General features: G+C 37.3%; 1 protein-coding gene across 1 annotated transcript; it reads right to left on the bottom strand.

Annotated features, from left to right (window-relative positions):
• Positions 1-9,984: 9,984 nt before the first annotated feature.
• LOC150084288 (uncharacterized) lies at positions 9,985-163,632 on the bottom strand. Its single transcript, XM_090376173.1, has 12 exons — positions 163,506-163,632; positions 146,490-146,639; positions 133,140-133,427; positions 130,252-130,575; positions 110,597-110,696; positions 90,037-90,200; positions 69,915-70,018; positions 42,222-42,315; positions 32,952-33,077; positions 18,394-18,545; positions 14,806-14,911; positions 9,985-10,010 (listed from the first exon to the last, which is right to left on the bottom strand). The coding sequence occupies exons 1-12, from the start codon at positions 163,630-163,632 to the stop codon at positions 9,985-9,987; spliced, it is 1,761 nt and encodes a 586-aa protein (XP_090232299.1).
• Between the last annotated feature and the right edge of the window lie 80,161 nt (positions 163,633-243,793).

Here is a 243,793-nt window from a genome sequence, read left to right as displayed (position 1 = left end):
GTCCACAAAGAGCAGTGTCCATTGATAATCACTCTGTCTTCTTCCACTTAATCATCCATTTATCCATAGCAGTAACTTGCCCTTAATGCCATAGTGCTCCAATTTGTACAGTAGTCTTCCATGTGCAACAGTATCAAAAGCCTTCCTGAAATCCAAGATGTGATGTCAGAATTATTTTTTTTTGCACCATCCAATTCTTTGATCACTGCATCATAGTAACCTATCACATTGGTTAGACAAGACTGCTCCTTAACAAATTCATGCTGTGTTTTCAGTATAACTGAATGCCTGTCCAGCTGGTCCTGCATTACTTCTTTAACCAGTGATTCCCTTATTTTCCCCGGAACAGCCGTTAAGTTAACAAGTCTGTAATTACTCATGTCACCCTTCGATTCCCTCCCTCCCCTTTGTGAATTAGGGATACATTTACACATTTCTAGTCCACAGGGACCTCCCCTGAATCTAAAGATGCTCTCAATTATGGTCAAGAGTTAGCTTACTTCATTTTTTGCCTCCCTTCATAAAACTGGATAGATCCTATCCGCCCCAGGTACCTTTTTTATGTTTAATTCAACAATTTTTTTTCTACTTTCCTCTCAGTTATAACAAAATCATTCAGTTTCCTCTGAGAATTTGATAAACTTCTGGCATTCCCTTTCCTAAAGAATTCTTCATGTGTTATTGTAGATACAAAATACCTATTCAGCCTGTCAGAAACCTGTGAGGATCATCAACAAGTTAAACCATGAACATCAAGTGGACCAATGTGTTTCAACTCCTTCTTTCTTCTGTTAATATAGAAGACTTTGCTGCTTTTCTTGACATTCTTTGCCAGAGACTTCTCGTAATCTGCCTTTTCTTTCTTAACTACTTTGTGATTTGATTGCAGACTAGTTATGTCTACCATAGGCTTCTGTATCACATGATAATTTATATGCATCCCAAACATTTTTCTTCTCTATCACATGTATCAGTAGTTCTTTTAACATCCATTTAGGTCTAAGCCTTGAACAGTATTTCTTAGTTGGTATGAAAAGCCTAGTAGCTTCTATGATTATTTCCCTGAATGCATCCCATTTAAAATTTCTTGTTGTTAATATCATTAATTGGTCCCATTGTATAGAATTTAAAAACTGTCTGTGACCACTGTAGTCTTTTTTGCAAAAGTAAAAACCTCTTCCCTTTACTGTTGATGTTAGTTACACCTTTAAGTAAATCCCAAATCAATACACTTTGATTACTGCCACTTAGATTATTTTATTTGCAGACTCTTAATGCAGGAATAATCACTGCTGATAATCAGATGAAGAGTATTACTCCCTCTTGTTGCCTCTCTAACAGGCTGCTATAGAAAAGAGTCTGTGAGTGAACAATTCCCAAGTTCCAGTCAATATCTGAAAAGTTAAAATAGCCCATTATAAGATTTACTGGCTCTCTCTCTACAGTATTCATTGTTCAGAGTCATTACGCCTATAACACACTCCTACTCTCATTCTTGCTTTCCTAGTGCTTATGTCACACCAAACTGATTCAACGTTGCACTGGCTACTCATGTCAACTGAATGCATTGCCTTAGATTTTATGTGCTTCTTAACTAAGAGCACAACCCCCTTCTGTATACATTGTACTTCCCATATTCAAATTTTGCATCCCTTATATCTGAATGACTCAACGTCTCTGAAATTTCAATAATGTCTGCATTTGATATCTTGACCAGCACTTCAAATTTATTTACTATACAACTAGCATTGGTGTACATTCAATATACATGCACCTGGTCTTACTCTTAGTTATCCTAACATAGCCCATGTATTCACTTGTTTCACAATGACTTCCAGCAGTCCTTGAAATTCCCAGCACCTTTCTTTCAAGGATGCTGCTCGTTTCAGGAGAAACAGTGCAAGAATCACTTTCACCCTCCCCGAAGGTAGGAGTTTTGCCTCGATGGCATCAGCAAATATTCTTGCACTCTTTCTATTTAAGTGTCTCTATCCCTATAGAAGCAGTCTCTCCTGTTAAAAAGCACAGACCATGCTAAGAAAATTTCTACCCCACAAGCATTACACAACCTCTCTAGGGCCAAATTGATTGACAAGGTTCTCATTGTATATTCCCCTCCTATTGTGTCTGGGAAGAATTGCAGACACTTTCAAATTTAACCCAAATTTGTGAGTTTTTGTCAACATTTCCCTGTACTTGTTAAGTAAAAGTCTGCGGATCTACTTCTAATGTCATTAGTGCCATGTACAGCAATATCACCTTTCGGGCCCTTAAAAGATGATATTTGCTCTGTCTTCAACTTTTGCCCCTGGTAGATATACCGTAGTCTTATTCCACCTATCGTTTTTGCATAATATATTTCTTGTTTTAGAGAATTTGCTTTAGAACAGTATTAGCATTGGCAATTGTTTTCCTGACAATAGAGTCACTGACAACAACTAGCTCCTGTGGGAGCAGCAAATTCTACCTTGGGGGTTGCTGTTGTGTTGCCTGATGATCAAGTGCAAGCTCTGGCATTGATTTGGGCAGCCGAGAGCTTGGTGGGCTCTCCCAATTTAATTTCTTTGAGGGTATCCATCCTGTTTTTCAAGCTCTCTCTCTTAAAGGCCCAAAACAATGCTGAGTTGGTCCCTAATATCCTTACACATTACATTGAGCACACACAAAGACATCCCCCTTGGCAATATCATGTCCCATTCCTGATAGATCTGCACACATCAAATAAGGCGTACATTTCACAAGGCCATGATTCTGAGGACAACTGCCACTCCTCAGTTCTCCCCATAGCCACAGCACTCCCACTAGCTTGAGCCCATTGCTTTTCTGCTCTGGTCTGAGGCATGAATTTCGTCCAAATTCAGTATAATTAAAAAATACTACACTAAACAAATACATCTAATGCAGTAATAATGCTATGCACCAGTTATACTGTGAAGTTTACATTATTAATTATATATAATTAAAATTCGAATGTTCTTATTGATACACCAGTTATGCAGAATAATACTGCCATACTACCAAGTTTGCATATATATTAGGCTATACTGTTACAAATTGAAAGTTAAGTTAATTATAATATATAACAAAATTATCCAACTAACATCAACCTAAGTGATTTGAACTTTAGCACTAACACAATTAAAAAATTTGAATTCTTCTACCACTCACTTTATAACTATAACAATGGCAGCAAGGTTTGAATGATACAAAGGTTCTATATATATTGAGTAGTAACCTAAAAAATTTCTAGCTAAATTAGAAAATAAAATAATGAGCATGACTAAGGCTATAACGCTACTTATAGAGTATGATTTAGCATGGCAATTAGGTAAATAAAATGACAAAATTCTTCAAAAACTTTATCAGTTTCTTGGAGCTGAAAATTCTTTGACTGGTGCGTAGATACTCTTGTCCCTGAGTCCAAGCACACTTATTGAACTATTGAGTTATACAAACCAGAGTGACTTCCAGTTCAAGTTTAAAGGCATTCTGCATGACCATTACATTTGTCTGTATAGATGATCATTATATGGTGTCTATTATAGTTTTTAATTATTAGTGCACCACTATTCTTATTTGTGCTTTCTCAATGCTTGAGTGATATCAGATCAACCCAATATCGTGTTTACAGTTCTCAGAGACTGAAATACACAGAAGCACATAGATTGTGTCCAAGAAGCATAATCTCTGTGCTTTTTGAATAAGTAATCCCCCCACCCCTACCAATGTCTGTCGTTTCACAAATTCTGTATCCCTTATATCGAAATAATTAGTTTCTGATATTCCTATTATGTCAACATTTTTTAATATTTTAAACACTTCAAAGTTCATCAGATTTATTAACTACGCTCCTACCATTCATTTATATATGCGAGTAAAATTCTGCCTCTAATACCTGTTTTGATCTGATTTACAGAAATGCTTAGAAGGTTACCACTTGGGAAAGGAAGAGAAGTAGGAAGAATTCCTTGCTCCATCTTGTTTCCCCAAAACAGATACAGCAAGGAATTGACCGATCTGTGTTAACCCAAAACTGCAAGAAGATGAATGGTTGGATTGATATATTTCAAGTGCAGAAGCAAGCAAGAACTGATAGATCAGGGAAAACTCCCTTGATAAACTGCTTTTATTATTCTCAGCTAGAGAATCACTAATCACATCAGTATTACAATTAAATATGTAATTATTATTAATTAATTAATTAATAATTAAATCAAATAGGCATATTTTATGCTTTCACATTTATACAATATTATCTTTCATTGTTCTGATCAGGTAGTTGTGTTTTTCTCACTGGATGAGAATTTCAAAAGATTAGTTATACACATATTTCTGAAGTGGTAATTTTGGTGGGATCAACACTCCTTTTTCAAATTTTGCACTTATAAATAAGGCACAACATTATAAATAATGTTTTAGTTTATTATTGTACTTTTATTTTTTAAAATGCTTTATGCTGCTCGTTTGTTCTTAATTTAAACAGTTATGAAGTTATATCTTTTTTTCTAAGTTTTTCCTTTAACAAACATTATTACAAAGGTGAGATAAATGAAAAAAAATTTTGACTAGAACTTTCTTGAATTTTCTTGGATTAAAAATTTTAAAAATTACATTTCAACCTCAGTATAACACAGGTGTTATACTGAGGTTGAAATGTAATAGCTGAAAATAAAATTTTACCAGTTTTTCCCAATTTTTTAACACGAATACACAATAACCAGAAGACACTCTATTGATGAAGTTTTTTTATGAGCAAATTTCATTTCACCAGTGCTTTTTTCCCTTTTAATTTTACTGTTTTGCTGTTAATGGACAAAACAGATTAAATGTTTTAAATGATAAATGTACTAATATACGAATAAGTACATTACTATCATTTAAAAAAAATTAATAGTAATGTACTTAATGTTTCATATACTTAAGAAATAAAATTTAAAAACTGTCGATTTTTTATACTGACTCACACCTCAAAATTAGACATATTTAGAGGGAATGCAATTTACAGTAGTATATACTGTAAATTAGATGTATGTCGTAGATGTATGCAGTATGTCAAGATTGCACTGTAAATAGTACTTAGAAATAATTTTGAGATAATTTTTGAATAGTTATTATAATTTCAAACAGTTTTGTTATTATTATTATTATTACATTTTATTTTATTTTTCAATTAATATATTAAATTTATCTTTATATTTTGTTATTATTGCTATTATTATTTTTTTATTTTATTTTATTTTTTGATTTAATCCTGGATTGTTCTGATCAGGTAAGTGTGTTTATTTTTCTCACTGGATGAACACTTTGAAAGATATTCATACAAGTTAGTGCAACTGCATCATTTCTGTACGTAGCCAACTACTTAAGTAGTTATGAATTGGCATCATTAAGTATATCTCATATTGTGAATACCTTCACAACAAGTTACCATGATATTGCACTACCTTGAATAAGTAATGCTTCATCATAGTAGAAGACTATTGTTACTTATTCTCAGTGGATACTATCACCCATATGGCACTATTTTGGAGCTTATTGGCCTCCCCCATTAGTAGGTGGGCAGTTATCCTGGTGTTGCAATGATGACCACCCAGTTGCAAAGTATAACTCTACAATATGAGAGGTGCCCTATACTTCGCAACTGGGTTGTCATCATTGCAACACCAGGGTACCTGCCCACCCACTGATGAGGGAGGCCAGTAAGCTCCGAAATAGTGCCGTATGGGTGATGGTATCCACTGAGAATAAGTAACAATAGTCTTCTCCAATGGTGAAGTTACTTATTCGAGGTAGTGTAATATCGTGGTAACTTTTTTTTTTTTTTTTTCTGTTTATACTCCGGCACGACAACCAAGTCAGTAGAGTTTACAATAAATCGTCAATACAAATATTTATCGTATTTAGTAGTCACGGGCTGGAACCCCGGTCCACTCAAGGAACGCGTGCTATGCACTCTCGCTCCTGACCACTGGGCTACGTCATGTTGTGAAGGTATTCACAATATGAGATATACTTAATGATGCCAATTCATAACTACTTAAGTAGTTGGTCACCTACAGAAATGATGCAATTGCACTAACTTGTACGCTAGTTAACTCCCTACGTAACCTGAGGCTTTACCCTAAACTATTCAGTAATTTGAAAGATATGTTAAGTTATACATAGTTCTGTTGGAAGTGGTAATTCTTGGTGGGATTTTCCTGGCACTGCTGGCAGGTATTTCTTTTTCAAATTTTGCAATTATAAAATGCATGTATTTCTTGTGGCATGTGATCTGGACTACAGCTAATAGTGTTCAAGGGATCAAGGACAATTGCAATAAATGCAAGGAAAACGAAAAGTCAAAATTCAAATGTAAGAAATTTGGGATTGCAGTACAGTAGGGCCCCCGCTTTTTGGCATACCGCTAATACAGTGGGTTTAAATTATGTCCATGTTCATTATGTTTGATGCTTGTTCTGCTTTTTTGGCATGATGTGCTCGGCAGCCGAGTCCGAGAAGGGCATCCGGCACCATTTTATTGTAGGTGATTCAGTCTGTTTACAGCGTAAGATAGTGTAAACATGTTATTAGGCTTTTATATGCATTCGCAATTGAAAAAAAAAAAAGGAAAACGGCCATGTTCCACTTTTCGGCTGGGGTCTGGAACCTAACTTGCCATATGAGTGGGCCCTACTGTATATGAAAAATTTAATTTCTAGGAAAGAGTGGTAGAGCTTTTAGATCGCAGGATACTGATTTACAGACCAGTTTTACAGACCAATTGAAATAATGATGCAGGAGGAGACTATAATACTCAGTGACTCTCACTCTTGTTAGACAGGTAAGGACAGATGAAAGAAGGCCACAGCAGGTTTGCATGGAACAAAAATGCAAGATGTTACAGACCAGTTAGAAACACTGAAGGATGAAAAGACTGCTGTTATAATTCATGCTGTAACTATGATATTAGAGAGAGAGAGAGAGAGAGAGAGAGAGAGAGAGAGAGAGAGAGAGAGAGAGAGAGAGAGAGAGATGGATCTAACTGGAAGTTATGATGTGATGCTAAGAAAGTACCATGAGCTGGGACTAACAGTAAAGGAACCGGGTATTCTGCTCAGGCACAAGAGAAGTAAGTCCTTCATGATAGTATAGTGGGCTTGCCACTTATCACCTGTGAACTGGCACACTGTGATAAAATTAATCAAAGTGCCAAAAATAAGCAAGAAATAATATAACACACAGATTTTAATATCTGATAAGAGCTTTTGTCTAATCTTACCTGTCACCTTTAGACAGGTAAGATTAGTCAAGCATTATCATGAAAAATTTTTCTTTGCATGACCTATATCTTCCTGAGATAGAAAAAAAAATAATAATAAATAAATAAATCTTTTTTTTTAAATTCAATTTCTCAGTTTTCTAAAGTGCCCATAGAAACTGCTTTTACAGGATGCTGGGAAGAAATTTAGCCACAAAAAATAAAAATAATTTTTATCATTTTTCAAAGTTGTAAACTGATTTTAGTAGAAAAATTTATAAAAACAGAGGATTAAGGATGTGGTCAATTAGGTGGTTAAAGATTCATATGTATATACATTTAGTGAGTTTTATGAAGAGCACTACCAATAGCAAATAAAATATTAATTATCTAACTAGGAAGTAAAGAGAAACAACAACTGATGCTATCAACCATTGTTCCCTGCTTGAGGTTTGGCTGTATTCCTATTGTAATATATATGAACAGACATGGACATTGCACAATAGAGTCCTTATGCTGCTACAAAAAATGTGTGGCCCATTTTTAGCTGTTGCATTTGCATATTGGCAGCAGTAAAACTGTTACGATAAAGTTGTTAGCTCCTCTGGCATGTCTCATAGAAAACATAAATGGAAATTTATTTATTTATTTATTATTATCATCATTTTACCTAATGATCATTTCCAACAATTTCCAGTAAATTAAATATAATATGAAACTTTTAATCTTAGAAATTTAAAAATCTTAAATCATGACTAGTCTGTTACAAAGTAATTTGTTGAAACATAAACGAGTACTAGATATTCAAGTAAGAACTAGTATAATTATAATAACTTTATTCTAGTAAGGACTAGTACACAATTATAGTAAGGATTAGAATTAAATTTGTGTATACTAGTTCAAGCAAGACCTAGTACACTCAAATTTAATGCTTAAGCTTTTTAATTCAAAGAAATAATACATTCATAAATTTAAAAAAAAAAAGAAAAAAATAGATGTTTAATGATTGAAAAAGCTACAGATTTCATAAATATTAATAAATATTTATGGTATCCTGTATAATTTATGTATATTAATAAATATGGGTAGCAGAGTAACATACCAACTGAGTAGCACTACACTTAGGTTAGTGGAGAATGAAAAAGACCTGAGGATAATTATGCAGTCAGATACAAAGTTTTCTGAGCAGTGCAAACAGGCTGCAAGAGTAGCCTGTCATGGGGTCTTGTCAATGATATACAGGAATTTTGCTAGCAGGGACAAGGAACTGGTTATCCCATTTTACAAGGCAATGGTCAGGCCACATCTTTAGTACTGCATACAGGTCTGGAGTCCTCATTTTAGGAAAGATGTCGAGCTGCTGGAACAAGTACAGAGAAGCACATTGAGATTAGTGAGTGGAACAAAGGATTGCTGTTACCAGGAAAGGCTTAAGTTCTGAAAATTGCAGAGTCTGCAGACTAGGCACCTGTGAGGTGATCTAATTGAGGTGTATAAGGCCTTGAATGGTTTGAGCAAGCTCAATGATGATGGATTCTTCCTCTTGCCCAGATTAATAGCCTGAGGGGACAAATTCAAATTGAGGAAAGACAGTTGTAGAATAGATGTGTGGGAATTTGCCTTTAGCCAGTGGGTGGTTTATTGCTGGAACAAACTTCCATCTGTTGTCATGGAAATTGACAGATTAAATAAATTCAAGGTTGAACTAGACAAACTTTTGGAGTGAATGGATGAGTGAAACGGGAAGGGTTTTTTTTTTTTTTTTTTTTGGCTATATAAGCTTACTTTATTGCATCATATGCCTCTACTAATGCTAATATACAATAAAGAATTATGCCTTGTTGAGAATATAATTTTGTATTACTACTTACCTCTACATCCACTCACAGAAATACGAATATCATGCTCTAAAATAAAACAAGTAATTATTTTAGTATAATCTATGTATTGCTGAATGTAACAATATATATATTTAATTTTAATTTCAATATATTTTTATAATTGCAATACATTTTAAATTGCAATATGCATACTCCATATTGCATTTTCAATGTTATTAATTTTTAAATAATATTGTTTCAATAAATGCATCTCATTACTAATAGAGGATGGTTCAAAAATTACATACAAGTATCAATTTGTTTATACTTGTGTAAACAAGTTAAATAGCTGTAAATCCTAGATGCCATAATTCACCCTTTGGGTTGGGTGGAGAACTATTCTGTAGCTTTCCATGTTCCACATCCATTATGTGTTTAAATAATTCCTTTGGTTTTGAAGAAAAGAATGCAGAGCAGAGCACTTTTGATATACTTGAAATATATAGACTTCTAAATAGGTGACAAAATGATGATGTAAGGTTAGTAGTGCAATTGTGGAATTCTTTCCCCAATCAAGCTCCTAAATTTTACCACATAAAGTAAGAGGATGTATACTGTTCTGATGAACCATATCACCTAACAATCTGGACAAAGGAGAACATTTTTCTTGCAATGCAATAGTTAAAAATTGAAGTTACACATAGCAACCTCCCCATATGAAGACCAACTCTTAGTTGTAATGTAATAGATATAGATTATCCAGCACTAATTCATTGTCATGCTATGATATTCTTTTATTCATCCTCAATAAAGTCAATTTAAAAACTTATTCACAATATTACATTAATACACCAACTGTTGAGTTAAAATAATTTAATACTGTATATATACAAACAATACAGAGGATACTATAACATAATCTATTTACAATAACTGATAGTGAATAAAGCCTAAAAACAAAATAAAATACTAAATTTTTAAAATACAATAAAATATATAAAATTAAAAGCGTTAAAACTATTAAAACTATACAATTGTAGCTTTCGGGGGTGTCCGCCTCCTTTCTCAACAATAAATAATACTTGCGCAGCACATACTTAAGTATCAGCTTCACGGCACACGTGGGTGATCAGGTGCATGAACAAACCATGCGCCTGATCAGACTGCAGAGTTTGATAAGTTCGCTGTTGCTGAACATTTCTGGGAAAGACAGCACCAGGTCTCCCCAGAAAATGCTGTCATCCTTGATCGGGCGCATAGGTTCTGGGACTGCAAGTGACTCGAGAGCTTGTAGATTTGCTCATCTGATAATAATACTATGAATAGGGATAGGGGTGCTATCCCTATCCCTATTGAGGCTATAGTCCTCTCAAAAGATGAGCGTTTCTGTTTACCACGTTCCCGAGCTGTTTCCGGTTCTGGGACACGTGTAGAAGCTTTTGTTCATGTGCCTGTTCAACCACGTGTGCCGTGAACCTGATACTTAAGGATGTGCTGTGCAAGTATTATTTCTTGTTGAGAAAGGAGGCGGACGCCCTCGAAAGCTACAATTGTATAGTTTTAACGCTTTTAATTTTATATATTTTATTGTATTTTAAAAATTTAGTATTTTATTTTGTTTTTAGGCTTTATTCACTATCAGTTATTGTAAATAGATTATGTTACAGTATCCTCTGTATTGTTTGTATATATACAGTATTAAATTATTTTAACTCAACGGTTCGTGTATTAATGTAATATTGTGAATATGAACTTTCCCAACCTCAGAGGCCTTTTTGAAGATAATTTAAAAACTTTGCACTCAACTGACTGGCAGTCTTCTGTTTGTTTGTTGATGTGATTTCACCTGCAAGTATTTATAAAAATTTGAAATCCTCTGCTTTCATGTTCTCAAGGAGAGCAAGATGACTTGAAATAAACAACTTGTAGTCAGTGATCAACTGTTAAAGAAATTGGGAATATATTCTGTAATCAAGATAGATGGAACAGAAGCAGGATAGGAGAGAGTATATGATGAGAGCTTTGTCGATCAATACGGCCCTGGACAGATTTTGCAAGGCTCAAGGGGTAGAATTTTTCTCAGTCTGGTCTGTGCTTGTTAACAGGAGAGACTGCTTCTACAGGGACGGGATACACTTGAATAGAAAGGGTGCAAGAATATTTGCTGATGCTATCGAGGCAGTGTTAGGTGGGTCGGAAAACTACTAAATTGGATCTAGCAGTTTTCCTACCCACCTAACACTGCCTTGATAGCATCAGCAAATATTCTTGCACGTGGACTAATAGATTAACATTAGAAGCTGGAAGAGGTGAAAGTGATTCTTGCATTGCTTCTATTGGAATGAGCAGCAGCCTGGAAAATAAGATGCAGGGGATTTCAGAGACTGCTGGGAGTCACTGCGGTACAAGTAAACACATGGGTTGTGCATGCTTACTTACATGTACATTTAAGGTGCATGTATACTTGCGTGTACATTGCGTGTACACCAATACTATGAGTTTGGTAAATAAATTTGATGGATTTGAGATGTTGGTCAAACCATCAAAGGCAGATATTGTTGGGATATATTAGAGATGTGGTGTCACACAGATATAAGGAATGCAGGACTGGGGAGTACAATGTGTACAGAAAGGATAGACAGGGTAGGAAGGGAGAAGGGGTTATGCTGTTAGTTAAGAAACACATAAAATCCAAGGAGGTACAGCCAGTCGACATTGCTGGACAGTGCAGTGTCGAGTCAGTTTGGTGTGACATAAGCACTGGGAAAGCAAAATTGAGAGTAAGAGTGTATTATAGGCCTAATGACTCTGTAATATAATAAAAAACTGTACAGGGAAATAGAGTGGGCCAGTAAATCACAGAGTCTTATAATAGGAGATTTTAATTTCCCAGATATTGACTGGAACTTGTGGATTGGTCACTCACACACTAGCAAGGCTTTTGTGGATTTATTGGATGATTGTTTCTACAACAGCATGTTTGGATGGCAACTCGAGGGAGTAATACTCTTGATCTGATTATCAGTAGTGATTCTTCATGCATTAAGAATCTGCACATAAAGGAACCACTAGGTGGCAGTGATCACAGTGTGCTGAAGTGGGATTTACTCAAAGAGGAAACTACCATCAAGGGTAAAGGGAAGGGTTTTTGCTTTCATAAAGGCGATTACGGAGGTCTGAGACAGTATTTAAATTCTACAGGTTGGGACCAACTGATGATGTTACCAACAGCAAATTGAAATTGGGAAGCATTCAATGAATTAATCTTGGAAACTACTAGGCTTTACATACCAACTAAGAAATATTGTTCAAGGTTTCGGCCTAAATGGATGTTAAATGAACTAATGAGACGTGGCAGAAATTCACACATGCATGGGATACATATAAATTAATGGGTAACATGGAAGCCTACGATAGATATAAGCTGTGTAACCAAGTTACAAAGGAGGTTAGGCAGGCAAAGGCAGATTATGAAAAATTTTTTGAAAAGGATGCAAAGAAAAACAGCAAAGAGTTTTTTACTTATGTAAACTCTAGAAGGAAGGGGATGAATCAGGTTGGTCGACTGGATATCAATGGTTCAACTGTTGATGATCCTGCTCAGGTGGCTAACAAACTAAATGAGTATTTTGCATCTACATTCACACATGAGGAGTTATTCAGGGAGGGGAATGCCAGAGGTGAACTAAACTCTGGCAGTGAGCTAGATGATTTAGTAATAACTAAGAGGAAAGTGAAGGAGAAATTGTTGAAGATAAACATAACAAAGGCACCTGGGATGGATGGGATCTATCCAGTTATATTAAAGGAGGCAGAAAAGGAAGTAAGCAAACCCTTAGCCATAATTATGAGAGCGTCCTTGGACTCAGGGGAGGTACCCATGGACTGGAGATGTGCAAATGTGACCCCAATTCACAAAGGAGGACAAAGGGTGACACAAGTAATTATAGACCTGTTAGTTTAACTTCTGTTCCAGGGAAATTAATGGAGACACTTGTTAAAGAAGCACTGCAGGATCATCTAGACAAGACTTCAGTTATAGGTCAGACACAGCATGGTTTTGTTAAGGGGAAGTCTTGTCTGACTAATTTGACTGGATACTATGATGTGGTCACAAAGGAACTGGATGCAGGGAATAACTTTGATTCATATATTTGGATCTTAGAAAGGCTTTTGATACTGTTGCACATGGAAGACTATTGCACAAACTGGAGCAGTGCGGCATTAGAGGCAAATTGCTGCTAAGGATAAAGGGATGGTTGAGTGGGAGAAGACAGAGAGCGGTAATCAATGGACACTGCTCTTCGTGGACTAATGTTATTAGTGGAGTCCTTCAGCATTCAGTTTTGGGTCCATTGTTGTTTTGAATATTTATCAATGATATTGACGAAGGTATGTCAGACTTAATGTCCAAGTTTGCAGATGATACAAATGTTGGCAGGGTTGTTAATGACAGTACACTGCTGCAACAGGATCTAGAAGAGTTGGGCAGATGGGCTGAGAGATGGCAACTGAAGTTTAACATTAACAAATGCAAAGTACTGCATATGAGTAGCAGTAACCCCAGAGTAACATACCAACTATGTGGTGCTAAACTCAGGGTAGCGGAGAAGGAAAAAGACCTGGGGGTAATTGTGCAGTGAGTTACAGATATGAAGTTTTCTGAGCAGTGTAGACAGACTGCCAGAGAAGCTCATGGTGTCTTGTCAATGATATGCTGGAATTTTGCCAGCAGGGATAAGAAGGTGATTATTCCTTTGTATAAGGCAATGGTCATGCCATACCTTGAGTACTGCATACAGGTCTGGAGGCCTCATTTTAGGAAGGATATAGAGCTCCTGGAACAAGTACAGAGAAGGGCAGTGACGAGGAAAACAAAGGGTTGTTCTTACCAAGAAAGGCTTAAGTTCTGCAAATCGCAGCATCTGGAGACTAGACACCTCTGAGGTTGGTTGGTTGATTATTAGGATTTTTATGGCGCGTCTTCGTCTAAAGCTATAGTGCGCTAAACAGCTCTGAGGTGATCTGACTGAGATGTATAAGGTCTTGAATGGTTTGAGCAAGCTCAATGCTGATGAGTTTCTTCCTCTTGCCCAGGTTAATCGTCTGAGGGGACATAAATTCAAATTGACGAAAGGCAGTTGCAGAATAGATGTGCAAAAATTTGCATTTAGCCAGTGGGTGGTTGATTCTGGAACAAACTTCCATCTGTCATTGTGGAAGTTGATAGCTTAAATAAATTCAAGGAATAACTGGACAAATGTTTGGAGTGAATGGATAGGTGAAATGGGAAGGGATTTTTTTTTTTTGCTGATGCTCTATAAGCTTGCTTTTTTTTGCATCATATGCCACCACTAATGCTAATGCTAATAAGTTCTGGGCTGTTTAATTGTAATACATGTAATTAAGTCCTGAACTTGCATACCAATAATAACATTTTAAAAATATAAAGTTGCTGTCAAATCCGTTATAACACAAATCCTAATATATCACAGTCTGATGTAATGGACTCCAACCACTGTGTTTTATTGGAGTTTGCCTGTATTATCAAAAGGAAAATCCATCTTGCAATACAACTTTGTCAATTAAATTAAACATAACTGTAAAATTGGTGGTGCAAAATAATGACTTCAGTTTCCACACTTAAAAACTTAAAATTTCAGATATAAGAGGAAAAAAATATAAGAAAAGGAATTTAATTATCAGCTAGTAATTATTTTTTTAAAATAATAATAATATACATACTGTTATTAGCAAAATCTGTCTTTTTACAGTTCGCATCTTGTAATTCGGGTTTCCTATTTTCACCCTTTGAATGACAAACTGTGATATCACCACTGTCTGCAAAAAACTGTTAAAATAATAAAAAAAGGTACCAGTTACTTTATGATTACAATTTTAAAACTGTCTACTCTTAAAAAATTTCTAAAGCTGATTCATAAACAAACATATCACAAAAATATCCAAACTTACATATTATCTTGGCTATAATTTCAAAATTTTCATTTCTGAACATTTTTAACAATTGACTACACTCTGCCTATCATTAAAGCCAGATTTACTGATGTGTAGTGGCATAGTTACTGTATGAAATAGTTTTTTAGCTTTTAATTGTATTTGTAATTGTTGTTTTCTACTGTAATTGTTGATTTTTTTAAATTTATTAATTTAAATGTATTTCTATCTCCCATTTTTTCATATCTAAATTCATATTAAAATATTTTGGGTGCCAGTGCACATGACAAAAATTAGAAAAGGGCCTCTAAAAATAGGTGCCCCAGGCAAAAATTTGCATTAATGGTTATAGTGATTATATAAAATAGGTATTAATCATTGAACTTTGAAGTGCATAATCACCAGCAAATTATGTTCTGTAAATGTTAAAAAATATACGATTCACTAGTTTGTTATTTGGTTTTCAGGAGCATTAGCAACTAAGGCCATATTACTCCGGGATATGCGGTGTTCAGGTGGTCATTCCTTGACCTTTCTGCATCCTCTGTATTTGATGGTGACGGGCTCGAACCCCGGTCTAATCAAGAAGCGTGTGCTACACACTGCTGCTCCTTCCCACCTGGCTACGGAGGCGCCTTCACTAGTTGTAAATGGATACCCAACTGACTGAGTACAGTCTCTAAGCAGCTGCAGTAGTACAAACATTGTAATGTTTATGCCTTGCATATAATGTTATAATATTAATTACCATATGTAGGTTATACAGGGAGGTTTTTGGGGATTGTATTTGGATACAATGATCCAAGGTGTGTCATTTGCTGAAATTTTTCATTTTCACATTTCATTTTCAATTTCACAATTATCGAAAATTTCAATTTCAATTTCGAAATTATTCAATTTCACATTTCATTTTCATCATATAAAAATTTCATTAACTTATTCCCATTTTCTTAAATTAACTAGATGTAACATTAAGAAAAGTTAGGTTAGGAAAAGTAAGAAATGAGGGAACACAGGCAACCCATTGGCAACATCAGTAGTGGCATATGTAGAATGTCAGGAACTAGCTGAAGGAACTAACTGGCAACTGAAGTTTAACATCGACAAATGTAAAGTACTACATATGGGAAGCAGTAACCCCAGAGTAACGTATCAACTCTGTGGTACTACACTGACAGTGGTAGAGAATGAAAAGGACCTGGGGGTCCTTTTCATCCTGGGAGTAATTGTGCAGGCAGATATGAAGTTTTCTGAGCAGTGCAGATGGTCTGCAAGGGTAGCCCATAATGTCTTGTAAAGTACTGCATATGCCACTAGATCGCACTGTGTGTCACTTTGGCATTACCGATAATGCGACAGAGGCAAACGGAAATAGTGTCATAGCAGTTTTTGAGGTGTGTCACTTTTCTTGCAGGGGTGCAACATTACTCTGCAGTTACAAAGTGACACACAGTGCGATCTAGTGGATTATTTTATTATTAGTATTGTGATATTTTTTCTGTTACACGTCCAACACAATCTTCAGATTTACAAGAAAATCCGAAAATTGAAAATTTTTGAGTTGTGTCACTTTTCTTGGGGGGGGGGTGATGTATAAACTGTGTGATACTACACTCAGGGTGGTAGAGAATGAAAAGAACCTGGGGATAATTTTCTGAGCAGTGCAGACAGTCTGCAAGTGTAGCTCATGGGGTCTTGTCAGTGATATACAGGAATTTTGCTAGCAGGAATAAGGAGGTGAGCTATGCTGCCACCGAGCAGTTTGTGTGTGAAGTTAGTAATATTTAAATGGTGCGAATGCTCCTCTAAGAAGTCACCCAGCAGTGGAGGACAAATCATTTATACATATATATATATATATATTGTTTTTTTACTCAGAACTGTAAATACTATTGTAAATTAATTGTCTGAATTGTAAATATTCCCCTCTGTAGGGCGATTGTAACTTGCAATCAACTGAATAAATAAATAAAATCAATATGTAATGTAATCTTGACACAGATTATATATTGATAAACATATAGTAGTTTTACTGGTTACTTATTATCTATACACTGATAGTGCTTACTACTGCGTACAGACAGTAATTAATTTTTAATTAGTTTTATAGTGAAACTGGACCTTGAGTGATTGGAAGAAGGTTGTCTGGTCCGACAAATCACGTTTCCTGTTGCACCATGTGAATGGCCGGGTATGTGTGTGTCATTTACTTGGGGAAGTGATGGCGCCTGAATGCACTGTGTGACGAAAACAAGCTGGTGGCGGTGGTGTCATGCTTTGGGTGATGTTCTACTGGGATACCCTGGGTCCAGTCATCCATGCGCCGGGCACTCTGACATCTACCACCTACCTAAACATCATTGCTGACCAGGTATACCCTTTCATGGCAATGGTCTTCCACTGTGGTGGTGCCGTCTTTCAGCAGGATAATGCGCCATGCCATACTGCCTGGATTGTTCGAGACTGGCTCACGGAACATGAGGCAGACTTCCAGATATTGCCTTGGCCTCTAAATTCCCCAGACATCAATCCCATCGAGCATCTGTGGTTTGTGTTGGAACAGCAACTCCGATCTGTGGCATCTCAGCCATGGGTGATTGGAAGAAGGTTGTCTGGTAACACGTAACTAGTAGATCCTTTAAAGCCTTATAGGATTTAAAGGATCTACTGGTTACGTGTTGGTACCAGATACCACAAGACACATTTAGAAATCTTGTAGCGTTCATGCCTCGCCGAGTACGAACTGTTTTGGCTGCACGTGCAGGACCAACATTATATTGGGTAGGTGGTCATAATGTTTTGGCTCATTGGTGTATATCTCACATCTACCTTTGGCATAAATATCTATTCTTTACATTGCATAACTGAGGTAACTAGTGGAAGTAATATGGGAACATAAACAAAGAATGGTATTTTTATTAAAGCATGCCTTTTGATGAGAAAATATAACAGATGATTTCTTACTGGTTAATTCATAATGGAATGTAATTTTAGCACATTTGTAAATTCCAGAGGATTGACTGCATTTATCTTGCTGGATTTAAATGCAGTTATAATTTTGGCAAATCAACAATTTTTTTCAGTTGAAGCTTAATAGCTGGAAAAACTGTTGGTTATATTTGAATAAACTGTTTCCAGATAAGTGAATTAGCTTTGTTGATGGATTTTTTTAAATTAAAATGCATTAAAAGGTTCCCAATAGTATGTTTACAAGGCAGTAAATAAATGCAACTTTATAAAATGGAAATTATCAATAACTTACACTAATAACTAAACTCTGTGAACAAATTTTATTATTTATTTCAAATTAAGATATCTTCACAATATAATTTTATATTAAAAGAGATTTTTAAAGAATTTTGACATAAATACTCTTACAATAAATTTAGCATCCTTAGAAGACCAGAAGTATTCAGGATACATTGCCCATCGCTGCAAACTGTTCGGAGCTATACGTCCTGTATATGATTGAGCTTTTTCAATGTTAGGCCTTGAATTCAAGCATTTGTAATAACGCATTATGGCAAACCCTAAAAATTCCAATAAAAATATATTACAAAATGCTAATTTAAGTTAAAGCAGGTGGTATTTCACAATATTAGCATAAACATTCTATATTGCAATGATATTGATATATTTATTATATCTATAGCATTTCATTATTAAATCATCTAAAGGTATAGCAAGAGTTCCAAAATAACCTTTTTTAATTTAAGTACTACTATTGCAAAAAAAAAAAAAAATTCCATGAATTATCAAAGTTTTTTTTTTTTTTTGTTGTTGTAATAGAATACATACTATATTATGACAATGTACCACTTCACAATGCAAGTTGGGAATCATCAATCTACATCACGAAATAATTTTTAAAATATTATTTTCAAAACTAATACAAAATGAATATTACTGTTATTACTGTTATTTTTTTAAAATTCCAAATACATTTACTCTATTTTTTTTGGAGCACTATGCTCTGAACTAGTGGCTTTAAATCAGTATGCCTGCACTTGGGTGTGCTTCAAGATTATATTCTACAGCAGCATATTATGCAACAAGGGAGAGCAATACTCTTGTTCTAATTAGAAGCAGCGATTCTTCATACATTAAGAATCTGTAGGTAAGAGAACCACTAGGTGGCAATGATCGCAACGATCACAGTGTATTGACTTGGGATTTATTTAAAGATGTAACTACCATCAACGGTAAACAAAGGGGATTTTTGCTTTTGTTAAAAAAGACTATAGTGGTTTCAGACAGTTTTTAAATTCTATAGAGTGGGACCAATTAATGATAATACCAACAAGAAATTCTAAGTGAGAAGCATTCAGCGAAATAATCATAGAAGCTACTAGGCTTGTCATACCAACTAAGAAATACTGTTCAAGGCTTAGACCTAAATGAATGTCAGATGAACTACTGAGACATGACAGAGAAAAAAAATGCATGGGATGCATATAAATTATCAGATGATATAGAAGCCTATGGCAGATATAAACTAGTCTGCAATCAAATTACACAGGAGGTTAGGCATGCCAAGGAAGATTATGAGAAGTCTCTGGAAAAGAATGCTAAGAAAACCAGCAAAGACTTTACTTAAATTAAGAGAAGAAGAAAGGGGTTGAATCACATTGGTCCACTTGATGTTCATCGTTTAACTATTGATAATCCTGCTCAGGTTACTGACAGGCTGAATAGGTATTTTGCATCTACATTAACACATAGGGAATTCTTTAGGAAAGGAGATGCCAAAATTTTATCAAATTCTCAGAGGGAGCTGAATGATCTATATATTTAATATGGAATATATAGATTTGAAGATGTTTCTTCCTAGATGTGCAGAAAGTTGCTAAAATTTAAAAAATTCATAATAGTTTTATTTTACTTAACGGGCCAGTTTTGTACTACAAACAAGAATAGTTCAACATTCAGGAGGATCAAAGGCTGACACAAGTAATTATAGACCTGTGAGCTTAACTTCTGTTCCAGGAAAATTAATGGAGGCACTGGTTAAAGAAGCACTGCAGGATCATTTAGACAAGACTTCAGTTATAGCTCAGACACAGCATGGTTTTGTTAAGGGGAAGTCTTGCCTGACCAACTTGATTGGATACTATGATGCAGTCACAAAAGAACTGGATGCAGGGAATAACTTTGATATTATATACTTGGATCTTAGAAAGGCTTTTGATACTGTTGCACATGGAAGACTGCTACACAAATTGGAGCAGTGTGACATTGGAGGCAAATTGCTGATATGGATAAAGGGGTGGTTGAGGGGGAGAAGACAGAGAGTGGTAATCAACGGACACTGCTCATCGTGGACTGATGTTATTAGTGGAGTCCCTCAGGGCTCAGTGTTGGGTCCATTATTGTTTTCTGTATTTATAAATGATATTGATGATGGTATATCGGGCTTAATGTCCAAGTTTGCAGACGATACAAAGGTTGGCAGGGTTGTCAAGGACACTACTGACACTATGCTGCTGCAACAGGATCTGGAAAGGTTGAGGAGATGGGCTGAGAGGTGGCAAATGAAGTTTAACATTGACAAATGTAAAGTACTACACATGGGAAACAGCAACCCCAGAGCAACGTATCAACTCTGTGGTACTACACTGACAGTGGTAGAGAATGAAAGGGACTTGGGGGTGGTTGTGCAGGCAGATATGAAGTTCTCTGAGCAGTGCAGACGGGCTGCAAGAGTAGCTCATGGAGTATTGTCAATGATATACAGGAATTTTTCCAGCAGGGATAAGGAGGTGATTATTCCATTGTATAAGGCAATGGTCAGGCCACACCTAGAGTACTGTATACAGGTCTGGAGGCCTCATTTCAAGAAGGACGAAGAGCTGCTGGAACGAGTACAGAGAAGGGCAACAAGATTAGTGAATGGAACAAAGGGGTGCTCTTACGAAGAAAGGCTTAAGTTTTGCAAATTACAGTGTCTGGAGACTAGGCACCAGCGAGGTGATCTGATAGAGGTGTATAAAGCCTTGAATGGTTTAAGCATGCTCAATGCTGATGGGACTCTTCCTCTAGCTCAGAAAAATCACCTGAGAGGGCATAAATTCAAATTGAGGAAAGACAGATGTAGGATAGACGTGCGGAAATTTGCCTTTAGCCAGCGGGTGGTTGGTTGGTGGAACAGACTTCCATCCCTTGTGGTGGAGGTTGATAGCCTAAATAAGTTTAAGGCTCAGCTGGACAGGTATTTTGAAAGAACAGAGGGGTGAAGTGGAAGTGGGTTTTTTTTTTTTTTTTTTTTTGGCTGATGCTGCATAAGCTTGCTTTCTTGCATCAAATGCCTCTACTAATGCTAATGCTAATTCAATTCATAGATGGAGCCACAGGAAGATGTGGCTCCACTTAACTGTTAAATAAACAGTTGTCTAAGGTGATAAGGCATTTTTTTCTGATTAACAATTTGCACTTTTAACTATTTAGCTGATTAATAATTTGCACATTTGCATAATCACGTCCTTTGTTCCAAAAAAATAATAATAGGACAGCTAGAGAAAAACTGCTACCAATTGCAAAATTTTCGCAATGGGTATTGCGTACAATAAACCTAACTGATCTGGTCTCAAATTGAAGATATTTCTTCCTAGGCGTGCAGAAACATGGGAAAATATAAACATTCCGAATAATTTTATTTTACAGAACGGGCCAATTTTCTCTAATAGTGCTGCCCAGCTGTTTTTTACAGAAATAATAAATGAGAAAGGATTCAACACGTACTGGCTTGCCTACCCACGATCAAACATGGACTACATTTCTGTAGACAACTAGAGAAAAACTCTGCTACCAATTATAAAATTTTTGCAATGGGTAATGATAGTTTTCTTATAACTGAGAGGAAAGTAGAAGAGAAAAAGTTGAAGTAAAACATAAAAAAAGATATCTGTGGTGGATAGGATCTATCCAATTATATTAAGGGAAGTAGCAAATTAGGTAAGAAAACCATTAGCCATAATTATGAGCATATACAGGGGGAGGTCCCTGTAGACTGGAAATATGCAAATGTACCCCCACTTCACAAAGGGGGGAATAAAAGGGTGACATGAGTAATTACAGACCTGTTAGTTTAACTTCTGTTCCAGGGAAATTAATGGAGTTGCTAGTTAAAGATGTAATGCAGGACAATCTAGACAGGAGGGCAGTTATACTTCAGTCACAGCATGGAATTGTTAAGGGAGATTTCTTGTGTGACTAATTTGATTGGATACTATGATGCAGTAACAAGGAATTGATACAAGAAATAATTTTGACATCCTTGGATTTCAGAAGGCTTTTGATACTGTTGCATGTAAAAGACTGCTGTACAAACTGGAACAATGTGGCATTAAGGGCAAGTAACTGCTGTGGATAAAGGTATGATTAAGTGGAAGAAGACAGAGAGTGGTTATAAATGGACACTGCTCTTCCTGGACTAATGAATTAGTGGAGTCCTACAGGGTTCAGTATTGGGCCCATTCTTTTCTGTATTTATTAATGATATTGATTAGGGTACATCAGGCTTATTGTCTAAGTTTGTAGATGATATAAAGGTTGGCAGGATAGTTAATGACAGTAACGAAGGGATGCTGCTGCAACCTTTCGTTAAGAAGGGTTGCAGAAGAAATTAGGCATGTGGGCTGAGAAATGGCAATTGAAATTTAACATTGAAAAATGCAAGATACTGCATAGCAGTAATCCCAGAGTAATGTATTAACTGTGTGGTACTACACTTGGGTAGTGGAAAATGAAAAGGACCTGGGGATAATTGTGCAGTCTGATATGACTGCACAATTCCGATATGACTGATAAGTGTTTGTTATTTGATTTTTAGGAGCATTACCAACTAAGGCCATATTGCTCCAGGTATATGCGGTGGTCATTCCCTGACTTTTCCACATCCTCCGCATTTGGTGGGCACGGGCTCGAACCCGTGCCCACCAAATTCAAATCTAATTCAAGAACTGTGCTACGAACTGCTGCTCCTGCCCACCTGGCTATGGAAGCTGTTGTTGTTGTTATTTGGTTTTTAGGAGCATTAGCAACTAAGGCCATATTGCTCCGGGGATATGCGGTGGTCATTCCGTGACCTTTCCGCATCCTCCATATTTGGTGGTCACGCGCTATGGAGGCGCCACTGATAAGTGTAGTGACATTCTCTGAGTACTGCAGAGAGAAAGTGTAGTGACAGGCTGTGAAGACAGCTCATGGGATTGTGTCAATGATATACAGGAATTTTGCTAGAAGGGATAAGGAGGTGATTATCCCATTGTATAAAGAAATGGTCAGGCCACACCTTGAATACTTGAATATCAGGCCACATACAGATCTGGAGGTCTCATTTTAGGAAGGATGTAGAGCTGCTGGAATGGGTACTGAGAAGTTCAATGAGATTAGTGAGTTGCAGTGCCATGCAAAGGTACTTGGGGTCCCGGATGCAAAAGGGGATCTCATTTATTTATGTTGTGACTGATGGCTCCCTTGATTGGGTGACAAGATCGGGGGCCGTGTGCAGCACATCCAATGCACCTCCGATTTGCATGGCCGTAGTGAGAGGAACAAACAGGGTGCTCTTACCAAGGAGGGCTTCAGTTCTGAAAATTGCAGAATCTGGAGACTTGACACCTGTGAGATGATCTGATTGAGGTGTTTACGGCCTTGAATGGATTGAGCATTCTTCCTTTTTCTCAGACTATGCACATGAGAGGACATAAATTCAAATTGAGAAAGGATGGTTGCAAAATAGATGTGTGAAATTTTGCCTTCAAAGTGGACAGTTTGAATGAATTCAAGTTAGAACTTGATACAACTAACTAGATACAACTAACTTGAATTCAAGTTAGATAAACTATTGGAGGGAATGGATATGTGAACTGGGATTTTTTTTTTCTGCTGATGCTATATAAGCTTGCTTTCTTGCATCATTTGCCACTACTAACACTATAGAAGAAACTCCATTAAGTTCAATGGCAATCACTCTACATGTGCTGTGAATATATGATAACTCCAAACTTAACTCAAGTGACAAAAGGCCATAATTCTGAAAAGTAAAATTGTAAAAAAAAAAAAAAAGAAACAATTTCAAGTGCAAATGTATTACATGCACAAGTTTTCTGGTCGTACACTATTAAGATTTGCATATTTTTATTGCTGTATTTTCTCACAAAAATGCTATAACAAATCACTGAAAATACTAAAAATACACAATTTTTCCTCACAATAATGCTGCCTCCTGCCCATAATTCTTGTAGTGACAAGTCACACAAAATCTTTATCAAGCTCACCAATGATGTAGTAAAAATTTTAAATTAATGATATTGGTACAGGAAAATTAGAGCACTTTCCACTACCATCATGGCCAATGTGTGCATTTTGAACTTGAATGGTGATGCTAACTGCCGAAAGTGAAAGCATAATACTCCCAAAGGGAACGTAGAGCAATAACCTTACTTTTTCACCACAAATATGATACTTTTAATGCACAGTATAACAGCTAGCTACAATTTCAAACAAATTGACAATTTCAAATTGTTAATTTTCATGAAAGTTTAGAACTTTGGTTGTAGCATATGTGGGTAAGCAAATTATCATTTGAATTTGTATGCTAACACAAAAAATGCAAAAACAGTGATTGTGTCCTTAAGTATGAAAAGAAAATTACTTGTTATTAATTATACACAGAAGTGTTTTTTTTGTGATTACTTTAAAATCAGTGTTATAGGCATTCCCTTATATTATTTAAAATCAAAGTGAAGGGATGATAGGCAAAAAAAAAATAAATAAAAGTCTACTTCTATTTTTTTTATCTTGAATTCTCTGCTTAATCATATATTCACTATAAAAGGTGGCTCTCTTTTTTCATAGTCATCTTTTGCATCCCACATAATGGTGTATTTCAGTAAAACCTGGATTAAAAATCATTGTCTACTTTTTTATTCAGTTATTTTTGCTTTATCATTTAAAAATTTATATTGTGACATTTTATTATACTGAAAAGCAAAGTGTAAAGAAAGTGGTAGGTGTATACAGTACTCCTTTACAATAACAGTGATGATGTTACATCACTGTTATTGATGTTATGTGCGTGTGCATGAGAAGCTTTAATTATGTAACCAAGCCATTCCTTGTTGCTTTTTTACTTGTACTGCAAATCTACAGTAGAATGTTTCAATACGGAACCACTTTTGTTTTAAGAAATCAGTAATCTCAAAAGTTTATTTTTTGAGAACTCAAAAACTGATGAATTCTGTGAACTGTTTTCATCTGGTGAAGATGAATAAATTCTTGGGCTTTAAAAGTAAATACTGTAATGTATATTTAGGTAAAAAAATAAGCATATAGTAAATTGTAAATATATTGGTATTATTTCATATCTTTCTGATCCAAAGCATGTACCTTTAATTCAAGTTTAAATTTTATGCCCAGGGTATGTCAATCTTAAAATTTCAGATGATTTTTATTGCTTCAAAGGTTGACCTGTACGGCAGAATATATGGTATGTTCCTTGTTAGTTCATTGTTTCACACTTATCAGGACAGGTAGGCCATTATTAAGTTTTAGAAATGAGGTTATGAAGAACTACAAATTTCTAATTGTTCTTGGCATAAGCATTCATCACCAATATTGGCAACAAAAACTAGGTTTTTTTTTTTCTCAAGTTCCTAGACTATCTAAAGGAGGCAGTCAAGTTAATTAATGATCCTTCTCTTACAAAATCTCTCTGCTTTCTATCATACAAACATTCAGTGTCTGCTGTTTGCCTTTTCTGTAGATATTTCTACAGACAGAATTACAAAGACACTATTTTTTCTGAAATGGCATATCTGTAATTCTAACTGTAATTATCCCAGCTACTTCTGTTGTTTGGAACAACTTATCCCTTTGCATGTATTTCCTGAAAATTACAATCTATAGAAATTTGAGTTAAATGTCAACAGAGACCATCTACCTTCTCAGCCTTCAATCCATTGCAGGTACTATGAACCAATAAAGAATTCTGTAGTTCTAATAATCCATAAAAAAGCTAATTATCTATAAGTAATGGAAGCATATCTAGTCTTGGAAGCAAATGATGTTAACAAACATTTATTTATGAGGGATGGGGAGGCCTTTTGCCCAACCCTGAATTTTAGAGATTATTTTTTTTATATTACTTCATACAAATTACTATGTTCCTCATACTACAATGTTGAATGAACAGACACTGACTTTTCTAACATTAGCCCCCCTCTCATTCTAAAAAAAAAAAAAAAAACTTACACTGTAAATTTGTGTTTCACTTCTACCCTCTTTCCACAAAAATTCTGGATGGATCCTTATTTGTGACTGTGTCAAAAGCCATAAAATGACATCATATTACCAAACAATTTATTTTAAAAGAGAAAAAAGCATTCAGTTGTAAAATCAGATAGAATTAGTATTGGAAAAATAATGTAAGAAGGCAAGCAAGTGTAGTATAAACCAAAATAAAACTAAATAAATAATTATAATTTAATTTAAATAAAAAATAAAGTAACCAATGTTGCCTTCTCTCCTTTCATTTACCTATTTCTTTCAAGTATTTATCCAATCCTCCTTAAATTTTTTCTAGTAGTCAAGCACTCTTTGACAAAAGGAAAATTTTTGGACATCTAGTTTATATCCATCCCCCCTCCTCTACATTTAAAGTTATGCTCTTTTGTGTATATAACATGAATAAGCATGAAAATTCCTTCAGCATTTAGCTTACTCAAGCCTTTCAGGGTATTAGACACCTTGATCAGGTCACCTGCAGATATTCTGTTTCCAAATTACAAAATTATAAGTTAGAAAACTGAGTCTCTTCCAAACTTAACAAGTACAGGTCAATGTTGAAAAAAGTCGTGAGCTAGGGTTGAATTTGAAAGTATCTGCAATTCTACCCAGACACGATAGGAGGGAGTATATGATGAGAGCCTTGTCAATCATTTCAGCCCCGGAGAGATTGTGCAAGGCTCATGGGGTAGAATTTTTTTCAGCGTGATCTGTACTTGATAACAGGAGAGACTCTTCTACAGGGATGGGATACACTAAAATAGAAAGGGTGCAAGAATATTTGCTGATTCTATTGAGACAATGTTAGTCGGAAAACTGCTAGCTTGGGGGAATTTACAGACTAAAAGATTAACGGTAGCTGCAGGCAGAAGTGAAAGTGATTCTTGTACTGCTTCTATTTTAATGAGCAGCAGCCTAGAGAGCAAGTTGCTGGGGATTTCAAGAGCTGCTGGGAATCATTGTGGAACAAGTAAATACATGGGCTGTGTTAGGTTAACTAAGAGTAAGAACAAAGAGTAAGAAAAAGTGCATGTATTCTTGCATGTACACTAATGCTAGAAGTATAGTAAATAAAATTGATGAATTTGAAGTGCTGATCAAGATATCATCAACAATATCTAAATGTCAGATATTGTTGGGATATCAGAGACATGGTGTCACCCAGATATAAGCAGTGCAGAATTGGAATTTGGAGATTACAATATGTACAGAAAGGATAGAAAGCATAGGAAGGGAGGAGGGATTATGCTGTTAGTTAAGAAACATAAAATCTAACAAAGTGCATCCAGCTGACACGGGCAGACAGTGCAATGTTGAGTCAGTTTGGTGTGCATAAACACTGGGAAAGAGAAAATGAGAGTAGGAGTGTGTTATAATGAACAAGTGTGCAGAGAAATAGAGTGGGCCTGTAAATCAGAACATCTTGTAATGAGGGATTAACTTTCTGGATATTGACTGGAACTTGTGGATTGGTCACTCGCATGCTAGCAAGACTTTTGTGGATTTATTGGAGGATTGTTTTCTACAGCAACATGTTCGAGGGGCAACCAGAGGGGATAATACTCTTGATCTGATTATCAGCAGTCATGATGCATGCATTAGGAATTTGCAGATAAAGAAACCACTAGGTGACAGTAATCACGGTCTAATGATGTGGGATTTACTTAAAGATGTAACTACCATCAAGATTAAAGGGAAGGATTTTTGTTTTCATAAAGGTGACTACAGTGGTCTCAGGCAGTTTTTGAATTCTATACAGTATTGCTGATGATATTAAAAACAATGAATTCTAAATGGGACCCTTCACGGAATTAATCTTGGAAGCTACCAGGCTTTTCATGCCAACTAAGAAATACTGTTCAAGATTTAGGCCTAAATGGATGTCAGATGAACTAATGAGGCTAGGGCAGAGAAGAAAAATGCAAGAGAAGTATATAAATTAGCAGGTGACATAGGAGTCTATGGCAGATATAAGCTAGTCTGTAATCAAGTCACAAAGGAGGTCAAGCAAGCAAAGGTTGATTATGAGAAATCCTTGGCAAAGGATGGAAAGAAAAACAACAAAGACTTCTTTACTTATGTAAACTCTAGAAGGAAGAGGATGAATCAGGTTGGTCCACTTGATATTGGCAGTTCGACTGTTGATGATCCTGCTCAGATAGCTGACCAACTGAATGAGCATTTTGCATCTATATTCACACATGAGGAATTCTGTAAGGAAGGGGAGGACAGAAGTTTACTAACCTCTAACAGGAAGCTAAATGATTTTGTAATAAAGAGCAAAGTGGAGAAGAAATTGTTGAAGTTAAACATAAAAAAGGCATGTGGGGCAGAATGGAATCTATCCAGTTATACTGAAGGAAGCAGCGAGGGAAGTAAGCAAACCCTTAGCCACAATTATGAAAGCATCCTTAGGTTCATGGGAGGTCCCCATAGACTGGAAATGTGCAAATGTATCCCCAATTCACAAAGGGGATTCAAAGGATGATGCAAATAATTATAGACCTGTTAATTTAACTTCTGTTCCAGGGAAAATAATGGAGTCACTGGTTAAAGAAGTGATGCAGGATCACCTAGACAAGACTGTAGTAATAGTTCAGACACAGCATGGGTTTGTTAAGGGGAAGTCTTGTCTGACCAATCTGATTGGATACTACGATGTGGTCACAAAGGAACCGGATGCAAAAAATAATTCTGATATATACTTGGATTTCAGGAAAGCTTTTGATGCTGTTGCACATGGAAGACTGCTGTACAAATTGGAGCGGTATGGCACTAAGGGCAAGTTGCTGCAATGGATAAAGGATGGTTGAGTGGGAGACGACAGAGAGTGGTAATAAATGGACACTGCTCTACGTAGACTAATGTTATTAGTGGAGTCTCTCAGGGTTTGGTGCTGGGCCCATTGTTGTTTTGTGTATTTATTAATGATATCTATGAAGGTATATCAGGCTTAATGTCCACGTTTGCAGATGATACAAAGGTTGGCAGGGTTGTTAATGATAGTAAAGACAGTATGCTACTGCAACAGGATCTAGAAAGGTTAGGTAGATGAGCTGAGAAGTGGCAACTGAAGTTTAACATTGAGAAATGCATAGTACTGCATATGGGTAGTGGTAATTCAAGAGAAAATATCAACTGTGTGGTACCACACTCAGGGAGGTGGAGAATGAAAAAGACCTGGGGGTAATTGTGCAGTCAGATATGAACTTCTCTGAGCAGTGCAGATGGGCTGCCAGAGCAGGTCATGGAGTTTTGTCAATGATATATAGGAATTTTGCTAGCAGAGACAAGGAGGTGATTATCCCTTTGTAGAAGGCAATGGTCAGGCCACACCTTGAGTACTGCATACAGATCTGGAGACCTCATTTTAGGAAGGATGTAGAGTTGCTAGAAGAAGTACAGAGAAGGGCAACAAGATTAGTGAGAGCAACAAAGGGGTTCTCTTACCAGGAGAGGTTTAAATTTTGTCAATTGCAGTATCTGGAGACTAGGTACCTGTGAGGTGATCTGATTGAAGTGTACAAGGCCTTGAATGGTTTGAGAAGGCTCAATGCTAATGGGATACTTCGACTTGTGGAGTTTAAGAACCTGAGGGGGGCATAGATTCAAACTGAGGAAAGACAGTTGTAGAATAGATGTGCAGAAGTTTGCCTTTAGCCAGCGGGTAGTTGATTGCTGGAACAGACTTCCATCTGGTGTTGTGTAAGTTGATAGTTTAAATAAATTTAAGGCTTAACTAGACAAACATTTGGAGTGACAGAATGGGTGAAATGGGAAGGGTTTTTTTTAGCTGATGCTCTATAAGCTTGCTTTCTTGCATCATATGCCTCAGCTAATCATCATCATTATTAGCCATATGGTGCAAGGAAGCCTGAGGCTTTTGCTGCACCAAGCAAAAAAAAAAAAAAAACTTCTGAGTTACTCTGAAAGAGAGAGAGAGAAGGAAATCACCAAGAAAGAAGAATGATGATATCCAGCTGAGGACCCTGGATGTGCCAAGCCCATACTCACCAGATGTGAGCCCCTGGGGCTAATGCTAATGTTAATAACTCTTTGTGCCATTAACCAATATCTCCAGCCTTCTCTCTACACTTTCCAGCAGGTCTACATCTTTTCTAAAATGGGCATCCAAGCCTTTATGCAATGTTCAAGATGTGGCCTAACCATTCCTTTATATAATGGAATAAGCACCACTTTATTTGTCTGGAATAGTCCCTATATACTATTGATAAAATCCTATGTGTTGTCATAGCAGCCTGTTTACACTCCTCAGAAAACTTCATATTAGATAGTATAGTTACTTCCAAGACTGTTTCATTATCTACAATCTTGAGTTTGGTAGTACTCAAGTGGTACATCACTCTAGCATTACTGCTACCCAGATGCAAGACCTTAGATCTAGGTAGCAGATCGAATGGATCAGTGAAATGGGAAGTTTTTTTTTTTTTTTTGGCTGATGCTATATAAGCTTGCTTTCTTGCATCATATGTCTTTACTAATGCTAATGCTTGCATTTTATTGTATATACCTTTGCCATTTCTTAGGCAATCCAAATAATTTATCAAGTCTTGTTGAAGTAGTATACCTTGATTACTGTCATTAATTACAATGCCCACCTTTGTATCACCAGCAAACCTAGACATTAAACTTAAAATATCTACATCAATATCATTAATGAAATCAGAGACAGTAAGGGGCTAAGAACCAAAACCTGTGGAACCCTACTCATAACATTAGTCTATGAAGGGCAGTAGCTATTTATAACTACTTTTTGTCTCCTACCACTTATCCATCCCTTTATCCATTTAGTAATCCTTTAATGCCACACTGCTTCCATTTATACAATAACTGATATGAAACTATATAAAAAGCTTTACTGAAATCTAAACAAATGATGTCAATGTTATTCCTTCTATCCAATTCTTTACTGACAATTTCATAGTAGTTAATTCAATTAGTCAGACCTTAACAAAGGTTACACTGTCAATCAGACTAATTTCAGCTGGGCAGCAGTAGTGGAGGGGTATTACATTCCAAGGCATCTTCTAATGTAGTCAATGATAATCTTTTAATGTAGTTTTATAGAACTATGATCTCAGCATTCTAGCTGCAATGCAGACAACTTCAATTGTTAAATAGTCCTGTTAATCACTGGAGAAGGCACACAGTCACACCAAAATGTATGATTTTCCTTTAATGGTAACATTTAGTTAAATTTTCCAAAATAAATTAGTTCAGCTAATGGCTTGGGATTGGTAAAAAGTACACTTCATCAGGACACTTATCAGGTGAAACAGAAAATGGCCCATTTTGTAAAGACCAAACAACCTCAAGCATTTAAGAGTATATCGGGCAACTTGCATGTTTAGATCAGCAAAAAGGCAACCATACAAGGAAAGATTCTGATTATGAAGGCTACAGAGCTTGGAAACCAGGCACCTCAGAGGTGACCTGACTGAAGTTTATAAGGTTCTGAGAGGGGTTAGTAAAATGAACGAAGGTGGAATTTTTGCTGTTATAAAGAATTCCAGAACTACGAGCCCATAAATTCAAATTACAGGGCAAGAGGTTTAGATTAGATTGTAGGAAGTTTTCTTTTAGCCAGTGAGTCATTGATTGCTGGAACAAGTTGCCTTTGAAGGTAGTTGAAGCTGACTGAATAAATTCAAAGGTCAACTGGATAGTTTCCTGTGTGAGGAGGGAAGCATATAATTTGTATTTTCTTAAATACTTTTTATTTATCTGTTTATTTTTTGGCCAGTACAGCAAAAGCCTGTGGCTTCCTTGAATTATATGACAAATACCATTACTATGTCATATGCCATTTCATTCATAATAGATGTTGCGTTCTCCAAACTTTTATAAAATCAAACTTTTTCACAACTTCCAGTTTAAGAAATCCTCTCCTAAATAATGACTAGCATAATTTGCTAGTCATGGAAAGATTATATGCTACCAAAAATGAAGTACTTATAAAACAACACTGCTTACATAAAATTGGCGTCAGCATTTCCACTTTCATTGAAAAACTTGAATATCTTTTGTTGTATTCTTGGCACTTTATGTTTCCAACATGAAAATATAAAAGACTATGGTAGTAAAAAGGTAAAGTGCAGCCATTATCAACCCACTACAGGATGGAAGCCTCCTCAACAAAATGCTGAGGGAAATGGACCATAATCTGCCACGATGGTCCAGTGCGGGTTGTAAGATCGACCATATTCAGCAGTCAGGGGCTTGAACCCCGGTCTACTCAAAGAGCGTGTGCTACTGCACTCCCGCTCCTGACACTCGACTATGGAGGCCTTCCTTAAATATTTAAAATTAATGCTTCTTTCTTTCTTTTATCTCCTAGTATTTTTGCTTGAATGTGATTTATACAATGTAATAATAACTGTAATTGCATCATAAACTCATAACAGCAGTATATATTCTAAACACATGACACAAGTGACTGAAATTCATAAAAAAAAATAAGCTTTAAAGCCATAAAGAGAAGAATTTTTGTAAATTTCATGTATTTCATAAAAATACATATGGTAAATAAAAAAAAAACTGGTAGGTATCTCACTATTTAGTAAGCTTTATAAAATATTTAATTACAGAAAGATAAAAAAAAAAGCATACTTAAAAAGTAATTATCTTACCATCAGATAGTTTTGTGTCAAGAACACTGGCTATATCAGAGGCACTTTGATCAACTATGACATCATCAATATTCCTTACATAACTGCTTAATTTTTCACCTGTACCAACTGCATATATAGCAACATCTGTAACATGGATCAATCAGTACAGTTAATAATAGACATTAAATGGAGATTTAGAAGTTTGCATTAAATGAATTTTTAGCTTATTGATAATACTTTCAAGGCACATGAGTAAAACTGGAATATATGATATCATAACTTGTCTCTTGCAACTTCATTTCTATCATGTATATACTGGACAAAGTGGCTTTCACTGTTATTCCTACCATTCATATTCATAATGTCATATCGAAGTTTAACAAGAAATCTGTTCACAAATAAATATAAATAATCAATATATATAGCATGCATTTGAAACTTACAAATAAATGCTTTAACAGATTAACACTTTTTTTTAAATTTCTAAATGTGGGGATATTGATTGATGCTGGAACTGATACATAGCTAGTCATTGCAAAATGAGAATTAGCCCCATTGGTAAGGAGAATCAGTGTGATTTCTCCTTGTTGACTGCATAGCAAATTTTGAACAACAGCCCAAAAAAGAAAACCCATGTACTTGTATAGAAAAAATTAATTAAAAAAAAAAATTAAAGCCTTTAATTTTAGTATTAAATTCTGAGCATCCCTACATACCACTGATCAAAATTGGATAACATAGCAAGTTAATCATATCACCCACTAGTGAGCACAGTTGACTCTCAAATACAAAACACATCACCCAATGAATCACATCACTCACTAGTGAGCATGGTTGACTTTCAAACACAAAACAGTTTTGGCGAGAATTAAAGCTCAGAAACTTTGTGAAAATTTTTAATAATAAAACCCTGCATCCTGCTGTTTCAGAGATTATTTTCTATTTGTCAGTATGCAAGTAGGCACCCCCCAAGTGCAATAGCTTACAATGCAGCTGACTTTATTCAGTGATAGGAGAGATCCCAAAAGTTAAAATTATATGCATTTTTAGAAATAAAGCTTCAAGCTATGGAATTAAATGTGCCATCACCCAGATGGCATATTTAAATGGGGTGACTATCTGCCCAATGATGAAGAGACAATAATCTCCAAAATGGTGCCATCTGGATGGTAGCATAGAAGAAAAGTTGAAGCCTTACATTAGGTATTTGCTTGTGCCATTGGTAAAAATTTGAGTGTGTGTGGGTGTGTGGTGTGCCTTTTGACTTCAAGGCATTCGACTCCATACAGCATTAAGGCAATTTTTCGGGCACTGGAAAGACAAGGCATAGATACCTCCTATATTATGATTTTGAAGAAAATATATGAGAATGCTACCTCCTTTATTAGACTAGACAATGACAGTAGTAAATTTAAAATCAAGAAAGGAGTTCGACAAGGAGACAATATTTCCGAAGCTGTTTACTGCTGCCCTTGAGGAAGCTTTCAGAAGGTTAGACTGGTCGCAAAAAGGAGTCAATGTGAATGGAGAGTACCTAAACCATTTACAATTTGTAGATGACAGTGTGGTCATAAGCCACAATCCCAAAGAATTAGAGGAAAATCTTAATCAGTTATGCAGAGTTAGTAAGGATTTTGGACTAAAGATGAATATGGCTAAAACAAAAGTAATGATGAACGAGTATGCCATAGAAAGGGATATAATGATTGAAGGAGAAGTAATTGAAAAGGTGGAGTCATATACTTATCTGGGACAATTAAAAACAAGCTTATGTCGTTACAGCGATCAATGTTATTGGCTTTGTTACATGCTCCCAAGACTGTGCCAACAGCAGCGTTGCAGGTGATTGCGGGATCTATTCCTGTGGACTTATACATAATGTATTGGGGAATGCTCTATGCGATGAAAAAGGGAATTCCAACTGAATATTCAGGCATTTCCATTGACCTTAAAAATAGTATTAAAGAAGAAAAACATAGAACTTGGAATTCTTTAGTGGAAATATGGAGAAATCGGTGGAGCTCTTCTGAGGTTGGAGAGGTAACGGGAAAGATAAGTCCATTAGTAGACTTTGCAATGTCAAAAACAGTGTCGTCATGGTTTCATCCTTCGATGTTTACCAATTATATATCGACAGGACATGGGTCCTTTCGAGAAAACTACATTCTAGAGGACTGGAGCCTGACCCGTGGTGCTCCTGCGGCGAAGCGGAGTCTTGGTCACATGTACTGTTTCTTTGCCCTTTCTACGGATCTGAGCGAAATCGACTTTTTGATGAACTTTCTAATATTACTGAGGATAATGTGCAGATTCTTCTGAACGATGCATCCAGTTTTCAGTCCTTGCAGAGGTTTGCAGCTGCTGTATTTGCCAGAAGGACGATCTTGAGAAATTTATCAGAAGTGGAATTGGCAGCATATATGAATAATGCATAAATGCATCTGGATTAGGAGCTTCAGATCAGGAAGCTATACATCTGATCTGTGGTTCCTCAACATGTACCACTATGGTGGTTTTTTTTTTTTTTTTTTTTCCTCCTTGGCTCTTGGGTTTGGGCGGCCTAAGACCAGGAAAGCTGACACCCAGGAGTTTTGCACTCCCTCTCTTGGGTGCGGGTTTGTGCTTAGTCACTACAGCTTATATTAGGCAAAGCAGGTCTGGCTCCACGTGCCGAGGACGGGCATCAGTTAGCAGCTGTAGATGTCAGCTGCTTCCTGATGGCAAAGTGACCTGACATAAACAACACACTACACACATAAACATTTCTATAATACATTTTAATCTTTTCTATACAAAATTTCAATTATTATTTTTTGACTTTTTGTTTAAAATTAGTAACCATCTCAAAATTTTTCTTGTTTTGGATTTTCAATTTCTTAGCTAAATATCAGGCCCATTTTACAGTGTTTCTGTTACTTGAATGATTTAGGTGGAGAAGGGCATATGCCTGGGAACCACCCTGACACAGTACACACACACACACACACACACACACACACACACACACACACACACACACACACACACACACACACACACACACACACACACACACACACACACTTATCTGGGACAAGTCATCAGCTGTAATAATGATAAATGGCTGGAAGTCAAGAGAGAATAAATTTTGGATGGATAGCATTCAGGAAATATAGCCACATACTGAAGAGAAATATCCCAATTTGTCTGAAACGTAAAATAATGAACCAATGTATACTCCCCACCATGACTTATGGAAGTGAAACTTGGGCCCTCACCAAAAGAATGGAAGAGAAGTTGAGAACTACACAGTGAAGAATGGAACGAATTATATTGGGAATCAGACTGTTGGATAAGAAGAGAAACACATGGATTAGGCAGCAAACTCAAGTAAAGGACATTCTTATCAAAACTGAAGAACTAAAATGGTCTGGGGCAGGACACAGCTCGAAGATATGACAGATGGAATTGAATAATAGAATGGTACCCAAGAGGAGCTAGATGAAAACCTGGAAGACAACGACGGAGATGGACAGATGAAATTCATGAGTTTGTGGGTAGTAAATGGATGGCCATTGCACAAAACAGAAGGAACTGGAAAGTTGCTGGAGAAGCCTTCATCCTGCAGTGGATTGAAAATGGCTGATGATGATGATGTGGTGTGCCACCCGTGTGAGAATATCCTTCCTGTGCATTATTGCAGAGAAGGGATATTCCCTTATTCTCTAAACCATGCATAAAAATTTCATTCTTATGTGCAGGGATAGCAGAGAAACAAAATTTTTTGAAGCATGTTACAGTATTACATACTTCTGGCAAGTATTCTCAACTGCTAAAACTTTTAGGCTGTTTTGAGTCCTCCGTGCAATTCTTCTTTAGACCAATGGTGTGGAGGGGACAGGCTAAATGATCCTTGAGCAGTACTCTAATGTAAAACACAGAACAATTTCTATTGCTCAGTATTACACATAGTGTACTAATCAGAGATTGCCAGTCTCCATTGGAAAATAAAGAGTCCTGCAGATGACTCAAAACATAAAAGTAAAAGTTTTAATAGCTGAGAATAATAAACAAAGGTTCACATACCTTGCAAGTATATGAACAGGATCAATAGTTATAAATAAACTAAAAATTTATTTAATGTTAATTAAATGTCTCCTGCAATTTTTCAGAAAATTTCTGTCTATAGAATCAATCATTTAACTTCCAGAATGTTTAAAGAAAAAATTAAGTATCATCATACAGGTTGGACAAAACAACACTTATTAAGTATTTGTAATTCTTTCTTGTATTGTACATTTTTAGGGCCAAATGATCTAGTTAGTAACATAACTAATGGGTCAGTTGAAATTGGAGATCTGGGAATTTAATTTCCAGGAAATTCTTTTAAAATATTTTCTTGAAAGAATTCTTTCTGTAGAATTTTTGTTCACTTCAAATCTAGCTGGTTTCTGGCCATGGCTGTAGAGGTCTATCCAGGATTGCCAAGGTTTTCTCCTCACAAACAGAAAGGCTAACAGCAGCACAAATATATTTCTCAGTCAGTCAGACATATTTGCAGGAGGAATTCTTCAAGAAAACTCAGTTCCAATCACTGTTGGAAGACTTCAAAGATGTCACTAAATCAACTGCTGGAAAGAAGCAGCTTATATTATGAATTTGTAATGTTTTTCATTATAAAAAATTTTAAATAATTTCTGACACTTTTATTTTCATCTTTTATTCTTGTTGTACAAAGGGTGTTTCATAACACGTGAGTTATACATTCAGGACCTGAAAATAATGAATAAAGTTTATTATAAACATATGCCTAAAATCACTTTGCTTCCAAGTTACAGTCATTTTTGTGTTTTAGAACTACTTATCCAGTAAAAAAATATCTGGGTAGGCAAACTGCATTACAATAGCACAGGTACGGGTAGGTTGGTATAAGAGTTGATTATTATTCTGGTGTGCATTGTCTGAATTTATTTTGAAGTGGTATTTTACTGTTCATAATCATAACTTCATACTGATTAAATCAATTCATAACTTCTTATTGTAAAATCAATTCTATGTGCAATGAGATAAAAAAAGAAATTGTTGTGCTATTAAGTAATAGTGTTTGTGGTGAGAATGGAGGCTTATTCAAATGAAGAAATGATTTGAATGACATGCATCTCATGTATGGACTTGCTAAGCATTATATGGCCATAGCAAGATGTCTCTGTATGTGGAAAAGTTTTTTAAATTATTATGTACCAAATATAAAGGTCATACAGAGAACAGATAAGCATCTGGGGGATACAGGATCATTTAACAAGTGTTTCAGATGGTGGTATATCAGTCGGCACCAGAAATATTAGGTTTGGAGGAGCAGGTCCTAAATTGTATGGAGAAAAATCCTGGTGATGACAACCAAAGGAGAGCAAGCAGCAGCAGCAGAGGGCACTGGATACAACTTGAGTGCCAGTAATGAAGAAAGCAGTTAGTTTCATTTTCACAAGTGTCACTCTCTGCTAATTCTTAGCAATGCAAGTCTTAAGAATATATTCTTCTTTTCATAAACCAGAAATTATGCCATGCTAAAAAAAGGGTGGTGAGTTTAAAAGAGAACAAATGCATATGCTTCAAGGATGTTATTTAAAAAAAAAAATTAAATGTATATTTTCAGTATAAAGAAATGATTTTTCACAGTTGTATTTATATAATAGATTAAAAATATAGGGTGGCACCAAAAAAGTGAATTTCTTGCCAATAGAAGATTTTAAAAAGAGGGCAATGCATTCCCTAGTGTAATTGTAATCACATGTCCATTTTGGAGTTAGCATAATGCTAACTGAACATCAATTAAAATCTCAGTAGAGGTTTGCTATATTACAGAAACTTAAACTACTGCTGTCATGCTTAGTTGGAGAGCCAAAATCCATGGAAACTGTTTTTCCATTCATTGTTTATTACTGAGTAGCCTTCAAAAGGGATTTTTGATAGAGATTGACAGATGAAACTTCTAAATATGAAATGGGGCATGCTATGAAAACTCTTAAAAATAACTTCTGCATTTATGAACATGGTATTTAATTTTGTAAATGCCTATAGTAGTGTTCACGAAGTTAAGAAAAAAAATAATGAAAATATTCATAAGGAACTGCATTACAGGTTTTACAACAGTTTAAGTTTTTTATTAACAAAATAACTGGTGCAATTATGAACATGATATGTCATTTTTCTTGATTTTTCATATTTCTAGTTCATAATATCATGATGTAAAAAATCAGACACCCTAAAATTGGATGGGGTTTGAAGAAAATTTTTTTAAAAATAAAACTGCACTCAATGTGCATGCTGACCAATAAGTACAATATATTGCTGCATCCACCAAGTGTGTCTTTTCTATACAGTGCATAATTTTTTATTTTGGGCATATGTCATTGTTGGAGATAGGTTTCTTGGAGACATAAACAGATTATTGTATAGGCAGTCAGAAGTATTGGATATCATAATTGTTTTGGAATTTTCATGCAGTTCCACTGAGAGGTTTCATTCATCATTTTGATTTTCTTGAAATTTAGAATTGTCTCTAAAGAGGTGTGCTCTTATGTTTATCTAACTTTGATCTGTTTTTTTGTAAAGATGGGTTTTCTGACATCCATTTCTTTATTTGGAGATATTTCCGTGATTGAATCTTCTGTTGTTATTCATTTCCCTGTGTTTACTTCTTTAGTAATATTCATTTCCATAAACTGATTCTTTTTAGTTTATGGAAATGGTCTTGTAGGACTGATTCTTTGTTAGTATTGTGACTGTGTATTCAGCTTGGCCTTGTTGTGATAAAGTAGGGATTTGGCTCGCAGTGAGAAAAACTTATCTGGTGGAATTGAAAGTTCAGTTTGTGTCTCTACAGAAACATAGCTTTTGGCTGCTTGTGCATAGGCCATTTTTTTATAGGTAGTGGTGGTACCATCCATTTTGCTTCTTGGATTTTTGAATTTTTTTTTTTATTATTTTTGAATTTACTTTTTCTTGCTTCCATCTATTATACTGTTTAGAGTAGACTGGATGGGTTTTTTTTTTGCAATTTGGACAGAAAAGAAAACTACATTACAATGTTGTCTATACAGTCATTGTTTCTGATCATTGTCATCACATTCCATGCATGCAGAGGAACATTTAAAACATCAGAGTGAGTTTAGTACTTACAGGTGTACTTAGTAGTAGGTGTCCTGTCTTCACTGTCAAACAGTTTTTTATCTGTAAAATAGTTTAATTTCATGTAATGCTAATTCTTTTAGTGTTTGTTACTCCTTGTGTTTTTCTTCCTCTGGAACATTCCAGAAATCCCATTCAGAGATCAAGTAATGAGTGCAATGTGTGATCAGGTATAATTTCAATTGAAATTTCCGTTAAAAGCAGTAGTTGCCTTTGACAGTTTCTCTGGTTGTGTTGAGTTTCTTGTCCCAAATATGTCTCCTGATTGGATTCATGCTGCCTTTGAGGATCCAATGAGTCCTTTTATGAGTTTTATGGATGATCCAAAACCATGGTTTTTAAGATGTGATGTTGTATCTGCTTTCTCTTGTTTAGATGAGGCCATATAAAGATTGCCCAGCAGACAGTTAGCTAGAACCTTTTCTGCAGGTCCAGCAGTAGTGCCATTGCTAGTCATCACAGCTCATTTTTCCTAGGGTGTGGCATTCTCCTCCAGGTTTCCAGTCCCTCTTTTGGGCCTGGAAATCTGGGAAAGAATCTAGAAGAAGCAAGAGCAGTGCCAAATTTCAATGAAAAGGTAGTTTCTCTTTTGTTAGAGTTGCTATAACTGATGTGCAGGTTGACTTTAGAAGCACTTAACAAAACACCACCTAGAAATTTGCAAAACATTTTGGCACTCAAGGCTGATGATTTTATGAAAAATTTATAAAACTTTGGAGTAACTTCTAGATGATTTTTAATTATTACTGTATAATTACTGGGAGTTTTATTGTATAATGCTACTGGTCTGCAAAGTGGTGCTACCATATTTTCCTGGACAGCTATTTTGGTGAGCTCCCTTTTTAGGGAAGTGTTCTTAATTGTAGCAGTAACACAAGTTATAGTGGCAGCTTCAAAACATGATAGTTCAATGCTACCGAAAGGATTTGGCTTTTCAGCAGCAATGAATTTTCACTTCTCATCACCTTTCATTTCTTTCTATTCTATAAAAAAGAAATGCCTTATCACAGAAGTCAGGTCTAACAACAGATACCATGTGAAATGAACACTCACACACTACATGATTTTATATTAAGAGTACTTCAAATACTTTAATACATACTTTTAATAACTTAAAGGCTATATTTCAAGACAATAACATGTTTTGACATCAGGATTCGTGACTATGGAATGCATATAATTGTTAGAGATCAGTTATTGCTAAGCTAGACTAGATCCAATCTGGCTAAGTCAATAGCTGATCTCCACAATGATAAGTATTCTATATTCATGAGGCCAGATGGTAAGACTTAGTATCCTCTTGAAATTTAGCCTTTAAGTTATTACGAGTATGTATCAAGGTGTTTTGAATATTTTTTTTAATATACTGTAAAATCATTTGGTATGAGTGTTCATTTAATTATTAATTTTTAAACCAGTAGTCTTTTTACCAAAACAATTATTTCTTCACTATCTTGCTTCCAATGCTCAGTGATACGAAGTGAGCAAAATCAAAGATATAACCAAAGCTTATAGGGAAAATCAACACAGGGGTGAGCATGTCATGTTCTCTATACAAATGTGGAACTGTAAAGGATTTTTTATGGCTGTACTTCTCCAAAAATAATTAATAATTTAGATAAAGTGAACAGCATATTTGAGGAATGCTAAAATTCACACTGATGTAATTCTAACATATTTTAATCTTTAAATTTTCTGTTTTTGGTGTAAAAACTGCACAATGCATGCATACAAGAGGTGAAATTTGACTTATAGAGTTTTATACATGGTTGGGTGGTTGTAGAGTTTTAGCCACATTAGGTACTTAGGCCATACTGCATTGTTCATATGTAGAAGTTTAGCATTATAAGTTTTTAAAAATGGGGCTGTATGAGAAGACATCATGTGACCACTTGCACCAGAGAATGTACAATGTGCTTGAACTATTTTAAGAATTACTAATAACCAACTCAGTTTACCTCATTGTTATGTGTTAAATTGTGTTGGTTATTACGTAATGTTGTTAATACAAAAAATTAAAAGGAATATAATTTAATTGAATAATTAAATATTATAAATTGAATAATTAATAAGAATTTAATAATCCTGTTTTTACATTTTATAACCAGTTAATCACTTTACCTTGGTTTTTATTTTGTAAATCCTTAATGGCATTCTCAAGTTCAACATCCTTCTGTGCAGTGGATGTCTGATCATAATTAAAGAATACAATAGCCTGAAAAAAAAAAAATATATATATATATCCAGCTTGTATTATGCATAAATGACTAAAATGCAATAATTTCATAAATAGTCAAATAGTGTATTCACAAATAAATGAAATTTTAATATTATTAAAAATATTTTGATATACAATCATAATCTTTAAAAGAAATTCTTTGAATAATTTTCAGTTTGATCAATTCCATTATATTAAATGAGGGCAGTCACAGTCCAGCGTGATCTGATAAAAGAACAATCAGACAATTAATTTTGTTTAACACTCCTGAATTAGATAATAAATGACCACTTTCTAAAATCAGAATAATAATGTACACTTAATAAGGATTTCTTCTATTATATTAAATATTTAAAATAACATCAACATCAAGAAATATTGTTCAAGGTTTAGGCCTAAATGGTTGTCAAATGAACTAATGAGACTCGTAACAGAGAAGAAAAATGCATGGGATGCATATAAATTATCAGGCGACATAGAAGCCTATGGCAGATATAAGTTAATCTGTAATCAGGTCACAAAGGAGGTTCGGCAGGCGAAGGCAGATTACGAGAAATCCTTGGCAAAAGATGCTAAGAAAAACAGCAAGGATTTCTTTACTTATATAAACTCTAAAAGGAAGGGGATGAATCTGATCGGTCCACTTGACATCGATGGTTCGACTGTTGATGATCCTGCTCAGATAGTAAACAAACTGAATGAGTATTTTGCATCTACATTCACACATGAGGAGTTATTAAGGTTTGAAAATGGCAGAAGGTTATCAAATTGTAGCAAGATACTTAATGATTTCGTAATAACCGAGAGCAAAGTGGAAGAGAAATTGTTGAAGTTAAACGTAAGAAAAGCACCTGGGGTGGATGGGATCTATCCAGTTATATTAAAGGAGACGGCAAAGCAACTAAGCAAACCCTTAGCCATAATTATGAGAGCATCCTTGGACCCAGGGGAGGTTCCCACGGACTGGAGATGTGCAAATGTATCCCCAATTCACAAAGGGGGATCGAAGGGTGACACGAATAATTACAGACCAGTTAGTTTAACTTCTGTTCCGGGTAAAATAATGGAGTCGCTGGTTAAGGATGCATTGCAGGATCATCTAGACAAGACTGCAGCAATAATTCAGACACAGCATGGGTTTGTTAAGGGAAAGTCTTGTCTGACAAATTTGATAGGATATTATGATGTGGTTACAAAGGAACTGGATGCGAAAAATAATTTTGATATCATATATTTGGATTTCAGGAAAGCTTTTGACACTGTTGCGCATGGAAGACTATTGTACAAATTGGAGCAGAATGGTATTAAGGGTAAGGTGCTACAATGGATAAAAGGATGGTTAAGTGGGAGAAGACAGAGGGTGGTAATCAATGGGTGCTGCTCTTCTTGGACTAATGTTATTAGTGGAGTCCCAGAGGGTTCCGTGTTAGGTCCACTGTTGTTTTGTATATTTATCAATGATATTGATGAAGGTATATCAGGCTTAATGTCGAAGTTTGCAGATGATACAAAGGTTGGCAGGGTTGTTAATGACAAATGGCAGTGTGCTACTGCAACAGGATCTAGATAATTTGGGCAGATGGGCTAAGAAGTGGCAACTGAAGTTTAACCTTGACAAATGCAAAGTCTACATATGGGTAGAAGTAACCCCAGAGAAACGTACCAACTGTGTGGTACTACACTTAAGGTGGTAGACAATGAAAAAGACCTGGGAGTAATTGTGCAGGCAGATATGAAGTTTTCTGAGCAATGCAGATAGGCTGCCAGGGCAGGTCATGGGGTTTTGTCAATGATATATAGGAATTTTGCTAGCAGGGAAAAGGAGGTGATTATCCCTCTGTATAAGGCAATGGTCAGGCCACGCCTTGAGTACTGCGTACAGGTCTGGAGGCCTCATTTTAGGAAGGATGTAGATGTACTTGAGCATGTACAGAGAAGGGCAACAAGATTGGTGGGGGGAATGAAGGGATCCTCTTACCAAGAGAGGCTTAAGTTCTGCAAATTGCAGTGGCTGGAGACTAGGCACCTGCGGGTGATCTGATTGAGGTATATAAGGCCTTGAATGGGTTGAGCACACTGAATTCTGATGGGATCCTTCCACTTGTTCAGATTACGAATCTAAGGGGGCATAAATTCAAATTAAGAAAAGACAGATGTAGAATAGATGTGCGGAAATTTTCCTTTAGCCAGCGGGTGGTTAATTGCTAGAACAAACTTCCATCTGTCGTTGTGGAAGTTGATAGGTTGAATAAATTTAAGGAGGAACTGGACAGGCATTTGGAGGGAATGGTGTGATTTTTTTTTTTTTTTTGGCTGATGCTGCATAAGCTCATACATTTGCTTTCTTGCATCACATGCCACTTCTACTACTACTACTACTAACTCCCAATTTTACTGATTACAGATTAATTGACATCCCTGTATGAAGAAATTGTCAAATAAGGAAAACAACCTTGTCCATATATTCCATGAGGTAATGTCTGACCAGGTAGAGGGTGTTGAGTATCATTATAAGTGAAAGCAGGGAATTCAAGCTCCAAAAAATAAAGTTTTTTGAAAACTTTTGCCATTTTAATTACTTAATTGTCATATTATATCCTACTTTATAAGTAACTTTATAGTCCTAGTTACATTCGTTATTTTTATTTTTAATTTAGATAGAGATTTTGTAAGTCAAAAGTATTAAAGTGGGGGATTCAACAGTTTTATGTATATTAAGTAGGTACCTTAATATACATAAAACCACTCTTATAATACAGAGTGAGTGGTAGGGAATTCAAATTTTTTAATTGTGGTAAATAGGTAGCTCTAACGTAAAGCTAGATAGCATAATATGTATCACTGTTTGTAGGAATCTATTAGTGTAGTATTTTTAATTAATTAATTAAATTGATTAATATTATTAATTTTCATTGTTAATCAATAATATTAAATTGGATGTCATGCCCCAGACTAGAGCATCAAAGCAATGGGCACAAAGTAGCAGGAGTGCTGTGGCTCAAGGGAGAAACGAGGGAGGCGATTCTCCAATGTATCACAGCCTAAAAAAATGTGCAACTTGTGAAATGGTTGTGGGCTTTCTGGAACAGGACATGATCTAGCAAAGGAGACTGTCTTTGTGTTTGTTTTGTTTGTTATTTGGTTTTTAAGAGCATTAGCAACTAAGGCCATATTGCTCCGGGATATGCGGTGGTCATTCCCTGACCTTTCCGCATCCTCCGTATTTGGTGGTGACGGGCTCGAACCCCGGTCTAATCAAGAAGTGTGTGCTACGCACTGCTGCTCCTTCCCACCTGGCTATGGACGCACCCTCTGTCTTTGTGTGTGTGTGTGCTAGGTGCAGAGAGTGTCAAGAAATTAAGTGCCAACTCAGCATTCTAATGGATGCCTATGAGAATTTGAAGAGTCTGATAGATACCTTCAAAGGTATTAAAGTGGGGGCCCATCAAGTTCTCCACTTCCCAACTCAATGCCACAGCTCACTCTTGTGCATCAGGCAACACAGCGGCAATCTCCAAGCCAAAATGCGCTTGTCCCACAGAAGCTAGTTATTGACGGTGACTCCATTGTCAGGGAGACAGGTAATATATGTTGTAAAAAGGATAGGTGGAATAGGACCAGGGTATGTCTGCCAGGGGCAAAAGTTGATGATGTTGTACAGCAGATATCATCTTTTAAGGGCTAAAAGGGTGATATTGTTGTACATATTGGCACGACATTAAGTGTAGGAGATTTGCAGATTAACTTAACAAGTACAGGTTAATGTTGAAAAAAAGTTGTAAGTTAAGGTTCAATTTGAAAGTATCTGCAATTCTGCCCAGACGCAATAGGAGGGAGTACATGATGAGATGCTTGTCAATCAATTTGGCCTGGAGAGATTGTGCAAGGCCCATGGGGTGGAATTTTTCTCAGCGTAGTCTGTGCTTGTTAACAGGAGAGACTACTTCTACAGGGATAGGATACACTTAAATAGAAGGGGTGCAAGAATGTTGGCTGATGCTATTAAGGCAGTGTTAAGTGGGCTGGAAAACTGTTAGCTTGGGGGATTCACAGACTAAAAGATTAACAGCAGCTTCAAGCAGAGGTGAAAGCGGTTCTTGCACTGCTTCCATTGGAATGAGCAGCAGCCTGGAAAGCTGGGTGCTGGGGATTTCAGGGAATGGTGAGAGCCATCATGGAACAAATAATGCATTGGCTGTGTTATCGTAACTAAGAGTAAGAACAGGTGCATGTATATTTGCATGTGCACCAATGCTAGGAGTATAGTAAATAAATATGATGAATTTGAAGTGCTGGTCAAGACATCAAAGGCGGATATTTTTTTTTTTTTTTTTTTTTGATTTGGTAGTTGTTGGCGCATCGGCTTCTGTGGCCATATTGCACCTCCCAAGGTTTTTGCAGTACTTTGATCCAAGCCCGAGGCGGGAATCGAACCCGCGACCTTTGGGTTGCCGGGCAGGTACTTTACGCACTCGGCTAGCCCGGTCGGCAGGCGGATATTGTTGGGATATCAGAGACGTGGTGTCACACAGATATAAGCAGTGCAGAATTGAAATTTGGGAAGTACAATGTGTACAGAAAGAATGGGAAGGGAGGAGGGGTTATGCTGTTAGTTAAGAAACACAAAATCTAAGGAAGTGCATCCAGTTGACATAGATGAACATTGCAATGTTGTGTGAGTTTGGCGTGACATAAGCACTGGGAAAGCAAAAATGAGGGTAGCAGTGTGTGTTATAAGTCAATTAACTTTAATGAGGCCGACCGGGCTAGCCGGGTGGGTAAAGTGCCTGCCTGGCAACCCAAAGGTTGTGGGTTTGAATCCCGCCTCGGGCTTGGATATCACGATGGTGCTGCACTATCCATTTAGATCTCACAGCCACAATACACAAAGGAAGCAGGGAAAAACTACAGAAAGGTCTATCCTACAGAAAGGATAGACAGGATAGGAAGGGAGGAGGGGTCATGCTATTAGTTAAAAAACACATAAAATCCAAGGAAGTGAAGCCAGTGGACATTGCTGGACAGTGCAGTGTCGAGTCAGTTTGGTGTGACATAAGCATTGGGAGATCAAAATTGAGAGTAGGAGTGTGCTATAGGCCTAATGACTCTGATGAGTATAATAAGAAACTGTTCGGAGAAATAGAGTGGGCCAGTAAATCAGAGAGTCTTATAATGGGGGATTTTAATTTCCCAGATATTGACTGGAATTTGGGGGCTGGTCACTCACACAGTAGCAAGGCTTTGGTGGATTTATTGGATGATTGTTTTCTACATCAGCATGTTCGGGAGGCAACTAGAGGGAGTAATACTCTTGATTTGATTATCAGTAGTGATTCTTCATGCATTAAGAATCTGCAGATAAATGAACCACTTGGTGGCAGTGATCACAGTGTGCTGAAGTGGGAGTTACTCAAAGAGGTAACTACCATTAGGGGTAAAGGGAAGGGGTATTGCTTTCGTAAAGGCGACTACAATGGACTGAGACAGTATTTAAATTCTATACAGTGGGATCAACTGATGATATTGCCAACAGCAAATTCAAAATGGGAAGCATTCAAAGAACTTATCGTGGAAGCTACTAGGCTTTACATACCAACTAAGAAATATTGTTCAAGGTTTAGGCCTAAATGGTTGTCAGATGAACTAATGAGGCATATGGCAGAGAAGAAAAATGCATGGGATACATACAAATTAACACGTGACACGGACTCCTATGATAGATACAAGTTGATCTGTAACCAAGTTACAAAGGAGGTTAGGCAGGCGAAGGCAGATTACGAGAGATCCTTGGCAAGGGATGCGAAGAAAAACAGCAAAGAGTTCTTTACTTATGTAAACTCTAGAAGGAAGGGGATGAATCAAGATTGGTCCACTTGAGATCGATGGGTCAACTGTTGATGACCCTGCTCGGGTAGCTAACAAACTAAATGAATATTTTGCATCGACATTCACACATGAGGAGTTATTCAGCGAGGGGAATGCCAGAGGTGTATTCAACTCTAGCAGTAAGCTAGAGAATCTTGTATTAACTGAGAGCAAAGTGGAGGAGAAATTGTTGAAGATAAACACAAGAAAGGCACCTGGGGTGGATGGGATCTATCCAGTTATATTAAAGGAGGCAGCAAAGGAGGTAAGCAAACCCTTAGCCATAATTATGAGAGCTTCCTTGGACTCAGGGGAGGTACCCATTGACTGGAGATGTGCAAATGTGACCCCAATTCACAAAGGGGGATCAAAGGCTGACACAAGTAATTATAGACCTGTGAGTTTAACTTCTGTTCCCGGAAAATTAATGGAGGCACTGGTGAAAGAAGCACTGCAGGATCATCTAGACAAGACTTCAGTTATAGCTAGGACACAGCATGGTTTTGTTAAGGGGAAGTCTTGCCTGACCAATTTGATTGGATACTATGATGCAGTCACAAAAGAACTGGATGCAGGGAATAACTTTGATATTATATACTTGGATCTTAGAAAGGCTTTTGATACTGTTGCACATGGAAGACTGCTGCACAAATTGGAGCAGTGTGGCATTGGAGGCAAGTTGCTGCTATGGATAAAGGGGTGGTTGAGGGGGAGAAGACAGAGAGTGGTAATCAATGGACACTGCTCATCGTGGACTAATGTTATTAGTGGAGTCCCTCAGGGTTCAGTATTGGGGCCTTTATTGTTTTCTGTATTTATAAATGATATTGATGATGGTATATCAGGCTTAATGTCCAAGTTTGCAGACGATACGAAGGTTGGCAGGGTTGTCAAGGACACTACTGACACTATGCTGCTGCAACAGGATTTGGAAAGGTTGAGCAGATGGGCTTCGAGGTGGCAAATGAAGTTTAACATTGACAAATGTAAAGTACTACATATGGGAAACAGCAACCCCAGAGCAACGTATCAACTCTGTGGTACTACAACTGACAGTGGTAGAGAATGAAAGGGACCTGGGGGTGGTGGTGCAGGCAGATATGAAGTTCTCTGAGCAGTGCAGACGAGCTGCAAGAGTAGCTCATGGTGTATTGTCAATGATATATAGGAATTTTTCTAGCAGGGATAAGGAGGTGATTATTCCCTTGTATAAGGCAATGGTCAGGCCACACCTAGAGTACTGTATACAGGCCTGGAGGCCTCATTTCAGGAAGGATGTAGAGCTGCTGGAACGAGTACAGAGAAGGGCAACTAGATTGGTGAATGGGACAAAGGGGTTCTCTTACGAAGAAAGGCTTAAGTTTTGCAAATTACAGTGTCTGGAAACTAGGCACCAGCGAGGTGATCTGATAGAGGTGTATAAAGCCTTGAACGGTTTGAGCATGCTCAATGCTGATGGGATTCTTCCTCTAGCTCAGAAAAATCACCTGAGAGGGCATAAATTCAAATTGAGGAAAGACAGATGTAGGATAGATGTGCGGAAATTTGCCTTTAGCCAGCGGGTGGTTGGTGGGTGGAACAGACTTCCATCCCTTGTCGTGGAAGTTGATAGCCTAAATAAGTTTAAGGCTCAGCTGGACAGGTATTTCGAACGAACAGAGGGGTGAAGTGGAAGTGGTTATTTTGATTTATTTATGTTACTTTTTTTTTTTTTTTTTTTTTTTTTTTTTGGCTGATGCTGCATAAGCTTGCTTTCTTGCATCAAATGCCTCTACTAATGCTAATGCTAAAACTGATTCCTTCGTATATTGCTCACATCAGATGATAAAAAAAAAAAACTTTAATAAGTACAATGAACAATTGTACAGAGAAACAGAGTGCAACAGTAAATCAGAATATCTTGTAATGGGGGATTTTAAACTTCCCAGATATTGACTGGAACTCGTGGGTTGGTCACTCATACACTAGCAAGACTTTTGTGGATTTATTGGACGATTGTTTTCTACAGCAGCATGTTAGAGAGGCAACAAGAGGGAATAACACTCTTGATCTGATTATCAGCAGTGATTATTCATGCAGTAAGAATTTACAGATAAAGGAACCACAGGTTGGCAGTGATCCCAGTGTAATGATGCGGGATTTACTTAAAGATGTAACTACCATCAGGGGTAAAGGGAAGGGTTTTTGCTTTCATAACGGTGACTACAGTGGTCCCAGTGATTTTTTAAATTCTATACAGTGGGACCAACTGATGATGTTACCAACAAGTTCTAAATGGAAAGCATTCAAGGAATCTTGGAAGCTGCTAGGCTTTCCATATCAATTAAAAAATACCGTTCAGGGTTTAGGCCTAAATGGATGTTAGATGAACTAATCAGACTCGTGGGAGAGAATAAAAATGCATGGGATGCATATAAAGTATCACACAACTCAGAAGCCTATGGGAGATATAAACTAGTTTGTAATCAAGTTACAAAGGAGGTTAGGCAAGTGAAGGCAGATTATGAGAAATCTCTGGCAAAGGATGTTAAGATAAACAGCAAGGACTTCTTTACTTATATAAACTCTATTATAACTTTACTTATATATTACTTATATAAAAGGAGGGGGATGAATCAGACATGTCCACTTGATATCAATGATTCAACTATTGATGATCCTATTCAGATAGCTGACAAACTGAATGAGTATTTTGCATCTACATTCACACATGAGGAATTCTGTAGGGAGGTGGAGGACAGAAGCTTATTAAACTCTAACAGGAATATTAACGATTTTGTAATAACTGAGAGCAAAGTGGAGGAGAAATTGTTTAAGTTAAACATAAGAAAGGCATCTGTGCTGAATGAGATCGATCGACTTATATTAAAGGGAACGGCAAAGGAAGAAAGAAAACAGTTAGCCATAATTACAAGGGCATCTTTGGACTCAGGGGAAGTTCCCATGGACTAGAGATGTACAAATGTATCCTCAATTCACAAAGGGGGATCAAAGAGTGACACAAGTAATTACAAACCTGTTAGTTTAATTTCTGTTCCGGGAAAATAATGGAGTCACTGGTTAAAGAAAAAAAAAAAAAAAAGAAAGAAATCCTGTTTATACTCCGGCACGACAACCAAGAAAGTAGAGTTTACAATAAATCGTCAATACAAATATAGTGTATTTATTGTATTTAGTAGTCACAGGCTTGAACCCCGGTCCACTCAAGAAACGTGCTAAGCACTCTCACTCCTAACCACTCAGCTACGTCAGGCCTAAGAAGCATTGCAGGATCATCTAGACAAGACAGCAGTAATAATTCAGACACAGCATGGGGTTGGTTAAGGGAAAGTTTTGTCTGGCAAACTTGAAGGGATATTATGATGAAGTTACAAAGGAACTGGATGCAAAAAATAATTTTGAAATTATATACTTGGATTTGAGGAAAGCATTGACACTGTTGCTCATGGAAGGCTACTGTACAAATTGGAGCAGTATGGAATTAAGAGCAAGTTGCTACAATGGATAAAAGGGTCGTTGAGTGGGGGAAGATAGAGAGTGGTAATGAATGAATGCTGCTCTTCGTTGAATTTTGTTATTAGTGGAGTCCTCCAGGGTTCGGTGTTGGGCCCACTGTTGTTTTGTATATTTATCAATGATATTGATGAAGGTATATCAGGCTTAATATCCCAGTTTGCAGATGATACTAAAGTTGGCAGGGTTGTTAATGGCAGTGTGCTACTGCAACAGGATCTAGAAAATTTGGGAAGATGGGCTGAGAAGTGGCAACTGAAGTTTAACATTATCAAATGCAAAGTACTGCATATGGGTAGCAGTAACCCCAGAGAAACATACCAACTGTGTGATACTACACTTAGGGTGGTAGAAAATGAAAAAGATCTGTGAGTAATTATGCAGTCAGATATGAAGTTTTCTGAGCAGTGCAGGCAGGATGCCAGAGCAAGTCGTGGGGTGTTGTCAATGATGCAGGAATTTTACTAGTAGGGAAAAGGAGGTAATTATTTCTTTGTATAAGGCAATGGTCTGGCCACATCTTGAGTACTGCATACAGATCTGGAGGCCACTTTTTAGGAAGGATGTAAAGTTGCTTGAGCAAGTATAGAGAAGGGCTACAAGATTGGGGAGGGAAACATAGAGGTCTTCTTACCAAGAAAGGCTTAAGTTCTGAAAATTGCAGCTTCTGCAGACTGTGCTTGTGCAGAAGCTGTATAAGGCCTTGAATGGGTTGAGCAGGCTCAATTCTGATGGGATTCTTCCTCATGCTCAGATTACAAACCTGAGGGGGCATAGATTCAAATTGAGGAAAGACAGTTGTAGAATAGATGTGCTGAAATTTGCCTTTAGCCAGTGGGTAGTTGATTGCTGACTCCTATTTGTTGTTTTAAAAGCTGACAGCTTAAACAAATTTAAGGAGGAACTGGACAAACATTTAGAGGGAATGGATGTGTGAAATGTTTTTTTTTTTTTTTCTTTTTTATGGCTGATGCTACATAAGCTTCCTCTCTTGAATCACCTGCCTCTACTACTACATCAAATATTTCAACAGACAAGGTGAATGATACATTTTGTGTACGATTTAAGTTTTTTGAAATAAAAATGTTGAAAATTGTGTACTTTGTAATGACAATCTTTATTTTAACATTACAGTAGGTAGAAATAGCATATATTTTTAAAATGTAAATATATCTTTCCAAGGCAGAATGCACTGGTCCCAAAGGAACTAGTAGTTGTTGGTGACTCTATTGTCAGGGAAACGGGGAACATGCTTTGTAAAAAGGATAGGTGGAACAGGACCAGGGTATGTCTGCCAGGGCAAAGGTTGATGACGTTGTAGAGCAGATATCATCTTTTAAGGGCACAAAAGGTGATATAGTTGTACGCATTGGCACTAATGATATCAAGAGTAGGAGACCGGCAGAATTGCTTAACAAGTACAGGTCACTGTTGAAAAAAAGCCGTGAAATAGGGTTGAATTTGAAAGTGTCTGCAATTCTGCCCAGACTTGTGATATCAAGTCTAATGATATCAAGAGTAGGAGACCGGCAGAATTGCTTAACAAGTACAGGTCACTGTTGAAAAAAAAGCCGTGAAATAGGGTTGAATTTGAAAGTGTCTGCAATTCTGCCCAGACACAATAGGAGGGAGTATATGAAGAGAGCCTTGACGATCAATTCGGCCCTGGAAAGATTGTGCAAGGCTCAAGGGGTAGAATTTTTTTCAGCCTGGACTGTACTTGTTAACAGGAGAGATTGCTTCTACAGGGATGGGATACACTTAAATAGAAAGGGTGCAAGAATATTTGCTAATGCTATCGAGGCAGTGTTAGGTGGGTCGGAAAACTGCTAGCTTGGGGGGAGACAAAGATGAATAGATTAACAGTAGCCACTGGCAGAGGTGAAAGAGATTCTTGCACTGCTTCTATTGGAATGAGCAGAAGCCTGAAAAACAAGATGCAGGATATTTCAGAGACTGCTGGGAGTCATTGGGGTACAAGTAAACACATGGGTTGTGTTAGGGTAGCTAAGAATAGAAATAGGTGCATGTGTAGTTGCGTGTACACCAATGCCAGGAGTTTAGTAAATAAATTTGATGAATTTGAGGTATTGCTCAAAACATCAAAGGGAGATATTGTTGGGATATCAGAGACGTGGTGTCTCACAGATATAAGGAATGCAGAACTGGAATTTGGGGAGTACAACGTCTACAGAAAGGATAGACTGGATAGGAAGGAAGGAGGGGTTATGTTATTAGTTAAGAAATACATAAAATCCAAGGAAGTGAAGCCAGTGGACATCACTGGACAGTGCAGTGTCGAGTCAGTTTGGTGTGACATACGCATTGGGAGATCAAAATTGAGAGTGGGAGTGTGCTATAGGCCTAATGACTCTGATGAGTATAATAAGAAACTGTACAGGGAAATAGAGTGGGCCAGTAAATCAGAGAGTCTTATAATGGGAGATTTTAATTTCCCAGATATTGACTGGAATTTGGGGGCTGGTCACTAGCAAGGCTTTTGTGGATTTATTGGATGATTGTTTTCTACATCAGCATGTTCGGGAGGCAACTAGAGGGAGGAATACTCTTGATTTGATTATCAGCAGTGATTCTTCATGCATTAAGAATCTGCTGATAAATGAACCACTAGGTGGCAGTGATCACAGTGTGCTGAAGTGGGATTTACTCAAAGAGGTAACTACCATTAGGGGTAAAGGGAAGGGTTATTGCTTTCGTAAAGGCGACTACGATGGACTGAGACAGTATTTAAATTCTATACAGTGGGACCAACTGATGATGTTACCAACAGCAAATGCAAAATGGGAAGCATTCAAAGAACTTATCTTGGAAGCTACTAGGCTTTAAATACCAACTAAGAAATATTGTTCAAGGTTTAGGCCTAAATGGATGTCAGATGAACTAATGAGTATATGGCATGAACATATGGCAGAGAAGAAACATGCACGGGATACATACAAATTAACACATGACACAGAAGCCTATGATAGATACAAGTTGATCTGTAACCAAGTTACCAAGGAGGTTAGGCAGGTGAAGGCAGTTTACGAGAAATCTTTGGCAAGGGATGCAAAGAAAAACAGCAAAGAGTTCTTTACTTATGTAAACTCTAGAAGGAAGGGGATGAATCAGATTGGTCCACTTGATATCGATGGGTCAACTGTTGATGATCCTGCTCAGGTAGCTAACAAACTAAATGAATATTTTGCATCGACATTCACACATGAGGAGTTATTTAGTGAGGGGAAAGACAGCGGTGTATTCAACTCTAGCAGTAAGCTAGAGAATCTTGTAATAACTGAGAGTAAAGTGGAGGAGAAATTGTTGAAGACAAACACAAGAAAGGCACCCGGGGTGGATGGGATCTATCCAGTTATATTAAAGGAGGCAGCAGTTATTGTTATTGTTATTTGGTTTTTAGGAGCATTAGCAACTAAGGCCATATTGCTCCAGGAATATGCGGTGGTCATTCCCTTGACCTTTCCGCATCCTCCGTATTTGGTGGTGACGGGCTCGAACCCCGGTCTAATCAAGAAGCGTGTGCTACGCACTGCTGCTCCTTCCCACCTGGCTACGGAGGCACTGGAGGCAGCAGAGGAAGTAAGCAAACCCTTAGCCATAATTATGAGAGCTTCCTTGGACTCAGGGGAGGTACCCATGGACTGGAGATGTGCAAATGTGACCCCAATTCACAAAGGAGGACAAAGGGTGACACAAGTAATTATAGACCTGTTAGTTTATCTTCTGTTCCAGGGAAATTAATGGAGACACTTGTTAAAGACGCACTGCAGGATCATCTAGAGAAGACTTCAGTTATAGCTCGGACACAGCATGGTTTTGTTAAGGGGCAGTCTTGCCTGACCAATTTGATTGGATACTATGATGCAGTCACAAAGGAACTGGATGCAGGGAATAACTTTGATATTATATACTTGGATCTTAGAAAGGCTTTTGATATTGTTGCACATGGAAGACTGCTGTACAAATTGGAGCAGTGTGGCATTGGAGGCAAATTTCTGTTGTGGATAAAGGGGTGGCTGAGGGGGAGAAGACAGAGAGTGGTAATCAATGGACACTGCTCATCGTGGACTAATGTTATTAGTGGAGTCCCTCAGGGCTCAGTGTTGAGTCCATTATTGTTTTCTGTATTTATAAATGATATTGATGATGGTATATCAAGCTTAATGTCGAAGTTTGCAGACGATACAAAGGTTGGCAGGGTTGTCAAGGACACTACTGACACTATGCTGCTGCAACAGGATCTGGAAAGGTTGAGGAGATGGGCTGAGAGGTGGCAAATGAAGTTTAACATTGACAAATGTAAAGTACTACACATGGGAAACAGCAAACCCAGAGCAACGTATCAACTCTGTGGTACTACACTGACAGTGGTAGAGAATGAAAGGGACTTGGGGGTGGTTGTGTAGGCAGATATGAAGTTCTCTGAGCAGTGCAGACGGGCTGCAAGAGTAGCTCATGGAGTATTGTCAATGATATACAGGAATTTTTCCAGCAGGGATTAGGAGGTGATTATTCCCTTGTATAACGCAATGGTCAGGCCACACCTAGAGTACTGTATACAGGTCTGGAGGCCTCATTTCAAGAAGGATGTAGAGCTGCTGGAACGAGTACAGAGAAGGGCAACAAGATTAGTGAATGGAACAAAGGGGTGCTCTTATGAAGAAAGGCTTAAGTTTTGCCAATTACAGTGTCTGGAGACTAGGCACCAGCGAGGTGATCTGATAAAGGTGTATAAAGCCTTGAATGGTTTGAGCATGCTCAATGCTGATGGGATTCTTCCTCTAGCTCAGAATAATCACCTGAGAGGGCATAAATTCAAATTGAGGAAAGACAGATGTAGGATAGACGTGCGGAAATTTGTCTTTAGCCAGCGGGTGGTTGGTTGGTGGAACAGACTTCCATCCCTTGTAGTGGAGATTGATAGCCTAAATAAGTTTAAGGCTCAGCTGGACAGGTATTTTGAACGAACAGAGGGGTGAAGTGGAAGTGGTTTTTTTTTTTTTTTTTTTTTTTGGCTGATGCTGCATAAGCTTGCTTTCTTGCATCAAATGCCTCTACTAATGCTAATGCTAAATGAATGTTTTAAAAAAAAAGTCTTTGATGCCCTAATATCTTGTGAGCAAAATTCCTACTCATAATTGACTACTTTAATTATTTTGTATTGAATACATCCTTCTTAATTCTCATAAGAAAGGTGTTTAAAAATAGATACTATTAATTACCTTTAATTATTTTTAATGATAAAAAGGGTCTCTTCAATGTTTGTAGGGCTGGTACTAGCATTTGTGCCACCTGAGGCGAAACCTTGTAATGGTGCCTAATTCATATTGTGTCTTAACATGCATATATATGGCGTAGTGCATCTAGCAGTCTTATTTTAGGCGGCACCTCTCACAAGTGTCTCACTTATGCACCCCTAGTACTGGCCCTGAATGTTTCAGTGAGAGACTTCCAAAGTCCAAGGGTGAACCATGACCCCAAAAATGGATGATTAGTCATTGGTTAATTATGTGAAAGGATTGATGAAATCAATGGTATGATGGACTAGGCTATTGCATAACAAGCTTTAGTAATTACAAAAGATATGTCATGTTTGTTGTTTGTTATTTGGTTTTTAGGAGCATTAGCAACTAAGGCCATATTGCTCCGGGGATATGCGGTGGTCATTCCCTGACCTTTCTGCATCTGTATTTGGTGGTCACGGGGTTGAACCCCGGTCTAATCAAGAAGCGTGTGCTATGCACTGCTGCTCCTGACCATCTGGCTATGGAGGCGCCGAGATATGTAATGGAAATTAATAAAAATTTATGCAGTAATGTTAAGAGTATTGTCAGTAAAATAGAATTTAAACTATTGTCTGCAGATACTGATATATCAAGTGACTAAAAAAAATTCCATGGATTTTTAAGATAAAATTTAAAAAAATGAACAAAAACACTATATACCCTGTGATCATTTGGCCAAAAGGAGTAACTCATAACGGACAATAGCAACTGTTGTTGTTATTTGGTTTTTAGGAGCATTAGCAACTAAGGCCATATTGCTCCGGGGATATGTGGTGGTCATTACCTGACCTTTCCGCATCCTCCATATTTGGTGGCTCACGGGCTCAAACCCCAGTCTAATCAAGAAGAAGTGTGTGCTACGCACTGCTGCTCCTGCCCACCTGGCTACGGAGGCACCGATAGCAACTGTACTCCACCAAATATACGGAAAAATCATCTGATTGTGAAGTGGGGACTTCAATACGTGTGGTACAGGTTCACAAGATATTAACAAATTATGTATTCATTTAGTGTTGCTGACATAAGCCAATTTTTGTGGCACATCAACAACTGGTCTGAAAATGGCTCATTATTATGACACACAAGCAGCAACAAGCAAACAGACAGAACTCTGGAGTTTGCTTTGGCTGTAAATTTATGTGGAACTCATTTGCTCAGCTTCATATACCTTTCCCCATCAATGCAACCTCTCTCTCTCTCTCTCGGGAATATATTTTTTTTTTGGCTGGTGCAGCATAAACCTCTGGCTTCCTTGCACCATACTAATTTAAAAAAAAAAATACAAACAAATGGTTTCATCATTCACATTGAATCTTTCTACAAGCACTTAGCATGTCTGGCTTGAATTCAACTTGATGGCAATCTACAGCTCATTTTATTCAATGGCAGTTGGCCATCTCTTGTGGGATACATCAATGAGTGAAAATCACCTGATAAATTTTTTGATCATTTTGAATTATGTGTTCACTCACATTATCTTCCCTGAATGCAATACAGTCTGTCCTCGTATAGCACGATAGTTGCGTTCCTAGAAATTCTCGTGCAATGCAAAATCGTGCAATATAAACAACAGGCCCTATGGGGAAAGTAGGGTTAGGTGCCGACCACCCAAGATTGAACACACATTTGGAACCAAAACATTACCAAACACAATAAATAATCGGGTAATTTTAATCGTTATAAAATACTTACGTATTTTATAACGATTAAAATACGTAATAAAAATGATATTATATCATAATAAAGTATTTTTAGTATTTTTTAATACTAAAAAAGTATTTTTACGAATAAAATACGTATTTTATTCGTAAAAAAATTATTATATTAAATAAAATAGTCGTAATAAAATACTTACGTATTTTATAATACGTAAGTATAAATTATAATACGTAAGTCGTAATAAAATATTGCTAATGCTTTTCCTCTATCGTAAGCAAACTTGTTTTTTGTTTGATTTTCTATCCAAAGAGATGACAGCCGTTCCATCTTTTCCAATTCTTTGTGTCTTAATCTAATGGATTTTAATTACACTTTGAGTTGTTCATGCTATAAAAATTATTTTCTCTGCATTCTTTGTAATTCTCGGCGTTGCCTCATTTAGGTCTGTAGCACGTGCAATATCACATGGTCGTTCATTTCGCTCAAAGCGTTTCACAATTTCATATTTTTTCTCTATCGACAGAAGCGGACTGGCCATAAGCCTTACGGGGGAAACCACGGTGGGCCGGAGGCCGGTGTGATTTTGGCCATAAACTGTGGTATGAGGCCACTATAAATTTTCCCGGTTAAGAATTTTTGACCCAGTCCGCCTGTTTATCGATATTGCTTCTTTTTCTCTCTGAATCTGCAGTGTCTTCGCCAGGACGCTTCCTTTTCACACCTTTTAAGTATTTTACTCATTTTTAGGGAATAAAGCACAATTACAAAACGAGGAGGCACGCTTGATACACATAAACAAAGCTGCGCGCGTGTAGCAACTGAATAAACAACACCGTAAAGCCCGAGATACACTATTAATTAACACCTCGCATTTTACTAAAGCACATTTTTGGAGGTTACTACCATAAAACAATAAAAACAATTTCCAGTTGCGTTTCTGCTAGTGGAACTTGTTATAAACTGGTAGTAAACTCGATCTAATTGCATTTGCGATTATACCGACAGCTGGAATTGTGTTGGTTTTTACGTTATTATGGTGAAATGTGTTTCCCCTTCACTGATATAAAACACATAAATACATTTTCAGACTCTTCTTCATTGCTATCGTGTTGCGTTCAGTTGGGGTGATTCCGCGTTCGACTGCCATTTCTTGTAAACACAAAGGCGAATCGTGTATAAGCGAATTCGGTTTGTGTTATATAAGATAACGTTCCCCTATTTATAAATCGTGTATGATCGAATTCGTATAATGCAAACACGTGTTATACGAGGACCGACTGTACAAGGTATACATGGCATTCAAGGATGATACAGTGAGTGAATGCCATGCATGCCCTGGAGAGATTGTGCAAGGTTCATAGGGTAGAATTTTTTCCAGCATCATCTGTGCCTGCTTCTATAGGGATGGGATACAATTAAATAGAAAGGGTGCAAGAATATTTGCTGATACTATCAAGGCAGTGCTAGGTGGGTCAGAAAACTGCTAGTTTGGGGGATTCACAGACTAAAAAATTAACAGTAACTGCAGGCAGAGCCAAAAGTTATTCTTGCACTGCCTCTGCTGTAATGAGCAACAGCCTAGAGAGCAAGTTGCTGGGGATTTCAAGAGCTGCTGGGCATCATCATGGAACAAGTAAATACATGGGCTGTGTTAGGGTAACTAAGAGTAAGAACAGGTGAATGTATAATTGCATGTACACCAATGCTCAAAGTATAGTAAATAAATTTGATGAATTTGAAGTGCTGGTCAAGACAGAAAGGCAGATATTATTGGAAAATCGGAGACATGGTGTCACACAGATATAAGCAATGCAAAATTGGAATTTGGGGAGTACAAGGTGTACAGAAAGGACAAACAGGGTAGGAAGGGAGGAGGGGTTATGCTGTTAGTTTAGTTATACATGAAATCTAAGGAAGTGCATCCAGTTGACATGGGTGGACAGTTCAATGTTGAGTCAGTTTGGTGTGACATAAGCACTGGGAAAAGGAAAATGAGAGTAGGAGTGTGTTATAGGCCTAATGACTCTGATGAGTACAATGAACAATTGTGCAGAGAAATGAGAGTGGGCCAGTAAATCAGAATATCTTGTAATGGGGGATTTTAACTTTCCAGATATTGACTGGAACTTGTGGGTTGGTCACTTCCACACTAGCAAGCCTTTTGTGGATTTATTGGAGGATTGTCTACAGCAACATGTTCGAGGGGCAACCAGAGGGAATAATACTCTTGACCTGATTATCAGCAGTGATGATTCATGCATTAGGCATTTGCAGATAAAGGACCACTAGGTGATAGTGATCACTGTCCACTGATGTGGGATTTACTTAAAGATCTAACTACCATCAAGGGTAACGGGAAGGGTTTTTCCTTTCGTAAAGGTGATTACAGTGGTCCCAGAGATTTTTTAAAATCTACACAGTGGGACCAACTGATGATGTTACCAACAAGTTCTAAATGGGAAGCATTCGAGGAATTAATCTTGGAAGCTACTAGGTGTTTCATACCAATTAAAAAATACTGTTCGGGGTTTAGGCATAAAGTCTAAATGGATGTTAAACGAACTAATTAGACTCGTGGGAGAGAAGAAAAATGCATGGAATACATATAAATTATCACACAAATCAGAAGCCTGTGGTAGACTAGTCTGTAATCAAGTCACAAAGGAGGATAGGCAAGCAAAGGCAGATTATGAGAAATCTGTGACAAAGGATGTTAAAAAAAAAAAACAACAAGGACCTCTTTACCATTATAAACTCTAAAAGGAAGGGGATGAATCAGATAGGTCCACTTGATATTGATGGTTCAACTGCTGATGATCCTGCTCAGATAGCTGACAAACTGAATGAGTATTTTGTGAGTATCTACATTCACACATGAGTAATTCTGTAAGGAAGGAGATGACAGAAGTGCTGACCGGGCTAGCCAGGTGGGTAAAGTGCCTGCCTGGCAACCCAAAGGTCGCGGGTTCGATTCCTGCCTCGGGCTTGGATCAAAGTACTGCAGAAACCTTGGGAGGTGCATTATGGCCACAGAAGCCTATGCGCCAACAACTACAAAAAAAAAAAAAAAATGACAGAAGTTTACTGAACTCTAACAGAGCTAAATGATTTTGTAATAACGGAGAGCAAAGTGGAGGAGAAATTGTTGAAGTTAAACATAAAAAAGGCACCTGGGGCACATGGAATTTATCCAGTTATATTGAAGGAGGCAGTGGGGGAAGTTAGCAAACCTTTAACCATATTATGACAGCATAATTAGATTCATGGGAGTTCCCCATGAACTGGAGATGTGCAAATGTATTCCCAATTCACAAAGGGGGTTCAAAGGGTTACACAAATAATTTTATAACTGTTAGTTTAACTTCTGTTCTGAGGAAAATAATGGAGTCACTGGTTAAAGAAGTGATGCAAGATCACCTAGAGAAGACTGCAGTAATAGTTCAAACATAGCATGGGTTTGTTAAGGGGAAGTCTTGTCTGACCAATTTTTTAGCATTAGTAAAGGCATATGATGCAAGAAAGCAAGCTTATACAGCATCAGACAAAAAAAAAAACACCCTTCTTATTTCACCCATCCACTCGCCCCAAATGTTTGACTAGTTCTGCCTTGAATCTATTTAAGCTATCAACTTCTACAACAACAGATGTAGAAGTTGATAGGTTAAATAGATTCAAGCAATCAACTACATGCTGGCTAAAGACAAACTTCCGCACATTTATCCTACAACTGTCTTTCCTGAATTTGAATTTATGCCGTCTCAAGCGATTATTCTGAGCAATAGGAAGAATCCCATCAAAACTGAGCACGCTCCAACCATTCAAGGCCTTATACATCATAATTAGATCACCTTGCAGGTGCCTAGTCTCCAGACACTGTAATTTGCAAAACTTAAGCCTTTCTTCGTAAGAGGAGCCCTGTGTTCCATTCAGTAATCTTGTTACCCTTCTCTGTCCTTGTTCCAGCAGCTGTATATCCTTCTTAAAATGAGGCCTCTAGACCTGTATACAGTACTCAAGGTATGGCCTGACCATTGCTTTATATAAGGGGATAATCATCTCCTTATCCCTGCAAAAAAAATTGCTGTATATCATAAAATTGCTGAGCAGTGTAGACTGTCTGCACTGCTCAGAAAACTTCATATCTGACTGCACAATTACCCCCAGGTCTTTTTTGTTCTCTACCACCATCAGTGTAGTACCACACACTTGATACGTTACTCTGGGGTTACTGCTTCCCATATGCAGTAATGTTAATCTTCAGTTGCCACCTCTCGGCCCATCTGCTCTATGTTTCTAGATCCTGTTGCAGCAGTGTACTGTGATTAGTGTCATTAACGACCCTGCCAACCTCCGTATTGTCTGCAAACTTGGACATTATTTGATTGGATACTATGATGTGGTCACAAAGGAACTGGATGCAAAAAATAATTTTGATATATACTTCGATTTCAGGAAAGCTTTTGATACTGTTGCACATGGAAAACTGCTTTTCAAAGTGGAGTGGTATGACATTAAGGGCAAGTTGCTGCAATGGATAAATGGATGGTTGTGTGAGATGGCAGAGAGTGGTAATAAATGGACACTGCTCTACATGGACTAATGTTATTAGTGGAGTTCCCCCAAGGGTTCAGTGCTGGGGAGAATCCACCCATTGTTGTTTTGTGTATTTATCAATGATATCGATGAAGGTATATCAGGCTTAATGTCCAAATTTGCTGATGATACAAAGGTCAGCAGGGTTGTTAATTACAGTAAAGACAGTATGCTACTCCAATAGGATCTAGAAAAGTTAGGTAGATGGGCTGAGAAGTGGCAACTGAAGTTTAACATTGACAAATGCAAAGCACTACATATGGGTAGCAGTAACGCAAGAGGAACATACCAACTGTGTGGTACTACACTTAGGGAGGTGGAGAATGAAAAATACCTGGGAGTAATTGTGCAGTCAGATATGAAGTTCTCTGAACAGTGCAGAAGGGTTGCCAGAGCAGGTCATGGAGTTTTGGTGTATAAGACCTTGAATGGTTTGAGCAGGTTTAATGCTGATGGGATACTTCCACTTGCTCAAATTAAGAACCTGAGGAGGCATACATTCAAAATGAGGAAAGACAGTTGTAGAATAGATGTGTGGAAGTTTGGCTTTAACCAGTGGGTAGTTAATTGCTGGAACATACTTCCATCTGTTGTTGTGGAAGTTGATAGCTTAAATAAATTTAAGGCTGAACTAGACAAACGTTGGAGTGACTGGATCGATGAAATGGGAAGGTTTATTTTTATTTTTTGGCTGATGCTGTATAAGCTTGCTTTCTTGCATCATATGCCACAACTAATGCTGGTCGACTGGCTAGCCGGGTGAGTAAAGTGCCTGCCTGGCAACCCAAAGGTCGCGGGTTCGAATCCCGCCTCGGGCTTAGATCAAAGTACTGCAAAAACCTTGGGAGGTGCATTATGGCCACAGAAGCCGATGTGCCAACAACTACCAAAAAATAAAAATAAAATAAATAAAAATAAACAACTAATGCTAATATCTTGTAGGCTGCTTGTGCAGGGCTTGTGCCCAGTTTATACTCATAAAATAAACATTCTCAAATAATCATGGACAGGTAACTTGAGCTGTGGGATAAATTATTTGAATCACCTTGATAACATATTTGTATCAACATCAGGGAGAGTACAAGGGATACAAATACAGTACACTTAATCTGGTAATCACCAGTAATCTGGATGTTCACATCTGGTGCGTATGGGCTTGGCACACCCAAGGTATCCAGCTCAGGATGATATCCTGAGCTGGATATCATCATTCTTCTCTTTCTTGGTGATTCCCTTCTACTTCTGACTCTCTCTCTCTCTCTCTCTCTCTCTCTCTCCCAAGGTAATTCAGAAATTTTTTTTGGCTGGTGCAGCATAAGCCTTAGGCTTCCTTGCACCATAGTGCTGCTAATAATAATAATAATAATATTGCAAATATTACAGCATTTGGCCTCATTAGTCAGCCATGAAAAATAACATTTTGGTAGTCAAAGATAAGAGAAAGAATTTTAATTTCAAAAAAGGGGGTTTCTGTGGACTACGGAGCTTCTGGGATTTTTTCCTATTGGAATGAAATATATAAAATGGAGAATAAAGCTGAATTATAGGGAGCTTTCATCATTTATTTTATTTAGGAAGTACTGCATAAAGGGGATGCCAGTATGGATGAAAACAAATTTAGTACGCTTGTTAGAACACGGCAGCATAGAACAGCTACAGAGCAATGGGAGACACGAATCCATGCATACTCATAAATAAGTTCACATCTGACAAAGAAGCAGTTAAACAAATCCTTCCATATTTTGTTTTTCAAATTCACTATGGCAGAAAAGGCACTTCCATCATCATCACTAACTTACTACAGGCCACTTTTATTGCTACCAAATCTATGCACAAGCAGACCTTTACAACTCATCACTCTCTCTCTCTCTCTCTCTCTCTCTCTCTCTGAGTAGTATGTCATCTCTGGAGACATTCTCGCTTTTATCTTCCATTCACTTTACAAGAGAACTCTGATTCTTTCTAATGTGTCTTCTATCTTGTCTAGATCAGTTTCCATGGGTTTACTCCAGTGTGGAATCCTGTCTGCCACTCTATTCTCATCCTCCTCTCCTGCAAATGAACAATTCTCTTATTGCTTATGCTAATGGGTTAAAAATTTAGTCCATGTCTCAATCTGCTGAGGAAGTCCTTGAAATCATCATAATCAATCATAACCACTAAACTAGTCAATTTGATCTTTCTACCAACTCTTTCAAATCAGCCTATATGTTTATAACAAAAGAAACCACCCAGTGCATTTTGTTCCACCCTCATCACTGGGCAGATGATTAAAGTAAACTCAGTTACTTTTATAAACTCAAAAGTAACTGTTCAATAAGTGTAGAATTTGACTGAAAACTTCTGTTTAAAACTCATTTTTAATAGTTTTAACCTTGAATGCCAAGATTCAAATTGTTAAAATCATCTGGCTATTAAAACAGAATCTAGTTCATATCATTGACAAGCATTTAATTATGAAATATATCAATACACATATCTTACCAATAATGTTGCATAGCTTGAAAATTTGGGTTGCAGTAGTATCTACTAATCTCAAAATTTTTCAATCCACAAATATCATATGGTGAAGGCCAGGATTCCCATTTCCATATCTTAAACAACCATGTATACAAGCCTTAGCTGTACTTCACTTGACATGCTACTATAGCTAAACTTTTCAAAGCCATTTCTAAACTATATTCAGCTCCTGCCCCTGCTCCCTCTACATGGAATAAAGTTGCCAAGCATGTTCCCCAAAGGAATACCAAAAATAAGTCACCAGTGGTACCCATTTGCAACAGAATGGCTGCACTTGACAGCTTTTTTTTTTTTTTTCTGTGCCTACAATTAACATTATTAAGTTTTTTGAAAACTGCTGCCATTTTATTTACTTAATTGTCATATTATATTGTACTTTATAAGTAGCTTTATAGTCCTAGTTACACTCATTATTTTTGTTTTAGATCATGACCTTGAGTTATTATTTTGTGATACCTGCTACTTAATCTTGTGTATTAAACAATTAACTCTAAGTCAGTGATGATTATGTCATATTCTATGTTATATGTGAAAGTGTATTGAATTTTTAAATTAATTAATGTATATTTACTCACTCAAGGCTACGTGCAATCATTTTAATTTACTGCATTATTCAATTAAAAATAAATAGTCACTATAACTGTGTAGCTCATACTAGCTTATTTGGCTTGTATGCCATACAGAGCAGTTATTGCATTCATTTATGCATACGTAATGTTCTGTATGACATTTTGATAACTGAAGTAACCAATAAGGGTTGTTTATTTATTTTATTTTAACTGTAATTGGAGCAGCTATTTTGTTTGTTACTTTTCACAATTTTACCAAAATGCACTTTGCACTTTCTAGGCACCAACTGACTCAATGTCACTAATGAAGTGCGCCAATGGATAATTAGAATCTACAATGGCTTCTACATATAATTTTTGTCAAAATTATGTTTCAATTAACCTTCAAAAAAATTGCACAAACTTTTTTGGTCACCTAATAATAGTGAGATTTGGTGTCACCCTGATACAGAGGATGGCAATTTATTTTTAAATGTTAATGTATTTAGGAAGGATAGGTAAGAATACAGAGGTAATAAATAACTAGTTATGTTTCTAATAAAAAGCAACCTGAATGCTGTATCACCTGATTTGGAACAATCTCAGAAGATTGTTGTTGTTGTTGTTGTTTTGGTTTTTAGGAGCATTAGCAACTAAGGCCATATTGCTAATCTCAGAAGAGCACTGAGTCTGTGTAATGTGAGATGGTCAGTAGCAAATAAAAGTGAGAACATGGATGTGCTACAAACCACATGACGGCAATAAGCATGATAAGTCTCAATATGAAACTTTAATGGGCAAGTAAGGTCTGAATGCCTCGATATGGGGAATTTCAACTTGTTGATAGGAAATCTTGGACTGGTTATGCAATCTGTGGGATAAATGATTTAAATCAGGGGGGGGGGAACTCCAGCCCGCGAGTCAACTCTGAATTAATGGAATTTCTGATGTAAATTTAGAAAATACTCTGCACATCGGTACAACAAATATTGATCCAGATATTGATTCACTGGAAAATAAACAGTAACAAATCTCTCATTAAATATTATAAAAATAAAATATTGCAATTTTAGTTACTGGAATTGTATTTGTATTTCATTTTTCTTATTAATAAAATTAATTACATGTAGGTGTATATATAAATATTACAATAAATAACATTAAATTGTTTATGACAATTTTTTTCATTATACACCATTTTAATAATCCTAAAAATCATGGAAAGCTAAAAAAACAATTTGGCCTGCCATTTATAAAACTTGTCCACTCCTGATTTAAATCGTGATGATTTAAATCAGGAGTGGACAAGTTTTATAAATGTTATTTTTATAACCGTTATTTTTATCAACATGTCAAAGAGACTACAAGGGATGCAAATACCCTTGGTCTAGTAACCACCACTGATCTGGGTGATATCACAAATATGATAGCACTGAAACGTAGCCCAGTTAGCCCAGTGGTCAGGAGCAGGAGTGCATAGCACACATTCCTTGAGTGGACCGGGGTTCAAGCCCGTGACTACTAAATACGATAAATATTTGTATTGACGATTTATTGTAAACTCTACTGACTTGGTTGTCATGCCGGAGTATAAACAGAAAATTATTTTATTTATTAGTAGAGAGAGACCATACTGTCCTAAAGTAGATGATAAAAAGATGAAAAATTAGATTTTGATAAGGTAAGGGGGGTTGCTGTGGACTAAGGAGCTTCATGAACTTTGTCTACTGGGATGAAGTATACAAGATCGAAATTACAGTTGAATTATGAGGGCTTTCAGTCTATTTAGGAAATACTGCACAAAGGGGATGCCAAGAGGATGAAAATGAATTTAGTATGCTTGGAAGAACAGAAGAAAGCAACATGGAATGGCAACAGAAGACAAATTCAAATTATACACTGATTTTTTAAGAGACCACAGACAGTGTTAGGTAGGCAAAACCTGAGTATGAAAAATCACTAGCCAATGAGTCAAGAATGGGGACAAAGTTTTATCACATAGATATATTAAGAAGAAAAGAGTAAATCAAATAAGAACTTTGCACAATAGAAATGGTACAATCGCAAATAATCCAGTCAGTGTGACTGACAAGATGAACAGATGCTTTGGATCAATCGTCATAGTAATAAGTGCCGTTTTGGTTGGGGGATATTGTGCTAGTAAACCTGAGCACAGTACAATAAGTGATACTATTATTACAAAAGAGCTTAATGGAAAAACTAACTGAACTTGAAAGTGAGTAATTCTCCCTGTACAAATGGTATTTATCTGATCACATTTAAGAATATCCCCAGGGGCTCACATCTGGTGAGTATGGGCTTGAAGGGTCCTGAGCTGGATATCATCATTCTTCCCTTTCTTGGTGATTCCTTTCTACTTCTCTCTCTGTCTCTCAGGGTAATAGGGAATTTTTTTTTTTTTGGCCAGTGCAGCATAAGCCTCAGGCTTCCTTGCACCATATGGCTAATAATAATAATAATAATAGTAATAATAATAATAAGAAGAAAGCTGACATCAAACCAATAAAATGCAAAATTTTATGTTTGAGAAGTAACAGCACCCAAGAATATCTTTTATATTGGGGGAGGGGGAGTTAGAGCTAAAGGATGTACTGTAAATAAAAAGAAAGACTTGAATTTTGACACTGGAGAGTGGGGTAGATGAGAACTGAAGGGTGTAAATACAGAGAAAGATTTGGGTGTTATGATACAATCAGACATGGCATCAGCATTGGGTACAAGCAAGTGGCTGTAAAGGTACAAAGTGTCTTATTAATGATTTACCATACCTTTATTACTAATAAGAAAGAGGTTATAATTTGGTTATACATGTCAATATTGAGACTATATTTGGAATACTGTGTTCAGGTCTGGAGGCCATATCTAAAAGAAAGACACTGAAGTTTTTGAAAGTGCCCAAAAAATGGGTCACTTATTTAGTGAGAACTGAAAATGTCCATATGGTGCAAGGTTATGAAGATGTAGCAAAATTTTCTATATAGTGATGTAGAGCTTGTGGTGAAATTGTCATTAAAATGGTATTTGCTGTATCATTTTTTTTTTCTTGTTTTTTAAGATCTAACATAAAACTAGAGGGCATGTACTTACACTAAGGAAAGAGAGTTTATAGACTAGATATAAGAAAATTCTCTTTTAGGCAGGGGATTATCAATTTTTGGGATAATTACTGCCTAACCTTGTAGAACTATAGAGAGGTCATGTAAATTTAAGGAAAGGTTGGACAGATACCTGGAAATGGAGTCAGATGACTTTTTTTTTGTTTGTTTTTTTAAGACAAACAAAAAAAATTTTCCTTTCTTAACACTAATATGCTTAAATACAGCAGTTGTCATTATATGGTTCGAGGTAAATTTGCAACTTTTCTTTATCATACTTGTTTATTACTAGTCTCAGAGTCATATTTAGTCTCAAGTAGGATTTACTACTCACTTAAGGGCTGATGTTATCTCCAGAAGGTGGAGTTGGGCTGCTTATGAATATAGACCAAGCAAGTAATTTACTATACCACAGCAATTCTCTCTCAATCTTTCTTCCATATGCACAAACAAAAAAAAAAACAGGTGAGCTTTACCTTCCCTGGGGCTCCAAGTTGTGGTAATTCTTCTTTCTTAACTGACATCAAAGTCTGATTAATAAGTCTAACAACATCTGCCTCAGAAGCTTCTTGACCTTTGGCTATAAGAAAGCAAAACAAACTGTTTAATCACATAGATATAAGGAAACATTAAATCATTTAAAACATTATTCAGAGTTTTATTACAAAACTCAATAATTTTTTTTAAATGAATAATTAATAATGTAACAGGATTTTGCTGTATCATATCATTTTTTTTAGTTTGTAGGTACCATAAATGTATTTTCCTATTTACAGTCATACTGAATTTGGCATTTTATAAGAGAAGTGAATTTATAATTTATAGTAAATTTAAATTATGCAAATTTAATGTTATTAAGAGACACTGGAGAATAATTTTGAAACCAGCAAGTTCTGTACAAAATTAAATTAATAATAACACATTTTATGATCTAGCATTAATTTTCCTTTGATATGTGTGATAGTACTATAAAGTCATACATTGCTTCATAGTTTCTTGTCATTACATTATAAATTTTTAATTGTTTGCTAAAAAAAATTATAAGAAGTAAAAAAACAAGTGAATAATAAATATCATATATTAGAGGAAATTAATATGTATGAAAGTTAAGTTGGTATCAAACTGTTATTACTATAATACTGGGAGAAATCATGAAAAAAAAAAAAAAAAAAAAAAGTTGAAGTACCAAAGAACAAAAATTAAAGTCAAACATTCTATCCATATAATTTCATAAGCTTACAATAGTTTTGGGGTCAAGTAATTATGTGTCCTTTAGTAATTCAATTAAGCTGAGTTCAAAATGGCACATATTTTTCTTCAAAGGTGGAAGATAGATAGAAAGAATGAGAATATCCTATAAGATATGATGAATTAAATCAAATTATAGGTGAATTGGTAAACCAATTAAAGGGGAGGGGAACTGCAAAGAAAATGTAATTAGTTAAATACACTTATATGCAAAATTTAAGGACCAGTCAGGTTTTCACCTGTAGCTTCTCACAGGAGTGGCCTGTATATGAGAAAAGCATACCAAAGGAACCTTGTGAGGTACATGATGAAGGAAACAACACCGACACAACAATGGAAACAAAATGGTACAGAGGGACTTTATTCAAAAATGGCAACATAGCACTGGCTGCCATAATACAGTTGCATCACTGCCAAAGATGGAACAAAGGGAAGAGGCGGTCCTCAGTAGGAGATATGGCCACCAGTAATGTCGATGCAGGCTTTGCACCGCCTGTCCATATTTAGAAAAATGTTGTTGATAAGTTCTTGCGGCAACATCGTCCATTCCTCTGTCAGCGCCATCTTCAGCTTGTTGTTGTTGTTGTTATTTGGTTTTTAGGAGCAATAGCAACTAAGGCCATATTGCTCCGGGGATATGCGGTGGTCATTCCCTGACCTTTCTGCATCCTCCATATTTGGTGCTCATGGGCTCGAACCCCAGTCTAATCAAGAAGTGTGTGCTACGCACTGCTGAAGAGGCACCACCCGGCTATGGAGGTGCCTCTTCAGCTGGTGAACATTTTCTGGTAGGTGTGGATATGCCACTAGGCATCCCCCCAGAGCATCCCATATGTGTTCAATGGGATTTAGATTGGCAGAACGGGCAGGCCAATCCATATGAACAATGTCCTCACTTTCCAAAAACATATCAACAGCTGCAGTGCAAGGGGTGTGGTGTTATCATCTATAAACACAAACTGGGGCCAATGGCACCTCAGAACAGACGCACAGGGGGAAGGGCGCCTCTGTAGCCAGGTGGGCAGGAGCAGCAGTGCGTAGTACACGCTTCTTGATTAGACTGGGGTTTGAGCCTGCGACTACCAAATACAGAGGATGCGGAAAGGTCAGGGAATGACCACTGCATATCCCCGGAGCAACATGGCCTTAGTTGCTAATGCTCCTAAAAACCAAACAACAAACATGGGGAAGGATTACCACAGTACAGTAGTGTGCATGGGTTACAGTACCACTTTCCAGTATTTGGAGTTGTGTATGTCCATCTAAAATAATGCCTCCCCAAACGAAAACACCTCGACTGCCATATCCATCCCTTTCAGTGATGTCTGCATGGTGATACTGTGTGCCATCCTCTCACCAGATTAGTTGATGTCCAGAATCGCTGCTGAGACTGAATCTACTCTCACCAGTAAAGAGTACCTTAAGTAAAGATTTTGTGGTTGTAACCTTTATAAATAGTTTTGGTCATTAAATTTTGCACTCCAGTATATGTAAAGGAATAGCAAATTTGTATTATGTATCAATACAGGCACTCCCCAATTTATGTAAAGGTTGTGTTCTACGGAACTCCACATAAGTCGAGTTTTATATAAGTTTAAATTTCCCTAAATGCTTATGCAGAACTTGCAAGTATGCTTGCTGAATTTGATGGAAGCAAAAAAGAAATGTTTGACAAACATGTAAATAGAAATATTTATTCAATTTTTTTTTATCTCATGCATAAGAAAAATTACAAAAGTGTGCAATTACAAAAATTTGAAAATTGTAAAATTACAAAAAAAAGGGAGGGGACAGGCATAACGTCAGCAAGTTTTACCTTTCAAGCACTGTTGCCAGAATCAATGTCTCCAGCTGATAAGTACGCTGCTGCAGAGGTTGAGGGCTGTGGAAATTTAGAAGTTTCACAGAAGAAACATCACAAAAGAAGAAACATCACAAAATTTCTCTGCTGCTGCAGAATCGGCACTGACGACTTCACTGCATACTTTAACACTGTGGAAACTAACATGATGCTTGAATATTAAACCAGCAGTTGCTTGCCATGAACTTGACTTGGGGTTCGCCGTACTTATCCTTAATATCTTCATAAATACTCCTTGCTTTTGCTTGTAATATGTTATTTGGTTTTTTTTTTTAGGAGCATTAGCAACTAAGGCCATATTGCTCCGGGATATGCAGTGGTCATTCCCTGACCTTTCCGCATCCTCCATATTTGGTGGTGACGGGCTTGAACCCCGGTCTAATCAAGAAGCGTGTGCTATACACTGCTGCTCCTTCCCACCTGGCTACGGAGGCGCCACTTTTGCTTGAATAGTCGTTACACTCAGGGGCACTTTCTTCTGAATCTGATTTTCCATCTATTATTAATAGCTTTTCCATCTTCGATATAGCACCTGAACAGTGTTTTGTGATCACTGTTGATCTTAAATGCCTTAATCCTTTAACATGTTCTTTTATATGCGCACTGTGCTTTGAAATAGTATTTATTGTTGAAGCAGCAAGATCTAATTCCTGTGCAATAGATGACAAACTTTGTCCTGATTCTTACTTCTTAATCATTTTCAACTTCATTTCTAAATCAATTTTGTTTTGTTTTGTTTCCTACCAATGCCACTACTTGCACTTTCCATTGGTCATGTTTCCTTCATCAATGTAATAAGTAAATAGGAATGAAGAAAATATTCTGAAAATTTATTTATGTTTCTTATATAATTGAAGATTTCAGTGAAGAAGAACACATTTTACCATATAACATAAAAACCCACACAATTCCAGTTATCAGGATTATCGCAAATGCAATAAGATCGAGTTTACTACCCATTTATAATTAGATTCACTAACAGAAAAGCCCAATAAACCAAAAAGTGCAAATTGTTTTTATTGTTTTATGGTCGTGACTTCCAGAAATGTTCTTTAGAGAAATATCAACAAAGCCATTCAAAATTGATTCTTATAACGCAACTACATAAATGAGAGCTTACATATGCTCAATTTTTCCTACGTTCTATTAATATTTTGGAAATAAAGAAGGAGTTACCGTTTATTAAGTCCATAGGATTTCTTCTTTACAAAATCTCTTTATACGAATAAATTACGAAATGATACATAAAACAAAATTTCGTAATTAAAATAATTTAAAACTCATAATTTTTTTTAATAAGCCTGATATACCTTCATCAATACCATTGATAACCTCACTATTGACACACGGACAGTCCAACACCCCAGGATCAACAGCGGTGAACCCCACCTGACCCCAAAAATATTAAACCCACCATGCAACCTCTAGTGAAGGAAGACATTTTGTCATAAACGCGAAATTGGAATACAAATAAAATACTATTAAAATAAGATGAAAGTATGATAAAACCATGTAATTAAAAATTCCTCACTGGAATACGAATAAAATACTATTAAAATGTGATAAAACAAAGAACTTTATGGATTCCTCCCTTATGCGGACTAAAACTTTTCGACTATTGTCATGTTCACAGGGTGGAATGAAACTAACGAGACAGGTGTAAGTTGGGAATCTTATAAATAGGAGGTTAGTCTTTGGTATGCATGCGTTCAAAAGTGCACGAATCAGATATGAGAAATGGATGACGAACGTTAATAGAGTTTCTTTATATTTTCATTTCTAAAGTCTCGGCAATCAATAACTTAGTATAATTATGTTGAATACTTAAAATTTTGGCTTCATTAAACAGGAATGTGTGGTTTTCATTTATCGCAAGGAATGCTAGTTCTGATGCGTTTGCATGTGAGGCATGAACTGACTGATGTTTCATGTTGCCTAACCCTTGAGTTTAAAATACATCTGGTAGATCCAATGTAAGACGAATCACAATCCTTACAAGAAATGTGGTAGATGAGGTCGTGTTTGTCCAGAAGTAGATAATACTGTGTGATTTTTGAGTGTAGCACATAATTTACAGACTGGTTTTGCAACTATTTGCATTTCTGTGACTCTAAAGAGGTTGATAATTTGTCTATACCAGTGTTCAACATATGACATTGTAATAAAATATTTTTTACTAATCCTGTCATTATGTTTGTTATTGATTATTTTGTCTTCCGCTTCTAATTTAATGCTATTGATAGAGGTAATTGGATATCCTCTATTTAGGAATCTATTCATCAGTTCTTCTATTTCTATCTGTAAGGCACGTTGTGTGGAAGAATATTTGAATGCATTTAAGAACTGGTTTAGCATGATTGACCTTTTATATGAGTATGGATGATAGCTACTATAGTGTAAGAACATCCCCGTATTTGTGGGCTTACGATAAATACTGAAATTAATATTTTCGCCCTCCCTCTTAAGTGTAAAGTTTAGAAAATTTGTGGACTTTGTTTCTTCTTGTTCTATCTCCGGAGTAAATTTTAACCTAATGTGCATATTATTAAAAGTTTGAAAAACTTCATTTGTAGTGTCATTATCCGTTATAATGAGGATGTCGTCGAGGTTTCTTCCATAAAATGTGATTTTTGGTAAAAACTGTGTTAAATGTATATTTTCCAATCTATCTAAATACAACTCCGATATTAGGCTGCTCATAGGCAAACCAAATATCTGTCTATAAATCTTACTTTCAAATAAAACATAATTAGTCTCAGTCAGTAACTTAATTAGCTCAAATATCTTTTTTTTGGGCAACTTTGCACTGTTAATACTAATAGTGTTATTATTTAATAAATCCCAAATTACATCCAGCGCATATATTACATTAACATTAGTGTATAATGAAACTATGTCAAGGGAAAATAATTTAACTCCTCCCCCAATTTTACAGCCTTTTAAATTTGTATATAAGGTATCATAATTCTTTATACTATATTTTAATACCTGCCGAAAAGGTTTTATAATCCAATATAAATGTGTTGCCAAGGTGGAAAAAGCAGAATTTTTGTATTCTTCTTCTTTAATGCTGCCAAATGGCGTTTGCGACTTCGTTTTGATATTGTTCTCTGTCTAGCGCTGCGTGTAGAATTTGTGCTGTTGTCATGTGAAGCCAGGTGTTGATGTTATCTAGCCATGTCATTTTCGGTTTGCCTGGGCGTTTCTTGCCTTCGATCTTTCCCTCCAGGATGAGTGGTAGTAGGTGATATTTTTGTTGGTTCCTAGCAATGTGACCTAGGTATTTGCATTTCCTGCTGATGATGGTTTTGAGCAGGTCCCGTTCCGTGTGCATGTCCTGCAGGACCTGTACATTGGTTATCTTGGCTGTCCACGGGATTTTCAGCATTCTTCGGTAGAGCCACATTTCGAAGGCCTGGAGCTTTTTTGTAGTGGCTGATGTTGTATTACAAATCTTTTGTATTACATTGAAGTTTTGTATTACAAATCTTTAAAAAATATTACGAATCTTTCTTCATATAAATTAACTGAGCACCAAGTTGCGCTGTTGGAAAAAGGTTTAAATTATAATCTACCCGCCCATGCATTCTACCAAAGAAACAGTTAGTAGTAGACCTTGAATTTAGTCTTAGAGACATCCCCCAAAAAGATGTTTTAATCCAACAGGTCAATCAGATCAAAAACAATCCTAGAAAGTGAGGTGTACCGAGAATAAATAGAAATGAAGTTATTGCTTTACGGGAATTAAGGAAAATTAAGGATATTGTAATTCACAAAGTTGATAAGGGGGATACTGTAGTCATTTTAAAAGTGGATTATAATAAATAATTACAGGTAATCATATCAGATAGTTCCACATACCAAGAGGTAGACTCTTCCATGTTTGATAATAAGGTTAATCAATACAACAAATTACTTACCTCATATCGTAAAAAGGATTACATTTCAATGGCACTATTAAAGCAAATAAAAGCCAAAACAAATAATGTACCTATTGTCTTTGGACAAGCAAAACTATACAAACCCAGACACCCTATTTGGCCTATAGTATTATACAAAAATTCTACTTTTTCCGCCTTGGCAACACATTTATATTGGATTATAAAACCTTTTCGGCAGGTATTAAAATATAGTATAAAGAATTATGATACCTTATATACAAATTTAAAAGGCTGTAAATTTTGGAGGAGGAGTTAAATTATTTTCCCTTGACGTAGTTTCATTATAAACTAATGTTAATGTAATATATGTGCTGGATGTAATTTGGGATTTATTAAATAATAACACTATTAGTATTAACAGTACAAAGTTTCCCAAAAAAGAGATATTTCAGCTAATTAAGTTACTGGCTGAGACTAATTATATTTTATTTGAAAGTAAGATTTATAGACAGATTTTCGGTTTGCCTATGGGTTTAAACTTGAGCGGCCTAATATTGGAGTTGTATTTAGATAGATTGGAAAATATACATTTAATACAGTTTTTACCAAAAATCACATTTTATGTAAGATACCTCAACATAAAACGTGACCACACAACGTGTGGTCAAGTTTTATGTGTGTTGAGGTCACAATGTGTCCTCAACCACACAACGTGCCCTAGAGACAGAAATAGAAACGATGAATAGGTTCCTAAACAGAGGATATCCGATTACCTCTATCAATAGCATTAAATTAGAAGCGGAAGACAAAATAATCAATAACAAACATAATGACAGGGTTAGTAAAAAATATTTTATTACAATGCCGTATGTTGAACACTGGTATAGACAAATTATCAACCTCTTTAGAGGAACAGAAATGCAAATAGTAGCAAAACCAGTCCGTAAATTATATGCTACACTCAAAAATCACACGGTATTATCTACTTCTGGACAAACACATGATCTCATCTACCACATTTCTTGTAAGGATTGTGATTCGCCTTACATTGGATCTACCAGGTGTATTTTAAACTCAAGGGTTAGGCAAGATGAAGCATCAGTTCGTGCATCACGTGCGAACACATCGGAACTAGCATTCCATGCGATAAATGAAAACCACACATTCCTGTTTAATGAAGCCAAAATTTTAAGTATCCAACATAATTATACTAAGTTATTGATTGCCAAGACTTTAGAAATGAAAATATAAAGAAACTCTATTAACGTTCGTCATCCATTTCTCATATCTGATTCATGGACTTTTGAACACATGCGTACCAAAGACTAATCTCCTATTTATAAGATTCCCAACTTACACATGTCTCGTTGGTTTCATTCCACCCTGTGAACATGACAATAGTCGAAAAGTTTTAGTTCACTTAAGGAAGGAATCCATAAAGTTCTTTGTTTTATCACATTTTAATAGTATTTTATTCGTATTCCAGTGAGGAATTTTTAATTTCATGGTTTTATCATACTTTTATCTTATTTTAATAGTATTTTATTTGTATTCCAATTTCGCGTTTATGACAAAATGTCTTCCTTCACTAGAATGTTTAATATTTTTGGGGTCGGGTGAGGTTCACTGCTGTTGATCCTGGGGTGTTGGACTGTCCGTGTGTCAATAGTGAGGAATACATTATGAGTTTTAAATTATTTTAATTATGTAATTTTGTTTTAAGTATCATTTTGTAATTTTATTTGTATAAAGAGATTTGGGAAAGAAGAAATCCTACGGACTGAATAAAAGGTAACTCCTTGTTTATTTCTAAAATTATAACGAAACATATAATAACGATGAAAGGGTAGTGCTCCATTAGAAAAATGACCTTTTAGAGAGATAAATAGCTTAGTTATATAGTGAAAATTTCAACTTCCAAGGTCTTGGAACGAATTACCAAAAAAACAATATGTTATTGGGTTCATGTTGCAAAGTTTTTACAATATCTGCATTTATTCCTACAGGATGCAAAATACGTTTCCACAATTTTTTTAAATTTACACCGGCCGGAAAAAATTTACATAAAGTCGAATTTACAGAAGTCGAGTATTACGTAAGTCGGGGAGTGCCTGTATATATATTTAGCTTGAATCAGATTTTAAATTTTGTAACCCCCCTCCCCCCCGTTTTTAGACTATTTAACTACATTATTCTACCTTGTATCTGATGTTTAGTATTCCTTTACATATTTAACTAATTACATCTGCTTTGCAGTTTTCTCCCTTTTAATTAGTTTACCAATTCAGTCTACACCTCTATCTATCTGCTTTTCAACAGTTTTACTACTTCTACCACATGTATACATACTTTTGTATCCTTTGCTGCTGCTTTTTGCACTTAGGTACCATTGTACCTAAGCATGCAAAGCAGTGATATTACTTTTATCGCTCAATTAACTTTTCGCCTCATATTTATCATTTTATCCATACTTTACACACACACACACACACATATATATATTAACCCCGGGGGCTCACATCTGGTAAGTATGGGCTTGGCACACACAGGATCTTGAGCTGGATATTATCATTCTTCTCTTTCTTGGTGATCCTCTTCTACTTTTGACACTCTCTCTCTCTCTCTCTCTCTCTCTGGGTAACTCAGGAATTTTTTTTTTTTACCTGGTGCAGCATAAGCCTCAGGCTTCCTTGCACCATATGGCTATTAATAATAATAATATATATGAAAGAACAGCTTGAAAGACATCATTCTCTGTACAGTTTAGTTTATGCGGAATCTTCCAAGTTGAACCATGTTTCCTTCAGTGTTCGTAAATTTGTAATACAGCAAAACAAGAGGCTGCATAAATAACCCCGACAAGTTTTGTTACATTTGTGGTAGCTTTGTTGTAAAAAAAAAAAGTGAAAGAAAAACATTACATGATTTGTTATATTGAATGTCATATTGTAAAATATTTCAGAAAAGGCATATTGTGTATACAACAAAATGAAATTTGGTGACCAAGAAGAACCATGCACCACACAACATTCATCACACTTCTGTTGAACAACTGAAGAAACAAAGTAAAGGTAAAAATGTCTTTGCCTTTTGCTATTCCCATAATCTCAGCTCAGAAGCAACAAAGATGACTTTATTCGTTTAAAGTGCAAGGCTTTCAATACTTCTTTACCCGACACTCTCATTACACTAAAAATAAAATAGTCATTTTTTATCCAATATACCAAGTACTATAACACTCACCATGCATAGACCTAATCTATTTATACCTTCTTTATCCAACACTCTCAATACAATTTTATCATCAGATTATGAATGTAATGTATATAGCAATAGTAACTCTTCCCATAAAAATTTTGCTAATTTTTCTGGGAATAGTTACTAAGACAGTTAAAACATTATAAAATAAACTTCATGTACTGCAGGGCACTATGAATATACACAAAGTATTATGAATTTGATATAATGGTCAGTGCAATAGCATCATTGTTATACATAAGTGAATGACCAAAAGATGAAAATAACAGTTTTTATCGTATCCCATATTGTTGTTGTTATTTGTTGTTATTTGGTTTTTAGGAGCATTAGCAACTAAGGCCATATTGCTCCGGTGCGGTGGTCATTCCCTGACCTTTCCGCATGCTCCGTATTTGGTGGTGACAGGCTCGAACCCCGGTCTAATCAAGAAGCGTGTGCTACGCACTGCTGCTCCTTCCCACCTGGCTACGGAGGCGCATCCCATATTGTGAATAACTTCACAATGAGTTAACTGATATTGCACTACCTCGAATAAGCAATGCTTCCCCAGTGGAGAAGACTATTGTTAATCATTCTCAGTGGATACCACCACCCAGACAGCTGTTTCAAGGCTGTTTGGTCTCTCATCAGTGGGTGGGTGTTGCAATAAGTGACAACCCTGGTGTTTCAATAAGTGACAACTCAGTTATGAAGTATAACTTCATAACTTCAGAGATGTGAAGTATTTGGAAGGACTATGGCTTCAACCTATGAGGGATTCACTTGACATAATGGTTAGTGCAATAGCATCAATGTTATACGTAAGTAAATCACCAACATTGTCATTTTCACCTTTTGGTGATTCACTTACATATAACAATGATGTTATTGCACTAATGTTCGAGAGTAGCCTGTGTGGACGTGCATTTTTGCCGCTCCTGGAACAGAGAAGTTTTTTCTGATTTATTTTCTGTTTTATTAGCTTAAATTGGCATATTAACTTATTTTCTAGAGTAGCTTTATATTCCTATTTACGATACTTAGATTAAAGTAACTTAGATAAAGATTTTGTAGGTATTACTTAGTATCGGAAAGGGTATCAAATCCACGTGTTTACCGTTCGTAAATAGCCGCCATTGTTACGCGATATATAATATCTCGAAATAGATAGCATAAGCTTAATATAGTATAGTATAATACATAATATTGTCAATTAATCAGATAATTAATCTTGTTGAACTTCATTGTCAATTAAATTGTACCTTTAACTATACATATAACGACTTGAGTTACGTAACATAAATAATTAGTAAAAAATAAATAATTAATACTTAACTTGATACGGAAGTTATATAGAGGGATTTCGTAGATAACACTCGATTCTGAAACATAAATATAGCTTTATAACTGTGTTGTGATAAAAGATTAGGGTTTTAATTTTGTACTGAAATTGAAATTTTATTGAAATTAAATCGAAATCATGACTCTGACCAGAGCAGCAAAGCAAAAGGCTCAAGCTAATGGGAGTGCTGTGGCTCATGGGAGAACTGAGGGGGGCAGTTGCCCTCGGAATCACAGCCTATTAAAATGCACTACTTGCTTGATGTTTGTGGATCAGTCAGGTACGGGACATGACACTGCCATGGGGGATATCTTTGTGTGTGTGTGTGTGTGTGTGTGTGTGTGTGTGTGTGTGTGTGTGTGTGTGCGCGTGCGTGTGCGATGCAAGGAGTGTAAGGAAATCAGGCGACAACTCAGCATTGTTATGGGCCTATATGAGAGCTTGAAGGACAGGGTGGATGCCCTCGAAGGATTAAAAGTGAGGAGCCCATCAAGCTCTCAGCTGCCCACACCAATGCCAGAGCTTGCACTTGGTCATCACGCAACACAGCGGCAGCCCCCAAGGCAGAATGCGCTGGTCCCAAAGGAACTAGTAGTTGTTGGTGACTCTATTGTCAGGGAAACGGGAAACTTGCTTTGTAAAGAGGACAGGTGGAACAGGACCAGGGTATGTCTGCCAGGGCCAAAGGTTGATGACGTTGTAGAGCGGATATCATCTTTTAAGGGCACAAAAGGTGATATAGTTGTACACGTTGGCACTAATGATATTAAGAGCAGGAGAACGGCAGAATTACTTAACAAGTACAGGTCACTGTTGAAAAAAGCCGTGAATTAGGGTTGAATTTGAAAGTGTCTGCAATTCTGCCCAGACTTGTGATATCAAGTCTAATGATATCAAGAGTAGGAGACCGGCAGAATTGCTTAACAAGTACAGGTCACTGTTGAAAAAAAAGCCGTGAAATAGGGTTGAATTTGAAAGTGTCTGCAATTCTGCCCAGACACAACAGGAGGGAGTATATGATGAGAGCCCTGTTGATCAATTCAGCCCTGGAAAGATTGTGCAAGGCTCAAGGGGTAGAATTTTTTTCAGCCTGGTCTGTACTTGTTAACAGGAGAGACTGTTTCTACAGGGATGGGATACACTTAAATAGAAAGGGTGCAAGAATGTTTGCTGATGCTATCGAGGCAGTGTTAGGTGGGTCGGAAAACTGCTAGATTGGGGGGGATAAAAGGACTAATAGATTAACAGTAGCCACTGGCAGAGGTGAAAGTGATTCTTGCACTGCTTCTACTGGAATAAGCCGCAGCCTGGAAAATAAGATGCAGGATATTTCAGAGACTGCTGGGAATCATTGGGGTACATGGTGCATGTACCCCAAAAGAACAGGTGCATGTGTACTTGCGTGTACACCAATGCTAGGAGTTTAGTAAATAAATTTGATGAATTTGAGGTATTGCTCAAAACATCAAAGACAGATATTGTGGGGATTTCAGAGACGTGGTGTCACACAGATATAAGGAATGCAGAACTGGAATTTGGGGAGTACAATGTCTACAGAAAGGATAGACAGGATAGGAAGAGAGGAGGGGTTATGCTATTAGTTAAGAAATACATAAAATCCAAGGAAGTGCAGCCAGTCGACATTGCTGGACAGTGCAGTGTCGAGTCAGTTTGGTGTGACATAAGCATTGGGAGATCAAAATTGAGAGTGGGAGTGTGCTATAGGCCTAATGACACTGATGAGTATAATAAGAAACTGTACGGGGAAATAGAGTGGGCCAGTAAATCAGAGAGTCTTATAATGGGGGATTTTAATGTCCAAGATATTGACTGGAATTTGTGGGTAGGTCACTCACACAACTGTGTTCGGGAGGCAACTAGAGGGAGTAATACTCTTGATTTCATTATTAGTAGTGATTCTTCATGCATTAAGAATCTGCAGGTAAATGAACCACTAGGTGGCAGTGATCACAGTGTGCTGAAGTGGGATTTACTCAAAGAGGTAACTACTATTAGGGGTAAAGGGAAGGGTTATTGCTTTCGTAAAGGCGACTATGATGGACTGAGACAGTATTTAAATTCTATACAGTGGGACCAACTGATGATGTTACCAACAGCAAATGCAAAATGGGAAGCATTCAAAGAACTTATCTTGGAAGCTACTAGGCTTTACATACCAACTAAGAAATATTGTTGAAGGTTTAGTCCTAAGTGGATGTCAGATGAACTAATGAGACATATGGCAGAGAAGAAAAATGCATGGGATACATACAAATTAACACGTGACACAGACGCCTGTGATAGATACAAGTTGATCTGTAACCAAGTTACAAAGGAGGTTAGGCAGGCGAAGGCAGATTACGAGAAATCTTTGGCAATGGATGCAAAGAAAAACATCAAAGAGTTCTTTACTTATGTAAACTCTAGAAGGAAGGGGATGAATCAGATTGTTCCACTTGATATTGATGGGTCAACTGTTGGTGATCCTGCTCAGGTAGCTAATGAACTGAATGAATATTTTGCATCGACATTCACACATGAGGAGTTATTCAAGGAGGGGAATGCCAGAGGTGTATTCAACTCTGGCAGTAAGCTAGAGAATCTTGTAATAACTGAGAGTAAAGTGGAGGAGAAATTGTTGAAGATAAATACAAGAAAGGCACCTGGGGCGGATGGGATCTATCCAGTTATATTAAAGGAGGCAGCAAAGGAAGTAAGCAAACCCTTAGCCATAATTATGAGAGCTTCCTTGGACTCAGGGGAGGTACCCATAGACTGGAGATGTTCAAATGTGACCCCAATTCACAAAGTTGGATCAAATTTAATTTAATTTAATTAGATTATAATTTAATTATTTTTATAAAAACAAAGGTGCATTTCTGATATTTGGCCATGAGTGTCACAATTCCTAGTTGTGATTCTAGTAAAATTACTTAGGCGGTGCACACTCTGTGAATAGTATTATTAGTAGTGGGAAATGAATAAATGCAAGAAAGCAAGCTTATAATCATTAGTCAAAAAAAAAACCTCTTTCCATTTCACCTATCCATCCCACAACATCTGACGGAAGTTTGTTTTAGTGCATTTCAGCTTTTCTTGAGGACTGAATGCATTTTGCTTTGAATTTTGAAAAATTTCAAGGTTTCTTTTTCAAATTTTAAAATTTTACTGTAAAAAAACTTCTTCATTTTAAGAAATATGCATTAAGTCCTCAAGAAAAGCTGAAATGCACTGAAGTTGTTAGCCAACTATATTTCACTTGCCCACGAACCTTACTTTTATATAGAACATCTAATATGAGAGCATATGGCATTATGAAAACATCTTTGGATTCTGGGAAGGCCTCTGTGGACTGGAGATGTGGAAACGTATCCCCATTTCACAAAGGGGAATCAAAGGATGACATGAATTATTAGTGGCATTGGAGGCAAATTGCTGCTATGGATAAAGGGGTGGTTGAGGGGGAGAAGACAGAGAGTGGTAATCAATGGACACTGCTCATCCTGGACTAATGTTATTAGTGGAGTCCCTCAGGGTTAAGTGTTGGGTCCATTATTGTTTTCTGTATTTATAAATGATATTGATGATGGTATATCAAGCTGAATGTCTAAGTCTGCAGACGATACAAAGGTTGGCAGGGTTGTTAAGGGCACTACTGATGCTATGCTGATGCAACAGGATCTGGAAAGGTTGAGCAGATGGGCTGAGAGGTGGCAAATGAAATTTAACATTGACAAATGTAAAGTACTACATATGGGAAACAGCAACGTATCAACTCTGTGGTACTACACTGACAGTGGTAGAGAATGAAAAGGACCTGGGGGTAATTGTGCAGGCAGAAATGAAGTTCTCTGAGCAGTGCAGACGGGCTGCAAGAGTAGCTCATGGTGTCTTGTCAATGATATACAGGAATTTTTCTAGCAGGGATAAGGAGGTGATTATTCCCTTATATAAGGCAATGTTCAGGCCACACCTTGAGTACTGTATACAGATCTGGAGGCCTCATTTCAAGAAGGATGTAGAGCTGCTGGAACGAGTACAGAGAAAGGCAACGAGATTAGTGAATGGAACAAAGGGGTGCTCTTATGAAGAAAGGCTTAAGTTTTGCAAATTACAGTGTCTGGAGACTAGGCACCGGTGAGGTGATCTGATAGGGGTGTATAAAGCCTTGAATGGTTTGAGCATGCTCAATGCAGATGGGATTTTTCCTCTTGCTCAGAATAATCACCTGAGAAGGCATAAATTCAAATTGAGGAAAGACAGATGTAGGATGGATGTGCGGAAATTTGCCTTTAGCCAGCAGGTAGTTGGTTGGTGGAACAGACTTCCATCCCTTGTTGTGGAAGTTGATAGCTCAAATAAATTTAAGGCTCAGCTGGACAGGTATTTCGAACAAACGGAGGGGTGAAATGGAAGTGTTTTTTTTTTTTTTTTGGCCGATGCTGAATAAGCTTGCTTTCTTACATCATATGCCTCTACTAATGCTAATGCTAAGTGTAACTGAATTGTAGACCATGAAGTACTCTGAGGAGAACAAATAGGCCCTTAGTGCAGCTCATGGGATTCTGTCAATGATATACAGGAATTTTGTCACCAGGAACAAAGATATTAATTTTCTTGCTGTACCTTGTACAGCAAGAAAATTAATATCTTCAAGATCTCCGTGCAAATTCCAATAGATTCATATCCTCCCTAAAACGAGGCTTCAAGATCTCCGTGCAATACTGAAGGCTGCACCTTGAGTATTGCATGGAGATCTTGAAGCCTCGTTTTAGGGAGGATATGAATCTATTGGAATTTGTAGAGAAGAGCAACAAGATTAGTCAAAGATACAAAAGGGTACTTGTACCGTGAAAGGCTTCAGTTCTGCAAATTGCAGCACTTGGAGACTAAGCACTTGCAAGAAAGCCTAATTGAAGTGTTCAAGGGTTAAAATAGATTCAGTAAACTAAATGTGGATTTGCATCTCCTCTTTCCTTGTACAACATACATGAAGGAACATAAACTTAAATTAAAAAAGGATGGATGTAGGATAGAAGGGGGAAAATTTGCTTTCAGCCAGAGTGAGTGACTGATTGTTGGAACATATAGGGTGATTCATAATTATAATTGAACATTTTCAAAAATTTTTACTCATTAACTAGTTTATATATGAACATTTAGTATGCTCCAATTTGTAGAGTTACCCTTCCATTTCTCAATTTTCTTCCAGATCTTGGCACTTGAAATTTATACATATTTACACCACCAGGGGGCATCCCAGCATTCATCATTTTGATACAACAGGAGAAAGCATTTTATGTGTTGGAATTTGCTAAACTTGGTTCTGCAACTGCAGTGCAAAGATCATTCCATGTACGATACAACAAACCCCCACTAGGTCGTAAGAACATTTACTGCTGGTACAAACAGATGGTACAGAAAAGCTGCATCTGTAAAGGACAGAGCACAGGGTGGCTACATGTGTCTGAGGAAGCTGTGAATCACATGTGTCACCATTCAGCAAATTCCTAGGAAGTTGACAAGGAGGGCTAGCCGTGAGCTAGGCATCCCCCAGCCCATGATCCGGCACATTCTCCATAAGAGGCTGAAGATGAAACTTTACTGCTTGCACTTGCTGTAGGCCCTGAGAGGGGCAGATAACGATACAACTTCTGCTGCAGTTTTCAGAGACAAATGGAAGATGATGACTTACCAGGTGGCCTCATGTTCAGTGATGAGGCTACATTTCATTTAAGGGGAAAAGTGAATCACCATAATATCCACACATGGGGCACTGAAAACCAATATGTTGCAATTAAACATGTAAGGGATTTGCCAATGTCTTTTAATATCACACACATAGATCTTTGGTCCATTATTTTTTGTGGGGAATACAGTTACACGGATCAGGTATCTGGACATGCTGATGGAGTGGCTTTTCCAAAAGCTACAGGAAGTCTCTGACAATTTCATTTTCCAGCAGGATTGGGCTCCCACCTCACTTCGTGTGCTGTCTGGAGGTTCCTTAATGAACATCTTCCACAGTGCTGGATTGGGCATTCTGTTCAAAACGTTGATCTGCCTTTGGAATAGTGGCAACCCAGATCCCCAGATATCACACCATGTGACTTCTTATGGGAATGCATCAAGAACCTTGTGTTTGTACCACTTCTTCCTCGTAGCCTTAAGGAAATGAAGGAACACATCATGGCTGCCATTTCAGCCACTGACAAGTGATGTGCTACAAAAGGTCTTGGATGAATTAGACTACAGGATTGATGTGTGCTGTGTGACAAAAGGGGTACATATTTGAGCATTTGTAAGATTATAGAAATAACTTTCCTTTACAAATTGGGTTTGACTATATGTTCATATATAACCTAGTTAATGAGTAATAAATTTTTGAAAGTAATCTTTTTTGGCTGATGCCAGCACCAGTTTGCTTTTTGCATCATTTTCCACCATTAATACTAATACTACTGAGCAAATAACATCTCTTGAAACCTTATCATAGTACATTTTAACTTTTATTCCTCTGATAGAATCTGTGCACTTTGTAGATTTATGGAATTTTTGTTTGTTCTCAAAGCTTTCAAATTTAAATTTAAACTCTTTATCTATTATTTATGTATTTTGAAATCTGGGAAAGATCCCTCGTTTCCATTGTTTCTTATTATTTTTATTACAAATATGTATGCTGCTTTTGTGTTTTAAAAGTCTAGATTGTAAGGAAGTATGGCAGCATTTTCAGTATAAGTACAGGCTAGACAACATTTGTAATTTGTTTATTTTCAATGGAATGTATTTCACAGTTTTTTACTATTTTGTCAAGTGCAGAAAGCAACTTTGAAACCTGTTATTTAAAAGAAACAGTTTACAAATTTGCTTCAGTTAAGCATGCAATTAATGTACTCATTATTACAAACATGAAATTTCAATTAAAATACATTGTTTCTGATGAATTTATCCTTGTTTACTTGCTACAGTTATGATCTTGTTATATACCATATTTCCCCATGTATAAGACGCACCTTTTTTCGAAAATTTGGGGTCTAAAAACTGGGTGCGTCTTATACAGTGGTTGTAGATTTTTTTTGCTTGCATTTCCCACTTTTTCGTGGTTCTTGTCTTTGCACTCATTGTTTCGCACTTGTTACCAGTATATTAGGTTACGTTTTGCCACGTTCTGCCCAGAAATGGCTCAGAAAAGATTTTCGTACAGTGCTGAATTCAATTCAAGTTAAAAGTGATCCAGTTTGCAAAAGTGAATGGAAATTGTGCTGCTGATCGTAGGTTTGGTCCACCTCCAACCGAGAAAACAATCCGAGACTGGCTACGGGAAGAAGAAACCCTACTGAAAACGCCATGGCAAAAGAAGGCCATGAGAGGCAAGTCAGCAAAATGGCCTGATTTAGAGAGGGAATTGAAGATATGGATTGAAGAGCAAAGGGCAATTGGAATTCCTGTGTCCACAAAGATGGTTCAGCATGAGGCAAGAAGAATTGTTGATGAAAAAGAAGTTACTGATTTCAAAGGAGGACACAATTGGTCCTTCAGGTTCATGAAATGGAATGGACTAAGGATGCGTACACGCACCAGACTTGCCCAAAAGATGCCTGAAAGCTATGAGCAGAAGGTCTTTGAATTTCATTGTTTTGTCATTCAATGTCGGAAGACACATCAGTTTGAGTTGGGACAGATTGCAAATATGGATTTCTTAGATCTTAGATTTGCTAAGATCTAAGAAATGGGGCCTAAATGACAGCTCACATATACTGAATGTTCACTGAATTATGATCACCACTATAAAAAACTGAATGCAACCCATTCACCACGTGAGGTACAAGAGTGCGCAGTTAGTTGACCTATGTAGCATAGATAAGGTGTCAGTGGTTCAGTAGGTAGTAAAATTTTGAGCATGATGGGTAAAAGGAAGGATTTATTGGACTTTGATAAAGGACAGATTGTGGGTGCTCAACGAGCTGGTGCCTCGATTTCCAAAACGGCTGAACTGGTGGGGTGTTTGAGAGCTGCCATAGTTAAAGTGTACCAGGACAGGTGTCAAAATTGTATGGCAAAACTGCAAGGTTCAGAGAGAGGTTGATGTTACAGGTGAGTGATGGGTCCGACAACTCGTACAGGTGAACAGGCATAGCACTGTTGAAGAGTTGGCTACCCAATACAACATGGGCCAACCAAGAACAATATCTGGTATGACTATGCATTGCACGCTCACACATATGGGCTATACCAGCAGACAACCTCTATGGCATCCTCTCCTAACCAAGGTTCATTGGCATAAAAGACTCGCCTGGTGCAAAGAGCATGCAAGTTGGACATTAAAGGATTGGAAGAAGGTGTGCTGGTCAAATGAGTCACATTATTTACTCCACACTGTGCATGGTCGTGTAAAGATTTGGCATCAACAACATGAGGCTCTTGATCCATCGTGCATGGTATCAAAAGTGCAGGCCAGTGGAGGCAGTTGTAAGGTGTGGGGCATGTTTCACTGGCAGGAACTTGGACCCCTGGTACATGTGGAACAACGTATCACTGGTCTCCGCTATCCTCAACTGCTTGTTGACTGTGCATACCCTGCTAATTTACACTTTTTCCCGAATGGTGATGGTGTCTGCCAAGATGACAATGCACCGAGCCATCGGGCACTTGTGCAAGAATGGCTTCAGGAACACAGTTCTGACTTTGAGCATATTGATTGGCCTCTGAACCCCCTTCCCCCCAATATCAATCCCATATAGCACTTGTGGGACACTATGGAAAGGCACAGCAGGTGTCTGGATACACCAATCACCTCTATACCTGTATTGCTGACTGCATTACACACAGCTTGGTTGGCCCTATCTCCCGAATGCTTCCAACATCTTGTTGAATCAATGCCACGTTGGATAGCTGCCGTACTGAGGGCAAAAGGAGGATCTATGAAGTATTAGGTAGGTGGTCATAATTCAGTGATCACTCAGTGTATATTATAACATAGATATTATTAAACATCTTTGATTCTTTTGTGATTTCAACGATCTACTTACCTATTTTATAAGTAGCAGCCTTGCAAGCTAAACAAGAAACATTAGCAGTCATGTAAGCCAGAGCTTCAAGTTCATTTTGATTATTTTCATCATTATCATTCTTAAAAGTATCATAATAAACAGTTAGAGTACCACCTCCGAGCTTGATTCTGTTAGCTAGATGTCTAGATAATTATTTAAAAAACTCAATTAGTACTAATAACATTTATTAATGCGAAACTTCAATATTAAACAATATTATTGTAATATATTCCATTTAAATTATTCAACGGATTCATTCTTAAATTTAATAAAAACAAAAAATTAGCACTACGACTAATAATAACTACAAAACAATTTATAAAATTCATTTGCTTATGTTTTTATAAACAATCTAAAAATAGCCATTTTTTGGCCTTTGTTGAGAGTGTTGAGGATGAGAAATTCTCGAGTCAAATTATTTAGCATCTCATAATAAAAAGAATATATTTGATTTCATTTTTATAGACTTTCTCATATGGCTTTGAAATTGTTTATCCAGTTTTATTTCTATGCTTTTCAAGTGCCTGTCTGTCCATGATAATACCTTCATATTTCAGCCCTATCTCTGAGCCATTGCATTAGCACACTGTGATTTGCCATTCTTATAAACCAGGCTGAAATTTCATCGATTTGATTCTCATTGGCAAGGGAGTAGGTAGGGTCGCGTTAACACTACGACCAAACCGGCACGGTCGGGGCCTCACCCGAAGAGAGGCATCATTTTCAGTGTAAATATTTTCTAAAGTAGTGATAAAAATTTCTAATAATAATAATAAACCAAGAAAGTGTGTAATATAAAAGCAAACTTAACTTGTTAAGTTTTAAATTTTATTCTTATACCTTTTTATTGTACAATAAATAAGTTAAAAATTTTTCTATTAAAATTGTTTTCATTATTTTATTTTTGAAATCAAAACACAAAACATTTTTGACCTCTTATTTTACATTTTTATCAAGGAATTATTATGCACGATATAAATATAAAAACATGTGCAGTATTTGTATTTATATGTATGTGGAATATACAGGGTGTTTCAAAAGTGATGGTCAATAATTTAAAGGTGAACTGTACAGACTACAATATGCAAAAAAAGCCTAGTAAACAAAGGTACTTAAGTGAATTGTTTTCAAGATATTGCACATTTCTAATTGGGATCCACCACTGACAAGGTGAACTGTACAGAGTTGGGATCCACCACTGACTTGTTTGTTTAGGTTAGGTTATGCTCATTCTCTCCCTTTCCCCTCTCTCAATGCTCTGAGATGTACCAGGCATACTAGTACCTGTCAAAGGATAGTCATCATGGAAAGTGGTTACAGCAACGAAGAGTATGCGGACATGCACTTCATGTATGGTAAAGCCAATGGCAGTGCACTTGAGGCTGCACGTTTGTACCAAGAAGCATTTCTCTGCTGAAGGCAGCCCAACAGGCACACATTCATCAGGGTACATCAATGCCTTAGAGAACATGGGCACTTCGCACATGGAGTATGAGCAGATAGGCCCAGAAGCACAACACCTGATGTTGAGGAAAGGGTGTTAGATAGAATAGAACAAAATCCAGGAATTTCAACAAGCAGGGTTGCTCTGCAAGAGTGTGTACTGAGCCATAGCAGTGTGTGGTTTACACCGCCAATTAACGTATCCCTACCATATCCAGTGTGTATGAGGTCTCAGCAATAAAGACTACCCTCCCAGAGTGAACTTCTGCCAATGTATGCAACAACAGTGTGTCCTGAACCCCCAATTTTTAAACAACATTTTGTTCACCGGCAAAGCTGGGTTTACTCGGGATGGTATTTTTAATTTTCATAACTGTCACATTTGGTCCAACGAAAATCCTAATGCAATTCACGAGTTACAACATCGGCAATGTGTCTTGTTGAATGTCTGGGCAGGAGACTGTCTAATTGGACCACACTTTCTGCCAAACAGGCTAACAGGAGAGCTGTACCTTCAGTTCCTGCAGAATGTTCTTCCAGACCCCCTTGATGATGATGTTCCACTTCAGCAATGCCAGAACATGTGGTTTACGCATGATGGTGCACCAGCACATTTTGCTCGAGTTATGACTCGGTATCTAACTAGAAGGTATGGTCAACGGTAGATAGGTAGAGGTGGGCCTGTAATGTGGCCTCCCAGATCACCAGACTTAAATCCTATGGATTTTTGTATCTGGGGTCATGTAAAAAGCTTGGTGTACATTTCTGACATTAACACAGTTGAGGAATTGCAGTGTCAGGTTGAAGGAGCCTTTCAGCAAATCAGAAATAACCCAGGAATGCCTGAGAGAATTCACAACTCAATGCAGAAAGGACTACAAAGCTGCATATGGATGCAAGGACAGCAATTCGAACACCTTTTGTAACATTCTGTAACATGTAACATTTGTAAAATCCTGTGGTGTTGAAACCAAAAATTGAAAATGTATTATCTTATGTTTAATAATACCACCCTTAGCAAAGGATTCACAGTTTTTTGCTAAACTAGTGATCCCATAGTCAGTGGTGGATCTTAACAGAAAATGTGCATTATCTCAAAAAAGGGTCATTTGCGGCCCAATGTTCACTGGGACTTTTTTGCTTAGCTAAAATAAATCTAACAAATATTTTTATTATAACAGAATTCAATTTACTAACAACAATAGTACCAGTATTTATCAGTAGGTATGTTATTCATCACTTCCTTCTGAATTCTCTGAGCCATCGATATCTGCATCTGAATCAACATCAGAGTCTACTTCACATTCAGGGTCAGATTCTTCTGAGCCGTCGTTATCTTCATTATCCAAAAATATATCATCTTCTGAGCCATCGAGAGCATTGGTGATGCAACATTTTTTAAATGAGTGCTTGACTATTCTTTCTGGGATCAGCTTCCAAGCTGTTGATACCCATTCTGCCAATTTTGATGCCAGCGCTTTCATAATTTTTCTGGAAGTTATCAGTGGAAGGTTGTCAGTCAACAGCCAGAATTCATATTCCTTTCCCAAGTAATCCTTAAATGGTTTGTTGACTGAAACGTCGAGTAGCTGCAGTTGGCTAGTCATGCCACCAGGAATCACAACCAAGTCACCACGTTTTTTCACGATTTTATTTTTGACCCATTTGGACAAATGTGTACGAAATGCATAAAGTACTAGGTGGGTTACGAAGACTTCCAGGACGTCTATTACACACAACATTTAGCCAATCTTCCATAAGCTCTGCCGACATCCATCCATTTTTTTTGTGCATGCACAATAACATCTTTGGGGGAAATTTCATTCTTCGATATGGTTTTTTGATTTAAAATTAAATACGGTGGCAACTTTCGACCATCAGCAGTGATGCATAGCATCACAGTGATACGCTGCTTTTCGTAGCCTGTGCTTATAATCTTGCTTTCTTTAGCACCTTTAGCATTGATGGTGCAATTTTGAAGCATATCAAAGAAGACCGGGGTTTCATCAGCATTTCCAATTTGACTAAACTCATAGTTTCTTTTTTTCTTTAATTTCATCATCTGTCACTGAAAGTTAATCAGCTTCTGTTGAAAGTCTGCAGGAATTTTTTGACAAATAGATGTTCGGCACCTTAAAGATAATCCACTACGATGCATGAGTCTGTCGCACCAGTTGTGACTGCCTTTAAAAATTATTTTCTCTATTCTGAGGGACTTGGCAATTTCACTGGCTTTCAATTGCATGGCTTGTTGAGTGATGGGTAATCCTTTTGCATGTGTCTTCATTACAAAACATATCACAGCTTCACTGACTTGTGGAAACCTTCCTTTCTTAGGCCCTGTAAAGCACTTGGTTGTTGCTTTGCACGAAAATATGGAATTGTGATCATTTCTCCAACAACGAACATTTACTTCACTAATGTCAAAATGTCAACCCGCAGCTCTATTTCCATGTTCTTTTGCATACACAATAACTTTTTGTTTCAATGCAGTTTCGTAGTGCAATCTTTTTGACATTTTAATGTGCATAAGGGATCAAAATTAACGAAATACAGTAACTCGAAGATACAAACAAAACTTCCTAGTTTTCATTGAGTGAGCTCCACTATAATGAAATAACGGTGGCTTCACATTTCGAAATTATGTGAAATCACCCATGCCACATTATTCCCTTGGAGAATGCGATAACGGTAAAATTTGGAGACAGGGTTTTCACGTAAAAACAAAACGTGTGGTGCTGTGCAAAGCGCGGGAAAATTAAAATAAAACTGCAATTGTAAGAAGCCATCGATTCTAAGATGCACCCTATTTTTAGAGATGTTTATAGGGGAAAAAAGTGGATCTTAGAATCGAAGAAATATGGTATATATATATATATATATATATATATATATAGTAGAGTGTCGATAATCCAAATTAACTGGGACTGGGGGATAGTTCGGACTTCCGATTTGTTTGGATTTTCGAACTTATCAAAAATACTGTTCTGGAGACTAAAATAAAAAGGTCATTAAGTTTAGAAATAAAAAACACTAAGTGTACTTATGTATTTTTATTCATAGGTAACAAAATAGATGGAACTTTCAGCCACAATAACACATACACCGATGAGCCAAAACATTATGACCACCTACCTAATATGATGTTGGTCCTCCATGTGCAGCTCGTACCCGGAGAGGCATGATGCTACAAGATTTCTAAATGTGTCTTGTGGTATCTGGTACCAATATGTAATCAGCAGATCCTTTAACTCCGGTAAAGTCCATGGTTGAGATGCCGCAGATCAGAGTTGCTGTTCCAACACAAACGACAGATGCTCAATGGGATTGATGTTTGGGGAATTTGGAAGCCAGGACAATACCTGGAAGTGGGCCTCATGTTCCACGAACCAGTCTCAAACAATCCGGGTGGTGTGGCATGGCACATTATCCTGCTGAAAGATGGCACCACTAGAGGAGGAGATTGTTGCCATGAAAGGGTGTACCTGGTCAGCAATGATGTTTAGGTAAGGAAACATGATTCATTGGAACAGATGACCTTCTTTCAATCACTCAAGGTCCAGTTTCAATGCTCGCATGCCTATTGTAGGCGCTGTCACTACACAGCCCTATTTTCAGCAGGATTCGATTACAGTACTGTGTGTTGTGGCACCAGCATTCCAATTACTGGCGAGTTGTGCTACAGTCGCCCTTCTGTTGCCATGTACCATCCAGGAGAGCCTTCGCTCACCTCAAGCATTAATGAGCCATAGTCGTACAACATCTCGCTATCGGTTCATGGGTTCCCCCTCCTCAGACCACTTTTTGGTAGGTACTAACTATGGCTGACTGTGAGCACCCCACCAGCCATGCTGTTTCAGATATGCTCTGACCCAGCCATCTGGCCATTACAATTTGGCCTTTTCAAACTCGCTTAAGTTCACTACCTTTCCCATCTGAAGAACAAGAGTAACACTGATTAATGGAGCTCAGTATCAGGTGTTTTTTATACTGTGTCCCGACCCGAGCATGCACCGTAGTTCAGCTGCAGTTGCTTCAATTTGCATAATGACCCGCTGGTCATAATGTTTTGGCTCATCGGTGTATGTACAAAGTATAAGCCATAACGAAAATAATTACGTATTTTTTGCTGCACTATTCTTGAACTTCACTTCTTTATTGCCAGATCTCTCACTCTTTTCAGCAAGAGTAGTTGAATTGGACAGCATTGTTGATCATTTATCGATTCATCACGTTTGTTTTTTGATTTTAACTTATCATTTAATTTTTTCATTGGTAAAGTAATAAACATGTAAATTGATGCTTTATATCTTCATTTTTATTGCCTGTGGATATTATTTGTCCAATTTTCGCTTCTTAGCAGTGTCATTTAATAGAATCGAAATTCAATTCGTAAATGTGACCACAATAGCCAGTGCTTACTATAATTATTTTTGAACCAGTAGGAAAAAAATAATAATAATGCCGGCTCATTTGGATTTTTGATGCTCAACTATATATATATATATATGTTTGTAGTAGAGAAAGGCAACACGGTAATGTTACGGTACTCGTAATTATGGAGAAGAAAGGGCTCACGGAACAGAAATCATCATTATGGTGAACAAAGAAGGGAGCTAAGATAAAAAGAAGTAATAAGAATTACTTAATGCTGTTCGTCCTGTGACCTCAGTGCCTTCATCTGAGGCCAGCTGCTGAAATCAAAGGAGGAAACGGCAATAAGTAGGTACAGCCTCTGTTTCTGACATGAAATATACGCAGCACGGGGTACACGAGAAAAGTAGGTAAAGTAAGTTGCGTTAAAATTAAAATTTAAATCATAAGGCATGCGTATATCACGGGTCAGCCATGAAATATACACACGCCTTATGATTTAAATTTTAATTTTAACCCAACTTACTTTACCTACTTTTCTCATGTACCATGTGCTGCGTATATTTCATGTCAGAAACAGAGGCTGTACCTACTTATTGCCGTTTCCTCCTTTGATTTCAGCAGCTGGCCTCAGATGAAGGCACTGAGGTCACAAGGCGAACAGCATTAAGTAATTCTTATTACTTCTTTTTATCTTAGCTCTCTTCTTTGTTCACCACGATGACGATTTCTGTTCCACTAGCCCTTTATTCTCCATAATTACGAGTACTGTAATGTTAGCGCATTGCCTTTTTCTACTACAAACTTATGTAGCCATTATGGTCGTTGGGTACTTTCTAGACATAGCAGTGTCCCAGGTCCATAAACCATTATTAATAATATTTTAAACTGTTGCTTTCTTATATAAAAAAAAAAAAAAAAAAATATATATATATATATATATATATGAAATATGAGATATAATAATGGGTTAAAAGTGGAGTAGTAGCAGAAATATATAAATAAATAAGATATGACAAATGCACCTGAGCGTGCAAAGCAGCAGCAAAGGATGCAAAAGTTTATACAGGTGTGGTTTAATAAGTAAGTCAGTTGAGTGTGTAGACTATATATATATATATATATATATATACCGGGTGATTATAAAATAAGTTTCCCTATTCAGGAGACCCTAGCATCAAAATGATTAGAGATAGCACTTTGAAAATTAGTGGGTACGTCATTTAGGGTATGGGGAAGTGATCTGTAGCAAAGAAAAAAAATTAGTTCAAATTTCCGCCACCAGGGAAGAAATTGGCACTGTAAACATGAGATGGAATACTTAACTTAGCATTAGATTTTAATATCAGAACTTAGAAATCTACAGATATTGATCTATGTGCTTTCCTTCACTTGAGATGGCATTCTGAAAATGGAAGGCTGCATGTGACAAAGTTTCGCATAGCATCTCATTGCAGATGTTGGCTGTTGTTGTTGTTTTTTGGAGCATTAGCAACTAAGGCCATATTGCTCCGGGAATATGCAGTGGTCATTCCTTGACCTTTCCGCATCCTCCGTATTTGGTGGTGACGGGCTCGAACCCCGGTCTAATCAAGAAGCGTGTGCTACGCACTGCTGCTCCTTCCCACCTGGCTGTGGAGGCGCCACAGCAGATGTTGGCTACATGCTGTTTAATGCTTGCCTTCAAATCACAAGCATCTGTATGCAACCATGGTAAACTCTGTCTTTCAGGTATCCCCATAGACAGAAATCACAGAGATTGAGATCTACTGATCGAGCTGGCCAGAACTGTGGAAAGTCTTTAGAAATGATACAATCATTCCCAAATGTTGAATGGAGCAATTCCTTCATTTTTCGACCAAAATGGGTAGGGGCATCACCTTGCATGAATACTATGGTCTCCAAGCATTGCCTTTCTTGCAGAGCAGGAATAATGTGATCTCTTAGAAGAGCACAGTACTATGCACTAGTTACCGTACACCTTAAGGGGTCATGAGGTGTAGACTCTTCAAATAAAAATGGTCCGATTATAAACTCTGCTGTGAATTTACACCATAATGTAATGTATGGACTTTGTAGTGGTCTTTCATGCACAGCAGATGGACAAGAAGTTCCCCATATTTTGGCAGTTTTGTGCATTTACAGCCCCATGAAGAGTGAAATGTGCCTCATCAGACCACAAGATCATTGAAGCCCATGTATCGTCAAGTTCCATATGATCCAGAAATTGTAGAGCAAAGTCTATTCATTGTTGCTGATCACAAGACTTCAGTTCTTGCATTACGTGAATGCTTATTGGAACCAGCGTAAAATTATTCAAGACACTTTACGTACAGTAGACCAAGGAAGGTTCAAGTCTCTTGACACACCTCTGGCACTACTGACTGGTAGTGTTTCGCATTCTGACCATTGCAACTGCCACTTCATCCACTACCTCTGTTCCGATACGTGGTCATCCCCTGCCTGGAATTACAACTAACTCCCCAGTCGCTTCAAATTTCTTTATTAGTTTTCGAAGCCCAACTGACAATGTCAAAGGTCCTTTATGCAAACCTTTAAGTTTCTAATATTCACGTAGCGCTGCATTAGCATTACTATTATTCTGATAGAACAGTTTTACTAAAACGGCACGTTCCTTTTTTGTAAAAGCCATAATGGTTATTGATCGTGGCATTGGCCTTTCTGCTTTTATCTAACAGGATGTCATTTGCATAAGCAGCGTGTCTTGAAGAAAAAGACAACTTTTACATATGTGCTGTGCCGTTTCCCTGGTGGCAGAAATTTGAACTAATTTTTTTCTTTTTACATCTTGCTTCTCCCATACCCTAAATGATATACCCACCGATTTTCACAGTGCTAACTCTAACAGTTTTGACACTAGGATCTGCTGAATAGGGAAACTTATTTTATAACCACCAGGTATATATATATATATATATATATATACAGGGTGTCCAGGCTAGAGGTATCCAAAAATACACACATATATCTCAGCATCTATAAGTTGTATTAAAATATTTTTTTTGATATTATACAGAGTAACTCACCAAGTTTTTATGAAGGTTAGTAAAGTTCAATCTGGGCACCTTTTGTAGCTCAATAGATGTCAAAACGATACTCAAGCTCTTGTCAAGTATTTTGTCCAGCATCTGAGGTATTATTATAGCAGCTGCTTCAATGATACACTGTTTCATGACTCCACTGGACTTCTTTGCATGGGGCTTTATTAAAGAATGTGTGTACCAAAGAAAAGTTCAGGATTTGGACGATTTGAAAAGTATTGTTGAAGCAGTTGCTCTAATAATGCCTCAGATGCTGGAAAACACTTGACAAGAGCTCGAGTATCGCTTTGACATCTGTCGAGCTACAAAAGGTGCCCACATTGAACTTTACTAACCTTCATAAAAACTTGGTGAGTTACTCTGTATAATAACAAAAAAATTATTTTAATACACCATATAGATGCTGAGATATATGTGTGTATTTTTGGATACCTCTAGCCGGACACCCTGTATATACACTGATAAAAATAATAAGATATAATCACATTACTGAATGACTAAGCAAGCAAGAAAAAGTATTAAATTATTAAACTGGGTTATGGATCCAGGGCACTACTAGTAATAGCAGGAATATCTGGCAACCATAATGAAATATAGACAAACATATATTTTCATGTATTGGGTAGGGGTGCTGACCTGTCAAGTGTAATTAACTTAGGTACTATCATTGTTATCATTATTATTTTTATGTTAATCTTATTTAATTTCAGGTTATCTGAATTTACCTTGCAGGCATTCTCAATTTTTTTTCATGGTAATTACACTTGACCCTACCCAATATACTGAAAATATACATTTGTCTATATATATATATTAAAGGGGCCTCAATTTTATCAGGGAAGGGGCCTTGAATTTAAATATGGCTGGGGGCCTATTTCATCCTTAATCCGACCTTGGAAGCAGGGCTCAAAATAGAAATTTTTAAAATAAAATAGTTGTCAGAATAACAGCATATAAGGTAGCTAACGCACATACATAACCAATGCATATGATGAACCAAAGAGACTTTCTGGCATCCATTTGGAGAACTACAAGGGAGGAATTTTTATGGGCTTTATCTGCACCATGAATGAAATAGTCAATCTTAAATGTGAACTGCATATTTTTCCCCTAGAAATTTGGATTGTTCATCCTGAAAAACAGGCAAGATAACTATACAGTATGCAGAAATTACAGAAATGATATACGGATGCTTCATCTCCATTTATTCTAAATGGAGATTAAGACAAAAAACTATTAATAATTTATCCTAGGAATAGCAATTTACAAAGAAAAACAAGTTAGCATTAGTAGAGGCACATGATGCAAGGAAAGCAAGCTTATATAGCATCAGTCAAAAAAAATCCTTCCTATTTCACTCAACCATTCACTCCAAATGTCTGTCTAGTTCTGCCTTGAATTTATTTAAGCTGTTAACTTCCATAATGACAGATGGAAGTTTGTGTTCCAACAATCAACCATCCTACTGGCTAAAGGCAAATTTTTGCACATCTATTCTACAACTGTCTTTCCTCGATTTGAATTTATGTTCCCTTGGCAATTAATCTGGGCAAGAGGAAGAATCCCATCAGCATTGAGTTTGCTCAAACCATTCAAGGCCTTATACACCTCAATCAGATCACCTCACAGGTGCCTAGTCTCCAGATGTTGCAATTTGCAGAACTTCAGCCTTTTTTCTTAAGAGCAACCCTTTGTTCCCCTCACCAATCTTGTTGCCCTTCTCTGTGCTCATTCCAGCAGCTCTACTTCCTTCTTAAAATGAGGCCTCCAGACCTGTATACAGTACTCAAGGTGTGGCCTGACCATTGCCTTATACAAGGGGATAATCACGCTTTATCTCTACTAGAGAAAGTCCTGTATACCATTGACAAGACACCATAAGCTACTCTTGCAGACAGTTTGCACTGCTCAGAAAACTTCATATCTGACTGCATAATTACCCCCAGGTCTTTTTCATTCTTCACTATGCTGAGTGTAGTTCCACACAGTTGATAATGTATGCAGTCAGTTACAGTTTAGGTGCATTCAATTTTTTTTCTTAAATTAAGGGAATTTTTGTTTTTATTTTTCTGTAATTAATAGAAGCAAAAAGTAAATATAGTTATCTATTTATCAATTACTAAGATTATAACTTTATAGAACACAATAAAACCAAAGTTTTATGTTCTCTAAACTTCCATTCAGTTTAATTATAACTGTATAATACTTATTACTCTTTTCCCATATACTCTTTTTTTTCAAGTCTTTTGTCTCTTCACAAGTGACACCATATTCATGAGTCTTACATAATAATAGACACAAAGTGCGTACAGATTGACTAAAGCTAACGATACTGCATTAAAACTACATTTAATTTTTAATTTCTTTTTTCCATACAATTTGAAGGGAAAAAAGAATTATTAATGACCAGATTTCTATTAGGCTGATTTTAATTAAATTTGGAATGACGCAACAAATACGTAAACCCCCGCTATTCGTGGGGATTACGTTCCTGAAAAATGTCGCGAATACTGAGTTATAGCTCCCATAGTAATAAAGGGGTTCCGTTCCAAAGTATGAAATATATAAGAAAAACTAGTCTAAAATTTTGTCTATGTATGTATTATATGTACCTTCATAATATGTTTGTTTGTTATTTGTTATTTGGTTTTTTTTTTAAGAAGCATTAGCAACTAAGGCCATATTGCTCCGCGATATGCGGTGGTCATTCCCTGACCTTTCCGCATCCTCCGTATTTGGTGGTGAGAGGCTTAAACCCCGGTCTAATCAAGAAGCGTGTGCTATGCACTGCAGCTCCTTCCCACCTGGCTACGGAGGCGCCTCTTCATAATATGACTATGTACATAGACAGTACATAGTGAAATGCAAGCATATGGCATCGAAATGAAAAATAAGAAACAATTTAATATTAAATGTAATATTTATTAGAAATTTCAAACAAATCTTTCAAACCAGCGTCTTTGCTAGCTAAAAAACTTATCCAGCCAATGCTATCACCAGTTTTGCTAAAGTGTTGATAAAGGAGTTTTGCCTTTTCACGAATGATGAGTGAACTTAAAGAAATTTTATTTTGAGTTCAGTCTTCTATCCATAGATTTAAAGCATTTTCCATTTTTTCTAATTTAACATCACGAGTTACAGAGCAAATTTTTGAAGCAATTAGCGCGTTTTCACGGACACTACGGCGGATTTTTTCTTCCAATTTTTTGATTGACCATACCGTTGACTCATTGATTTTATAATGTTTTGCCACTGAGGAGACACTTTCACCATTAGAAATTTTGTCTAATAACTCAATTTTATTCGCTAATGTCATCACCTTCTTTCATATTTTCACATTTCTCTTGTTATTCGTAGCCATATTTTTGTACGGGTTAGAAAGAACTTGTCCACAATAAAGTCACTTTCTTCAATTAACACACTCGAAAAAGTCTGTTTTACACTGCAAAAGGTAGATTTATCACTTTTGTAAGCATATCAATTTATAAATTTATAAGCATATAAATTAAAAGCAAACGACGAAACCTTCCACGACAATCGCATAACACATACTGAACAAGGATTAGCGAGAAACATCCACGCTCATGATTTTGTCACCCCTCTTCCCCCAACCCACTGAGCGCTGTTTTGACCGAGAAAGATAATTTTAGCCACGCCCATGTTTTTTATGGCAGAAAATATTCACGGTGCTTAAAAATTCACATTTTTTTAGGTTTCATTTTATATTAAATCAGCTACCGTGAATACGCGAATACAGATACCGCGAATAGCGGGGGTTTACTGTATTTTTAAAAAGCTCAAATATATAAAAATTTCACAAAAATCCATCCACTTGGAGTCCCTCTATTATAACCCCGGGGACACACATCTGGTGAGTATGGGCTTGGCAAACCCAGGGTCCTGAGCTGGATATCATCATTCTTCTCTTTCTTGGTGATTCCTGTCTACTTCTCTCTCTCTCTCTCTCTCTCTCTCAGGGTAACTCGGGAATTTTTTTTTTTTTTTTTTCGGCTGGTGCAGCATAAGCCTTGGGCTTCCTTGTACTGTGTGGCTAATAATAATAATAATAATAATAATAATAATAATAATAATAATGTGGACAGACAGATACGGTGAAGACAATAGCTGCCTAAAAAGAATAAACAAATGTACAGAATATCCATCCTTTAACATTACAAATAAAATTTTGTTAATTAATTGTTTTTGATGATATTCTTTTCTTCTTATCAATTTTTTTTTCACATTACATGTCAGTTTTTACCAGCTTAGATATTTCAGTGAGTGGAGACAGCAGTGCTGTAATTTGTATGACAGCTGAATGGTCACTGCACTTAGCATGTTTAAGAAAACACCAACTGAAAGCTATAACTTGTTACATAAAGTTTATGGGGAAGATACTATGTCAAGAGCTTGTGCATTTGAACGGCATAAAAGATTTTTAGAAAGAAGAGAGAATGAGGAAAACAATGAATGACCACACTGGCTGGTATCCACAAAAACTAAAGAAAAGGTGGACTGGGTACAGATCCAGTCCACCTTTGATTTGAAGTGATCATCATATAAGCATTAGAATGGTTGCATCAGTACTCAAAATGGACAAAGAAATAGTTAGATAAATTTTAATTGAAAATTTAGGCATGAGAAAAGTGTGTACCAAGATGGTGCCAAAAATTTTGAACGAAGGACAAAGAATGAAAAGATTCCAAGTTTATGAAGATGTTTTGAAAAAAAATAGCATTAGCATTAGTAGATGCACAAAATGCAAGAAAGCAAGCTTATGCAGCATCAGTAAAAAAAAGCTCTGATTTCACCCCTCCATTCACATTCCAAATACCTGTCCAACTCAGCCTTAAATTTATTCAGGCTATCAACTTTCACAACAAAAGATGGAAGTCTGTTCCACCAATCAACGATCTGCTGGCTAAAGGCAAACTTCCGCACATCTATCCTACAACTGTCTTTCCTCAATTTGAATTTATGCCCTCTCAGGTGATTATTCTAAGCAAGAGAAAGAATCCCATCAGCATTTAGCATGCTCAAACCATTCAAGGGTTTATACACCTCAATCATATCACCTCACAAGTGTCTAGTCTCCAGACACTGTAATCTGCAAAACTTAAGCCTTTCTTTATAAGAGCAACCCTTCGTTCCATTCACTAATCTTGTTGCCCTTCTCCGTACTCGATCCAACAGCTCTACTTCCTTCTTAAAATGAGGCCTCTAGACCTGTATACAGAACTCAAGGTGTGGGCTGACCATTGCCTTATACAAGGGGATAATCACCTCCTTATGCCTTCTAGAAAAATTCCTGTATATCATTGACAAGACACTATGACTACTCTTGCAGACCGTCTGCACTGCTCAGAAAACTTCATATCTGCCTGCACAATTACTCCCAGGTCCTTTTCGTTCTCTACCACTGTTAGTGTAGTACCACAGAGTTGATACGTTTCTCTGGTGTTACTGCTTACCATATGTAGTACTTTACATTTGTCAATGTTAAACTTCATTTGCCACCTCTCAACCATTCTGCTCAACTTTTCTAGATGCTGTTGCAGCAGCATACTGCCATTAATGTCATTAACAACTCTGCCAACCTTCGTATCATATGCAAACTTGGACATTAAGCCTGATATATGCCATCATCAATATCATTTATAAATACAGGAAACAACAATGGACCTAACACTGAACCGTGAGGGACTCCACTAATAACATTAGTCCATGAAGAGCAGTGTCCACTGATTACCACTCTCTGTCTTCTCCCACTCAACCATCCATTTATCCATAGCAGCAGTTTGCCTCCAATGCCACAATGCTCCAATTTGTGCAGCAGTCTTCAAATGCAACAGTATCAAAAGCCTTTCTAAGATCCAAATATATGATATCAAAGTTATTCCCTGCATCCAGCTGCTTTGTGACCACATCATAGTATCCAATCAAATTGGTCAGACAAGACTTCCCCTTAACAAACCCATGCTGTGTCCAAACTAAAACTGAAGTCTTGTCTAGATGATCCTGCAGTGCTTCTTTAACCAGTGCCTCCATTAATTTCCCTGGAACAGAAGTTAAACTAACAGGTCTATAATTACTTGTATTGCCCTTTGATCCTCCTTTGTGAGTTGAGGTCACATTTGCACATCTCCAGTCCATGGGTACCTCCCTTGAGTCCAAGGAAGCTCTCATAATTATGGCTAAGGGTTTGCTTACTTCCTTTGATGCCTCCTTTAATATAACTGGATAGATCCTTCCATCTGAGGTGCCTTTCTTATGTTTATATTTAACAATTTCTCCTCAACTTTCCACTAAGTTATTACAAAATAGCCGCAGCCTGGAATGAGCCGCAGCCTGGAAAATAAGATGCAGGATATTTCAGAGACTGCTGGGAATCATTGGGGTACAAGTAAACACATGGGTTGTGTTAGGGTAGCTAAGAAAAAGAACAGGTGCATGTATACTTGTGTGTACACCAATGCTAGGAGTTTAGTAAATAAATTTGATGAATTTGAGGTATTGCTCAAAACATCAAAGGCAGATATTGTGGGGATTTCAGAGACGTGGTGTCACACAGATATAAGAAATGCAGAACTGGAATTTGGGGAGTACAATGTCTACAGAAAGGATAGACAGGATAGGAAGGGAGGAGGGGTTATGCTATTAGTTAAAAAACACATAAAATCCAAGGAAGTGAAGCCAGTCGACATCGCTGGACAGTGCAGTGTCGAGTCAGTTTGGTGTGACATAAGCATTGGGAGATCAAAATTGAGAGTAGGAGTGTGCTATAGGCCTAATGACTCTGATGAGTATAATAAGAAACTGTTCGGAGAAATAGAGTGGGCCAGTAAATCAGAGAGAGTCTTATAATGGGGGATTTTAATTTCCCAGATATTGACTGGAATTTGGGGGCTGGTCACTCACACAGTAGCAAGGCTTTTGTGGATTTATTGGATGATTGTTTTCTACATCAGCATGTTCGGGAGGCAACTAGAGGGAGTAATACTCTTGATTTGATTATCAGTAGTGATTCTTCATGCATTAAGAATCTGCAGATAAATGAACCACTTGGTGGCAGTGATCACAGTGTGCTGAAGTGGGAGTTACTCAAAGAGGTAACTACCATTAGGGGTAAAGGGAAGGGGTATTGCTTTCGTAAAGGCGACTACAATGGACTGAGACAGTATTTAAATTCTATACAGTGGGATCAACTGATGATATTGCCAACAGCAAATTCAAAATGGGAAGCATTCAAAGAACTTATCGTGGAAGCTACTAGGCTTTACATACCAACTAAGAAATATTGTTCAAGGTTTAGGCCTAAATGGTTGTCAGATGAACTAATGAGGCATATGGCAGAGAAGAAAAATGCATGGGATACATACAAATTAACACGTGACACGGACGCCTATGATAGATACAAGTTGATCTGTAACCAAGTTACAAAGGAGGTTAGGCAGGCGAAGGCAGATTACGAGAGATCCTTGGCAAGGGATGCGAAGAAAAACAGCAAAGAGTTCTTTACTTATGTAAACTCTAGAAGGAAGGGGATGAATCAGATTGGTCCACTTGAGATCGATGGGTCAACTGTTGATGACCCTGCTCGGGTAGCTAACAAACTAAATGAATATTTTGCATCGACATTCACACATGAGGAGTTATTCAGCGAGGGGAATGCCAGAGGTGTATTCAACTCTAGCAGTAAGCTAGAGAATCTTGTAATAACTGAGAGCAAAGTGGAGGAGAAATTGTTGAAGATAAACACAAGAAAGGCACCTGGGGTGGATGGGATCTATCCAGTTATATTAAAGGAGGCAGCAAAGGAGGTAAGCAAACCCTTAGCCATAATTATGAGAGCTTCCTTGGACTCAGGGGAGGTACCCATTGACTGGAGATGTGCAAATGTGACCCCAATTCACAAAGGGGGATCAAAGGCTGACACAAGTAATTATAGACCTGTGAGTTTAACTTCTGTTCCCGGAAAATTAATGGAGGCACTGGTGAAAGAAGCACTGCAGGATCATCTAGACAAGACTTCAGTTATAGCTAGGACACAGCATGGTTTTGTTAAGGGGAAGTCTTGCCTGACCAATTTGATTGGATACTATGATGCAGTCACAAAAGAACTGGATGCAGGGAATAACTTTGATATTATATACTTGGATCTTAGAAAGGCTTTTGATACTGTTGCACATGGAAGACTGCTGCACAAATTGGAGCAGTGTGGCATTGGAGGCAAGTTGCTGCTATGGATAAAGGGGTGGTTGAGGGGGAGAAGACAGAGAGTGGTAATCAATGGACACTGCTCATCGTGGACTAATGTTATTAGTGGAGTCCCTCAGGGTTCAGTATTGGGGCCTTTATTGTTTTCTGTATTTATAAATGATATTGATGATGGTATATCAGGCTTAATGTCCAAGTTTGCAGACGATACGAAGGTTGGCAGGGTTGTCAAGGACACTACTGACACTATGCTGCTGCAACAGGATCTGGAAAGGTTGAGCAGATGGGCTGAGAGGTGGCAAATGAAGTTTAACATTGACAAATGTAAAGTACTACATATGGGAAACAGCAACCCCAGAGCAACGTATCAACTCTGTGGTACTACACTGACAGTGGTAGAGAATGAAAGGGACCTGGGGGTGGTGGTGCAGGCAGATATGAAGTTCTCTGAGCAGTGCAGACGAGCTGCAAGAGTAGCTCATGGTGTATTGTCAATGATATATAGGAATTTTTCTAGCAGGGATAAGGAGGTGATTATTCCCTTGTATAAGGCAATGGTCAGGCCACACCTAGAGTACTGTATACAGGCCTGGAGGCCTCATTTCAGGAAGGATGTAGAGCTGCTGGAACGAGTACAGAGAAGGGCAACTAGATTGGTGAATGGGACAAAGGGGTTCTCTTACGAAGAAAGGCTTAAGTTTTGCAAATTACAGTGTCTGGAAACTAGGCACCAGCGGGGTGATCTGATAGAGGTGTACAAAGCCTTGAATGGTTTGAGCATGCTCAATGCTGATGGGATTCTTCCTCTAGCTCAGACAAATCACCTGAGAGGGCATAAATTCAAATTGAGGAAAGACAGATGTAGGATAGATGTGCGGAAATTTGCCTTTAGCCAGCGGGTGGTTGGTGGGTGGAACAGACTTCCATCCCTTGTCGTGGAAGTTGATAGCCTAAATAAGTTTAAGGCTCAGCTGGACAGGTATTTCGAACGAACAGAGGGGTGAAGTGGAAGTGGTTATTTTTATTTATTTATGTTACTTTTTTTTTTTTTTTTTTTGGCTGATGCTGCATAAGCTTGCTTTCTTGCATCAAATGCCTCTACTAATGCTAATGCTAATGCTAATGCTAATGCTAAAATCATCTAGCTCACTGCCAGAGTTTAGTTCACCTCTGGCAATCCCCTTCCTGAATAACTCCTCGTGTGTGAATGTAGATGCAAAATACTCATTTAGTTTGTTAGCCACCTGAGCAGGATCATCAACAGTTGAACCATCGATATCCAGTGGACCAATCTGATTCATCCCCTTCCTTCTAGAGTTTACATAGGTAAAGAATTCTTTGTTGTTTTTCTTTGCATCCTTTGCCAAAGACTTCTCATAATCTGCCTTTGCATGCCTAACCTCCTTTGTGACTTGGTTACAGACCAGCTTATATCTATTGTACCTTCCATGTCACCCATTAATTTATATGTATCCCATGCATTTTTCTTCTCTGCCACATGTCTCATTAGTTCATCTGACATCCATTTAGGCCTAAACTTTGAACAATATTTCTGAGTTGGTATGTAAAGCCTAGTAGCTTCCAAGATTAATTCTTTGAATTCTTCCCATTTTGAATTTGCTGTTGGTAACATCATCAGTTGGTCCCACCGTGTAGAATTTAAATACTGTCTCAGACCTGCGTAGTCGCCTTTATGAAAGCAAAAACCCTTCCCTTTACCCTTGATGGTAGTTACCGCTTTGAGTAAATCCCACTTCAGAACACTGCGATCATTGCCACCTGGTGGTTCCTTTATCTGCATATTCTTAATGCATGAACAATCACTACTGATAATCAGATCAAGAGTATTACTCCCTCTAGTTGCCTCCCGAACATGCTGATGTAGAAAACAATCATCCAATAAATCCACAAAAGCCTTACTAGTGTGTGAGTGACCAACCCACAAATTTCAGCCAATATCTGGGAAATTAAAATCCCCCATTATAAGACTCTCTGATTTACTGGCCCACTCTATTTCCCCGTACAGTTTCTTATTATACTCATCAGAGTCATTATATCACACTCCTACTCTCAATTTTGATCTCCCAATGCTTATGTTACACCAAACTGACTCGACACTGCACTGTCCAGCGATGTCGACTGGCTTCACTGCCTTGGATTTTATGTGTTTCTTAACTAATAGCATAACCCCTCCTCCCTTCCTATCCTGTCTATCCTTTCTGTACTCCCCAAATTCCACTTCTGCATTCCTTATATCTGTGTGACACCACATCTCTGATATCCCAACAATATCAGCCTTTGATGTTTTGACCTCAAATTCATCAAATTTATTTACCAAACTACTAGCATTGGTGTATATGCAAATGAAGGAGATTCAGACTTTCTGAGTACTGTAATTACTTCTGATGAAAGTTGGCTGTTCCAGTACAACCCAAAAACTAAGACACAGTCAATACAATGGAAGATCAAAAAAAAATCCCCAGATCAAAAAAAGCAAGAATGTCCAAATCAAAAATGAAAACCATGCTTCTTGTTTTCTTTGATATTAAAGGAATTGTTATGGCTGATTAAATCCCACCAATCAGCCTATCAATCAAGTGTACTATATTAAAGTGCTGGCAGGGCTGCATGAAACAATTCAAAGGAAGAGGCCTGAATTGTGAAAGGATGGTTGGATGCTCCATCAAGATGATGCTCAAGTACAGAGCACTCTCTGCTTACCAGTTTATGGCCAAAAAACAAATTCCTGTGAGTTAACATACACCCTAGTTACAAAACCTAGTCCCTTGTGACTTTTTTCCTTCCCCAAACTGAAAAGTGTACTTAAGGGAACCCATTTTCAGTCCACTGAAGATATTCAGGAAAAAAAAAAAAAACAGAAGGGTTAAAATGGCTAACAGAAAATAACTTCCAAAAATGTTTCTGTGCTTGGAAAACATGTATGGAACATTGAGTGCAAACCCAAGACAATTATTCTGAAGGGATATAATTTTTATGGTCATATTAATAGTCATTCCTCATATGCTCAAACTAAAAGTATAAGTATGAACAATTCATTTTTATGTTTACTAGAAAACATATTCATAGAACAGTTCAGAAACAAAACACTAAAATCATGTGATTAAAAAAAATAAGTATTTATCTATTTTAAGGCAAATTTTTCTTGTATTTCTTTGGAGATTTCAGTTAGAGTGATTTAATGCTTGCTTTAGAATAGTAAACTAAATTACAAAGAAATATTTAATACTTCACTTTATATTCTATAAAGTAACAAAAAATTGCAAATGTTGAAATTATTCAAACAATTTAGCAGCCTTCATCATCACCAAATGATTGTACCCATCATTAATTATTTTATGATTTTATAAATTAAAAATATTTAAAATATTAAATATTTCATAATTGTGATCAATGAGTAAGAATAAAAAATATGAAATACTCACGCAACTGCCTGAAACTGCTTTTTTTGAAGTTCAGATTGTGCATTCTGAAAGTCCAACAGAATAAAAACATCCTTTGGAGTTTCTGGTATGAAATCATCTACTAAAAGAGAAATAAAAACAAAGGAATTCATTATGTATTAAGCATTTTTGCTTAATAATGAATATAGAATATCAATGAAGCATTTTAATGATTTTGTGTTCTTTCTATTAAAAGAACATTGGATAATGGCAAATAATTATTTAAACTAAGAATGTCCAAATATAATCATTTGAAAGCAAAATTTGCTTAAAAATAGCTAGTACTCGGATTTAAACCACTTTATACTTGTATTTACCAGTATTAACACAGAGCTTATTTTTCTAAATACTCACATGTTAATACATTTTTCTAACTACTTGTATGTTAGCACAGATTTTCAGTTCTGTAGTTAGCATTCACTGTCCCTTTTTATGCTAATTTTAAATAATATTTGGTAATATTACATTTTTCACTACATAACCTGAATTTTTGGCATCTAAAAAAAAGGTTAAATAAACTTATAATAATGGCATATAGAAATATTCTATTTCTGCTTGCTTGATAAATGAATAAATCTGCTTAAGTTATTTGGGTTATAAAGAGAATTTCGAAATAATTTATACATATAAAATATATGCAAAAAAGTGAAAGAGAAAATAAGTTATTAAATACTTACTTTTTAAAATTTTTTTCCCATATTTGTAAGAATTAGCATAATTAAAACAGTTACTTGATTTATATAATTATCACATTTTGTGTGATAATTATACACCATAGTCAATGCAAAATTGAGAAAATAAAGAAAACAGTGAGGAAATATGTGATGTTCTATAAAAAATACATTTGCAAATATGTAATTGTATTTGTAAAATAATAAGAGGAGTTTACCTCAATATAGTACGTAGAACACTTCCGTATGATACTCTCCAGAAATTAAAACGAAAAAATCAAAACACTTACATTAGAGTAAAAAATAATTAAAAACCAATTTAACACAATTAAAAATCAATTTAATGCAATTAAAAATATTAAAAAGAATCTAATGAAAATATATATCTTCTATAAGAATCTAACGAAAAAATATATTTTCATTAGATTCTTTTTAATATTTTTAATTGCATTAAATTGATTTAATTGTGTTAAATTGGTTTTTAATTATTTTTTACTCTAATGTAAGTGTTTTGATTTTTTCGTTTTAATTTCTGGAGAGAGTATCATACGGAAGTGTTCTACATACTATATTGAGGTAAACTCCTCTTATTATTTTACAAATATTAATATCAAAGTAGAAAGTATTGAGCATTACAGCTCTGATTCATACGAGCAAATATGTAATAAAAGTTTGCAGCGATTATCATAAGTTTCAATGAAAACTTATTAAACTAGAATAATTGAGATTTTGGCTAAATTATTACTGGTATACCATACTTTTAGGGCTAGGCACAACGGTGTAAAAAGAATAAACATAATTTTGAGGTCATCAATTTGTTACTAAGCACAAAGATTGTCTGCCTTTTGACTTATGTCAACGAAAAAAATATTTTGAAATCCTTCATAAATCCAACACAGTTCATCAATCTGGAGTACACATTTCTATCAAAAAGAATCAATTCCGGAAGTTGATATCTGATCACTGGCATTTTCATTTGCACAAACTGGTGAAAACTAGTGAGGACTTTTACTGTTAAATTCATTCTCACGTTTCATTACTAGGTTTACAGGTTGGGAAAATTTTCTAATTTTTGTGAACCATTTATCATAAGGATCAATTGTAATAAAGAACACTTTCTTTGCTACCAAGTGTACTTTTGTGTGATAATTTGGAGGCTTGCACATCAAAAACATTTATCAGAAGAAAAGAGTATGGATGATAATATATGATGTGCATGTTTGAAACATTAACTTCTTTATATACTATTTGTATACAAAAAATGTGTCAAAACAGATAGTATCTATTTTTACACATTAACTTCTGTAGTTAATGAAAAAATTGATGCATAGGGCCACCAACTGTTTTTTGTCATAAGATGAAAATGGAAAAATCAATTTTTCTTCTAATTTTTTTTTTTTTGACCTACTCCACATTATGAGGCCCAATTGTAAAAATGTCTCTTCTAGCCATGCAATACATAATGTGTTTCTTAAGACTTGTCTCCTACTACATGTTTACATTTCTGCCATTATTTCTCTAGTTGATGAGTCCATGGAATTGCATGCTGCAACATATTTTTTTTTTTTTTGGTAGTTTTTGGCGCATTGGCTTCTGTGGCCATAATGCACCTCCCAAGGTTTTTGCAGTACTTTGATCCAAGCCCGAGGCGAGATTCGAACCCGCGACCTTTAGGTTGCCAGGTTGGTACTTTACCCACCCAGCTAGACCGGTCGGCTTGCTGCAACATAAATAGCAATTATGTTCACTTATGAAGAAAATAATGTGATTGCAGTCCAAGATAATATTTCAGCCCCCTGGCCACCTTACTTGAAACATCCATATGATACAATGGCCACCAAGAGCCATAAGCTCTCAAAAAAGCAAACCAAAAAACAGAAAGTAAAATGTTTCATTTGATCAGATTTTGTGAAAAATTCCTGCTCTGATTATCAGCAGTCACTCTTCATGCATTAAGAGCTTGCAGATAAAACAATACACTGTGATCACTGCCACCAGGTGATAATGATCACAGTGTATTGTTCTGAAACTTACATAAAGATGTAGCAAAGAGAAGGGATTTTGCTTTTGTAAAGGCAACTACGGTCTCAGATAGTTTTTAAATTCTTCTCAGTGGGACCAACTGATAATGTTACCAAATGAAAATTCTAAATGGGAAGCATTCAGGGAAGAAACTGCACAAACTACCAAGCTTTTTACCAAATAAGAAACTCTGTTCAAGGTTTCCACCTAAATGAACTGCTAGTACTTGTGGAAGCAATTGTACAAACTAACAAGCTTTTTACCAACTAAGAAACTCTGTTCAAGGTTTCCACCTAAATAAATAACAAATGAACTGTTAACACTAGTGACAGAGAAGAAAAATGCACGGAATAATTATAAATCATCTGGAGACATGGAAACAAATAGTTAGTATAAACTAGTCACAGTCAAGTCAAAAACGGTGTAAGCCAGACTAAGGCAGATTATGAGAAGTCTTTGGCCAAGAACGCAAAGAAAAGCAGCAAAGAGTTCTTTGTTTATTTTAACACTAGAAGAAAGGAATGAATCGTTGGTCTACCAGATACGAATGGCATAACTATTTTGATGATCATGTTATAATTGCTAATAAAATGCGCTTCTTGATTGGACCGGGGTTCGAGCCCGTCACCACCAAATACGGAGCATGCGGAAAGGTCAGGGAATGACCACCGCACCGGAGCAATATGGCCTTAGTTGCTAATGCTCTTAAAAACCAAATAACAACAACATAACAGCTAATAAAATGAATAAATATTTTGCATGTACATTTATATGTGCAGAAGTTTATACAGATGGGTATGAAGAGAGCTGAGTGATTTTGAGATAATTGAAAGGAAAGTGAAAGAGAAATTGAAGCTAAAAATATATAAGGCACCTGGGGCTGTGAAATCTATCTAACTATATCAAAAGAAGTAGTAAAAGAAGTAAGTAAACTTTAAGCCAAAATTATGGAAGCATGCTTGGAATCAGGGATTTAATTGGAGATGTGCAAATGTCTCCCCTATCCATAAAGGGAATTGAAGAAGAGAGTAATCATAGACATGAGTAATTACAGAAAAAAGATGTGAGTAATTGTACACCCATAAGCTTGATTTCATTAGAGAGAAAATAATGGAGTCAATGATCAAAGAAGTAATGCAGATCAACTAGATAGAAGGCAGTCATATGGCAATCACAGCACACGTTTGTTAAAGAAAGATCTTGTCTGAACCATCTGATTAACTACTCTGATGGATTAAGAAACTGGATGCAAAAAGTAATTTTGACATTGTATACTTAGATTTTGGTGAATGGAACAAAGGGCTGCTCTTACGAAGAAAGACTTAAGCTCTGTAAATTGCAGTATCTGGAGACTAAGCACCTGAAGGGGATCTGAATGGTTTGTGCAAGCTCAATGCCGATGGGATTCTTCCTCTTGCCCAGATTAATCGCCTGAGGGGACATAAATTCAAATTGAGGAAAGACAGTTGTAGAATAGATGTGCAAAAATTTGCCTTTAGCCAGCAGGTGGTTGATTGTTGGAACAAACTTCCATCTGCCATTGTGGAAGTTGATAGCTTAAGTAAATTCAAGGTGGAACTGGACAAACATTTGGAATAAATGGATGGATGAAATGGGAAGGTTTTTTTTGTTTTTTTTTGGCTGATGCTGTATAAGCTTGTTTTCTTGCATCGTATGTCTCTACTAATGCTAATTTCTTAGATTTAGCTTGAGGCCAGCTGGTATGTAAAGTTCTAGCCAAACTACTTTCAAAATGTCTTTTATTTAACAAAGTACCTGTAGCATAGAAAAATGCAGAAGCCATCCTACTCACAAAAAAAAAAAAGATGATAAAGTAGATTTAAAAACTACCTACCAATAAGCCTATTGCCAGTTGTCTACAAAGTTTTCACAAAGATATTTTCATGAAGAATAGGCACAATACGTGATGCAGCATAGCCCAAAGAACAAGCAAGTTTCAGAAGCAGCTTCAGTACAATGGATCACATCCAAAAGTGCAGCAAGTTATAGAATAGCACAATGAATACAACCTTCCATTGTATAACCCTCATCAACTATGAAAAAGTATTTGATTCAGTCACAAAACAAGCAATAATCAATGCCCTAATCAACCAAGTTGTAGACAGGGCATACATCAATATATGGAAAGGCAACTGCATCAATACGGGTCTGCAAAGATAAAATTAGATCAACATAGAAAAAGGCATTTGAGAAGGAGACACAATCTCCCCAAAACTGTTTACTGCCAATTTAGAAAAAAGATTTTTGCAAGCTAAATTGGAATAATAAAGGACTAAAGATAAATGGAGGTTACCTGACTCACTTATGATTTCAGATGATATCATCCTCTTTGCCAATTATCCAGAAGAATTGCAATAAAACATTGAAGAACTGCAGCATGAAAGAAAGAAGTTCGGTTTGAAGATGAACCAGTTTATGTTTAACACATTTACCATAAGGCACCTGGGGCTGTGAAATCTATCTAACTATATCAAAAGAAGTAGTAAAAGAAGTAAGTAAACTTTAACACAAAAAAAATCATGGTCAATGGACAACTATAAGAGGTGGAAAGGTATATTTACCTTGGACAAGAAATTTCAACAGATGGAAACACCATGATGGAAATTGAACAGTGCATAAAACTGGGGTGGCAAGAATTTGGAAAGATTTTTTTTTTACGAAATCCCCCCCCCCAAACATGAGTGGTTTTAGAACCTACACTACTTAGTACCATGCATGAGTTGAGGGTTGGGAAGATGAAAGAAGATATTTGTTGACTTTGTTGACTTTAACTTCTGTAGATTGTAATTTTCAGGAAATACATATGAAGGAAGATTGTTCCAGAGAATGGAAACTGAATGAATAAATGAGGAAGAAGAAAAGCTAGTTCTGCATGTTTGAAGCTAGACAGTAAAAGGATGTTGACTGATTGCGACATGTGTTGAACTGCTTTGGAAGAGAAAGTGGGGGAATTATGGAAGCTAATTTAGAAGAACAGTGCCCATGGAAGTATCTATAGAAAAGGCATGCAGCAGAAATAGAACATCTATGAGATAGACCCTGTTAGAGATGAGTCATTAATTAACCTAACTGTCCTCTTCTGAATGGAATCTAAAAGCCTGAGAGAGATTTTGGGGGGCACCGCCCCAGATGTGGGGACAATATTCCATGATAGGGCAGATTTGAGATTTGTATAGAGTGAACAGCTGTTTGGAAAAAAGGTAATGCTAAGAGTGAAAGAGAAAACTCAATCTTTAGATGCAGAGGAAGCAATATTAGTAATGTGCTTATGCCAAGAGGGAATAGAAGTCAGGGTAATTCCCAATAGAGATATGTGATCTTAATTAGAAATCATAGTGTCATCGAAGATAAGCATAGTAGCAGAAGAATCCTTTTTGTGAAATGTAAGACAGAACTGAGTTTTAGGACTGAAATCAACTAAGTTATATTTGCTCCACCGGAAATTATCTGGAGATCAGCATTTAAGGAATTGGTAGCAGATATTCAAGAAGTTGAAGCTGTTTGTGTAGGGCATAGTTTCTCAAACTGAAAGGTGGAATGCAATGTGCTATCATCAGCAAAACTATGGATATGACTTCTGGTCAATGGAAGAAGGTCATTAATATACAAGAGGGAAAGTGTAGGAGAAAGAACTGAAACTTTGGGAAAACTAGCATTAGTGAAGAAGTCAGAAGACAGAGAGTCATCTACCATCACCTGCAGTGAGTGGTCAGAGAGAAAACTAGATACCCAATTACAAAAAAATTGTTGGCAAACCATAAGGTGGAAGCTCGTTTAGAATACCTTTATGCCAAACATGATCAAAAGCATTTGAAATGTCAAGAGCAACTGCTTGAGTTTCACCCAAACTTTTCCACTGAATTTGTTCATAGATAGGTAACATTAGCCAGAATATCGCCAGTGGATCGACACCGATGGAATTCATACTGGCGATCATTGATCAGATTGAAGTTTTATAGATATTTTAAGAGTTGGTGGTTAATTGATTTCTCCATTACTGCAGAAAGAGTTGAAGTAATTGCACTAGGACAATAATTGGATGGGAGGGACTTGTTACCCTTTTTAAGAACTGGCTGGATATGAGCAAATTCCAAGCAGAAAGAAAAGCACCTTTGGAATAAGAAAGTGAAAAAAGGTGGCAAAGAACAGGAGTAAGTTCAGGAGCACAGATTTTGAGAACAAGTGAAGAAATACCTGGAGCTTTCGTAGCATCAAGGTTGATCAAAATCCTTCTGACATCCTTTTTTTTTTAGCATTAGCATTAGTAGAGGCATACAATGCAAGAAAGCAAGCTTATGCAGCATCAGCAAAAAAAAAAAAAAAAACCTCTTCTTTTGACAGAAGACTACAGGAAACATTGAATGGAGTGTACTGAGAATGGTGAGAGGTGGTTTACCAAGATCATCAATACACGATTTGGAAGAAAAATAGGATGCTAACAGGTCAGCTTTATCCTTTGCTGAAGTGGCAATAGAACATTGGTTTTGACAGAGGTAGAAACAGAGATGGGAAAAAGCTGTGTGAATAACTTTGGCAAGAAACTAGAATGCTCGGCTAAGATTTGGACATGAAGCAAGTTTTCAACTCTTAGTCTGTCAAAAATCTAGTTTGGACTGATTAATAACTGCTTTACAATTGTTGCGAGCTTTCGAGTAGGCAGAAAATGAACCTGGAGATTTGGAAACAAGCCAATTACAATATGCAACATTCGTATCTTGAACAGCCTTAGCAAATTTATTGAAAAACCAATATTTAGATAAAAGACAAGATTTTAAGGTGGGATGTGGAATAAAGGATTCCATCCCGACAAGAATAATTTAACTGACACGATCTGAACAAACATTGACATCAGAAAATTTAAAACAATAATCTGACCAAGTAAAAGATGAAAAGAAATCTTGCAGATCATCCCATTTTACATTTTTGTAATGCCAAAGAACATGAGGTTGAAAATGGCCATGAGAGAAAAGCACGATTGGAGAAGAGACCATCACCAAGTTGTGATCTGGGGTGCCTAGAGGACCACTCACCTCAACCGTGTACTTAGAAGGATTGTTTGTGAGAAAAAGATCAAGCATGTTGGCTGTGTGGTTAGGACTGTCTGGTATTCTGGTAGGTAAATGAACAATCTATGCTAGGTCATTAGTAATTGCAAAAGCCTCAGCATCTTGACCAGCTGGATCCGTATGATTAGGAAACGGAAGCCAGCTGGAATTGTGAAAATCGAAGAGTTCCAAGTAATTAGTGGAATTGGGAGAATGATAGTGGCAACAGATAAATCTGCCAGAACATGGTAGAGAGATTTTAAGCCAGAGAAGATTGAAAAAAGGAGATTCCTAATTACTAACTCTCTGACAGGGAATATCAGAATGGACATATGCACAAGGAATCATACAGTGAATAATTTGGACAACTGAGATGAAACAGCGGTTGAATCAACCGATAACTGGGATCCTGTCTGAAAAAGTACATGGGGGTTTGAGAAACTCTAAGTGGAAATGGACATCACTGTGATTAGAACTGAGATGACATATGTTTGTGAAATGAACAAGGAAGTGTTTGGAAGGTTTAGATCTTTTCACAGATAAGTTTGTTCTATTAGTTTGACAATTCACAGTGTATTCAATAGTAAGAAAAGGTGGGTGACATGCAGTATGACGTAATGAAATTTTCAGATATGGCGTAAACCTAGTAAGAATATACCCAGCTCCTTGACATAACATGGCCTCAACAATGCCCCTCAACAATGCCGCTACTCAGACTCCCTCCAATCACTATCTGTCAGAACAGAGGCAATGAGATTATATGCTAGCTGATCAGGAAGCCTCCTAGAGAGTTTCCAATAGGTTCAGTCTAGCTCTAAAATGGTGTTCCTGGGAATACCATTTTAGAGCTGTACCTTTGAAATGTAAGGAGGATTGGATCTTGCCATGATGTCCATCATAACCCCAAAAGACATCAATCATACTGCATTATGGAAGAGGGTTTGCCAGAGCTTTGCTGCTCTGTAGACTAAACATGGGTTCCACCACTTCAAGCTTCCAATAAGCAAAGTGGTGGTATTGCGCTGGTTGATGAGAATCATCTACTACCTAATATTGCCTGATAACACAGAGGGGCAGCATTCTTCTGTGTGGTGTGAGCACCACAGCTCAACTCTTGCTTATGTTGGTTGGCATCTGGGTGGTTACCTACAGTGTGCTAGTGCTGTATTTCAGGACTTACACATGGGGGTTATACCCAGGGTTACTAATAGCCTACCATCATGAAGGTGCAAGCAGAGGATTTGGCTGTCACAAACCAACCAGACTTTGCTGAAATTAAATCCACTTGACTTGAGTGTCACCTGAATATCAGTTCTATCAGCGTTTTAGACTCCCAGGTAGCAAGCACAGCTTGACATATCTGAGAGAATGTCTGCGACAGCCTCAAGGACCAAATTTCAAAGCTTGGATGCCAAAGTTTTACAAAGACTGAGGAGTCACATAGAAAAATATGGAGTGAAGAATTTTGAACATAACCAAAAGTGACAGAAATACATGTCCATGGATTTGTCAACAAACCAAGGTCTGTGACATCATTGAAAGAATAAATGCTTAAAATGGAAATGGGCAGGTTACATAGAAAGAAGAACTGATGATAGATGAATCAAACACATTTTGGAATGGATATCATTTCTAAATGCCCAAGAAAAAGACCAAAGATAAGGTGGATTGATGAAATTGTGAAATTTGCTGGTGTACAATGGCAAGAGAAAGCACAAGACTGCAATTGTTGGAAACTTGTTTGGGAAACCTTCATCCTTCAGTGGATCAACAATGGCTGAAGATGATGATGATACTTAGATTTCAGTAAAACCTTTGACATTGTTCCACATGAAAGAGTGTTTTACAAATTGGAGCAGTGTGGCATTAGAGGCAAGTTACTGCTATCGAAAAAGCAATGACCAAGTGGGAGAAGGCAGAGGATGTTTATTAATGGGCACTGCTCTTCTTTGACTAATGTTATTAGTGGAGTCCCTCAGAATCAGTGCTGGGCTCTTTATTGTTTTCAATATTTATTAATGATATTGATAAAGATATATCAATTTTAATGTCCAAATTTTCAGATGATAAGGTTTGTAGCATGAGTAATGGCAAAAGTTAGGATGTGATGCTTCAAAAAAGACCTAGAAAAAATAGCCAGTTGGGCTGCGAAGTGGCTAACTGAGGTTATTAAGGGAAGGGAAATAAGAGAAGCAGTAATCCAGAAAATGGGTTCCATGTTATTCTGCAATTCCAACTTGCCTGCTCTTTTTAGAGAAACAAAAATGAAAACTTGGGATAATCATACAGCATGATTTGAAGTTTTTTGAAGAGAAGAGTAACAAGATTATTCAGGGACACAAAATGGTACTCTTAGCATAAAAGACATCAGTTCTGCAAACTGCAGTATCTCAAAAATAGGCCCTGTGAAAGGCCTAGTTTAGATTTAAGACCTTAAATGGCTTGAGTAAATTAAATGTGGATGGTAGATATTCTAACTCTTGCACAGATGGCATACATAAGGGAACATCAATTTGAATGGAAAAAGGAGGATTCAGGATAGATGAGTGTTGGAATAAACTTCCATCTGGTGTGTGTGGGGATGGATAATCTAAATAAATTGAAAGAATTGCATAAATTATTTCAGGGGTGTAACAGATGAGGTTGGTAGTGTTTTTTTTTTTTCTCTTTTGGTTGATGCTACATAGCTAATTCCTTGAATCATTTGACACTAATAATAATAATATATCAAAAGTTTTATAAAATTGTAAAAATTTGATCACTGACTGGTTTTCAATTTCATTAATCAAATCTCACTTACTTGTGTGATCAAAATGACAGCTGAATGGTTACTGCACTCAGCATGTTTAAAAATATGCAGATGCCTCTGCAGCCAGGCGGGCAGGAGCAGCAGTGCGTAGCACACGCTTCTTGATTAGACCGTGGTTCGAGCCCGTGACCACCAAATACGGAGGATGCGGAAAGGTCAGGGAATGACCACCGCATATCCCCAGAGCAATATGGCCTTAGTTGCTAATGCTCCTAAAAACCAACTAACAACAACTAAAAATATGCAGAAGCATATCAAAACTTGCTTCTTCCAAACTCTGTTTCCACATATACAGGTAGATAACTCCAAACATTCTTAATACACCTGCTAATTTATAAGCTTAGCCCACTGCTCTTTCATACTAAAAATTATAAAATAAAACTCCAACTTACCTGCTCTTTTGCATTCTTCAGTTCCTATACAAATTAAAATAAGTAAAATACATAAGAATTATTGCCATTTATACTCATAAGTGCTTACAGCTATATATAATATATTATTAATAATCTTTTTCAATTTTTTTCTTTCTTTCTTTCTAATCATGTTATAATTCCCCAAAGGCTATCCAAAATGCTTATCCTTAGTTTCAGTATTTATAACACTCAAGCCAAAGCTTTCAGCAATGAAAGCTCACTACTGAACTCTGGCATTTCTCGTGATTTGTTTGTTGCTGCAGCAGCCAATATTGACTGTGATGCCAGAAGTGTATCAAGTACAACAGGGAAATGAATTATTTTGGGTTAACTGAGAGGAAAGTGGAAGAGAAATCATTGAAGCTACACATAAAAAGAGATTCTGAGGTAGATAGGATCTATCCAATTATATTAAGGGGAGGCAGCAAAAGAGTTAAACTTTTAGCCATAATTATGAGAGCATCCTTGGATTCAGAGGAGGCCCCTATGGAAAAATTGAATAGGTATTTTGCATCTTCATTCATACACGAGGAATTTTTTAGAGAAGGGGATGTGAAAAGTTTATCAAACTAACGAGGAGCTAAATGACTGTGATAACCTGAAAGGAAAGTGGAGAATTTGTTGAGGATGGACAAAAAAACGGCACTTGAGGCAGATGGAATCTATCCAATTATAATAAGAGAGGCAGCGAGGAGATAAGCAAACCCTTAGCCATAATTATGAGAACATTTTTGGATTCAGGGGAGGACCCTATTGACTGGAGAAGTGCAAATATATCTCCAATTCATAAAGCAAGATCAAAAGGCAACATGAGCATTCTGTTAGCTTAGCATCTGTTCCAGAGAAAATAATGGAATCACTGATTATTATTAGTATTATTAAATTTTTATCTGTATCTTATAATTTCAGTACTCACCTCTTAATCCATAAGGTAAAAGATGTGGATTCAAGTAAGGTGAAAAGAATTATTAAAGTTAAAAAATGTCCTAAGGAAAGAAGTGCATGACTCTTTTCCCAGGTTGTCATACATAAATAAGTAGGACTTTAACAATTCTTAATTTTTTTCACCTTGCTTGAATCCACATCTTTTACTTTACAGATGAAAAGGTGAGTACTAAAAATATAAGCTATAGCTAAAAATTTAATGAAGAAATAACGGTACTATAAGTCTTTACTAAAATTAATACAAAACATGGAATCACTGGTTAAAGAAGTAATGCAAGTCCATTTTGACAAGCATGCAATTATACTGCAATCATAGCATGGATTTGTCAAGGGGCGGTCTTGCCTAACCAATCTGATAGGTTACTATGATGCAGTGACCAAGGGACTGGATGCAAAAAATAATTTTAACATCATATACTTAGATTTCGGGAAGGCTTTTGATACAGTTGAACATAAAGACTGTTGTACAAACTGGAGAAATGTGGCATTAAGGGCAATTTATTGCTAGGGATAAAGGATGGTTAAGTGGAAGAAGACAGAGAGTAGTTATCAATGGGAACTCTTTGTGGACTAATGTTATTAGTGGAGTTCCCCAGGATTCAGTGCTGGGCCCATTGTTGTTTTCAATGAGACAGATGAAGGTATATCAGGCTTAATGATATCTAAGTTTGCAGATGATACAAAGACTGGCAGAGTGGTTAACAACAGTCATTGGGGCGAGCTACTGCAACAAGATATAGGAAAATTGGGTCGATGGGCTGAGAAATGGCATTTGAAGTTTAACATTGACAAATGCAAGGTACTACATATGGGTAGCAGTTGCTCTAGAGTAACTTATCAACTATGTGGTACTACATTCAGGGTAGTGGAAAATGAAAAAGAGGGGTATGTGTGCAGCCAGACATGAAATTCTCTGAGCAGTGCAGACAGACATGAAATTCTCTGAGCAGTGCAGACATGCTGCCAGGACAGTTCATGGAGTTTTGTCAATGATATACAGAAACTTTCCTAGCAGGGATAAGGAGGTGATTATCCCTTTGTACAAGGCCATGGTTAGGACACATCTTGAGTACAGCATACAGGTCTCCACATGAGGCTTCACTTTAGGAAGGATGTAGATCTGCTGGAATGGGTGCAGAGTAGGGCAAGCAGACTGGCAAAGGGAACAAAAGGGTGCTCTTACCTAGAAAGGCTTCAGATTTTCAAATTGCGGCATCTCGAGACTAGGCACCTGCAAGGAGATCTGATTGAGGTATCTAAAGTCTTGAATGGATTGAGCAAGCTGTATGTTAATGGCATTCTTCCATTTGTTGAGACTCCACACGAGGAGGCATAAATTCAAGTTGAAGGATGGTTGCAGGATAGACGTGTGGAAGTTTGCTTTCAGCCAGAGGGTGGCTGATTGTTGGAACAGGCGGCCACCTGTTGTTGTCGTGGAAGTGGATGGGTTGAATAAATTCTTGGAGGGTACAGATGGGTGAACTGCATAGTTTTTTTTTTTTTTTTCCTAGCTGATTCTACCTAAGCTTGCTTTCTTGCATTATTTGCCATTAATACTACTACTATTACTAATATGAGGAACATTCCTGGATTCAGGAAGCTTCTTATATATTGTAGATGTGTAATATGTCTCTCCTTTACAAAGGGGGATAAAACGGTGAAGTGAGAAATTACGTACCTGTAAGCCTGACCTCTCTTCCAAAGAAAAAATAATGGAGTCAGTAGTTGAAAAGAATTGCTGAATTGTATTAACAGGACTAGTAGTATACAGAAATCACAAGGATCTATTAATGAGAGATCTTGTCTGGCCAATCTGATTAACTATTCTGATGGAGTAACATTGGAACTGGATGAAAAAAATAATTCTGACCTCATATACTTAGATTTCAATAGAGCTTTTGAAACTATTCTACATGAAAGATTGCTGTACAAATTAAAGCAGTGGGGTCTCTCAAGGTTCACTGCTGAGCATTTTACTGTTTTCATTATTTATTAACAATATTCATGAAAGCATATCAAGCTTATTGTCTATGTTTTCAGATGATACAAAGGTTGGCAGGGTGGTTAATATCACCCTGCCAACCTTTATCATTAGATAAGAATCAAGGTGCTACTGCAGTGAACCTAGAAATATTAGGTAAATCAGCTGAAAAGTGACAATTGTGAAAAATTGCAAGGTATTTTATAGGGACAGCAGTAACCTCAGAATAACATATCAATTAGATGGTACCACACTCAAGGTAGTGGAGAAAGAAAGAGATCTAAGGATAATCATGCAGTCCAACATGAAGTTTGCTGCAGCACCCACATGCCGCTAGGCCAGCTCACTGGGTTTTTTCAATGATATACAGGAATTCTGACTGTATGGACAAGGAAGTGATTATCCCATTGTATAAAGGGAGGTTGAAAGGGTTCTAGCCTCCCATAGAAGGAATGCTGGGAAAGTTGTGTAAACCCATTTATTTTTCAACATAGTTCCCCCCCCCCTTAAGTCAATATACTTTGACTTTCTGACATGATCCAATAGCTTTTGTAACACACTCAAATAAAATTCAGAAGATTTTGACTCAAACCAAAGTTGACTGCATTTTCGGTAGTGCATTTTCAAATTCTTGATAATGCCTTGGTCCATTGGCTGCCACAGTTAAGACGAATTATTCAGAAGGAAGAAAACAAGCTTCACACTTCTAAGTTTCGAAATTACCGATTGAAGGTGGGGAGGGCAGTTGTCAACAATCAACGTGATTTTTATGTTTTCTTTTTTCATCTTTCTATCGAAATTTAAAATCCACTGCACAAAAATTTTGCTTGTTATTCAAGGTTTTTTGTTGTAGTCCAACTCTAACAACTTTATAAACATCAGGGTTATTTACTTTTGCCTATTACCAAAAGCTTCAGTTATTCATTACCAGCCATATTTGCAACCAAAAGTGTAATTCTTTCCTTACTATTTTTACCTCCCCCGATGGTATTCTCCACCTTGTCGCGGTGGGGGGGCTTGCATGTCCCAATGACCCGGAGAGCTAAGTCGGCGGTAGCTTATGTACTGGTAGGGCCTCCCAAGCCGGACAGGTCAAAGGGTAGGGGCCAGACTAAGAGAGATACCCCGGCCCTCCTGGTTGGGGGTTGCTGCAACAGGCTAGCTCCTCGTTCAGTGTAAAAAATACACAAATGCCAAACGACAAAAGTAAAAATGAAGAAATAACTTGTAGGCTAAGGAAACCCATTGTAAATGGAAACACTCCTCTTGATGATGAGTGTTTTTACCACCTAAACATATATCACCTTTACAAGTCAGTGTCTTGTTCGGGAAACATTTAAAAAATAGACGTTCCATCAACATTGAATATGTCTTTGGACTTGTAGTCCTCCATAATTTTTTCAAAACTGTTTCTTTCCAATGAGTACAGTCTTCGATTGCAACTCCACGTTTGGCTTATGCAGCATCAGCCAAAAAAAAAAAAAAAAAACCCACTTCCACTTCACCCCTCTGTTCGTTCAAAATACCTGTCCAGCTGAGCCTTAAATTTATTTAGGCTATCAACCTCCACTACAAGGGATGGAAGTCTGTTCCACCAACCAACCACCCACTGGCTAAAGGCAAATTTCTGCACGTCTATCCTACATCTGTCTTTCCTCAATTTGAATTTATGCCCTCTCAGGTGATTATTCTGAGCTAGAGGAAGAATCCCATCAGCATTGAGCATACTCAAACCATTCAAGGCTTTATACACCTCTATCAGATCACCTCGCTGGTGCCTAGTCTCCAGACACTGTAATTTGCAAAACTTAAGCCTTTCTTCGTAAGAGCACCCCTTTGTTCCATTCACTAATCTTGTTGCCCTTCTCTGTACTCGTTCCAGCAGCTCTACATCCTTCTTGAAATGAGGCCTCCAGACCTGTATACAGTACTCTAGGTGTGGCCTGACCATTGCCTTATACAAGGGAATAATCACCTCCTTATCCCTGCTGGAAAAATTTCTGTATATCATTGACAATACTCCATGAGCTACTCTTGCAGCCCATCTGCACTGCTCAGAGAACTTCATATCTGCCTGCACAACCACCCCCAAGTCCCTTTCATTCTCTACCACTGTCAGTGTAGTACCACAGAGTTGATACGTTGCTCTGGGGTTGCTGTTTCCCATGTGTAGTACTTTACATTTGTCAATGTTAAACTTCATTTGCCACCTCTCAGCCCATCTGCTCAACCTTTCCAGATCCTGTTGCAGCAGCATAGTGTCAGTAGTGTCCTTGACAACCCTGCCAACCTTTGTATCGTCTGCAAACTTGGACATTAAGCTTGATATACCATCATCAATATCATTTATAAATATAGAAAACAATAATGGACCCAACACTGAGCCCTGAGGGACTCCACTAATAACATTAGTCCACGATGAGCAGTGTCTATTGATTACCACTCTCTGTCTTCTCCCACTCAACCACCCCTTTATCCATAGCAGCAATTTGCCTCCAATGTCACACTGCTCCAATTTGTGTAGCAGTCTTCCATGTGCAACAGTATCAAAAGCCTTTCTAAGATCCAAGTATATAATATCAAAGCTATTCCCTGCATCCAGTTCTTTTGTGACTGCATCATAGTATCCAATCAAATTGGTCAGGCAAGACTTCCCCTTAACAAAACCATGCTGTGTCCGAGCTATAACTGAAGTCTTGTGTAAATGATCCTGCAGTGCTTCTTTATCCAGTGCCTCCATTAATTTTCCTGGAACAGAAGTTAAGCTCACAGGTCTATAATTACTTGTGTCAGCCTTTGATCCTCCTTTGTGAATTGGGGTCACATTTGAGGTCACAACTTTGTGAATTTGGGTCACAACTTTTTCGAGCAAGCCAGGACACTCTTTAAATTTGTCCAGCCAACCAGAACTGGCTTGGAATGTTTGTGCCCCAGAAAAAGATATGTACTCCATTGCCTTTTCTTTTATAAATAGCACTGATATCAGCATGTTTTGGTCTCGAATCAGCTTCATCCACTTAAAAACTGCTTCATCTACATCTTCCCAAAGGCATAATTTCGCACACTTCCAACTGGGTCCCATTTCTTAAACAGTTTGGAATCGAAACAGGGTTTTTCAGAATGGTTGACACACTACTGGCAGGGACATCAAATTTCAAAGCAATTTCCTTTTTTTAACACCACAATCTACACTATTAAGCATTTCTACTTTTTCCCACTACACTCAAGGATTTCATCTTAGACACTGTAAGGTTACTTGCATAGCAGTTAAAACAAAGCTGAAATTAGGGACCACTTGTAGCTACCGTGTAAACAGAGAGAGATGGAATTTAGTGAAAGTGTGGATGACTCATTTCTTCGAAACCACAAATGAATTTCCGAGATAAAGGAAAATCACTCTCTTCTAATTCTCTAATAGGATGCTTACAGTAGAAAATAGGTTGACCAGAGCCAATGCCCACATCAGGAATATGCCTTAATCTTTGCCAATGGTCGTGGAGAGCTGACCAGCAGGACTTCTCGGCATAGTAGTGTATAAGTTGTATAGGTTTTACTTATTTTTAGCCACTGTTGACCCACTGCTCAGCAAAGGTCTCTCTCCCAAACTTCCACCTTTTTCTATCCCACACTGTGGTTGGCCAGTTTCCTCCTACAAGGTTTTACAGGCACTATTAAATAGTAAAATGTTTCAGCTCTTAATTTGTGGAATTAAAGCCTTTAGCTATTAAAAGCTAAAGGGATTAATGCTTAATCCTTTTAGCTCTTAATTCGTGCTTTCTACAGCATCAGTTTTATTACCAATTTTAGACACACACACCAACCGTTTATGCCTGGTTGAATAATGAAATAAAATAAAATAAAATGATGGAAAAGACTGTAAAATAATATTTACAAAAAACTTTTAATCATTTACAAAAAACTAAACTATAACAAAAGTAAAATAAGTAAATAAGTTAAAATGCATTAAAATATAAATATAAAAGCGATAAAAAGACGATAAAAAACACTAGAGCTTTCGGAGGTGTCTTCCTCCTTCCTCAGTAATAGTGAGACTTAAATGACACATCCTTAAATACCAGGTTCACGGCACACGTGGATGACCAGGCGCATACTCAGCATTCCTTTCACTTGTGCCGGAACCGGAAGTAGGCTGGACACGTGGAAAATTAAAACGTTTGTCTCTTGTCAAAACCACCGCCTCAAAAAGGGGGTGAAGCCTAACTCCCCTGTCTCTGTTTATACTATTGTTACCAGAGGATCCAATCCACAGACTTTCCAGCCACTTGCGGTCCCAGAATCTGTGCGCCCGGTCAAGGATGACAGCGTTGTCGGGGGAGATCTGGTGTTGTATTTCCCAATAGTGCTCGGCAATGGCGGATTTATTGAGCTCTGCGGTCCGTATCGCTCGTGAATGTTCTCCCAGACGGTCCTTGAGACGCCGTCCTGTCTCCCCCACGTAACATTCCCCACAATCCGGGCATGTGATCTCATACACGACCCCACTACTAGAATCCCTAGTAATGGGGTCTTTGACCTGTGACACTACTGTGTGCAACCTCCGGCCCGGAAGCTGCACACAGCGTGTCTGAAAGTCGCGAAGCATCCTCGCAATGCGATCTGACAGGCCCGGATAGTAGGGAACATACACTGTGGTAAGCGGTACAGGCGGAACTACCCGATTGGGCTCTTCCTCTCTGTTGTATTCATCAATGACCCTCTGGGGGTAACCGCACCTCATAAGATCCGTCGTGATTTGCCTAATTTCCTTCTCCCCCTCCTCAGGGGTACTGCAATGCGTTCTCACCCTACCCAAAAGTGCTCTGGCCACACTATTCTTATGTTGGACAGTCTGTGCCGTCCTATAATGTGTGTACTGGCCCCTACACATTGGTTTCCTATAAACCTTAGTTCTAAGTCTGGGGCCTTCCCTATATACCATTATGTCCAGAAATGGGAGGGTACCATCTATTTCTACCTCCGAGGTAAATTTTATGAAGGGGGAGAAACCATTGAGAAACGAGACCACATCTTCCTCTCTCCCCTTCCTTACAATAGTAAACGTGTCATCAACATATCGTTTCCACTTACGCATAGGGAACTCCAATCTTGCGAAAACCCTATTCTCAAATTCCTCCATAGCCAGATTTGCAACAATGGCGCTGATTGGAGAACCCGTGGCTGTACCGTGAACCTGTTTATACATCACTCCTTGGAAAACCAAGGTTGTACTAGAAAGACATAATTCAACAGCACCACATATATCTTCTATGTTTAGGTGGGATCTAGCACTTAAAGTATTATCATTTTGTAAAGCCAACCTTACACATTCTACCCCATGTGCTATGGGGATACAAGTAAATAATGATATAACATCTAATGACATCATCATCTCGTCCTCCCCTATTTCTTGACTCCTTACAAAGTTCACAAATTCCGCACTGTCTCCAATGACCAACGTGGACCGCCCCACAACTGGGGAAATCAGCTGCGCCAGATATTTAGATAAAGCATACGTAGGGCTACCAATGAAGGAAACTATGGACCGTAATGGAACATTCTCCTTGTGTGTCTTAGGTAACCCATAAAATCTGGGCAGTCGACACCCTGTTGCATGCATGGACCAATACTTGTCCTTTGGAATCTTTTCCATCTTTAGCCAGGAAAGTAGCATCTTATTTACACGCTGTTCTAAGCTAGCCAAGGGGTTTCTGTGAACAATCTTATAAGTACAATTATCACCTAATAAGTCTAACGCTTTCTTGTGGTAATCTTCTTTGTTTAATACCACAGTTGATCTGCCTTTATCTGCTGGTAGGATTATAATATCTTCGTCCCGTTTAAGTTCTTCTAGTGCTTTCTTCTGTTTCGGAGTAAGATTTGGAGCAATCGTTTTTGCTTGGCCCAGGATGACGACAGCTTTAACACGAATTTGATTAGCAATATGTTCAGGTAACTTGCTAATTGCCCTCTCAATACCCATAGATGTTTCGGTAATTGGAGGTTTAGGGGGTAGCAATGCAAACTTAGGTCCAAGAGCCAATAGTCTCTCTTGTTCTTGAGTTAACGATTTGTCACTTAAATTCTGAATAAAGTTGGAATGGTCGCTACCCCTAAATACAGTGGACTGCTCCTCTAATAATGTGTGAAACTTCCTAATATGTCTCTGTTTATAAGAATAGGTAATCCTATTCGTCCTCTCCAGAACTAACCTCTTCACACCTATCAGGTGTAGGGGGGACAATCTACACGTGGGGGAGACAGGACGGCGTCTCAAGGACCGTCTGGGAGAACATTCACGAGCGATACGGACCGCAGAGCTCAATAAATCCGCCATTGCCGAGCACTATTGGGAAAAACAACACCAGATCTCCCCCGACAACGCTGTCATCCTTGACCGGGCGCACAGATTCTGGGACCGCAAGTGGCTGGAAAGTCTGTGGATTGGATCCTCTGGTAACAATAGTATAAACAGAGACAGGGGAGTTAGGCTTCACCCCCTTTTTGAGGCGGTGGTTTTGACAAGAGACAAACGTTTTAATTTTCCACGTGTCCAGCCTACTTCCAGTTCCGGCACAAGTGAAAGGAATGCTGAGTATGCGCCTGGTCATCCACGTGTGCCGTGAACCTGGTATTTAAGGATGTGTCATTTAAGTCTCACTATTACTGAGGAAGGAGGAAGACACCTCCGAAAGCTCTAGTGTTTTTTATCGTCTTTTTATCGCTTTTATATTTATATTTTAATGCATTTTAACTTATTTACTTATTTTACTTTTGTTATAGTTTAGTTTTTTGTAAATGATTAAAAGTTTTTTGTAAATATTATTTTACAGTCTTTTCTATCATTTTATTTTATTTTATTTCATTATTCAACCAGGCATAAACGGTTGGTGTGTGTGTCTAAAATTGGTAGTATGAATAATCCCAACCTCAGAGGCCTTATTGCAGATATCAGTTTTATTGCTTAATGGCCAGAGGTGCGAACAATGCATACCCAGGTCTCTCAAAATCAGTTCGTTATATGGAAATTTTCTTCATTATACACAAACTATTGTCAATGTAATGACCAAGGGGAAATCAAAAAAGTTCGCTACCTAGAAAATTTTGCTATATGGAAGTTCATTAAAGAGAGGTCTGACCGTATATAAATGAAAAAATAATACAAAGCCACTGACACCACTACTGTTCAGAGAGAAACTGAGCAGATAATTGACATTCTTCTATTAAACATGCATGCATTTCTGGACCCAAGTGAAGTCCTAGCAAATTGGAGATGTGAAATTATCTCTCCAGTTTACAAAGATTATGGTAAAGGTGAAATAGGTAATTACAGACTTCTCAGTTCAGTTATTTTGGCAGGAAAAATTATGGAATCCATGATTAAAGATTTACTGCAGAATTTGGACAGAATGGAATTATACCAGAAATACAGCATGGGTTTGATAAAGGGAGATCATGTCTATCCCTTCTGAAAATCTGTCATGAGGGTGTTATGAAAGAACTGGATGCAAGAATAAGTTTGACATTATACATTTAGACTTAAGGAAGGTTTTTGATGCTGTTCCACAGAACACCTTTTTTTTTCTATAAATTGGAACAGTGTCACCAGAATAAAAAAGGAGCAGTTCTAGGTAGGGACTAAAGAGGCCATAGTTCCCCATCTGCAATGCAAATAAAGCACAGTTTTTTACTACTACATGGTGATTAAAACTTAATGCTAAAGCTAAAAGCTAAATGCTAAAGCTGAAGGCTAAAGCAGTTCCCCAGAACTGCTTTAGCTTTCCCCTTTAGAAAAACCTGGGATCACCCCATCCAGTACTGAATCCCACTCAAGACCCTGTTGGGTCTTCAGCTGGGATCAATACTGGATCTTTTGTTGTTTCTGATATTTGTTAATAATGTTGATGAATGCATATGATGTCAACATTTGTTGAAGATACAAAGGTTGGGACAATGATAAACAATATTGCTTTCATGTACTTCTGCACAGTTTAATATGCAAGAGAGCATGAAAATTGTCTCAAGTAATATAAATCCAAAGTGCAATAAAACTACTGAAAAAAGTTTATAACTGGAATAAACACAAAGTTTGCAGAGGTGAGTAAAAAGTTTTAAAAAATTTTATCTTAATGCTAAAAATATAACAATTTTTGCATGCCATATAAAAAAAAAAAACTGAATAAAATTAGTAAATAGTATTTTTTTATATAAAATTTTAACAGTATTTTAGTGTTTCTGATAGAAATTTTGTTACAACATAATTTTGTGCGCAATTACACTTGCATTTTTAAGATGCAAGTGTAACCCCTGGCACCACCATGCTGTGACGGGACTAATTGTATGTCTATCATTGCTGCAATTAAAGATTGCAGCAATGATAGACATACAGCAATGATAGACTGCAATTCTATTCTATTCTAAAGATCTGTTTTATGGTCTATCAACTACATGGCTAGGTATAGCTGACAGACCATGAAACAAAATTGTCATCAAATAAAATATACTTTTTTTATAGTACAAACTATTTATGAGTGGCTACAAGCCTCTGTACTTTCCTATGCATGGTGGTGCATATACCATTGATTTGCCATCACTGACCTAAACAGACAGAAGATACTTACCAACTGCCAAGATTTCAGAAAGTGATTGCTCAAAATTTGAAAGAATTTCATCTAGAATTTGGACACTCTTTTTATTTTGAGTACATTCACCAAATAACATAGCAAAATTTTTGGCTTGTGTCTTCAAATCATCGAAAACAGATCTAATGCCATTTTCTCGAGTGCAGTAAGACATGCCTCCAAGTTCACCAGTTATACCTTGAGGACTATAGTACATGCGTAATAACTTGCTTAATTTAAGCTCATTCACACTGTCCAATGTGGCTATTTGAGAACCAAGCAAAAGGCCTAAAAAAAAAAAATTGTAATTACATAAATGATTATACACTTAATTTTAAAATAAAACATTTGAAATAACAAACAAACCCAGAAAAAGTGTTAATATCTTCTGAAGATCTACACAAAATGTAGCCTTAATATGAAATTATTTAAGTGCTGCTAACTTAAACAATTTTGGAATATTATTAACATAAATATGATAAGCTTTATTATAAACTAACACAGAACATATAAAATATGTTCTGTTAGTTTATAATAAAGAGAGGCAATGTTTGAGAGGCAACCAGAGGGAGTAATACTCTTGATCTGATTATCAACAGTGATTAATCATGCATTACGAATTTGCAGATAAAGGAACCACTGGGTGATAGTGATCACAGTATACTGATGTGGGATTTACTTCAAGATGTAACTACCATCAACAGTAAAGGGAAGGGCTATTGGTTTCGTAAAGGTGAACAGTGGTCTCAGACAATTTTTAAATTCTATACAGGGGGATCAACTGTAGATGTTACCAATGGTGAATTCTAAATGAGAAGCCTCCAGGGACTTAATCTTGGAAGCTACTAGGCTAACTAAGAAATACTGTTCAAAGTTCAAGTTAGGCCTAAATGGATGTCAGATGAATTAATGGGGACCGTGGCAGAGAAGAAAAATGCATGGGATGCATATAAATTATCATGTGACACAGAAGCCTATGGCAGATATAACCTAGTCTGTAATCAAGTCAAAAAGGAGGTTAGGCAGGCGAAGGCAGATTACGAGAAATATTTGGAAAGGGATGCAAAGGAAAACAGCAAAGAGTTCTTTAATTCTTGCACTGCTTCTACTGGAACATGCAATAGCCTGAAAATCAAGGTCAGACAAGGGGAAGTCTTATCTGACCAATTTGATTGGATACTATGATGTGGTCACAAAGGAACTGGATGCAAAGAATAATTATGATATCATATACTTGGATTTCAGGAAAGCTTTTGATATGGCATTTAGGGCAAGTTGCTGCAATGGATAAAGGGGCGGTTTGTTGTTTGTTATTTGGTTTTTAGGAGCATTAGCAACTAAGGCCATATTGCTCCGGGATATGCGGTGGTCATTCCCTGACCTTCCCACATCCTCCATACTTGGTGGTCATGGGCTCGAACCCCGGTCTAATCAAGAAGCGTGTGCTACGCACTCCTGCCCATCTGGCTACGGAGGCGCCGGATAAAGGGGTGGGTGAGTGGGAGACAACAGAGAGTGGCAATCAATGGATATTGCTCTTCTTGGACTAATGTTATTGGTGTAGTTCCCTGATTTCAGTGCTGGGCCCATTGTTGTTTTATGTATTCATCAATGATATTAATGAGGGTATATCAGGCTTAATGTCTAAGTTTGCAGATGTTACAAAGGTTGGCAAGGTTGTTAATGACAGTGAAGACAGCATGTTACTGCAACTGGATCTAGATAAGTTGGGCATATGGGCTGAGAAGTTGCAATTGAAATTTAACATTGACAAATGCAAAGTACTGCATGGATAGCAGTAACCCAAGAGAAATGTACTAACTGTGTGGTACTACACTCAGGGAAGTGGAGAATGAAAAAGACTTGGGGGTAATTGTGCAGATGGATATGAAGTTCGCTGAGCGGTGCAGATGGGCTGCCAGAGCAGGTTATGGAGTTTTGTCAATGATATATAGGAATCCTGCTAGCAGGGACAAGGAGGTGATTATCGCATTGTACAAGGCAATGGTCAGGCCACACCTTGAATATTGTGTACAGGTCTGGAGGCCTCATTTTAGGAAGGATGTAGAGTTTCCAGAACAAGTACAAAGGAGGACAAGAATGAGGTGTTCTTACCAAGATAGGCTTAAGTTCTGCAAATTGTAGCATCTGGAGACTAGGCACATGTGAGGTGATCTGATTGAGGTGTATAAGGCCTCCAATGGGTTGAACAAGCTCAATGCTGATGGGATTCTTCCTCTTGCTCAGATTAAGAACCTGAGGGGGTGTAGATTCAAACTGAGGAAAGACAGTTGTAGAATAGATGTGCAGAAATTTGCCTTTAACCAGTGGGTAGTTGATTGCTGGAACAGACTTCCATCTCTTGTTGTGGAAATTGATAGCTTAAATTAATTTAAGGCTGAACTGGACAACATTTTGGAGTGAATAGATGAGTGAAATGGGAGAACTTTTTTTTGGCTGATGCTGCATAAGCTTGCTTTCTTGCATCGTATGCCTCTGCTAATGCTAATATTACATTTTCACTCATAACTCATCCCTTAAAAGTCTACTAATGAAAGTAATCGCAATCTAATATCAAGATTTTTCTGTGATTAAAGGAGGTTATGCTGTGAACTTTGTATTTTGTTTCAGAACTTAAGTAACAAACTATTTTTATTTTCAGTGTTTTTGGAACAAAAGTTTTGTTTTCAGCAACATTACTAAATTCAAAGCTCTGAGGATCTCTACTTATTTCATCTTTTAAGTCTATATATATATATATATATATATATATATATACAGCCCTTTCCCATATCTCTCAAATAAAACTACAATTGGGCTTTGTTTTTATTTTATTAAGGCAAAACATGCACTACAGAGCACTCATTTACAGTACATGTATAAAGAAGAAAATCAGTTATAACAGTAACAAAAATAATAATATTAATATATTAGGAACTTAGTGGGATAAAAAAAATGGAAATCCTGATTTGGATTAGACTATGTCATTTGTTTTTACCAAGAGAAGCTGCAAAGACAACTCAAAGAAATTAAGATGGGAGGTCCATCATGCTCTCAGTAGCCCACCTCAATGCCAGAGCTTGCACTTGCACATCAGGCAACACAGCGGCAACCCCCAAGGCAGAATGCACTGGTTGCACGGGAGATAGCCATTGTTGGTGACTCTATTGTCAAATGGGAAATATATTATGCAAAAAGGATCAGTGGAATAGGACCAGGGTAAGTCTACCACAGAGAAAAGTTGATGACATCGTTCAGCAGATATCATCTTTTAATGGCAAAAAAGGTAATACTCTTGTACATGCTGGCACTAACAATATTAAGAGTAGGAGATCCAAGGATTTACTTAACAACTACACAGCAATTACATTGTGGGAATCCTATAGTGTCAAAACTTTATTAGATATGTTGGACAGAAAACTTGTGAAGTCGAGACCCGCTAATTAGTGGGTCTCAACTACACAAGTCTGTCCTACAGAGCAATGTTGAGAAAAAGTTGGGAGTTAGGATGATTAAATTTGAGAGTGTCTGCAATTCTACAGACATGATAGAAGGGAATATATGTTGAAAGCCTTGTCAATCAATATGGCCCTGGACAGATGTGCAAGGCGCATGGGGTAGAATTTTTCTCAGTGCAGTCTGTGCTTGTTAATAGGAGAGAATGCTTTTACAGGGTTGGGATGCACTTAAATAGAAAGGGTGCAAGAATATTTGCTGATGGCATCGAGGCAGTCTTAAGCGGATTGGAAAACTGCATGGGGGATATATAGACTAATAGATTCACAATAACTGCGGCAGAAGTGAAAGTAATTCTTGCATTGCTTCTATTGGAACATGCAATAGCCTGAAAAGCAAGGTACCAGGAAGTTCAAGGCTTGCTGTGGATCACCATGAAATAAGGAAATACATGGATTGTATCAGGTCAGGTAACTAAGAGTAACAACAGGTTCATTGCCCCAGAGGCTCATATCTGGTGACTATGAGCTTGGCAAAGCCAGGATCCTGAGTTGAATATCATCATTCTTCTCTTTCTTGCTTCCTTGGTGATTACCTTCTAATTCTGACATGTATGCCTGCATACCTACTGTCTCTCTCTCTCTCTCTCTCTCTCTCTCTCAGGGTAACACGGGATTTTTTTTTTTTTTTTTTTTTGGCTGGTGCAGCATAAGCCTCAGGCTTCCTTGCACCTTATAGCTAATATAATAATAACAATAATGTACACTAATGCCAGAGGCACAGTAAATAAATCTGATGAATTGGAAGTGCTGGTCAGGTCAGGTCATCAAATGAAGACAATGTCAGGATATCAGAGATGCAGTGTCACTCTGATATAAGGGATGCAGAATTTGAATATATGGGGAGTACAATGTACAGAAAGGACAGACAGGGCAGGAGAGGAGAGGTTATGCTCTTAGTTAAGAGGCACATAAAATCTAAGGCAGTTGACATGGGTAGCCAGTGCAATGCTGAGTCAGTTTGGTGTGACATAAGCACTGGGAAAGCAAAAATGTGGGTAGGACTGTGTTGTAGGTCTAATGATTATAATGAGTACAACAAACAGCTATATATAGAGAAACAGAGCACAGTGGGCCAGTAAATCAGAATATCTTATAATGGGGGACTTTAACTTTCCATATATTGACTGGAATTTGTGGGTTGGTCTCTCAAACACATTAGCAAAACTTTTTTGGTTTTACAGGATGACTATTTTCTACAGCAGCAGCAGCAGCAGCATGTTACAAAGGAAACAAGAGAGAGTAATACTCTGGATATGATTAGCAGCAGTGATTCTTCATGCATTAAGAATCTGCAGATAAAAGAACCACTAGGCAGTGATCACAGTGTACTAATGTGGAATTTAATTAAAGACATAACTAATGTCAAGGGTAAAGGGAAAGGCTTTTGCTTTCATAAGGGTGATGATAGTGGTCTCAGACAGTTTTTAAATTCTGTGCAGTAGAACCAAGTGATGATGTTACCAACAGCAAATTCTAAATGGGAGTATTCAGGGAAGTAATCAAATATGCTACTAGGGTTTTCATATCAATGAAGAAATACTGTTCAAAGCTTACATCTAAATCAATGTCAGATGAACTATTGAGACACTTGGCACAGAACAAAAATGCATGAGATGCATATAAACTATTAGGTGATACAGAAGCATATGGTAGACATAAACTAGTCTGCAATCAAGTCACAAAGGAGGTTAGGCATGCCAAGGCATATTAAGAGAAGTCTCTGGCAAAGAATATCAAGAAAAGAAGCAAAGACTTCTTTACTTACAGTAAATAACAGTAGAAGGAAGGAACTGAATCGCATTGGTCTAATTGATGTCATTGACATCAATTAGACCAAATGACAGGCTGAATAGGTATTTTGCATCTACATTCATGCACGAGGAATTCTTCAGGAAGATGTATGCCAGACGTTTATCAACCTCTAACATTGTTCTAAATGGTTTTGTGATAACTGAGAGGAAAGTGGAAGAAAAATTGCTGAAGTTAAACAAAAAAAAGGCACCTGACATGGATAGAATCTATCCAATTATATTAAGAAAGGCAGCAAAGGAGATAAGAAAACTCTTAGCCATAATTATGAAAGCATCTTTAGATTCAGTGGGAGAACCGTGTGGACTGGAGATGTGCAAATGTATCCCCAATTCAAAAAGGGGGATCAAAGAGTGACATAAGTAATTACAGACCTGTTAGCTTAACTTCTGTTCCAGGGAAAATAATGGAATAACTGGTTACAGAAGCAATGCAGAACCATCTAGACAGGAGGCAGTTATACTTCAGTCACAGTGTAGGTTTGTTAAGGGGAGATCTTGTCTGACCAATTTGATTATATAATATAATGCAGTGACTGGATGTAAAAAATAATTCTGGTATCATATACTGGGATTTCAGGAAAGCTTTTGATACTGTTGCACATAAAAGACTGCTGTACAAATTGTAGCAGTGTAGCATTAAGGGTAAGTTACTGATATGCATAACAGGATGGTTTGAGTGGTAGAAGACAGACAGTGGTTATCAGTGGACACTGTTCTTCTTGGACTGTTATTAGTGGAGTTACACAAATTTTGTTGCTGTGCCCACTGCTGTGTACCTTTGGCTACACAATGCATTTCCAACATGACGGTTATCAATGGACACTGTGCTCTTCGTGGTCTGTTATTAGTGAAGTTGGGGGTGCCTCCATAGCCAGGTGGAAAGGAGCAGCAGTGCGTAGCACATGTGCTTCTTGATTAGACCGGGGTTCGAGCCCGTCACCACCAAATACGGAGGATACGGAAAGTTCAGGGAATGACCACCGCATATTCCCGGAGAAATATGGCCTTAGTTGCTCCTAAAAACCAAATAACAAAATAACAAAAACAAACATATTAGTGGAGTTACACAGATTTTGTTGCTGTTTCCACGGATTCTGTAATGAAAATGCTGTTCCTGCTGTCACCAAATACCAGTGACATTTTCTGAACTGCAGAGGTCTGAATCAACAAGTTATTAGCCACGTTTTCCAAATAGCAAGATACTGGCTCACTTCTCATTCATATCCCATACAAGCTTGCAGTTTGACATGATATAGATGAGCAAGAGAACATCATTGAGGTAGTACAGCACAGTCTTCATGCTAGTACACAAAGGATATCCATGCATTGCAGTGTTTCCCAATCAAGAGTATGGAGAACCCTGCACAAACATGTTCAACATCTCGAACCTAGGGGCCCTCGAGTAGGAGACCGGCAGAATAACTTAACAAGTACAGGTCACTGTTGAAAAAAAGCCGTGAATTAGGGTTGAATTTGAAAGTATCTGCAATTCTGCCCAGACACGATAGGAGGGAGTATATGATGAAAGCCTTGTCAATCAATTTGGCCCTGGAAAGATTGTGCAAGGCTCAAGGGGTAGAATTTTTTTTTCAGCCTGGTCTGTACTTGTTAACAGGAGAGACTGCTTCTACAGGGATGGGATACACTTAAATAGAAAAGGCGCAAGAATATTTGCTGATGCTATTGAGGCAGTGTTAGGCGGGTCGGAAAACTGCTAGCTTGGAGGGATACAAGGACTAATAGATTAACAGTAGCCACTGGCAGAAGTGAAAGTGATTCTTGCACTGCTTCTATTGGAATGAGCAGCAGCCTGGAAAACAGAATGCAGAATATTTCAGAGACTGCTGGAAGTCATTGTGGTACAAGTAAACACATGGGTTGTGTTAGGGTAGCTAAGAATAGGAACAGGTGCACGTATACTTGTGTGTGCACCAATGCTAGGAGTTTGGTAAATAAATTTGATGAATTTAAGGTATTGCTCAAAACATCAAAGGCAGATATTATTGGGATTTCAGAGACGTGGTGTCACACAGATATAAGGAATGCGGAACTGGAATTCGGGGAGTACAATGTGTAGAGAAAGTTTGTTGTTTGTTTGTTTGTCTGTTATTTGGTTTTTAGGAGCATTAGCAACTAAGGCCATATTGCTCCGGGGTCATTCGATGGTCATTCCCTTGACCTTTCCACATCCTCCGTATTTGGTGGTGACGTGCTCAAACCCTGGTCTAATCAAGAAGCATGTGCTACACACTGCTGCTCCTTCCCACCTGGCTATGGAGGCGCCCTGTGTACAGAAAGAATATACACAGGATAGGAAGAGAGGAGGGGTTATGCTATTAGTTAAGAAACACATAAAATCCAAGGAAGTGAAGCCAGTCAACATCGCTGGACAGTGTAGTGTCAAATCAGTTTGGTGTGACATAAGCATTACGGGATTTTAATTTCCTAGATATTGACTGGAATTTGTGGATTGGTCACTCACACACTAGCAAGGCTTTTGTGGATTTATTGAATGATTGTTTTCTACATCAGCATGTTTGGGAGGAAACTAGAGGGAGTAATACTCTTGATCTGATTATCAGTAGTGATTCTTCATGCATTAAGAATCTGCAGATAAAGGAACCACTAGGTGGTAGTGGTCACAGTGTGCTGAAGTGGGATTTACTCAAAGAGGTAACTACCATCAGGGGTAAAGGGAAGGGTTTTTGCTTTCATAAAGGTGACTATGATGGTCTGAGACAGTATTTAAATTCTATACAGTGGGACCAACTGATGATGTTACCAACAGCAAATTCAAAATGGGAAGCATTCATATAACTTATCTTGGAAGATACTAGGCTTTACACACCAACTAAGAAATATTGTTCAAGGTTTAGGCCTAAGTGGATGTCAGATGAACTAATGAGACATATGGCAGAGAAGAAAAATGCATGGGATATATATAAATTAACATGTGACACAGAAGTCTATGATAGATATAAGCTGATCTGTAACCAAGTTACAAAGGAGGATAGGCAGGCGAAGGCAGATTATGAGAAATCTTTGGCAAAGGATGCAAAGAAAAACAGCAAGAGTTCTTTACTTATGTAAACTCTAGAAGGAAGGGGATGAATCAGATTGGTCCACTTGATATGGATGGTTCAACTGTTGATAATCCTGCTCAGGTAGCTAACAAACTAAATGAATATTTTGCATTGACATTCACACATGAGGAGCTATTCAGCGAGGGGAATGCCAGGGGTGTATTCAACTTTGGCAGTAAGCTAGATAATCTTGTAATAACTGAGAGTAAAGTGGAGGAGAAATTGTTGAAGATAAACACAAGAAAGGCAACTGGGGTGAATGGGATCTATCCAATTATATTAAAGGAGGCAGCAAAGGAAGTAAGCAAACCCTTAGCCATAATTATGAGAGTTTCCTTGCACTCAGAGGAGGTACCCGTGGACTGGAGATGTGCAAATGTGACCTCAATTCACAAAGGAGGATGAAAGGCTGACACAAGTAATTATAGACCTATGAGTTTAACTTCTGTTCCAGGAAAATTAATGGAGGCACTGGTTAAAGAAGCACTGCAGGATCATCTAGACAAGACTTCAGTTATAGCTCAGACAGAGCATGGTTTTGTTAAGGGAAAGTCTTGCCTGACCAATTTGATTGCATACTATGATACAGTCACAAAAGAACTGGATGCAGGGAATAACTTTGATATTATATATTTGGATCTTAGAAAGGCTTTTGATACTGTTGCACATGGAAGACTGCTGCACAAATTGGAGCAGTGTGGCATTGGAGGCAAATTGCTGCTATGGATAATGGGATGGTTGAGTGGGAGAAGACAGAGAGTGGTAATAAATGGAAACTGCTCATCGTGGACTAATGTTATTAGTGGAGTCCCTCAGGGTTCAGTGTTGTTTTCTGTATTTATAAATGATATTGATGATGGTATATCAAGCTTAATGTCCAAGTTTTCAGACGATACAAAGGTTGGCAGGGTTGTTAAATACACTACTGATGCTATGCTGCTGCAACAGGATCTGGAAAGGTTGAGCAGATGGGCTGTGAGGTGGCAAATGAAGTTTAACATTGATAAATGTAAAGTACTACATATGGGAAACAGCAACACCAGAGCAACGTATCAACTCTGTGGTACTACACTGACAGTGGTAGAGAATGAAAAGGACCTGGGGGCTATTGTGCAGCCAGATATGAAGTTCTCTGAGCAGTGCAGACGGGCTGCAAGAGTAGCTCATGGTGTCTTGTCAACGATATACAGGAATTTTTCTAGCAGGGATAAGGAGCTGATTATTCCCTTGTATAAGGAAATGGTCAGGCCACACCTTGAGTACTGTATACAGGTCTGGAGGCCTCATTTCAAGAAGGATGTAGAGATGCTGGAATGAGTACAGAGAAGGGCAACAAGATTAGTGAATGGAATAAAGGGTTGTTCTTACGAAGAAAGGCTTACGTTTTGCAAATTATAGTGTCTGGAGACTAGGCGCCGGCGAGCAAGGTGATCTGATAGAGGTGTATAAACCCTTGAATGGTTTGAGCATGCTCAATGCCGATGGGATTCTTCCTCTTGCTCAGAATAATCACCTGAGAGGGCATAAATTCAGATTGAGGAAAGACAGATATAGGATAGATGTGCGGAAATTTGCCTTTAGCCAGCGGGTAGTTGGTTGGTGGAACAGACTCACATCCCTTGTTGTGGAAGTTGATAGCCTAAATAAATTTAAGGCTCAGCTGGATAGATATTTCGAACAAACGGAGGGGTGAAATGGAAGTGTGTTGTTTTTTTTTTTTGGCTGATGCTGCATAAGCTTGCTTTTTTGCATCATATGCCTTTACTAATGCTAATGCTGCCTGAGTTTGAATTCTGCAATTGGCTTAACGACAACTGCTATTTGCACTCTTACATCCTATTCAGTAATGAAGCCCAAAACAAGCGCGCGTGTGTACACACACAAATAATACATACAATTGCAATGTCTGGTTGGAAATGAATACTCATGCCACTGTGAAAGCAATTTCAACGCTGATTCAATGTTGATGTTTGGTGGCGAATCCTCTATGATCAGTTGACTGGTCCATTTATTTTTCAGGGTCAACTCACTGAACAGGTCTAACTACAATTTTTGCAAAACAAATTTCCACAAAATGTTAAAAGATGTATCTTTGGCTACACAATGCATTTCTAACATGATGGAGCTCCTCCTCATTGTTCCCATGTAGTGATTGCTCGCCTCAATGAGTGGTTCCCTGGATGATGGATCAGTCAAGTAGTTCAAAAAATTGGCCACCTAGGTCACAGGATTATAACGCTTTAGATTTTTGCTTCTGGGATCTTGTATATTACACAGAAGTGCAAACAAGAGAAGCATTACTTGATTGCATATTAGCATTAGTAGAGGCATATAATGCAAGAAAGCAAGCTTATACAGCATTAGCATCAGAAAAACCTTCCCATTTAACCCATCCATTCATTCCAAATGTTTGTCTAGTTCTGCCTTGAATTTATTTAAGCTCTCAACTTCCATGGCAGATGGAAGTTTGTTCCAGCAATCAACCACCTGCTGGCTAATGGCAAATTTTCACACATCTATTCTACAACTGTCTTTCCTCAATTTTAATTTATGTGCATTCAGGCTATTAATCTGGGCAAGAGGAAGAATTCCATCAGCACTGAGCTTGCTCAAACCATTCGAGGCCTTAGCAGAACTTAAGCCTTTCTTCATAAATGCAACCCTTTGTTCCATTCACCAATCTCGATTCCCTTCCCTGTACTCATTCCAGCAGCTCTACATCCTTCCTAAAATGAGACCTCCAAATCTGTATACAATACTCAATGTGTGGCCTGACCATTTACTTATACAAGGGGATAATCACCTCCTTGTCTCTGCTAGAAAAATTCTTGTATATCATTGACAAGACACCATGAGCTACTCTTGCAGTCTGTCTGCACTGCTCAGAAAACTTCATATCTGACTGCACAATGCCCAAGTCTTTTTCATTCTCCACTACCCGGAGTGTAGTATACTACATAGTTGATATATCACTCTATGGAGGGTGTAATTGAATGGTGTAACCTACACAAAAGACAGCCTCGACGAGCTTAGGTGAGCAGCAGACATAATTCACATATGAGGGGCGAAATGCACTGAAGTTGAAGATGGTGTTTTTGAGAATCTATTCTAACCATACTTGCATGCATATTTAAACACAGACTGTAAATTTCCTAAATAAAACAATCAAAACTTTATCAGTTATATTTATGTTTCTATTGTTGTTATTTTTATTTTATGTTATGCATAACTGCTTTTTCTAAGATTCAAACAGTCACAGCTCTGTAATCATTTAGAATCTGTCCTATGTTTGTATGCACTTTTTAACTCAAAATTGCCTCAGAAATCAACTCCTTAAATCATGCCATATCTTTGTGAATCACCCTGTATAATAAAAAAAAATTACTTATACACTAATTTTGTATAAACCTTTTTTTTATTTTTTATGAAAACGCAAACACGAGAGGTATTAGAACCTATAGTACTTAGTACTGTGCTTGAGTTGGAGGTTGAGAAGATGAAAGAAGATATTTGTTGACTTGAACTTCTTTAGACTAATTTTCAGGAAATAAGTATCAAGGAAGGTTGTTCCAGAAAATGGCAGCTGAATGAGTAAACGAGGAAGATGAAAAGTTGGTTCTGTGAGTTTGAAGTTGGACAGTAAATGGATGTTGGCTGGTGGCGGCACATGTTTGGACTGTTTTGAAAGACAGAGTGGAAATCATAGAAACCAATTCAGAAGAACAGTGCCCATGGAAGTATCTGTAGAAGAGGCATGCAGCAGAAACAGTACATCTATGGGACAGTGAGTGGAGAGACTCTGTTAGAGAGGAGTCATTAATTAACCTGACTGCCCTCATCTGAATGGAATCTAGAAGCCTGAGAGAGGTTTTGGGTGCACCGTCCCAGATGTGGGAACAATAGTCCATGGTAGGGTGGATTTGTGATTTGTACAGATTGAACAGCTGTTTTGAAGAAAAGTAACACCGAGAGCGAAACAGAAAACCAAGTTTTTTAGATGCAGAGGAAGCAATATTTGTAATGTGCTTGTGCCAAGAGAGATTAGAAGTCAGGATAATCTCCAAAAGAGAAATATCATTTTGCCTAGAAATCAGAGTGTCACCAAAGATAAGCATAGCAGCAGAAGAATCCTTTTTGTGAGTTGTAAGACAAGATTGAATTTTAAAAGGATTGAAATCAACTAAGTTGTCTTTGCACCACTGGAGAATTACCATTACCTGGAGATCGGCATTTAAGGAATTGGTAGCAGATATTTGAGAAGTTGAAGCTGATTGAGCAGGGCAAGATTTCTCAAAATGGAAAGTGGAATGCAATGTGCTATCATTGGCAAAACTATGGATAAGATTTCCAGTCAAGGGAAGAAGGTCATTAAATATACAAGAGGAAAAGAGTGGGGGAAAGAACTGAACCTTGGGGGATACCAGCATTAGTGGAGAAGTTTGAAGACAGAGAGCCATCTACCATCATCCTATAACCAATTACAAAAAACAGTTGGCAAACCATAAGATGGAAGCTTGTTTAGAAGATGCCAAACACGATTGAAAGCCTTTGAGATGTCAAGAGCGACTGCTTGTGTTTCACCAAACGTTTCCATTGAATTTGTTCATAGATAGGTAACATAAGCCAGAATAAACATGGATTCCACCACTTCTCCAATAAGCAAAGTGGTGGTATTGCACTGGTTAATGAGAGTCATCTACCACCTTACCCAATAAGAGTAATAAAATGACAAATAATTTTTTAAACTTCATAACTGGTCATACTTTTTTATCTAAAATTATTCTTCATTTCTCATGCTGCTAACATAAAGTTTATGAAAACTGAAAGGGAAGTAAGTAGTATTTGCTCAGAAAAATTATATTTTTAAATTATCATGTGACTGAACTAAAGCTAAATGGCTTGTTTTTTTCCCAGTGGAAATAACAAAAATAAAATTACCATCAATAGCACCTCTTAGCAGAGCAAAAGATGCTTTAGTAGCATTGTGTGTCATGGTATATTCAGTAGTACAAAAGACTGATTTCCATTCTCCAGATGGTCCCACCTTGTGAATAACAGGTTTACGCCACACAGATACAGTTAAAATATCTGTAAATAAAAAATAAAAAATAAATAAGAAGCTGTTAAAAACAAACTTTCATTGAATTGTATTAAACACTCCAAAAATACACATACTGAAATAAAAACTTTTTCTTTTTGTTACTTAAATTTTAAAGACTATTAATAAAAGTTGTAATAAGCACAGTGCTTCCACAAACCTTCTTCACAAAACTTAAAGCATTGTTGTGTGATTAGGTACAAGATAAAAACCTGAAACCATGTCCAGGCAATAGTGGATATCTTTAAGTTTTAATTAGAAGTGTTCAATGCGGGCACCTTTAGTAACACTATACAGATGTCCCACCTATAATCCAATTCCTCTCATATTTGGAACATCATAGTCTTGTCAATGCAGCCAATTGCATCACAAATTTATTGTTTAAGTTCCATAATGATTCCTTGCACACACCTGTACTTTCACAAATCCTCAGGTAGTAAAATCTAAAGGAGTCAAGATCAGTAGTGGTTGAGGTATATACAAACTTCTTTATGTAATAATGCTCTGTCTTGTTGGAAAAGCAGTCACCATCATTGTTATCATATGGTTCGGCATAAAGAAATTGTGAAAAATTTCCAGATGCATGATGCCTGTGATGGTAGCTTCACCAAAGAAGAAAGGTTTGTATGCTTCATGAAACCTCATTGCACAAAAGGAAGTAATCTTCTCAGGGTTGATAAATTCCACCATGATTACAGTTTTGTGATTATACTTCCATACTGCAAATACTACAGCCTGCACATTTTCCAGTTGATGAATAAAACTTTCAAAGATATTGACTGAAAGTTTGTTCAGATTTTGTATACCCTATTCACACAATAATGGTTAAGTTTTGTAAAGGAGGTTTGTGGACACCCTGTATATACACAATATAAGTTCTTTATAATAAGTTAATGAAATCTGAAAAAAAAAAAAAAAAAAAAATTCTATATATAATTGATACTTGTTATAAAGGAACTTATTTTAATAAAAATCCATACTTAAATTATGATTATATTAACATGTTCCAGTTAAACTGTTTTAGCTGGAACAAGTATAACTGAATAGTTATCTACTTTTCAAAGACTAAATGAATATGTATAATTTAAGTGTTAATAGATTTTTAAAAAAAAAAATCTTTCTTGCATATAATATATGGAGCAAGTGCAATGAAAATTATTTTTTTCTCTCTTAAGCCCTTATAACAAAAAGGCAGACCATCTCTTCTTTGGAAATCAAAGTCATAAATTTAAGTAGAATTTAGGTGTGATTATAGATTTTTAAAAAAAAAATCTTTCTTGCATATAATATATGGAGCAAGTGCAATGAAAATTATTTTTTTCTCTCTTAAGCCCTTATAACAAAAAGGCAGACCATCTCTTCTTTGGAAATCAAAGTCATAAATACCTGTTCATATATATATTTATTTATTCCTATCTGTTAGGAAGCAATGCCTTTCATCATAGGGCACCACAACATACACAAGTTTCTTTACTTCTAGAAAGTAAAGATTGATGCACTTGTTTATCTCATTATATAATGAAACGGCAGCCTACCCTGTGCATATTATTTGTAAAAGTTTGCTTTTATTGTTATATTTTTGTTATGTGAGTGTTTTTATTTTAACTTTATCTGAATTCTTTTTTGTTATGTCATGATTTTATTTTAATTTTATCTGAATTCTTCACATTAATTGTTAACAATGAAATGAAAGCTTTAAAGGTTGTGAGCTATATTTAAGTTTAATTTTTTTTTAATTTTAACAGTCACAGAATGAAAATTTATTTGGATATCTGTTCTTTTTTCTAATATGGCACTTCTAAGTTATAACTGCAAACAGCTCTGCGATTAAATTAAATTGATTAGTTTTAATAGAGTTGTATATAATGTCAAACACATGTGGAAGATTAGAAAATACAGTCTTCACTGAATTAGATCTTTAATGATAACAGAAAAATATGTTAATAAAACATTGATTAATAAATATTGATACAACAGAGGGAATATTATATTTTTTTTCTTTGAAATTAAATATTTTTGAATAAAAAAGTCAGTTAGTCAAAATAACATCATGAGACCCAGAATGAGTTTTTTTCAAGGAATTTTGAGACTTAATAAAACAGGCCTACGTGCTCTGGATTCATAATGCGAAAATTTATTTTTATTACACAGAGCATTAAAACTACGATAAATGAATTAGCTAATTCATTTATCACTACGATAAATGAATTAGCTAATTCATTAATAAAAATAAATTTTCGCATTTTGAGACTTGTAAAATCTGAAAAAAATTATGCACATAAAAGGCTCTTAAATATTAATTTTTTCCTATACTGATTTTGTAGCCAAACATTAAAACAGGATCATCAAAAATAAAGCAAAACTCAAAATTTCAAAAAAAAAAAAAGAAAAAAAAAAGAAAAAAAATTAATTGAAAAAAAAAAAGATCATAAAAATATTTTAAAAAGTAAAAGATCATAAAAATATTTTAAAAAGTAAATATTCTTCATTAATCTTATATTTTTATTTCCAGTAATATCTTCTTTGTTTATATATGTATTATCTGATCAACTTTATCAACCTCTGGATCCAAATTCCAGAGAATTTCTTCATTTGGGCTTGTGTAAGCCCACACTGACTCAAAGCATGTTAAAAGGGCCACATCTTCCTGTGCTGATTTTATAAATTATAGAAATTATAAACATATAAATGCCGACTGTTACTAAACACAGGCAGCTTGTACAGAGTGGGTCAAAAGTCATGAAAGGGGTTTGTAATGCCTAAATTTTTTTTAAAATTGAGTAAAAACACAAGAAATAAAATGAAAACATTAATTTATTTAATGGAATAATCATTAAAATTAATTTATGAAAAACTGTTACTTAAGTGACCTCCATTTTCAGTTTCACAAAGGCATTCTGTTTTCAGTGCATTTAACATCACATTTCTCAAAACATCAGGTCTAAACTGTAAATTTCATCTTGAATGTTGTTCTTTAGTGCCTCTACAGTTTATTATTATTATTATTATTAGCTATATGGTGCAAGGAAGCCTGAGGCTTATGGCGTCTCCGTAGCCAGGTGGGAAGGAGCAGCAGTGCGTACCACACGCTTCTTGATTAGACCGGGGTTCGAGCCCGTCACCACCAAATATGGAGGATGCGGAAAGGTCAAGGAATGACCACCGCATATTCCGGAGCAATATGGCCTTAGTTGCTAATGCTCCTAAAAACCAAACAACAACAACAACAACCTGAGGCTTATGCTGCACCAGCCAAGAAAAAAAATTTCTGAATTACTCTGAGAGAGAGAGAGAGAGAAAGAGAGAGAGAAAGCGAGTCAGAAGTAGAAGGGGAATCACCAAGAAAGAGAAGAATGATGATATCCAGCTCAGGACCCTGGGTATGCCAAGCCCATACTCACCAGATATGAGCCCCTGGGGTTAAATTTTGCTGGTTTATTCATATAAACACATTTCTTGAGATAGCCCCAAAGGAAGAGATCTGGGACTGATAAATCAGGTGAACATGCAGGCCAATTAAATTCAGAATAGAATTTTTTTTGGGATTTTGCATTCACCAAAAATTGATCTTAAAAGGTCCATAGTCTCTCCAGCAGTGTGTGCTGTTACATCATCTTGGTAGAACCACATTGTTGGATTATCTACAAGCTCTGGATGTAACCATGGCCCGATATTGATCACCATTTACATTGATAGCAGCACCATTTTCGTCCTCAAAGAAGTAAGGACCAATGATCCTTTTGGATGTAACACCACAACAAACTGTACAGCAAAGTGGGTGGGTGCATTTGTTGCTGGTGAACTATCCTTGGATTACTGATAATGCAGATTCTGCAGTTTTGCTTATTGACGAAACCATTTAAATTAAAATGAACCTCATTACTCATTATCAGTTTGTGAATGAATTTTTCATTTTCTCTATCCAATTCCTGAAAAGAAACTGCATACTGTAAGCACTAAACTTGATCTGTTAGCTTCAATTCATGCAGCAATTGTAGCTTATATGGGAATAGGCGAATTCTTGTGGTTCTTCTTCGATGCTCTCCCATACTTGTCATCAGTACGGTTCCTTCATGGTCTTTTGCTTTGTGGTAAATCAGCTACAGATCCTTGTTTTTGGAATCATGCAATGAGATGATGAATCATGGATTCTGACGGTGATGATCTAACTTTATAATGTCTTTGATAAGTTATCTACATTTGAATAATTGAGTATTGATTTGCAAAATAAAATTCAATGATCTTGGTACACTGCTCAACTTGTAAGCTTTCATTGTTAAATTCCAAGGACTTCTTTATCTGCAATGAAAGAAAAATTTATAACTATTATAGAAAAAAGTTTAAAATTTTTAAAACCCCTTTACGACTTTCGGCTCTCCAATTAAATATATTGTATTTTTTGTAATAATATTGTAATATATGGTTCAGACACACTGAACCATAAGAGGCACCCATATTTTATAAGGCAAGCTTTGGGGAAAATATTTTATGAAATATATTTAAAACGCAAATTCACAAGTGCATATTAACAAAATGTTGGTGTAAAACAAAGCATTTATTTTTTCTAATAATACTAATAACATATAATCACTACTGGTGTTATGATAATTGTCATAAAATTAGTAATGACAATTGCTACACTTGCCATTAGCATTAGTAGAGGCATATGTTGCAATAAAGCAATTTTATATAGCACAGCTAAAAAAAAAACAAAAAACCCCTTCCCATTTCACCCATCCATTCATTCCAAATGTTTGTCTAGTTCCGCCTTGAATTTGTTTAAGATGTGAACTTCCACAATGACAAATGGAAGTTTGTTCCAGCAATCAATCACCCGCTGGCTAAAGACAAAATCACTGAAGTTACAGTCTGAACTTTTACTTTCTTTAAAGGTTCATCATATTCAAGGCAATCAAGGGCATTCTGATTCCCCATTTCTTGAAAGATGTTGCATCTGTCTCATAGTAGTAGTAGCAGTGGCATGTGATGCAAGAAAGCAAGTGTATGAGCTTATGCAGCATCAGCCAAAAAAAAAAAAAAAAAAAATCACACCATTCCCTCCAAATGCCTGTCCAGTTCCTCCTTAAATTTATTCAACCTATCAACTTCCACAACAACAACAGATGGAAGTTTGTTCCAGCAATTAACCACCCGCTGGCTAAAGGCAAATTTCCGCGCAATCTATTCTACATCTGTCTTTTCTTAATTTGAATTTATGCCCCCTTAGGTTTGTAATCTGAACAAGTGGAAGGATCCCATTAGAATTCAGCGTGCTCAACCCATTCAAGGCCTTATACACTTCAATCAGATCACCGCGCAGGTGCCTAGTCTCCAGCCACTGCAATTTTCAGAACTTAAGCCTCTCTTGGTAAGAGGATCCCTTCATTCCCCTCACCAATCTTGTTGCCCTTCTCTGTACACGCTCAAGTAAATCTACATCCTTCCTAAAATGAGGCCTCCAGACCTGTACGCAGTACTCAAGGCGTGGCCTGACCATTGCCTTATACAGAGGGATAATCACCTCCTTTTCTCTGCTAGCAAAATTCCTATATATCATTGACAAAACACCATGACCTGCCCTGGCAGCCTATCTGCATTGCTCAGAAAACTTCATATCTGACTGCACAATCACTCTCAGGTCTTTCTCATTTTCTACCACCTTAAGTGTAGTACCACACAGTTCGTACGTTTCTCTGGGGTTACTTCTACCCATATTTCATGTTTCATCATTTGTCCTGTTGGTATCAAATCAAGATTTGGTATCTCCATACATGCCACTACAGCAGCTGTGCCATGTATTCTGCTTGTGCAGAGTATATAATGTATAAGTATGTTGAAACCATGATGAATAATCTATTAATGAAACTTATTTAATCTGTTAATGAATCCAATACATAAGGGCAGTTTTAAGAGTGAAGTGGGAAATTACCGGCTGGTTAGTCTAACTTCAGTAGTAGGGAAAATCATGGAGACAATGATCAAAGTTAGAATTCAGGATCATTTAGACAGAAATGGAATTCCGAAGGATACTCAGCATGGTTTTGTAAAGAGAAAATCATATTTAACTAGCTTGTTAGCTATTTTGACAGGGTCATTCAAGAGCTGGACTTTGGGAATAATTTTGAAATTGTTTATTTGGATTTCAGCAAAGCATTTGACTCAGTCCCATACGAGCGGTTACTTTATAAGCTGGAACAGGTTGGAATCACAGGGAAAATCCTTAGAAGGATAGCTGGATGGCTTCAGGGCAGGAGGCAGAGGGTTGTGATAAATGGTTATTCCTCAGATTGGGTTGATGATATAAATGGTTATTCCTCAGATTGGGTTGATGATATAAATGGTTATTCCTCAGATTGGGTTGATGTAAGAAGTGGGTTTCCCCAAGGATCAGTATTAGGACCACTGTTGTTTTTGATTTTCATAAATGACATCGATGAAGGGATAGAGGGTATAATGTCTAAATTTGCACATGATGTAAAGATTAGTTAATGATCGCCACCAACCTGAAGTCTATCTAGATCATTCTTCAGAATGATCAGAAAAATGGCAGCTATGCTTTAATCCAGCAAAGTGTAAGGTACTGCACCTGGGGAACAGTAACTCCAAAATGACTTATACATGGCGGAGTTCAACTAAAGCCAGTAGTGCATGAGAGGGACTTAGGTGTTACGATAGGGTCAGACTTTAAGTTCTCTGAGCATTGTAGACAGGTATTAGTATTTAGTATTAGTATTAGTAACAGCCGCATGGTGCAAGAAAGCCTATGGATTATGCTGCACCAGCCAAAAAATAAATAAATAAATAAATAAAATAAAATAAATAAATAACTAAATAATAATAATTAATTAATAAAAAAAAAAAAAAAAGGAAATTAAACCTATCATCCTATGCTCTTCCCTTACCCGAAAGTACTATCCAGATGACCTTTGAATTTCCCCAAACTGTTGGCCTCTACCACCCATGAAGGCAACTTATTCCAGTAATTTATAACTCGCTGGCTAAAATAAAACTTCCTGCAGTCCAATCTAAACATTTCCCCCCATAACTTGAATTTATGTCCCCTAGTTCTAGCATCATTTAAAATCTTGAAAATTTCGTCCTCATTCATTTTACGGATGCCTCTCACAGCCTTAAACACCTCAATCAAATCTCCTCTAAGGTGTCTAGTTTCCAAACTCTGGAACCCACATATTCAAAGTCTTTCTTCATAAGGACACCCTTTTGCCGATCTCACCAGGCGAGTTACCCGTCTTTGCACCCTTTCAAGAAGCTCGGTGTCTTTCTTTAGGTGCGGTCTCCATACTTGAACACAGTATTCCAAGTGTGGTCTAACATAAGCCTTATATAATGGGATTATCACGTCCCTATCTCTACTTGCAAAAGTTCGATAGATCATCGATAGGACACCATGGGCCTTCCTTGAAACCTGTTTACAATGCTCAGAGAATTTCATGTCTGACCGTATCGTAACACCCAAGTCCCTTTCCTCCAGTACTGGGTTTACTTGAACTACACCAAGTGAATAAGTTTTTTTGGGATTACTGTTTCCCAGGTGTAATACCTTACACTTTGTTGGATTAAAGCATAGCTGTCATTTTTCTGACCATTCTTGATGTCTATCTAGGTCTCTCTGAAGAAGCTCAGCTTGACAGCGATCATTAACTACTCTACCAATTTTAACATCATCTGCAAATTTAGACATCACGCCCTCTATTCCTTCATCAATGTCGTTTATGAAAATTAAAAACAACAGTGGTCCTAATACTGATCCTTGAGGAACCCCACTTCTTACATCAACCCAATCTGAGGAATAGCCATTTATCACAACCCTCTGCCTCCTGCCCTGAAGCCATCCTTCTATCCATCTAAGGATTTTCCCAGTGATTCCAACCTGTTCCAGCTTATAAAGCAACCGCTCATGTGGGACTGAGTCAAAAGCTTTGCTGAAATCTAAATAAACAATGTCGAAATTATTCCCTAAATCCAGCTCGTGAGTGACCCTTTTGAAATAGCGAACCAGATTTGTTAAACATAATTTTCCCTTTACAAAACCATGCTGAGTATCCTTGAGAATTTCAATTCGATCCAAATGATCCTGAATTCCACCCTTGATCATTGCCTCCATGATTATCCCTACTACTGAAGTCAGACTGACAGGTCGATAATTTCCAACTTCACTTTTAGAGCCACCCTTATGTATGGGAGATACAGTTGCACTTTTCCAATCCAAGGGAATCTCCCCAGAGTCTAGTGATGCTCGCATAATTAGCTTCAATGGTTCAATGCACTCGCTTGCCGCCTCCCTTAAGATTATAGGGTATATTCCATCAACTCCAGGAGCCTTACTGGTCTGTAGGCTCGAAAGTTTTTTCATTAAATAATCTTGCGAAATTTCAATATCATTAATTACATATTTTTTAACTTCGCTCCCACAATTTCCCATTGCCACAAAAGGCTTTTCATTTGTAAATATCGATGCAAAATAACTGTTGAGTTCATCTGCAATGGCAGCTGGTGTATTTATTACTGTCCCCTTTCCCTTACGTAAAAGTCCGATCTGGTTTGTCCTGCACTTCTTGGCATTTATATATGTGAAGAATTCTTTATCCCCCCTCTTTGCTCTGTTTGCTAGTGATTTCTCATAAACTGCCTTTGCCTGTCGAACCTTTTCTGTGGCTCTATTACACATCACCTTGTAGCTGTTATAGGCTTCAGTACTTTTTATTGCTCTGTAACCTTTCCATGCCACCTTTTTCTGCTCAAGTAATGTGGCAACTTCACTATTCATCCAACTTGGAACCCTTCTCTTGGAGTATTTTTTTAATGGTATATACGCATTCAAGGCATCTGTGATTAATGTTTTAAAAGCGTACTACAGTTCAATTGTATTCATTCTCTTCGCGATATCTACCCAGTTAATAGAGGCCATGTAGTACCTTAAGGCATCGTAATTTCCTTTTCTGAAATTAAAACTCATTCCTTTGCCTTTTACTTCTGCTACCTCTCTCGTCATCATCCACCGTAGAACTCTGTGATCACTTCCTGCTACTGGTTCCTCTACTGTCAGCCCTGTTATGTCATCTGATTCATGTGTGATGATGAGGTCTAGGATATAGAACTCTGTGATCACTTCCTGCTACTGGTTCCTCTACTGTCAGCCCTGTTATGTCATCTGATTCATGTGTGATGATGAGGTCTAGGATATTCTTTTCTCTTGTACTTTCCCTGACATGTTGATACAAATAACAGTCATCTAGTTGATTTAAAAATTTTGTTCCCCATGTCGAGTTTCCTTCCCATTTACTCCAATCAATTAGAGGCAAATTGAAATCACCCATAATAAGGCATTGACACTTACTTGCCCATTCCATTTGCATGTAGAGGCTTTTGTCATAATCTTCCCAATCACCTGGTCTGTAGATTACTCCTACTCACATTATACCTTTGTTTCCAACTATCTCACACCATACAGACTCTATACTAGCATGTGAAATGTCTGAATCCGGGAAAGCTATCGTCGCACTCAGGCTACTTCTGATAAGAAGCATTACCCCACCACTCCTTCTATCTACTCTATCCTTCCTAAATACTTTATACAAGCCGTACTGAAACTCATCATCCCCAATTGCCGGGTGGCACCACGTCTCTGTAAGCCCTATTATGTCCGCGTTACTTGTTTTAACCAGCAGTTCGAATTCGCTCATTTTATTGAAGACACTTCTAACGTTACTGTATAAACAATTAAGATTTACTGTTCTTGTATATTTAACAACCCTAACACAACCCTTGAAATTTTTTAGGCTCTCTTCCCTGATATTAGCTACCCGCTCACGTGAAACATTTCTGTCCCCAGAACATCTAGATAATACGTCCAGTTGGGGTAACAGATAAGAACTCTTAAGGTATGTGCAAGAGTTACTTTGACCAATATTATCAGATAAACGCGTGTCAGTATTACCCACATACCCCCTAACTAGCAGTTTCCCTGAACCTTTAAGGTATCCTCAATAATACTGGCAAAAACTTCTGCACCACCTTTGTTTAAGTGTATCCGGTCTCTACAAAACAAATTCCTTCTACCTACAAGTGTGGGCCATGCTGACAGAAATTTACCCCCTAAAGCCTTGCAGATTCCTTCAAGTCTTGAGTTAATCCACAAGGCTCTTAACATATAATCCCTCCTATCATGTCTGGGCAGAATTGCAGACACATAGACATTATGGCCTAGCTCGCGACATTTCCTCAGCATGGTCCTATATTTTTCCAACAAATCGTCAGATTGTGTACATTTAATATCATTTGTCCCCACATGAATAATAATATTTTCTTTACCCCCTTTAAAATCTGACAATCTGTTGGTGACATCATCAATAGTTGCTCCCGGCAGACATACCCTGGTTCTGCTCCACCTATCCTTATTACAAAAAATATTCCCCGTTTCCCTGACAATGGAGTCTCCTAATAAAACAATGTCCTTTTTAACCAGAGTAGTTTGCACTTGGTTTTTCTGTTTTGAGGCTCGAATCGGGTGTGCATCACTTGGTAGATTGCTGGAGTTTTGAGTCCCTGACGAGCTCCCAGATGCATTATTTTCGAGGGCAAGCACTCGTTTTTTCAGGGACTCAAATTGTTCCATCAGTGCACCAAATTGTAATTTAAGATCGGTGCACTCCTTACATCGATCACAAATAAAAGAATCCCCAGGTGAGGTAGGATTAGTCACCAGGTCGACCTTGGAAAACATTCCACAGGTTCCACAAAGGATTAAATCATGACTCACCCATAAATCGCCATCGACTATTTCCGTGTGAGTCACGATACCCTGTGACGTGTTTAAGGCAGATCTCGTAACTACCATTATAAAATTAAATAAATATCAATGAGAGTAACTTTAAAAAATTATATCTATAATATTATTAAAATCAAACAGTTACAGGAAAACCTATAACAAAATAATCCAACAATATCTAAATAAATCAAATATTTAAAAGCACTATCCAAAAGTAAACCACTTAACTGAGGAACCCTGTCTAAGCGCGTCCGCTCACCTCGAATGCCAACGGTTGCAAGGAAGGCCCATGGTGTCCTATTGATGATGTATCAAACAATTGCTAGAAGAGATACTGTGTTCAGGTATGGAGAATGCACCTAAAGAAAGACATTGTTCTTCTTGAAAGGGTCCAGAGCCAGGTAACTCACCTGGTGAGATCAGCAAAAGGACGTCCATATGAGGAAAGACTTTGAATATGTGGGTTGCAGTGCTTGGAAACTAGGCACCTTAGAGGAGACTTGATTGAGGTGTTTAAGGCTCTGAGAGGCATAAGCAAAATGAATGAGGATGAAATTTTCATGGTTATAAACGATTTTAGAACTAGGGGCCATAATTTCAAGTTACGGGAGATGTTTAGACTGGATTGCAGGAAGTTTTATTTTAGCCAGCGAGTTATAAATTACTGGAATAAGTTGCCTACATGGGTGGTAGAGGCTGACAGTTTTGGGAAATTCAAAGGTCAGCCAGATAATTACCTATGGGAGGAGGGAAACGCTTAGGTTATTTATTAATTATTATTATTTATTTTTTTATTTTCTTCTTCTTATTATTATTTTATTCTTATCATTTTATTTTATTTTATTTATTTTTTGTTATTTTATTATTATTGTTATTTATTTATTTATTATTATTTTTTTTTTTTGGTTGGTGTAACATAAGCTATAGGCTTCCTTGCACCATGTGGCCATTGCTAATACTAACACTAATTTTTTTTGTCGCTTGTATGTAATTTTATTTCAAATACACCAGTTATGTTAAATAATGATTTAGTTTTGCGTAAATTTTGTGTTTTATGATCTCTTTTATCACAGTGATATTGGTGTCTTTAAGAAATTGATGTAATGGATATTCCCGATGCAAGAAGTCTATTTTCTAAAACGGCTTCTTGCAGTATGATTTTAGTAATATCTAATATTCACTAACACACTTATAACACCGATTAAATGATCTGAACACAGAATAACCTGTTTGGGTGGTTTGTTTTGTATATCTGTCTAACGTGCAGGGTGCAGGTAGGAGTAGAATAGACACTGCCGTAAACTGACAACAGCAGCAAGATCTAGAAAACTCCTGACTGACTCCAGAACTTCATAATCAGCAATCCAACTAACATAAATAGCTAGATGAAAATCTAAGAACACAAAAACTAAATTATGAAATATCCTGCAAACTGAGGATGCTAGAAAAAGTTGGGCTGCATATTTAAAATCACTACTAAAAATATATTTATTAAGTCCACCATATTTCTATTGAAAATATTTTACACTGTTGTTCAGTGTTATCAATATAAAGTGAGGTAAAATTGATTCCAGTCTTCACAAATATGCAACAGTGCATGGATGCTGGTTTATCTACATGTGAGTACCATTGAATGTCTTGCATAAAGATTTGTACAACAAAGAGCTTGCTCATTTTTATTTTTTCCTCTTGTGTTACATTTTAAATTAAAGGTTTATAGGAGTACATGTCACTCAGAGAGACTTACGCAACAATCAGCACTTTATATTTTAAAACAAATCAAAGAACAACCTTTTAGTGATACTATTTATTAAAAGTGATGCACTTTAGGGTGAAAATCAGAATTGAGCTTAAAATAGGTGACCTATTTTTAAAATAGGTGAAAAAAGCTGTAAAATCAGAATTGAGCTTAAAATAGGTGACCAGATTTCAAAAAATAAATACAGAATTTGTGGACCTAACTGTCAAGCAACATGTGAGACATTGCATAGTGCATACACAAATCAAAATCACGTGACTGCCAAGTAAGTTATTTTATAAATATGCAGCGTCTATCACAAATGGCTTTGACGCATGTTGCTGTTGTGCATCACAAATCTGAGCCTACTGGGAATAGATAGCAATACAGTAGATATTATTTCATATATGATTTTTTTTCTTTTAAGTACTTTTAACCTGAAATGTTATCCATATAATGTCTTATTTATAAAACCAAATGTAGGGTGGGGGGAAACAAGGCTATTCCTATTTCATCTTGGGATGGTTGGATACACCTCACTCAAAAACAGGACATCTGGTCACCCTAACCTAAACATTCAGATTTCTCAAGGCTTAACAGAACATATGCTAAAAATTTTCTTTATCAAGTAATGTCCAATTTCAAAACATACTTTCATTTATATACATGATTCCTATCACAAGTCAGGAGATACTTGTAGTCATGAACAAAACATCTATTTATTCAAAGAAATGAACAGCCTGTTGACCCACCACTAGTTGCAATGACTGCTTCAATTCATTGTGGAAAACTTTCTACTAATTTTTGGTAGAAAGCTGGCGATATTATGCTCCACCCCCTCCTTTAAAGCATGTGTGAGCCCTACTAAAAAAAAAAAAAAAGGGAGTCATCTTGGCTTTGCTCTAATTTTGCATTTGATTTCAACCCAAGATGTCCAAGTGAGTTCAGGATGAAGCTCTGTTCTGGGCACTGCAATGTTCTAATGATTCTTGCTTTGCAACATGGAGCACTGTCATCTTGGAAGATGTCAGAGCCACTTAGTATTAGTATTTTCAATGGCCACATGGTGCAAGGAAGCCCATGGCTTATGCTGCACCAGCCAAAAATAATAATAATAATAATAAATAAATAAATAACAATAATAATAAAATAACAAAATAAAATAAAATGATAAGAATAAAATAATAATAAGAAGAAGAAAATAAAAAAAAAATAATAATAATTAATAAATAACCTAAGCGTTTCCCTCCTCCCATAGGTAATTATCCAGCTGACCTTTGAATTTCCCCAAACTGTCAGCCTCTACCACCCATGTAGGCAACTTATTCCAGTCATTTATAACTCGCTGGCTAAAATAAAACTTCCTGCAATCCAGTCTAAACATCTCCCGTAACTTGGAATTATGGCCCCCCCCTTGTTCTAGAATCATTTATAACCATGAAAATTTCATCCTCATTCAATTTACTTATGCCTCTCAGGGCCTTAACCACCTCAATCAAGTCTCCTCTAAAGTGTCTAGTATCCAAGCTCTGCAACCCACATATTTGAAAGTCTTTCCTCATATGGACACCCTTTTGCCAATCTCACCAGGTGAGTTACCCGTCTCTGGACCCTTTCAAGAAGTACAAGTGTCTTTCTTTAGGTGTGCCTCCATACCTGAACACAGTATTCCAAGTGTAGTCTAACAATAGTCTTATATAACGGTATTATGACTTCCTTATCTCCACTAGCGATTGTTCAATAAATCATTGATAGGACACCATGGGCCCTCCTTGCAACCAGTCTACAATGCTCGGAGAAGTTCATATCTGACCGTATCATAATACCCAAATCCCTTTCCTCCACTACTGGCTTTAGTTCAACTCCACCAAGTATATAAGTTATTTTGGGGTTACTGTTCCCCAGGTGCAATATGCTAGATTAAAGCATAGCTGTTATTTTTCTGACCATCCCTGAAGTCTATCTAGATCATTCTGAAGAAGCTCTGCTTGGTGGCGATCATTAACTACTCTACCAATCTTTACATCATTTGCAAATTTAGATATCACACCCTCTATCCCTTCATCAATGTCATTTAAGAAAATCAAAAACAACAGTGGTCCTAATACTGATCCTTGGGGAACCCCACTTCTTAAATTAACCCAATCCGAGGAATAACCATTATCACAACCCCCTACCTCCTGCCTTGAAGCCATCCAGCTATCCCTCTAAGGATTTTCCCTGTGATTCCAACCTGTTCCAGCTTATAAAGTAACCGCTCATGTGGGATTGAGTCAAATGCTTTGCTGAAATCCAAATAAACAATGTCGAAATTATTCCCAACGTCCAGCTCTTGAGTGACCCTGTCAAAATAGCTAACCAGATTAGTTAAACATGATTTTCCCTTTACAAAACTATGTTGAGTATCCTTCAGAATTCCATTTCTATCTAAATGATCCTGAATTCTAACTTTGATCATTGTCTCCATGATTTTCCCTACTACTGAAGTTAGGCTAACTGGCCGGTAATTTCCCACTTCACTCTTAGAACCGCCCTTATGTATTGGAGACACATTGGCACTTTTCCAATAAAACAGAATCCCCCCCCTCCCAAGTCCAGTGATACTCACATAATTAGCCTCAATGGTTCAATGCACTCACTTGCTCCCTCCCTTAAGATTACAGGGTATATACCATCAACCCCCGGAGCCTTACTGGCTTGTAGGCTTGAAAGTTTTTTTATTAAATAAACATGTGAAATTTCAACATCATTAATTTAATTTTTTTTCAACTTCCCTCCCATAATTTCTCATCAACATAAAAGGTTTTTCTTCCATAAATATCGATGCAAAGTAACTGTTTAGTTCATCTGCAACTTCGGCTGGGGTATCTAATACTATCCCACAGCCATTACATAAGGGTCTGATCTGGTTTGTCCTTCTCTTCTTTGCATTTATATATGTGAAGAATTTCATATCCACCCCCTCTCTGCCTGCAATTTCTCATAATCTGCCTTTGTCAGCTTAACTTTTTCTGTGGCATTACAGATCAATTTGTAGCTGTTATATGCTTATGAACTTTTTATTGCTCTGTAACTTTCCATGCTGTCTTTTTCTGCTCAAGTAATCTGGCAACTTCATTATTCATCCAACTTGGAATCCTCCTCGTGGAGTATTTTTTAATGGTATATACGCATTCAAAGCCTCTATGATAAATGTTTTGAAGGTATACTATAGTTCAATTGTATTCGCTCTCTGTGAGATATCTACCCAGTTAATAGAGGCCATGTAGCACCTTAAGCTGTTGTAATTTCTTTCCCTGAAGTTATAACAACTTCTTTTGCCTTTAAGTACTGCTACCTCTCTCTTCATCGTCCACTGTAGAACTCCATGATCACTTCCTGCTACTGGTTCTTGTACTGTCAGCCCTATTATGTCATCTGGTTTGTGGGTGATGATGAAGTCTAGAGTATTGTTTTCCCTAGTACTTTCCCTGACATGTTGATACAAATAGCAATCATCTAGTTGATTTAAAAATTTTGTCCCCCAGTGGAGTTTCCCTCCCATTTGCTCCAATCAATTAGAGGCTTTCATGCTTACTTGTTGTTGTTGTTGTTATTTGGTTTTTAGGAGCATTAGCAACTAAGGCTATATTGCTCCGGGGATATGCGGTGGTCATTCCCTGACCTTTCCGCATCCTCCGTATTTGGTGGTCTAATCAAGAAGCATGTGCTACCACTGCTGCTCCTACCCACCTGGCTACAGAGGCGCCTCATGCTTACTTGCTCATTCTATTTGCACGTAGAGGCTTTCATCATAATCTTCACAATCACCTGGCCTGTAGATTACTCCCACTCTCATCACATATATAAATGTAAAGAAGAGAACAAACCAGATTGGACCCTTATGTAATGGACGTGAGATAGTATTAGATACCCCAGCTGAAGTTGCAGATGAACTCAACAGTTATTTTGCATTGATATTTACAGAAGAAAAACCCTTTACGTTGATGAGAAATTATGGGAGTGAAGTTGAAAAAAATGTAATTAAAACTGTCACAATGTAGGTTACACAGAACTATCTAGAACATCAATTAGGATGCAGCATTCATGGTTTCATGCATTATGACTAGTGAGTCTACTCCAAACCATGAGAAATGCCCCCAGAAATAATACAGTCAATAATAGTTTAGTAATACTCACTTTTTCCAGCTTTTATTATGTTTAAAATGCTAGACAAAGCTACTATTATATATATGAATATGCACAAAAATTCACTTCTTTTAATCAATATGTTTATATTGTTGCATATATTTTATTAAATATGAGTAAAATGCTCATAGCATTATTTACCTGCTATGGTAAATGCATATACGGGTTTAATTTCTTTTTCTTCATCTTCAGTCTCTGGAAATTTTCTAGGGCAATTTATATCCTTAATAGTTAGATTTAAACCTTGAAGTCCAGAATACAATCCCATAATTACTCTTCCTAATGCTATGGCATGTTCTTTATTAGCCTGTAAACTAACGACTCCTCGTTCTCGAGGGTATCTAACTTCAGAAGCTCTGAAAATGGTAAGATGAAATAAAACAATTCATCAATTAGACACACACTAGCATTAACCAGATTGGTAGGAATAAGCAGACATGGAAGAAAAGTATTAAAATATAGGTTATACATTCTTATTATTAATATGAAATAGTAATAACTCTGTTAACTTATTAATAACTCATTAAAAGTAATAACTGTTAACTTATTAATAGTAATAACTCTGTTAACTTTGCTATTCCTATGTGAATTATATTCCATGTAATTGGAATTTAATTCACATAGGAATTAAAATAATGATTTCTATTTTATTTATTCATCAATCATTATATGGCAAAAATAACTACATCAAAAATATAGTAATAATTAATTTATTTATAGGGATAATTACAATTAAGTTTGCAATAAATTCCAGAATAGGAAAATTCATAAATTCTTTTACTGGATTCATAATTAATAGTGATAGCTATATTAGGAGGAATGTGGCACTGTCACTAGCAAGGATTACTACTTCGCTGAAATCCAGTTCTGCAGTTATCCAGGCAGCAATAGAGAGCTATGCTGGGTGTCCTGCACACATGTACAATGACTTATGGCTCTGGCCTTTCATTTATTCTAGGAAAGGAAAGTTTTGTCCACTTTCTCCACTTTGGTTATTGACCATAACATAACATATAGATGCCTAATTTTAGATAAATGTAGAGCAATATAGAAATTCAAAAATAAAGAGGATTTTGTGATTGATAAGTAGCTGAATGAACTGACTAATAATGAATCTTGATGTTCAGGAAGGATATAATTTGAATTCAGGGAGATGACTCTAAAGAAACACACACTTTTTTTTCATAGCGGCAGTTTGATTTAAAACATAAAGAAATCTTCATTACAGTGGGAGCTTTCAGCTATTAGTACGGAGCTTATGTATTGTCTAGATAAAGGCCAACCAGTTTGTATGAATTTAAGGTTTATTGTAGCTAAAAGGAAATCCAACAGTGCTCATCTACAATTTTAGAATGCATTTGTAGTATTAACAAGCTGAATGTTAAGCTCTTTATGTAATGAATAAATAATTGACAGGATATTGCTCACAACTTGTAATGAAAGGAAGAATTAATAATAGTAATGCTTACTTAAATGATAGAAATGATCTCCAGTACTTTCTGGAAGCATCATGTGTGTAAAGTATACATATTCTGCATACATATACTAAAATTAATTGCTTGTGAAATTAATTTCAGTAAAGTGCCTAACTGAAATACTTGTCATTTTTTTGATGGTGTGGCTATATAAGGGCTGGAAGTACCAGTTACTTCATTAACAAAAAAAAATTATCAATTAAAATTTGTATTTTAAATGATACAAGTTTGATGCAACATCCTAAAACAGAGAAGGACAAGACATTGGTTGGAGTCCAATGCTAGATTTCTATGACTAATTTTTATATATAAAACTGGGTGAAAATATCATTATGTTTAGTTTCTGCATTACAAGTGGGGAAAGGAAAACATAAATCAATGTGCTTAAAATAAAAACAAACCAAAGAATATTACTTATTTTAATTTCTGCTGACTTTGGTTTCTTTCCTGAGAGTGCTGGCAAAGCATTCCTAAAGCAGGGATGTCTAAACCCATAGCCCATCACTTTTTGTGCAGTTCTGAAGCCTGTTTTGCTATATGCAATTTTCTAGGATGTGTTCCTACTTTTAGAAAATTGTCTCCATTCCCTGAGATTAGTATTAGTAATGGAAAAATGATGCAAGGAAGCAAGTCTATATAGCATTAACCAAAAAAAATTAACGACTTTGTTTGCTCACCCCTTCTGATAATTTGTCCAATCCACTTCTAAATTTATTCACACTGTTCACTTCCATAATATCAGGTCAGGTAAATTCATCAATGAAAGAAGTTTATTCCAGCAATAAATTTCTCTCTGTCCAAAAGCAAATTTTTAGACATCTATGCTGCAATCATCCTTTACCAAATTAAATTTATCTATCCTTGTGTGTATAATGTGAAAAAGAGTAAGTATGCCATCAGCATTTAGTTTACTCAACCTATTCAAAGCCTTAAGCAATTCAATCAGGTCTCATTGAAGATGCCTAGTTTTCAGATGCTGCAAGTTACGTAAATCAAGTCTTTACTGGTAAGGGTACACTTTTGTGTTCCTGACTAATGTTGCTCTTCTCTGTACCTGTTCCAAGAGATCTATATCCTTTCTCTCTCTCTCTCTCTCTCTCTCTCTCTCTCTCTCTCTCTCTCTCTTAACCTCATTTCACTCATCATAAAATCATTTAACTCCCATTTAGAACTAAGTATATTTCTAGTATCTCCTTCCCAAAAATTTTCTTTACATATGGATGTAGATACAAAATATTCATTCAGCTTGTCAGCAATATATATAGGATAATCAATAGTTATGCCATTCATATCCAGTGTACCAATGTGATTCATCTTTTTTTCTAGTGTTAACATAGCAAAGAAATCTTTGATACTCTTCTTCACATCTTTAGCCAAAGAATTCTTATAATCTGCCTTAGCATGCTTAATCCTTTTAGTAACTTAACTGAAGAATATTTTGCAATCACCTTTGAAAAAAAAAAAAAAAAAAAACCTTCCTTTTATCCTTGAGAGCAGTTATAACATCTGTACACAATAATCGCTGCCAGCCAGTGGTTCCTTTACCTGAATATTCATTACATTTGTTACGAATATTCAGGTTGACATCATTATGTAAAGTTGTTGGTTGAAAAAATTAAATTATCAAAAGGAAAATCTGTCATAGTGACAAAAACAAGCATTAATTAATTTATTCTTGATGTGTGGTTTATTCTACGAAACTTTTAGAATAAGTGATATTAGAAATATGTTTTCATGTTATGTGGAAATAGTACACAGTATATACAGTGTGGCATAAAAGTAACGAGACTGAATTCAAATAAGAAAAATATGGATAAATAAAATATTTTCTTACTTGTCTCCCTCAAAATAGTCTCCAAGGAACTGAATACACTTGCTATAGCAAAGTGTATTCAGTTCTTTGGAAAGACTTTGGAAAAGTTGAATTCAAATTTCAGAAAGACTTGGAAAACAAATCTGCTGTGATGGCATTTAATTCTACTCTCACATTCTTCTGAATATCATAAACACCTCAAATCAGCATCCATTCAATCTTAATTTTAACTTGGGAAACAGAAAAAAAAGTCTGCTGGAGCCAAGAAACATTAGTAATGCTATTTTAAAAACCGACTAGTGACAAGTTAAAGAGGGCAGAGAGGATGTAGCAAGTGATGATGATAGCACATGATGATTCATCATGTAAACAGTGTAGAACAAACTTCGCACAAATTTTTCTTTTTCTCAATTCTGTGGTTATTATGGGCCCTACTGATTTCTTATCCACATTTAACTCACTTGCTAGCATTCTTAGTGTTAACTGGTAGTAAATTTTCCACTATTTTATCCTGGGTCTGCAGGTCATTTCTGATCATCCACTTCAAGGATCACCTGCTACATCCTCTCTGCCCTCTTTAACTTGTCACTAGTTGCATGAAAAATTGAAATTCCTGTGTGCACATGAAAATTTAAAAAATCAGGAAAAAATAATTCAAAACTGTTCATTTTTTGATGCCACCTTTATTTTAAATTATTTCTGAATACAACCATGGAAAATCCATATTGTATATTAAAAAAAATAATAATAAATTTTGAAATTAAAACTCTCCTTAGACATGTCGGCAAGCAAAATAAACATGATGTTGATCCATTGTTCCATTCTTCAGTTTCAGATGGTGATATTAGACGAAAGGTGCAAAGAATGTCCATAAAAAAAAAAATCTAACTTACGGCCAACTGATTTGGGTTGGCAGAATTGCTAAGGCTGCACTTCTATGCTTTTCTAGCACCCTCTCCTGGAGGAATACTTGTGTTAGATATATTTTTTTATTCAGTCTCATTACTTTTTTGCCACACTGTGTATATCTGCTGATTACCGACATTCACAATTTCACCAAAGGTTTTAAATATATACAAAGGTTGTTTGTTGAACAACCACTGCATATATTCATATATAAAATAATTTTTAAACTATCTCAATGCATTACTTTCTCAATGGGTTGGTACAATGTGCATTATAGTTTTTTTTTATCTCTCTATTTGTGATGAATATTTTTCCCTCTATTCTTCATGAATATTTTTTATATTCATGTAATCATTTATTAACAGATTATGTTTATGATCAAGTCATTGAATTTATTTTAGATGACTAAATAATTCTGGAAAATTTGCATCTCACCAGATATAGAAAAGATTTGAGAGTTGTCTTCACAAGTTAGTTAGCATTAGTTCAGGCATACGATGGAAGAAAGCAAGCTTATACAGCATCAGCCAAAAAAAAAAAACAAAAAAAAAAAAAACACATTCCCATTTCACCCATCCGGTCACTCCAAATGTTTGTCTAGTTCAACCTTAAATTTATTTAAGCTATCAACTTCCACATCAACAGATGGAAGTCTGTTCCAGCAATCAACTACCTGCTGGCTCAAGGCAAACTTCTGCACATCTATTCTACAACTGTCTTTCCTCAATTTGAATCTATGCCCCCTCAGGTTCATGAGTAAGTGGAAGTATCCTGTCAGCATTGAGCCTGGTCAAACCATCTTTTCTCAATTTGAATTTATGTCCCCTTGGCGATTAATCTGGGCAAGAGGAAGAATCCCATCAGCATTGAGCTTGCTCAAACCATTCAAGGCCTTATACACCTCAATCAGATCACCTCACAGGTGCCTGGTCTCCAGATGCTGCAACTTGCAGAACTTAAGCCTTTATTTGTAAGCAAACCCCCTTTGTTCCTCTCACCAGCAATCACCAGTTTAGTAGAGTGCTTTACTGTTAGTGTGAAATGGCAAATGACAGTACCTACAGTATATTGGGAGAGTTTATGTGCGCTTTCAGAGAGTACTATTACTTCTTGCCTGTTCTATCTGAAATTGATGCTCAGTAGTTGCAGGTTCTTGTTTAATATACTGAAGTTTGCCACAATAATATGTTTGTTATTTGGTTTTTAGGAGCATTAGCAACTAAGGCCATATTGCTCCGGGGATATGTGGTGGTCATTCCCTGACCTTTCCGCATCCTCCGTATTTGGTGGTCATGGGCTCGAACCCCGGTCTAATCAAGAAGCGTGTGTACGCACTGCTGTTCCTGCCCACCTGGCTACAGAGGAGGCCACACACACAATAATATATGATGAATTAATAAAGGAGTGGTACTTTTATTTTAATACAGAAGCAGAAATAATTACATTACACTAACAAAAAAGGCTTTGTTTATATTTATCTGTTTCTTATATGTATTTTTTGTGCTAAACCTGACGTGTCAACGGTTTTTTCTAGTGTCAATCTTGAGCAGCAACTGAAACACATATCAATACTGTGATAACTTATATCACAGTATTGATATGTGCATAACAATACTGTGATATAAGTTATATAGTCTTGTATTAACTCATTCTGCTATGTTTATAAATATTATATTGGTCCAAAGCAGGTGAAGCAAAGCACTGTTAGTAGCACTAAATTTTGCAGTGCACATGGAACCTATTATTGAAATGCCTGTGGGCTAGCAAGCTCAGTTGTAGGCACCTCATTTCTGATGTGGTAGTTTAAGATCAACATGGTTCAGTAATAATAATAATAAGTGCAAGCCTTTTGCTATACTTTGAATATATAGAGAGCCCAAAAACCACTATGACAACTGCTACTTTTGTATGGTGGATATACACTCCGTTAATCACTAAATTATGATAACCTCATTTGTAATGGGCTATGCCCATTGGCCGCAGTATAAAAAGCCAAACAGCTTTGTATACTAGAGCAGTGGTAATTTGTATTTGGTTGTGCAAATCAAAGTGATAAAGTAGCAGTTATGGGACATACTGAATATTGACAATAGTAACTCCAGATTAAATAGATTAAATTACCAACTGTGTGGTATCACACTCAAGGCAGTAAAGAACGAAAAAGACCTGCTGCTAATTGTGCGGTCAGATATAAAATTCTCTCAGCAATGCAGAGCTCAAGGGGTATTGTCAATGATATGTAGGAATTTTGCCAGCAAGAATAAAGAGGTGATTATCCCATAGTATAATGCACTGGTTAGGCCACACCTTGAGTACTGCATACAGGTCTGGAAGCTTCATTTTAGGAAGGATGCAAAACTGTTGGTATGGATGTAAGGAAGAGCAACAAGATTAATGAGGAGAACAAAAGGGCGCTCTTCTTTTTAATATGATTATTATTAGTAGTGGTAGTGCTATATGATGCAAGAAAGCAATCTTATAAAGCAAAAGCCAAAAAAAAAAAAAAAATCTTCCCACATCACCTATCAATCCTCTCCAGTAATTTATCTAATTCTTCTTGGATTCATTCAAACTACCCACATCCACAACAACAGATGAAAGTTTGTTCCAACAATCAACCAGATTCTGACTGAAAGCAAACTACTGCACATCTATCCTATAAAAATTCTTCCTCAATTTCAATTTTTGCCCCCTCATTGTGCACAGTCTAAGAAAGAGGAAGAATGCCATCAGCATTGAGCTTGCTCTATCCATTCAGAGCCTTAAACAATCAGTCAGATTTGCTTGTAGATGCCTAGTCCCCATATGCTGCAATTTTCAAAACTGAAGTCTTTCTCAGCAAGACCACCAGTTCATTCTCTTCACCAATCTCATTTCTCTTCTCTGCACACATTCCAACAGTCTACATCCTTCCCTAAATGATGCCTCCAAAATATGTATGCAGCACTCTCAAGGTGAAGCTTAAACATTGCCTTGTACAATGGGATAATCAACTCCTCCCTGCTAGCAAAGGTCCTGCATACCACTGACAAAACCCCATGACCTGTCCTGGAAGCCTGTCTACATTGTCAGAGAACTTCATATCTGACTATGCAATTATCCCCAGGTCTTTTTCATTTTCCGCATGGTAGTATGTTAATATGGGATCACTGCTACCCATATACAGTATCCTGCATTTGTCACTGTTAAACTACAACTGCCATTTTAAGCCCATCTGCCTAATTTTTTTAGATCTTGTTGAAATTACCCTAATTATTGTCATTAACCACCCTGCCAACCTTTGTATCATCTTCAAACTTAGACATTAAGCCTGATACACTGAGTGATCACTAAATTATGATCACCCCTACGAAAACTGAATGTGACCTGTTAACCACGTGAGGTACAAGAGTGCAGAGTTAGTTGACCTACGTAGCATAGATAAAGTGTCAGTGATTCAGCGGGTAGTAAAATTCCGAGCATGATGGGTAAAAGGATTTATTGGACTTTGATAAAGGACAGATTGTGGGTGCTCAACGAGTTGGTGCCTCGATTTCCCAAATGGCTGAACTGGTGGGGTGTTCAAGAGCCACCACAGTTAAAGTGTACCAGGACTGGCGTCAAAATGGTCAAACAATGACCTGACGGCAAAATTGCAAGTCAGCAAAAGATTGATGTTAGAGGTGAGCGCTGGGTCTGACGACTCATACAGGCGAACAGCACACCATTGTTGAAGAGTTGACTACCCAACATAACATGGTCAAACCCAGAACAATATCTGGCACGACCATGCATTGCACGCTCGCACGTATGGGCTATACCAGCAGACGACCCCTACAGCATCCTCTCCTAACCAAGGTTCATCAGCAAAAAAGACTCACCTTGTGAAAACAGCACACAAGTTGGATGTTAGAAGACTGGAAGAAGGTGTGCTAGTCGGATAAGTCACTTTATTTACTCCACACCGTGGATGGTCGTGTACAGATTTCTCATCAACAACATGAGGCTCTTTATCCATCATGCATGGTATCAAAACTGCAGGCCAGTGGAGGCAGTTGTATGATGTGGGGCATGTTTCATTGGCAGAAACTTGGACCCCTGGTGCATATGGAACATCAGTGGTCTCTGCTATCGTCAACTGCTTGCCGACTGAGTACACCTGGCTACGTTACACTTTTTTCCAAATGGTGATGTTAGGGTTGAATTTGAAAGTGTCTGCAATTCTGCCCAGACACGATAGGTGGGAGTATATGATGAGAGCCCTGTCGATCAATTCGGCCCTGGAAAGATTGTGCAAGGCTCAAGGGGTAGAATTTTTTTCAGCCTGGTCTGTACTTGTTAACAGGAGAGACTGCTTCTACAGGGATGGGATACACTTAAATAGAAAAGGTGCAAGAATATTTGCTGATGCCATCGAGGAAGTGTTAGGTGGGTCGGAAAACTGCTAGCTTGGAGGGATACAAGGACTAACAGATTAACAGTAGCCACTGGTAGAGGTGAACGTGATTCTTGCACTGCTTCTATTGGAATGAGCAGCAGTTTGGAAAATAAGATGCAGAATATTTCAGAGACTGCTGGGAGTCATTGGGGTACAAGTAAACACATGGGTTGTGTTAGAGTAGCTAAGAAAAAGAACAGGTGCATGTATACTTGCGTGTACAACAATGCTAGGAGTTTGGTAAATAAATTTGATGAATTTGAGGTATTGCTCAAAACATCAAAGGCAGTATGTCACACAAATATAAGGAATGCAGAACTGGAATTTGGGAAGTACAATGTGTACAGAAAGGATAGACAGGATAGGAAGGGAGGAGGGGTTATGCTATTAGTTAAGAAACACATAAAATCCAAGGAAGTGAAGCCAGTCGACATCATTTGACAGTGCAGTGTCGAGTCAGTTTGATGTGACATAAGCATTGGGAGATCAAAATTGAGAGTAGGAGTGTGCTATAGTCCTAATGACTCTGATAAGTATAATAAGAAACTGTACAGGGAAATAGAGTGGGCCAGTAAATCAGAGAGTCTTATAATGGGGATATTAATTTCCCAGATATTGATTGGAATTTGTGGGTTGGTCACTCACACACTAGCAAGGCTTTTGTGGATTTATTGGATGATTGTTTTCTAAATCAGCATGTTCAGGAGGCAACTGGAGCAAGCAGTACTCTTGATTTGATTATCAGTAGTGATTCTTCATGCATTAAGAATGTGCAGATAGAGGAACCACTAGGTGGCAGTGATCACAGTGTTCTGAAGTGGGAGTTATTGTTGTTATTTTGGTTTTTAGGAGCATTAGCAACTAAGGCCATATTGCTCCGGGAATATGCGGTGGTCATTCCCTGACCTTTCCGCATCCTCCGTATTTGGTGGTGACGGGCTCGAACCCCGGTCTAATCAAGAAGCGTGTGCTACGCACTGCTGCTCCTTCCCACCTGGCTACGGAGGCGCCAGTGGGAGTTACTCAAAGAGGTAACTACCATTAGGGGTAAAGTGAACGGTTATTGCTTTCGTAAAGGCGACTACGATGGACTGAGAGAGTATTTAAATTCTATACAGTGGGACCAACTGGTGATGTTACCAACAGCAAACTCAAAATGGGAAGCATTCAAAGAACTTATCTTGGAAGCTACTAGGCTTTACATACCAACTAAGAAATATTGTTCAAGGTTCAGATGGCCTAAATGGATATCAGATGAACTAATGAGCCATATGGCAGAGAAGAAAAATGCATGGGATACATATCAATTAACATGTGACACAGCAGCCTATGATAGATATAAGTTGATCTGTAACCAAGTTACAAAGGAGGTTAGGCAGGCGAAGGCAGATTACGAGAAATCTTTGGCAAGGGATGCAAAGAAAAACAGCAAGGAGTTCTTTACTTAAGTAAACTCTAGAAGGAAGGGAATGAATCAGATTGGTCCACTTGATATCGATGGTTCAATTGTTCATGATCCTCCTCAGGTAGCTAACAAAAACTAAATCAATATTTTGCATCTACATTCACACATGAGGAGTTATTCAGGAAGGGGAATACCATAGATGAAGTAAACACTGGCAGTGAGCTAGATGATCTTGAAATAAGTGAGAGTAAAGTGGAGGAGAAATTGTTGAAGATAAATACAAGAAAGGCACCTGGGGTGGATGGGATCTATCCAGTTATATTAAAGGAGGAAGCAAAGGAAGTAAGAAATCAGTTAGCCATAATTATGAGAGCTTCCTTGGACTCAGGGGAGGTACCCACAGACTGGAGATGTGCAAATGTAACCCCAATTCACAAAGGAGGATCAAAGGCTGACATAAGTAATTATAGACCTGTGACTTTAACTTCTGTTCCAGGAAAATTAATGGAAGCATTGGTTAAAGAAGCACTGCAAGATCATCTTGACAAGAATTCAGTTATAACTCAGACACAGCATGGTTTTGTTAAGGGAAGGTCTTGCCTGACCAATTTGATTGGATACTATAATGTAGTTACAAAAGAATTGGATGCAGGGAATAACTTTGATATTATATATTTGGATCTTAGAAAGGCTTTTGATACTGTTGCACATGGAAGACTGCTGCACAAATTGGAGCAGTGTGGCATTGGTGGCAAATTGTTGCTATGGATAAAGGGATGGTTGAGTGGCAGAAGACAGAGAGTGGTAATTAATGGACACTGCTCATCGTGGACTAATGTTATTAGTGGAGTCCCTCAGGGTTCAGTGTTGGGTCCATTATTGTTTTCTGTATTTATAAATGATATTGATGATGGTATATCAAGTTTAACGTTCAAGTTTTCAGACGATACAAAGGTCGGCAGATTTGTTAAGGACACTACTGATTCTATGCTGCTGCAACAGGATCTGGAAAGGTTGAGCAGATGGGCTGAGAGGTGGCAAATGAAGTTTAACATTGACAAATGTAAAGTACTACATACGGGAAACAGCAACCCCAGAGCAACGTATCAACTCTGTGGTACTACACTGATATACAAGTGATATCACTTGTATGATATACAAGAATATGTATGATATCAATGATATACAAGAATTTTTCTAGCAGGGATAGGGAGGTGATTATTCCCTTGTATAAGGCAATGGTCAGGCCGCACCTTGAGTACTGTATACAGGTCTGGAGGCCTCATTTCAAGAAGAATGTAGAGCTGCTGGAACGAGTACAGAGAAGGGCAAGAAGGTTAGTGAACAGAACGAAGGGTTGCTCTTACAAAGAAAGGCTTAAGTTTTGCAAATTACAGTGTCTGGAGACTAGGCACCGGCGAGGTGATCTGATAGAGATGTACAAAGCCTTGAATGGTTTAAGCATGCTCAATGCTGATGGGATACTGCCTCTTGCTCAGAATAATCACCTGAGAGGGCATAAATTCAAATTGAGGAAGGATGGATGTAGGATAGATGTGCGGAAATTTGCCTTTAGCCAGCAGGTAGTTGGTTGGTGGAACAGACTTCCATCCCTTGTTGTGGAAGTTGATAGCCTAAATAAAATTAAGGCTCAGCTGGACAGGTATTTCAAACGAACGGAGGGGTGAAGTGGAAGGGTTTTTTTTTTTTTTTTTTTGGCTGATGCTGCATAAGTTTGCTTTCTTCCATCATATGCCTCTACTAATGCTAATGCTAATGCCTTCCAAGGTGACAATGTGCTGAGCCATCGAGCACTTGTTGTGCAGGAATGGTTTGAGGAACACAGTTCTGACTTCCAGCATATCGATTGGCCTCCAAACTCCCCCGATATCAATCCCATAGAGCACTTGTGGGACACTATGGAAAGGCATATCAGGGGATCTGGATACATCAATCACCTCCATACCTGCATTGTTGACTGCATTACACACAGCTTGGTTGGCCCTACCTCCCGAACACTTCCAACATCTTGTTGAATCAATGCCATGTCGGATAACTGCTGTACTGAGGGCAAAAGGATGACCTACGAAGATCATAGGTGGTTAGGTGGTCAATTAGGTGGTAGGTGGTCATAATTCAATGATCACTCAGTGTATACCTTCATCAATATCATTAATAAACAATAATGCGCCCAGCACCGTGCCCTGGGGGACTCCAATAATAACATTATTCCATGGAGAGTAGCATCCATTAATAATTTATCTGTTTCCTCTCTCTTTCCTCCCACTCAACCAACCCTTTATCCATAGCAGTAACGTGTCCTTAATGCCACACTCCTACAAATCGTACAGCAGTCTTTTGTGAACAACAGTATCGAAAGCTTTCCTAAAATTCAAGTATATGATATCAAAATTATTATTTGCATCCAGTTCCTTTGTTACTCCATCATAGTATACAAATAGATGATTGGATGCTATCAAACAGTCAGACAAGATTGCCCCTTAAGAAATCCATGCTGTCTGCAGTATAATTGAATTCTGTTTAGTTGTTCCTGCATTAGTTCTTTAACCTGAGATTCGATTATTTTCCTTTGAACAGAAGTTAAGCTAACAGGTCTATAATTACTCATGTCTCCATTTAATCCCCCTTTGTGTTTCAGGAATACATTCACACATCTCCAGTCCACAGGGGCTTCTCTGGAATTCAAAGTTGATCTCATAATTATGGCTAAGGGTTTGCTTAACTCCTTTGCTGCCTCCCATAATATAATTAGATCCTTTCCATCCATCCCAAGTGCCTTTTTTAAATTAATCTTCAACAATTTCTTTCCACTTTCCTTTCAGGTTCTGAGAATCATTTAGCTCCCTGTTAGATTTTGATGAACTTCTGTTATTCACTTCCCTACAAAATTCCTCATGCATGAATGTAGATGCAGAATACCTATTCTGTTTATCAACAGTTAATCCACTGGCATCGAGTGGGCCAATGTGCTTCAACCCCTTCCTTCTAATGTTAATATAAAGAAGTGATGGGTGCTTTTCTCTGCATTCTTTGCCAGAGTAATCTGCCTTAGCTTGCCTGACCTGATGAAAAATGAATGGGGTGCATAATTTATATGCATCCCATGCATTTTTCTACTCTGTCAAAAGCCTGATCAGTTCATCTGATACTCATTTAGGTCTAAGCCTGGAATGGTATTCCTCTGTTGGTAAAGCCTAGTAGCTTCTTTGATTACTTCTCCAAATAATTCTCATTTAGAATTTTCTGTTGGTAATGTTATTAGTTGGTCCTACTGCACAGAATTTAAAAACTGCCTAAGACCAATATAGTCACCGTTGCAAAAGCAAAAAGTCCTCCCCTTTATACTTGAACAGTAGTTTTGTCTATAAGTAAATTCCACTTCAGCACATTGTGATCACAGTCAGTCAGTAGGTCTTTTACTGAGATTCTTAATGCACGACTAATCACTGTTGATAATCAGATCAAGAATATTGCTTCCTCTTGTTGTCCCTCTAACATACTACAGTAGAAAATAGTCATCCAATAAATCCACAAAAGTCTTGCTAATGTGTGAGTGACCAATCTACAAGTTCCAGTCAATATCTAAGATAAAATCCCTCATTATAAGACATTCTGATTTATTAGCCCACTCTATTTCTCTGTCTGTATAGTATTTTGTTATACTCATCATAGTCATTAGGTCTATAACACACTCCTACTCTCAATTTCGTTTTCTCAGTGTTTATGTCACACCAAAGTGAATCAACACTGCACTGGTCACACATGCAGTGTTGATGCATTGCTTTAGATTTAATATGTGTTTTAACTAAGAGCATTACCCCTGTCGCATCGTCCTGCCTATTTTTTCTGTACACATTGTACTCCTCATATAAAATTCTGCATCCCTCATGCAGTGACATCACGTCTCTGATATCCCCACAATGGCTACATTTGATGACTTAATCAGCACTTGAAATTCATAACATTTATTTACTATGCTCCTAACATCAGTGTACATGCAAGTATACATGTTCCATTTCTTACTCTTAGTTACCCTAACATAGCCTATCTATTTTCTTGTTCCATCTTACCAAGAAAGGCTTCAGTTCTGCAGATTGCTTAGCCTGGAGACTAGGCTCCTGAAAGATCTGACTGAGATGGTTAAGGCTTGAATATATTGAGTAAGCTCCACGCTGGTGGCATCCTTCCTATTCATCAGACTATATACATTGTGGGGTGGGGAATAAATTCAAACTGATGAAGAAGGACTGCAGGACAGGTGGAAATTTGCCTTTAGCCTGCAGGCAGTTGATTGTTGGAACAGACTTCTATGTAATGTTGTAGAATTGGAAGTAGTTTGAATCAATTTAAGGAAGAACTAGACACTTATTACAGGAGACAGACAATATAGGAAGTGTTTTTTTTTAAGCTGATATTGTATAAGCTTGCTATCTTGAATCATTTACCACTACTGAAATCCATAAACAGAAGTGGCCATCTATAACTACTCTCAATCTTAACTCTCCCTTTTATCAGTACTAGTAACTTGCCCCTAATGCCACACTGCTCCAATTTATACATACATCATTCATTTATGTGAAATAGTATCAAAAGCTTTACTGAAATCTAAGTATATGATGATGAAATTAATTCTCTGCATCCAGTTCCTTTTTGATGATCTCGTAACAGCTAATCAGATTGTCATGATCTCTTTTTAACAAATTCATGCTGTGAATGCCTTATAGCTCCATACCAATCAAAATGATTTTGTATTACTTCTTTATCTATTGTTTCCCTTATTTTCGCTGGACAGAGGGCAAGCTTACAGGTCTCAAGTTACCCACTTCACCCTTAGAACCACTCTTATGAATAGGAGATACATTTGTTGTAGATCTCCAATTTGTAGAGACTTCCGTTTCATCTAGATGCTTTCAATATCACAGCTAAAGGTTCAACTAAGTCTTCTGCTTTTTACACAACTGAATAGATTCCATCAGCACCCAAGTGATTTGTTCGCTTTTCCCTGAAGCAATTCTTTTCCACCCTCCTCCAATCACTATAAAATCATTTTCCAATTAGTATTAGACAGACATCTATTAGCTCCATCTCTAAAAACTTCTCCTCGTGCAATGTAGCTGTAAAATATTTATTCAGTTTGTCAGCAACTTATATAGGAATATCAATAGTTATGCCATTTATATCAAGTGAGCAACTGTGCTACATCCTTTTCCTTCTTGTGTTAATATAAGCCTGGAATTCTAGGCTTATATTAAACAGCAAAGAATTCCATCCTACTGTGTGCTTTTACCAAAGATTTCTCATAATCTTCCTTAGCATGCCTACCCCCCCCCCAACTAAGTAACTTGATTATAGACTAGTTACTGTAGAATTGTGTCACCCTGATGATTTATAATAAGTCCATGGCATCTTTCTTCTCTTCCACTAGTCTTATCAATTCATCTGACATCTATTTTTGTCTATACCTTCGAAGATATCTTTTGCTTTCTGCAGTATTCAAGATGAGACCTATACCTCTCTGAACACATTCCATTTTTGGCATTTATATTTTTAACATTAACCAGTCCTATTGAAAGGAGTTGAAGAAATGTATCAACAGCTCTGCAAAAACAAAAATCATTCCCTTTACCTTTGACAGAGTTATTTCTTTTTGAATAAATCTCACATCAATATACCACCATTACTGTCACTTAGTAGTTCAGTTACTTGAAGATTCTTAATATATGATGAATCACTGCTAATAACCAAATCAAGAATACTGCTTTCTCTTGTTGCTTCTCTAATATGCAGGTGTAGAAAGTAGCCATCTTGCAAATCCAGAATATTCTGCTGATGAGTGAACTGTCAAACCACAAGTTGCAATCAACATTTGGAAAGTTAAAAGACTCTGTGAAAAGACATTCTGGTTTGTGGCCCACCCTATTTGTCTGTATAGTTGTTCATTATACTCATCATAACCATTTGGCCTATAACATACTACTACTCTCATTTTTTCCCCCAATGTTTATGTCACATCTTAATTCATATTTACACAGGCAACCTAATTTTACTCTTTCAGAATTTGTGCTTCTTAACCAGCAGTTACTCCTCACTCTAAAGTAATGTTTGTCCTTTCTGAGTACATTGTAATTTCCATATTCAAATTCTTCATCTCTAGTGTCAGAGTGACACCATGTTTCTGATGCCGACCAGGCTAGCCAGGTGGGTAAAGTGCCTGCCTGGCAACCCAAAGGTCGCGGGTTCGAATCCTGCCTCGGACTTGGATCAAAGTACTGCAAAAACTTTGAGAGGTGCATTATGGCCACAGAAGCCAATATGCCAACAACTACCAAAAAAAAAAAGTTTCTGATATTCCCATTATGTCAGCATTTGATGCCTTAACCAATAATTAAAATTCAAATCTATTTACTTATAATCTAGTTCAAGAATTCATCTGACATCTAGCCTTGTACTCCATGCATAAGCAAGTCAATGTGTCTTTTTGTGTTCTTAGTAACTGTAACACAGCCCATATAATTGCTAGTCCCATATGGGCTCCCTCCCCACAGGTCTTGTGTTCAATATTATTATTGCTCTTATATTATTTCTCCCTGATTGGGGGTTCCACCTCATGATGGGTATTGCTACCAAGTACGCAGGGTGGTTGTTGTTATGTCTGGTGTTACTGTTGGTCGAGGAACTCTGACTATCCTACAGGTGTTCAGGATTGCGATTTTCTAGAGTTACTTGTAGGTGTCCCTAGCAGCAATAGGTCTCTGGGAGACCTATTGCTGCTAGGGTCTTTGGCACCATACCTATGGTTGACACGATGATCAGGATGGTCATTACTTGTTGCATATGCCACATCTCTTTTATCTCCTGTCTTAGGTACATGTACTTCCTGATATTTTCTCCATGGGTTTTCTGCAGGTTGCCAGTGTTGGGTACCACTATGTCAATCAGATAGGTAGCCTTTTCCTTCTTGTCCACAAGGGTTATGTCCGGTCTATTGTGCGGTCTCAGTACAGCTTGTGGTTTGGGGTCTCTAGCACTGCCTGGGGTTCATACTTGTAGTATGGTACACTTTCTTCGATCAACTGGTATTTCCTTGCTAGCTTCTGATGTATTATCCTGGCTACCTGGTCATGTCTATAAGTGTAGTCAGTCTGGATGATCCCCTTGCATCCTGCAGTGATGTGTTGGATCATTTCTGAGGCCAGGTGGCATTGTCGACATGTATCATCGAATACTCTGGGCTCCTTGGCAATGTATTTTCTATAGTTCCTGGTATTGATTACCTGGTCTTGGATTGCGAGCACGAATCCTTCAATTTCGGGGAAGAACGTCCTGCTCGTGAGCCATGGATTGGAAACAATTTTATCTATGTGATCTTGATGGAGATTATTGTAGTGTCTTCTCCGCCCATCTTTCTAGCTTCGTTTGTGCCTTCTGGTTGGGGGGGACTCCTCGCTTAGGTTGAGTGGGATATACCGCTTGTCTATCTTCCTTATGGCCTGCTGGAGTGCTGCTGTGTGTTTCTGGAAGTAATCCTTCAGGTTAACTATTGCTTTCTTCTGTTGCTCAATTAGGTCTATCAGGTCCCTTCCTCCATCTTTCAAGGCAATTGTCAGTCTCTCCATGGCAGATTTTGGGTGGTGTTTGGTGGCTCTTGGTCATCATTGTCCTTGTCTTTCTCATGATATCCTCCCGCTTGGTGTTAGTCCAATCTATGACCCCAAAAGAGTATGTTAGCACTGCGACTGCATAGGTGTTTATGGCTTTAACTGTGTTCCTCCATTCAGCTTTGCTTTCGGCAGGCTTCTGAGACTCTGATAGTATTTTTCGGTCAGGTTACCTTAATTTCCTTGTGCTGTAACTGCCGAGCCTGCTTCATCCCCAAGTGTTTGTAGGCCTCTCCCTCTGCCATGGTTTCGATCTCTTTACCAGTCTGCAGCTGGTAGTTTCGGTTGACTAATTTTCCCTGGTGCAATCTGTGGGTCTTGCATTTGTCTAGACCAAATTCCATCTAATATCATTGCTGAATTCTTCGGTGATCTGGAGTAGTTGCTGGAGGTGCTTCTCGGTTCCCACATAGAGCTTGATATCATCCATGTAGATCAGGTGGGTGAGGGTTACAGGTTCTTCCTTCCTTCTTTGAAGTTATATCCGTACTTGCTACTGTTGAGCATGGTGGATAGTGGGTTAAGTGCTAGACAGAACCACAATGGGCTCAGTGCATCTCCCTGAAAGATTGCTCTCCTGATGGGGATTGGCCTGGTTGTGATGTTTTCAACCTTAATGGTGGTACTCCATTTCGCTATCATTTCTTCTTGGAAGTTTGTTACTATCAGATTGACTTTGTAGATGTTCAGCACCTCTATTAGCCAGCTGTGAGGCATGGAGTCGAAGGCCTTGCGGTAATCGATGGTTCTATTAGGCTGTGTACATGTTGCATCGCTTCTTGTAGGCTTGCTCCATAATCCGCGGCATCTATGTTAATTGCTCCTTCCATCCCTTTGCTCAGCCGCTTGGATCCTTTCTGCTGTTCGGCCATTATGTTCTGGCTCTCCAAGTGGTCTGATATTTTCCTGGCTATGCAGCTGGTCAGGATCTTGTACATTGTTCGGTTTCTTGTATCTTCATCTTTAGGCTTCCGATATGTGATTCCTTGAGTGAGACACTTCTGGATCGTCTCTGGGTGCCTTATCATTCAGGTGAACTGCTCTGCCAGGTGCATGTGTGTGCAAGTGAGCTTCTTGTACTGGTAGTTGTGGATGTTATCTATTCCTGGAGTTCGCCAGTTGTGAGAGCTCTTAATCATCTGTTTTACTTCTTCTTCCTGAATCTCCCACCCTCTCGTTTCTTGTACGTCCTTGGTTTTCTTGCATTCTAGTTCTATTCAAGGGGCTTGGCTGTTGTGTCTTACTTCCCTGCTCCATATGTTTCCCCAGAACTCCTCAATCATCTTCTGCTCGGGTGGTTCGTTCCCTTCTTTCCCGTCTTCTCCGAGACTCCTGTAGAAGCCTCTTTGGTTCTCATCGAAGATTCAGTTGTTTATTTTCCTCTGGGAGCTCTCTTTGTATCGACATAGTCTCTTGCTGAGTACAAGGAGGTTCTGCTTCAATGTGTCCAAGTACTCTCCTATTCTCTGATTTTTTGTGTCATATTTGCTGTGGATGCTCTCTCTTGAGGATGCTCTTCACTTTTTCAATTAATTTCTTACTCCTATTGCCCTGTTTGTACTGTTGAGCATGGTTAATCTTAATTCTTCTATCTTCTGCTGAAGTCTTCTTTCCCAAGCTGGTGGTTCCTTCTGTTTACGGTTCTTCTGCTGCTGGTCTTTCATTTCTCTTCCATTAATCCTCGTGGCTGCAATCACAGCACAATACATGGCTATGTGGATGGCCTCCAGTACTGCACCATTGCTGTCGAGGTAATGCAGTATTATGTGCCAATTGAGGTGGTCTGTGACTCTCCACAAGGTTCTATTCAGCGTCTACTTCGGTATCATGTGAGCCTTTGTGGGGTCCATTCCTTCAAATTCTGTTAGGGCCTTCTTCCACTCATCCTCTATTGGATATCATGACCTCATCTCTTTCCACTTCAGTTGCTGTGGGTTGTATTTCTTCTGGCTCTTCCTCCTCTGGTTTGGTGGTGGTATGTTCTTCCTCCTCTGGTTCTGTATTCTTTATCCTTTGTAGTTGATCGCTCACGTCCTGCTTGATTTTTTCCAAGGTTGCAGGAGCTATCAGGTTCTTCATGATGATGGTCCTTCTCTGATCTGCTATTTGCTGTTCGGTGGCCTGAATATCCAGGAATCGTTCCAGCCACTTGGTATGTAGTCTCGCCCTGTAAGCTGTCATATTGGTCTCCAGCTTTGTTATTTCGTAGTATGCTTTCATGATGTACGTATTCATTCCGATGCTCCACTTCATTCGTTGGCGTTTTCTCCCTTCCTGGGTGGGAGGGAGAAAACGCTTGTGCAACTAGCACAGTTGCACAGGAAGCACTTCTAGTTGGTGGGGCTGGATGGTCTTGCCTTCTCTTGTGGTAGCCATATGGAGGACAGCGCACTTGCTCCACTGTCTTCCTTGGTAGACCGTCTCTGATTTTTTGAAATGAGCCCTCTGCCTAAGGTCTGAAGGTGAGTGACTTTATCTTGCACCACACTCGATGCAGCATGGTTAATATTTCTCTGTGACATCATCAATTTATGGAGGTGGACCTGTTTAAATTTGGCTTATGTCCAGTGGTAGTTCTCAGGAATGAATGCCATCTGGCGCCATAATCTGCCTTAGCCACCAACTCCGACCTTGGGGTAGGTAGGTAGGTCCCTTGGGGCAACTTTCACAATTTTTATTTATTTATTAATTTTTATTACTATTAATTTATTTATTATTATTATTCTACTTTATTACTATTATTATACCGGTCTCCCACCATGATGGAGCCACGTTTGCTACACGCCAAGGCGGTAATTGAACCCGGGTCCATCAGGCTGGTAGTCCAGTGTCGTAACCACTGGGCCATCGCACCCCTTATATTATTATTATTAGCCATATGGTGCAAGGAAGCCTGAGGCTTATGCTGCACCAGCCAAAAAAAAAATTCCGGAGTTACTCTGAGAGTGAGAGAGAGAGAGAGAGAGAGAGAGAGAGAGAGAGAGAGAGAGAGAGAGAGAGAGAGAGAGTCAGAAGCATAAAGGAATCGCCAAGAAAGATGATATCCAGCTCAAGACCTTGGGTGTACCAAGCCCATACTCACCAGATGTGAGACCCTGGCACCCAGCGTCCTAAGCTGGATATCATAATTCTTCTCTTTCTTGGTGATTCCTTTATACTTCTGACTCTCTCTCTCTCTCTCTCTCTCTCTCTCGGGGTAACTTGGGAATTTTTTTTTTTGGCTGGTACAGCATAAGCCTCAGGCTTCCTTGCACCAGAAGCATATGAAGGAAAATGATACCAATAGAAGCTGTCTAATGACATATATAGGTAACCTATTGCAAAATTGAGATATTATCTCCATGGACACAGTTTTATAATGACTTTTTTAAGATCTTTGTTATAAGGAATATTTGAAAAGTTTCAGGCCTACATTTCATTATTGGAAAATAAAATAAACGTGACAATATTATATTACAAACATTTACATGCAATTTTAGAATAACATCTTAAATATTATATATATATATATTTTTTTTTTATTTGTTTAAAAAATCATGTCCATTGATGCCAATAATAAAGAGAGAGAATGGGGGGGGGGGAGGAGAAAGTGAGAGAAGAAAATCCATGAGAATACAATGGAAACAATACACAACACATGTCTATCATACAATACCATCCAGAACTGGGTTGCTCAATTCAAAAGGGATTGGAATCATCAAAGATATGCATAGGTCTTGATGACCCACGATTGTGTCAACCACAGCACTGGTGCTGTTTGCGACCTGATTTGAAAGATAATTAGGTTGGGTTACAACACAGAGCAAAGATATAAAACATGTGAACAAGTCCATCATGATGAACACAAAGAATTGAGCATTAAAACAAAACATTTCAGAAAAATAGGCACCAAAATTTTAATACATTTTAATAATAAAATTTTAATATATATAGAGACCAGAAGAGGGAAGGGTGAATTGTGAAAAGATAAATCTTGTAAAATTTTCATAAGGGGCTTTCTAATGGGCCAGTGATGCAAAACACAAAGCCTCTCCCGGTCAAATAGCAACCCCGCCTTCAACGTTGGTGAGGTCCGTTAAAACCGACGTGGCTCTGACGATCGAGTATTGTCTGGATAAGCACAACATCTTTAGTTGGAGGAAATGCCAACTGGGTTGGTCCAACAGCCTCATACAGCAGCCCTGTTATTGGACATCTTGTGTTTTGGCTAGTAACCAATCTACAAGTTCCTTCACTTACTTTCAAGTCTCGAACAAAAAAGTTCAGGACTGCCTTGTACAGAAACGACCCTGGCTAGGCTAAGGATAATGATTGGAAAAAGGAAAAAACATTCTTTGCCACTTGGAATGTGAGAAGTATAACTCACAAGGAAGATAATATTGATGATATTCTGATGCAAAAGAAAATTAAAATAGCTATTTTGACAGAGACAAAAAAGAAACTTCAGGGAACAAGAGAAACCAACAACATCCATATCTACAGTGGTATCAAAAAGGGAGAATGAACAAGAGCAGGAGTATCAATTATGATTCATAAATCACTTAAAGATAGAATAAATAATTATATCTATTGAACTGAAAGAATAATACAAATACATCTAAAAATAGAAAGAGGGTATCTAACAATAATAGGCCTGTATGCACTGGAAGAAGGTAGAGCGGAAGACAGCTCTAAATTTTACAGTCAACTTTGTCAAACTCTGTCAAAAAAAGTGTTGTGGAAGTTGATAGCCTAAATAAATTTAAGGCTCAGCTGGACAGGTATTTCGAAAGAATGGAGGGATGAAGTGGAAGTTTTTTTTTTGGCTGATGCTGCATAAGCTTGCTTTCTTGCATCATATGCCTCTACTAATGCTAATGCTAACTTCACAGGATAATAGAAAAAGTACACAAGAATGATATGCTGCTCCTGCTAGGAGACATCAATACTAGAGTAGGAAACATAAAAATCCAAAATCACGTAGGCAGCTTTGGAGAACCAACCAAAAATAGAAATGGCCAAAGATTAATTAATTTCTCGATCTATAATAATTTAAAAATAATGAACACAACATTTAAACATAAAGATGCATACAAATATACATGGTCCACAAGAGGAACAAAATCTATTATAGATTATACCTTGGCAAACAGCAAAGTAGGAAAATTCATACTCAACATAAGTTTTTAGAGGATATGAAATTGAATCAGACCACTTCTTAACTGTGACTACCCTGAGATTTCCTCCACCACATAAAAAGGAACAACCATCTCAAGAATGTATATATAAAGTAAGCTCCCTAAATTATCCCGAAACTTGGAAAAAATACCAACAAGAAATAGATAAGAAATTAATAAATCATCTTGCAGGAGTAAATATAGAAGATAACTGGAGCCATCTTGGCAAAGCCTGAGAAGAATCAGCAGAGGCAGTACTGGGTGTGAAAAACGATGGCAGAGAAAACAGAGGCTGCAACAGTTGGATTCAGAAATCAGCACTATAATTCAGGAGAAAAGGAATGCATATAAAAAATGGATAACCACAAAAAAAAGTAGATGAAGTGGAATATAAATGAAAAAGAGCCACAGCCAAAAGAGAAACATGAAAAAGACACAGAGATCAATGGAACAATTTTGTCACCAACTTAGAAAAAGACATTAATAAGCCACGTACTAGAGTATACAAAATAATAAGACAAATGAACAATAACCTCAAGGAAACAATCAAAGTTAACACAACATCGTTAGAAGATTGGTTTAACTATTATAAAACCCTATGGACTGCAGTTGATCCTCCCCTGGCTAAAACAACATCTAACAATAATATAATAGAAACCTTCACTAACAAAGAACTGGAAACAGTGCTTAAAAACAGTAAAAATCAAAAATGTCCAGGCAGCAATGGAATTAACATAGGGCTCATCAAATACTCCGGAAAAAAATTTGAAATTAAGCTACTTGTACTGATGAATATGATTTTTGCAGGCCACCAGACAGCTGACAAAATGCTCTGGTAGTCCCAAATTTCAAAAAAGGCAATGTAAATGACTGCAATGACTACCAAGGAATCAGTCTCCTAAACTCAGGATATATACTCAAGCCTCTTAAAACTGAAACTTAGTAAATACTACAAAAACATCCTTCGAGAAGAACAAAACGGGTCAGGAGGGGAAGATCATGTGCTGATGCTTATTTCACACTCAAGCTCCTGATAGAAAAAAGAAGAGAGTTTAATTTGGAAACCCATCTCTTATTCATAGATTACAAAAAAGCCTTTGACAAGGTGAACCGAACAAAATTATTTGAAATCTTAAAAGAAGACAATACACCAAACCAGTTGATTGAGCCCATTCTCAATATCTATAAAAATAATAAAATAAAAATTAAGATTGAACCACAAACAACTGAATTGGAGACAATAAATACAGGGGTGCAACAAGGATGTGGCCTGTCCCCACTTCTATTCGACATATATATAAATCATATTATAAGAGAATGGAGGAAAATCTCCAAGACAGGTATCAAAATTAGCTGCAAAGCAAGAATGGACACCGCTTTTTGCTGATGACCAGGTCTTAATAGAAGACAATGAGAACTGAATGCAAAAAGCCATCTTCTCATTAAAAAAATAGCAAAATCATTTAATATGGAAATCTCATCTTCAAAGACAAAAGTGATGGCATTTAAAGGAAGATATCCAACAACCTCAGTACTGAATTATACAGACTCATACAGAAACAGATGGATACAACATGAATGGAGAATGGATTTTATCCGAAAGAGATACTACACTACAAACCCCAGGGAAGGAGGGACAGAGGCAGACCCCTGCAAAGATGGAGAGAGACTGTAACAGGCCAATAGGCCTAATACGGGACAGGAAGAAGAAGAATTTCCATAAGATTCAAATAGGTATGTCAGCCAACTGGTGACCACGGATGAATCTTGGATTCATTATTATTATCCAGATACCAAACCACAGTCCTTGGAGCATTCTGAAGGATCTCCTCACCACAAGAAATTTCGAAGGGTACATCAGTATTCTAGAACAAAGAGGGGCATATTTGTTGATTACCTTTAAGAGTGTAAATTCATTATAGGTGAATGTTATTCTTTCTTTCTACCAAACTTTTATGGGCAATTATGGGCCATGACATAGGAAACCACCCAGAGGGAATGTCTTCCTCTGCATGAGTAACAGACCTCAGGTGAAACAATCAAACAATTTAGGTAATATATTATTGTTGCACCCATTCTCCAGCTGTGGACCCACTTTGGTTTCCTATACTAAAAAAAAAAACATTAAAAAGTGCAACACTTTGAAACAAATAAAATTGTTCACATAGTCAAGGAGCAATTACAGCAACAAGAGAGCAGATTCTACATAAGGAGACCAGAAAACATGAGGGTACATTGCATCATGTATAAAGCTCTCAGAAGTGACTATGTTGGATAGTCACTTCTAAGGGCTGATTCATTTCCAGATTGCTTTATTCTTTCTATGGTAGGAGAGAAGCTTTTCAAATATGCCTTAAATAATGATCTGTCTTTAGGAACAAATTAGGAGCATAATTAAGTGATACTGTATTAGCTTAATTCATAAAAAATATAATGCTTTAGAATTTAACAATATCATATATAGGTAAACTTTTACACCATGTAAAAGTGCATGTAATAAAAATTACATTTTGTAAAGACATGCATTTTTATACTGTGTAAAAATGCATCTGTTATGAAAGTCAAATTAGATGCTGCACTATAAGAAAATTCATACCTTTTCTGGCGTGTTGGTGATTGACGGGGAGCAAAACTTAATTTATTATCATTATTGTCAATACCAGGTCTAAACATTTTGTCAATTCCATAGGACAGCATAAAATACATGGAGCAACTTTCAGTGTCACTTAATATCATCTTTTCAAATGTAGAATCTTTATGTTTTATTATTTCATGAAAGATATCATAAACATCTCTTGTATTAACATCTGGCTCAAAATGACTGTTTCCATCTTCTTCGTAAACAACATTTTCCAGAATAAACCTGAAAGTGATAATTTGTTTTTAAAATTTTGTATTAACACAACCATAATTTATAATGATTATCAAAATACAAATAAAAATTGTGGGCCAAGTCAATTCTATTTTTAAAATACAAGTATAACATGTAATATATATATTACAGGTCACATTAAAAAATTTATCTATTTCTTTTCATCATTTCTGAATTATGTAGTCTTCAAGATTTACCAGAGAACTTACTACTTATCTGAAATGAAAACTTTCTAAGAAATTAAAACAGAATTGCTGAAGAGTGACGACATACAAAAGTTTCAATGTGTAAGCAGATTATTTCTCTTCTAACAAATCCCACTCATGCAAATCAAGAAGACTGAATTTCACATTGAGTGATGTGCATGACTCACTCACGCACACACGTAATGCATATCAAAAACAGAAATTAATTAGCGTTCAAGAATGTAACAATTGTACAAAGGAAAACAAACACGGTCAAGAAGAGTTGCCCAGTTGTTCAGTATATATTCATAGGATGCCAGATGTCCTTATTTGGCATCTTTATTTTCATAGTTAACAAAGTTTGCTGGTTCTGTTTCCAGAAAAAAACAATACTTACAATATAGTTAGAATCTTGTGCGTGTCCTGCTATGGATGCATGTAAGATGCTTTTAACATCATTCTACAATATTCTAGTAATAGTAATATGATAGCATCAGCCATTAATGCTTTTTCAGGCTTATGCAGGCAAGGTTTGAAATATGTAATGTCATTACATATTCCTTAAATGATAAGTTTTCTTTACTCATCTTAGTGACTCTTAACTGTTTAAAGGCGCCTCCATAGCCAGGTGTGAAGGAGCAGCAGTGCGTAGCACACGCTTCTTGATTATACCAGGGTTCGAGACCGTCACCACCAAATACAGAGGATGCGGAAAGGTCAGGGAATGACCACCAGATATCCCGGAGCAATATGGCCTTAGTTGCTAATGCTCCAAAAAAAAAACCAAATAACATAATAACAACTGTTTAAAAATTGAAAGTGCATGGTCTCCACAACCAAGGTATCATAATTAAACAAGACTTGGGTAAATGTTTTTATATATCTTGTTTTTACACACAAACCACTTTTCTATATAATATATATGTTTTTCTATAATTTTAAAGTTATAGAAAACTTCACAATTACAAACAACTTTGTCATCATCCCTGAACTTTCATCTGGTCACTACTGAACCACAAATGACACACTTCAGTGAACCAAAAAAAAAAAAAAAAGATAGAAATATGAAGGATCAGCAAAGTCATGTTTACAATTGTTTCCTTTGTTAGCAAACTGCTGTGTGTACATGATCTTGTACCGTCGTGCAAGAGAAGGACATCATCCATGTCTTTTTCTGGATTGCACACTGTAAACTGCTCTTGATTTTGTTCAATGTTCCAATATATGCATCAGAATTTATGGTTTCTCCATAATGTCCATCAGAATTCTACCTTCTATGCCATAGAAGACAATGGATATCACTTTTCCAGCTGAGGAAGCTACCTTGAACTTCTTACATAGGGAGCATGGGTGATAACACCTTCATGTATTTATTGTAAACTATGAACCAATGGAAGCCTTCTTCTACAAATTCACTGCTGACAAAATATCTTCACTTAATGAATGTTGATGGAGAAGTCTTATTATTAGACATATGGTGCAAGGAAGTCTGAGGCTTATGCTGCACCTGCCAAAAAAAAAAAAAGTGAGTACCCTGAGAGAGAGAGAAGTAGGAGGGAATCACCAAAAAAGAGAAGAATGATGATATCCAGCTTAGGACCCTGGGTGTGCCAAGCCTATACTCATCAGATGTGAGCCCCTGGGGTTATATATAATATGAGGTAGATGGAGAAGGGAAGTCACATGTACTCCTCTATCAGCCTCATATTGTGCCAAGCAACGCGGATGTAATTTCCTTCTCCTGCAGCTTGTGTTCTAGTGTCAAATATCATGAGACAAATTGTGAAGACAAGTTAAATTAACTTAGGTAGTTAATTAATTTATGCTTACTTCACTAATGCATTTACACTTTGTTTACTAATTCCAAAGGGCGCCTCCGAAGCCAGGTGGGCAGGAGCAGCAGTGCGTAGCACACGCTTCTTGATTAGACCGGGGTTCGAGCCCACGACCACCAAATAAGGAGGATGCGGAAAGGTCAGGGAATGACCACCGCATATCCCCAGAGCAATATGGCTTTAGTTGCTAATGCTTCTAAAAACCAAATAACAACAACAAATAACTAATTCCAAACTGTAGTACATGAAAACTCCCTGTATGTTGCACACCAGGCCCTTCAAATAATTTCAACATTACTGTTGTTCAGTGTTAACAACAATTTTAACAATATTGTTCAGTGTTACTCTAAAGATTGGTCAACTGTTGAGTGGCTGATCACAGAGGCCAGCTTTTACTTGTTCTGATCCATTCACACACTTGAACCAGCATCCAATTATATTTCTATTTATAGTTTTTTATAGTTTCATCTTTGCAACTGTTTTTAAAATAGTTCTGAACATTCTCCACCGTTTCTTTCTCTGCAATAAAAATTATATCACAACTCTTTGTTTATAGCAAACTTTGCCTGCTGACTATTTCAGAAACAGACTACCCTAGTGCTGTATAAGCTTGCTTTCTTGCATCAAATACCTCTACTAATGCTAATGCTAATGTTCATTAAAATGTTTTGGAATTTAGTAATCTGAAAAGTGGAAAGTGAATACTATTGTTAACAACATAAACAGTGAAAGGTTTACATGGAATCATATGGCAGTAATTAACAAAGGGAAATAATTAAAATAATAAATTTATCTGCATAAATTTATTATTTTAATTTAATGTTACTCTATAGCAAACAATACATCTCAGCTACCAGAATATTCAACTGCTAAAATATAAATTGAAGTACAATTTCAGATACTGCTTTGGAATCTTGTCATCAGGACAAAAATGGGGGGACTAAAATGAAAATAAAACATAACATTAAACAGGTGGTAACAGTTACATTATAAAATACATCAGAACAGAATAACAGGTATGATCCTTGTGATTTATAGCACAATTCTAGTTTGTTTTAGGCAAGAAATTCAGCCCCAACATGGGGAAAATAAGGGGGGCATAGTACCTGCGCTGCAATTCTTCAAGGGCCCAACTAAGACCTCAATAATACATTTAAGTAATTAAATTAATTTTTAATCATTTGCAAAAAAATCTACAAAATTAAAATGTTTATTTTATTAGTTTTGTATCTTACTAGTTATTATATGATAGAATTGATATGATGCTTTTAAACCCTCATAACTACAAAAATGCATACAAATACAAGAGGTCACATTATACGACCTGCATTTTTTCCATATGGAGAACTTTACTGCAACTTTTGCATGACAGGTGAGTAACTTGTCACTGTATGATGTGTGGGATCTGCTGATGAGGCTAGGACAACTAGATGTTTTTTCAGGAGCCACTAAGTGGAACTTTATTCATTGATTTGAAATTATTGTTTTCTCTAATTTTTGATTTAAATTCAGCAGTATTTGTTTGTGATTTCCTGATTAGCTTGGTGTATTTGTTCTTTACTTGCCGTTGCAATTGCTACAAGGTCCCAAAGGAGCTAGTTGTTGTTAGTGATTATTGTCAGGGAAATGGGAAATATATTGTGCAAAAAGAATATGTGGAATAGGACCAGGGTATGTCTACTGGGGACAGAAGTTGATGACACTGTAGAGCAGAAATCATATTTAAGAGCACAAAAGGTGATCTGTTGTACATGTTATCATTAATGACATTAAGAGTAGGAGATCTGTGGACTTATTTAACAATTACAGGTCAATGTTGAAAAAACGTCGTGAGTAAGGGTTAAATTTGAGTGTCTGTAATTCAGCCCAGACATGATACAAAGGAGTATATGATGAGAGCCTTGTCAATCAATTCAGCCCTAGAGAGATTGTGTCATGGGGTAGAATTTTTCAAGTGGTCTGTGCTTGTTAACAGGAGAGACCGCTTCTACAAAGATGGGATACACTTAAATATAAAGGATGCAAGAATATTTGCTGTTGCTATCGAGGCAGTGATAGGTGGGTCGGAAAACTGCTAGCTTGTGGGGATATACAGAATAATAGTTAAAACTAGAGCTGCAAGCAGAGGTGAAAGTGATTCTTGCATTGCTACTATTGGTACATGCAGCAGCCTGGAAAGCAAAGTGTCTTGACTTCAAGGCCCTGCCGTGTGTCATCATTGCACAAATAAATATTGTGTCAGGGTAAATAAGAGTAAGAAGAGGCACATGTACACTTGCATATACACAAATGCTAGTACATTAAATAAATTGTTGAATCTGAAGTGCTGGTCAAGACATCAAAGGTGGATATTGTTGGGATATCAGCAACATAGAATCACACAGATAGGAGGAATGCAGAATTTGAAATTGGGGAGTACAATGTGTGCAGAAAGCAGACAGGATAGGAAGGGAGGAGGAGGACTAACAGCATAACCCTTCTCTATGAGAAGGGTTATGGGATCGTTTTCTGTTAGCAGAAATCATTTCTGCTGTTAGTTAGGACACACAAAATTTAAGGCAGTGCATCCAGTTGACATGGGTGGCCAGTGCAGTGTTGAGTTAGTTTGGTGTGACATAAGCACTGAGAAAGCAAAAATGAGAGTAGGAGTGTGTTATACGCCTAATGACTCTGATGAGTACAATGAATAACTGTACAAAGAAATAGAGTGGGCCAGTAAATCAGAAAGTCTTATAATGGGGGATTTTAACTTTATAGATATTGACTGGAAATTGTAGAATGGTTACCCGCACACTAGCAAGACAAGAAAGAATAGACAGGATAGGAAGGGAGGAGGGGTTATGCTTTTAGTTAAGAAACAAATAAAATCCAAGGAAGTGAAGCCAGTCGACATCACTAGACAGTGCAGTGTCGAGTCAGTTTGGTGTGACATAAGCATTGGGAGATCAAAATTGAGAGTAGGAGTGTGCTGTAGGCCTAATGACTCTGATGAGTATAATAAGAAACTGTACAGGGAAATAGAGTGGGCCAGTAAATCAGAGAGTTTTATAATGGGGGATTTTAATTTCCCAGATACTGACTGGAATTTGTGGGTAGGTCACTCACACACTAGCAAGGCTTTTGTGGATTTGTTGGATGATTGTTTTCTACATTAGCATGTTTGGGAGGCAACTAGAGGGAGTAATACTCTTGATCTGATTATCAGTAGTGATTCTTCAGGCATTAAGAATCTGCAGATAAAGGAACCACTAGGTGGCAGTGATCACAGTGTGCTGAAGTGAAGTGAGATTTATTCAAAGAGGTAACTACATCAGGGGTAAAGGGAAGGGTTTTTGCTTTCGTAAAGGTGACTACGATGATCTGAGACAGTATTTAAATTCTATACAGTGGGACCAACTAATGATGTTACCAACACCAAATTCAAAATGGGAGGCATTCAAAGAATTAATCTTGGAAGCTACTAGGCTTTTCATACCAACTAAGAAATATTGTTCAAGGTTTAGGCCTAAATGGATGTCAGATGAACTAATGAGACACATGGCAGAGAAGAAAAATGCATGGGATAGATATAAATTAATGGCTGACATGGAAGCCTATGATAGATATAAGCTGGTCTGTAACCAAGTCACAAAGGAGATTAGGCAGGCAAAGGCAGACTATGAGAAATCCTTGGCAAAGGACGCAAAGAAAAACAGAAAAGAGTTCTTTACCTATGTAAACTCTAGAAGGAAAGGGATGAATCAGATAGGTCCACTGGATATTGATGGTTCAACTGTTGATGATCCTGCTCAGGTGGCTAACAAACTAAATGACTATTTTGCATCTACATTCACACATGAGGAGTTATTCAGGAAGGGGAATGCCAGAGTTGAAGTAAACTCTGGCAGTGAGCTAGATGATTTTCTAATAACTGAGGGAAAAGTGGAGGAGAAATTGTTGAGGATAAACATAAAAAAGGCACCCGGGGTGGATGGGATTGATCCAGTTATATTAGAGGAGGCAGCAAAGGAAGTCAGCAAACCCTTAGCCATAATTATGAGAGCTTCTTTGTACTCGGGGGAGGCATCCATAGGCTGGAGATATGCAAATGTGACCCCAATTCACAAAGGAGGATCAAAGGCTGACACAAGTAATTATAGACCTGTGAGTTTAATTTATGTTCCAGGAAAAGTAATGGAGGCCCTGGTTAAAGAAACACTGCAGGATCATCTAGACAACACTTCAGTTATAGCTCGGACACGGCATGCATGGTTTTGTTAAGGGAAAGTCTTGCCTGACCAATTTGATTGGATACTATGATGCAGTCACAAAAGAACTACTGGATAAAGGGAATAACTTTGATATTATATATTTGGATCTTAGAAAGGCTTTTGATTCTGTTGCACATGGAAGACTGCTGCACAAATTGGAGCAGTGTGACATTGGAGGCAAATTGCTGCTATGCATAAAGGTATGGTTGAGGGGGAGAAGACAGAGAGTGGTAATCAATGGACACTGCTCATCGTGGACTAATGTTATTAGTGGAGTCCCTCAGGGTGCAGTGTTGGGTCCATTGTTGTTTTCTGTATTTATAAATGATATTGATGATGGTATATTAAGCTTAATGTCCAAGTTTGCAGATGATACAAAGGTTGGCAGGGTTGTTAAGGACACTACTGACAGTATGCTGCTGCAACAGGATCTGGAAAGGTTGAGCAGATGGGCTGAGAGGTGGCAAATGAAGTTTAACATTGACAAATGTAAAGTACTATATATAGGAAACAGTAACCCCAGAGCAATGTATCAACACTGTGGTACTACGCTGACAGTGGTAGAGAATGAAAAGGACCTGAGGGTAATTGTGCAGGCAGATATGAAGTTTTCTGAGCAGTGTAGACGGGCTGCAAAGTAGCTCATGGTGTCTTGTCAATGATATACAGAACTGTTTCTAGCAGGGATAAGGAGGTGATTATTCCCTTGTATAAGGCAATGGTCAGGCCACACCATGAGTACTGTATACAGGTCTGGAGGCCTCATTTCAAGAAGGATGTAGAGCTGCTGAAACGAATACAGAGAAAGGCAACAAGATTAGTGAATGGAACAAAGGGTTGCTCTTACGAAGAAAGGCTTAAGTTTTGCAAATTACAGTGTCTGGAGACTAGGCACCGACGAGGTGATCTAATAGAGGTGTATAAAGCCTTAAATGGTTTGAGCATGCTCAATGCTGATGGGATTCTTCCTCTTGCTCAGAATAGTCACCTGAGAGGGCATAAATTCAAGTTGAGGAAAGACGGATGTAGGATAGATGTGCGGAAATTTGCCTTTAGCCAGCGGGTAGTTGGTTGGTGGAACAGACTTCCATCCCTTGTTGTGGAAGTTGATAGCCTAAATAAATTTAAGGCTTAGCTGTACGAATGGAGGGGTGAAATCAGAGTGGTTTTTTTTTTTTTTTTTTTGGCTGATGCTGCATAAGCTTGATTTCTTGCGTCATATGCCTCTACTAATGCTAATGATAATGCTAATTTGTGGATTTAATGGATGACTGTTTTCTATGGCAGCATATTCAAGAGGCAACCAGAGGGAGTAACACTCTTTATCTGATTATCCACAGTGATTATTCATGCATTAAGAAAATGCAGATATAGGAACCATTGGTGGTAGTGATCACAGTGTATTGATGTGGGGGGATTTACTTAAAAATGTAACTATCATCCGGGCTAAAGGGGAAGGTTTTTGCTTTCGTAGTGTTGACTATGGTGGTCTCAGAGAGTTTTTAAATTCTATACAGTGGGACTAACTGATGATGTTACCAACAGAAAATTATAAATGGGAAGCATTCAAGGAATTAATCTTGGAAGCTACGTGGCTTTTCATACCAACTAAGAAATAGTGTTCAAGGTTTAGGCCTAAATGGATGTCAGATGAACAAATAAGTCTTGTGGCAGAGAATAGAAATGCATGGGATGCATATAAAGCCTAAGGGTAATTGTTCAGTCTGACATAAGTTCTCTAAGCAGTGCAGACAAGTTTCTTAGACAGCTTATAGAGATCTGTCATTGATATAGAGTGGAATTTGTTAACAGGGACAATGGCGGTTATCCTGATGTATAAGGCAATGATTAGACCCCATCTTGAATACTGCATACAAGTTTGGAAGTCTCATTTTAGGACAGATGTGGGCACATTGAAACATGTGTAGAAAGTAGCAAAAACATTAGTCAGGGACATTAAAGAGTACCCTTAGCAGGAAAGAAATTATTTCTGTAAGTTGAAGCATCTGCAAGGAGACAGACCTGACTGAAGTTTTTAAGGCTTTAACTGGGTAAATTATGCTAAATTCTGATAGTATCCTTACTCATTGTTTTATTATACAACACAAGCAAATATAAATTTAAACTGGAGAAGGATGACTGTAGGATGGATATTTGAAAATTTTCTTTCAACCAGAGATAATTTACTGCTGAAATAAACTTCTATCTGGTGTTGTGGAAGAGGGCAGTTTTAATAGATTTAGTCCTGCAATATTATTGCTCTGTTTTGTAAAATGAGTTGAATTGAGCAGCCTGACAGGCCCCAGGTGTTAACTTTAACCCAGAGTTAGAAACACAGGGTCAGTTTGCCCCCAATTAGTATTTCAGCAATTTGTGTTCTTCATCTACTCCTTGCACACAACTGAAACTCCTAATAGCTCTTTTTTAAAATGTTTTCTTTGATTTCTATTGAAAATTCTAGCCATCTCTGTTAATTATCACACATGAATTAGGAAAAATTCATGATTTAAATTAAACCAAATCATATGCATGTCTTAATTAGTATATCACTTACAGTTACTGATACCAACTGGCTTTACTGACATGTGATTTCTTTCAATTGGTAATGCTCTCTAGCTTAGTGTCACTGAGCATCATCTGGAGTAGAACTGTTGATATGCGTGCTTCACGTTTCATGCAGCAAGTAATCTTGTTACTGAGGGCATTGGTTGTTTACAACTGCAGGCATTGGTTGAAACGTGGTTTTTAAATTTGCATTTTGTTCACTCACAGGTCTAATGTTAATTTTAAATTAAAAAATTAATTTAAAATATAAGCTTTTAGAATAAAAAATGTATTTTTCACAGCTATAGTCAGAAGAGCTTGAAAATATAGGTGGCATCAAAAGAAGTTTTGAATCAAAACAATGATTCAAAACAATTTTGAATCATTTTTTGCTGATTTTTTAAATGTAGTGGCATGGGTCTAAATGATCCTAGGCAACTAGAGGAAGCACAATCCTTTTTGCACCTCTTGATAATATTTGAAAAAAGTATTCAATTTTTTGAATCATACTTGGAGTACCCAAATATGATAAAGTAATACTGATTTACTTTACCTTTTACCAATAAGTTGCAATGTATATTAATTTATTTCTTCATTTTTTAACAATAATTGAAAATTTTGCTTTTGTTTTTTGGCCACTAAAAATACTCATTAGTTTTAATGGAAAAAAAGTTTATTAATTATACTTAAATTTTCAGGAAAATTTGGTAACATAAAATACAAACATGAAACAATTAAACTCTGCTAAATTTAAATTTGTTGAGACAAAACACTGAAATTAACATACTGTATATTGCTGAAAATAATAAATAATAAATTTCTATTAATTCTGCCTATGTATATAATGAATATCATAAACATGAAACATTCATATACCTTTATTCCTCAAGGTTCTTGTGACATTAATACATTAAAATTCTAGATGACTGAAATACAAAAATAATGGCAATATATTGCTTCATGTACCTGCCCATTTTCTATTGCAATCATTTCTATGTTTCTTATGAATAGCCTTCTTCACATACTACCACCTGCTTGCATATTGTTAAGAAATTTCACTTGCAAATTAATGCCCACTTAATTCCCCTTGGGAAAAAAAAAATCACCATGGACCAGCATATAGTACCCTTAGTGACAGGGCCATGCCGAGCGATTTTAGTACCTGAGGCAAGAATGAAAAATTGTGCCCCCTCCCCTAATATATCAAAAAAAAAAAAAAATTTTAGTTTAAAAACAATATGGCTTATTTAAAATACATTTCTGGTACACATTTTAATAAAAATAAAAGGATGACAAAAAAATAAAATAAAAACTGTTTAAAGCGATTTTTATTCTCATAAGCAGTATTTATTATAAATATATAACAGATTTATTTATGCAAATAATAACAATATTATTATAATATTTGAAACAAATGTTTTGTCAAAAATATCACAAATTAGAATAATTTTAATTATAAATGAACAATATTTCTTTAATAAATTAACAATAATAAATTACAATTACATTGCTTATCTTCCGTAGAGATAGAGCGTTCGTGCTCAACAGTGTTGACGATAACTCTGCTGGGACACAAGTAATTGAGATTATAAAAATGACAACCAGTGGAGTGACAGCCATGGTGTCGTCCCAGATAGCACTGGCATGCAGAGCCCAGTGTCTGTACAGTGGCGTGACAAAGATTTTTGTCTTGCAAAAGCAAGATGATAAACGGATTGGAATAATCAAAACATAAAATTAAAAACGTTGGTAATTATTTAATCTTTCTTTTGGTGCCCCTTTCAGCTTTTAACCTGAGGCAAGAGTCTCGTTCACCTCATCCTCAGCATGGCTCTGCTTAGTGATATCATATATAGCACACAACTCATTAACAATATCAGTCCCTCCTTTTGTAGAATTGTAAAATGTGAAGATCTATGGTTTCCCCACAGTGGCATAGCCAGTATTTTTTGTCAGCAGGTGTACTCACAAAAAAAAAAAAAAAATAGGTGCCAATTGCCTACTGCTAAAAAGTGCCACACTACCAGATTTTGGCATTGGGGGAACAATGTACCTGCTGACCATACCCTGTCTATGCCGCTGTTTCCCCACCCCCACATCCTCCTGTTGAAGCATCAGTTTTACTGCAATGATGAATTTCAGGAAAGCTTTTGACACTGTTGCACATGGAAAACCACTGTACAAATTGGAGCAGAATGGTATTAAGGGTAAGTTGCTACAATGGATAAAAGGGTGGTTCAGTGGGAGAAGACAGAGAGTGGTAATCAATGGGTGTGGCTCTTCTTGGACTAATGTAATTAGTGGAGTCCCACAGGGTTTGGTGTTGGGCCCACTTTTGTTTTGTATATTTATCAATGATATTGATGAAGGTAGATAAGGCTTAGTGTCGAAGTTTGCAGATGATACAAAGGTTGGCAGGGTTGTTAATGACAGTGTGCTACTGCAACAGGATCTAGAAAATTTGGGCAGATGGGCTGAGGAGTGGCAACTGAAGTTTAACATTGACAAATGCAAAGTACTGCATATGGGTAGAAGTAACCCCAGAGGAACTTACCAAGTGTGTGGTACTACACTTAGGATGGTAGAAAATGAAAAGGACCTGGGGGTAATTGTGCAGGCAGATATGAAGTTTTCTGAGGAGTGCAGACGGGCTGCAAGAGTAGCTCATGGTGTCTTGTCAATGATGAGTATGGGCTTGGCACACCCAGGGTCCTGAGCTGGATATCATCATTCTTCTTTTTCTTGGTGATTCCCTTTCTCTCTCAGGTTTCTCTCTCAAGGCTTCTTTGCACCATATGGCTATTAATAATAATAATTAAAATAATAATAATAATATACAGGAATTTTTCTAGCAGGGATAAGGAGGTGATTATCCCTTGTATAAGGCAATAGTATATAGGTCTGGAGGCCCCATTTTAAGAAGGATGTAAAGCTGTTGGAACGAGCAAAGAGAAGGGCAACAAGATTAGTGAATGGAACGAAGGGTTGCTCTTATGAAGAAAGGCTTAAGTTTTGCAGATTACAGTGTCTTGAGACTAGGCGCCTGTAACGTGATCTGATTGAGGTGTATAAAGCCTTGAGCATGCTCAATGGTTATGGGATTCTTCCTCTTGCTCAGAATAATCACCTGAGAGTGCATAAATTCAAATTGAGGAAAGACAGTTGTAGAAGAGATCTGCGAAAGTTTGTCTTTAGCCAGCAGGTAGTTGATTGGTGGAACAGACATCCATATTTTGTTGTGGAAGCTGATAGCCTAAATAAATTGCTGAGCTGGACAGGTATTTGGAACAAATGGAGGGGTGAAATGGGAGCATTTTTTTTTTTTTTTTTTGACTGATGCTGCATAAACTTGCTTTCTTGTATCGTATGCCTCCACTAATGTTAATGCTAATAAGGCCTTGAATGGGTTCTGATGGGATTCTTCTGTTTGCTCAGATTACGAACTTAAGGGGGCATAAATTCAAATTATGGATAGACAGTTGTAGAACAGATGTGCGGAAATTTGCCTTTAGCCAGCGGGTGGTTAATTGCTGGAACAAACTTCCATCTGTTGTTGTGGAAGTTGATAGCTTAAATAAATTCAAGAAGGAACTGGACAAAGTTTTAGAGGGAATGGTTGTATGAATTTAATTTTTTTTTTGGATGATGCTACATAAGCTCATATGTTTGCTTTCTTGCATCACATGCATCTATATGTCAAAATATCATTCTGGCCTTTTTTTGTAATAACATAGGATACTACTGTGGCACCTTTCTAGACTGCAAATACACTGGAGTTAGCTGATTTATTGTCTATAGCCACAAACTACTGGAATTTGTGTTATTTTCTGTGATAATATCCATATAGGCAAGTGGTGGACTTTGAGAAGCTGTTTGGATAGTAAAAAATATGCCATTGTAATGAGAGGAGTGTTTCACTACCTAACAAACTGTAGCTGGACAAAATGGAGTAACATGAATGATATCGCATAGCCACACAGGCCACCTCAATTTACACAAGGTGCAGAACAATATAAATGGATAAAAAAGCTGCAATACAAGACATTATTAAGAAGGCACAAAAAGTAACAACTAATAATCCCTAACAAGTGAGTTACCAGGATTAAATATTTCCCTGAGAACCTGTCAAGTGATAAAATACTGCTGACAGGTTAAAGGAGGATAATAATAAATATCAATACTAAAACTGCAAATCCTGCTTCATGCATGTTGGAGACAGACTCCAAATCTTCCATTTAAATTGTTCATAACAGGCTACAAATTACATGTATACTCTGTGGATGGTTGCATTTTAACAAAATTCATCCATTCTGGTAGGAATTATTTTTCTTTGTGTATTTGATCTTAAAATTAAGAGCTGCTATGATTTTGCATTTAATTAAATCTAATTTCTTTGCTAAATAAGTGAAATTTCATTAGGTGGCCTAGTCTGTAGAGTTGCATTCTTTTTGTGCTCCTGTTTATTTGCATTAAGTGTTTTGCTTTGAACTTTATGTAAAATAGTTACAATGTGACTGATGTTGGAACACTCTATTTGATACCTGACTGCTTCGTCGCACAGTTTGTTTCTCCTAAAGTAAGTTGATTTTTATTCTTAACAACTGTTATTTGGTTTTTTAGGAGCATTAGCAACTAAGGCCATATTGCTCCGGGAATATGCGGTGGTCATTCCCAGACCTTTCAGCATCCTCCGTATTTGGTGGTAATGGGCTTGAACCCCAGTCTAATCAAAAAGCGTGTGCAATGCACTGCTGCTCCTTCCCACCTGGCTACGGAGGCGCCTTTAATAACTGTATTGCTACCATCACTGACCAGTGGGTAGTTGCTATTAATGCTGCTCTCTAACTACTTTCTATTGCCAAGCTACTTTCTTCTTGAAGTGCAAAACGGTGACAGCTTTTGTCATAGAATAACTGTGAGTAGTATCATTTGGTGTGTTTCATTTGATTTAATGTAACTGCTTCTTTAGATTTTTTTCTCAAATTATTTTTACTGATGGTAGCTGGCTTAATAATCTCATCATAAAGGTGTTTTATAGTGACTACAGTGACTATTTGTGCTATTTCATAAACTGATACTATTTACACTTTATTTTTAATAATATCTTCCTTCTGAGCCAATTTTTTTGTTGCCCCAGAAATACTTCTGTTTATGGAACCTCCGTAGCCAGGTGGGCAGGAGCAGCAGTGCATAGCACACGCTTCTTGATTAGACCAGGGTTCGAGCCCGTGACGTGACCACCAAATACGGAGGATGCGGAAAGGTCAGGGAATGACCACCGCATATCCCCGGAGCAATATGGCCTTAGTTGCTAATGCTCCTAAAAACCAAATAACAACATAACAACAACTTCTGTTTATATATTTTTCTGACTCTGTGAGAAAATTAGTGTAGTGTTGGCAAATACCCTCCAACTCAAGAACATCTATCCCTGCCTTTAACTTCTAGCCTTGATAATAATGCTGCTTCTAAATTTTTTTTCTTTTTCCTGACAACACTTCTGTTTCCCCTAATGCACAACCATGTGATCTTCGAAAATTGAGTTATTAACAATTTGCCACCTGTGCTTCACTTGCATATTCACCATCTGTCTGTGAGATTGCTTCTGATTCTATTGATACTTCAACACCTGAAGTTGAGACCTTGCTTCTGTTACACAGCCTCATCTGGATGGTGCTACAAGTGCTGATTCCACTAATGGCACTTCTATGTACTGTATATTCATGGAGTGTTGATCCCACCATTTCTTCCAATAGTAAAGTACTTAAAAAGATCCTGCCTATACCCTTTGTGGATTTTCCGATTAAGAAGGCTGCAGATCTACTACATATGGATCTTCAAGAATATCTGTTTATAGAATGTAACAAAGTGACTAAACATATGGGCAAAAAATGTTTTTCATTACTATCCAGGCTTGAACATCTTAAAATATACTCTTATTAGAGAACATAAAGCTCCAGACTAAACTTTAGACTGTAAATCTAGAAGAAACTGAAAATAATGTTTCTCTTCCTGCTTGTCTTGATTCTACCACTATGATTTGTGCTCAAGTACTACATGATTCACCTAGTACTCCAAGCCTAAATTAAAGTCCAATTCTTCTTTTCCAGCTATCACTGTAGTTAAGTCTGCTTTGACAGAATATTATTATTTTAAGGCAGTTCAAAACTGTAATCTGTGTGGCCAATGCTTCAAGCTTGGTCATGTGTTAAATGAATGCCCATGTAAATCTGAACCTTTGGTATGCATAAGGTGTAAATCTAAGAAGAACTCTTGACACTCTGAAATGTGATCCACATTGCCCAGAGTTTACAAATGCTAAAGAACTGAAATCAAGAATCAACTAGGAGTAATACACTTTATAACTATTTTCCTATTGCAGATGACTCTATCACTTCTGATTTATATGTCCTTCAACTTAATGCACAAATTTCCTGTCTAATTGCAGATGAAGTTCAGCAATATTGGGACTTTTGGTTCAAGAGCATTCCCATACTAGTTGAAGAATTTTGAGCTGCTGGAAAAAGATAAGTTTTTGAAAAATTTTGCTGCTTTATTGACCTAAATGACATATTAAATTGTATTCTATAAATAGCTTTATAATTCTAGTCATGTTCCTTAGTTTATTTTTAAATTTAGCTAGAAACCTTGTAAGTTACTAATTAATATACGTAGAATGTTTGCATTTGTGATTTGGTGTGAATACAATATCACATAACCAGGGTCAGCCTGATCCACGAGCAAGCTGGGCAATCACCCAGGGTGCTAACACTTTGGGAATGCATGAAATTGGGGGTGTTAAAGTTTTGAGAGGACGCATATGCTTTGTGAAAGGGGGAAAATGATTTAATATGACAATTAGAACATTACAGCCACTCCCAGACTTACAAAAGGGTTGCATTCCACAGGATACTACGTAAGTTGAATTTTACGTGTCGGAATTTCCCTAAATGCTCGCAACCATGCATGCATGCTGAATTTCATTGAAGCAAAAAAGAAATGTTTGACGAACATGTAAATAGAATTATTTATTCAATTTTTTTTATCTCGTGCACAGGAAAAATTACAAAAGTGTACAAAATTACAAAAATTTTTAAATTATAAAATTACAAAAAAAGGGAGGGGACAGGCATAATTGTCAACAAGTTTTACCTTTCAAGCTTCGTTGCCAGAATCATCATCTCCAGCTGATAATGTAATAAGATCGCAAATGCAATAAGATTGAGTTTACTACCCATTTATAATGGATTTCGCTAACAGAAAAGCCCAATAAACTGGAAAGTGCAAATTGTTTTATTGTTTTATGGTTTGTATGTTGTTTGTTATTTGGTTTTTAGGAGCATTAGCAACTAAGGCCATATTGCTCCGGGATATGCGGTAGTCATTCCCTGACCTTTCCGCATCCTCCGTATTTGGTGGTGACAGGCTCGAACCCCAGTCTAATCCAGAAGCGTGTGCTACGCACTGCTGCTCCTGCCCACCTGACTACGGAGGCGCCTCTTGTTGTTGTTTTATGGTAGTGACCTCCAGAAATGTGTTTTAGAACAATATCACAAAGGCATTCAATATTGATTCTTATAATGGAACATATGATAAGGATGAAAGTGTAGTGCAATTTCCAATGTAAAAATTACCTTTTAGAGAGATAAATAGATTAGTTATATAGCGAAAATTTCAACTTCCGAGGTCTTGGAATGAATTACCAAAAAACACAATGTGTTATTGTGTTCACATTACGATAATTTCTCGATACCTCCATTTATTCCTACAGGACGAAAAATACGTTTCCATGGTTTTTAAGTTTGCATCAGCTGGCAAAAACTTACGTAAAGTCAAATTTCCATAATTCAGTATTAGGTAAGCTGGGGAGTGCTTGTATAAATATTCTGGTTGTCTTTTTTTGTGTTTACATTTGTCTTTTTAACTTTTCTCTAGCAAAAATAAAAATTTTAACTCAATAAAAACACTTGTTTAAATGTTTTTTATCTGGAAGGGGGCACAGGAATGCCTCCCTACCCGGGGCACAAATATACCTCGGGCTGACCCTGCATATAACTTTGTGCATGGTAGGGAATTCTAGTGTCTAATTGTGGTAAATAGGTATCTTGAAAGTCCGAATCACATGGGTTGGTTGGTTGGTTGGTTGGTTTAATGGAAGTTTATTGGCACAAGGGCAACTAAGGCCAAATTGTGCCTGTCACAGTAATTCTGCAAATGATATATATATATATTTTTATTTTTTTTTTTTTCCAGTCATATGTCAGATAAGTTCATATAAATGAATTTGTTTTAAAAAATTAAATAAATCGGATAAATTTGCGTCATCATTGAGAATATGGTTCATCTCTAATGAATTGTTTTGAGTTAAAACCGATTTAAAATTTGTTAGTCGAGCAGCATGATTGTAGGGACACTCGAGGAGAATGTGTTTCACTGTAAGTAGGGCAGAACAATGACGACAGTGAGGAGGTTCATCCCCTGTCAACAAATGGAGGTGGGTCAGATGGGAATGGCCAATGCGTGTCCTTGCAAGGACAACCTCTTCTCGTCTGTTTAATCGCAAGCTAGATTTCCAGTATTGTGGCTTTTGCTTTATTTGGAAAAGTTTGTTATGGGTCTGTTGCTGCCATTCTGATGTCCATTGGTCAATACATAACTGTTTTATGATGAATTTACAGTCCATATAAGGAATCGAGGTAAGTGAAGACACTGGGTTGATTGGATTTTTTGCTGCTTGATCTGCTTTTTCATTTCCCTGGATTCCAGCATGCCTGGGAATCCAGCAGAATCTTACGTCTGTGTTATGCTCTGTTAGATTAATTAACTCAGCTCTGATTTCTTTCAGGATTGGGTGAGAGTTCGGACATTTATGTTGTAAAGAGGTTACTGCACTCAAGGAATCGGTATAGATTATCATCTCTTCATTAAACCTGTTTTTGACGTGTTCGATAGCCATTTTTATTGCATGAAGTTCAGCGGTGTAAATACTGCAATTTGGGAAAAGTTTTTTGAGAGATTGCACAAGTGGGAAGAACTACTGCAGCGCCCACATCTGTATCAGATTTGGATTCATCAGTATATATTTGCAGACAGTGTTTGTTTGCTGATGCATGAGCTAAATGTAGCTGCTGTATATTTTCATTGTTCAGCGCCTGTTTTCCCCATTTTCGAAAAAAGTCATCACATAAAGTTTTAAAAGTGGACCATGGAGGCTCTATTTCTCCGGTATCTTGGTGGATATTGTCGAGTGGGACACTCCAATACTGAGCAACATACTTCAATCTGATTCCAGCAGGTTTATTTTCATTTGGTTTGTTCCTGTAGAGATTTATGAAAGACGGGTTAAAGAGATAAGGACAGATAGGATGTGAGGGCATACTCCGAAGTTTTGCAGCGTACGTAAGCAGCAGCATCTGTCTCCTTAAGGATAATGGAGGTTCATGTTCGTCAATGTATAGACTATGCACGGGAGATGTTCGGAAGGCACCTAGAGCTATTCTAAGTGCATTATGTTGAATGGTATTTAGGGACTGTAATGCTGACTTTCTAGCTGAGTCATATACGGGTGCACCATAGTCTAGTCTGGATCGGATTATGGTTTTATATAAGTGAAGAAGGGAGTATCGGTCAGCTCCCCATGATATTGCAGAAAGAACTTTAAGGATATTCATTTTTTTTAAACAAATAGTTCGTACATGCTGTATATGTTTCAGAAAGTTTAATTTCTTGTCCAATATTAAACCTAGGAATTTAATATTGTCATTGACTGGAATAGCATGATTTCCCAGGCGCAATTCAGGATCAGGGTGCAGTTTTCGTTTCTTGTAGAAGTGTATAGCAAACGTTTTCTGAGGAGATAGTCGGTAGCCATTTTGTAACATCCATGATTGCGTTTTGTTTATTGACAGTTGGAGTTTCCTTTCAATGGAGAACATATTTTGCGAGTGACTGGATATAGTGAGATCGTCAGCACAAAGATAAGTTTCTACTAAATTCGGGATGGCTGTTGTTAGAGTGTGTATTCTAACTGCGAAGAGTGTGGCACTGAGGACTGACCCTTGTGGGACTCCTTCCTCCTGTATGCAGATTTTTGAGAGTGAACTTTGAAAACGAACCTGAAAGATTCGATATTGGAGAAAGCTCTGAATTAATGATGGTAAATGTCCCCTTAGTCCTAGGGCATGTAAGTCACGAAGGATGCCATGACGCCACGTGGTTTCAAAAGCTTTCTCTATATCTAAGCTCACCATGACCAAATATTCGTTCTTTATGAATGCATTTCGCACATTTGCCTCAGCCTTAATCATAAGATCTAGGGTAGATCTGTTCTTATGAAATCCAAACTGATCATTGTTCATAGTAGTTTGAGTTTCAAGATACCAGGCGAGGCGACTGTGTACCATTTTTTCCAGAGTCTTACCCAGGCAGCTAGTAAGTGAGATTGGTCTATAATTATGCGGGTCTGATTGGTCTTTTCTTGGTTTTGGAATGGGTAGAACAACAGAATGTCTCCAAGAAATTGGAAAATAATTTGCAACAAATATTCGGTTGAAAAGTTTTAGGAGAGAGTAACGAGTTCCCTCTTTTAGATTCTTTAACATTAGGTAGTATATGCCGTCTGGACCAGGTGCACTATTGGCTGAATTTTTTAAGGATTCTTCTAATTCATACATGGTTAGTGGTTTATTATAAGAGAGGGCTGACTTTGTTCCGAAATTTATTTTATATTTTTCAGTTATTGTTTTGGCTTTTAGGAAAGTTGGATCATATGCGGTTGAGGCAGAATGGTGAGCAAAAGATTCCGCGAGGATGTTTGCAATATCCTCTGGAAGGGTTATCTCCTGTCCTTTATAGACGATGATTGGGGAAGGAATTGATGGAAACTTACCAGTAAGGCATCTTATTTTCTGCCAGATTAGTCCTGCACTTGTGTCTTTAGTGACAGATGAAGCAAAATGAATCCAAGATTCCTTTTTAGCTTTTCGCCGGGTGTAGGGGGCATGGGCTTTTAGTTTCTTGTATATAATGAGATTAGCAGTGGTTGGATTCTTTCGAAACTGATTCCACGCCTTGTTCTTCTCTCTCTTAGCAGTGCTACATGCTGAATTCCACCAATAGTTTTTGTGTTTCGATCCTTTATTTGAAGTTTGAGGAATGGTAGTAGCAGCAGCTGTCAACATTTGTTCTGTGATATGTTTAACGGCGTTATCTATGGAGTGATGTTGGATAATATCATCCTCTAGTGTAATACTAGATGAATATTTATTCCAGTCAGCTTTTGAGAATTTCCATTTAGATCGAATGCTTACTGGTAAGTTTGTCCTTGTGCAGAGTTTACAGATTATAGGAAAATGATCACTATTTAATGGGTTCTCTGAGACTCTCCAATCGAAGTCTGGAAATAATGTGGGTGAGCATATCGACAGGTCTATAGCAGAGGTTGAGCCTGTTGGGAAATGGACATAGGTGTGGGAGCCTGTGTTAAGCAGAGTGAGATTATTCTTTACAAGAAAAGCCTCTATCGTGCATCCCCGATTGTCTGTCTGCAAAGATCCCCATAACTGGTGATGCGCATTAAAATCAACCAAAAGGCAGAACGGAGAGGGTAGTTGTAGGATAAGGTCATTTAGTTCAGTTATCGAGCAGTTCTGATTTGGTGAGATATATATTGATACAAGTGTAAGCGTTTTACCAAGAGCAAGGCGTACTGCAACAACTTCTAAAGTGGTTTGTAGGGGTATACGTCTGGAAGGGATTTTACTATCAATCAGTATAGCTACACCACCATGTGGAGAGATCCTGTCATGCCTGAATATTGTATAATTTTAACTGAAAGTGTCACTTGCGGAGAAAGATTCGTTTCTTGTAGACAGATGCCTACTGTATGATGCTGATTTATCAAATCGTGAATATCGTCTATGTTGCTACAGAGGCCTCTACAATTCCATTGAATCAACTGATCCATTATTTAGTTTTTGAAGTAGGTGTTTCTGACTGTTTTTTAGATCCAATCTGTTTATGGCGTTCCAATTTTATTTTATCTTTTCTCGGGAAAGTGGGTCGTGCAGTATCCATGTCTTCTTCAGCATGTATTTCGAAAACTGTTTCATCGTTATGAATTTTGTCATCAATTTCCATATCTGCGGTTAGAATCTTTTGAGGTTTAATATTTCTCCTACTCTCAGTATCTGAGTGTGATGGAGTAATAGTTGGTGGTACGGTGACTGGGGTATTATTTGCTTGGTCTTTTACATGTTCTTTAGGGGACTCCAGCGGACTCGCTAGGATAGCTCGTGCCCAGTCGGAAATGGATGTAGCTGGTGGTATGGACACTTCAGTTTGAGTTCCTTCCGATTTGTGTTTTTGTGTTGCGGCTGCATATGTGAGTTTGGGTAGTGAGAGTAAAACTTGTTTCCTTGCTTCTTGGTAAGTCACTTTGTTTTCTATTTTGTACTTTTGAATCTTCTTTCCAGTTTTCCAGGTTTCACAGATTTTTGAGTAAGCTGGATGGTTACCTTTACAGTTTGGACATACTGATGTTTGTGCTGGGCAGTCTGTTTGTGTGTGTTCCTTAGATCCACAGTTGGGGCACACTGAAACCCCTCTACACACTGTTTGAGCATGGCCAAAATTTTGGCACTTGAAACACCTGAGAGGATTGGGAATAGAAGGTCGAATATAGCAGTTCAGATATCCAGCCTTAACTGTATCTGGAAGGATTGGTGTAGAAAAGGACAGTATAACACTGCGAGTGGGAACTAATTCACCGTCTTTCTTGATTTTAATTCGCTTTGCCTGTACAACTTTTTGGTCTTGTAGCTCTTGGACTAATTCCTCTTCGGTAACATTTATTAAGTCCCATTCAGACAGCACTCCTTTGGATGAATTTAAGGTGGAATGTGGAGTTACTGTGACAGGAATATTCATGAATTTTGAAATTCTTTGCAGGGCTTCAGAGTGCCTGCTATTCATTGTCTCTATAAGTAGATCTCCAGAGCGGAGTCTTTTCACCATTTTAGGTGGCCCAGCAGCATTCTCGAGACATTTCTGGATAAGAAATGGAGAAAGTGCACCTACTTGTTGACTTGTTTGAGAATGTATAATAAGAAACAGTGGTGTTTCCTTTTTGGATCCTTCTGTTCTTTGTCTCTTGGGATGGGAACTGTCAAAGTCAGTTTGGTCTGTCCTTGAATAAGTTGAGGCATGAGGCTCAACAGATGGATTACGGACTTCGTGATCCATGTTTGCTCCTTTTAGCCCTTGGCGGAGAACCTTTTCTGCCAAGGTTACCGGCCCCGCCACGGGGAGGCAGGAGCAGTGAGGCTAGAGTGACCAAGTGGTATAAGTTAGTTTGTTAGTTTTAAGGAAAAGAAAAGAAAAGTGGTTTTCCTTTCTTAAACTTACTTACAAATCGTAAGAATAAGTTAATGGTAAATTACCTTAAACGTAAGAAAAACTTTTGAAAATTAACAAGATCTGTCGCACTGAGAAGACGCTGTGTAAATCACTCAAAGAATCGCTCGATTACAATAACGCTTGGCACCCGGGGCCGAATCACATGGGTTGGCATTAATAAATAATTTTATTAGCTATTATAATTAACTCAACTTTACAAGCATAATGGTACTGCATAAACTCGATGAGGTAATACGTATAACATAAACTTGATAGTGTAATACATATTATTGCTGCATAACTGGTGCAAAGCATTATTACTGCATCTAAGTATATCTTTAGAGTAGTATTCCAAATTATTCTGAATATGAACAGAAATCATGCTTCAGACCAGAGCAGCAAAGCAAAAGGCTCAAAGCAGCGAGAGTGCTGCGACTTGGGGGAGAACTGAGAGGGATGGTTGTACTTAGAAAATGTAATATTTTTTGATGTTTGCAGATCTGTGTATTTGTATGAGTTAGGTGAGGATATTAGGTGTAAACTAAGCGTTGTTATGGGCTTTTATGAGAGCTTGAAGAACAGGGTGGATATCCTCAAAAGATTTAAAATGGAGGGCCCACCAAGTGCTCAGCTGCCCACTTCAATGCCTTGCACTTGTGCATCAGGCAACATAGCAGCAAACTCCAAGGCAGAATGCACTGATCCTGTGGGAAGTAGCTATTGTCAGGGAAATGGGAAATATATTGTGCAAAAAGGATAGGTGGAATAGGACCAAGGTATATCTGTCAGGGACAAAAGTTAATGGTATTATATAGCAAATATCATCTTGTAAGGGCACAAAAGGTGGTACTGTTGTCAGTGGCAGAGCCAGGATTTTTCGTCAGCAGCTACATTTGCAAAAAAGTGCCAATGGCAATTCACACATGCCATTTGCTTTCCAAAAAAGTTCCACAATACCAGATTTCGGCATTAGGTGGTACAATGTACCTGTTGACCCTACCTTGGCTATGCTACTGACTGTTGTTCACATAAAGAGTAGGAGATCTGAGAATTTACTTAACAAGTAGAGGGCAATGTTGAGTAAAAGTGGCAAGTAAGTGTTAAATTTAAAAGTGCCTGCAATTCTGCTCAGACATGATAGGAGGGAGTACACGATGAGAGTCTTACCAGTCAATTCGGTCTGGCAAAGATTGTTCAAGGCTCACAGGGTAGAATTTTTATCAGCGTAGTCTGTACTTATTAACAGGAGAGACTGCTTATACAGGGATGAGATATAAGAGATGTAGAATTTGAATATGGGAAGCACAATGTGTGCAGAAATGACAAACAGGAGAGGAGGAAGGGTTATGCTCTTAATTGAGAAGCACGTAAAGTCTAAGGCAGTGCATCCAGTTAAAATGAGAGTAGGAGTGTGTTATATGTCTAATGACAGCAATGAGCACAATGGCCAACTTTACAGAGAAATGGAGTGGGCTAGTAAATCAGAATATCTTATAATGGGGGGTTTTAACTTTCTGGATATTGACTGGAACTTGTAGGTTGGTCTCTCCTACATTAGAAAGGCTTTTGTGGATTTATTGCATGACTGTTTTCTACAGCAGCATGTTACAGAAGCAACAAGAGAGAGCAATACTCTGGATCTGATTATTAGCAGTGATTCTTTGTGTATTAAGAATCTGCAGATAAAAGAACCACTAAGTGGCAGTGATCACAGTGTATTGATGTGGGATTTACTTAAAGATGTAACTACCATGAAAGGTAAAGGGAAGGCTTAGTGCTGTGAAGGGTTTGTAAAGGTAGGGTACCTGTGTGTACTTATGAACCTTACAATAAAGATCATATTTATTTTTGCTTTTGTGAAGGCGACTACAATGGTCTCAGGAAATTTTTAAATTCTGTACAGTGGGACTGACCAGCTGATGATATTACCAACAACAAATTCTAAATGGGAAGCATGCAAGGAAATAATCATAGAAACTACTAGGGTTTCCATACCAACTAACAATACAGTGTAAGGCTTAGACTTAAATGGATGTCAGATGAACTACTGAGACACAAGGCAGAGAAGAAAAATGCATGAGATGCCTATAAATTATCAGGTGATATAAATTAGGTTGTAATCAATTCACAAAGGAGGTTGGTTGGTTGGTTGTTTTGGTTTTATTGGCGCATCAGCTACTAAGGCTATAATGCGCCAAGACCACACAAAGGAGGTTGGGCAAGCCAAGGCAGATTACAAGACATCTGTGGAAAAGAATGCCAAGAAAAGCAGCAAAGACTGCTTCACTTATATTGACAGTAGAAGGTTTGTTTGTTTGTTGTTTGATTTTTAGGAGCATTAGCAACTAAAGCCATATTGCTCCGGGATATGCAGTGGTCATTCCCTGACCTTTCTGCATTCCTCTGTATTTGGTGGTGATGGGTTCGAACCTCGGTCTAATCAAGAAGTGTGTGCTACGCACTGCTGCCCTTCCCGCCTGGCTACAGAGGTGCCTACAGTAGACGGATGGGACTGAATCACATAGGTCCATGTGATGTCAATGGTTTAGCTGTTGATAACAAAAAAAATGTTTTCCACGAATCAAGGATTTCGGGGCAGGAAACAGGAAGAAATCCAAGGGTGCAAGGTTGGGGGAATAAGCAGGATGTGGCAATATTTCAAACCCACATTCGTGGGCACACCTCCCTGCAGAATGCAAGGAATGCACAACATGTCTTTTCAATTCTGAAATTGAAAAGACTCTTTGCTGGAATCAATTAGTCTATATGGCAAGATTGGTGGCTTTCTTCTTCCAAAAGTAACAAGGAAATTTATTCCATCTGTGTCTTTTGCTTTTCAAAAGTCTGTTCCAAAATGATTTTATACACATTTCCGTATACTTTTTCTTCTAACCAGTCACAGTTCCCTTTGCACTAAACTTGCTCTATTTAATTTGCCTGACTCTTCCTTCTATAACTGTGGAAGCCCAGAAGAGTGGGATATTGTTCTTTTCATCTGTTCATATTACTCTTGGATCTTTGTCAATCTCTTGTCTACTTATGTCAATCATTTTCTCCTGGCAATGAATCACCTCTCTTGGATTCCAAAGAAAAGATTAATCTTCTACAAGAATTTGCTCATAAAGCCTTCACCAGACATGAACAACTCATCACAACTTCAGGTCCTGGATCTATTGCTATTCTGGCTCCACCAGTTCAGGCCGTCATCTGCATTTCATGATACCACCTCCATCATCTCTATTTTGAGTTCATGTAACCATCTTTATCACCAGCTTCAACTTGGGCAGTTTGTAATCATACCATTTCAGAATACTGAATGACTACTGTATTTGCTACCTACTATCTCCTGCTTGCCTCGGGCTGGTTCTGAGACAGGATCATTTAGTTTAGTAACACAAACTATCCTTTCCTCTGTTGTGTCTATCTTTGCTGACATCAGTCTTGTACTGGTGTGGGATTTGTTGGTAGTTTTACTATCAACTTATATATTCATTTTTTCTAAATAGTCCTAAACTTGGTTTGGACATTCAGTATGACACTTGAAGTTGGCCAGCTCATGCTTAGTTGTGAACCACTTCCTTGTGGCATAGATGGGTACCAGGATGCACCTTCCTGGAGCTTGTTGCTTCTTTGTAGCTAAGTGGCCATTAAAAATTATACAGCATAATAACACACACACATCAATGTTAAAAAAAGTCTCACATTGCTTTTTTTGTATAATAAGAAAATATGAAAAATTACTTAGTAAACAAATCCTTTTTTAATCCATAAACGTTTTGTTTTATCAGGGCAGATGCCTGTAGAGAACAATATTTGTAGAAAAATAAAAATCATCCTTGTGTAGTAATTCATTATTTCTGTGTGTGTATATTTTATTTAAAATATACACAATTTTATAATGGTATGTTTGTTATTACAAGTATGTTATCAAATATGTTGTAATTGAAGTATGAAGCATAGGAGGCAAATATATCAATCGTATTCATGTGAATTGCTATAATGTGAGGAAATTAGCAACCCATCCATGGGTCACTTCACCCAGAAAACAGTACTAGATAGTTTGTTTTGTAATCAAAAATTTAAATATTTGACTCCTGTGCTTCTTACATAAACTGCAACTTGTCTGTAAGGTGGGAAGTTTTTAAAAAAACAACTTTTTTTTCAGACACCAGTAAAGCAGTCAAAATAATATATCATAGCACTTGGTGGCCACTGGTAGGTCACCCTACCAACAGAACTAGACAAGCAGCCACCCACCAATAGGCCACCCTGTCCACAGGACTAAACAAGCCCACCAATGGATTGCTCCACCAGATGAACAGTGAGTGAGTGAGTGACCCACTGGTAGATCATCTTGGTGCAAACATGTTAAAATTCTTATAAGGCAACCCAAAATGAAAGATGCATTAACAAGTTGATGTTTGACTAAATAAAGGAAACTGCTTAAAAGGGAAGAAATGTGGAAAAACTTTAACACATTTTTATCTACAAAAAAAATGAGTGGGTAGACCTACTACTGTAGCCTAGAGGATGGGGTAGTTAAAACTTTGCATATAAATAATAGAGACAATAAATTTATATTTATTTATCTAAGATATTATGGAAGAAATTACTGCTTTTTTAATGTAATTGTACAAAACATTATTTGATTGTAGCTCTTGCAAATTAATGAACTAATTGAACCATTAATTGGCAAATTTTATTCAGATTCTGATATTCTGGCATATCACCTAAAAGGCATATATTGATTTAAACACAGGTAAGGGAATGATAAACACTTCAACAGCATTATAAACCCTCCATCTTCCTATCACATTCTATCCTAGCAATCCCTTATATTTTCATATTCTAACAATAGCCACATAACTAATATTTTAATAAGCAGCATATATTATAAACTCTGAGGAAGGTTTTCAAAGAAAAGCTGGAACGTATTAGTATTAGCATTAGTAGAGGCATATGATGCAAGAAAGCAAGCTTATGCAGCTTCAGCCAAAAAAAAAAAAAAAAAAAACTTCCACTTCACCCCTCCGTTCGTTCGAAATACCTGTCCAGCTGAGCCTTAAATTTATTTAGGCTATCAACTTCCACAACAAGGGATGGAAGTCTGTTCCACCAACCAACTACCCGCTGGCTAAAGGCAAATTTCCGCACATCTATCCTACATCTGTCTTTTCTCAATTTGAATTTATGCCCTCTCAGGTGATTATTCTGAGCAAGAGGAAGAATCCCATCAGCATTGAGCATGCTCAAACCATTCAAGGCTTTATACTTTATTCAAGGCTTTAGGCTATATTCAAGGCTATACGAGTGAATCCTTATTGCAAAGTTAATTTAAATTTCAACCCTATATACAGTTATAAATTATACTACAGTATACTGTACCTGAAGTATTTATCGTTCCCTAAACTTTATTCTCACTGATAAATTATGCTAAAATGCATGTTAGATTTTACATTAAATTCAATTGAGATCATACCTGTTTATTAGCATATTGAGCATGTCAACCAGTTTTTTATTAGGATAATGAGCTTCAATTTTTTCCATTATATTTATAAAATTTTCCACACTGTATGCCATTGGCTGTGTTTGATTCTTTGTCCATGGCTGTCCATCGTTAAAATTGGCATAGCAGTTAGAACCTATAATTTTTCTCATAAATTCTATATCCATAAAGGCAATAACAGTATGTAAAATGCATAAACCTGAAAAAACAAAATAAAATGCATTTAAAAAGCAGTAATTTAAACACTATTAATGTTATTAATTTTCACTGTTAATTAATTGAATTGTATTAAATCAGAAATCATGCCCCAGAAGAGAGCAGCAAAGCAACAAGCACAAAGCAGCAGGAATGCTGTGGCTCATGAGAAAACTGAAGGGGGTGATTCTCCAATGCATCATGGCCTAAAGAAATGTGCAACTTGTGAAATGTTTGAAGACCTTCCTGGGACAAGACATGGTGTTGCCAAGGGAGGGATGTCTTTGTATGTGCTCGATGTAAGCAGTGTGAGAAAGATTGGCCAACTCAGCATTGTTATGGCCCTTTATGAGAGCTTGAAGGACAGGGTAGATGCCCTCGAAGGACTTCCACTGGGGGACCCATGAAGCTCTCAGCTGTCCACATCAATGCCAGAGTTTGCACTTGATCATCCAGCAACACAGCGGCAACCTTCAGGGCAGGATGTGGTGGTCCCACAGGAGCTAGTTATTGTCAGTAACTCTATTGTCAGGAAGATGGGATAGGTATTGTGCAAAAAGGATAGGTGGAATAGGACCAGGGTATGTCTGCCAGGAGCGAAAGTTAATATCTTCTCTACAACTTTTGCCCCTAAGGGTGATATTGTTGTACACGACGGCACTAATGACATTAAGAGTAGGAGATCTGCGGACTTACTTAACAAGTACAGGTCAATGTTGAGAAAAAGTTGCAAGTTAGGGTTAAATTTAAAAGTGTCGGCAATTCTGCCCAAACTTGATACATTACTTTAGAAAGAGTATATGATGATAATCTTGTAAATCAATTTGGCCCTGGAGAGACTGTTCAGAGCTCATGGGGTAGAATTTTTCTCAGCATGGTCTATGCTTGTTAACAGGAGAGATTGTTTCTAGAGGGACAGAATACACTTAAATAGAAAGGGTGCAAGAATATTTGCTGATGCTGTCGAAGCAGTGTCAGGTGGGTGGGAAAACTGCTAGCTTGGGGGGGATTCACAGACTAATAGATTAACAGTACCCACAAGCAGAGGCAAAAGTGATTCTTGTACTGCTTCCATTAGAATGAGCAGCAACCTGGAAAGCAAGGTAATGGAGATTTCCAGAACTGCTGGGATCTATAATGGTGGAACAAATACATGGGCTGTGTTAGGATAACTAAGAGAAGAAACAGGTGCATATTTACTTGCATGTACACCAATGCTAGGAGTATAGTAAATAAATTTGATGAATTTGAAGTGCTGGTCAAGACATTAAAAGAGGATACTGTTGGGATATCAGAGATGTGGTGCCACACGTATATAAGCAGTGCAGAATTGGAATTTGGGGAGTATAATGTCTACAGAAAGGATAGACAGGACAGGAAGGTAGGAGGGGGCTATACTGTTAGTTAAGAAACATATAAAAATCTAAGAAAGTGGATCCAATTGACATTGGTGGACAATGCAATGTTAAGTCATTGTGGTCTGACATAAGCACTGGGAAGGGGAAAATGAGAGTAGGTGTGTGTTTACTATTACTATTATTAGCCATATGGTGCAAGGAAGCCTGAGGCTTATGCTGCACCAGCCAAAAAATATTTTTTTTGAATTACCCAGAGAGAGAGAGAGAGAGAGAGAGAGAGAGAGAGAGAGAGAGAAGGGAATCACCAAGAAAACGAAGAATGGTGATATCCAGCTCAGGACCCTGGGTGTGCCAAGCCCATACTCACCAAATGTGAGCCCCTGGGACTTTACAGGACTAATCAATCTGATGAGTATAATAAGCAATTGTGCAAAGAAATACAATGGGCCAATAAATCAGATTGTGTTATAATGGAGGATTTTAACTTCAACTTTTGGGTTGGTCACTCACACACTAGCAAGACTTTTGTGGATTTATTGGATGATTGTTTTCTCCAGCAACGTGTCCGAGAGGCAACCAGAGGGAGTAATACTCTTGATCTGATTATCAGCAGTGATTCTTCATGCATTAAGAAACTGCAGATAAAGGAACTACCTGGTGGCAGTGATCACAGTGTATTGATGTGGGATTTACTTAAAATTATAACTACAATCAGGGGTAAGGGGAAGGGTTTTTGCTTTTGGAAAGGTGAGTACAGTGGTCTCAGATAGTTTTTAAATTCTATACAGTGGGATCAACTGATTATGTTACCAACAGTGAATTCTAAATTGGAGAACTTCAGGGACTTAATCTTGGAGGGTACTAGGCTTTTCATACCAACTAAGAAATACTGTTCAAGATTTAGGCCTAAATGGATATCAGATGAATTAATGCGGCACGTGGCCGAAAAGAAAAATGCATGGGACACATATAAATTATCAGATGACACACAAACCGATGGCAGGTATAAGCTAGTCCGTAATCAAGTCAAAAATCTTTGGCAAAGGATGCAAAGAAAAACAGCAAAGAGTCCTTTACTTATATAAACTCTAGAAGGAATGGGACGAATCAGATTGGTCAACTTAACATAGACGGTTTGACTATTGATGATCATACTGAGGTAGCTAATAAACTGAATGAGTATTTTGCATCTACATTCACACATGAGGATTTATTCAAGGAGGGAATACCAGACGTTTATCAAACTCTAAGAGCGAGCTAAGTGATTTTTTAATCACTTAGAGCGAGCTAAGTGATTTTTTAATCACTGACAGCAAAGTGAAGGAGAAATTGTTGAAGCTAAACATATGAAAGGCACCTGGGGTTGATCGGATCTATCCAGTTATATTAAAGGAGACGGCAAAGGAACTAAGCAAACCCTTAGCCATAATTATGAGAGCATCCTTGGATTAAGGGGAAGTCGCCATGGACTGGAGATGTACATGGGGGATCAAAGGGTGACACAAGTAATTACAGACCTATTAGTTTGACTTCTGTTCCAGGGAAAATAATGGAGTCACTGGTTAAGGAAGCGATGTAGGATCATCTAGACAAGGCTGCAGTTATAGTTCAGACACAGCACGGGTTTGTTAAGGGGAAGTCCTGTCTAACAAATTTGATTGGACATTATGATGTGGTCACAAAGGGATTGGATGCAAAGAATAACTTTGATATCATATACTTGGATTTTAGGAAAGCTTTTGATACTGTGGCACATGGAAGACTACTGTACAAATTGGAGCAAGTTGCTACAATAGATAAAAGGATGGCTGAGTGGGAGAAGACAGAGAGCGGTTAGCAATGAACACTGCTCTTCATGGACTAATGTTATAAGTGGAGTCCCCCAGGGTTTGGTGTTGGGCCCATTGTTGTTTTCAACAATGGGCCCATCAATATCATTTATCAGTGATATTGATGAAGGTATATCAGGGTAAATGTCTAAGTTTGCAGATGATATGATGGTTGGCAAGGTTGTTAATGACAGTAATGGTAGTACACTACTGCAAGAGGATCTGGAAAAGTTGAACAGATGGGCTGAGAGGTGGCAACTGAAGTTGAACATTAACAAATGTAAAGTACTGCATATGGGTAGCAGTAACCCAAGAGTACCGTATCAACTGTGTGGTACTACACTCAGGGTAGTGGAGAATGAAAAGGATCTGGGTGTAATTGCACAGTCAGATATGAAGTTTTCTGAACAGCGAAAAAAGGCTGCAAGAGAGATATGAATGATATACAGGAATTTTGCTAGCAGGGATAAGGAGGTGATTAGCATTAGCATTAGTAGAAGCACATGACGCAAGAAAGCAAGCTTATGCAGCATCAGCCAAAAAAAACAAAAAAAAAAAAAAAGCCCTTCCACTTCACCCCTCCGTTCGAAATACCTGTCCAGCTGAGCCTTAAATTTATTTAGGCTATCAACTTCCACAACAAGGGATGGAAGTCTGTTTCACCAACCAACTACCCGCTGACTAAAGGCAAATGTCCGCACATTTTTTCTACATCTGTCTTTCCTCAATTTGAATTTATGCCCTCTCAGGTGATTATTCTGAGCAAGAGGCAGTATCCCATCAGCATTGAGCATGCTCAAACCATTCAAGGCTTTGTACACCTCTATCAGATCACCTCGCTGATGCCTAGTCTCCAGACACTGTAATTTGCAAAACTTAAGCCTTTCTTCGTAAGAGCAACCCTTCGTTCCATTCACTAACCTTGTTGCCCTTCTCTGTACTCGTTCCAGCAGCTCTACATCCTTCTTGATATGAGGCCTCCAGACCTGTATACAGTACTCAAGGTGCGGCCTGACCATTGCCTTATACAAGGGAATAATCACCTCCCTATCCCTGCTAGAAAAATTCCTGTATATCATTGATAAGACACCATGAGCTACTCTTGTACCCGTCTGCACTGCTCAGAAAACTTCATATCTGCCTGCACAATTACCCCCAGGTCCTTTTCATTCTCTACCACTGTCAGTGTAGTACCACAGAGTTGATACGTTGCTCTGGGATTGCTGTTTCCCATATGTAGTACTTTACATTTGTCAATATTAAACTTCATTTGCCACCTCTCAGCCCATCTGCTCAACCTCCTGTTGCAGCAGCATAGCGTCAGTAGCGTCCTTAACAACCCTGCCAACCTTTGTATCATCTGCAAACTTGGACATTAAGCTTGATATACCATCATCAATATTATTTATAAATACAGAAAATAACAATGGACCCAACACTGAACCCTGAGGGACTCCACTAATAACATTAGTCCACAATGAGCAGTGTCCATTGATTACCACTCTCTGTCTTCTCCCCCTCAACCATATCTTTATCCATAGCAGCAATTTGCCTCCAATGTCACACTGCTCCAATTTGTGCAGCAGTCTTCCATGTGCAACAGTATCAAAAGCTTTTCTAAGATCCAAATATATAATATCAAAGTTATTCCCTGCATCCAATTCTTTTGTGACTACATCATAGTATCCAATCAAATTGGTCAGGCAAGACCTTCCCTTAACAAAACCATGCTGTGTCTCAGCTATAACTGAATTCTTGTCAAGATGATCCTGCAGTGCTTCTTTAACCAGTGCTTCCATTAATTTTCCTGGAACAGAAGTTAAACTCACAGGTCTATAATTACTTGTGTCAGCCTTTGATCCTCCTTTGTGAATTGGGGTTTACATTTGCACATCTCCAGTCGGTGGGTACCTCCCCTGAGTCCAAGGAAGCTCTCATAATTATGCCTAACGGATTGCTTACTTCCTTTGCTTCCTCCTTTAATATAACTGGATAGATCCCATCCACCCCAGGTGCCTTTCTTGTATTTATCTTCAACAATTTCTCCTCCACTTTACTCTCAATTATTACAAGATCATCTAGCTCATTGCCAGTGTTTACTTCATCTATGGCATTCCCCTTCCTGAATAACTCCTCATGTGTGAATGTAGATGCAAAATATTGATTTAGTTTGTTAGCTACCTGAGCAGGATCATGAACAGTTGAACCATCGATATCAAGTGGACCAATCTGATTCATCTCCTTCCTTCTAGAGTTTACTTAAGTGAAGAACTCCTTGCTGTTTTCCTTTGCATCCCTTGCCAAAGATTTCTCGTAATCTGCCTTCATCTGCCTAACCTCCTTTGTAACTTGGTTACAAATCAACTTATATCTATCGTAGGCTTCTGTGTTACATGTTAATTTATATGTATCCCATGCATTTTTCTTCTCTGCCATATGTCTCATTAGTTCATCTGACATCCATTTAGGCCTGAACCTTGAACAATATTTCTTAGTTGGTATGTAAAGCCTAGTAGCTTCCAAGATAAGTTCTTTGAATGCTTCCCATTTTGAGTTTGCTGTTGGTAACATCATCAGTTGGTCCCACTGTATAGAATTTAAATACTGTCTCAGACCATCGTAGTCGGTGATTGTCCCCTTGTATAAGGCAATGGTCAGGCCACACCTTGAGTACTGTATACGGCGGGTCTGGAAGCCTCATTTTAGGAAAGGATCTGTTTAATATGCATATTTTAAAATCAGTTGTATAGCTTATTAAAAGCACAAAGTTTTAGAAATAAAAATTTATTTTCTACAATAGGTATATTTTTCAAATAATTAAAAAATGCTGCTATGTGAAAAAAAATTAACTTAACATTTGACATAATCCCTCGTTTTTTTGCCAACCTAACATTAGAAACAAAATGTTAACTTTCAACTATCAGTGGGAATTCTACAACACCAGACATTCTATATTATAATCACCCCTTTTGGGATTAATGGGGTAGATTATATTGTAGCCTTCATGCTGCCTAGATGAACTTCCATGCACATTTTCTTCTGTGCACGCAGAATTGGAAAAAATTACAGTTTGCAGTAACAGGCAAATGTATGAAAGTATTATTATTATTAGCTACACGGTGCAAGGAAGCCTGATACTGGTGCTTATGTTGCACGAATCAAAAAAAAAAAAAAAAATTTCCCGAGTTACCCTGAGAGAAAGTCAAAAGTGGAAAGAAATCACCAAGAAAGAGAAAAATGATGATATCCAGCTCAGGACCCTAAGTGTGCCAAGCCCATACTCACCAGATGTGAGTCCCGGGTTAAGTATATGGGGTTATGTGAAACCTATAGCTGTCCGGTTTTTCTGAGGTTACTAGGCAATCCAATCCACAGCAAACAGCCTTACCCAGCTGGCCAGACTTTTCCTGTAGAGGGCACACACTCTTATTTCAACCTCCCCTCACAAAGCTCAGTCCGTATGGGTAATTATTATTACAATTATTAGCCATATGCTACACTAGTCAAAAAAAATTCCCTAGTTACCCTGAGTGAGTGAGAGTGTCAAAAGTATAAAGGAATCACCAAAAGAATGTCATAGGTGGTAGATGACTTTCATCAACCGGTGAAATACCACCACTTTGCTTATTGGAGGCTTGAAGTGGTGAAACCCATGTTTAGTCTCTAGGGCAAAGTTTCCGACATCCCCCTCTCCCCGTACTTCTCCTTCAACCCATGCACAGTACTAAGTACTATAGGTTTTGATACCTTTCTTGTTTGGGGTTTTCATAAAAAAAAAAAAAAGAATGATGATATCCAGCTCAGGACCCTGGATGTGCCAAGCCCATACTCACCAGATGTGAGCCCCTGGGGATATTTTTATTATTATTAGCCATTAGGTGCAAGGAAGCCCGAGGCTTAAACTGCACCAGCCAAAAAAATTTGATTTACCCTATGACCCAGAGAGAAGTAAAAGGAAATTACCAAGAAAGAGAAGAATGATGATATCCAGCTCAGGACCCCGGGTGTGCCAAGCCCATAGTCACCAGATGTGAGCCCTTAGATTTATTTTTATGCTTATGCCTGAATCAGACCATAATTCTGCTGTAATCCAGGGAGAATTATGCCCTCATTATTCCGGGTGCACCAACAGAATAACTAATAAATGAAGAAGGGTACATACAGATTAAAGGATTGTACTTTATTATAGCAGGTTTAACTATATATAAAAACAGGGCCGTGCTATGATACAGAGAGGTGGCCGCATCGGGTAGCACCGTAAGGGGGCGGCATAAGCAGCGAAATCAAAATACAATCGAAGGTTATTTTAAAGAAAAAACATTTATGGGCGGCATTTCGAACACTTGCATCATACTGAGAAAATCTACCGCACGGTCCTGTATGAAAATGTAAGCATATAATGTTAACAATATTAATTATTAGCCACATGGTGCAAAGAAGCTGGAGGCTTATGTTGCACAAACAGCCAAAAAAAAAAAAAAAAAAAAAAAATTGTTACTCTGAGTGAGAGAGAGAGAAAGAAGTAGATGGGAATCACCAAGAAAGAGAAGGAGGATGATATCCGGGTCAGGACCCTGGGTGTGCCAAGCCCATTTTCTCACCAGATGTGAGCCCCTCGGGTTATGGATTATTAATTTTAATTGCATATATTTCAGAAAAATAACTTTTCTGGAAAAACCGAAGAAAACGACTTCCGAAAACTTTTTTGCGACCACCCAAATACCCATAATACCCAAAATATTATAACCGTGGTATTATAATTCGGTAAAATCACGGCGTTCGGTCAGCAAGGGCGCACATTTTCTGGCATGTGTTAACAAAATAAATTAAAACAAAAATATTAAATTTTGCCCGCAGCCTGGAAAAGAAACTAACTAAAATTAGTTCATAGTCTTTATGAATTTTATAAAAAGGTATTATAATTTATAATTTTTTATAATATAGTATAAAAAAATTATAAAAATAACGACACATTTTTTTTCTTATAATTTTGAGCACAATTATACTTTCAGGTTTCCACCGCTAGCTATGGTTGAGAGACTCTAAAACAAGTATGTTTTCAAACATTCTTTTATACAATATACAGAGTAGTAAGTTACTGTGTAAGACATATCTTACTACTCTGTGCATTAGTAGTAGTAGTAAGAGAGGCATGTGATGCAAGAAAGCGAGTTTATGTAGACCAGTGTTGCCAACTCTTAATAATATTTCCCGCTAGCCGCATACTCAAAATCCGCTATTTTTAGCACTTGACCCGCCAAATTTTTTAAATTTTCATTTGTTTGTACTTTGTAGTGAATAAAAACAAACAAACAAATAGTATATATAAATAGTTATTTATTTTTCTGTTTTTAATATAAAATCAATATCTAAAAATCTAAATTAATTTCGAAATTCAATACCTCCTCATCATATGCTTCATGTGTACCTATTTTGCGAAGCACTTCTTCAGGTAAAACATAATTTTTACAACACTTTTCAACTCTTTTGAGCCCGTATCGTACTGATAAGATTGCATTAACCGTGCCAACACTCATTCTGTTGCGTGTTTTGTTTTTTACTAGATTTAAGTTGCTGAATATTCTTTCCACATCTGCATTGGATAATGGCAAAATTAAAATACCCAATGCAAATCGCTAATTTCTTTAAATGGATTTTTACCGCTTTCATCTCGATATTTCGAAACTTCTGACCTCTTCATTGTATTGTTGATGTTTTCCCATTTAACGAGAGTAATGTTTATATACTGTTGCTCAATTTTTTCAATTTCTACTTCAGACAATTTTAAATTTTGTAATAAATTTATCAGTGGTTCTTTTTGTTGCTTTAATATATTGTTAACTGAGATTAATGACATTTTTTCTAATTCTTTTATGTTGTCCGGAAGGCGTTGTTTTAATTATTGATACAAATCAATCAAGAAATTACGGCATCTCTCTCTTATTGAAATTTCATCTGTTGTTGTGATAAGTTTATTTATTATTAATTCATTTATTTTTCTTTCAAATTGGTAACCTAAATATGGCTTAGGGTCTAAATAATTATTAATGTCCTCTTCTATCCTTTCAATATGTGTATTTGGCAAAAACATTTTATTGGCAATCATCGACAATAGCATGTTTAAATCATGTAGTAATAATGTAGGATCGGCAGTATTTGATTCAAAAGATTTGTTTACTCTTTGTACTTCAGATAAGATAGGTTTTAAAAAAAAAGATATGCTAAATTACTTTCATCTTTGAACATTGAATAAAGAAGTTCTGCAGTATAACATTTGTCAGTCAAACGAGTTATTTCAAAATGGGCTTTTAATTCAATATACTGTTCTAAAATTCTTGTTATAGCAACTTCAATGGATAACCACCTTGTTTGACACGAATGAACTATCTTTTTTGGATCTGCACAATCGTTTATGGGACTGTATAAATATTTGAATTGATTTTGTCGGCTGGTGGATTTACTAAACGCACAATTTTGAATTGCACGAGGGTTTCTAGGAATACAACTATCGTGCTATACGAGGACTGACTATACTAAGATATTATTACACTGTGGTTATTAGAAATACTTATTACTCTTATTACTTATTGCTCTGTGGTTATTAGAAACGTTGAAAGAGATGTCCGTAATTCGGATCGCATTTCTTGGAAGCCAAACAAATACGACGAAGAAAAATTATCCAATGCCATTCCTTCGCTGTTTCAAAAAAAGGCGTCATTAGAATTTTTTCCACATTTTTAGATTTGATTCAACAATTTAAAGCTATGACCCAATGATCAGGTCGTTTGACCGCGAGCGTAACTACGTAAAATTGTTGGGGTTCTCCTCAGGGAAATCCAGAATAATATAAAACCGATTCTTCGCTTTATAAAAAAAAACTATGAAATATGATATCCCTACTATTTCAATTATGAATTATTTTTATTGTTAATTAAATAATTAATTGAACAATTAATTTAATATTTCTTAAATGAATATTTCTTAATATAAATGTTACATTGCCAAAATACATAAAATGCTAAATATTTATACTCTTCCCGCTAAAAAATCCGCTATCCTCTATTTCATATTTTTATCCGCTAAACCTGAAGCAATTCCGCTAAATCTAGCCGGAAAACCGCTAAAATGGCAACACTGATGTTGACATCAGCCAAAAAAAAAAAAACAATAATAATAATAAATTAATTAAATAAAATAAATAAAAATAATTCGCACAACCATTCTCTCTAAACGTTTGCCCAGTTCCTCCTTTAATTTATTTAACTCCAGAACGACAGATGGAAGTTTGTTCAAGCAATTAATCGCCCGGTGGCTAAAGGCAAATTTCCACATCTATTCTACAACTGTCTTTCCTCAATTTCAATTTATCCCCTTCACGTTCGTAATCTGAGCAAGCGAAAGAATCTAATCAGAATTCAGCGTGCTCAACCCATTCAAGGCCTCAATCAGATCATACACCTCAATCAGATCACCTCATAGGTGCCTAGTCTCTAGCAGCTGAAATTTACAGACTTAAGCCTTTCTTGGTAAGAGGACTCCATTCCCTTCACCAATCTTCTTGCCCTTCTCTGTACATGCTCAAGCAAATCTACAGCCATCCTAAAATGAGGCCTCCAGACCTGTACGCAGTACTCAAGATGTGGCCTGACCATTGCCTTATACAAAGGGATAATCACCTCCTTTTCCCTACAGCAAAATTCCTGTATCATTGACAATACCCCATGACCTGCTTTAGCAGCCTGTCTGCGTTGCTCAGAAAACTTCATATCCGACTGCACACTCACTCCCAAGTCTTTTTCATTTTCTACCACCCTAAGTGTAGTAACACACAGTTGGTACGTTCCTCTGGGACTACTTCTATCCATATGCAATACTTTGCATTTGTCAATAAAAAAAACCTTGGGTGGTGCAGAATGGCCACAGAAGCCGATGCACCAACAACTAACAAAATAATAATAATAATAAATAAAAATAAAGCATTTGTCAATGTTAAACTTCAGTTGCCACTTCTCAGCACATATGCCCAAATTTTATAGATTCTGTTGCAGTAGCACACCGCTTTTACTGTCATTAACAACCTTTGTATCATCTACAAACTTCGAAACTAAGCCTGATATACCTTCATCAATATCATTGATAAATATACAAAATAACGGTGGGCTCAACACCAAACCCTGTGGGACTCCACTAAAAATATCATTCCAAGAAGAGTAGCGTCCATTGATTACCACTCTTTGTCTTCTCCCACTCAACCACCCTTTTATCCATTGTAGCAACTTACCCTTAATACCATACTTCTCCAATTTGTACGGTAATCCTCTATGCGCAACAGTGTCAAAAGCTTTCCTGAAATACAAGTATATGATATCAAAATTATTTTTGCATCTAGTTCCTTTGTAACCACATCATAGTATCCAATCAAATTTTTCAGACAAGACTTTCCCTTAACAAACCAATGCTGTGTCTGAATTTTTGCTGCAGTCTTGCCTATATGATCCTGCACTTCATCTTTAAGCAGTGACTCCATTATTTTAACCGAAACAGAAGTTAAACTAACTGGTCTGTAATTACTCTTGTCACCTTTAGATCCCCCGTTGTGAATTGGGGATACATTTGCACTTCTCCAGTCCATGGCGACTTCCCCTTAATCCAAGGATGCTCTCATAATTATGGCTAAGGTTTGCTTAATTCCTTTGCCGCCGCCTTTAATATAACTGGATATATCCCACCAACCCCAGGTGCCTTTCTTATGTTTATCTTCAAGAATTTCTCCTCCACTTTACTCTCAATTATTACAAGATTATCTAGCTTACTGCCAGAGTTGAATACACCTCTGGCATTCCCCTCGCTGAATAACTCCTCATGCGTGAATGTAGATGCAAAATATTCATTTTGTTTGTTAGCTACCTGAGCGGGATCATCAACGGTCGAACCATCGATATCAAGTGGACCAATCTGGTTCATCCCCCTCCTTTTAGAGTTTATATAAGTAAAGAAGTCCTTGATGTTTTTCTTAGCATCCTTTGCCAAAGATTTATATATACCTTGTGCATTTAGTCTTCAAGACTGTATATGTACATAGGGGATAAGCAGAGTACCTCCCCACCCTCCGATGAGAGGCCAATCATCTTCGATTCGGTCACCGGGGGTTGGGGAGCCTGGTGCTGCCTGGAGTTTCCGAAAATAGGTAACAATATTCTTCCCTACTGGGGAAGCGTTGCATATTCGAGGAGTTTATGAGTGGTGTGAGTTAAAGGAGTTATTGTCCCTTTCATTCTTCTACACCGTTTCTTTTCTTCTTCCTCTCTTACTAATACCTTCTAAATCTAATACGGACAAGTGTATAATAGAGCTATTATCCCACACATATACAAAATAAGCAACTGTAATTTCAGTTTTAATAGTAATGAATCCGGAGCGCATAGGCCTCTTTAATTATAATTATAATGATTTTTTGTTATCGTTGCCTCTTTTTTGCATACAGTACTGTGATAGAATAGATGTGCAGAAAGTCGATAAAAACTGATGTTTATTTAGAAGGGTTTTAAAAAGAGACATGAAGAAAATGAGCGATCTGACTGAATTAGCATTAACATTAGTTGAGGCATGCGATGCATTATGCAGTACCAGAAAAAAAACAAAAAAACCCTCCCATTTCACCTATCCATTTATTCCAAATGCCTGTCTAGCGCAGCCTTAAATTTATTTAAGCTATTAACTTCCACAACAAGAGATGGTAATCTGTTTCAATAATTAACTAACCTCTGGCTAAAGACAAATTTCAAATTTCCGCACATGCATTCTACAGCTGTCTTTCCTCAATTTGAATCTATGCCCAATTCCAAAGAGATCAAATTGTTGGAGCACGTTTAGTAGGGGCGTCGGTTACTAAAACTGCTGATTTGTTTAATGCATTCAGAGCAACTGTACCGAAAAATTCAAATTATTATATGGTATAATTATTATTATTATATTAGGCATCAGTAATTTCTTACATATACTCGTATATGTATTGTCTGTAAAATGGGTGTGTTCTCTGGTCGATTTGTCTGTTTTGCCGGGGGGAAACTCGCTATCTACGCCTGACACCGACTAACTCAGCCACGAAGTGAAAAAAGCCCATTCAAGTTTCTCGCGTCATCGACGGGATTCGAAACCGCGCCTTTTCCACCCGGTGTGGGGGGACGGTGACGCTACCACTGTGCTACCGCGACAACTTTACCGAAATAAGTTATTATATTAGGATCACCCGTAATTTCTTATATGTATTATGTCTGTAAATTGCGTGTGTTCTCTGGTCGATCTGTCTGTTTTACTGGACGAAAAAACCTTAGTTTCTGGGGGAAGAAAAACTTGCTATCTACGCCTGAGACAGACTAACTCAGCCACGAAGTGAAAAAAAGCCCATTAAAGTTCCTCGTGTCATCGACGGGATTCGAACCCTCGCCTTCTGCATCCGGTGTGGGGGGAGGAGGATGACTAACCACTGTGCTACTCACACAGACACCTGTACCGAAAGTGATGCTGTATTCACCAGGTATGAAAAAATAAATATGATAGGTCGAAATATGGCGGAAATGGATGCTTACTGAAAGAGACCGCCAAAAGTTGAAAAGATTGTAGCTTTTAAAACATTCAACAACTGCCAACAAAAATAACTGCAGAACTTAATGTGATTTCAGCAATCGAATTTCTAGCAAATAGCTCAATTTCGTAAAATATCTTGGTATTCTTTAGGTCCTGTCATCATCCTGAACTAGTGAATTACTGCCACCGATTACCTTGATATTCTGACTGACCAGGTTTACCATGATGCAAACATTGTTTCCCACAAAGGATGCCATGTTCAAAATGATAATGTTCCAATACACACAGCAGATGAGTCTAATCTCGTTTTGAGGAGCATGAAACTGAGGAAAAGCATCACCCATGGCCTGCACAATCACCAGACTTAAACGTAACTGAGCCACTACGGATATATTTGAAGACAAGAGTGAGAAGCAGATTTTCTCCACTTTCATCAATCAAGAAGCTTGTCTTCACTGAATCAGTACCAGATAAATTCGACACAAGACTAAAATATGAGCACCCGTCAATAATTTCCGGGCGCTCATATTAGTTGATAACCTTATAGACTTTAAGGTAGTAGTATTAGTAGTAGTAATAGAGGCGTGTGATGCAAGAGAGCAAGCGTAGGAGCTTATGTAGCATCAGCCAAAAAAAAAAAAAAAAAAAATTCACACAACCATTCCCTCTAAAAATTTGTCCAGTTCCGCCTTTGATTTATTTAAGCTATCAACTTCCACAACGACAGATGGAAGTTTGTTCCAGCAATTAACCACCCGCTGTCTAAAGGCAAATTTCCGCACATCTATTCCACAACTGTCTTTCCTCAATTGGAATTTATGCCTTCTCGGGTTCGTAATCGGATCATCAGCAAACATTTGCCATTCGACATCGAAAGTTTGGAGCCCTGTTGAGAGGTAATTAAAATATATAATGAACAGCAAAGGACACAGAGGAGAGTCCTGTGGCACACTGCAAGAGGTAAAAATAGTGAAAGATGAAGCCTCTTCCGGAACGAGCTTTGCTCACCACCTGTTGTTTAAAAACTGAATTAGACAGTCAAGTAAAGGTGATAACGCTCCATAAGACAGTTACTTTAAATGAAGCGCTTTAAGGTGAACAAAGTCAAAGGTTTCGCGAATGTCTAAGTAGAGTTATGTACGAATAAAAATAATAATACAAAAATAAATAAATGAAATAATAATAATACACACACTGAGAAATCCAATCGTTCGATACAAGATATCTGGACAGTAAGACACCACAATGGCAACGTGTATAATACATACAAAATATACAAACTTGGAAGTTTGAGATGGGGGGGGGGAGAAATTATTATTATCATTATTATTAACCATATGGTGCAAGGAATCCTGAGGCTTTTGCTACACCAGCAAAAAAAATTTAGAGTTACTATGAGAGAGAGAGAGAGAGAGAGAGAGAGAGAGAGAGAGAGTCAGAAGTAAAAGGGAATCACCAAGGAAGAGAAAAATGATTGATGATATCCAGCTCCCTGATTGGGGGAGTTCGACCCCATGGCGAGTACTGCTACTAAATACACAGGGCGGTTGTTTTGTTTGGTGTTACTGATGGTCGAGGAACTCTCGGATTATCCTACAGGTGTTCAGGATTGCGACTTTATGGAGTTTTTTGTATGTGTTCTCTGGGAGACCTATTACTGCTAGGCAGTCATAAAGGGTCTTTGGCACTATATCAGTGGATGACACCGATATAGTCCTTGCAACTTGCAACACATCACCTGTGGCAATCCTGCGGCGATATGTTGAATCGTTTCTGAGGCCAGGTAGCATCATCAACATGTGTCATCTGGCACTTCAGGCTGCTTGGCGATACATTTTCTATAGATCCTGCTGATGTTGATTATCTGTTCTTTAATGGCGAACATGAGTCCTTAAGTCTCGGGGAAGGGTATCCCTCTTGTGAGCCATGCATTGGAGTGCCATTTTATGGAAGTCATTGTAGTGTCTACCATGGAGAGTCTTCTTTGCCCAACTTTCTAGCTTCGTTTGTGCCATCTGTGTGGACGGGGGCTCCTTAGGGGATGCTTAGGTTCAATGGGGTATGTCCCTTGTTTATCTTCCTTATGGCCTGATAAAGTGCTACTGCGTTTTTCTGGAAATAGTCCTTCAGTTTAGCTATCGCTGTTTCTGTTGCTCGATAGCTAAACAGCGATAGCTAAACTGAAGGACTAGCTATCGCTGTTTCTGTTGCTCGATGAGGTCTGTCAGACCCTTCCTCCCTCCCTCTTTCCAAGCTATTGTTAGTCTCTCCACAGCTGACTTCGGGTTGTGTTGGCTGCTCTTGGTCATCATTGTCCTTTCTTTCTCATGCTATCCTCCAGCTCGGTATTTAGGATCATAGATTGGACAAACACTGAGCTGGAGGATTGTGTTGGACTAACCCGAGCTGACTTGGGTTGTTTTGGCTGCTCTTGGTCATCATTGTCCTTTTCTTTTTCATGATATCCTCCAGCTCGGTCTTAGTCCAATCTATGAAGAGTTAGCACTGAGACTGGCCTAGGTGTTTATGGCTTTAACTGTGTTCCATCCATTCAGCTTTGCTTTGAGTAGACTTCTGAGTCTTAGTATTTTTCAGTCAGACAGGTCTTGATATCCTTGCGCTCTAACTGCTGAGCATACAGCATCCCCAGGTATTTGTAGGTCTCTCCCCCTATCATGGCTTCGACCTGTTTACCAGTCTGCATCTGATAGTTTCGGCCGACTAATTTCCTCTCCCTGATGCAATCTGATGATCTTGCATTTATCTAGACCAAATTCCATCGTGATGACATTGCTGAATTCTTCGGTGATCTGAAGTAGTTGTTGGAGTTGCTTCTCAGTTGCCGCGTAGAGCTTAACGTCATCCATGTTCATCAGGTGGAAGAGGGTATAAAGGCTTTCTTTCCTTTCTTGAGATTATATCCATACTTGCTGTTGTTGAGCATGGTAAGTCTGCGCTTTTAGCACAGTGGTATCGTCACTGTCCTCCCCACACCGGGTGAAAAGGCCCGGGTTCGAGTTCGGTCGATCACGCGAGGAAGTTTAATGGGCTTTTTTCACTCCGTGGTTGAGTTAGTCGGTGTCAGGCGTTGATAGCAAGTTTTTTCTCCCCAGACACTGGAGTTTTTTCGTCTAGCAAAACAGGCACATCGAACACGAAATTTACAGATACAAATACGGGTTAATGTATTCAATTACGGGAAACCCTAAAATAATAATTTGATTTTTTTTTTTTTTTTTTTTTTTGTTGTTGAGCATGGTGGACAGTGGGTTGGGTGCCTGACAGAACCATAGTGCCATCAGGGCATCTCACTGAAAGATTTCTCTCCTAATGGAGATCGATCTGGTTGTGATATTTTCGACCTTGATGGTCATACTACATTTCGCAATCGTTGGAAGAACAATATCACTGTTCTTCCTAGAACAGTGATACTGTCCTAGGATACTTCTACAGTGATACTTCTTCCTAGAACAGTGATACTGTCCTAGGAAGTTTGTCACTGTCGGATTGACTTTGCAGACCTTCAACGTCTCTATAAGCCAGCTATGGGGCATGGAGCCGAAGGCTTTGCAGTAATCAACGTGGTAGGCCAACGTAGGTTGCGGCACTTCTTGCTCTATAACTGTTGCATCGATGGTTAATTGCTCCTTGCATCCTTTGCTCATCCACTTCATCCTTTCTGCTGTTCAACTCTGATGTTTTGGCTCTCCAAGTGGTCTGATATCTTCTGGTTTATTCAGCGCGTCAGGATCTTGTACATAGCTATGCTCGCATGATGGACGTATTCATTTCGATGCTCCACTTCATGCGTTGGAGTTTTCTTCGATTCTTGGTGTCCAATTGTAAAGCTTGACAAGAAATCACTTCCACTTGTCGGAAGCACCAAGTTTTTAGGAGTCATCATCGGCCACCGCTTTACCTTTACTGCACATATTCAACACTTGTCCATCAAAGTTAAGAGTTTTACCGCAATGCTGCTCCAAATTACCAGACAAGACTAGGGATTGAACACTAAAACCTACATCTATTTTATAATGCTGCGTAATTCCAATTTCGACCTATGCTGCCAGCCTTTGGTTTAGACGTACTGCACTTAAAACTGTACAAATTGTTATCCACTATTCAACGTTGTTTTCTCCTTAGTCTACTTCACGTTTGCCGAAAAAAAAACCAAATTATGATATTAGGGTCCCCCGTAAATTATTACATCTACCCATATATTTATTTTGTTTGTAAATTGCGTGTGTTCTCTGGTCGATTTGCCTGTTTGCTGGACGAAAAAAAACCCAGTTTCTTGTAGAAAAAAACCTTGCTATCTACGCCTGAGACCGACTACGTTTGCCGAACAATATCAACTCCAGCTCTACAGACTCTTGCTGGTACTATATCACTTGACCTGCATGTTGTGTTTAGATGTTTTTGTTTTTACATCCGCCGAGGCATTTCTACGGAATTTCAGGGATTCGTTGTCAATCCTCAGGTTGATCCCAAAACTGAACGAACTCGATGCGGGAATTTGTTAGTCAACACCTGGCAGAATAGATGGAATTCTACCGAAAAAGGAGCTATTACCAAAAATTTCGTTCCTGACGTAACTGCACTACTTTCATAATCCACCACAAAATGGTTTTCACCCTCACTGTTTACCTCCTATATACTAACTGGATATGGTTCGCTTAACGCAAAACTCTAACAATTCATACTTTCTAAAACAGTCTCCTGTCGATGTGGGCTACCAGAAGACTCGTAAATTTTTTGAATGCTCCATTTATGAGGATCTAAGATTGGCTCTTAAGGCAACAGTTACAAACTTGTCTCCTGGATGTGAGAAAATACTCATATCTATCAATAATTTCCAGGCGCTTCAAACCTTCTACAGGAAGACTTTCAACATCAATGTTAATGCAAGCAATCAAACTGAAGATACTTCATAAATGAAAATACAACCTGTTGCCTCGTTTGTCGTCCTAATGACATAATGTCGAAAATTTTGCTGGTTTTCAAGAACATATGAAGGTTTTAACAGATGCTGCATTTTTCTGGTTCATTCTTTATCAGGACTCTCCACAACTAAATCTTTCTTGTGCACAGTGATACCGTCATCAACCAGTGACTTCTGATACCACTCCAGATTAACAGAATTATATCTAGAATTTGTTCCTGCTGGTCTTGTTTTTCGATAATATTACTACTTCTGTTTCACAATACACCTTTTCTCTTTGTGGGCTACTTTGGGCAGCTTTGCATAAAGACGTTGGCAAAGACATGGAAAAGACTTTTTATTTTTTTACTTTATGCTATTCTCTTGTTTATTTCTTCATCTGCTGCTGTCCTGTCTCCTGGTTGTTGTTATTGTTATTTTGGTTTTTAGGAGCATTAGCAACTAAGGCCATATTGCTCTGGGGATATGCAGTGGTCATTCCCTGACCTTTCCGCATCCTCCGTATTTTGGTGACTCACGTGCTCGAACCCCGGTCTAATCAAGAAGTGTGTGCTACGCACTGTTGCTCCTACCCGCCTGGCTACGGAGGCGCCCCTATCTCTTGGGAATGACTCGTGCGTGCGTGTGTGTGTGTGTGCGTGTGTGTGTGTGTGTGTGTGTGTGTGTGTGTGTGTGTGTGTGTGTGTGTGTGTGTGTGTGTGTGTGTGTGTGTGTGCGCGCGTGTGTGTGTGTGTGTGTGTTATTTGGTTTTTAGGAGCATTAGCAACTAAGGCCATATTGCTCTGGGATATGCGGTGGTCATTCCCTGACCTTTCCGCATCTTCCGTAATGTGTGTGTGTGTGTGCGCGCGCACTGTTGCTGGCACAGGGTTCTTTTGAGCGACTCCAATTTTTTTTTAATGGCTTTGGACATTCAGTGTGTGACTGTTGAGATTGGCCATGGTTTATGCGTAGTTGTGGCCTATCTCCCTGTGGTGGCCGACCGGGCTAGCCGAGTGGGTAAAGTACCTGCCTGGCAACCCAAAGGTCGCGGGTTCGATTCCCGCCTCGGGCTTGGATCAAAGTACTGCAAAAACCTTGGGAGGTGCAATATGGCCACAGAAGCCGATGCGCCAACAACTACCAAATCAAAAAAAAAAAAAAAAAAATCCCTGTGGTGTAGATGGACACTGGGCAGGATTTCCAGGTGATCACCTGCCTGGTAACAAAACGGCCAGAAAAAATAAACAACACAACAACACACACACACACATACTGCATAAAAATAATATTACATACATTTTTGGCCTGTTACAGTGCTCTGTAATCATCACAGTGTACAAAGGCAGAGTTGAACTTTCGTTCAGGTGCCATCCTACATAAGATACTATACATGTCTACATCCTGGGTGGTCACTAGTGCAGTTGCACAGGGTGCACTTTCAGATGGTTGGGCTAGATGGCCTTTCCCTTCCCTTGTGGTAGCCATACATGGGACAGCGGTACTTGCTCCGCTGTTGTCCTCAGTAGACTGTCAACTTTTCGAACCGACCCCTCTGCCTAAGGCCTGAACGCGAGTGACTTTATCCTGAGCCACACTGGATGCAGTATGATTATTATTTCTATTTAACATCGTCCATCTATGGAGGTAGACCTGTTTAGCTTCGGCTTACGTCCAGTTGTACGTCTTGGAAACGACATCAGATGGCGCCACTATCTGTCTCAGCCATAACTTCAACCTTGGGTAGGTAGACCTGCTGAAGTGACTTTCGCGATGTTTTTTTTTTTTCTTTCTTTATTTATTTATTTTTAATTATTATAATTTATTACTGTTATTATACCAGTCCCCCATCGTGATGGGGGACTGGTATAATAACAGTAATAACAATAATATTTATTAACAATAGATATATTTATTGTTATTTGTTTATTATTTATTATCGGATACTTGTTATTATTTACTACACCTCTTTCTTTAATCATTGCTTATTACTTCGAATTTCTCTTATTATACACTTATCGTTAATTATATTCTTATTACATATTCTTTAATCAATCAACATTCTTGCTAATCTAATCTTTAAAATCTTTCTATAGTAATGTTAGGTGAATTACTTTATGTCACGTATATTTGTATCGAATCCAATAATTCTCTATCTATCCAACTTAATTTAAAATTCTGGAATTTATTTTTTATTTTTGTTTCTGAGAAAAAAACAGGTGAATCGTCACCTGTTTGTTCTCAATAACAATATCATTCGATTGCCTATCAAGCACCGCTGAAAACGTTATCTGCTTCTACAGAAACCTCTCCATCAAATTTCCAAATCAATATCTTAAAAGCCGGTTTAGTATGATAAGCGAAATGAAGACTTTCGTCCTTATACCTGTATCTTTATTTATCACTATAAAATAAGCGAGGGCTACATACAACTTTAGTTAAAATTAAGGAATGGTTTCTAACAAAAGCTATTTATTGAAAGAAATACTAGATTTTCGCTTAAACAGTATAGTTCCTTCCTTGAAGGAAATTTATCTTTCATTATAAGAGTAAAGTGCATGCATTTTATTCAGAATTATCAGTAATCTTCTCAAACACTTCAAAATATTATCTAGTTTCCATGGACAACTTAGTCACTGCGATAAAAATATAGGAAATACGTTATTAGAAAACAAGATTTCACCTCAAGGAACAGTTGAACAAAAATGGCGTAATCATTGTGCCCAAGTTTGAAATGACTGCAAAATATCCAATGCAAAATTATAAGTATTCCATGGTAGGGGCGATTTGTGATTTGTACAGAGAGAACAGCAGTCTGGAAGAAAAACAGGGGCGTATTCAGGGTTGGGCAGAGGGGGATATTTCCCTCCCTTAGCCAAAATTTGAAATTAAAGAAAAAGAACGCAAGAGGCATTCTAAAAAGACCTTAAAAGCCTGGTCGCCATGTCCGCCCTCCCCTTACGATAATACCTGGATACGCCACTGAAGAAAAGTAACGCCGAGAGAGCGAAAAAGAAAACCCAGATTTTAGATGTAGAGGAAGCAATATTTGTAATGTGCTTATGCCAAGAGAGAGATTAGAAGTCAGGGTAATCCCCAATAAAGATATCAGTGTCATTGAGCATAAACATAAACAAGAGAGCAGAAGAATCCCTTTTGCGAGATATAAGAAAAGACTGAGTTTTAGAAGGATTGAAATCAACTAAGTCATCTCTACCCAACGGAAGAAATTTTTATTTCATTTTTCGAAAAGTTGATCCATCCTTGCAGTTTCTGTAGTCAATTGGATCGTTACTTGTCTTTATTCTTTCATTGTTCACAACGTTGGCTATAATTTATTACAATTTGTTTATTTTTGTTTATACTCCTGAACGACCACTTGGTGAGTGGAGTTTATAGTAAATCATTAATACAATCGTTCATTATATTATAACACGCAAGCCTGAACCATGGTCCTCTCAAAGAGCGTGTGCTCTCGCTGCTGACCATCTGCTACGTCATTTATTAATATAAGCAGATTTCAGCAGCACTCAAGAGAAATGAATGATATATTATCCCACAATCAAAATCAAAATTGGGAGTCCGTTATCTATGTCCTGACATTTTTGGTACTCCATTATCACCACTTTTATAGGTGCTCCTATTTTGAATACGGCCAAATAAACCTACTTCACCAGTATCAGAATGTTTCCAAATGCTTTTCAGCGCCTAATCACTGTATTTACTTAACGGTTTCGTAATTTCCTGTGACGGAACTTCAATTGTTCTGAGGGGCAGTCTGCACGTGTAGCACAATGGTGTCGTCACCGTCCTCCCCACACCGGGTAGAAAAGGCCTGTGTTCGAATCCCGTTGATGACGTGAGGAACTTTAATGGGCTTTTTTCACTCCGTGGCTGAGTTAGTCGGCCTCAGGCGTAGATAGCAAGGTTTTTTCTCCCCAAAACTGGGTTTTTTCGTCCAGCAAAACAGGCAAATCGACCAAGAACACACGAAATTTACAGTCATAATACATATATGGGTATATGTAAGAGTTTACGGGTAGCCCTAAAATAATAATTTGAATTTGAATTTTTGTTATGAGGGGCGGGGCCTACTGCACACCTGATTTGTATAAGCTAACATTAAATAGCATCAGCTGAAAAAAAAGTAAAAATACCCACTTCATCATTTGCACATCTATTCTAATAATATGTCCAATCTTTGTTTAAATTTATCAAACTATCCACTTTCGCAATAATAGGCTATTCTAGTTTATTCTTGCAGTCAATTACTCTCTGGAGAAGACAAATTTCCACATCTCTTCTGCAACCATCATTTTTAAATTTAAATTTATGTCCCTTAGTGCATGTCGTCTGAGAAAGATAAGGTTGCCATTATCATTTAGCTTCTTCAACTCTTTTAAAGTCTTAAACAGTTCAATTAGATCACTTTGTAGATACCTGGCTTCCAGTCGTTGCAATTTAGAGAAGCCAGTCTTTCTCTATAGGAATTCCCTTTTGTGTTCCCCACATAATCTCGTCGCCCTTGTCTGTACCCTTTCCAATAGGTCTATTTCCTTTCTAAAGTGAGGTTCCCGAAATTAAATTTATTATTCAGAATGCAACTTGACTATTACAATATATAATGGGATAAACACGTCTTGTAATCCTTTGCTTAACTATCAGAATACTTTACACAAGTCGGAAGTCTGTTCAGACAAATAGGAGATTTATTGAAAACATGTTAAATAACTACTAAGTATAGATTACAGAACAGTTTAGGGCTAAAGCCTCAGTTACGTAGGGAGTTAGTGCAATTTCATCATTTCTGTACGTAGCCAACTACTTAAGTAGTTATAAATTGGCACCATTAAGTATATCTCATATTGTGAATACCTTCACAACGAGTTGCCATGATATTGCACTACCTCGAATAAGTAACGCTTCATCATAGGAAAAGACTATTGTTACTTATTCTCAGCGGATATCATCACCCATAAGAAACTACTAAGTGTGGTTAATTAAGTTTTAATTAACATGTGTGGGTTGATTAAGTTTTAATTAACCACACTTGTGTTAACTAAAACTTTTATATTTTATACAGTGTATATATAATAAATAAATGTTTGACTTACAAATTATGAGCCTTCCTATTGTCTTCATCTTGTAAGGTTATGGAGAAATGAAAGCTGCGGGAACAAAAAGGGAAAAAAAATACCTTTAATATGTGACATTTAATAAATTTCATTTTTAGAGCCATAAAAAAAAACTAAACTGTAAACTGTAAAATCCAACATTTTACAACCTGGAATTTAAAAAAAAATAATAAATAGATAACTCGCATTAAATTAAAAAACAACAACAACATTTTACAGTCCGTGAAAATAATCCAGCACGTATTTCAATAATCGCATTTGTCTTTCGAATCCATGCAAAAAAGGGTAATACAGTATATCTCTGCAGGACTAACTTGTCCTTTCACAGATAATGCGATGTCTTGAGTCTCACAGAAGAACAAACATGTGTTTTCAACGAGTTGATGTGGTAAAATAGATTGTCTCGCCAAAAGGTTAATTAGCCTTTTGTTTAAAATATGAAACACTGCTATGATAGCCTATTTCATGTCCCTAACCAGATAGCAGGTAGTCTCTAGTCATTACTTAGACAAAACAGTTATAAAGAAATTGCTTGAAGTGAACTGCCATGCGGTATACGAAATCAGAGCTTCAAAGTTGTAATATAGTGTTAGTTATACGTTTTGAAGTTTTGTCACTAAAGACTAACTGCTACCTGTCTTTTAAAATAAATGGCCAGTTAACATTTCGGTGAGGCCATCTGTTTGAAAGTAGAAGAGCAGTCCCAGGTCAACTCACTATAAACACAAGTTTGTTCTGCCGTGAAATTAAGACCATTTGCATTATCAATTCAGTTTAAATCCTCCTAACAACAAAAACTGATGAAAGGACAAGATAGACAATCTTGAAATTTCTCTGAGGTCATATAGATTTTTGAATTTGAATTTCTCTCTTTTAATGCTGTTCAGTAATGCTATTCTTTTATTCAGTAAACTTTGCAATTTAGCATGAACTGCTCTTGATTTGAGAACAAGAGAGAGATAGAAAATGTCCAATGCGAGTACAAACAGAAAAAACGTGTAGTTAATTGTTGTCGTTGTTGATGTAGAGTTTTAGGCGCATTAGGCGCTCAGACCATATTTCACCGTATATTGTATGTTGTTTGTAAACTGTGTGTATTCTGTGATCGATTTTCCTGTTTGCTGGATGAAAAGACCGAGTTTCCGGGAGAAAAAACCATGCTGTCTTCGTTCGAGACCAGCTAATTCATCAAACTTTGAAAAAATACCAATAAAAATTCCTCACGTTATCGAAGGGACTCGAACTCAAATCTTTTCCACCCGTTTGGAGGATGACGGCGATGCTACCAACTTTCTACCCACGAGGGCATGCATTGAAGTAACTGCGATATGGAATCAGTTGCAGTTAATACAGTAATAGTCTCTGCATTGCGATCAAGAAGATTCAAAAAGACGAATCCTTTTCACACACAAGCTACATATCTAAGAAAATAATTTCAGTGATTCCCAATTACACAGGTCCTTTGCAAAGAGAGTAAATTCAAATTCAAATTGTACCTTTTTTTTTTTTTTTTTTTAGGGCAATCATTTTTGTTATGTACTGTATTGTACACGGTTTATTGAAATGTAAAATTTGAAATGTGAATTATGGTAAAATAAGTTACTTAAAAATGTCTCAAGTAATAGCTTTCTAAAGTAATGAATTATCTAAATTTCGAAACACGTGATTAGATTGAATTATACACGTGCTTCAAAATCGAAAAAAATATTGTTCAAAAAGGCCAGAAGAGTGGTTGGTAATGCAATTTAACAATACTTTTCATCGCATCACATCATATATTTTGATAGATGTTTCAACTATTGAAAGATGTGAATATTGAAAATATTCACACCTTTCAGTAGTTGAAACATCTATTGTAATGTGTAAACCATTGGATTTGTTTGGTAAGACCAACCTATTGTCCACGGATTCACTGGGGGTTCGTTAACGTGCTACTGGGGTTCATGACCTATTTTTAATTCAGCAAACTATACAGATTGCGAATTGTCTATAGATGATTTTTCAATTTCTTCTTTTTATTTTGTTACTTGACGAAATTCTGATCATCGATAGTGAAAACTAGGAAACGAAGCTAATTATTAGTTAATAAAAACGATCTGTTGGCCAGAAGACGTCTTTAAAAATATGGGGATCCGTGGGAAAATTAGAATCATAAAAGGGATCTTTGGTGGTGAAAACATTGGGAACCATTGGGTTAGACTGTTTGCAATTTTCGCCAGGGAAAATAAGGCTGCGAGTTGTCAGGGCATTGCGTCTGAAAACTGCGTGTATTGTGTGGTCGGTTTGCATTTTCATGCAGGATGAAAAACATGCGTTTTCAAGAGGAAAAGCCGTTACCCTCTCCCGTTAATCCACTGCCTCAACCAGTTCGGAAATGCCCATAAAAGTTTTTTTTTCATTTTAACGAGAATTATTTCCCAACTTTGGCCGTTAACGTGAATCGAATCCAGATCTTTTCCATGGTGTGAGAGAGTAGCAAAGTTATCCACGAAGGCTACCCGAAGATAAATAATAGACCCTGTCAGAGAATAAAAAATTCACAGAATGGCATGTTGTATTTCACTTACAAATTTAGATAAATTTAACTATATTACCAGGGAAGTACAAAAAGGGGGTAATACGCTGAATGATAAGCACCCGGATACCGAAACAGAAGGGGATGGCCCCAAAACGTTTTTTAATATAGCTTTAACAAAGGAAAAGAGCTCTCAAACCAACCATGCAGTCGGGCTCCTGGATGCTATTGCAAGTTCCTGTATGTAATAACAATACCTGTTTTTTTTTTGGATTTATGTAATGGCATTCTAATAGGTATGCATAATGCATCCATAGTCGGATATTGCACATTATAGTAAAAAGACCTATAAAGATTGTAACGTTAGAGGTTATCTGAGATCTCGGCTTAAGAAAACGATACGTAGGCTTCTATTTTTTTCTTAATCAAATCATATTATTTGAGAAGTCGG

This window comes from Mastigoproctus giganteus, chromosome 6 (assembly GCF_048544385.1).
Source record: "Mastigoproctus giganteus isolate SK-2022 chromosome 6, ASM4854438v1, whole genome shotgun sequence".
Classification (NCBI taxonomy): domain Eukaryota; kingdom Metazoa; phylum Arthropoda; class Arachnida; order Uropygi; family Thelyphonidae; genus Mastigoproctus; species Mastigoproctus giganteus.
The sequence above is the reverse complement of the archived record's forward strand: the minus strand, read 5'-3'. Positions and strand labels throughout refer to the sequence as shown.

Bases quoted from the DNA above. Each gene is read 5' to 3' on its own strand.
- LOC150084288 (XM_090376173.1), bottom strand. From the start codon at position 163,632: ATGGGATTGTATTCTGGACTTCAAGGTTTAAATCTAACTATTAAGGAT. The intron at 18,546-32,951 runs GTAAGATAATTA...TGGAATTTTTAG, and splicing joins TGACACAAAACTATCTGATG to GGTTTGCCATAATGCGTTAT. The intron at 10,011-14,805 runs GTATGTATATTA...TTTTGTTTTTAG, and splicing joins GACAGATTTTGCTAATAACA to GCTTTATTCACTATCAGTTA.